This window comes from Leopardus geoffroyi, chromosome A3, assembly GCF_018350155.1.
Source record: "Leopardus geoffroyi isolate Oge1 chromosome A3, O.geoffroyi_Oge1_pat1.0, whole genome shotgun sequence".
NCBI classification, from domain to species: Eukaryota; Metazoa; Chordata; class Mammalia; order Carnivora; family Felidae; genus Leopardus; species Leopardus geoffroyi.
Genome location: NC_059336.1, coordinates 109,464,433 through 109,752,790, shown reverse-complemented (window position 1 = coordinate 109,752,790; position 288,358 = coordinate 109,464,433). Strand labels below are relative to the sequence as shown.

Below are 288,358 nucleotides of genomic sequence, written 5' to 3'. Positions count from 1 at the left end.
AATTGAATGCACATGTTCTCTAGAATTAGTATCGGTCTAAATTTTTAAACATTTCATTGCTATGTTTTATAATGTAGATTCAAATCTGTAACAGGAAACTTACCACATTTCATTTAATCTACGATACCGTGAGTTGTAAAACCATTATGTTATATACTACTATGAAAGCAAAAATTTGTCAATTAAACTACCATGTCAACAAATTTAAGACATAACCTAATATCAGAGATAATTGAAATGTGAGCAAGATCGTTCAGTGCTTCCCAAAAAGAGGCCTCTGGACAAAAGTCACCAGCATCGCCTGGGAAATGGTTAGGAATGCAAAGTATCCAGCGTCACCCCAGACCTGAGATGCCTACAATTTAGCGAGACCTCAAAGTTATTCTGATGCATGACAAAGTTTCAGCATCACTGAAATACGATATTTCAAAAAACTTTTGTAGATTCATTCATTCAGCGAACACGTACTGAAAACCTATTACATGCAAGGCGTCACACCAGATGCACGATGTAGGTACAGATTTGAACAGGACTATTGCCAACCAGAGTTTATAGTCTAGAAGCACGTTTGTAATTCCGGAACTAAAAGATCAGACCCAAAGTAATGAGTACTGTGACTTAGGGGCCCTGCAAAGGCTGGGGAGGGCCCAGGGGAGAAAGGTAACTTCTGACTTAAATACTGGAGAGAATTTTATGACGGAGGTGGCATTTGAAACTGGGACTGGAAGGATGTGCAGGAGTTTCTATTTCAGAATGGAAGCAAATGAGAAGTAATATTCCACAGACGGTTTTTTTCTTCCCAACACCCTACCTCTTATGCATATTCTTGAAAAGGTTACAAATTAATCAGAAAGGCATATGAGGAAGACATACATGTGATGATGATCATGCTAGTCTTCTCTTTGGACTCTCTGGAGACGTGTTCACCCTGGTGCCGACAGAAATTCCAGTGAGCGCCAGGGGAAAAGGCAAGGCTGAGCAGTTTGTTTTTTTGTTTTTGTTTTGTTTTTTGTTTTTTGTTTTTTTACCAGCTTGCAATACTCACGATGGAAATGCTGTCGGTAAGTGGACAAGGTCCCAGAGGAAACAGCTCTTATAGAAGCACAAAGGGAGAGAACCAAGAAACCGAGAAATCTTGGTGATGTGTATTTCAGGTTCAAGTGGCAGCAACATGGGTAACCCCCGATGTCACTGTCATGGAGGGTCTTGAGCTAATCTCATTCACATTGCTATCGACCAATTTTCTGAACATATAAACTTTAGAAGCACAAAACATTTGCGCTGAAAAGACAAGTTTAAAGTGCTAAGGATAAAGGGAAAAGCTTTTGTTTTTTAACCCCAGCAGCAGTGTGATGGCCAACTTGGACTACGTGCCTTCCGTAAATTAATTTAATGCCATCTGCCATTTTCAGCCGCAGAGCACTGTGTATCATGTCTGTGCTAGTCACACCTTTATGGAGGAGAGGGACAGGCTTCACATTCATTAGGGACAGTAAATAGCCCTAAACCACACAACTGCTCACCCGAGAAGTGTTTTGGCCATTTCTCTTCAACAGGAAGAGGCGTTCTTCGTGAGACAACTGCAGGAGGTGTGTGGAGTTAGAGCTGTTGACGGCGGTTCCAAGCACAGTCCCCCCGCTCAGACCTGTTCTCAGCTCCTGAGTTGTGGAGACAAAAGGAATGCTTCCTCTAGCCACAAGCACTTCTTATTTTCCACTTCAATTGGACATTAGCCCCCGATTCTCCACCGCTCATCTTTCTTAATGTTTTTGTTTATTTTTGAGAAGTCGGGGCCGAAAGATTGGGGGACAAAGGATCTGAAGCAGGCTCTGCACTGACAAGAGAGCCCGAGGTGGGGCTTGAACTCACGGACCCTGAGATCAGGACCTGAGTCGAAGTCAGCCGCTTAGCCGACTGAGCCACCCAGGTGTGACTCCACCTCTCATTTCTTTGGCCAGTGTGATCGACTTATGTTATGTATTCTTTCCCCGACAGGCAGAGGATACAAAATGCACAGGTAGGCTCCCAGCAATGCTGGATGCTTTTGGAAGACCAGTTGTCCTCATGTCTCTCTTGGAAAACCCCCCTGACACATCAGTGGGACAGGGCCAGCCTCTCCTCGTACTATTCCAACACGTTGGAAACTCTAAGGACTCCTTGTGTTAGATAACAGGGTCACCAGGGGCAAACTGAGCACAACCCTTCTTGTGTGAACCTTAGATCATGCTTTCAAAAGTCAGAGTCTATGTTTCTCGGCTTGTGGTATCATTCTCAACTCACTAAGAATAACTGTCCAAAGCCAGTTGATGTTTCTAAGCTATAGGTTCCAGACCACACAGAGATGACAATCAGATGCTATCACATGACTTGCTTCTGTCTGTTAAAATACAGTGGGTAAGACAGCATAAGATTTCAGTGTGGGCATACTATTTCTACCTTGGGGGAAATAGAGGCAAGCAGGGGTCTGCAATCCTAGTTTTGGATATTCATGGAGAACTATATGTCCATAAAGTATCCCAGCCAAATTGAGTGCATTGTGCTTTTTTTTTTTTTTTTAATCATTGATGCAATGATATTTCACGATGAAAAACTCAAATATCTTATATGCAAGGCATTATTAACAATGAACTGGACTGGGGCCTTACTTGCAAGGCTTCTCTAGGTTTCCATGGGGATAGTGGAAGAGGCTTGCAATGATTGGTTAAAAGCCTGAGATTTGCATTCAGGTAGGCTTGGGCTTGAATCCCAGCTCTTCTGTTTACTCGAAACTTGGAAAAGTTGCTTCCCGTCATCTGTAGAATGGAGAGGATAATGTCTAGCTTGTAGGGTTGTTAGATTTGTTCCCAAGAAGTGAGTGTGTTAATGTTTATAAACACATACTTGGCACGTAGTATGTTCTCACTGAAGGGTATTTTAAAAATTTCCCACACCTGCAACATGGGCTCCCTTATAAACAGAAGACCTCTTTTCCTACTTAGCAGATAACAGCCTGTAGAGTCATCCTCCATGTAAAGCTTATAGGAAGGGAGGAGTGGGAGAAGTAGGGTAGAGACTTGGAAACAGAGTAGATAACACAGGACATTCTCTGAGTGTCAAAGAAGGATGTTCTCGATAGCGTTGATGCAGGAAGTCACGGCAAAGTTGGCCATCAGTGCCATAGAGGGGCACGTGTGTGACCATCACAGACAAGCTCCCAGTCACTGTTTGTCACTAAGGCATCATTTGAGTGGACGCTCTAGAGCAAATGATGCTTTTAGGAAAGGCAAGAAGAAAGTTGCACAGCTGGCCACTGTGACTAGGAGGTAAGGGGCTAATACCATGTGCTTGCAAAGTAGACTTTCCAAACCACTCATCTGTTTTATATTTATAAAACTGGCATTTGAGCACATCATTTGGCACAAAACTGCAGGGCATTAATGTTTTCATATGGATCTTGAAAGTATATTTAAAAACTAATTGCAGCATGGGAAACCACTATTGGCTTTGACTAGCTGACCATTAATTCTTCATTACAAGAGTGACAGCTGACAATAGCAGCTACTTTTCCCTTATTTCCCACTGTCTAGGAGGGGATCATCACCACGTATTTCTCTGCCCAGAGAAGCACTATTCTGGTCAGATGTATATTTTGAAATCACAAAACTTGGCATGCCCTTGAACCATCTTCTTATTTTAGGCCCACAACTGGGTCACCAAGACCCCTGGGCCAATGCATTTTTTTTTTCCAGGTGAGAGCCTGAATACACAGAAATAAGCAAGTACACAGAAATAAACCAACCATGTGCCTCTTTGGGGCATCTGATTTGGCCTGGAAGAGTAGACTCAAAAATAACTAGATGCTTAATTACACATCTAAATTTAGTCCCTGTATTTGCATGTGTAAGTAATCAGGGAAATATTTGCTTAGAAATGTGTTCCATTTCCTCTGTTTTCTCTAAATCAAATTACTGAGCAGCAGATCTGATTTTGAAATACCTTTTAAAAATGTGTTCTAGAGCCCCACCACTTTAGGCTGTGATCCTGTGGGACCTCAGAACCCAACGGGGTTAGACATGATGAGAACTCTTTTCAAGGGGGCTGCCAATGGCATTCAAGGACGTGGCCCAAACTAGATCAAGTGACTTAGGATGCAAGTCCTTTTTTTCCTCACTGCCCTCCCCAACAGGGGCTAGATCTCATTTATACTGATTCTGCTCTCCTTTTGGCAACCATAGTAAGGACATTCAGTAGGCACACAGGAGGAGCCTTATGAAGGACAGGACAGAGCCTGGAATAGTACTGCCTATTTTTATTCATTCATTCATTCATTCATTTATTCATTTATCCATTCAAATATTTCAAGTGACTATTATATGCCATATTGTAAACACAAAGATGAAAAAATCTAGTACCTGCTTTTAAGAAGGTAAAAGTCTAGAGGGAGGTTTCACACACATGACAATATGCTGTGATGGGTGCTCTTAACATAGGTGGGGTGAGTTGTTGGTTCCAATTCCTCACTTCCCTGTAGCATTAGTATTATACATTCATTCTTCCTGGGGTTTCCCAGGGGGGAGTGTACTTCCCTGGGCCTTGGTTCTGGACTTGGCCATGTGTCTTGCTTTAGGACACAGGCAGTGGCTTGAAGAAGCTTGCTCAGTTGGCCTTGAGTTTTTGAGTTTATGCATCACCGTGAGAGACGTATGCTCTGGTGGACCACTGCCCCTCAGAATAAGACATGGAGCAAGGGCTGACCCAGCCAATCTGCAGATGGATGAGTGGGAAATAAATACTTTTGGTTGTATTTCCACTGAGATTTTGTGACTATGTACACAGCAAAAGGTGACTGATACACCAGGCCTAGTGCAGGCAAACCTACAAGGGGCTCCAAATCCAGCCTTAAAGATCCTGAAGAGGCTTCTGAGAGATTGTGGTGACCAAAACTGAGGCCTGGGGGAATACGTGGTCTGTACAGGAGGGGGAGGGCGAGGAGGGTTGCTTGGGGGATGGTGGAAGGAAGGGCAGATGGAAGGAATGGAGGTACAAGTGAGCGTGGCTTGTTCTCTGGGTTCCAGGTAGGGTATCTTGGCTGGAGTGGGTGAAAGAGCCCATAACCTTGCTAGGGCCACTGTCCTGATGGGAGTAAAGCCCCAATTCAGCAGCTGACTTGCAAGTGCTTTCACGGGATATTGACGGCTGGCTGTACCATCCCTGAGAATTTCTTTGCCAGGAGTTTCCTGGAGAGAAATCTACTCATGGGAAAACTTCTCGTCTATTTATTATCTATTTCCTGTTCTCTATTTCCTCTTCTCTGTATCCATTTCCTATTATCCATTTTGAAAGTAAGGGTCAAATTGACGAGGCGTCTGGTTGAAGAGTCAAGTTCAGCATGTGTGATACGTATCATCCTGGTGTATGGGGTATGTGAGGTCATTCTATGTCCTGTATAGTATTAACTGCAATTTTGGATAACATCTTCTATGAACTGGATGACTGTTTTTGAAGACCTATCATTTTTTGTTTTCAGGATGTATATTCCAGGATCGTAGAAATTTAGAATTGGTAGACACTTTAGGTTTTCTAATGTAACTTTCCTGGAGGCACCCGAGAGGGGAGGTGGGTAACTAGAGATCACACGGCAAATTCTTGGCATGGCTGGATCAGGCAAAGAGTTTTACTTTAATCTGTTGTTCACTCTCCCTTTCCTCCTTGTCTCCCTCCCTTCCTTCCTTTTCTACAGTAGTGGGCCTTATCTGGGATATTTTTCTTTTTTTTCTCCTCATGCTAGAAACCCCATTTTTTCCTATTTGATCAGGGCCATGACCAAGTCAGCCCAAGCCCTTACCTCTTATGGGAAGGCGTCATATGCTGAGGGCACAGCTTAACACACACACACACACACACACACACACACACACACACACACGCCTAACCCCAGCACTAACTCTCTTCTCTCTACATATTATACTGAACCTAGTATTCTAAACATATTGATTATTTTCTCATTTTCCATTGATAAAAAGAGTCTTCATTATAATAGCCCATGTTGATTTGAAGGAAAGGGGATTTTAATTGGGTTCAAATGACCTAATCTTTTTTTTTTTTTTTTAAAGAAGAATAATGCCCGGGATTTGGCATTTCTTTGAATAATGCAATGTTAGAGAAGCATTATAGACTCAGTAGGATTAAATCACCTTACATATGTGTTTCTATACTCTATCTGAAACCAAAGTCATATTAAACGGTGATAATAAGAGCCATTTCCACCCATAACTCATACTGAAAATGGACTTGGTCATGACTCACAAACACACCATTAACACATAGTTAAGCGTATATTCTTTTTCCCCTCCTTCTTGGGAGGCGGGGTAGGGGTCTAGAACAATTTTAACTTCATGTGGTATACACTTTTCTAAAACTTGACTGACTTCTTGAGTACAGTCTTTTAATGAGATCTATAAACTCAAAATTCAGAAGGTTCTTTTTATCCTAGTAAGTACAAAATTGCAAAGATGATCTTAAAAGCCCGATGACTTAACTATATACTCTTGAGTCAGTAATTAAACAGAGAAACCATTCAGCTATTTGGCAAGGAATTTTCCCGTGAAAGTGTCCCAGAGTTAGAAGCTATCCAGATCATATAACTGGAAGTTAAAATTAACAAGCAGAAAAATGACTGGCTTTGCTTTTAGCATTTCTTTTGGATGAAATCTGGCTTTGGGGCAGCTTGTAATCTGGGTTCTAGTTCCTGCTCTGCCACAATTAGACATGTGACCTTGGGCAAATCACATAAGCCTCTGTGGTCTCAGACTCCTCATTTGACAAATTAGAGGGTTGAACCAAGTTAGCTCGAAATTTCTGCCTATTTCCACGTCTAGCACTTAAAGTTATTATTCCAAGAGTGGTTGGTTGTCATTTATTCTCCAAATCCACTTAGATGAGAACCATAAGAACGAGGCCAGAACTGCAGCAAGTAACACAACAGGTTGAATTTGAAGAACTTTACAACAGAAAAACATACTGACAGTGAGGCCAGATTACGCAGTCAATGTGGCTGCTCTTAGAGGGCCCTGAGAGTGCATTGATAATAGAAAGCCTGATTTGGTTTACATCTAGTTCACCCTGCCTAAGCATCGGTTACAAAGGGGAGGGAGGTCATTCTAGCACAAAAGGCCTATTTTCTCATACGTGATTATATTATTTAGTACCTTTGTTAAAATTCATAGTTTAGTAGTAATCGCCAATAACTTAAGTGACTTTTGGTAACGCTTTTCATTTTATTTAATGTATTTATTTTTTTCTTTGCTTATTTTTGAGAGAGAGACAGAGCATGAGCAGGGGAGGGGCAGAGAGAGAGGGAGACACAGAATCTGAGGCAGGCTTCAGGCTCTGAGCTGTCAGCACAGAGCCCAATGCGGGGCTTGAATTCTTGAACTGCGAGATCACGACCTGAGCCGAAGGTGCACACTCAACCAACTGAGCCACCCAGGCACCCCAACACTTTTCATTTTAAAGACAGAGAGATCTCATGGAACCCAAGAACAGAAATGCAGCTGGGCCTCAGGAGAGGTCTGCAGCCAGGAACAGAAGTTGTCAGCTGTCTCTACAGGGCCTCTTATCTCTTGCAGCTACTTCTCTCCTGTTATCACCTACATTCTTCTCCTTTTCCAGAACATGTAGCCTCAGGTAGAAGACTACCCACTCCCCAACCAGCACCCAAGGCATATACACAACCTGTTCCGGAAAACAAAGGGTACTTTGTCTTTTTATATGGGAACAACCTAGATTAATTGGAAGTTTCTCAACACAATTCCAAATTCTTAAAAGAGGGAATCTGGTTGCTCCGATTGGCTCAGCCTGGTCACATATTCATGCCCAGGTCCAGTCAGCTGCAGCCAAGAGGGCAGGGTCATACATGGAGGAGGGATTCCTCAGTGCAGGACTCCAGGGGCACTTTTCACATTGTGTTGTCTGTGTGTGCCGTGCAGTGGAGTTGAGCAATGAAAGATCCTACCCTTGCCTGGAGATAGTTCTCTGAGAAGGAGACAAGTGTCTCCATTGCCAAAGGCATTTACTATAAGCAATTAAGTGCACTTGCTAGAAAGTCAGCCTCCTCCTCAGTTCGACTCCCTCCCACTTACCTGACCTCAGAATGTTTCCTCTGCTTGGGGCCAGAAACTCCACCAATTCTGTCGGACCTATGATACAGGTTTCATTCTTTGCAGTTCTGTATCCTTGTGTCTGAGACGCTCATCTAGGGATCAATGAAGCAGTGGGTCTCCTGTGAAAGCCACTGAAATCCACTCCAATGTCTCAATGGCTCTCAAGACATCGATGAGACCGGTTCTCTCCTCCTCCTCCTTGGAGGCAAGGATTCCAGGTGGGTGATCTCCCAAGGTGCTGTCTTCTAGAATCCCAGGATTTTCTTGATTCCGTTTCCATAATCAGCTCCAAATTCATCCTGCACTGAGAAAAGACAGTCCCCACAGCAACCCCAAGACACGTGTTTCTCCTCCGAAACATGCAAATCCACTGGGCGTGAGCCAGTATTACACATTTGTAATTTATTTTCTTTGATTCGAAACTTCTTCATGCAGATTTATGAACACTAGACGTGAAGATCAATTTAGCCCTACTTCTGCCTTATTTAACTTGGCTATTCTGGACTGAGCTTTTACTCAAGTGGCTATAGTTACGATATCAAATCTTTGAAAAGCTGAGCTGCTTTGTTTGGTGCTTGGCATCTGGTGCGTGTAAAATGGCTTGGATCCGATATTTCCTTTCCTCTAAGTAAGAACACATCTCTTGAAAAGGTTTGGTGCAGTCTTGCCAAAGAAGGAAGCGGGAAACCCAAGCCAGCCTGAAGTTTCGCGAGCCATGGAAAACTGGCTAAATTCACCATGAAAATAATTTGGAAACGTGAAGTAAGTACAGAGCAGCTCTTCTGAGCCCAGCTCTTCATTCCAGCCTTGGGAATACTACGTGTCAATGCATATTTGCTGGAAAATGACAATTACGTTGACATCCTTTTAATTCCTATGAACCTCGTTCAGAACTGTGGTCATCTGAACAAGTGTCATGAAGTTTCCCTTCGGTCTGTCTTCGAAAAGTAATGTGTGTAATGGAATCAATGATACAAACAAACAGCAGACCAAACTTTTCTCAAGTGATTAACAATTTGATTTGCATATGATGAATGTGTCCATGTCACAGGCTCCTGTGCTTGTATTAAACTAAGTCTAGAGTGTGAAAAAAAAAAATTACGTTAAAAGCATCCTGTGAAACAGGATTTCATTAATTCAAACTGTTGTCCTCCTTGTCTTCTGAATTAGTGAGACGGTACTGTACATAAAATAAAGTCAGATGTCATTCTCATCCTCCAAAACCAGCTCACTCGGGTGCTTACAAGCTCCTGGGAGTTTCCAAAGGTGACCAAATTATAGATCTCCGCAAAACTGCCAACTTGTATGGGTTTGGTTCATCCGCTGCGATTCTGTTTTGTTCGGTCACTCCCACATTTCCCCCCTCCTCCAAGGTTCTTTTCTGGGTATATGGTAAGTGGATTTTGTATGTTTATTTGGTGATCTGTTCTTAAGGGTTGAATTTAGAAGCTCTCATACACAGGCATTAATACAAGCGACAGGGGAAGGGTTTGGGTTTACACAACACGAGGGTGTCCGCGAACTTGAGAATGCCTACCACGTGCCAAGAAAGCTGTGCTCAGTGCCAGGGATTTGCGGATCAATGAGACGGGGTCCCAGGAAGAAAGGCAGATGAAGTGCCAATGTAAGGCCGAAGGTCCCATTGGGAGTTTGAGGATGGCGATAATTGACTTGGAAGTGAAGAAGGGTCAGTGACGAAGTAACAGGCTGTGCCTTCAAGGTTGCTGAGGTGTCCTTCAGCGGGGCAGGTAAAGTCAGAAAGGCGTTCCAACAAGGTATGCGAGAGCGCCGAAACAGCAGGGGATATGCCCATGAGGAGGGCTTGGCGCTGTAGGGCACCGGGGAAGGAGCAGGAGACGAGGCTCCTGGGTAAGATGGGCTGTTCTGTGGCCAGTGGTTTGTAAGGGTTTTTTGTTTGTTCGTTTGTTTTAAGAAACAAGCTTCCTTTTCAATGAATTCTTTCATCTGAACTCCAAAATTCAAAAGAGATAGATGAGAAGCAGCTCTTTTAAGGTGGAGGGAGGGCTTCGGGGCTCACCCTGCTTAGCCCCTGGGGCTCTCTACAAAAGGCCCGTCTAAAAGCCAAGCCACAGGACAAAGGGGGAGACCCCAATGTGCAGAAATGAGCCAGGCTGTTTGTGTCTCTGCAGGGTCCATCTGGCAACACTGCTGGGAATGAAAAGAGACAGGAGGCGGGGACACCCCCACGGGGGCTTATAGTCACACAAGTGATGATAGGGCCTGAAGAACGGCTCAAGTAAGAATGGCCAGAGACATTTGTAAGGTCCCATCACTGCTTGTCAGACGGGGCAGGAAGGGAGGGTACCTTGAAAGTGATCCTGAAGTTTCCTTCCAGCAGCTGTGAGGCCAGCAATACTATCAGAGCTTCTGGATCCAGCTGATAAGATTGCTTCTTTTAGATTTTTGAATGAATGGTTTTACCCTAAGAGGGGGCTCTGGGGTCAAGTGTGAAATGCGCCGAATGCTCATGGAGAAAGGAAATGCCATGATTAGAAGCTTCGTCTTCAAGATCTTGTCTTGGTTTTGGATATGGGAGGATCTTGAATAGGAACTAATAGTTGTTTAAACAACTCCCCTGGGCCCTTTGTTTCCTCTAGTCTCATGGGTCTGAAGTGGGCAACAAAACTCCGACACTTTCCAGCAAAGTTTGAACTGCCTCTTTCTGCTACAAATGTTTCTTGAGGAGTCCACAAGAGATACAGATTACCATTCTTTTAAAACAAAATCTGAGAAACTCACAATTTGGCTTGTTATGTGGAAGGCTTGTTGGCCGTTTGAATTTTACAGCCTCCAAAATAAAGTTCTTTGATGGAAAACATTTACTTAATTTTCGCCAGTGAACTCCTGGAACTCACATTTACGAGGACGTGAGACCATTTTATTTCCAGAAACGAACGCTGTGATGACCCTTGTCTCGCATTTCTTGTGGAAATGCACCCTTGTTGTTAGACTAAGGGAGAAGGTAGCAGAAAGCGTTGAAAGAAACAGCTTTGTTTCTTGCTCGGAGGAAACGATGTTGTAACTCTACAGAGGATGTGCTAGCACTAAGGAATCAACTACTTTCCGTTAGCCCTCTGCTAGTTGGCCAGGAAGCGTGCCAACATTGGAGTATCCTAGCGTGAACAAGAATGCTATTTTGGTCTGTTGTAAAGAACTGTGGAATGCAGATTTTGGACCGGTTCATCACATTCGTCAGCAACCACAAAACAAATGTTATTTCAGAATGAGGACTATGGATGCAGAAAGACTAAAAATTAAATAAAATGAAGATTATGGAGACATTTGTACAGTTTAATGAGTAGGCTCACTACTCGAGCTTTGCCTTCTCCCTCCCCCCCCCCCCCCCCCTTAAGCCAAAGGCTTCCACACAGTGTTGGGAGTTTGCGAAGTTTGATGAGGGCCAGGTGTAGAGGAGGAATTGAAGAATTCCCCCGCTTCTCCTTCCAAACCATGTGGGAGGGACAAAACAGCCCATTTTGAGTAATTCCAAACACTCTTTCTTAAAATGAAATAAAGGCTCTGTCTACCCCGAGAAGTTACCTATAGAATTCAATAACTTCACAATAATTAGATTCCTTCCTTGAGAGCTTCTCTGGAGAGTATGGCCATTTTCAAAGAAACAATTATAAGTGCTTTGAACAGTAGCAACACGGTCCCCAGGGAGGCAGGGGTTTCACAGAGTGACCAAAGTGGGCATCTGATGCTGGCCCTCTGACCCTGGCTATCCTGTGCATGCATATGTACACTTAATCTCTGTGTCTTTTTCTGGACTTTCACTAGGAAGCTTTTGTCCAGAGTATCTAGGGTTCTCTCCGTTCATGGAATCAAATGCTTCCAAGATTCTCTGATTTATAGTATAGGCATTAAATGTTACCTCCATTTCACAGAACTATTAGCTTTCATGAGTTAACAACTTTGCTTTCCTTAAATAAACAAATAGAAACATTTGACGGGAAAAAGTATTGGACTCAGTTCCTCTGGTGCTGGCATGCCCTCACTTAATGCGCTCCTGCCTGCAATTTCATGATTAGAGATTTATTCCTTAAGTTTTTTTTTTTTAATTTTTTTTCAACGTGTATTTATTTTTGAGACAGAGAGAGACAGAGCATGAACGGGGGAGGGGCAGAGAGAGAGGGAGACACAGAATCGGAAACAGGCTCCAGGCTCTGAGCCATCAGCCCAGAGCCTGACACGGGGCTCGAACTCACGGACCGCGAGATCGTGACCTGGCTGAAGTCGGACGCTTAACCGACTGCGCCACCCAGGCGCCCCTATTCCTTAAGTTTTTTTTAAAAAAAATGTTTCTTTATTTTGAGAGAGAGTTCAAGCAGGGGAGGGGCAGAAAGAGAGAAAGAGAGAGAGAGAGAGAGAGAGAGTGAGTGAGAGAGAGAATCCCAAGCAGGATCTGGAGCTGTTATCACAGAGCCCCACACGGGCTTGAACTCACTAACCCATGAAATCATGACCTGAGCCGAAATCAAGGGTCAGTAGCTTAACCGAATGAGCCACCTAGGCTCCCTGAGATTCATTCCTTGAATTAAATATTGTCCTCTCTCCTTTAAATTTTAGATCTTTTTGTGGGAATTGTGTTAAGTCCCTTATGTGAACTAGTTGAATCCTGAAAACAATGAGAAAGTCTGAAAATAGCAAGGGTTTGTGAGAAGGTAGAGGACAGCAGCACCTACACCCGAGTGGTTGTCCGTGTAGATTGCTATAACTACTTTCTGAAACACTTTGGGGATTTACTGCTGGCCAAGATGGTGCAATAGGGACTGAAATTGCTGGCCTTCCTGAAAAAAAAAAAAAAAGAAAAGAAAAGAAAGAAACGTATCTGATAAGTTCAATGAAAGAATGTTTTTCAAGATGCTGAACATCAGATAGTGGTTAGTGACCCCTACCAGAAGGGAAACAAACAAGGTGAGCCTTATACTTGTCCCTGTGATCACCTTGAGGGCGTTTCTGGGCCAAATCCCAGAGAGGGGACCCTGGGAGGAGCCCAATGGACTCCCTGAGTTGAGGAGACAGAGTTGAGAGGCTGGGAGACTGAAAGCCACAGGGCAGGGTACTGTTGAGTACTATAGAGAGAACCACAGATATCCATGGAGGGCCCCTCTCCACTCAGCAGGGTATTGATCAGCATGTGTGGTGGGGAGGCTACCCAAAGCTGGGGAAAGAACCACCTGAAAGGATTAGAAGGAACCGTAGGCACGCTTACAACAAGCTCATGCCTATTTCTACCAGCCAGGCTGAAAAACCTAATAATTCACAGGGCATTGGGTAGAGTGCTCAGAAGGGTCTTACCTCAAGAGTGGCTGAAAATTCTCTCTATACTAAATGTTGTTCTGGTCCTGCCTAAAAACTCTTCAAAGCAAAAAATGAAAGGATCTGTTTTCAGCCAACTCAACCGTGTCCCAGAACAAAGTTGAAGAATATTTATAGGAATACAAAAATATCCACCACCCACCGAGATAAGCTCACAATGTCTGGCATCCAAGCAAAGTTTACCAGTGATGCAGAGAAGCAGGAAAATAAAAGGGAGGGAACACAGATACCACTTTTTGAGGTATTTGAAGACAACTAAAACCAGGTCTCTGTTCTTAGGAGTTCATCATCCTGCTCTCCAACCATAGCAGGTTCCCAGTTGTTTTAAAATGTACCTGGGTTTTTAATTTTATTCAGGTATAGGGAGGCAACAGATCAGAAGATGATCACCATTAAAAAAATGTATTTTGTTTACCAACAACACTTTTCACAGAGCTAGAGCAAACAATTCTAAAATTCGTATGGAACCACAAATGTTTTGGCTGGAGAAGCCAAAGCAATCTTGAAAAAGAAAAGCAAAGCTGAGGCATCACAATTTCAGACTTCAAGTTATATTACAAAGCTGTAGTAACCAAAACAGTATGGCACTGGCACAAAAATAGACACATAGATCAATAGAGTAGAAGAGAAAACTCAGAAATGAGCCCACAATTAATCTTTGACAAAGAAAGAAAGAATAGCCCATGGGAAAAAGACAGTCTCTTCAACAAATGGTGTTAGGAAAACTGGACAGCAACGTGCAAAAGAATGAGACTGGACCACTTCTTTACACCATACACGAAAATACATTCAAAATGGATGAAAGACCTCAATGTGGGACCTGAACCCATAAAAATCCTAGAAGAGAACACAGGCAGTAACTTCTTTGACTTTGGCTACAGCAACTTCTTTCTAGATATGTCTCCCGAGGCCGAGAAGAAAAAATGCCTAAAGATAACAGAGTTGCAGTGTCCCAGTTTGGTTCAAGAACAGTACGGGTATGTAAGAAGGGAGCAGTGATTTGAAATAAAGTTTTACCCGACCTGGCTTCTAGCCTGAGCCCTGGACTGACCAGGAAGGTGGTCGCTGCATAAACTCCCATGGGATGCACCAAAGCCAAGGCATCAGCAGCTCCAATAGCAACAACTGCAGACACACCTTCGTGTCCCATTGGTGCCCTTGGCTTTGCCACCTGCACTCTGGCCCTGAGTTGGGCACTGACGTTGCAACGGTGGCGGACTAGGGCAGTGGGACCCTTGCTAAGCAGAAACAGCTGGGGTGGTGGCCTTAATGGGCATCAAGGGACAGAACGTATGTTTTTCTTTCTCAGCAGTGACCAGAGGTGTTGTCAAGCAAACGGTGGGGGGGGGGGGGGGGGGAGGGTGCAGGGGGGTGGGGAGGGGGGAGGGAATATGGCTGACACTACATGGTGGCTGTGAGAACTCATTTTCAGAGCTTGAGATACATCCAGGGACACCCAGAATTATTTTGAAGGAGTTTGAGGGGGTCTAGAATTCTCCCAGAGAAGGCTCTTATCCATGGCTGTTATGATTGTCCTGTTCTTACATCCAAGCTGGAGCTGCCTGGGAAGTCTAAGCACCCTGCTGATTCTCAGGCTAGAGTCTGTGGATATATTCCTGAGGTTGTCTGTATTCTGCCCAAGAATTTATCTGGGGGGAGGGAGAGTATCATTTTGGTGATAATCTTAAAAAAAAAAATCAAATCTCTACTTTATCATCTGGATGACCACCGTCTGACTGGGAAGTCCAAGATCAAGGTGTTAGCTAATTCAGTTACTGGCGAGAGCCCTCCCAGTGGCTTGCAGATGGCCACTTCTCTCTGTGTCTTCACTTGGAGACAGAACTCTGGCCTTTTCTCTTCTTGTAAGGACAGTAATCCCATCACGGAGGCCTCCCTTTCACGACCTCATCTAAGCCCAATTCACCTCTAAATACGGTCACCCTGGGGGTTAGAGGTTAAAGGTATGGATTTGGGGGGAAGACACAAACATTTAGTCCGTAACAACCACATAATAATGAGTACTACTATGTTCAGTGCTTGCCTTTGGGATTTTGTTTTCTGTTCGTATTTGCATCACACAGAGGACAATGACAAAGCACACGGTTTGAATGAAGGTTTTGCAATGGAAAAAAGAGGGTGGGGAGGGGGAATTGCACCAGCACACTCCCATGAGGGTGTAGGCATGCTGAACCAGAGCTGAGCCAGGAGCGGCGCATTCACGTAGGTAGTGAGCAGATATATTACCAGCGGCCTCTTTGTTCATACCAGCTTGCAGTTGGTGAGGAGGAAATGCACAATGGAAAATGTTCTGTTTCTGATTGACACCGTCGTTGTATTACATTCCCATGAAATGCAGGTTTCAAAAATGCTACAAATGTAGCCTCATCTTTGAGCATATAAGGCAGTTTTATGAAGCTATCAAGTGGTAGATCATCAAAATTGGCATTTGAGGATTGCACACTAGCAGAATTATTATCATTATTATTGTTAAATTTGGTTTTGCGTATCCCGAACTAGAAAAGAAAGCTTTGGAATTTTGCGATTTTTAAAAATACTTCACTTACCGGAATAGTACTCTCTCTGCGTTAGCTGGCCACAGACAAAATGTAGAACTGAACTAATCCAGCTCCTTTCTCCTCTTCAACCATGTTGGTCAGTCAGTTTCAACAAATGACAAATTACATTAACTTTCTATTGTTAATAAGAGTGCGCGTTTGTGATTTTGTTTGTATTAACTTTGAACTTTATTTTGGTTTTATGGTTGGCTAAGAACCACAAGGATAAGGGCTTTTAACCTAGTTTTATATTTTTCTATATTTAAGTAATATTATGATACAAATAACACTGAGGATCCTTAAGAATTTTGTTTCCTTATAAATGTGTCTCTAAGGTTTCACAAACACTTGATTATCAAAATGAAGCATCACATCTTCTACTATGTATCAAGCTGGTTTCGCTGCTATTGTTCAGAGTGAAAATTGTTTCAATATAACTTAGATTTATTCTCAGACTTCTTTAAACTGTGACTGAATGTCCTTTAATACCCAACTCTGGTCGACCAAACCTCTTTTTTCTCTCAAATGGGTTATCCTTTCTCCTACTGGGTGCCTCTCCTGCTGTAAGTTCTAGAACTCCAAGAGGCATGCTGACATGTCCATGCACGGCCCCCAGCCCTCCCCATGCAGCCACGTGTTTTTCCAGAGCACTGGTAGCCAAATCTGCCTCCTATTGTGAGCACTGGTCTGCTTTTCAAATGCCCAAAGCACAGTTAAGACCAGGCCCTGGAGTTTAACTGAAAGCCTAGGGATGGTCCAAGAATAACAGACAGTAGCATAGTGAGTACCACAAAGAGTTGCAGTGAGGGCTCACAGGTCAATCCCCAGCCTCTGACTTCCCGCTTTCCCACCCGCAACTCTCTGCCTTGTCCCCAGAAGCTCAGGCCCCACCAAGCATCTCCAGGCCTCTCCCCTCTCCTGCTCCCTTCCGAGCACAGAATGACAGACAGTAAAACATCCACCTCCTTCAGGGGGAAATTCCCACCACTACCCAGAGAGTGAGCTCTGCCTTCCAAATTCTGGGTTATCTAGTCTTTAACAACACTGTGTGGGCTGTTCCAACCATGCAGTTAGTTCCTGTCTGTATTAAGAAACCAAAAAACTTCTCTAATTCTGTAAGGATATGGCCGTCCTAAAAACACGTTGCATTTATATTACAAAACAGAACTTAATAGGATGGGCTGTAGCCTCTGTGTCCGGGTTTATGCTAACTTCACTTTTCTCCAAGCAAACATGAGCACATGTTTTATATCTATGTAACCAAAGAGCCCTTTCTGGTTATTTCCCTCCAAATAGAGAAAGTTTGCTCCAAAGAGGGATTGGTATCATATCTAAAATTGCTAAAACAATGATAATAATAATAACAATAATAAGAAAGTCTTAGCTCTACTGGGTATTACATACAATAAAAAAAAAGTTTTAAAACTTTATGCAAAAATAGAATCAGATATCCACAATCAGTTTGTATTTTGTGAAAGGCAGTAAAATGTAACATTGGAGCTGTGAACTCTTGAGTCAGACTACCTGGGATTTGGGGTCCTGCCTGCCCTACTGACCGGCTGGGCCAGTGACCTGAGCTCAGCGTGTCCCTCTCCTCATCTGTAAAACGGGGATGACAGTATCTCCCATACAGACGCGTTATGAGTTATGAGGATTTGTAACAAGATCTTAAAATATTGTACAGCATGTAATAAATACTCAGCAAACATGAACTATGATGATGATAGTGATGGTGATGGTGGTGATGGTGGTGACATTTGAGTACTCTGCAAGAGTTAAAAATTAGAAGGGGGGTCTCAATTTGTGTTCCTCACCATCATCACTGATAATGAACACTGAAAAGTGGACACTGTCTTCTCCTTCCCTTCACTCTCCTCCATGTTGAATGTGTCCATGCCATGTAGAGCACTACAAGGGACTCTGGAAGAGCTGTGATTGAGCCAGTTGACTTTTCCTGACCCTCATGCTCCTTTGCGGTTATTCTCATGGGTCGTTAGGAGCCCGGATGGGCACGATTCTTTATGAAGGATTAGCAGGGGGGAGTAGTATTAGGCTTGAGGTGAGAGAGGAGAGTTTGAGGAGGGCCATGGGTGGGGAGCTCCAGAGGGGCAGTACGTGAAAGGCTGTGGGGCAAGGGTGCCCAGGGGAAGGATCTTCAGCTCTAACGGTGGGTAACTAAAGAACTTCCCTCTCAACTCCCAGAAACAAAGCCCTCTTGCTACGACTGCCCACCTTCTCTGACATGTGGACCTGGCCTTGGCAGCTTCTCCAGAGGGCTGCAAAGCTGCTAATCTTCTTCTCCATCTCTCTGGAAACTCCAGCTGGGAGGCAGCGACGAGATTTCTGTATCTTGATCTCAGTCTTTTCTGCTTCTCCTTCCCACACTTCCCAGCACCACTGACGATCTTCCTGCTGTCAGGTCCTAGCAGCAGGAAGTGGACTCCCAAATCAGAGTTTCTCCTTGTGCACCTTCCCACTTTATGTCACAGCCCGGTGGACGTAAAAGATATTCGTGATGGGTTCATGGACATGGTCACTCATTCGGCCAACAACATTTCAAGAAGGGAGAAACAATGGGCATTATAGGGGCCCCCAGAAAAGCAAACTTAAATAATTCTGAAGTATGGCACTGTATTAACGTAAATTATGAAAACAAAATACTATGGTCAAAAATGCTTTGGAGTCTCAAAGTAAAAAACAAACAAACAAACAAAAACGCTATCCACGAAATACTTGCAAATGTACCTTCATGATAAAGAAAGATGAATTAAATATAAACAGTAGTTTTATGGCTGTAGAGCAAGTGGACATATTTTGAGTCTGATGGCCCAAGTTTATTATTATTATTGATTCAAATTTTGTATACTGGCTGCCTTGTTTTTTATTTTTTTTTTATTAAATTTTAAAACTTTTTTTTAACGTTTATTTATTTTTGAGACAGAGAGAGACAGAGCATGAATGGGGGAGGGTCAGAGAGAGGGAGACACAGAATCTGAAACAGGCTCCAGGCTCTGAGCTGTCAGCACAGAGCCCGACGCGGGCTCGAACTCACGGACCGCGAGATCATGACCTGAGCCGCTTAACTGACTGAGCCACACAGGCGTCCCTGCCTTGTTTTTCAAATAAATTAATGTAAACAAAATATTTAGTGTAAACCTACTAGGCAGATTATAGTTACCATATTTGCTGTTTTCTCTATCAACAGTTAGAGCATGTTGAATTTGTTTATTTACTGTCAAACCACTCTTAGGTCATTGTCAGATGAGAGTTGACATGATTAACTTCTCAGCCCCCATCTGTGTGAAACACCAAGAAACAAAAAAAGTCAGTTCCTTATAGCCCTCTGCAGAGCCCCAGAAGCTGCCACGGTGCTCACGGGTCACCTCTCTCCTCCCCAGAGGTGCTCATGGGGTAGAGGCATCGCCCTACCCTGGCCAATCTTTTGTGTTTTCCCCATGCAAGGCAAATCCCAGTTCATTAACCGAGACCCTCACTCATATACTTTATTACTCATTGGAAAGAAAGGAGAGTGTGGGATTGGCATCACCATTGGCTTTCTTTTTCCTCTCCCTGCCCCAACTTCTGGGTGGTGGCAGCCCTCACTGGATTAAGCTTTGTGTAATTCTGAAGCTATAATCTGGGCGCCTGCGTGGCTCAGTCAGGTAAGCATCCGACTCTTGATTTTAGCTCAGGTTATAATCTCATCTTTCGTGAGTTTGAGCCACAGAGCCTGCTTAGGATTCTCTCTCTCTCTCTCTCTCTCTCTCTCTCTCTCTCTCTCCCTCTGCCCCTCCCCTGGCTTGTGCTTTCTGTCTATTGAAAAATAAATAAATAAATTTTAAAAAATAAAATAAAATAAATGTGAAGCTGTATTCATAAAAGAAATATCAAGATCCTGCAGACATAATTCAAGAAGGGGTGCCTGGGTGGCTCAGTTGGTGAAGCATCCGACTTTGGCTCAGGTCACGATCTCTCAGTTCACGAGTTCGAGCCCTGCGTTGGGCTCTGTGCTGACAGCTCGGAGCCTGGAGACTGCTTTGGATTCCGTGTCTCCCTCTATCTGACCTCCCACCCCCCCCCCGACCCCCACTCACACTCTATCTCCCCCTCTCTCTCAAAAATGAATAAACATTAAAAAATGTTTAAAAAGAAACAAAGAATCCAAGAAAAACTGGAAGCTGCTATAGATTTTTTTTTTTTTTTTTTTTTGTTCTCTACTTTCTGGAACTAGGGGCCGATTGTTTTGAGATGCATAATGTAGCTGGAGCCAGTGGATGAAGGAGCCAGTTCTTATTTTAGGAAGCGGCCTTCAAGCTCAATTAGAAATCACGAGACCCAGTTTGAAATTCCCAGTTTTGCAAAATATAAAAAATTATCCGTTTTTTTAAAAATTAACTCAGGCAAGGTTATTAAATCTATTTGACTCGGGGTTTTCTTATTCCTCCCCCCCCCCCCACCATTTCAAACCGAAGGTGTTTTGGTTCCCATAGAGAAGAACTAAAATAATTATAACTACATTCATCTGACTAGCATTTTCCATGTGACAAAATGTCTTCATGCACTTTTCCTTTTTTGGTCCTGTGCCCGTTCTTTGAGGTCACGCCCACCCTCATCTGACACTCGAGGAAACTGACCTTCAAAGGTGAGGTTCACTGGCCAACATCATGTGGCTTTTAAGCAGTGGATCTGGGCTGGAGATCATCTTCTGACCGTGAAGAATTACTCTTATTCTGTGAAGTTGTATTTGCGGGAATGACAGACTGGCTGCACATACAAAGTTAGTCGAGTCTCAGAAACCCAAATAAAGAGGTGGGAAGCCGCTTTGTGAAGTGGTTAGAAATGGGCTAAGACCTCCAAAAACAAGTAATTGTTCACAAACTCAGATCCACAATGCTCCTTTTGCGGACAGTATTTCCTCTCCTGCTCCTGCTGGCATGCATTGGGATACAGCTGACTCAGCCTCACTCCACGACTTGACTTTTCTTATCTATGTGTGACAGCCTCAGGGAACAAAAGGTGCTTTCTTGCGTCCAGGGCAAACAGTAATGACAACTTACATCCTGACTCTGCTAATATTTGCGGTGTGATTTTGGGCAACCCATTTCGCTTTCCCAATCCTGTTTCCTCACCTGTGAAATGGGTATACAAATTCCCACTCTGTTGAATTTTAGTGACTACTAACCGAGATTTTAATGCTAGCTAATCCCGATAAACACAGATGCTTTATCAATGCAAGTGCCTCTGCCTGCACTCCACGCATCTGGCTCTTGAATGTCTCTGTTTTGCCTCGGACTCGACACTAAAGCCAGGATGATTTGAGCTACAAAAGCTGAATACGTAGTTATTACCTCCTGGAATGTCAAGGCTTGTTATGTTTCAACTACCTGACGGGAGGGGGATGCGCCACCTTACTTGCCCTGACAGGCTGCCTCCCCAGTGGTGCCCTCCACACCTGCCATCTCCTCCTTTTCCAGGGCACACAGGGCTGGCAATGAGCAGGACTTCACATGTGGTTGTCGAATAAATGAACAGGGGTGGCCTGAGTTTAACTCCTATCCCACAGCTCTCATAAAAGGGCTCTGTAACATGGCACGATTTTCCTTAATTATCTGGCTAATCACAGAGGGGCAAACATGAAGAATATGGGTGTCATATTCTAATAATCGAGCTAAGAGCATCCCATTTCCCACACATTCTCAGCTGCAGGTTCAGAGGCCACTTCATGTGGCAGCACAAGAACAATGTCACCCTGAGGCTTGGGGAACTGCCGAAGAAGAAAGTAGAGTCTGGAAGGTGGTCTTCTTTAAACTCTAGGTATTGCCTCTCAGAGGCAGCAAAGAATGGCTCTGCGAAGAGACCAGGATGGCCATGGTTGATACTTTCAGAGCTTCCTTACTACCTACCCCAGTTTCTCGAGGGTGTTGCAATGCTTGGAACTGTCCAAGCTGTGTCAGTTTTCATCCAATTACCCATTGGTTCTTTCGACAAGTAATTACTGAGAACCTTTTACATACCAGGCACTCTGCTGCGTGTTGCATAGACAGTGCCCAACCCTTAAAGAAAGGCACTTTAGGGGCGCCTAGGTGGCTCAGTCGGTTGAGTGCCCGACTTTGGCTCAGGTCATGATCTTGCGGTCTGTGAGTTCGAGCCCCGCATCAGGCTCTGTGCTGACAGCTCAGAGCCTGGAGCCTGCTTCAGATTCTGTGTCTCCCTCTCTCTCTGCTCTTCCCCTGCTCACACGCTGTATCTCTCTCTCAAAAATAAATAAAGATTAACATGCAGTCATTAAAACTGTGTTAAAAAAAAAAAGAAAGGCACTTTAAGGTCGTTCGATCCAACCATTATCTATCGTTGAATACCTTTATTGATACATTTTTCAGTCTCCAAAAATTAACGGAAGACCATTACGAACCTCGGATGGAGACCCACGTCTTCTGCCGAAGACAACACAGCTCTTTGTCCTTCTGACTGCTCTGAAATGAGAAGTTCCTTCTTGTAGTGAGCCCACAGATGTCTCTGGTCCTAGTTCCACCCCTCTGGGGCCAGAGAGAATAAGTTCAATCCCTCTCCGTATGCAGTCTTTTCAAAACTGTGCAGTCAGCTCTTCCACCTCCTGAGGCTTTGAGAAACGTTTTCGGGATCCTTGTGCATGGCTGCACGTGACGTGGGCCTGTTTCTGTCCTTGCTGCCATCTCCCAATCCCCGAGGATGGTGGACAAAGAGACGCAAATGGCAGGAAGACGATATCCTGAGATTTCGGTGAACCACATGAAGGGGAACGGACGCGTGTAGGGTCTGAAGATATCCAACGTGTAGCCAGTACAAAACATGGAACGAATGAGTTAGCCGGATACTAACTGCAAGGGGATGGAATAAAAATAGGGCCATTCAGACAGATCTTCAGGAAAACTTCCCAACCATGAGCCCGGACTGTGCCAAACCCCAAACATTTGGAAAATAGCTTGAGATGTTCAACGAATCCCAAACTTGAGCGTTTGGGGATGGTTTATCCTGTCTTAATTGCCCCTGTTTTCACTCGAGTAAGTTGACAAGACACTCACTTGCTGAATTTCTTCCAGAGAAAAAGTGGTTTCTGATTCAACACAATGAGAGCCTCTCCTTCCTTTTTTTTTTTTTTTTGGTCTCTTCCTTCTCTTTCTCTTCGTTGTTGGCCAAGGTTCTTCCCCAGAGACCATGATTCCCCTCACTGAAGACTCTTTTCAGTGTCAGGTATGATGGGCATATTGAGAAGGCTGATTTATAGTCAGCTTGAAGTTTCTCTTTTAGAGAAAAAAACTGCCCATCCCTCCTCCTAAGTAGCTGGCACGTGTGCTGCAAATGTATTAAACGCTTCCAGATTAGATTACAGCAGAGCACAGTCTATCTTTGTACAAGGCTAATGGGCCACAGCTTCTAGACGGGCCTCTGTTTTCTGCCAGGGAATTCTCTTCTCGGCTCAGGTAGAGGGGCCCTACAATGCACAGAGAATAAAGGCTTCAGCATCCCAGAGACACATACTGGGGATGGCTGGCTCACACACCTGGGTCACCTAGACTGTCCTGGGGACCCTGATGAGGAGACTCTCCCAGAGCTAAATCTGGTATCGCTTCCCTTCCAAGAATCACGAGGCAGTGTGTAAGATAAAAGAAGTTGCACTCAATTGGACTAAGCCAACCTCTCAGGATATTTGGTATGAGCTTGGTGGCAGAATACCAAGCCTGATGGCAATGCTTCTGTGTGACACGGTCACTTGAAAAAGAGAGAAGTGCTGGGACTGAGGGGTGCTCTTGGGAGGTGGCAAGGAGGTCGATGACAGAAGGCTGGTCTTTCCTTTTCACAAATGGAAGATTCTTTATCATCAGAAATAGGACAGCCCCGGGTTTGCCAGCACTCGTGATGCAGTTTGCTCACTCACGAAGAATGGAGACCTGAGTAAATTAAAAAATATATTGTCCTTCAGGCTACTCAGATTCACAGGTTAACTAAGGCAGAGGATGGTCTATCAGACACTGTTGGCTGTCTACCCAATATCCATTCTCCCTGTCACCCTAATCAGAGAACCCTGATTGTGGCAGAGACTTACCTCACTCCATTATAAAGCCGCGTTTCCCAGCGTCCCTTGCAACAAAGGCTAGCCTTGGGACAGAATTTTGGCCAAGGAGATATAAGCAGAAGTCTGTGGGGGGATTTCAAGGAAAGTTTTCTTTTTTCAGAGAAGGATCACTACTTTCTTCCATGTTGCTTCCTTTTTCATCTTCCTGTTGCAAACATGGATATGGGCTGGAAGGATTGCAGCCGTCTTGGGACCATGAGAATGCAAGCCACACACTAGATGGCAAAGCAGGAGGATGGAAGGAGCCTGAGATGTGATGACATCACGGATCTGAAGCACAAGACTGGACTGCATCTCTCTGTAACTCTCCCTCTCACCCAACACACACACGCACACCCACACTGTCTTATCTCAGGAAATGGAACCACAGTCCTCGCCAAAGCTTTAGGACTCATCCTTGACTCTTCATGTTCCCTTGTAGCTCCTTCCACTCTTCCGTATCCAATTTATTATCACGTTTGTTGATTCCACCAGCACAGCATATCTCAAATTCACCTACTTTTCATCTACGCTGCCCCCTCCAGAGTGAACTCATTACCACCTGGAATGTTCCAGGAGTCTCTTACTGGGTCTCTCCACAAGGTCTCTGCTTCTTGTAATCCATCCCCATGAAGCAGAAGTGCTTTCTAAAAAGAGATCAGGTCACACCATTCGTTACGCTCCCACTTAAAGCTCTTCTGGCTCTCCGCTGCCTTCAGCATGAAATCACAACTACTCACAATCACCCCTGAGGCCCCGCATGGCCGGATCCCCACCTCTCCAACTCACCTCTCGCTGTTCTTCTCCCTGCTTTCAGTGGCTCAGAACCACCCATTCCCCATCCCAGATGCTCTCGCCTTCAGCTCAGCTCCATCTCTTCCTTCAGGTCTTAGCTAACGTGTCAGGCAGACCTTCCTGTCCACCACATCTAGAGAAAATTCCCCTGCTGTTTCCCTCCATCCCAGGTTGGAGGAATTGAATTGGTTTATAACGTTTGAATTGGTTGGCGTCCTTGGATTTATTTGCTTTGAGACCGTCAGCTTCTCAAGGATAGAACCACATGTCTTTCTTGCTACCTTTTATCCCCCCTAGGCTGGTCAACTGCCTAGAACATAGTTAGCGCTCAGTAAGTATTTGTGGAAGAAATGAACAAAACAGTTCATTTTATATGCTTTTTAGAATCTGTGGTACGGAACACTGTGTTTTAAGAGAGGAAACCTAACACAGTGATACAGTTCATGGACCCCAGAGCCATTAAGTACTTAGCAATGACATGATCTTGGGCAAAGAACTTAATCTTGGTTGTTTCATCTGTAAAATGGGGATAAAAATTCGCCTATCTTGTAGGATTGCTGTGAGGATTAAGTGAGTTAATTCATAGGAAGTCATCGGACCTCCTCTTCTTCTTTTTCTTCTTCCAGTGAGACAGAGATTGTGTTTCATGTATATGTTTGCTTCTCCAGTGCCAGTAAGAAGTATGGTCCAGACTGGATTTACTACAGCATTTATTGAAAGAACAAAAGGAAGCACAAAAGAACAAATTAACAAACCAGAGATCAGTTCCAGACCTAGGATGATGTTCTTTAAAAAATATTTTATTTTGCGAGAGAGAGAGAGAGAGAGAGGCTCGAACCCACAAACCGCAAGATAATGACCTGAGCAGAAATCGAGAGTCGAATGCTTAACCGAGTGAGCCACCCAGGTGCCCCCAGACCTAAGTTGATATTTAATTGATTTACAATGACACAAGTCTAAAAATATTCAATAATACAGCCATTATCCAGGTAATTCCAGCAACATCCAGGTAATTTCTTCTCTATCAACAGAAGATGCACAGTAACTAAGTGAACTGCAAGGTCACCTGAAGGTCTTTAGGGACTCGTGGCTGGCCCTGCAGAGAGAATTGTGAACCCCTGGTCAGCAATCCACCATTTCTGCTCAGCGCCAGTAGGATCCTCTGAAGCTTCCACACCCCTCTTATGAAAGAAGCAGGTGGAGTTGTTTTATTCATGTTAAAAACAAAATGACTAAAAATGGCAGAAAGCAATACAAACGCTCCTAAAATGAAATCAGTGACATATATGCAGCCATCTGCAATCCATCTGAGAATCCAGAACCCAGGAAGAATTTAGTTTCAGGAAGGAAAAGAAACAAAAAGATACAGCAGGCAGCACTAGGAAATAGCCTTCAGAAATGTTACAGTGTACAGAGTAGCCTTCAGAAATGTTATAGTTTACAGAGGTCAGAAAACCCAACAGGGACAGAACACAGCTATAGGGATTGTTTTCCAGAGCTGGAAAATTACCACATCTCCTGGTAATTGCTTATTTGTGTAAAGGGCAACTCTGTGGATTCCTTGAGGGTAGGGACAGTGCCTTAGTCTTCCCTACCTGAGCTTCTAAACTACACACATGGATTCCTCTGAGGACCTTGACAATCACAGTAGGTGCTCAAGAAGTATCTGTTGAGAGAATGGATGAGCGATTAACTCATCGGTACAACACGGAGCCCAGGCCTTGCCCCTCCCGACATTTAAAGATAAGTTTGGGGAGTTGTCGGGGTTCCTGGGTAGCTCAGTCAGTTGAACATCTGACTCTTGACTTCCGCTCAGGTCACTATCTCACGGTTCGTGGGTTCGAGCCCCACCTTGGCCTCCACACTGTTCAGAGCCTGTTTGGGATTCTCTCTCTTCCTCTCTCTCTGCCCTTCCCTTGCTTGTGCTCTCTCTCTCCCTCAGGGTGGATGAATAAACTTAAAAAAAAAAAAAAAGAAATTTTGGGAATTGTAACTGGTAAATGGATATAAAAAAGGATAACTTGTAAATGTGAGAGGCATTGCTCTCAGCCCATTGTATTCTCTTCTTTGGAGAAATACCTATGCAACTCCTTTGCCTATTTTTATACTGGGTTATTTGTCATTGCGTTATTGAGCTATAAGGGTTCTTTATATATTCTAGATACGAGTCCTTTGTCAGTTACCTGGGACATTTACACTTGCAAGTATTTTCTCCCAGGCTGTGGGTTGCCTTTTTCATTTTTTTGATGGTGTCCTTTGAAGCACCAAGTTTTTATTTTAGTGAAGTCCAATTAATTTTTTCTTTGTCACTTGTGCCTTTGGTGTCATATCTAACCAACTGTTCTCTAATTCAAATTCACAAAGTACTCCTGGGCTTTCTTCTAAGAATTTTATAGTTTCAGCTCTTACATTTAGATCTCGGATCCATTTTGAATTAAACTTTGTATATGATATGAGGAAGAGGTCCAACTTGATACTTTCTCGTGTAGATGTCCAGTTGCCCCAGCACCATTTGTTGACGAGATTATCTTTTCCCTATTGAATTGTCTTGGCACCCTTCTTGTGATGGTTAAATTTATGTGTCAGTTTGGCTTAGCTGTGGTGTCCAATCATTCCTTCAAACACTAGTCTAGACATTGCCGTGAATGTATTTTGTAGATGTGATTAACATACATAGTCAGTTGATTTTAAGTTGACAAGATCTTACCTTTGATAATGTGGGTGGGACTCATCCAATCAGTAGAAGACCGTTACAGTGAAAATGGAGGTTTTCCAGAGAAGAAAGAATTCTACCTCAAGACAATAACACTGAAATCTTGCCTGTGTTTTCAGCCTTTGGGCCTGCCCTTCAGACTTAAGACAGTAATATCAACTCACCTGAGTTTCCAGCCTGCCAGCATGCCCTACAGATTTTAGACTTGCCAGTTCCCACATTACATGAGCCAATTCCTCAAAAATAAATCTCTCTCTCTCTCTTTTTAAAGCGTTTTGGTAACCAGTTGCTTCTTAGATGTGCATTTATTTTTGAGAGAGAGAAAGAGAGTGAGGGAGGGGCAGAGAGAGAGAGGGACAGAGGATCCCAAGTGGGCTCTGTGCTGACAGCAGAGAGACTGATGTGAGGCTCAAATTCACGTATTGTGAGATCATGACCTGAGCTGAAGTCAGATGCTTAGCTGACTGAGCCACCCAGGTGCCCCCCAAAAATAAATCTCTTAATTCACACATACATATATTCTATTGATTCCGTTTTTCTGAAAAAAACCTGACAGATACACTTGTTGAAATCCCAATCGACCATAAATGTAAGGATTTATTTCTGGGATCTCTTTTCTATTCCCTTGATCTCTATGTACACCCTGACTCCGGAACTGCACTGTCTTAGCTGCGGTAGCTGTATAGTAATTTTCAAAGTAAGAAGGGTGATTCCACCAATTTTGTTCTTCTTTAGTTGAGACCGTTTTGTTTATTCTGGGTTGTCTGCATGTCTGTATGCATATGAGGATCCATTGATCAATTTCTGCGAAAAAGGAAAAAAGGCAGTTGGGATTTTGATAGGATTGAATCTGTAGACCTCCTTTGGAATTATTTGTTTTAACGATATTGAGCCTCCCAATTCATGAACTTGGAATGTCTTTCCGTCCATTCTGGTCTTTGGTCATTTCTTTCAACAATGTTTTGTAGTTTTCAGTGTATGAGTGTTGCCCCACTTTTATTAAACGTATGCCTAAGTATTTCCTTCTTTTTATGCCAATTTAAATGGAATGTGTGTTTAATTTATGAATTATTCATTACTAGTGTAGAGAAATGCAGTTGACTTTTGTTATTGATTTTGCATCCTAAAGTTTTGCTAAACTCATTTATTACTTCTGCTAGATTATTTGTATGTATGGATTGTCCATATAGAAGATCGTGCCATCTGTGAATGGAGATAATTTCGCTTCATCTTTCACAATTTGGATGTTATTTATTTATTTATTTATTTATTTATTGCCTAATTGCCCTGGCTAGAACTTCCAACACAAGATAGAATAGAAGTGGTCAGAGTAGATATTCTTGTCTTCTTCTTGATCTTAGGGAGAAAGTTTTTTGGTCTTTAACCATTACTGTGATATTTGCTGTGGGTTTGTTTGCTTTGGAGATTCCCTTATCAGGCCGAGGAATTTCCATTCTATTCCTAATTTGTTTGTTTTGTTTTATCATGAAGGGATATTAGATTTTGCCAAATACTTTTTCTGAATCTGTTGAGATAATCACGTGGTTTTTGTCTTTTATTATATTGATATAGCATATGACATAAATTATTTTTTGTATGTTGAATCACCCTCACATTCATGGGATAAATTCCACTTGGTCATGGTATATAATCCTTTTTATATATTACTGCACACACACACACACACACACACACATGCACACGCTTAATCTAAAAACCACTATATTAAAAGCATTCAACAACAACAACAAAAATAAAATAAAATAAAATAAAATAAAATAAATAAAACAACCTACCAAGTCAAAAATAAAGCAAACATAAAATCCCTCCAGACAACTTTGTAAGTTGAAGATGCCTTTGTAACTTTAAGAAATTATTATCTCCGGAACATCGTCCAGTATAATACACTGGAGTTGACCAAAACCTAAAGTAGTTCATTCATATGAATCAAACCTCATCAGAAAAGCAGAATTCAATATGGTCCCTAGGACATTCCTGGATTCCTGCCACAATTCCCAGATATCACATACTTTTCTTCCTCCTTATCTGCATTTCCATTTGCTGCTTCCAGAGCCCTGTGGAGTGGGGGCAAGAGGTGAAGGTGCAGGCTTGGTAGGCAAAGCAGACACGTGGGATCCCCGTCACAGATGCAGCATGTTAGGGAAGGCACCAGGCCAGCAAGTAGAGATAGGAATGACCCAGGCATTATGTGTGTCTGGTGAACTCAGCCGTTGAGCATGGTCTTGAAGCCTGCGGGATCAGAGATCCCTTCAGTCACTCAGCTCCCTAGCCTTGAGCCATGCTATTGCAGCCAGGACAAGATGATCGTTTTCACTTTGAGATGTGCATTTGCATTCTTGGAGCTTCCGTGTAAGGAGTCCCATTTATTTACGGTGGAAGAGCTGAATGTACAGAGAAATCGGGGGCTATTATGAAATCTTGGTCAAGGGCAAAGGACATCAAGGCACATGTAAAATTCATGTGATCTGTGCCCTCCCAATGTGTGTCAGAGGCGACAGCTTCACAGCACTCTTGTGTCTCCGCATTATCCCCTTAATGTTGTTATAGGTCCCATCGCCAGGAAGAAAGTCTTCCTTACCTCTGACCAGCCTTTCCTCTTGTTCCATCATCACTGGAGATGGAGAACAGCTGCTCTCTTTTATGGACTCACAGTTAATTTAATTTATATCTGCTGTAAACATGATTTCTTAAACCTTAATAGAACATTTCAGTTCGGCATGTAGAAAGAGCCCTCTGCCTTGCCCCAGTCATTCCCAATAGATGTGTTTTATTGCATTAATTTATGTTTTTGTCTCTGTTGTTGTTGCTTGTTGTTTTTTCTTCCCCAACAGTGTGATTTTATTTTTATGACCACATTCTTCCTGAGAATTTTCTGGGCATGTGACATTGCAACATCTTACCAATGATTTATCCTGCTGACGGGTAGATGATTTCACCAAGACAATGAAATGAGAGGTTCAAGAATGCCGCATGGTCTCAAGGTGAGCAAAGAAAGACCCAGGTATTGCTACTGTAGCTCTTCAAAGATGGTGTGGCTGGAGCTCGTGGCCGAAGCGTTTGTAGCCCGCTTCATTTGCGTAGCTAGCATCACGTGAGAAATATGTGAGGGAAAACATGGAATGAAATGAAGCGTGCTTCCCCTTTGGACATCCTTCTCCCTCCGCCAAAGGATGGAGAAGTCTTTTGCAAGGACGGCCTGGTACCTTCCACCCACTCTTGGCTGACCTGTAGCCCAGACGGCAGGCATGAGGAGTTGAGAAATGGGCATATGATTGTTCCAGAGAAAGTTGCATAAAATTTAAGCCATGGGGCTCGAGTGTCTCCAGCCCTGTAGACTTATGGCTTCACATGTGGAGGAGAGAAGACAACAGCAGATTCATATCTGACTAATGTAGTAATGGCTCCCCACCAAAGCTCCTTGAAGTCCCCTTCAAAGTAAGTCAATAAATAGAGGCAGCTACTTGTGAGACTAGGCCTAATGCATCGTTTGGCTCAGTTCTGAAGAAAGTACAGTGTCTCTGTGACTGGCTTAGAAACGAGCGGACTGGGTTGCATTTGATCAGTTGGAAATGAGAAAGACAGGAGACCATCCCTACATGGAGGAGGCACTCTGTGAACGTTTATTGAGTGTACTGAGCACCCATCTTTATTGAGCACCATCTAAATGCTAAGCTCTCTATACTCGGCATTTTGGACACAGTGGTGACTGAAAGACAAAAATCTCTATCCTCCAGAAGTTTCTATCCTATTAGAGAAGCTAGCCTAAAAATTACATTTGTAACATTGCCTCTGGTGGGGCTATCTGCGATTCTTCAGAAAAATGAAGCACGATAAGGAGCGAGAGACGGAGCGTGGGCAGGGGGGTACCTCATAGGAAGTAGAGGAAAACATCTCTGGGGGAGTGATTTGGGAGTGATTGGGGAGTGATCTGGCAAGACACAGATTTGGGGGAAAACATTGCCCTGAAACATCCTGAGCAGGAAAGAACTGGGCAGGTTTGTTAAATAACAAGAGGCCCTCCATATTTCGAGTGTCCTGAGGCACGTTGTTTGCTTTCTCTGAGCCTCGTTTTTCATATGGACATAAAGCCCAGATGTCATAAAAACCCTGTGGCCTCTTTCTCTCTTAAGACAGAGGAAAAATTGGCTCAAGGCATCCGCCTATCTCTACCACCACAACCACCACAATCCTGTGGCTAAAAAAAAAAAAAAAAGTCCAAAACTTCCTGCTCAAAGATGTTCCCTTTGCGGAGGGGCTCTGTGCTCATGCCCCTTCTGTGTCCCAGCCCCTGGTCCGCTGTGCGCAGGTTTGACTTTTGAGTCATTGGCCAAGAAGACCTTTCTGTAAGAACTGTAGAAACCACCCCCTACCCCCGTCCGAGCAATTGGGTGCACAGCGGATGGATGGAAGATTGGGGGATGGGAGAGATCCAGGAGGGGGCACAGCCACCTTGTACAGGAATGACATTCTAACACCTCAGCGGGGGCAGTCCTGGGAGTTTACTGGCTCTTTTTCAGGTCTGGCCTCTAACTTCTTTCCCCTCGTTTCCTTTCTTTTCCCCCTTTTCCTTCCCGCAGCAAAGCAACAATTTCTCCTTTCCAACCTCTTCTGACACCCTGAGAGCCCAATCACCCCCAAGACCATCTTTCAAAGTATTTTCCTGAACACACACAGTGACATCTCTCAGTATAAATCTGGAGTCAGTTTTAGGGGGAAAAAAAATCCCGTTCACATCCTTATGTTTAAATTGCAGGTTATCATATTAACTTTGCAGGGTTTTTGGAAGGATTACCTGGGATAATACACACACCAGCTTTGGCAACGTTGCTTGGATAAAGTAAATGCAGATAAGCAGAGGCAGTGATGGGGGCGGGGGAGGGTGGTTGTTATCAACTCACTACTCGTTTGAGGCCAGGCAACCCTGGGGATTAAGTTGGAGAAGTTAGGGAGATGAGGGCCCGGGAAAGCTCTCGCCACAAAAACGACAAAGAAAATCGCTGTCAAAGGAGGAAGAGAGCAATTGAGCTGCACCAGGAGGCCAAAAATAACCAAAAACCTCTAGAGATTTGGAGGTACAGAAAAGCAGAGCAAAACGGATGGAGAAGAAAGGACATGGGCAGGGAGGGGCGCAAAATTGTGCCATAAAATTTTAGATAAACCTTGTGAGAATTCAGATCTCGGTCCCAAGCCTGGTAGGTGAACGGCCTCTCCCGCACTGCGTAACACACATTTACTGAATGCAATTCAGAGTACAAAGCGAGTTTTGCTTAAAGATCGTGGTGTACAGATGTTAATTCTCCCCGTCTCTTCCTCAAAAATCTCAAAAAGAACAGAAAATGGAGGCACATTTTAGTTGCCAGTAAAATACGGATGCGACTACATTCTTGAACCACAAACAATGTAGCAAATCTGCCAAATGCTGTGAAATCTGGACCAAAATGAGGAAGAACACTGGGAACTAACAACATATCCTCAGACCTTAGGCAAGATGGCCATTTCCCCCAAAGCAACAGAGGTTACCCTGAAATGCAGGCAAGGACTCTTTTTTTTTTTTTTTTTTTTTTTTTTAAAGAGAGAGAAGGGGGGTGGGAGGGAGGGGCAGAGGGAGAAAGAGAGAGAATCCTAAGCAGGCTCCACACTCAGTGCAGACCCTGGGATCACGACCTGAGCCGAAATCAAGAGTCAGAGGCTCAACCGACTAAGCCACCCAGGAGCCCCACAAGGATTCTTCAAGTGGCGTAAGATCTAGGGGCACAGAGGGCCACTCACTGCAGGAGAAGACTCTCCCTGTAGAGACCGACTTTGACACCACAGCACATGGCCGATGAAAATGAAGGAGAAACCGGGGTGACACAATTCTCATCCGCTACTTACACTCGCTGTGGAGACGACCGGAAGTGAGGTGAGATGTAGACATGGAGGAACACGGCATTTTGCAAATTGCCAATCTCTTAAATGATGAAAACTGAACGATGGTGCACATTCACGGGTTAAGGAAAGTAATAGGTTTGGTGAGAGGCTACAGGAAGCAGTATGTTCGAGCTTACCAACATTGCTTCCCTGCCTCTACGGACTACCTTTCAGCAAGTATACGAGATGAACGATGATCAGAAAGAATCACCCACACAGGCCTGCTTTGAAATGAGAGAGAAAATAAAGAAAAAAAGAATGTAAGGAAGGGGGCGCCTGGCTGGCTCAGTCGGTGGAGTGCACGACTCTTGAGTTTGAACCCCACCTTGGGTGTAGCGTTTACTTTAACAACAACAAAAAAGTAAGACAAAGGAAAATAAAGAAAACAGGAGAAATTTTCCAAGGAAACAGAGAAAGAGTTCAGACAAAGAGTTTTCTCTATGATCTCAAGGACATTATAGGAGATAAATGTAAATGAAAAATATTACAGAGAAGAAGGCTATACTGTATGCAACAAAATTAGAATAAATTTACCTTAAAGCAGGGCTGCCTGGGTGGCTCAGTTGGTTGAGCGTCCGACTTCGGCTCAGGTCATGATCTCACAGTTCATGAGTTGGAACCCTGCGTCAGGTTCTGTGCTGACAGCTCAGAGCCTGGAGCCTGCTTCAGATTCTGTGTCTCCCTCTCTCTCTGCCCCCCACCACTCACGCTCTGTCTCTCTTAAAAATAAATAAACATTAAAAAAATTTACCTTAAAACAGACAGGACTTTCATTCATTTATTCAACAACCAATTACTGAATACCCCCTATATGCCAGGAGCACCGCTGAATGCTGGAGTTTTAGCGGGGTTTAAGATTAGAAGCATCTCTGCCTTCATAGAGTTTATAATCTAGGATGGTGGGGGAGGGGGTAGAAAAAATAAAATACATAGAATAAATATATGTAGTCCTAGTAAAAACAGTCTCTTTCTTGCAACTCTGTTACCATTATGTGAGCAAGCCTGGGCTATCCTGATCCTGCCCCAGGATGAGAGATCACATGATCAGGCCACCCCCTTTGCCCCTGCTGAGAGATAACCAACTCTTACCACATATGTGATGTGGGGATCCCAGGGCAGCCAGGCTCCAGACCCAGACGCATGTCCTAACCATAGATGCTTAGGCAATTCACCCAAGATCAGCCAATCCAGAGCTACAGAACTACACTTCCCCCCCCAACCCCCACCACCCCAACCTGGACCCGTAGAGCTGTGTGCCAGGAGAAATGGTGTTTGTTTTCAGTCACAAAGCTTTAGAGTGGTTCATTAGGCACCAAAACCTAACTGATAAATATCTGAATGTATTTCATAATCTTTTTCTTGCCTTTGGAGAGATAATTTAGGACATACGTCTTATAAAGAAATGTTTACCTGAAATTCAGCACATCTAATTATATTTTAGTTTCTTTTTCTTCTATTAAATTCAAGTGGAATTATGTTTAATGGTTTTTATTCAAAATAGCTTTAGGATGCCTGGATGGCTCAGTTGGTTAAGCGTCTGACTTCGGCTGAGTTATGATCTCATGGAACATGTGTTCGAGCCCCGTGTCTGGCTCTGGCTGACAGCACTGAGCCTGCTTAGGGTTCTCTCTCTCTCTCTCTCTCTCTCTCTCAATAAATAAATAAATAAACATTAAAACAAAAAAAGAGCTTGACAGGTAATAAGGAAGTGCTCACAAAAGGACAGGGGCATATTGAAAGGCTGTAAGAACAATGTGGATCCTGGATTGGCTCCTGGACCAGAAAATGGACATTGGTGGGGCAACTATCCAAAAACACATAATTGGTGTTTGGATACTCTTTGACTGCCTCCCATGTCTAGTTATTAGTATTGCCTTGATGTTCATCCTTCCATTCATTGTGTTGTGGTTGTATAAGAGGCTACCATAGGGGAAGTTGAGTGAAGGGCAAAGGGAACTTTCCTAAGTCTAAAATTGTTTCAGAATGTAGCTAGAAAAGAGCACAAAGACGTATTAAACAATGTCAAGAGAAAGTTGGATTTTGATCTTACTTTTGAAATATAAAACTTTTCCTCAGTGAAATAAATGGAGACACAGGTAAAAATGGCTAATAACTAATGCAGATAGTAAGTAAACATTCCTATTAGGTGTATGATGGTTCCAATGAATAGTTTTAGATATCCAGGATATTCAGAGAAAGAAGTTTGTCGAGGTAAATGTTTAACGTCTGCAACCTATTATCTCTGGTGTTATTAATATACTGGTAAATGTTTGGTCTGTCCGGGACCAAATCGATTGTACATTCTGTACCAGCAGAAGTTTGTATATTCATGACACTTTTAAAGTAATTATTAATATATTTCCAGCTTAATTTCAAAGATTGCATGTTACTTTAATCGGAGGAATAAGGAAAGAAATCAAACACTACGTTACGTCTTGGAGGTAGCAGAACACGACAAATACAGAATAGATATCAGAAGGGATGTAGTCTGCTTTGGTGATGCACCAAGGAAAACACCATTTGGTACAGGTTGAAATAGCACTTTCCTTAGAAGAGGAGCACACACACACACACACACACACACACACAGATATATTATATACACATACACATATGTATGTGTATGTATATGGTCTCTATATAGTATATATATATTATATATATTCGTGTATTTATACTATTCTTTACACCCATTTTGATGCCATGACCAAATGACATCCATATCATACACCACATGCAAAACACACTTTTAAATGTATAAACAACTCCAACACATTCCGATTATTTCACGAGGCAGCTATTTTTTTTTTTTTTTTTTTTTAAAGCTGAGTAATTCCATACCAGGTTCATCGTAGAAGAATTCCCTGGTGGGTTCTGAAGCAACTAGAAAACAACAGCAACCTGAGAAACTTGTAACTGACAAATCCAACTACATCCGGAAACAGTATTGACTCAGCAGTAACTCCCACCAAGAAGATTATTTGTGTTTACAAAAGTTGTGTGTTAGGCCTCTCTAATACTATTGTCAAGTCAAATGTCAAGAATGTTAATTAGGGAAAGGAAGGGGAGGCGGTCCCTCAGCACCAGCTCTCTGTAAACAGACCGCTGCCCCTTGAGTCTCACAGCAACGACATGGAGGTGTTCTTTGCGCACAGGAAACAGTACATGATGAAGCATCTAGTAAAGCAGATGTGAAAAGTTGCCATCCGAAAACGGTTTATCAAAAGAGACCCTCTTATTGTAAATTACCAAAAACTCGTTTCAGTTTGTTTAGCTCACCAACGCGTGGGTATTCAGTACGTGAGTTTTATTTCAGCTCTTTCCATTGTGTTCACCCCTTATTTGAGCAGCGTGTGCCCTCTGTTAGAAGGTCTCTCCAGAGTAGATTACAGAATTCAGAGATATCTTTATAGTCCACTGATAATTTTCCAGTTCTAAATACTCTACTATTTAGCCATCAGCCTATTAGCTCAGGTATAAAACAGGGAAGAAAGATACTCCCACGTTAAAACCAACATGTTTTGGGGCGCCTGGGTGGCGCAGTCAGTTAAGCATCCGACTTCAGCCAGGTCACGATCTCGCGGTCCGTGAGTTCGAGCCCCGCGTCGGGCTCTGGGCTGATGGCTCAGAGCCTGGAGCCTGTTTCCGATTCTGTGTCTCCCTCTCTCTCTGCCCCTCCCCTGTTCATGCTCTGTCTCTCTCTGTCCCAAAAATAAATAAACGTTGAAAAAAAAATTTTTAAAAAACCAACATGTTTTATTTTCTCAATGCTCCTATCTCTTACCCTATTGAGATCTCATGGCACATGCAGATGGCTGTGGATTGGTTTGATAATTCTTTTTTTTTTTTTTTTAACTTCTTTTAGCCCTAGGATTTAATCAAAACCATTTCTTTTGTGCAACATCGCTCTGAATTCAACCACATGGGACCTGGCAGGCAAGTGTTGGTAACAGACCCTGCATCTGTCTCGTGTCCATCAATGTCATGGTTAGCTTGGAAGCTGACAAAGCATCATAAGTTTCTTCTCAATCCATTTAAAATGAACCCCAGTTAAAATAAAAAGTAACATAAATCAAACAGGTTTTTTTGAATATTAATTCTGTAGGCACACTGTCAGAATCATAAATGAGTTTTGCATAAGGAGTAAAATGAAAGATAACAAAACACTTATCTTTAGGAAGAATGTCCACAAATGGCTATATGTGTTACTGTGAATTGTTCTTGAAAGTAAACCTTCTGATGTATTCAAAATAATTAAGAGAGGACAAAAATCTCCCCACACCAATGCAATTATTTACATGTTCAGTAGGCAAATAGTCACGCCTTGAACTCAGAGTCTAGGATACAACCACCAGTCAATCCATGCTTTGTTCCTTTCCCCCTTGTCTCCAAACTTTCTCTCACTACCTAAATACCCACATAGGATTCCAAATGGGTCCAATAGCTCATCTGGGCAAGCAATAATGTCCGGGACATGTTCTTTATTGTATTTTAGGCATTTGTTGACAAAGATGTATTGGGTGGGTTTGTTTTTGTTTTTGTTTTTGTTTTTCTATCTGGGGATGTTCCACCTATCCTGGCATGGAAGGAAAACTGGGCTGAGGGGGTCCTGCCTCAGCCAGCAGGGTCACCGTCTACTCTGCAGATGTTGGTGGAGTCTTAAGGAGCATGAGGTCTTGAGACAGGGAAGAGACCCAGTGGTCTAGTTTGCCTTCTAATCTAAAGCCAAGTGTCTTATTTTCGATTATTCCCATTAACATCGTGCAGTCAGCAGCTGGGTGTAAAGCTCAGGACCTGCCCCGAGGGATGGACAGCACGGTGGCCTGTAAGACCACGGCAGCACCTGTGTGTTCAGATGTCATCCCTTCCCTCCTGAGAGCCAGGCCACCTGCCAGGCCAGCTGCAGAACCAGTTACTTCTACACTATATTTGACATGGACATAAGACATGGTACTTTTCGTGACAGGAGGGATGTCCACACAAGTTATCATCCAAACAGGACACTTTTGAAAGAGGCAACTATTCATAATCATAACAGGTCAACAGATATGAATGGAGGCTGTCCCAGGCACACAGAGACACATGGCTGTTAGCCAGAGGAACCTTTTCAGGACGCCTACCTCTTCTCTTCAGTAGATTTGCAATGAAGACATTCATAGCTTCCCTGAGGCCCCACCTCTGGAGTTATACTGCCTGGAAATATTTTGAGAATGTACCTTGGAGCAAAACAGATTTGTTGAAGAAAATGTCCTCACAAATGTGGAGCAAAAACTACAGAAGAAGCCGTCTTCCCCCTTTGCCCTCCCAGTGCGGTCGGAGGAGATTCTAGAATTAGAAACGAAACCAAAAAATGAAAGACCTGATCTGAGAGCTTAATTCTCCCCTTCAGGAAACAAACACCCAGCGTGGCCAGTGGGTTCTTTAAAAACATTCCCCATCCATTTTCCACCTTGTGTTCCTTTGGTCTGCAGTTGACTGGCTCTCATTTCATTTTCGGAAAAAAGTGACTGTATCTCCAGCCTAGAAACTTTGATACACTGTGCCATTATCAAGGAAGTCTCCTACGTGGGGGTTGCACATCCACCCTGCCAGAGCACGGTGGCATGTGGTCCCGTAGACATCATTTTATGCTTTCTTCTTGCTTTATTTGAAATACGTTTCATGTACCATCTCCAACAAAAATGCAGTCGTTCAACAAGGAGAGAGACAGAGGGCCCTGAGCTGCCCAGGGAGAAGGCCAGGTCTGGGGCCGCAGAGTGGGAAGGAGTGTAAGTAAAGGCCTGGGCAGAGCGCAAGAAATATTTGGCATTCCTGGCTTCCCACAAAGGGTAGGTCACGGAGAGGGAACAAGCAGTTGGGATGGAGTATGTACACCACAACTATTCCTTCTCAGGCCACATCCAGGCCACTCTATCACAGCAACGTCCCTGGTGGGAAGACCCCGAGTTTACTCCGCAGTGAGGGAAATGCTCCGGGTAATTACACGCGATGCCTGTCTATACGCGGGACGGGGTCAATGTCTGTGGCAAAGACAGCTGCTGGTTTTGAGGCTGTGTGTTAAATCCACTTTGGCTAACGACCGTTTAGTGCATTTAAGAGACGGAGCACTGAGCGTCCCCTTCCACAGGCCCTGGTCAAAACAAAGCCCACTTCTTCGTGACGTGCCCACAGGTGGTCTGTTTCAGAGGCCTGCCATCGGCTTCTTGGATGGGGATTTTGGAAGAAGAACCACGCTCGCTATTTCCTGGGTAGTGAATTAAAGACATGCCTCTCTTCTCTCTGAAACTTTGGGAAAGAATAAAAAAAAAAAAAAACCACCGTCATTCATAACAACATAACCACACATACATCAAGACAAAAATAATCATTTAGTTGAAAAGAGATTTGGTCATCAGCAGGCTTTCTTTCTGCCCACCTCGCTGGGCAGGGTAATTTGGCCCCTGCAGCCAGATCTATAAAATGCTGCAGTGAGACGGCTTCACGAGGTTTCTCAGCCACGGGAATTTCCAGCTACTGGAAATACCCAAGGCCAGCGTAAGCTCATTTATTTTTCTTAATTTGAGTGTCAGGTTATAGACTAAATAGCAGATGCCTGATGTTCTCAAGTGCTTGCGAGGCAAATGTCACAGGACAGGACACGAATGGAAGAATGCATGGAAAATGGGACATCATGCCCCAGGGTCAGCAGGTGGGCAGACGGCATGGAAACCTTCCCCTCGGAGTCACAGAGGTGAAGTTTGCGGGTGATAAATCTGAGAAGGTGCCTCCCGTTGCAGGGCCCAGAGCAGCAGGATGGCCTTCTTGTCCCCTTGTACGCTGTGGCCCCGTGGCCCAAGGAGAAGTGGTGGTTTGGAAATCATGTTAAGACTTCTCCATGTGGCAAGAGTCGTTAGGGAGTGTTTTTATTTTCTTCTTCTGAACAAGTAGTGTCCTAACACAGTGGCCACATGTTTTGCATTTCCTGTGACAGTCCTAATTTCTAATATTTTTGTGTGCACATCCTGATAAGTATACCAGGATCACTTTCGCTCAGCATTAGGTTCGGAAAACTTGGTGGCAGAAATCTTAGAGCATCTGTGTATTTTACAGGATGAGCAGAGGAGGAGAGAAGGGAAGGGGAGGCACGAACCCCTAGTTCAGGACAGGTAACATGCCAGTAATCTGTACCGTTGGCATGTTTGGTTCCCACAGGGGTGGGCAGTATTGCTCTGATTTTAAAAATGAGGAAACCAGCTCAAAGGAGCTCGGCAGCTCACCCAAGGTGGCTGGCTAAGTAGCAATGATACCAAACTTTGGATCCAGATCTGACTCTAACACCCATGGCTTCTCTACCATTGTGTAAGTCACTCATTCTGTTCTCAGGAAGATTCGTCATTCTTAGGGAGGTGAGATTTACAAACATGAAAATTCTAGATGATAAAGATGGGATATAACGTGTTACATTATGACAAATGATCAGTGCTGTTAATCAGATAAGTTACCCATCTGTTGCAAAATGTGGCCCACGTGTACGCCCAAGTTATATTCTCGGTGGAATAAATTTCCATTTTTTTCATTATTTCTTGAGGATTGCAAATTCAATGGAGAACGGAGTATCTTTCAACCCCATGTGGGGACTGGAACTCAAAGGGGTCCAGACCCTTCAATCAAGATGCTGACTCTGCTCAGGAGGCACCCCCACACCGTCAGTGTCATGTCACATGCTTGATGATGGCACCATGCTGCAGAGATGGAGACAGTGCCAACGGTTGCCCTCCAACAGGTAGCGAGGGCTGTGATGCTTTGCAAGGACTGTCGGCAAGGACAATACATTCCATTCCATAAATGGTCACCACGTACCTGCTACATAGAAAGCACAATGTTGAAACATGCCGCCTTCCAGCTTCCAGCTTCTGAGAGAAGGAGACAGAAAACAACTATCGTATAAAAAAAGAAAAAATGCCAGTTGATAGATGCAAATAATATACTCTGGCAATTCCGAAGGGGAGTGATATCCCTGCATCTAATGGAGAGATCAGTGGAAGAGGCATTTGACATAGGCCTTGAAGTATGTGTAGGAGTCCAACGGACGGGTGGGGAAGGAAAAACAGAAGCTAATTATGCTCAAGGAGGAGAACGGAATCTGTCTAAACAGTGGTGAGTCATCTAGCTCGTCTGGGCTGTGGAATATATGAGAGGGAGTAGTAATAAGGCTTATTTTCCAGGCTTGCACTTCACCTTGAACTTCAGTCTGTGAAAGATCCATCACTTCTGGCTTGTCCTCCTGGGGAGAGCAGACTCTGTCCGTCAGCAGGCGGCCTTGCCAGTGGGCAGGGGGCCGAGCAGCTCTCCTGTGTGTGTGTGGATGAAGGCCAGGGATACAGGGGCAGCAGCGGTTTTTTCCTGGTGAGAAACTAGGCCTAGTTGGTGAGAACTAACCTCGCGGGCCTGTGAAGCTGATCTGGCCCTGTTCCTGAACTCCTGCCTTCTCTGCCCCAAAGCTCTAAGCCCCTGGACAGAAGGCTGGGTCAGCTCTGCTTGCAGCCAGAGGACACTGAGAAGGCCACGTCTCACAGGCGCCCTTCTCTCAGGTCCCCAAAGCCTCTAGAGCGGACAGCCAGCGTCACTTTCCATCTGGCCCCAGGCAATGGCTACCTAGCAACTGAGCCATAGACGTTTGCCCTTAGGATATAGTCTGAGTGTCGGTCTGAGGTTTATTTATTTATTTATTTTTAAAATTTTTTTTTTAACGTTTATTTATTTTTGAGACAGAGAGAGACAGAGCATGAACGGGGGAGGAGCAGAGAGAGAGGGAGACACAGAATCGGAAGCAGGCTCCAGGCTCTGGGCCATCAGCCCAGAGCCCGACGCGGGGCTCGAACTCCCGGACCGTGAGATCGTGACCTGAGCTGAAGTCGGACGCTTAACCGACTGAGCCACCCAGGCGCCCCTCGGTCTGAGGTTTAAAACCAAACCAAATTCTACCCCACTGCATCTCCAACTGTTGATTTCTGGTGAAGTATCTTCTAAAGGCACAATCAGCCTTCCTGTGAACAGAAGTGAGCAATTGAAAACCTTGCTCTCTGGGGCACCTGGGTGGCCTAGTTGGTGGAGCGTCTGACTCTTGATTTCAGCTCAGGTCATGATCTCTCAGTTCATGAGTTCTAGCCCTGGTCTGACAGTGTGGAGCCTCCTTGGGATTCTTTCTCTTCCTCTCCTCCGCTTGGGCACTCTCTCTCTCTCTCTCTCTCTCTCTCTCTCTCTCACATGCGCAAAAAAAATAAATAAACTCTAAAAAAAAAAAAAAACCCACAAAATCTTGCTTTCACTCTTCCCTCATTTCCTTGCCCTGTGAAAGCATCTGGGTCTAAATTGGGCCCCAGCTTATCAGTATGATGCTTGCTATCCATCACAACTGACCGGGGAGTTGTTGGAAATGCAAATGCTGGGTTCACCCCAGGCTAAGAGATAGGTCTGTGGGTTTGATTTTATTTTTATGTATGTCCCCCCAAGTGCCTGGGCAAATGCCGTATGACTTTGGATATCCACATTTCCTGTTTGTTGCATCCTAGAATTTCCAGCTGGGACGAGTTCTGAACATCAGCTAACACAGCACTTTCTAAATTCATGGGAGCAGGATGCCAGTCTAGGAACTAGGGAGATAGCAAGTAGCGTTTCCTCAGTGGATCTGACTGGAAATCAGCTTCTCTTGGAGCATAGATTGGCATCTCATGCCTAAAGTACAGCATGAGAATGTTGGTCTAGTTCAATCTCCTCTTTATGCATTTGAAGAAGGAGAACTGCTGTGCCCCATGGCACATAGCTCTAGACCCGCAGGCTCACTTCACCTGCCGGTGCTGCTTTGGAATGATCCCTTCTATCGCCCTGGCTTGGGTAAGGATGGCATGTGTGAGCAGATGAGACACTTGTGGGAAAACCATGTTCTAGAAGTGTGTGAGGTGATGTATGCTGTTTTGACTTGGACTTTTTCTTTAAAAAAAAAAAAACTTGTTATTTGAGAGAGAGAGAGAACTCGAGGGAGGGGCAAAGGGAGGGAGGGAGAGAGAGAGAGAGAGAGAGAGAGAGAGAGAATCCCAAGCAGCCTCCAAGCTATGAGCACAGAGCCCAACGCGGGGCTCGAACTCATGAATCATGAGACCGTCACCTGAACCAAAATCAAGAGTTGGACACTCAACCATCTGAGCCACCCAGGTGCCCCTAACTTAGACTTTTCCTGAGCATTGCTTTGAGTCCATAGCAACCACTGCCATCATAGGACATCTTAGAACCCCTGAAGAAAAGAGGAATTCCAGATTTGGGGACTTGGTGAGCAAAAATTCTCTACTTCCTCCCCAGCTTGAGCATGGCTTTTTCATTGAAGTCCAGGCGCCTAGAGCACAGGAGTCAACCTCCAGCCACAGGGACTATCTAGGCTGCCCTGGGGTCACCAGGGGTAGCAGAAGAGACGAGCCAAGCCGCAGGAGCACAGGAAGCTGGGAGGCCGCCGTGGGAAGCAAGAGGAAGGTGGGAGGGGGGGCGGACACAATGTGGCTGCTCTGGTCCCTCACTGGCTCACGTACTCACCTGGCACGTGACACCGCATGCTGCCAGCAAAGTGGATCCTTCATCGAATGATGCAAGGACTATGAACTTATCTGCTTTACGCCCTCAGGACATCTAAGCGTGGTGCCTTGTTCCTACAAATTGCTCTGTGATTATATAATGATGGACCAAGAGTGACACAGCAGGGAACCTTTCCATCTTCAGAGGAAAACTGCTCTTACACACACTGTCCCAGGGAAACCACCTTCTCTTCCAGAAGGCAAGCGTCTCTGGCTATTTGGAACTGCCTGTTGACTCCCATTCCTCTTCAGCCCATTAGTCAGAGGTAGAGCTGCTCCTGGATAACACCCTTACACACCCTTACACGCCCTTACACACACACACACACACACACACACACACACACTTAATCTGTTAACTTTTGGATCTTTGCCCAGAAGCCTCCAGAAGCACAGACCCAATCCTGGGTTCCCAGGTCCAAAATTTTTGTAGCAAGAAAAAGCATTCTCATCTGAAACTTTTAATAGCATATAAATAAAGTGATCCAGGCTCCAAATGGCCCAGGCAAGGCCACCCCATATAGGGCCGTGAATATCACAATAGGTGATTGTTTTAAAGTGTTTTAATGAGTCTCAAAACATCCTACATAATATCAGCCTCCACTCCAGTCCTCCTGACAGGCTCCAGTAAATAACATGAGTTGACAGGAATAAAACAGCTTGCTCAGGAGTAATTGAGTGGAATTAGAATGAACAGACAAGAAAGAAAAATTGGTGCTTGGGTCACAAGGAACTTTTTGTTGGGAACGCCCTGGGGGATTTGGTGGGATGTGGCCCCGCTGACTAATCACCAGTATAGAAAGTTTACAGTCTCTCCACCATGCCAGCGTCTTTAATAACTTGAAAAGCACAAGAGGTGGCTGTTAATTTCAAAGACAGTTATATGAAGCTTTTATTGAGTGTGGCGCAGAGTATATAGTTAGCAGCCTGTGAGATAATGAACCCTTTAAATAGGGTTTTCAAAAACAAAACCATCTTATTTTTGCTTGAGCCAAAAGAACAGCAATGTTCTCCTGCTATTTGAAAGTCGAAAAAATATATATAAAGTAGGATCTCTCCATTGCACACGAGAAGAGCCGCTTTCTTCACCAAGGGCATGTGCCATGCCATAGAACCATGGACACTTAGACGGACTCAGCTGACCTTGCCAGGACATGCCTTTGCCGGGAAGCAAGCAGATAGAGGAGGAAGGGGTTAAATGTGATGGCTGCCACCCTCATGAACATTGGCTCCTGGGCCTTCTCTCCCTGACCTGGGCTGACAATACTGGGAAGAGGCGGGGCCCCCTCTGGCCCCCCAATGTCATGAAGTGAGTAAACCAGAGATCAAACCAGTGGCTTCTTGAATTTAAAGAGATAAAGAACCAACCTGTGAAAAAAGCAGGACTCCACATGCCTCCCCTGGGACGTTCTGGGGCTGGAGACGCGGGCCAGGAGCAGGGTGGGCAGACATTGCCTGTCCAGTCTAGAACCACTTAGGATAGCCTGCTCTGACCTCTGGACGCAGCACGTGAGGAATGGACGCGGTGAAGTGAGCCGTTGATGGGCCTGGAATCTCCAAGCCTCTGTGACCGGGGACCCTGCCTTCACCCCCCTGGCAACATCTATGATTTTGACCCATGGAGTACCTTGTGCTTTTATCATTGTCTCTCCCTCTTTCCCTTCCTTCCTCTCCTCCTCTTCTCCATCTCTCTTTCTCCTTCCCTCCCTCTTCCCTCCCCTCCCCCACCCCGACTGCGCTAGATGTGTAAGTGCGCGAAGAGACTGAGATGGAGAAATCGGTCCAGCCCACTTTAGAAGTCATCTGTTTTTCCCTCACCCTATCATTCTTGCATTCAATGTTCATTAACCCCTTGCCAAGAACAGAGCTTCCAAGTGTGAGCGAGGCAGACATGGCTCCCCTCCCCCTCCCTCTACCCCCAACACACAGGCGAGTCCTACCTGGCCCAGCTGGCAGTGGTCAGGGACAGTGCTGATGGACAGGACAGGTGCTAGCTACCCCGACTGCAGGACTGGGTGGGCCTGTTGCTGGTCTTTGCTGTGCCCCTCCTCCATTCCACGGTGGGTGTGTCGTGACAAGGGCTTTGCCCATAGGACTCCCTGGGCTGAAGAACAATGCCACCAAATCTGACTGACCAAGGACTGAAAAACAAAACAAAGAAACAGGGCTTCTCTGAGCCAGTCCTGGGGAGCAAATAATGTAAACAAAAAGATTAATTAAAGGAGAATGAATTATTTCCTGCCTCAGCACTGGCAACAAGCAGAATGTAAGAACTTAATTCAGTCTCGTTATTAGCAACATATACCCTGGCTTTGTTTTTTTTTTTTGTTTTTTTTTTTTTTTTTTTAAGACACACTTCTGTCCCTCGCGTGATATGGGGAATTTAGCCATTTCCAGGAGTTTTTTCTGCAAAACATGCATCAAGTTGGATCTCTTCCCGAGCTGTAAATTCTTGCTAGCACAGGAAAACTCCTTCTAGAAGCTTTTGGGATCTGGTGAGCCCTGAAGGAAAACTCCCAGCTACACTCCTTTCCAGCAGTTTGGGAACGTGCTGGAGCTGCGTCTGTGGGCGTCTGGAATGCTTGCTTAGGAAGGCCCTTTGTTGGCCACATCGCCTTGGAGCCACTTGCAGATTCCCGCTGGTCTCGGATGTATCAAGAAGCCAGAGAACAACCTTGTTTTAGGAAAAGAGGGAACTGCTTCTTCTAACGCTGTCAGGAAGCAAAACAGTCAAATTTGCTTTTCCGGGGGTCTGAACAGAGGCAGGGATATTTGAATGAATGCACTTTTAAAGTCTCGATGCTCTAATTGCCAGTGGTCCCCAGTCCTTGCGGTGTCGTAGAAGCACCTGAGAATGAGTCAGAATATGAGCTGCTCTTCTCCATATCCTGTCTCCCCCACAGGAAGCTTCTTGTGTGGCACCTAGGAATCTGGATTTTCAACAAACTCCGTAAGTGATCGCTGTGCAACCAGTACAGTGCCACCACCCATGAAGTGACGGCAAGTGCTGTCACCTAGGGGCTGCCCACATGGCAGGGACAGCAGAAGGAGCTAAGATTGAGATGTTCTGGAGAAGCTCTTTCTTAGGAAAGGTGATCTTGGGGGTTCGGTTAGGCAAGGGAGAGAGAACGTTCAGTCCGGGGTGCTCCTGAGTCAAAGCCAACCGTCACCTTCTTAAGGATGTCAGCTTGCTGACTCACCATCCTGGGTAGCTTAATGGGCCCCCAGCAGCCCCCAGAGAGGAGGTCAGCTGGAAGACGAGTGCTGGAAATACCAGCACGTGACAAATACCTCTGCTGGAGAGCACTGGTGAGATTCCCTGAGGACGCCCTGTGAATCACCCTGAGTGGCAAGGCCAAGGTCAAGAGGTGGGTGTTTCTGGTCAACCCGAGGCTTCACAAAATCATTTCCTTTTGCCTTCACTTCAGACCTCACCTGTCAATGTGGCTTCTGCCAGGTACGCATGTGCTTTCTGCCCAAAGGCTCCTCGAGCTGCCCAGTGCTCACACAGCCAGGGTGCAAACAAGCCTGTACTGAGCCATCCCTTTGGGTTAGAATGAACGCTCGAGAAAGGCGGGAGGCATTTCTGACCTTTTTGGAGTTTCAGTAATCTCCCTTACAAGCATTTGACTATGAATCTTCTGGGCAAGGAAGAAGCCTGCTTCCTGATGTAGAGCCCACTTTTCCACAGGGAAAGAAATAGCTTGTGAGCTCGTATCCAGGGTTTGCCCTTTTTAACAGCAAAACACAGTTACGTGACCGTTCAGAGCTTCTCTTCTGGCCAACATGGGGCGTGGATGTCTGAAGTGGACAGGCTACCTGTGCCTCGAGCCCCCGGGTGGGTCAGAACCATGATGGGATCTGCCGTGGCCTCTGGGAAGATGGCTCTATGCCACCGGGTACTCAGGAAGCTGGGGACAATGCGACACCAGTCCGTCAACAACTATCTACTGAGCCGCTGCCATTGCCAGACACTCTTCCGGACTGTCTGTCTTATGGATTGACTTTGAGAGCACACACAGGGGACACACAGCCTGCATCGCAGCTTTATAACTGACTGTGACACCACCCAACCACACCCTTTCCGTCTCTGGCACTTACCAGACTCTGCAGAGCCAGTCTGGTTATAACATTTTCCGGAGGATTCCGAAGACACCTGGTTTAACACATTCCCCCTTCACACTCAGCTTCCGTGAAGTTCTGCCTTCGAGGTGGACTGAGGAGGCTGGTTGTCAGGAGGCTCGGGCAGTAGCCACCTCGCCTTGTGATGCCGTGAGCGCAGTAGGCTAGTTCCAGCGGATGAGGTCTTGTGACGTGGAAACTCCTGTTCTTGGGAATCTGAGTGATGGCTGTAGGGATCGTTTCGTCCAGGGGATCATCCCGTCACAAACAACCTAATGAGGGAGCTCTGAGGGTCAGGGAAGCACTCATCGCTTGTGTGCTTTGTGTCCTGCACACACTCCAGGCTCCGAACAGAGAAATGCTGCGGTCGTTTGCGCTTAGCGGGGGCTTCAGAGGAGATGCTCCTTCCTCCCTCATCCTGACAAGAGAGCCTTGCCCTGCCCCTATGGCAGCAGCACTAGAGAAAGTGTCCCAAGCAAGGAGTCCCCTCTTGCTCCCATAACTCTGGTGTCTCTTCCCAGTCTTCAGACTGGAGCGGGTGGTGGGCAGCTCAAACCACTCCCCTCACCCTCGCAGTCTGAGCTGGGAGGAGGCAGAGCTGGAATTTTACAACTCACTCACTCATTCATTCATTCATTCATTCATCCACCAAATATTTATTGAGCCATCAGTAAGCGCCTTTGGAACCACCTGGCGGCCTGCTGGTCCAAGGGCTAAATACACACTGTGGGGGAGGTGCTATCAAGATGAGGCCGGACAGGTCAGGTTAGTCCCGGGAGATCACGTGGCAGCGCAAAGATGAGGGAGGCAGTACTCAGCACAAGAGCCTGAGTGGTACCCAGGGAGCCTTCGGGGGGGGGGGGGGGCTGTGGGAGATGGGGAGATAGCTGATCCCACGGAGCTCCGGGGCTCTGTGGTCATAGCAACCTGGAGAGCTGGTCTGCAACCCTCCTCCACTGAGCTGTTGCCCCACCTGCTCTGTACCCAGCTCACCTGAATGTGAACGCCTGGTACAGACTCAGAATAGACCTTTTGCTCCCACAGGGGCAGCACAGAAAGAATCCAAACGCTTAGATGGTTGTACTTCATTCTCTGAGGTGGTTAGCAGGAAGATGGCAGGGGATCTGAAACCTGGATTTGCCCTAGAGGCTTCTTCGTCTGTGGGAATCCCACGGGTATGCTTCCCATAGCTAGGAGGGTGAGCCCAGTGCCAGGAGCGCATGCCCTGGGGCCGCCTCCTCTGAGAGTTGTTCCGATTGGGCATGCTTCATTTCATCCAGACCTTGAGGCCCTTCCTCCTCCCAGCGTGCGTGTCTATCCCGGGACTGAATGGGGCCTTTTCGATTTCCCAAGTATCACCTCCTTCCGTTTCATAGACTCACATGGAAAAGGCTTTTTTTTCTTTTTCTTTTTCTTTTTCTCATTTCCCTTTCTCTTTGTCTTCCTTTTTTCTTTTTTTCTTCTTCTTTTCCTTTCCCTTTTTCCTTTTCTTTTCCTTTTTCTTTTTAAATCAGAGGGTTATTTACAAGGCAGATTAAGCATAAACGCAAACTGTTAAATCATCAAATACTCCACAGTCTGGTACCAAATAGCTGAAGTAAAGATACCCTGAGCTGATCATGGCACTCAGGTAATACATCACTCTGATCAGGAAAGGATGTGAGAAAAGCTGCTGAAAGCCTGTCTCCACAGCCACGTGGCTTTGATCTCTGGGAAAGTGGTGATTAGTGCAGACAGCAAGCCATAGGTCTTGATTAGTCCATTCTAACCAGTGACTGCTGTTTTGCCGTAGATACAAGCACAGTAAAGTCAGGAAGTGTTGGGCTGAGCTTTAAACAGCCGTCTCTCCAGAGAAAACCCAGCTGTAAGGCGAAGATGGCTGGACCTGGCTGGAGACGAATGTCTACAAACACTGTGCTCCCAAGTCCAGGGAGAAAGCTGGTCAAGGTATCAACCCGCAACAGATGATTCTGATCTTAAATAAGATCCCTTCGGATGCAGCAGCATCTCAGTACAAGCGAGGAGAAACTTGCCCTGGTCGGAGAGGCTTTCCTTGTTTTGCCCCCAAAATGACACCAACCGGGCTGCAAATAGCCATCTCCTAAGCTAGGGTCTCTGGCTTCCACGGTGGTTTGAGTCAATATGGTGGAAGTTCAAACCTCTACACCAATCCTGTCTTACTATATTTCTAGGCAGACAGTTGCGATTTGGGCATGGTTTTTATTTTGCGACTTTGGGCTGGTAAATGTAAATTCAGCACCGAGTCCGCAGAGTCTGGGGCAGTGCCAGCGGGGCACAACCCCAGGGTGATGGGGACGAGAGTGGCCACAGGCCTCCTGAGACAGTCCCGACTATGCCCTCTGTCCCATCCGGTTTACATTGAATTCTCTCCTACCTCTCTTGGCTTGGGGATGAATTACAGAGCCACTGGTAGGGAGGTCACTTCCCCAGTCTCGGGCTTTATTTGAAGGAATTGATGTGCATAAGCCCTTTTGCCTGGGGTGACGGAAGTGTCTGAGCTTAGGTGAGTCGGGCTGAGTTGAGACAAAGGCAGAGCAAGGGACCCAGTCTTGGGTCTTCTCTCCCCTCAGGTACCACAGACTGAGACCTAGACTGGGGGAATCAAGCTGAGGGGCCTCCACTGGTGAGGTATCTTGTGAAATCTGGGGCGAGAAGGAGAATCTTCCCACCTTTGTGCTGAACACAGAGACAGCATCTGAGAGGACCTGGGGGATGTGGCAGCCCAGTAGCTGGGAAGCAGATTCTGCCCTCCCTCAGGGGGGCTCCGCCAGGGGATGAGCACACTGGGGGCTCCTAATAGTCCCCAAGGAGGCTCTACAGCAGTGCAAAGGTCCTGTAATTATGTAGGCAAGGACCAAGAGGCCCTGAAATGTAGGTGTTCGTGTTAACAGGCCTCCCTGATCACATCAAACTGGGGAGGCCTGAGAACACAGGCTCGCAAGTGAAATAGGTAAGACCTGACTCAAACACTGTGGCCTTCTTCCAACCCAAAATCCATTTCACTGCTGGACAGCCAGTACTCTGTTATAGGCTCTCCCTTTCCAGAACCTTCCTTGGGGGTACTTCTCTCTTCTACCATACAAGCAACCTCCCCTAGGGCAGGAAATTCATCTCTGCCTCCCTCACAGAGCCTAACCACACTCTGTGTAAGGGGTGCCCGAGCAATATTGGTTGAATCATTGAGTGAAAGGCAATGAAATATAGTGAGCCTAATTCTCCAGCTTGGCAGCAACTAGTGAAGCTTAAAGACTGAACCTGTCAAGGAAATTCATAAGGCTAATTCATGAAACACCCCGGCCCTTTACGCTCCCTTTTAGTCCAGGAAATACTGGTGATCTCTATGTGCTCTTTATGTGCACTGATAATTGACTGGATTCTAAAAAAGAAAATCCCTTCCTAACCACTATTTTGTCTGAGCTAGGATCACTTTATTATGCCAATGAAGGTGTGAGACAGTAAGAGGCCTGAGAGAGTGTTTACCTTACTGGAAAAGCTTTAGACTCACGTCGAAGGGTTGGTTTAGAGGCCTAATTCAGCATCTCCTTCCGGGGACCCATTAGGTCCAGCAAGGAAGGCTGGTCTTCAGCTGCCATGTTGGGTCTGCATGGTTTCCAGGGGAGTTGGATACTTTTTAATGACACGCATTTCCCCCGTTTAACCACATGTTCCCTGCACAGATGGTATTTATGCTCAGGAGGTGACTCACACTCTTTGTCAGCATACCTTTCTATATTAAATACCCCATTAGGTTTATGCTCACTGGGCTTCAGAGTGGGTTGGGTGGTATTAAAATATCCTCTTCTTTCTTTCTAGGAGGCATGTGGCTTTTGGAATCTACTCCCAAGTTCCCCTTTCTATAGACTATGACTTTGTGGGACTTCTCTATTTCACATCTGGGTTTAAACCCAAAATCTACCACTTAACTAGCCATGTGGTCTTGAGATTCTTATTGTCTCTGTGCCTCAATTTAATTACTCATAAAATGAGAACAATATTACTGATCCCATAATGTTGCTGGGAAAATTAAAGGAGGTTGTGGCACTGGGAAAAGACTGAAGCAAATATTTTTTGAATGAATAAGTGACTAAAGCAATAATAGAAATATAAAAAATTATCAGCCAACCCATTGTATATGATGACCATTGTTCATGTATAAGAAACCGTTCTAAGTTCTTGAAAGCATACTATCTTACAAGTAAGTGAAGGATTTGGGATGCAAACCTACATCTCATGGGCATCCAAGATCATGCCTTTTTAAAAAATGTTTATTTTTTTGAGAGAGAGAGAGAGAGAGAGAGAGAGAGAGAGCTTGGGCTGGGGAGGGGCAGAGAGAGGGGGAGACACAAAATCTGAAGCAGGCTCCAAGCTCTGAGCCATCAGCACAGAGCCCAATGCAGGGCTTGAGCTCACCAACTGAGAGATCATGACCTGAGCCGAAGTTGGATGCTTAACCAACTGAGCCACCCAGGTGCCCGCAAGATCATGCTTTTAACTTCTACCTGAACTGCTTCTTCTATACTTGTGATAAACTCCTTTGTCACTAGAGACTCACCAGGTATGAATGATGAGGTTCGTTAACTGTGGCTCCCTTTACTCTAATGTAACTAAGATTTTTATGTTTTTATAACTTACTGAGTTTCCGAGGAAAATATTCCTATGACACGACATGAACAAAGATCTTGGTGTCTGCGTTAAGTAATCAATGCCAAGTTTTGGGATCAAGCACCTAGCACCTGTTCCCTGTTACTCTGAGCAAAGAATGCACTGGGCTTATGGCCCTGAAATAACTTCACTGAGAGTGGGGACAGGAACCAGTTGTTCTCCTTCCTGCTTTCTGGTTGATGAAAACTGAAGGACATAAAGACCATTCTGCACCTTAGGCAAATACTAGTCCTCTCTCTCTCCGGCTGCTGGAAAGAGTTTCACTTCTCTTGGGCACCGCGTTTTCCTGGTTCTGGTAGCTCCCAGTGACTTTGAATTCATCCAACGTCACTATAAAAGAGTGTACAAACATTTGCTCAGAACTGTGCTAGATTCTGTGTGGTTGCTTCAAAGGCTAGTGGTCCTGACTTTTGTCAGAAGAATCAAGATAGGAACAATCATTTATTATTAGATCACTATGTTCTAGGGGCTATGTGAGGTACTTCAAATATATTGTTAAAGTCAGGGTAGGCTAGTTTTTGCTGTAATGACAAACCCCGCCAAAGTCTTAGTAGCTAATAATAAGTTTACTTCTTGATCTCGGTAAATGTCTACTGCAGGTCAGCTAAGGGGCTCACTCCACATTTCTTTATACGTCCGCCTGGAATAAAAGCGCTCCACCTATTTCATCTATTGCACCCCTAGTTGCCATGGTGGGGGGTGGGGTGTGTGTGCAGGGCGGTGCACAGCAGCGTCTCCTACTGGCTATTCCATGCTTCTGCACAGAGCGACACAGAGACCTTCTGCTTTCATTTCATTGGCCAGAGCTAGTCACATGGGTAAGTCCACCTTCGAGGGGCTAGGGATTTGCAGCCTTACATGTGCCTAAAAGGAGGAAGGTAAGAAATTTTTAGTGAGCTGCACAAAGGACCACCATACTCACACCATCTGTCTTAAAGCTCATGACAGCTCAGTGAGGCAGGTGTCTTATCTTCTCCAGGCTGTGGGTGGGGAAACTAAGACAACTCTCCCAAGGTCAGACAGCCAATGAGTAGAGGGTCAGGATTTGAACAGAGAGATCCAGAGCACCAGAGAAACCTTCTGCAGGGTCCCAGAACATTCGGAACAGTATCCTCATGGACTCATTCTTCTCTACCACAATGAGCTTCCCTGCCTTTGAGTTCTCCTTTTATATTATGTTAGTCCTAAGACATAGCTAAAATGTACAACTCCCAGACATCTTTGTATCATCTGAACTTGTATGACCCGTGCAGGCTTCACAATACCTTGCGTTCAATTCAACTCTGGTGAGACAAGCCCGTGGATGGAGTCCAAGATAAATGGATCCTTGCACCAGAAGGAACCTTAGAAGGTCATCTCCAGATACCTCACTTTATAGCTAAGCAGGGCCTTGCCTTTTACCCAAAACCCAAGACCTGACTTGCAATCCAGAGGGCTTTGATTGGTGGGACTTTGCCCAGATATTTCTAGGCATGATATCATATTTAAAAAAAAAAAAAGAAAGAAAAGAAAAAGGCATGGACTGTAGCCCTTGTGGGCAAGCTCTGATGTGCTTGAACTTGAATGCAGCTGTAACTGGGGATTAGGCCCGAGTGGAGGGTTTAGTATCCTCAGAGTCTGAAATTTCACAGAATCCCACCTCTAGAATTCTTGCACACATTATCAGAAAATCTCCCTGAACTTTCCTAACGTTGCCATTCTGAGATCTTAAAGAAAACACTAATTGTATGTTTTGAAATCCAGAAAAGGAAAGGAGGTGAGGGGCATTGAGACCAGCCACTCTGGCCCTGGCTAAGCCTCCCCCTGGCGCTGGCCCCAGGGATGAGCTTGCCTCTCTGGACTCCCAGTCGGGAAGTACCACCCTGGTTTATTTTCAGAGGTGGAAACTCAAGCAACAATTATCTCCTGTCACAGCAAATTAAAAGCCCAGGCTCACCCATCCCAGGAGCAGGGCGAGCTCAGCCGGTGGCCAGCAAAGGGCCATAATGACAGGCCAAGGCTGGTGGTGCATTTCCTTTAAAGGCATGAGCCAGTCATGAAACACACAAAATAAACAGAGACATAAAAGTCCATAGCAAAGGCCCACAAGTGAGAGCAAGAGTCTGTGCCAAGATCAGAGAGCATATTTTGATTCTGTGGGGGATCAAGGATTATGGCAGCAAGAAGTGCTTAGTGGAAGATGAGTTTTGGTCTGTGTTTGAGATAACGGATGAAGCTATTGTGCATGACGCTGTAGAGGGTGGGGGGTGGGGGGTGAATGGCCCTGCCTGTCACACACACACACACACACACACACACACGCACGCGTGCGCTCACACGCTCACACACACATGCACACATACACTATGGCCTCAAGAACATCACCCACTTCCGCTCATTTCTATCAGAATCTCCATCGCTGCATGGATTCCTGCCTACCTTCCCCTGGACAAGGCAACGTGGCCCGTCTGGCCACGGTTTCTGCTTGGCATCCCTCTCTTCTCTCATGTTCTGTGCCTGCTTACTGCCAGGAACGTAAGCAGAGCTCGCCTCTTTTAAATCACCTCCAGAACTGGTGCTTCTGACCCCCGTCACCCTCCCCTTGCAACTTCTTTCCGTAGCTGTGTCTGCTGCTTTATGTCAGTGAGGACTTGTTATGTCAGTTTGTTGGAAGTTAGTTTGGGCTTTGTTATGGCATAAGGTCTACAGGAGTAGAGATTTTTTATTTTTCTTTATATTTATGCCCCACATGTTTAACTTTCAAAAAGTGTTTTCACATCCATCATCTAATTTTGTCTTCTGTATTGCCTGGTGAGGTAAGTGGGTGGGGAAAAAACATTCCAGTCACCAATGGGAACTTATATGGCAAGGTGGCTAAGAACTTTGGCTTTGGCTGGGCAGGTGGCTGATCTCTGTAAGCCCCAACTCTCTCATCTCCAAAACAGGGATAAAAATAGTTTCTGCCCATAGGTTATTTTAAGGATTAAATGAGCTAACACTGGTAACATGCTTACCTCACACAGAGAGGGTGCCCAGTAAAATTGCCATTATTTCAATGATGATGGAACTCCGGCTCAGAGAAGTTAACATCCAAAGGGTAGCAAAGCACGGTGGGAAAAGCAGAGGGGTGGGAGACAGTGGATTCTGGTTCTGTTTGCTATGGTGCCCTTGGGCAAATTGCTTTGCTTCTCTGATCCTCAGCTTCTTCACCTCTTAATTAGGAACAGTACATCATATATCACGTATGTCCCAGTGCTTTGGGGAGGATGAATCGAAAGTACTTTTGAAAGCCTGTTGTAAAGTGTGCCAAAAATGTTCATTTATTCATCCACCATAATTCACACAGCAGGTCAGGGCCGGAGCCAGAGTTCCTGATCCCCGGTGTCCATTCCAGCAATCTGTGCTTTCCTCTGGAGCCCCCCTCAGAGCCTTCATAAATGCTGTTGACTGACAGGTGGACTGCATATCACAGCTCTGGGCACCCGGCATCGAGCAGCAGGGGTCAGCCCGCCGCCCCTCCCTGACTCCTGTGTGCTCTCGGTGGGCAGTGGGAGTGAACAGGGAAAACACAGCTTAGAAACCAGTCATTTCAGCCGCCCCTGACTCCTGTGCCCTATCTCTGCTGTTGGCAACGAGAACAAGAGGGGAGTATGAGAGAGAGCGAATGAAACAGAACCTAGAACATTAAGGACAGTGCCACCGGGACTCAGCCTCGGAAGGGGAGGGAGGAACTTTAGAATCTATGCAGCCACCTGCACCCCGGATTGCAAAGTAGGCTTCCCAGGTGGCTTGTGACCCCCATTATCCTTCTCACTCTACTTAAAGACGAGCTGATGAGCCGGGGAATATTTTACCAGCATGATTCCCACTGGCATGCAGATCAGTTTCTCTGAAGCCAGCCTCCGTTTGGGCTCTCAGGGAGGATGTGGTCTGTTTTCCACTGCATGAAGTCACCTCAGTCTTGTCCCTTGTTCTTGGGCAAATTCAGGCCGGGTGACCTGAAAAGAACAACCCAGGCTGGGTCGGGGCTGGAGTCATCAGTTCAGCCTCTCCTGATACACCTTGTTTTAATCCTCCCTATGAATGCATCCCCTTTTCTAAGCATTGTTTGCTAAGAACAATTGAGAAGTCTCTGAGATGCTGATTAGAGGCAAGCACGTTCTCACCAACTGGCCCCAAAGGGACAGAAAGTTGGGGGCGGGGGTCAAGGATGCAGAGGCTTGGTCCCAAGCTTTACTGCGGACTCCCATTTGGCACTGAGAATATTCCCAAGACCCTCTATTAGGCGTATATGGTCCAGTCCTTAATTGGTCAGAGAGATGAGGTGGGAACCAAGGAGGCCCTGGGCCTGAGCCCTGCATTTAAGAGCACACCGTGTCTATTTATTCAAAGAATTACAGGTATCAGAAGAATAGGTCCTTGTAAATTCATCAGGTTCATGGTTTCATCTTTAGTCAAAAGGACCACAAGATGGTGGATAATCAAACATAATTTAAAGGAAAAAAAACAAACAAACCCAAAACCATGTCTAGGGTACGTTTGGTATCTGATTCTAGTATCTATGCAGTTTTACTGACACTTCCCTAGTATCTTATCTTAGGAATTAGTTATCTATTTCTGCACAACAATCTACCACCCAAATTTAATGGCCTAAGACCAAGATAATGTATTTGTTCAGGAGTCTGTAATTGGGCCAGGCTCAACTGGGCAGTCCCTCTGCTGGTCTCATGGGGGTCAAGTATGCCACTGTGAGTTGGCCAGTGAAGAGAAGAAATGACAACTAAGGGGGCTGGCTGCCTTGTCCAGCTGGCCCAGTCCCACGTCTGGTGCCTCAGTGGTGACGGCTTGAGCTACTGGGATGACTGGAATTCTCCCTCTGTGTGATTGTTCATCCTTAAGGGCTGGGCTTCCTTATACAGGAGTCACAGAGCACCTAGAAGGTGAGAGCAGGCACTCAAGACCTAATGTCACTTCTGCCACATGCTATTGATCAAAGAAAGTCCCAGGACTAGCCCAGGTTCAAGGGGGAGGGGAAAGAGGGTCAGTCTTTTATTGGGAAGGACAATCAATTCACACTGCAAAGAAGCCTACACCTAGGCATGGAAGAAAGTGCTGAGGCCATCCTTAGGATCTATCAGTCACTGAAGCTGTATTGATAAGTCATTCCTATCACCCTTTAGGAATGGCCTGCCCCTCAGTGGCAAGGACAGACGGGGACCCCAATTCTGCCTTTCTCTAGCAGAGCGAACTAGGGTAAGTCATTTTACCCCTGGGGTAAATAAGTGGGAATACAGAATGGGCATTTAGGAGACGCCAGCTCTGTGCAAGCATCGTACATACATAATCCTACTTAAGTCTCAACACAACTTTGCCATAAGTCTTAGTCCCACTTCCTTACTAAGAAAGCTGATGTTCAGAGAGAGGTAATGACTTCCTCTGTGTCATTGGGTTACACATGATGAAGCTGGAAGTTCCTTCATCTGTAAAATGGGAATCATAAACTTTACCCCCAGCACAGTTGACAGGATAAAATGAGATTCCCCCATGTGGAAGTGCCTGTTAAGTCCCAAAGCCCTGCACACATGTTAGTTGTAGTTTTCATCGAGCCAGGCAGACTTCTTTGGAGGAAAGGGGGGGGTGGGCTAGGAAGGCGCCAGAGCCATCTGAGCCAGACGCCAACTGTTGTGTGTGTCCTAGCTGCTATTTGCTTTGGCTTCGGACCAAATCCTCTATCCAGTGCCTTTAGCAGTAATGGACAAGCAAGAACCTTGCGGGCCAGGTGGCAAGCCACAGCATGCCACAGGTGAGGACGCAGGCTTTCCCCCTACTCATGCTTCCACTGGGAGAAGAGAGGGACAGAAGCAAGGCTCTGGCTGCCGCGGTGTTGTCCTCAACTGCCTCAGGTCAGGGGTGGAGGAATCGCCTATTTTGGCAACAGACTCAAGGTCATATGTACACCCTTGAATTGTTCTGAGCCTCCTTTTCCCCAACTCTGCCTTTCACCAGCTCTCTTCTCAGTTCTTTTCACTTCACCTCATTTCAACCTTACTCCCTTATGATGAGCTCGTCGCATCTTCAACCTGTATGCCCACTCTTTCCTCCCCCTCCTTGTCTTATCTGCTACATGAATTTTTTATGACTTAACTCTGTGGCCGGGAGGCAGGGACAGCTTCTCCACCGCACGTGTGCGGTCCACCCATAGTCAAGATCTCCTCCTTTGAGCTTCATGTTGCTCAGATGCACCGGTCTTCTCTGCCCTGCCTTGCTGCTGTGACCTGCCCACCTCCTGTCAGTTACCACCATCATTCTTGGAGGCCTCTGGGAACGCACTCGCACCTACCTGCCATGACCAAGGAAGGGCAACTTCCACACTCACCTTAACTTCAGGGTTCCCTAGCTTTTACAACCCCACTGCCCTTCATTGCTACTCCACAACAGCTGAAGACACATCGTGAAAGGCCTCACGTGGGGAAGAAAAATTACAACTACGCCATGTTGCCAAAGGTAGCAGAACCGGAATCGGAGAGAAGATGCTAAAGAGACAGGCTTTCACTATTCATCAGGAGGAGCTTCCTACCACAGCTTTCCACTGGTGAGGGAGGGTGCCTTGCATGTTGACTACAGGAAGTGTTTGCCAAAAACCCTGATGCAGGTGAAAAAAGAAAAGTCAGATTTGGAGTCAGGAAATCCGGTTTTGTGTCTTGCCTCAGCTCCTTACCAACTCAGTGGAACCTGGATAGGACTCATCCTCTCTCGTTCTCAGTTTAGGTTATGAGGTAAAAACCAAATAAGATCGAGAGTAAGACAATAACTGTCAACCAGAGGACACTCAACAAATCCCTGGGGAGACAAAGCTTATGAGCCTATCACTTAAATCCAATTTGTTGTTGTTATCAAGCCAAAACTGAAGAGACAAGACAAGTGAATAGTGGATTCTGAATAAGATGATCAGTTGAAGGGTGCCTGGGTGGCTCAGTCGGTTAAGTGTCTGACTCTTGATTTCGGCTCAGATCATGATCTCAGGATTTGTGGGGTCAAATGCTGCGTCAGGCTCTGCAATGATAGTGCAGAGCCTGCTTCAGATTCTGTCTCCCTCTCTCTCTGCCCCTCCCCCGCTCATCTACACACACAGTCTCTCTAAAAATAAATAAATAAACTTAAAAATATATGATCAACTGAATGCATGCATCTACTTTCATTCCCACTCAAAATCTTAAATTTTTTTATTTAAAAAAATTTTTAACGTTCATTTATTTTTGAGAGACAGAGTGAGACAGAGTGTGAACTGGGGAAGGGCAGAGAGAGAGGGAGACACAGAATCCGAAGCAGGCTCCAGGCTCTGAGCTGTCAGCACAGAGCCCGACATGGGGCTCGAACTCACCAACTGCAAGATCGTGACCTGAGCTGAAGTCAAAGCTTAACCAACTGAGCCACCCAGGCACCTCTATCTTAAAATGTTTTTTAAGGCATAAACTAACGAGAGTGCAAACATGGGAAAACAACACTGGTAGCAACATGATGGAAGTAATGACAGCAAACCTGAGAAGGCTGAATTCTCAGGCAGTTTTGAGGAGGCAGCCCAATTTAGTCTACCAAATTTCTGAAGCAGTCAGCTGCCAGAAAGCTGACAGCCAGATCTTCATTCCCCAGGCAGAGCAATAGACATGTCTTCTCTGGGAAACCTGACCAGCTCAAGAGGAAACACCTCAAGATACTGACGTTGGTATCCAGCCAGACCAGTCTATAAGGAAGCTAACATTCAACCAGAGCCACTCATGTTTTAAAGCTTCTGATCCACTTTTTAGTGCCTTCAACCTGTAAAGATAACCAAGGACCATCACGCATATGAGGAAAGTCTTATATGAAAGAGAAAAAAAAAAACAAGTTTGAAACAATAAAGCAATTTAGAGGAAGTGAGATTTTGTAAGGAAGAAGAGAATGTGTGTGCATGTGTGTGCACGTGGGTGTATGTGTGTGTGCGTATGTATCTCCTAGCTCTGTGTCACTGTCTTTAGGGAGATAAGATATTGCAATCATGAAACAGATTAAAAAGAAACATTATTAAAATGAGACATTTGTGGAGAAAAAAGAGCTCCTAGAAATCACAAATATGATAGCAAAAACAAAAAACTCAGCAGTGTTGTCAAAAGGTAAAGTTGAAGGACCTTCCAGCAAATAGAGGAAAAAGGTAGAGAAAAGATAGGGAACAGAAGAGAAAATTTAAGAAGTGTAGAAAATGACTCTAAGAAGTCCAATATACAAACGATAAGAGTTCCAGGAGAAGAGAAGAGACAATATGAGGGGAGGAAATGAAGAAAAAAATTTTTTTCCCAGAATGGAAAGACGGATACATACGTATATACATACATACATACATACATACATACATACAAACTTTCCAGAACTGAAAGATACAAGTGTCCATACTGAAAGGACACAACAAGTGCCCGGCCCAGTGAATAAAAATAGACCCGTATCAATACAAATCATTGTGAAATTTTGGAACGCTCGGGACAAATTTAAGATCCCACAGGCTTTCAGAGAGAAAACACACTTATAAAGAAACAGAAATCAGGATGACATCATCCTTTTCAGCGGAAGGGTTAGAAGTTAGCACTGTGGAACCATGCCCTCATAATTCTGAAAGAAAAGGATTTGCAACCTAAAAGTCTACGCTCAGACAAACAATCAGTAAAGGGTGGAAGACAGAAGGAGGACATTTTCAGACACCCAAGATTTCAAAAAATGTACTTCCTCCTCACCCTTTCTTAGGGAGTTTTTGTAGGATATACTCTACCCTAATGGGAGACTAAGCCAAAGAAGAGGAATGCATGGGGTAAAAGGAAAGAGAAGATCCAACACAAGAAAGAGGCCATGATACTCCCAGGATAATGTAGACGCATGACCCAGGACAACTGCTGTGATTCAGCTATGAAGGGCAGCCAGACCATATAAGCCAGAGGGCTCTGGGAGATTTTGCCAAGATAAAACTGACCATGTGCTCTGTTTGAACAGACTGGCAGGAGATTTGGACAACTGGTAGAGAGTTTGAGGTTGTGTTAGCATTAGTGCATAGAAAACTGAGCAAACAAAAGGCACTTATATACATATACATATATGCACACTATAAGCATTATATATGATAATTACTAGTTCCATGGAAAGTAAAAAGTTGCTCGTGAAAGGCAACTAAGAAGTTTCCCAATGGCCCAGCTGCGAATACCATTTACATAGTCAAAAAATGTAAACACTGAATACTGATCTCACCAAAACTATAATATAACTACAGTGGGAGAATGGGGGAACTAGAATGGTATGTGTTGGAGGGAAGGGGATGAAAGAGAACTAAATTCTCTATCTCTCATGGCAGGAAGTCAATAGATAAGGCCCAAAAAATGAAAAATCAGGAAGTAGCTATATGTGTGTGCTATTTAAATTTTTTTTTTTCAACGTTTATTTATTTTTGGGACAGAGAGAGACAGAGCATGAATGGGGGAGGGGCAGAGAGAGAGGGAGACACAGAATCGGAAACAGGCTCCAGGCTCCGAGCCATCAGCCCAGAGCCCGACGCGGGGCTCGAACTCCCGGACCGCGAGATCGTGACCTGGCTGAAGTCGGACGCTCAACCGACTGCGCCACCCAGGCGCCCCTGTGTGTGCTATTTAGAGCAATATATGGAGAGTCAGTCGTTCGAGTGGAAAAGTCATTGCCTCTAGGGAAGGGAAAGTGGAAGGTGGGGCACCAATAATTTTTGTGACAAATCTGGTAGAATTGTTTGACTCACTAAAACACTACATTTGACAAAAATATGAATTAAAAAGTATTAAGTAGCGTGGATGATTCTCCCCACCGTTCCATTTATAAGGTTGTGCCTTGGGACAAGAGTGAGACCAGAGACAGGGTCTACCTCCCCCTGTCCCCTAGTGCCCATTTCCCATGTGCCTTTCATATTAGAACTTTCAAAGGTGAGGTAAACAATACTTGATTTCACCCTACATGCTGACTTTGGAACCTAACGCCTGCTTAGGCGATGTCTACTCTTTATGAGAAGGGCTTCCTGGTTTCAGTTAGAGGTTTTTCTGTATGACTTCTCCAGCTCCTCTCAACTCCTAGACCGAGCAGAAAAATATGGGAGACCAACTAGAGCTACACAGGGCCTAGAGGTTGATGCACAATTAAAGCGGCTGGTGCCAAGGAGAGGTCAGAGAAGGCTCCCCGGAGGAGGCAGTCAACTGCGTTGACATTTTACATTCTGCTCCTTGAAATGGTATGTCCGCCATCTTATTGATGCATTAAATGAAAGCATGCCTGAAATGATGCTTTTTTAATGTTTTCCTTTTTTCCACATAACCGAGCACCCACAGTCACACACAGCTGAAGGAATTGATGTTTTCGGTGACCAGTATTGAGCTATTATATAATGGGAGAAGTACATGTCTACTGTCCAGCTGGAACACCTCATGATAGGGAGAGGGGTTCCAACAGAGTCAGCGAGAATGCCAAATTGGAAGTGGCAAGTGCATAAGCAATAGACCTCGGACTGTTTGATTCTCTTAGGCTGCGTCTTTCACTCAACTCCCACCGGTCTCTGTTGGCTACCAGTGGGGCTACCAGAAGCCAAATGAGAGCAATCTCCCTGGCAAGGCAGAAGCAAACAGGAGACGAGGGAACATAGGACTTGAAGCAGTAGTTGGTTCTTTGGCAAAACAAGTAGCTTGTGAGAACCTCATTGCGAGCTTTAACATATCTGGTGCCCAAAATGCACAATGCCAAGTGGAAGAAAAGCACTAGACTTCTCAAGGGCCCCATCGGAAAGCCCTCATAAACCTCATTCAAACACGATTGCTCTCATTATCACCTCCCAACATGTTCAGGACCCCTCCCCACCCTCCAAGGAGCACTCAGGTTTCCTTTGGGCTGTGATCCAAGCTTGAGGAGCCTTGCCAAATAGCTAGTGTGTGGGGTTCTGACTTAGAATGCCCCGTTCTCTAGTTGAGTCACCCCATGAGATGGCATTTTTGCACAAACACAAGGGCCCGAGACACAATTTGAAATAGGCTTTGTCGTCATAACTGGTTTTCTTTGGGAGACATTTCCGAAAGGCTGCTGTTGTGGTGGGGAGACTCTAAACATTCAGGTTAATAAAATCTCTCCATTATATTTAAGGAAGAAAACAAATCTGATGAGATATTGCGTAGGTGGGTCAGTTTGGATCCTCCGGGAAGCAGAGATAGACATATCAGAAATTTATTGGGAGATAAGTCTGTGAAAGATAAAGGGGCTGTTGGGCAGGGTGAGTCTTCAGCCGGTGATACAGATCTGATATCTGAAATGAAAGGGGGAGGGGAAGCAAGATTGAATAAGGAAAACCTCAGGTGATCCCGATGGAAGCTCCAGAACAAAGCTTGCCCATTAGAGGAGTCCCACAGTGGAGAGAGATGGCCCGGCCCTAGTGCCCCTCCTCCCAAAGGCTCAGTCATGGCCCAGGGGCCACAGCAGAGCAGGAAATCAGCTCCAGCGCCTTGGGTGGAATCCTGAGGCACTGAGACGGAGGCTGTCTGCGAACTGCACTTTGCACAGTGGAATGTCAAATTCTTTCTCGAAGAAAGTTGTGAGCAGCTTGGCTGTCACAGTAGGGATGAACGTAAAATAACAAAATGCCAAGACAGTCTGAATTTACGCATTAAGCCAAGATTTAATGGCTGTGGAAAGAAGATTGCAAAACACTGTCTATCTAGAAAAGACTACACTGAGCTGATTGAAATTAGAATGATTTAGCTTTGCTATCCAGGTTCGCATGATAATCTCATTAATTTTTTTTGATTCATCATCAGCAACTCTCTATGGATATTCTATTATGTACCAGGCACTACACTTTGTCTCTATCCACCAAGAGTTCACAGTAATAATTAAACCAAATAATCAAAACAGCGCATGAGAGGGCCCCTGGGTGGCTCAGTCGGTTAAGCATCCGACTCTTGATTTCGACTCACGTCATGATCAAACGGTTTGAGAGTTCAAGCCCCACGTCGGCCTCTGCGCTGACAGCATGGAGCCTGCTTGGGATTCTCTCTCTCCTCTCTCTGCCCCTCCCCTACTCACTCATACACGCTTGCTCTCTCTCTCAAAATAAATATATAAACTTAAAAAAAAACAACATATGGAAAGGACTAATGGAAATTCATGTGAATTATTAAAGAAATTCAGGAAAAAGAGGAGCAAATTACACAATAATTTAGGCTTTTTTTTTTTTGCCTTTGGGTGGGGTCTTGCCATTCTACTTTGTACCACGTGTGTTGCTGAGGCATTCTTCCAAAATGGATTGGAATAGATTAGGCAAGTGATTACTAACCCTCTCTAGAGCAGAAAGTTCTCTATTCCAAAAGAGGTCAGTGTTTCATTTGCTAAATTTAGACCATTAGTCCAGTTTTAGAAACTGGAACACCTATTCCATCCCAGCCAAACTTGACCTTAACCCAGGTGAATAAAGCCATGTTGATTTCAGACAGGGAAATAGAAAGCTCATGGGCTCGGGGACTATTTTGCCGCTCAAAAAGGCTATGGGACCACTTTTTCTCATTGGGATTTCTCTTCCTTTCGGTCATATAAACCTGAGGCTCAGGAGCAAAAATAGTGACCGTAGAGTTCACACGTTCAACCAACCCTTGATGTTTATCGTTCCAGAGTGAGGATCTTTGCTAGGTACTGGGGAGATGGCCTGGGGTATAGCTCATGGCTCCTGCTCTTAAGGGGCACGTAGTTCCAGGTCCTTAAAAATAACACCAATTCCTGGGGCGCCTGGGTGGTGCAGTCGGTTAAGCGTCCGACTTCAGCCAGGTCACGATCTCGCGGTCCGTGAGTTCGAGCCCCGCGTCAGGCTCTGGGCTGATGGCTCAGAGCCTGGAGCCTATTTCCGATTCTGTGTCTCCCTCTCTCTCTGCCCCTCCCCCGTTCATGCTCTGTCTCTCTCTGTCCCAAAAATAAATAAACGTTGAAAAAAAAAATAAAAAAAAAATAACACCAATTCCTGTGGAGCTTTCCTTGTTTCCTTCTTTCCTGTAGGACTCTCTCTGGGATTCTCTGATCACATGACCTCAAGACTATCTCAGTCTATTTCTTTCCTGGGCTGAGGCTACTACCCGGAGCTCCACAGTCTCCAAACTGCCTAACCATTCAGTCTATGGCTTTGCAATTGCTACTTCCCTCTGACTTCACACCCTACGGCCTTCCTACGGTCTGAAGCCATTGCACCTACCTGACAGGTGGACTGGACCTCCCATTATCGCGACAGGCACAGATTGTGATCAGAACGGTGCTTGTGCTATCCATATTCATGGGCAATTAACGGCAGTGGCTCAGTGATCGGTGGCATTCTCTGAAGACTTGTCATGCATTTCTTGAGATGTTTTTATAGCAACAGGGAAAAATAGATCCACCCGACCAGCACTGATACAAAACCAACTTCCAAGAGTGGAATGACTTGCATCTTAATGTGGAAAAAATATACGAAAATGTATCAGATTCTATTCCTAAAGCTTACCCTTTGTTTCCTTGTTCTGGAGGGAGGATAACAGGAATCCTGTCATGTTTTCTTTATTCTTTTTCTTTTTAGCCCATGGGCTTTATATTTTAGCCACAAGTCACCCTATTGGTAATAGAGGCTCTATTATGAGCCACATGCTTCGTCAAAAGTAAACCTCACATTCTTCTTCTAATTGTTGCCCCCTGACAGGTCGAGGAAAATAGTGTTGTTTTCATAGTGAAGTCACAGTCATAAATCTCCCAGGATTAAGACTCTCACAGCAATCCAGCAAGCTCGTATCATCCTGAGGACTCCTTCAGGGCCACTCTCTGGGAAAGAGACAGAGAAAGAGAGACCGCGAGAGAAATGCCTCTTAGAAAACACAAATTCTGAAGGAGAGCAGCATATTCACCAGCCTCCGCTCAATGCTAGCTAGTCTGCTGGGATCATGTAGGGCAGGCCCAAGTCTCATGTTGCATCTAAACAGCAAGACGAACCTCTTCTTTTTTTACTCCCCTTGTAATCCCCATCCCATTATTTCCTCCCCCTCCTCCCTGGCTCCTCTGCTCAATTCGTTCATTTTTAACCTACAGTCCACAGTAATGGGGCAGACAGAGCACTGGGCTTGGAGTGAGAACGAACCAGGTTCAAATCCCTCCCTTGCTTTCTAGCTGCGTGACCTACAGTGCAGTCAGCCGGTTGCCACAGCTGGAACCGAGGAGTAATAGCTTCTCAGGGCTATTGGGGGAACAGAATGGCATAACATATAGAAAAATGTCTGGCACAGAAGCCCTCAATACCATCCATCAGTCTCCACTCCCCTGACAAAATGCGTCAGAAAAGAAATAGGTTCACTCGAGGGGCTCACGTCCTCCAAGGTGGGATAGCTGATTTGTGAACCAAAGTCATGTGCAATGACCAGCTAATAAGGTCCACGCTTGGGATGGAAACCACTCAGCTTGACTGTGGTATTGGCTGCCATCTCCCTCCGCATGGAACCCACGCTAAAGGTTTCCACAGAAGTGAAAGAATTCATTTGCACTCCCCTTTTCACTTTCCCTGCCTTTAGAGGGCTTGATATTGTCCCAGGGCCATCAAAGCAGATAAACCAATTTACGTGAGTGAATAAATTTGTCAAAATATTTTGCGTTAGCCTTACAAATATTGTCTACTGAACCACCACACTTTCTCAACTACCTCTTTCCTATTCTTTCTCCCTCCACACCCACGCCTCCTTACTTCCTGCCAACATCACTGTTGCCAGAAACAATCACTTTAAAAATGGCCTAAATGATTGTTAAAGGAGATGAGCGAGTTTCTCACTTAAACTAAGACTAGAGCACCCAAGAACTTCTTCTCATGGTGAATCACAGGGAAGTCCTGAATTTCAAGGGCTTCCCCATTTGGCTTTCCATCCTCAGCTCTCGCTGTGTCCTAGTATGAGCCTGACAGTCTTCCCCAGTCTTCCTATGTCCTATGTCCTTCCTATGTTCTTCCTCCTCTGTCCCAACTGCAGTTGGGAAGAGAGAGAGGGGAGAGGCTCCCATCCCCTCAATGAGGAAAAGGTGAGGGGGCTTCCAGTCTGTACTGAGACTGCTTCCTCCAGATTTCTGAAGTTAGACACATCTCACTATGGAGATTTAGTTCTCTGCAGAGACTCTCAGCTGGGCTCCATTACAGTCCCTCTTTGTTCATGAGAATCTATAACTGTAACTTACCTGCCATGATAATGCCATTATAAAGTTTTCTTATATTAGGTAAATATAGAGGTACCATTTTAAAAATGCTTTCTCCCTAACCATCGGTTTGTTTTTTCCCACAACTACAGAGGCAGGGAAATGTGGCAAAAGAAAAAAAAAAAAGTGCCTCAGTTTACCCTGCTATGCTTATAACCTTCACAAACTTAACTACTACATTATACATCATCATCAATTGGAAGCTAAGCCTCAGAACTGCCAGAAAAGAACATGGAAATAAATTCATGCAAGCCATAATTTCTCATCAGGAGAGAGGAAAGGATATGGCCCATGTAATATTCTCTGATTTTATTTATTTAACAAAGAAGACTTTATTACATTGGACTGTTGAATGTAATGCTGTCTTGTAACTAATCGTTCTCTATATATTTTCCTTTTACTCCTAGGTGACAAAGTCCTTATGGGAAGGGACCATGTTTTACAGTTCTTCTTTTGTCTTTCCATTGGTTACTTCCCCTCAAAAGCATTTGTTAACCAGTGGATTCTGAGCTCTATGTAATTACCAAGCCCGTGGCCACCTTGTGCACAGCAACATACCTAGAGGTCGTCAATTTTAGTTACACACATCTGCTACTTTGACCACAACTGCTCGAACCAGGAGTCAGCACCTGGCCCAATGACAGCCATCTATAGGTTGGCCAATGTCATAGAAGTTGGTTTAAGGAGAGAGATTTGTCCTCAGAGAGAATTCCATACTGGGTGGTAATGGAACAAAAGATCTGCTTCTTTTTTTAAGACAAGAGGTACAGAATCTAGCAGGTGGTTGTAGCAACAGGGGAAAGAGAAGTTGTGTCACTAAAATGAACTCACATTTCTGAAGGCATGACCACTAATGTTGGTGTTGAATTATTGACCTTGCTGTCCAATGACCAAAGCTAACACTGTCTGCTAACAGATGTTCCAACGGTGAGAGGCCTCAGGCAGCTGCTGGAATAATTTTGTCAATTTTATTCTTTCTCAAGTATTGTTGTGATGACATTGGAATATGCCTCTGTTTCTTGTATCCTAAAAGATCTTAACAGTGTGCCCAGTGTGCCTTGCCTTTTGTAGCTTCTGGAGACTGCTTGCGTTCCTTGCTCGTGACTTCAACCCAATATCCATCATCATATCTCTTACTTGTGTGTCTTTCTTATAAGGACCCCAGTGATACCAGACCCACCAGGGTAATCTCCCCATCTCAAGACCCTTCGCTTGATCATGTCTACAAAGTCCCTTTTGCCATATAAGGCAAAGTCCCTTTTGCCATATAAGGGTAGCATTGACAGGTTCTGGGAATTAGGACATGGATATCTCGGGGGGGGGGGGGCGGGCATTACTCAGCCAACTGTGGAACAAGTACTGTAATTGATATAAACACAAGGGGCTATGGGCACCTGTACAAGGGGCAATTGGATCAGGGTAGAGGAGCCTCTCAATTTTTTTTAAATAATAAGAAAGTGTTCCTTTCCCGTCCTCTCAAATTTGTCCACTACTTTGGGATTTTGGGGGAGATGTGAGTGTAAGATTCTGTCAAATGCGTTACACAGGATGCTGCTACACTTCCCCTTAATCCATCCCAGTAAACGTCATCAAGTTTGCCTGTTTCCCAAAATAGGACCTGGAAATGGCCTCACTATCCTACTTCTCCTAAACAAGAGAGTACAACAATATGTGCTGGGATTCATAAATGGATGTCAGATCACTTTGCTCCCAGATGAAAGGGGTTGGAATGGGCAGAGGCTCAAAGCAGTGTTGCTTTAGCAAACACCCAGATGTGGGGTTCCTGACCTTGAGGGAAGGGCTGTGATCTGAGTTAGAACTGGGGTGTATCAGAGGAGGACTGAATGGCATTTATCACTTAGATTTAGGGGAAGGATTTTGGAAAGAATAGCTAGATAGTGACTACAAATTACTCCAGAAACAAGCAAACAAAAACTTGCTGTGGGTGGCTCTGGTAGGAAAGGAGGCTTTATTTACTGGAGGATGGGGAGGTTAATTAAGAAGTAAGGATGTTTATAAGTAGGATGCTTGGCAGAGGTGGTGATGTCCTTATCATTAAATGTTTTTCTGGTATAAAAATACTTTATTGGCACTTACAAAGAAGCTTGATTTTCATTGTAGGCATTTACTTATTCATTGCAAACTAAGACGTGTGTGTGTGTGTGTTCCCAACCAAAAGCCAGAAGCAGAGTCTGTATTACTTAGTACATAGGGATTCAAAGCCTGGATGGATGGATGGATAAATAGATGGAAGTGTGGATAACTTGTCATGACTGGAACTCTAAATCCAGAAAGCAGTGTCATTAAAAACTTTTACAAGGGGGCACCCAAGTGGCTCAGTCAGTTGAGCATCTGACTCTTGATTTCAGCTCAGGTCATGAGGGTTGTGGGATTGAGCCCCGCCAGTGGCTCCGCGCTGAGTGTGGAGACTGCTTGAGATTTTTCTCTCTCCCCGGATCCTACTGTCACTCTTTGTCTCTTAAAAACAACCAACCAACCAACCAAACAAACAAACAAACAAACAAACTTTTGCAAGAAGCATTTGCAGCCACTTTCACTTTATCTCTGCTGGTTGTATTTGCTTCCTCCTGAACCCCCTGGGGGCCAGGCCATCTGTGACTTACACTTGGGGTGCTGGAAGGTGGCTTTCCCTTCCCTTTGACATAGTAACTGGGTATCATACTGCCCGTCTGCTTCCTTTTCTGCCTTTCTGCATCAATTTTAAGCTTATCTGGATATTCATTGAGGATGCTCAGGTGGACCAATTCCATCACATTGCTACTCAAAAGGATTTCTGGATTCCATTTTCTAGAATAATTTGGCTGGCTTCAAAGTGAACCAAAAGGAGCCAATCTCTGAATGGTGTTTGGCAACCTTTTAGTTCGATAGCAATTTATGTATGTTGTAGCAGAACTGTCCTGTGCGGTCTGGCTCTGCTCGATTTCCTCTGCCCCAGGCCATCTGCTCGGCTTTATTTCTTGCCCCACCCGCTCTACAGCTGACACTGAAGCCAAATCAAACCACTCACAGCTGCCCTTGTGTTCCAGGCTGTTGAAAGCATCTTGTGACTCTGCTCATATGGCTCACTCTGCCTGAAGGGCCCTTCCCTCTCTTCCACTTCTCCTGACTTCTCTTCCCCTGCCCCGTAAGTCCTTGAAGACTCATCTCCAGAACATTCTAAGAGACTTTCATCAATTCTTCCACTTTCCACCTATCACCAAGTAGTCTCTCCTTTTAAAAAAAAAAATTTTTTTTTAATGTTTATTTATTTTTGACAGAGAGAGAGTCAGAGCATAAGCAGGAGAAGGGCAGAGAAAGACGAGACACAGAATCCAAAGCAGGCTCCAGGCTCCGAGCTGTCAGCACAGGGCCCGATGTGGGGCCAGAACTCATGAGCTGTGAGATCATGACCTGAGCCGAATTCTGACGCCTAACCGACTGAGCCACCCATGCACCCCCCAAGTACTCTCTCCTTTTCAGACTTCGTTACAGCAACAATAACATTTCAGTGTCCTATTTATTAGCATGTCTGCTCTCCCTTCCAGACTATAAACAAAGCCTCTTGGAGACAGGATTTTGTCTTTTCTCCCCCTCAATGCATAGCACAGTGCCCAGAAATTCAGTTCCTGTTTGTTTGTTTGTTTGTTTCTTGTTTGTTTGGGGTTTTTTGTTTGTTTTTTGAGAGAGAAAGAATGCAAGAGTAAGAAGGGTAGAGAGAGAGGGAGGGGAGAGAGAATCCCAAGCAGGCTCCCTGCTGTCAGTGCAGAGCTCAACATAGGGCTCAAACTCACAAACCTTGAGGTTATGACCTGAGCTGAAATCAGGAGCCAGACACCCAACCAACTGAGCCATCCAGGCGCCCCGTTCCTGTTTGTTGAGTGAAGAATTACTTGCTAATTCTTTGCTGCTCCTCCTTCCTTCCCCAGCCGTCCTTAGCTATCAATCCCTGCCTCCCTAGTTTCTTTATTTACATTTATTCATCATTCACATATTTCTCATAGACCTATGGTTCTTCATTCACAGAGAGCACCTCCCTCCATAGGGCATGGGTAGGGAAGTGTTTAGATTAGAAAATGGACTGAGAAATTCCGATGCAATTTTCAGCTGAATTGAGAGTATTCGGCCACCCAGTCACTCCTTCCTGCTCCTTCTCCTCCATTCAGCTGAGCAAATCAAGTTGGAATGGTCGATAATGGCAAGCTGACAAGAAGGCACATCAACTCATCTTTCATAGTTTGGATTAAGAGGCGTTCAATGAACAGAACATAGTCTGTTTTTAAGCAGCTTTATTTTTCTTTTTAAAGACTGAGGGGTTCTTTCTCAGGCTTAAGTGCACTGCAGATACAGAACAATTAAACCCTAAGTCCATAATCAGTCACTAAAACTTCAAATAAATTCACAGAGAGAAAAAGTAAATGCCACAAGCCACAATTAGCAAGTGACTAGAGTCTGAGTAAGGTCACAGTGATGAAGAGTAGAAAGTTCTGTGATGCAAAAGGGTCAACTAGGGATTAAGGGGTAACATGATAAAAAGTCAAAATATGTAACCAGAGCAGGTTCTGTTGAATCTTACAGAGACAATTTTCTAAGCTAAACCCTTCTTATTATTTTTTTTCATCACGACAAGTGTACTCTTTAATCCCCTACCCCTATTTCCCCCACCACCCCCACCCCCTCGCCTCCTCTGGTAACCATCAGTTTGCTCTCTGTAGTTAAGAGTCTTTCTTGGCTTATCTCTCTTTCTCTCTCTTTCTATTTTACTCATTTGTTCTGTTTCTTAAATCCTACATATGACTGAGACCATATGGTATTTGTTTTGCTCTGACTAACTTATTTCACTCAGCATTGTATGCTCTCTAGCTCTATCCATGCTGTTGCAACTGGAAGGATTTCATTCTTTTTAGGCCTGAATAGTATTCCACTATCTATGTATATATATACCTCACATCTTCTTTATTCACTCATCTATCAGCGGACACTTAGGCTGCTTCCACAGTGTGGTTATTGTAAATAATGCTGCTATAAACATAAGGGTGCAGGTATCCCCCTATATTAGTGTTATTTTATTTTGTGATAAATACCCGATATTGTGATTCCTGGATCACAGGGCATTTCTATTCTTAACTTTTCAAAGAACTTCCATATTGTTTTCCAGAGTGGCTGTACCAGTTTACATTCCTACGACAGCGCAAGAGGGTTCCCCTTTCTCCACGTCCTTGCCACTACCTGTTGTCGCCTGTGTGTTGATTCTAGCCATTCTGACAAGTATGAGGCAATATCCCATTGTGGTTTTGATTTGCAAGATGTTGAGCATCTTATACATCTGTTAGCCATTTGTATGTCTTCTTTGGAAAAATGTCTGTTCATGTCTTCTGCCCATTTTTAAATCAGATTATTTCTTTTTTTGGGTATTGCGTTGTATCAGTTCTTTGTATATTTTGGATACTAACCCTTTATTGGATATGTCATTTGAAAATATCTTCTCCCATTAAATAGGTTGTCTTTTAGTTTCGTTGAGTGTTTCCTTTGCTGCGCAGAAACTTTTTATTTTGATGTAGTCTCAATAGTTTATTTTTGCTTTTATTTCCCATACCTGTGGAGACGTATTTAGAAAATGTTGCTACAGGTGATGTCAGTGAAATTACTACCTGTGCTGTCTTCAAGGATTTTTAGGGTTTCAGGTCTCACATTAGGTCTTTAATCCATTTAAGTTTATTTTTGTGTATGGTGAAAGAAGGTGGTCCAGTTTCATTCTTTTGTATATAGCTGTCCAGTTTTCCCAACACCATTTGTTGAAGAGACTGTCTTTTCCCCATTGTGTATTCACTCCTCCTTCATCAAAGATTAATTGACCATATAATTGTGGGGCTAAATTAAACACTTTTGAGAAACACTCAGCTGGGAAATAAAAATATTCCAGGATTGAAAAAAAACTGTATCCCTGAGAAGATTATCCTCTCCAAAATATAGATTCTCAGGGAAGTGCTCAGAGCTTTGGCCAAAGAAAGGGGCGCTCACCAGGAAAGCCACATTCACCAAAAACACTGGGGGGCGGGGAGGGGATGACAGCAGTCACAGCCAGGTCACTCTTGTTCCCAAAGACTCCAGAAGGACATCAGCATCATGGAAAAAGAGCAGGAATGCCAGCGCTCCTGTTGGGCATGTCAAGTCCATTGAGTCTGAGGCTGAGGAGAGAGAGAACACTTCAGCCTAATCTGTGGAGACTATGACTTGTTATTTCTTGGCGTGTTCTTAATTTCTCAGCTGAGAGTAGCATTGACATCCCATAATAGGCATTCTTCATTTGTGGCCACCTAATATCTCTGAACCCTCTCCTTATCTTTTTTTTTCCTTTTTTTCATAATAGGCTTATTGAGATCTAATTCACAAATCATAAAACTCACTCAAAGTGTACAATTCTGTGGCTTTTAGTATACTCACAGAATTTTGCAAACATTACCACAATCAATTCAAAAACATCTTTGTCGTCCCCAAAAGAAACTTTGCTGCCCCCCAAATCTCCCACCACCCTCCAGCCAAAGCCATTAATCTATTCATTTTCTGTCTCCATAATAGATTTGCCTATTATGGATTGTCAGGCCTCCCAGAAATCTGTATGTTGAAGTCCTAACTCCCAGTGTCTCCGAATGTGAATGTATTTGGAGATAGTCCTTTAATTCAGTTCAAGGTAATTCAGTTAAAATGAGGTCGCTAGGGTGGGCTCTGTTACAATATGACCAGTATCCTCAAAACAGAATAAGGACACAGGTACAAATGGAAGATCACGTGAACTTAGGGAGAAGACAGCCATCTGCAAACCAAAGAGGGAGGCCTCAGGATGAAACCAACCTTGCTGGTACCTTGATCTTGGACTTCTAGCTTCCAGAACTGTGAGCAAAAGTAAATTTCTGCTGCTTAAGCCACTGATCTGTGGTACTTTGTTATGGCAGCCCTAGAAACCTAGCTCAGGGACGTTTCGCATCAATAGAATCACACAATATATGATCCCGTGCTACGGGCTGCCTTCACCTAGCACCATGTTTTCAGGGTTCATCTATGTATCTGTACTTCATTCCTTTTTATGGCCAAAAAATAGCCCATTGAAATACCACACTTTTTAATCCACCCATTGGCTGATGGGCATTTGGATTGTTTCTATTTGGGGGTTATTTTGAAAGATGCTGCTGTGAACATTCACGTAAAAGGTTTTATGTGCACTTATGTATTCAGTTCTCTTGACTACATACCTACAAGTAAAATTCCTGAGCCATATGGTAACTCTGTGCTTAGCTTTTTGCAGAACTGCCAGATTGTTTTCCAAGGTGGGTGCAACGTGTTACATTTCCAAAAGCAATGTGTGAGGGTTCCATTTTCTCCACGTCCTCACCAACACTTGTTATCATCCGAATTTTTTTATTATGGTTATCCTAGTGGGTGCATAGTAATATCTCTTGGCGGTTTTGATTTTCATTTCCTTGATGGCTAATGATGATGAGAATATTATCACTGCATATTGGCCATTTGTATACCCTCTTTGGAGAAATGTCTATTCTGATCCTTTCCCACTTTTATCTGATATGTGACTTGTAAAACTTTTCCACACTGCAGGTTGTTTTTTCACTTTCTCGATGGTTGTTTGAAGGACAAAAGGTTTTCATTTCAATGACGTCCTCTTTACTTTGGGTAATATCTCACATTATAAGTTGCATTTTCCCAAAATAGAAGTTAGAAATCTCATGTACCTGTAGCTAGGGTCACCTAGATCTCACCTGTCAGATGCACCCATGAGAGTCTTGCATTTGGAGGGATGGGCTGCATAGAGAGAAACTGGAGTGATGATAGAGGCATCTGGATTCCAGATCAGCAATGACAGTGTTGCTGGTATCCATCCCAATCTTGTCACTTGTGCAAAGCAGTGACGGCAAAGGCAATTTTGTTCAACAAGTCCCGTGGTGTGACCAGGCATTGTTTTCAAACGTCACAGAGCCTACTCTCTGACTCTCCTGGAGTTTCTGTGATATTCTCTCTCTTTTTTTTTTTTTTATGTTTTATTTTTGAGAGAGAGAGAGTGCAAGGGGGAGAGGGGCAGAGAGAGACACAGACAGAATCTGAAACAGGCTTCAGGTTCTGAGCTGTCAGCACAGAGCCCCACGTGGGGCTTGAGCTTGTGAACTGCGAGATCATGACCTGAGCTGAAGTGGACGCTTAACAGACAGAGCCACCCAGGTGCCCCTGTGATATCCTTGAATAAACCCCTTTCCTGCTGAAACTGGCCGCAGTGGATTCTGTTGTTGGCAGCTCAGAACCCTGACCGATAAACACCAGTTGGACCAGAATACGGGAATTCTAGGATTTCAGGAACTGAAGGCCTTGCAACTTCAGCAAAAGTAAATGACCTTTTGTCTTTTAAAAAATGCCCTAACTCAGGGGTGCCTGGGTGGTCCAGTCGTTTAGGTGTCTGACTCTTGGTTTCAGTTTGGATCATGATCTCACAGTTTCTGAGTTCTAGCCCTGCACTGGGCTCTGTGCTGAGAGCACGGAGCCTGCTTGGATTCTCTCTCTCTGCCCCTCCCCCTTCCCCCCCCCGAAATAAATAAATAATTTTTTTAAATATTACATAAAAAATATTTAACTCTTCAAAATTGTCAAATAGGTCCTGTTTTTGTTTTTGTTTTTGTTTTTTACGATTCTTATTACACACCCAGCATAGCCCTGGTAAAGACTTTCAAACAGCCTGATTTTCCCTGATGGTAGGTTCACAGAAGTGGAAAGAATTTGCTCCATTTATCCACACATTTAGCTCCCTTCTCATGATCAGTGGTCTAATTTGCAGGGTGGTTGCCAGGACGAGCCCAGGTGGGAGGACAGAACACAGGTGTTGGCCACACGGAGATCAGCCACAGGCACTGGTCTTACTGGTTTTGTGCTTAAAATGCTGCATAATAATCAGGCAATTAGACCTCCTTTTTCTCTAAAGGAGGATAAACAACTGATTGGGAAAAAAGAAAGATTACAGTGGTTCCTTAAGAAGTTGCTAGACTAACACCGACTAGAATTAAGGACGAGAGTCTGTCCTTGCTTCAGGGCTCTATTTACATTCCGAGCCACGTCTCCATGAATAATGCTAAGCAGAGGTCTGAGAGTCATATATGGCGAATTCATGATTTCTGAAAAGCTTATTTCAGCCTAGATATACTTTTTTAAATTCACCCGATGATTGCTTAACACTGTTTTGAATTGATTAGTTGGATCTTACACAAGGGAAGCCACATTACTGAGCAATGACAAGTTTAAAAGAGGAAGACATTAAGAAAATTAAGTTTTTTTTTCTTTTCTTCAAACTCAAGGCCACCAATGCTTATTCCAAACTTTAAATCTTTAAAGATCAAAAGTCCTGCTAGAGGATAAAGCATACCAAAGCCATAGAGAAACGTTAGTTTTGGCAAGATGAGCAAAGAGGAATGGGAAGAAAGGAAGCAAACAAAATACAGAGAGGAAATTCTACCTTGACTCTCCTCACAGAAGTTTCACTAAAAAACAACAAACAATCAGCCAGCCGTCTTTTTATATCATTGAAAAAATAATTAGAAGAAAAATATTTAAAATGAGCGACCTCTGTAGGCTCTGCTCTTTTCAACGTGTGAAATTCTGAGGTTAACAAGTTTTATGGAATTTAATCTCTTCGGAAATTAATCAGAAGGTCCAAGGGCTCACAGCCTGATGGGTTGGCATGGCTGTTCCTCTCTTTCTAGGTGAGAAATACACTCACTCTGCATACGTATAGATACGCTATCAGGTGAAATCCCAACCCTGAAACATAATGATTCGCCCCAGTGAACATTAATAAGGGTACCAAGTCCAGTACTCCGACAGGAGAGGTAGGAATCGTTCAGTTGTGTTTGCCTAACAGAAACAGCAGAAACACAGCTCCAGTCTTTCCCCAAAGTTGCCGATTTCCATTGACTTTTAAACATATAACCATATCGAGCACACAAGAGTAACGGCACCTGCAAAGGTGAATAAAGTGTAAGGACATTTCTTTTTCCCCTTTCACGGATGTGCCCAGTGATGTTAGAGTAGAAAACCCCTTCTTTTCCATATCGTCTCCCGTCTCAAAGTTACCTGGCCTCAAGGAAATATCCCAGGTAAGCTGAGTTGCTACTAACAACTACCACTGCACCATTGTGTAGGGGTAGTTGTTAGTAAAACTCACGTGAGTAGGATGAATAACGGAAATTATGTGTCACAGGACAAGCTCCAAAAATCTGCCCTGTACAACCAATTTAAGCCCAACTGCAGTGCTTGGCCTGGACTCAAAGAAAGAACAAAATCTAGCTGTAGCCTCTGCTTGGGTACACCTGAATTTATGGCTCATTTCTTTGCTTGCTCCACGCTCCATGGGACAAATCTGAGTATGTTTCATTTCACCAAGAGCAACCCAACTCCAGGCCACAAAGATCAAGAGGAGCCCTGTACTCAGTTTGGCTGCAAATCTAGAGAACAAGGTGAGAAATGGTCCCTAGGTTAATAAAAGGAAATAGGGTTACACGTCCACACACTCACCCACATACCGGAGACTGAATTCACTTCCAGATGGGCTACCAGAGGAAGTTTACTGTAAACCAAGCTGGCACAGAGCACAGAAAGTGACTAGCTGTCATGAACATAATAAAGATGAGCCCCCCTACCACCGAAAACTCGTGCTAAAGAAAGACCAACAAGATTGACATGAATGAGATCTGAGGGTATCACTGAGGGCAGCGATTTCCATTTGTGGCTGAGATTTGAGTGACATGGTAAGTCATTCGATTCCATTTGTGGCTGAGATTTGAGTGACTTGGTAAGTCATTAAAAAAATACAGTCATAGATAGATCATATAGCACTTTGGGGAGAAGGTAAGGAGAATGCATAAAACGTTTAAGCTGCATCAAGTGAAGGGAGCAGTCCTGTCCTAAAGTCTCAGATCCGTGCCCTTTCTCTGGAGATTATCTCAATTATTGTACAGCAGGTTCAGGTGTGCACATGTGTGTGTGTGCGGGTGTATGTGCATGTGGAACGGGGTGTATGGATGTCTTGTAGTAATATCTCAGGAAGTTATTGCTGCAGTGGAGGCATGTTTTACTCTCAGAAGCGAAGTGCAAAGTACAAAAAATACAAATACAAACTTCATATACGATTGGTCTTGTGGATTCTCAGTGTTAATAAAGTAATCTCCATTCACAAGGGCAGGGAAAGACATTGCTCTGGGTACAGTATGAATATCCTTATAAAGAAGTTTCTTGAAACCAGACTAATGCCTTGTATCTGCCCCACAGATTCAGACAAACAGTCTTTATCCACATGCAAATATCCCACTGGAGCAGCCCTGACTTCCGGATGCTCTCGTCCTCTGGGATAACTCTGGGGACCCACAGAGGAGACTCATTTCAACCTTCTGTGTGCCCCTGAAACTTGCTGGAGTGTCTGTTCTGTCTCAAGTGTTAAGTCAGGAGAAATGTCCATGACAGTAAGTCAGACCCATTACCACACGACAGGTGCAGTGTTGAACCCTAGCCTATGTACATCATCACATTCAATCCTCACAATAACCCTCAGAGAAGAACGAGTTATTTTCCATATTTTATAGATGAGAAAATGAAGACACAAAGATGACAGTGAGTTGCCCAAGGCTGAGCTCCTGTTCTTAAGAATAAAGTTTTCTGAATTGGGGAAGGTTTCCATGGCCAACCTAGTTCTTGGCAACCTTAACTGGGTAACCAGAGTGTCTAGGAAAGACCAATTCCACGTAGCAAACACCCCAACCAGAAGCATGACGTAACTTGCTTCGAACTGGTGAGGCCCTCCTTCGATGACATATATGCTTCCTTCCATATGCTCTTCTGACATATATGTTCCCAACAAACATGTTCCTCACAATATATTCCTGACACATACCTTGTAGACACATGTATTCTTTTCAGTAATCCCCCTTGCTTAATCGGGATTTCGATTTCCAGCTTCCGTTACCCATGGTCAAGTGCAGCCTGAAGCAGGTGATCCCCCTTCTGACTTATTGTCAAAAGGTCAATAGCAGCCTAAGGCTACATCGCAGTGGCTATAGCATTCACCTCACTTCTTATCATGTGGGTATGTCATCATCTTATACCATCGCAAGAAGAGGGTGAGTATAGTATAGAAAGATATTTTGAGAGAGAGAGAGATCACATTCGCATAACCTTTATTATAGTATATTATTACAATTCTTCAATTTTATTATTTGTTATTATTGTTAACCTCTTACTGTGCCTAAGCTATACATTCAACTTTCTTATAGGTATGTACGTATAGGAAAAAACATAGCATATGTAGGGTTCGGTTCCATCCCCAATTTCGGTCATTCCCTGAGAATTTTAGAACATTTTCCCGGCTCATAAGGGGGTACCAGTATACTTCTCACCCTAGCAGAACTGCTTCTCTGGCTTAGCTGACTACTTGATTCCCAAGGGTCATTTATAGAGAAATTTGTTTCTACTGCTGCTATGTGGTGATAAGAACACAGATTTCTAAGTCAGTTATGGGCTGCTGGCATAATTACCTTGAGTTCAAAAGCTAACAGGACCCAGGGGCTAGCCCAGCACTGAGACACAAGGGGAGGAAGGTATGGTCCTGGGTCTGTGGGGTTGCAGACAAGGCAATAAGTTCTTATGCATAACTAGTTCACCCTGAGGTGTAACTGTGTGATAAACTGAAAGCCACAAGCTGATCATTGTGGCTCAGGTGATTGAGGATACAAAGTCACCTAAGCCCAGTATGCGGAAGGTCACCCTCCCTTGAAAACGACCGTGAATCTCTGTGCCACCAGCATCCCCGGGAGCTGCCAGAGGAACCAGAGAAGAAACCAGCAGGGGTTCTCAAATAGAGCTTTGCCTTTTGCAGCTCTACATTTTCCATAGGCATTATTCCTCCATTGCTCATGCCTGTGAGGGGACTGACTCCAGAACATTTTCTATTCCCACCTCCATGGGGCAACCTAATACCATGTGCTGGGGGGCTGAGTGAGGGAATCAGAAGGGCTTTCATGAGAAGGAGCCTAGCCAGCCAGACTGGTAGCCACCTTCACTGGATGCATGGAAGTGAATCAGGCTGGTCATGAAGAATTCCAAATGCTGAGTCAAGATGGTGCCCTCATGCCTATGTTGCTGGGGAAGCAGGGAACTGGAGTTCTGCCCCACTTCAGTGCACTGAACCAGCCTGCTGTGGGTACTGTCTACTCAGCTGTCAGTAACCCTTTGTTGTGAGGAGTACTCTGAGACGGGACTGAACTGGACATTTGTAAGTATTTGGATCCCTGGACTCTTAATGGAAAGAGATCGATCTCTTCAAGGTGAGACTAGACTTTTGGACTTCTGGCTACTACCCAAAATGATTCTCTGACATTCCACTCTAGGACCTGATGGAAACAAGCTACCTCAGTTATAAAACCTGACTCACACCATGCTCTTAAACTAGAAATGATCCAAATGTTTGTGAGCAGATGACTGGATAAACAAATTAAGCTGAATCCATACAAACAGAATACTACTCAGCAATAAAAAATGGACTATATTATTATATGTGATAGAATGGATGAATCTCAAAATAATTATGCTGAGTAAAGGAGTCAGACAAATAAAAGGCCATACTGAATGATCCCAATTATATAAAGCTATAGAAAACACCGACTAATCTATAGCGACAGAAAGTGAATGAGTGGTTGGTTATCCGAGACTGGGGCTGTGGGGCAGACAGAGGTAGGAGGAAGGGATTAAAAAGGGGCATCAGGAAACTTTTGGGGTGATTAATATGTTCATTATTGATTGTGGTGATAGTTTCATGGCTGTTTACATAGGTCAAGGCTTATCAGATTTTATACATTGAATATGCATAGCCTATTGTACATTAATACATGTTAATAAGGTTATTTTTAAAATTTTTTTAATCTTTATTTTTGAGAGAGAGAGAGAGAGAGAGAGAGAGTGGGGGAAAAACAGAGAGAGAGGGAGACACAGAATCTGAAGCAGGCTCCAGGCTCGGAGCTGTCAGCACAGAGCCCGATGTGGGGCTCGAACTCACGGACTGTGAGATCATGACCTAGACCGAAGTTGGACACTTAACCAACTGAGCCACCCAGGCACCCCTAATAGAGTTATTTTTAAAAATAAAATAATATATATAGGGTGCTTAACTCTATGCCTGGCATATCCTTGATATCCTCCTGGTGTATCCTTGATACATAGGAGCTATTTTTTTTTTTTTTTTTACTCATTTTCACACTGAGCCTTGTGCTCACCGACATTAGTGATAACAGGAGCAAAGGACTGGAAGATCTTATTTCTGTGGTGTATTCCAAGTGGACTCTACCCAAAGGCTGAGGGAGCCTCGGGTGTGTAACAGAACTGGAGACAGTATGGAAAGAGATTCAGAAACTGGTTTGGGAACCCTTTCCGATGAAGTGACACTTTCTGGAAAACACAGTCTCAGTTGGGGGGGGGGGATAAAAAATTCTTGAAATATATTTCTGATAATGCTTGTAATTCGCACAGCCCATTTTCATCTGTTTTCTTGGCTTGTCTAGACTGAAGAATTGTTCCAGATCAGTCATTTCTGCCCCTCTCAACAAAACCAGCCCCTTGACATTTCAGTGCCGCGACACAGCTCTAGATGGCCTACCCCACAGCATGCAAAGTCCTCGGGCTGGATTCCTGCAGCCCTTCTTGTGATGTCCCCGCACCACCCAGCGCCTCTGGTGCCACATTAAGAGCAGATACCCCACTGCATTTCTGTTCTGTGAAGGCAGTATCCATGCTCCCTCAAATTCCTGTACCTTCCACACCCTCATTCCTGCAGTACCTTAAAGACCCATTGGCTGGGGAAACAAAATCTCTTGACTCATCACTCACAGATTCTGTGTTGCCTTTAAAAAAAGGGAGGGGGGGGAGTTGCTTCTCAAAGACGGCACCAGGAGAACAGCGCCTTATCAGAGTCATACCTTTGCTGCAGAATTTCTGCCACAGGGACGGAATGGTAAAAAAGACATTCTTAACAGTGACATTATTTTAATATTCCCTTCTACGCGTGTGACCTCACTGAATTTCATAGCGATCAGATGAAACAGTTAATGATACAAAGGTAAGAACGTGAAATTCAGAAAGTTCCAGTGTTTGACACAAGGTCACACAGCCAGGAAACATGGAAGCAGTTTCTCTGATTCCAAAGCAGGGGTCTTTCCATCGGACCGCGAGTGCTTCGCTTGGCAGTTCCTTTGTGCAAGTCTTCAGGCCATCAGCTGGCTTGGATTAGGGTTGGAGACGGACTCCAGGGGGGCAGCAATATTTATGTGACTTTCCATAACTCACGCAGGTACCCTGGGAACTACTTTTCGTTTTCCTAGGTGATCTGCCAAAAGTATTTCCCCTTCTATTTTGCTCTGAAGCTAATTTAAACTCCCTGCTAAAATTTTGAGGTGTTGGGGAGGAAGGAAATAGTGGCTTATGGAATAGAGCCAATGTCCCCCAAATCCTTGGGCACCGCTTATGAATGGGCCTGTCCTTCTTCCGCTTCCCATGAACAGAGAGGGATCGGTCTTAGCTGTTAAAAACTTCTCCTCGTGGTCCAGCAGCATGGGAAAAATATGGCCCGTCTGGTGGCCTTGGCCCAGCCCTGGCCATAAAAAGGGATTTCATATCATTAGCGACTTCCCTTTCACAGCTCATTAGCATGAAATGTCTTGGCAGCTGAAATGACAATGGGGACTCCTTCCTCACCAGTGATTTCACAGGGAGAGATGGAAAACACCCCATCCGAAGAACGGCCATGGCGCAGCTGTACTTGCTGCTTTAATTTGTGGCTCTGACTCAATAGCAAGTTGAGATGCTGGAAAATGCTGTAGCAGTGGTCAGCCGGCAAGCAGATGGCAAGTTGAAATTAACGATATATGGCAGGTCTGGGGGCTAAACTAGTCACGTCTGGATGCCTAGCTTTGTCCACATTACCAAAAGGGTCTGCTACCAAGGCCGACCTAAAGACAGTGGGGTAAACTGAGGTGCCCCAGATGGTCCCAATGAAGTGTGTGTGTGTGTGTGTGTGTGTGTGTGCACGCGCGCGCATATGTGGAGGTGTATGTATGCAATGTGCATATATATACATACATGTATAAATTATAAATAAACATATTTGCTTTTTACTCAACATTGTGGTCTATCTTCCAAAGAGGAAGGAAAATATAGTTACATTAGCCCCTGAGAAAGTTGCATTTGAGGTCAGAACATGAAGTTCCAGTTCTATGTTTTCTAGGGATATTGAGTATTGTTTCCCAGGTTATAGCCAAAAACGATAGGAGTTGAGAACAAACGTTCATGAGGTCATTTGAAACGTACGCTCCTTTCAAAGACAAAAACAGAGGGAGTGACCCTGTTCACTAATGGAGTCTCTCTATTGATGCCTAAGGTGACATCCATAGCTCATGCTGTATGTGTGAAAATTCAGGCATCGACCTATGCTAAACTCGAAGGTTTGTTCTTCTTCTGCTTTGGGCCTATTGCTTGAATTGCCATCAATAGACAGAGTTCACTTCAGCCCCATCTCTGGCTACCTACCAAGTAGACATTGAAGGATAAAGGTGAAGGTGGCTTGGTATAGAAGTTTAACTCTGCCATTTGCCAAGGGCCGTGTATCCTCCAAGATGGCCCCCGGCGATCCCTACGTCCTGGTATTCACAGAATTACTCGCGTAATTCCCTTCCCTTGATTGTGTGCTGAGCTTGCTGACTTGAAGCTAACAAATACAGAAAAGCGATGGGATGTTACTTCTGAGAGTAGATCATAAAAAGACTGTGGCTTCCGGCTTGAGGGCACACACCCTCTCTCTCTTTCTCTCTTTTTACTTTCTTGCTCTTACTCTCTCTGGCCATTTCTGTGGTGAGTTAGGCTGGCAGAGAAGGACAGAGGCCGGCCAGTAACTGCGTAAGCGAGCATGGAAGTAGATCCGCCCCTCCTTTTGTCCCCTCTCTGGCATTCAGATGAGACCACGGGCTTGACCAACAGTTTGCCTGCAACCTCAGAGAAACCTTGACCCAGAGTCACTCAACTAAGTCATGCCCAGATTCCTGGTCAATGGAAACTATGAGATAATAAACATTTATTGTTTGAAGACACTAAGTTTTGGGTGTCATTTGTTAAGCAGCAACAGGTAACCAATTGCAGCAAGAGGTAGCAATGGGAGACAAGGTGACCATTATGTAGATGAGCCAGGTGGTTACAGGTCTCAGTGGCCAGTATACTCAAGTTCTAAGTAAATCCTCATTTTGAGGAAGATTTGTTCCTAAACTTAAATACTGGAATCACCACCTGTGACTCACTGTTCATACAGGCACCTCTTCAGACACATTTCTACCACTGGCTACAATGGTTTAAAGATGGTCCTGTCCAGAGTGCTTTTAAAAATACCGAGGCCAAGGCTCCACCCCAGACTGACTAAAATAGAATCTCTAGGGTGGCACCTGCATCTGTATTTTTGGAAAATTGTCTGGGTAATTTGGCTGTTTAGTTCAATTTGGAAGTGGCTAGAAAAAATAAGCTTTCCAGATCATCTTCTATGATGGATTTCCATGACTCTCTGTGTTAAGAGAGTTTCACATCTAGTGTGGGTGATACATTTTGGAAACCAGGTCCTCGCAGCGAGTTTGGCATACTTGAGCATTTTAAATGTGGATGTCAGCAACTTGCAGGGCTTGGAAAGTTGAGCAAGGCCACAAAGCTTGCCTGTATTCCTGAGTCTAATCTAAGTAGTAATGGACTCTAGCAGAATTCCATGAATGGTTTGTGTTCTAATGACTCAAACATCAATGATGCATTGCTCAAGCTAACTATTTTCAGAGACACCATGGTATGGGTAAGGAGACGCTGGGATTAGAGTCAGAAGTGCTGGATTCAGGTGCTGGCTCCTCTGCTTGGCAGCTGTGTGACCTTGGGCAAGTCAACTAATCTCTCTGAGCATATTTCTTTGACATTTTAATTTCTTTTTGAGAACTTTTGCTGCGCTTTTCTTCTGACTATAAAAATAATACATCTTCCTTCTAAAAAGGTGGCACATACAGAGAACTATTCTTAAGATCCAAAGTTATACATAACCCAGAAACCTGAGATAACTACGGTTCTATTTCTTCCAGTCCGATTGGAATACATTTACATGCATGTTTTTATAAACTGTGATGGTGCTATGTTATGTCTTTCATCTTGCTTTTTCAGTTAAGACTCTAAACATTTGTCTCATGTTATCAAAGTTCTTCAAATCATGACTTGTAGGGCCTTCCCTCATATTCCATTATGTACTATTCCAAATAGTACCAGAACTATTTTTCTATGGCTAAATACTGAGGTTATTTTCAAGTTTTTGCCTTTATGAAGCATATTGTGAGAAATATTTTTATAGACAAAATTTGTCCACATTCCCTACTGCTTCCTTAGAAGAAATATCAGAAATGAATTTACTGCATCCAAAGGAATGAATCCTTTTAAAGGTCCAGATGCATGTTGCAAATTGCTCTTCAGAAAGACTTACCCAATGTGTCCTTCCACCAGGAGAATTTCCATCTCGGTGCAACTTTGCCAGCGTAAGATATTATCTATTTTTTATAAATATTTCTAGTTTGATGGTCTACATAATCTTTGTTAGTTTGATAGTTAAAATACGCTATCTTGTTTTAATGTGTGACTTCTTATATTGCTGGCAAGATCAAGCACTTTTCCTGTATTTAGCACTCACACTCTCTCTTCATTGATAAAGTGAGGATGATAATTCTTATGTACATCACGGTGCTATTGAGAAAATTTATGAAATGAGGACTGTGAATCTTTTCACAAATGCGGTGATGTGGTACCTTTATATAACTCCTATGGTCTCAGTTTAGTTGATAGCTATTTTGTATGTAGACAAGTCAATCTATCATGAGGCTGTAGGATGGAGGGTAAATCCCCCCCAATCTTCCTTCATCCCACACATTTCCATGTCACATCATCAGAATTTAGTAGCACTAAGAGTTGGAATGAAGGAATACTCAGAAATGGCAAATGGACCCACGCAGCCCGCATGTCTATCTCCACATTATCATTCTTGCTGATGGTAGGTACTAGGAGAGAGACGACTTAGTTGGATGCATGTTTGTTTGTGGCCCCAACTATTTAGCAACAGCTCTTGATAGCCACTGCCTCCTCTTTCGCCAGCCATGTCCCTGAGTCACTGCTCAAACATGGGTCTCAGCAGTAACGAGCTCTCCTACGGCAAGGACTAAGACATTGCCCCTTTAGACATGGCCTAGGACTGGTTCACCTGGACACAGAAACTGCTTGATTTCAACACACAAAGTGATGGCAAGCACCAAAAGAAAGCTACAATTCCCAGAATTTCTGTATTAAATGGATGACATATATCATTGCTTATTCAACTTGATTCTCTCAGTTAACTGAAAAGGAAAATTAAGAGATAAAAACTGTTATGATAAAGGCTTAAAAATTCTGGGGGAACTTTTCTACAACTTCAACATAAAGCATTCAAGATGTTGGATAATATGTGGATTTCGAAGAAAAATGCAGTGGATTTAAAATGTAATTAATGTTCAGTTAGACTATAACTTTGCTATCAGAGATCTGGAATTCAGCCTTCCTCTTTTCCAAGAACTCTGTCCTTCGTGCCTGGAGACTGTAAGTTCTAGGGTGGAAGCTGTGAGGGTAGAATCTGTTCTTTCTTATTTATAATAAAAAAAAATTTAAAAGGGTGTTTGGGGACCACTTGTACTAGTGCCTATAAATCCACAGTGAGGAATTTTGCTTTGGTAGCTCTAAACAGACTTTTGCTTTTCCCTAAATTTAGGGAAGAACTTTAAAGGCATTCTGTGTACATAGTTATGTAGTCTGTGCTTTAATTCAATGGAACTCTTGGCTGAGTATGAACAGCAAACAGACATTTGCAGTTGCAAATTAGACATTTGGGGTTCAATTTTCTTTGGTATATCTTTCCCAGATATGACTTCATTTTATTTATACAATCTCATGGTGTCTCTGTAAACTTGCCTTTTATCATCATCTTCTGAAATCTCATGCAATAAATAGTGGTTGCAAAGGAAAAAAAAAAAAGAAAGATCAGTCTCCTAACGTCTTTCAATGAGAGAGCTGCCATTTTGTCCAGAAGAGTAGCTCCATTAGCACAGACTTCATTCTGATGGCCAGAAAGGTATCTGCAGCCCCCTGGAAGTGGGCATCTCTACAATGCCCAGCAAGCATTTTTCCAGGGAAGTCTGCATCAGTTGTACCACCTATCACTAAGGTTTGTAGAATTAAAGAAGCTTGGATCAGGGTGACACTTGGTTTACCCAGTGTTTAGCCCAGTTGGTTTAGCCCAGTTTGTGGCTGCTTCGGAACCATCATGGTGACTGAAACCTGAGAGCACAGCCATATGTACGGCAATGGAGAAAAACTCCCTATGGAATTCATCAGTTTGGAAAAGTCCATTCCGGAGCTTCATATCTCATATTTGACAACACTGAATTCTTTGGAGTGTGATAAACTCAAGAAAAGACCTGTTTGACTACCGACCATCCTTCTTGCTGCAAGTTCTCTGGCCAGTGCAAACCTTGTTCCCACTTTTTTGTTAGAAATACTATTATTATACTAAATAACGATGATAACTAATATTCATGGGAGTTCACTAAAGAGCAGACACTGAGTGAAGTGCTTGACATGTATTATCTCGTTTAACCTTCGCAGTGCCTCAGTGAAGCATGTGCTATCATTCTCTCACTTAATAAGCTAGGAGCTGGGAGGTTAGATACCTTGTCCAGGCAATTGCTTAGAAATGAGCTCAGCTGGAATCCAGGTAGTGACTCCCCTCACCCCTATGATGACTGCTAGTAGTACAAACAGCGTTCTGGGCACAGACATTAAATGGTCACAAAGCTGCGCTCAGAGTCCCTGACTTCCTATCATAGAGTGAAGGACAAAGGCATCCATCCTGTGGGAAACACCCTGCAGATAGCAAGGTCAGCACGTTGTGTCTAATCTTTCAGAGCTTCATCAGGCAAATAAATTCTCCCTCTCTAATTCTGTGACTGAGATAGAAGGCAAAACAGAAAGAAATAAAAATACAGTATTCTTCCCCTACTTGTCACAAAGGAAAGGTTCCATGGAAAGCCGAGAAACAGATGGTCCAGGGCAAAAATCAACAAGCTTGATGTCCAGGATTAAAGACCAGATGCCACTAACAATCTTTAGAAGCCTCTAGAGGGACTTCAAAGAAATCGCCCAAAGCCCCATGTCTCTCTCCATGAGGGAAGTAGACTTAGTCATCTGTGCCCCTTTGCCGCCAGGTTCTCCCTTGTTCCCTGGGATCAAGCTAAACAGATGAAAGGAACTTTAAGGTTGCCAGAATGGAGAGTTCCAACATCCTATAGCGTCAGTCAATTTAGTTGTATCACTGAGTCGACTGATCAGACAAGGTTCCTATAGGCACCAACTCCCCCCTGACTTTTATAGCTTATAATTCAGCTCACTTCTCTTTCTGGAGATTTCTCTAACTCATATGCAGCACGAGCGTCCTCTTAGCTCTTCATGAAGTCAGCTCTCAATTTCAGCGTCTCTTTCCCTTCATCATGTCTTCTTACTCCATTTGTAAGAGGGATACTAACTCCTCATAACTCCAAACCATAGGAGTGGTGCTGGAGGCCACCTGGGTCAATGAGGCAGAAAGACGTAAATGAGAAAGTACAATTTGAATAGTATGAAATTGAGACTGTCGATCTCTGGAGTTCTGGAACCTTCCACTGAGCCCCTTCAAGATCTCCCTTTACAAATAACCTAGGTTCATGTGACAGAGTTTCCAGTTGGGGAAAGATCATAGAATCATCTGACCCATCAGTCAGCTGCTATTTGCATGCCCTTATTTACATATTTATTTTTTAAAAAGTTAAACTGTTATTGGTCTCCAGGGCTGGGTCAGGTGATGAAAATTTGGGACAAATAAGACCCAGACACTGTTCTGAAAAAGCTGCTAAAAAGTTCTAAAAGGCTGGGTCTCAAACTCAGTGCATTAAGCCCGTTTCCAATAAATAGGAAACCCTGGAGAACCACACAACAATTCCACTTAGGGTCCTACATAGAGATGTCCTTCCAGAGCACTGGTGTTACTTAAATGATTCACCAGAGGCAGGGTGGAAGAGGCCTGAGAAAATTCCTGAAAACCTGGCTTCCATTCCAGTATTGTTCTAAGTAGATAGGCTTTGCACACTGCTTTCTCCAAATGCATCAGTATTGCATTTCAGGAAGCATTAGCTGTTAAACAAATACAAGGGCAGACCATGGCAGGGAAGAGGTTCAATCATTTGATGATGATGATGATAGTGACAATTAATAGCTGAATATACTGTAGTCTAAATATGTATCCCATTTGATTCTCACCACTGTCCTGTGGGATAAGTAAAAGTCATACAATAAACACTTGATTGAGCACATACTATGTGCCAAGCACTCTTTTAAGGGCTTCGCATGTATTCATTCAGTTAATCCTCACAACTCCGTAAGGCACATACTGTTGTTATCCTGCTTTTTTTCCTTTATGGATGAAGAAACTGAGGCACAGGAAAGTCAAATAATGGATCTACAGTTATACAGCTTGTAAGGACAGAACTGGGACTTGAACCCAGGCAGTCTGGTTTCAGTTCAGTTCATTGCTCATAACTTCTATTCTGGTAGACCATTTTTATGACCTTCACTTTAAATTTTTTTTTAATCTTTATTTATTTTGAGAGAGAGAGAGACAGAGTGTGAGCAGGGGAGGGAGACACAGAATCGGAAGCAGGCTCCAGGCCCTGAGCTGTCAGCACAAAGCCCGACATGGGGCTCGAACTAACGAACTGTGAGATCATGACCTGAGCCGAAGTCGGACACTCAACCGACTGAGCCACCCAGGCTTCCCATGACCTTCACTTTATAGTGTGGAGTTTGATCAAAGCAAAGCCATAGTGAGTAGAGGTACCAGTAGAAATAAAAATAACAATTGCTAATGTGCATCTCCCACCCACTGTACATCAGGTGCTGTGATAGGCATGGATACTCTAATCTCCCCCAATTATCCTGAGCAGGAATGATTGTTGTTGCTTTTAGAAAACATGGTCAGATGGGGCGCCTGGGTGGCGCAGTCAGTTAAGCGTCCGACTTCAGCCAGGTCACGATCTTGCGGTTCGTGAGTTCGAGCCCCGCGTCAGGCTCTGGGCTGATGGCTCAGAGCCTGGAGCCTGTTTCCGATTCTATGTCTCCCTCTCTCTCTGCCCCTCCCCCGTTCATGCTCTGTCTCTCTCTGTCCCAAAAATAAATAAACGTTGAAAAAAAAAATTTAATTAGAAAACATGGTCAGAGACACAAAGCCCAGGGCTGAATTTCACACGCTTACTTACGCAGACCCAGGCTGTGTTCTAGAGACCCTAGAAAGTCAGAAGATGCTGGAAGAGCTGAGAGTTGGCCCACTCCATAACAGAACCAAATCTGGGTTTGGGCAAGGATCAGACTAAGCCATAGGGCTAGTGGTCATAAGTATCCAAGTCCTAATGTTTGCTCTGGTCCCTCTAGACTCTCCCACCCAGGTCCGCTTACTAGAACAAACATCCCTAGAGCTGGGGGTCTGATATCGAGCAGGGTCTGCCGCCGGAGCCTGTGTTCACTGTTGTGCCTGGCTGAGAGTCACTTTCCTCGTCTGTAAAATGGGAATGTTGTTCAAATGTTCATTTGTTCTTCCCAGGCTTCCCTGACGTGGGGTTTTATATCTATGATTTCTTCTTCGAAGACACGCTCATTTTAGAATCATGCCTTCCTGGGTGCTCTGGTCTGAATGTTTGCGTCTCCCCCAGATTCATATGTCGAATACTATCCTCCCAGGTGATAGTATTGGGAGGTGGGGCCTGTGGGAGGCGATTAGACCTGCAGGTGAAGCCCTCATGACTGCGATTAGTGCCCTTTTGAAAAGAGGCTCGGAAAGCTAGCTCGGTCCTTCTGCTAGGTGAGGTCAACCGTAAAAAGGCAGCCGTCTGGGAAAGGGACTGTCAGCAGGCACAAATCTGCCAGCACCCCTGCTCTTGGACCTCCCACCCTCCAGAACTGTGAGAAGCAAATTTCTGTGGTCTGTAGGCTACCCCGCTGGTGATCTTTTGTTACAGCAGCCTGGACGGACTGAGACACCAGATTCATAGCAAAATAAAACTGTGATCCTGAGAATAGGAAGTGAGACAGGAAATGCAGATTCTTAGGCACCAATCCACCCCCCCCCCCCACCCAAACACTTGAACAGATCCCCTCCGTGCAGACCCACCGAGGTTCCCGGCTCCGGGCAGAGGGGTGACAATTCCTCGCCCCTGGGCTGGAGTCCTTACAGCTACCGAGGCAGGACGGTCAAACCCGTGGAGTGCGGAGGAATCGCATACACGGGCTGCAATATGCGTCCTCGTAAAGTCTCAGCATATAACCCTCCAGAAGCCACACTTCTCCCAAACCGCTCAGATTTAGAGGCATTTAAAGAATGGCTCTTGCAGGGAACCCCGCTCCTCCTTCCTATTCTCTGGGAGATGTCGCCCAGGCACTGAGATCAGCTGACCCGGCTTCTTCTGAAGTTTTCTATTTCTGAGATTGTGATTCTTTCAGCCAGCACTTGCTGGATTGAAGCCTCAGCTCTGTGGTGGCTGCCTGCTGCCAGGCTAGAACGAGCCCTCGTCCAGAGCATGCCAGGTATGGCCCTGTGCTAAGTCAGTCACCTAAGTGAAAGCGTTTTATCCTCACGACAGAGCCGGCACTAGAGTTTTCCTTCAAAGGAACTGATTTGTGGAGGTTAAATAACTTCTCCAAGGTCACTCAGCTGGTAAGTGATGTATGCATTTCCGAGGGCTGCCGTAACAAATTAGCACAAACCGAGTGGCTTAAGACACCAGAAATCCTTTATTCTCTCATGGTTCTGGGGTCAGACGTCCACAGTGAAGGTATTAGCGGGACCGCACTTGCCCGAAGGCTCTAACACAGACTCTTTTCCTTGCCTCTTCCAGCTTCGAATGTTTCAGGCGTTCCTTGGCTTGTGGCTGCATTGTTCCAAAGTCCGCCTGGGTCTTTATGTGGCCTTCTCCTCTCCTGTGTCTGTGCTTTCCGTTCTGTCTCTTACAAGGACACCTGTCACTGGATGTAGGACTCAGCCTGGTAAATCCAGGGTTCTGTCCCTCAGAGACCTGCACAGACCCTTTTTCTTTCAAATAAGTTCCCATTCACAGTGTCCAGGAAGGAAGGAGGTCCACAAATCTTTCAGGGCCCCCATTCAATCCATTACACCTAGGCAGGCAGCCTTGCTCTGGAGGGTGGCCTCGTCACCCTTAGGCTGCACCCTCGCACGCACTGACTTTCCACAGGTGTCAAGAAAATGCCTGCTAAATTAATCTGAGCTTTTCACACATCATCACAAGGCTGAAGGGATGATTTTTCTGTGCTGATATTCTGTCCACGTTTCAGAAGGGCAGTATGTAAGCTCTACGAAGCTCTCCCACACGTGCCCCGACAGAGGGAGAGGAATTACGGCAAATTAGGTTTCTTTTTCGAGAGAACTGAACTAAACTTTGCAAATGTTAAAGGCGTGTATATTTTTAAAATTTCAAGTGCAAGTATAAAAAAAAAAAAAACCGTCCCCTCAAAACAACCACTGACAAAGAATTACTCTACATGCAGTGAAAACCTGACATAACGCAGCGATAGTCCAAAATAACGTGTTAGGTCATTACCCAGACGCCGGCAGAGTGAGAAGTTCCACCAAAGCTCCTTTTTGATGAGGGAAAACAGATTTTTAAACGAAGCCTGCAGCTTAAGTGTAGAACACTTAAAGCTGTAGGCAATCAGAATTGTCATTTAAAAGGGTGAACTTTATTTCTTCTGAGGTACAGCGATGCGTCCAGGCAAAGCACGCACTCTATCAGATATGATTTGAAACAGCTGAAAAATAAACTCCTGACGGTAAGATTTTAGGACAGAAACACGGCCAGAGCTCTAAGTGCTGTTCGGAATAATAAAAAGAAAGTAAACAATGCCAGAAGAACAAAAGGAAAATTCTTAACTTCAGTTTGCTCTCGTCAGATACCATAGAAAAATAATCCGTGCTTAGCCCTTCTTCTGGAGTCCAAATTCCTGCCTGGTGCTCATCTTTCTCGTTTAAGTTCAGTGCTTTTCAGGCCATCAGTAAATCGCTGATGCTGGTGGATGGGGCCAAGATGGCTTCCAATCTAAAGCCAGTGAGGGCCTCAAGGCGGATTCTGAAGGCCCTTTACCCCCTGAGGCTGGCCAGCTGGGCTCTCTCTTTCACTGTTGTGACATTGCCTTGCGTGTCTGACCTCTGTGGGAGAGCTGAGTCCATCGGCAGAATCCTCACGCCTGTGAGCAACTTCAGGTAGCCAAGAGCATGGCATGAAACAGGGGTGCAGGTACCAGAAAGCAACAGATCATGAGCAAATCCTCTGGATCAGGCACTTCAAGCAAGAGGCTCATCTTGTCAGGTACTCCGAGGTGCCCCGTGAACAAGCTAGAAGGTAACTGGGCAGCAAAGGAATGAGACCTGGGCCAGCCACAAGCTGGGCTGTTGCTTCTTTAACTGAGGCTTGACTGTATGAACAAGTGATGAACCAACTAGCACCAGAATTTTACCAGCTGCCCCAGAGTGGGCCAGTGAACACTGTCCCTGGGGCCCATGGTATAATGAGGTCCTTCTGATAACTTACTCCTTTGGAAGGAGTCCAAGAGGGACACGTGCCCTGCAGAATTCCACATTGTAACCGGGCATGCTTCAGAGAGATTCCAGAGCCGTGATGATATTACTTATTTAGGCTGAAGGTTATCTGCTCGTCCTCCTCCAGATCCCTTTAAGCCAAGGCAAGGGCACCTCATTAGTGTCAGATGACAGGGGTCTGGTTCCCTTTACTAGAATGAGCTTTTCATGTCATACATACTTTGGAAGATCTGAAAAGCCTTTTCTCTTGGCCCCTAGTTAGGAAAGAAGGCATCATAACCTGACATGGCATTTGGGAAGCACGGAAGCTTGTCATTAGTCCTCATCTTGGTGCTATTCATGGAGGCTCTCGGGGGGAAATGTCCACAAACTTCTTTATAGCTCTTGCAATTAATCCCAAGTTCTGGTTGCCAGTCCTGGGTAGAAACATGTGGGTTACAAATGGTTTGGTAATTAGTATTTCAGTGAAAAGCTGATGCATTATAATGAGGGTTGTAGTATAACATTGGGGTAGTATGGGTAGGGAGAGAATGTGTAGCCTTTTCTTGTTTCTTTTGCTTTGTGCAGATCCAGCGAGGGGGAAATGCCATTTGAAAGAGAACTGATGGGGTATATTTAAGGAATCGATATATACCTCTTTCCCCCATCCAAGTTCTGAATTATTTGAGAGATGGGCACGAGATAAGGCAAAAGGTGGTCAAAATATCACCTTGGTTGTCGAGAGCAGCTAAGATGTGCGGCACAGCACTAGCTGTGGAATTGGAAAGCATTGCCCCACACGTGGGCATTCTCAGAAAACGTAAACCTCCCCATTGAGGGATCCCCATTGCTTATTAAATGCTTTTATTATTATTATTTTATTATTTTTTAAAAAAATTTTTTGTTTATTTAGTATTGAGAGAGAGGGAGAGACAGAGCATGAGCAGGAGAGGGGCAGAGACAGAGGGAGACACGGAATCCGAAGCAGGCTCCAGGCTCTGAACTGTCAGCACAGAGCCCGACGCGGGGCTCGAACTCATGAACTGCAAGATCACGACTTGAGCCGAAGTCGGACCCTCAGTCGACTGAGCCACTCAGGCGCCCGCTTATTAAATTCTTAATACAGTAGTTCCCCCTTATCTGTGTGGAGATGTCCCCGGACCCTCCCATGGATGCCTGAAACCATGGATAGTACCCTTCCCCTTCTTGTGATGATGTGAGATGACAAAATATCTATGTAATGAGATGAAATGAGGTGAATGGTGTAGACATCATGATGTTGCCTTAGGCTACTACTGGCTTTCGGACCGTACATCAGAAGGAGGACCACGTGCTTCCAGACCACACGGCTGACCATGGGTGACTGGAACCACGGAAAGCAAACCGGTGGATTGGCAAGGGGAGGGGGGGGCTACGGTATGGAGTAGGGATGCCATTAATTCGTATCATGAACTAGTTGAATGTTTAGACTCTCACATGCTTAGTTCTTGGTCCATGCCACAGTAATGCAGCCTGTAAGGACCATGTCTTGCTCTTATCTTTAGAAAGTCACACATCGATTACCTAATAAATAGTTCCTGATCATGGGAATGATCATGGCCTTAGAAGAACTCTCTTTATGTAACGAGGAACCCTTAGGTCTTATTCTTACAACTGAAAGAGGCCGTAGAGACCCAGGTGTGAGAGCTGAAAGGCAATTTGCTTAGGGCCACACGGGCTCACAGGTGAGGGCCAAATCTGAACCTTCTTGCTCCAAGGCTCTTCTTTTTACTTTCTCACGTTGCCTCTCTATACGACTCTAAGCGACTTGTCTCTCTTTTCTAAATCCATCTCATTCCATTTGTTTCTCTCTGTGGCAAATGCCCTACACTCATGAGGAAGGAAAAGGGAGGAAAAGTCTGCACATCGATTTCTGGCTTCTGTGTTTGGATTACTTGCAAGGAAGCATTCGCTCTCTCGCTCCACAGCTTTTTTCTCCGTGAGTTGAAGGAGCAAAAGAAGCCCTAAACATCTGAATCAGCAACAGGTTGGTCCTCCGCCATCCTTCTCCCAGCCAGGCAGCGCCCGGTGCGGCCCACAGGGGTGGTATCCTGGAAGGGAGCCAGAAGAGGCAAGCAGGCCAGCAGGGGGTGACCTGTCAGCCCCGGGGAAGCCAAGGCATTACCTGTCACTGCTGTAATTGGCTTAAAGCCCACTGTCCCCTGGCCTGCCTTGATGGCTTTGACTGTGAACGCGCTCCTTACAAAGGAACCTCTCACAGCCCCTAGCCACTGGATCCCCACAGCCAGGGTTTCAGGAAACTGGGGTGAAATGGGCAGAACAAGAGTTTGTCCAAAGAGCGAACAGGACAGGAGGTTCCCACTGCTTGGAAATCTATCTGTGTGTTCCAGAGACTTGCAGAACAAAGACCTACACATGGTTATTTTGGCAAGAACAGGAAGGTTTCGATTATCCTTTTCCACCCCGTGAAAGTGGCCACCTAAGATGTGCGTGCTGAAGGAACATCTGTTTTAGCACTAACAGAGCCTCGGTGAGGCCTCCCCGTGGTCTCCGCGGCAGACACAGCACTAGCAATGGGAGAGCTAAAGCTGTTGGTGCACACACGTCGTGAAGGGCTTTGTCTCTGCCTTTCATCTCAGTGATTCCAAAATGACAGTGGCCCATTGAGTGTGCTCTGATGGGCTCGGCTCCCTTCAGCTCTCGCCAGAGGCTCTGAAATTTCCTATAAGGCCACATCTTGCCTCCTTGAGGTGTCACTTTCGGAGAGGCCGTTTGGGAAAGGACAAAATAGAAATATCCAGCACGGGCCTTTGCGCGTCTTGCACGCATTGGGTGCCTGAGTGATGGGATTGGATCTGGCAGCACGTGCTGTGTGTAAGACAGCTTTCCCCATGTGGAGCCCAGGTGTGTGTGAGTCCAAGCTGCAGATATTGGTGAGTAGTGAGAGCAAGGCAGACCCACCCCACCCACCTTTGTTCCACAGAAAGGATTTGACTCTTTGATGTATAAGGTCCAGATCCGATTTTATTCGTAGATCAAGTTTAGCTACAATCAAGCAGACGAACCCATTAAGAAAGAGGAGATTTTGTTAATTCATTGTTGAGAGTCAGTGTGGATGATAGCTAAGAGTTTATACTCTGGAACCAGAGACCTGAGCTCAAATGTCAGTTCTTTTATTGGCTCTGTCTATAACCTTCGAAAAGTAAAGCTATTTGTCCAAACCTCATGTCTTTCCCTATAAAATAAAGATAATTATAGTTCCTACCTGGGAGTATTGCAGTGGTGATTAAGGAGAACCCTTGAGGGGGAAAAAAAAGCCACAAGGCCAGACCCATCATTAAAACACAGTGAACTGATACCTATCATTACTATCGGTCTTAGACGCATGGATTCCCCTTTACAAGACACTTTTCCAAATACTTCCATTCTAGAGCTGCCCATTCTGTCTGTTCCCACTGTAAGGATGTCTTCATCCTAAACTAAAATTTCACTCCCCTTGTCTTCTGGGCAAAGAAGTAAGGCAAAGAATCACACCGATGCCCTACCTGCTCCAGGCAAAGCAGCTACAATTCTATAGACGCGTCTTCACAGAACAGGAATTCACACCACAGCCCCTTCATTACCCTTGAATCACGTGCCTGAACGTGAGATCCTCGGAAGGAAGTCAACGTTACGGATGAGACGTGACCAAGCCAAACAGGGCGGAAGTCGGCTTTTTTGTTTTTCTAGATACTGTGTTTAGGATGCCACTGTGCTCCAAGACAGTTTTAGCACTGAGCACTTACAGTGATTATTGTCTGGACAATGGCTTTGGCTTTTAATCACGTTGTCCTACGATACGTCTTCATTTGTCTTGAATTGTTATCAAGACAAAAAATTGTTTATTTCTCATTGTTATTACACTTTATGTGTATTTGTGTTTTTTTCAAATTGTCTAGGTGGGGAGTTGCCTGAGACACATCTGTGTTTTGAACATTTTAACAACCCCTGTTAAGTCTAGCACGGTCTCTGGGTCAATGAAAATGCGTCCATTTTGCATTTTTAAGTAGAACCAAAGCGAAGGGACAGTATTTACTAAAATTTAAAATGGCCACTGTGGGGGCACCTGGGCGGCTCAGTCAGTTAAGCGTCTGACTTCAGCTCAGGTCATGATCTCGCAGTCTGTGGTTTCGAGCCCCACATCGGGCTCTGTGCTGACAGCTCAGAGCCTGGAGCCTGCTTTGGATTCTGTGTCTCCCTCTCTCTCTGCCCCTCCCTCATTCGTGCTCTGTCTCTCTCTCTCTGTGTCTCTCAAAAATAAATAAATGTTAAAAAAAAAAAAAACATCTAAAACGACCACTGTGGCAATGCAATACAACTATTCTGTGTGCACAGCATTCCCAGAATGAAGTACCCTTGAAAAAATGGCAGTAAGTTCTTATTTGGTTAATGAATCACAATTGCCCAAAGGAATAGCATGACACTTATGGGAACCCTTAGTAATAATTCTTCACGTGTGGTTTCCTCACTCACATTTTTTATATATGCAGCGATTTCCAAACTATGCTCTGCAGAACCCATGGGGTTCAGAAGGGATGTCCCAGGGATGCGTAGGAGGGGCAGAAAGAGCGAGAACAGAGGGTGGGGCTCCTGTCAGTCCCTTACTTCACCCAGACCTGTTGGCCTTTAGCTGTTGTATATATTGCATATCCCTGTAATATTTTTCTTTGGGGGAAAAAAAAAAGTTTAAAAACCCATTAAGCCACTTCCTGGGCACTTCAGAGTAGTAGGGAGTACAATCACCTTCCATGTTTTCTCTTATCAAATGGATTTCTGGGTGAAGTAGATAGAAGGTGAGTTGACATTAGACTTTTAAATGCTCAATTTGGCACGAATACTTTTTTTAAGTTTATTCATTTAGAGAGAGACAGAGAGAGTGAGCAGGGGAGGAGCAGAGAGGGACGGAGAGAGAGAATCCCAAGCAGACTCCACACAGCCAGCCCAGAGCCCGACTCAGGACTCAAACTCACAAACCGTGAGATCATGACCTGAGCCGAAACCAAGAGTCAGACGAGTATCTGACTGAGCCACCCAGGCGCCCCCGGCACAAATAAGTTTAAAACTCTCAACAACCTTGGTCTGAAGGGATAGTAGCCGCACCATCACAACCACTATCCCTGTCAAGACTTCCCCCACCCCACCTGAGACACGGCTGGAGATGGAACTCAGATCTGGAGGAAGACTAAGGGGTTGACGGACACCTTCTAAGCAGTGTTGCAGGTTTGTGATTTGCTTCAGGCTTTGGGGGAGTTCTTCCTTAAGAACTTCAATCCTCACCTTCTGTTGGGATGGCAGGCAGGGGTTAGCTATTACACTTTCTGAAAAAAGACCTCTTCTGTTTTTCTTACTCAGAGATGAAAGTCTGATATCTAAAAATGAATCATTGACTGGCCTTGCTTGGTGATCTTCTTTGGGGAAATTCCTGAAGGGGAAAGTGCAGGTTGGGTAAAAATATTTCCTTTCTCCACCGCCCCTCAGCCGGATTCCTAGAGGTCCATGACAGGAGAAGCCAGGGTAGGGGACACCAACATCTACCTTTCCCTCCAAGATTATAGTTTGTGGCTGTCAGGCCTCCTTTGAGAATCACATTTTCACAAGATTTTGGAGCTCGTACCAACTTCTCATCTTACATACTATAAATATTTAGGAATATCTTTGCTGGTTCATTGTTTTCTTATCTGCAAGATGGAGGCAACACTATCTTCCACAGAGGGCATTTGGACTAATTAAGTGAAGACAGATGACAAAATAATAGGAAGAAATCTGGAATGAAGGTGGAAAGAGACAGTAGCAAAATTTGGCTGAGGTGGATGACCCCAAATCTGGAACACTAGGAAGGAAAAACGTGGCGAACACCATGTGTTAAAAATCTCATTACGTGAGAAAAGGGGACGTTACTATGACGTCTTCACCTCCTTCACAATTGTGGGGTAGCAGGAAAGAAATCGGAACTGTGTTCTATATGAAAAAGAAACTAACCGAAACATAAGGACATATTTCCATGTCTCTTTTCTTTCAGTGTTACGATAAATGAAATCATCTATTGACCAATAAAAATGTGCAGGCTTTCTTCTTAATGTGAAGTAGGTGCACTTAGCACACCAAGAACAATGAGCTTTTTTTTTTTTTTTTTCTTAATTTTTTTTTTTTTCAACGTTTATTTATTTTTGGGACAGAGAGAGACAGAGCATGAACGGGGGAGGGGCAGAGAGAGAGGGAGACACAGAATCGGAAACAGGCTCCAGGCTCTGAGCCATCAGCCCAGAGCCCGACGCGGGGCTCGAACTCACGGACCGCGAGATCGTGACCTGGCTGAAGTCGGACGCTTAACCGACTGCGCCACCCAGGCGCCCCAACAATGAGCTTTTTTGACTAACAACTGCAGTTAAGAAATGTATCTTCTCAGGGGCCACCTGGGTGACTGAGTTGGTTAGGCGTCGTGGGACTTCAGCTCAGGTCATGATCTCATAGTTCGTGAGTTCGAGCCCCGCATAGGGCTATATGCTGACAGCTCAGAGCCTGGAGCCTGTTTCGGATTGTGTCTCCCCCTCTCTCTGCCCCTCTCCCATCCACGCTCTGTCTCTCTCCATCTCTCACAAGTGAATGAACATTAAAAAATTTAATAAAGAAAAGAAATGTATCTTTTCAGTTTGAGGGATTCCACCCAATTTGATTATTCTCAATCATATTTAAGGAAACCCACATGCAGTGAGTGTCTCCTATCTGTGATGCTATTGAGTTCAGAGAAGGGTTTAAATATATAGTGTTCAAGTCTATTGGGCCTGTTTATTTCTCTGTAACTGATCTCTGCAACAAATCCTCATAAGTCCCCATCTTACTGGACTGGGTTGGGGGGGGGGTGTGGCGCGAGTGGGAGGGACCGACAGGGGACAGAAAATTTCCCATTTACAGGAGTCTTCAGATTCAAATCGGTGTCTTCAAGTTTAAAGAGATTCATTAAAATAACATGCCCATCTTTGGAAAAATGTGTTACCACTTAGGTTTCCCACCTCCCTCAACCAAAATGGCCTCCGGCTGACAAGGGACGCCCAGTGTCCCCAAGATGATGAGGAAGATGGTTCACCAGGTAGGTCTCTGACCCAATGCAGTTGGCTAAGTCTATACCCTGAGCACTTGTGTGATGTCTGTGGCTGATGAAACACATGGTCTGTTCACTGCTGGTTCCAGCTCTGGTCCCCCTCAAATGGTCTGGTTTGGGGTGCTGGTGGCATCTACCTGCTAACTCTATTGTGCAGTGTGTTCATTCGTTTCTGAACAACTAGCAAGGTGTCCACTACATAGCTTCCTGGCACTACAGAGGCATGACCTCCTCTCTCCCCCATACCTAGATTGAGTCTACTCCAAGGCCATTGTGTGTGTGGGGGGGGGGGGGTGGAGGGGGATGGTTTCTGCATGGGAGAGCTTCACTTAGGGCATGTACAGTCTTCTCTAGAAGGCCCTAGAAATCTGGGAGTTTACACCTGTTAGCCTCATTTTTGGACAAAGCATTTGCCTTATCCTAGACCATTATCCTAGCACTTCACCTTTTCCAGTCCACCACTTGAGAGAGGTCATGTTTAATGCAGGAATTCTTTTTTTTTTTTTTTTTAATTAATTTATTCTTAGAGAGGTCATGAGCAGGGAAGGAGCAGAGAAAGGGGGAGGGAGAGAATCTCAAGCAGGCTCCACGCTGTCAGCAAAGAGCCTGATGCGGGGCTCGAACTTGTGAACCATGGGATCATGACCTGAGCCAAAATCAAGTATCAGATGCTTAACTAAGCCACCCAGGCACCCCTAATGCCCCTAATTCTTTAAAAACACTTAATATTTCTTTAGTCTTTCCAGGGAAACCTCTCTCCTCCAGGATTCCCTTAAAGTTATTTTATTTCTTAGACTCCTTTTGGGAGTTTCAATTTCCCATACTCTCTGACAGGGATTCTCCCACATAACACCTTTCTCCTTCCTGAGGCAACATCTACCCTCTCTCTTCCCAAGTGCCCTAATAAGGTGAGAAATCTGTCAAAGGAAAACACAACAGGAAGTATTTTCATTATTATTATTGTCTTTACAGGTACTTTATCTAATTTTTGCAGTAATCCCAAAGGGTACTTATTATTACCCTCATTTGGAGATGAGGAAACTGAGGCTCAGAGTGTCTACAAGCAATTGAACTGGGATTAACGACAAATCCCATGCCTTTCTGTCATGCCCAACTGCGTCCCAAGGACCTACAGGAGGGAGACCCTGCTGAGTTGTTTTCCAGGGACAAGGAGCTGTGCTTGCACTGGGTACCCCCAGCACTTCAATGTGATTAGTCTTTCAGACTTGCCCTCCGACCCCCATCCCACCACCAGTGCCACGCAGGAGAGGAGAGCTGCCTGGCCAAGAAGGCACTTAATACGGAATTAATACATCATCACTGCGATTGCAATTTGTCTCTCCATGAAAACCAGTGGGATGCTCACCGCTCCCTTCAGAGAGAGCCAGCAACTATGGTGAAGTAGCGAGTTTACAATAAACAATAAAAGGTGAGCGCAGAGGCTTTTTTAAAACAAGTCCAAACGTTTGGCTGGAGTCCAGAAGACATTACTCTTTATCCATTAGGATTCTCTCCTACACAGTTTTCCAGAGGAAGATGAAATTCCTCGGGTCATGTTATAAACATTCATCTTCTAAATCACGCCCCTAATAGAAAGAACAGAAGACGAAGCATGTGCTGTAAGTCATTCGCCCGCAGAATGTTCTCCGCACACGGTAATATAACATGCGGGGTCAGCCCCTGCGTCAAAGACCAAATACACAAGTGTAAAGAGATGGGAGAGAAAAAGACAGATTCCACATGGCCAGCCTGGGGGAGGGTGGGGCGGCACTCTGGGGAGGGGAGGTATGGAAAAGGCTTACAGGGGAGGAGCAGCGGGGAACATGGAATCACCGGGCTTTGTGGCCATCTGGGACAGAGATGGGAATAAATTCAGGGCGTGGGGGCAGTGTTCAGCGGAGCAGGGAGAAGGGCAGGGTTTGGAGAAGTTTGGCGATTTCTTAGGCAGTGTACAATTAGGAATAGTCTAGAAGCAGTCGAGAGCTAAGGAAGGCACCTTTTCCTCTCCTCAGACCTCCAGTCCCTTCCGGATTTCCCAACTCTTCCTCTCTCACCGTCTCCTCCTTTTGCTCTGCACCCAAAGGGACAAAGGTTGGCACCCTGGCTGAGCAGATAGCACAAGGGATAGTTTCTGTCCCACGGTCATCAATCCTTTCCTCTCCAGCCAAATAAAGCCTTTAGCTTTTTCAGTCCTGTCAAGGAGCCAAGCAACATATGCATTCCACTTGAGTCATGCATTCCCCAGCACCCATGCAGGAACCCTCCCTAGATACACCATTCCCAGTAACTGATAAGCTGTAATTTTAGCCGCTAGCCTCATGGACTCCTCTTCCTCCAAGTTCACAACCTCTCTCTTACCCGAGCCTAGTTCAAGTATCATAACCCAGGGAAGCCAGTCTCATAGGGCACTGTACAAGGGGTCTGAAGACTGACTCTGCTCTTAATTGCTAAATAGCCAAGAGTAATTAGAACAAGGAGGAGGATATCTCCCATTGAGCATCTAGAAGGTCAGGTCCTGTGCTAAGCCTTTGGGGTAATTATCCTAGAAAAATGATTACCATTATTTCAAAAATTTCCAGTAACTGGAAGCTTTGGTACCTCATTAACTTATCTTATTTTTCCCCATGACTATTAAAATAGAAAACCAAGCAAAACTCCCCAAACTGAAAAAGGTTTTCTGATTTTTAGAGTCAGAGGGAGGAAGGGACTGTGTGCATGTCAAGGTTTTGTGGCATTTTCTTCATCGGACTTCAAGTGGGAGAACAGATGGTAGAAGTAGAAATGGGCCAGTCGGCAAATCTCTGAGACATTGAAGGGACAGGAAGGAAGGAAATGGGATGCTTCCCTGGGGGACAGGTGTCCATCTGATGAGCAATGACTGCTCGCCTCAGCACTGCTAAATAACCAGAGGTCTGCTCTCAAGTCTTAACCCTGGTACTCATCCCCTGGGTAATCGTGGGAAGTCACCTTACCTTGATGACCTTCAGGTTCTACTCTGTAAAGATTAGCCACGGCCAGTTACCAAACTCAGAGGACACAACTGTTGTTCAGGCACCTTCTCCCCGACAGACTAGCTGTGTGTGACCTTGGGTGAGTCTTGAACACTGTCTGAGTTCATTTCCTCATCTAAAATGGAAATCCTGACGCCTACACTACCCCCACGGATCAGTGTGATAATGCTGGGCCATTGCTTTCAAAGCTTACGAACTTATTTAGGAAGTGAAGGGGTGGACAGGTGGAGATGCAGGTCCCTTTTAGCTAAGACATATTCAGATACGGTGACCTCATTTACTGGAGAAGGGCCTTGCAAAGCCTCCAGCAGCCCTGCCCCTCCACATGGCTACTCCCTGTCTCCTACAGCACTAGATGAGGGAAGGCTCCTCAGGGGTGCTCACTCAACCAGGCATTAGTATCTTGTTTCTCTGCTGATCGGAGAGGCTGGCCAAAAACTAAAAGGATTTCTCTTTCAATCTGGCAACCGTTTTCTTCTTCCCTCTAAAGTCACTAAGCAAGGTCCAGTTCAGGGAACTGAAGTCCTTAGAAAAGGATTCCCCGATTGTCTGGGGAAAATTAGTTCATAGTTACGATGGGTGTGTCGAGACCCCTGTGGTTTCTTTCTCAGGGTTTTTGTAAATTAACCAAAGGTGGATTGTGTTGACCCAGGCATTAACTGTGACTGTTTTTATGGGCTGTTTCAGGTGCCTTTTGTGCATTTCATGATTCTCTCTTATGAGATGGGTGGAGTGGTGAGGGACTTGTTTTTTAGTTGTTGATTTAAATTCATCATAGCTCATCCTGTCCAAATGCTTACTGTGTACACAGGTGACAAGCTATTCATCTTCAGGCAGTGAAATCCTGCCTGCTCTTATATATCAGTATAGATAGACCATCAGGCTGCAAAAAATATAAGGATCTCCTCCTGAAGAGACCTCTCATACTGCTTCTAAAAGGTTATCGAAATAGAAAAGAAGCATTCGGCTTTGGAACCCATATTCTGATTTTTTTTTAAGTGGCTAATATTGAGAAATGAACTGGATTCTATCTTTGGAATGATAAAACTTGTTGACCTCTCTGGAAAGCCCCAACTCTACTGTGTAGAATACTGGGTATTCTTGAGTAAATTACTTCTCTGAACATCAGTTCAGTTTCCTCATCTAAAGATGAAGGTAGGGCACAAAACCATGCCACATCATTTTTAAAAGCATATTTATCTCAATTCTAATATGCAAGGTCTTTGGTTCCTTGTGGGTTATGATATGAGGGTAAGGGGTACCTTTTCTTTTTCACTGTCATGAACATCAGTGCCTTGGACATGGTAGATGTTTGACATATATTTACTGGGTGGATTGGAACGGAGTTAATTGTAAGTAGTGCTAACTCAGAACATCAGGTTGATTTCCCAGTGGCCGCACTACTACACATCCTCATTTTACAGAGGGAGGAACTGGGAGGAGAGAGGTCAGTTGGCTAGAGAGGTCACCAACAGGCCCACGAGCACATGGTCTTGGGTGGTAGACCAGAGACTAGAATCCGGATCGCCTAAATTTCAGTCCAATTTCTCTTCCACCACATACAACAGCCTTTCACATCTTGTTTGCACTTATTTACGGAAACAAATATAAAAAGAACTTACGCAAATATATGTACACACACACACACACACACACACACACACACACACACATATAAAATGTTAACTTCACCCTGAATTATCAGAGTCCCAAATCAATGAAGCCTAAACGGTTTTTAAATTTTCAGTTAACTGAGAGGAAGTGGTATGTCAAAATTCAAAGAAAATTCTGTACCCTCGAGACATTCCAGTATAGCAAGGTAAGTGATAGAGAGTGACAGGGAGTGGATGCCATTTACATAGGATGATCTACCAAGGCCTCTTAGATGGGGTGACATTTAAGCAGAGGTCTGAAGGAAGAGGGGGGAAGCTAGGCAGGTGTCCAGGAAAGAGTATTCAGGCAGAGAGAACACTGAAGGTGAAGGCAAAACTGGGGGCATGCTCAGGTCCTCCTAGTTGCCGTGGAGCTAGACAAGGGAAGAGAGGGAGGAGGTGAGGTCAGAGTCATAACATCCCCTTCCATGCCAGGAGAAGCAGGATCTTGGTACGGACTTAATATTTTACCTAGATGAGCTAAAAGTCATGTAAGATTTCAGGTAAAAGAGGAAAGTGGTCTGATTTATATTCGGGAAAAATCACCAATGACACTACGGAGTATAATATGTAGGGGAGCAAGTATATAGAGGGGACCAGTGAGAAGTCCAGGGATGATGGTAATTCTGACTAGGGTAGTAGTAAGAAGTGGTGGTAAGAAGTTATCAGATTTAGGGTTTATTTAGAAGGTAAAACCAATAGAATTTTCCGCAAATTGGAAGTGGGTTGAGAGGTGGGAAGGAGTGGGAAGATGATTTCAAGACTTTTGTCCAAACAACAAGTAGAAAGTAGCCGTTGCTAAATGAAGTGAGGAGAACTGAAGGGGGTGCAGATTGGGGGTGGGGGCAGGAATGAAGAATTCGTATTTGAAAGTGTAAAGTTTGACCTTCCTATTGGTTATTTAAGTGGGGGTGTTAAGTAGGAAACTGGATGAAGTCTGGAGTTCAAGTGGAAGGTCAGGTTGGATTTATAAATTTGGAAATTGTCAATGGAGAGATGGTATTTCTAGCCATGGAACTATACAAGATAACCTTAGGAGGGGTCGTACTTACAGAAGCGTGCCCAGTACTGAGTCCTGGACATTCCAGCAGCTAGAGGTCAGAAGCATGAAGACGCTTATAAAGCACAGGACGCGGAGAAAGTGCATTCACTGGAGTGGCTGGGTGGCTCAGTTGGTTAAGCATCTGGCTCTTGATTTTGACTCAGGTCATGATCTCCCCGTTCGTGAGGTCAAGCCCCACATCGGGCTCTGTGCTGATAGCCTTGGAGGCTGGAGCCTGCATCAGATTCTGTGTCTCCCTCTCTCTCTGCCCCTCCCCTGTCCATGCTCTGTCTCTCTCTCTCTCTCTCTCTCTCTCAAAAATAAATAAACATTTAAAAAAAATTTTTCTTTAAGTACATTCACTGAGACAGGAAGGAGAACCAAGAAAAGTGGTGAACAGGAGCTAAATGAAGAAACCGTTTCAAAAAGAATAGAGTGTTCAACTGTGTCGAATGATGTGGACCGATATTTGACTATCAGACTCCGCAGTAGGAACGTTGTCGGTGATTGTTATTATTATGTCAGTTATGACTATAATTATGATCGTTATGATTAAGGAAGAGCAGAGAAATTGGAACTGGAAGTACACACGGAATCAAGGGAGATGCTTAGCTGATGTTCGGAATGATCCCCTGTACAGAGAAGGCAGGAGAGAGAGGACAATGGCTGGAGCCATGTCCCTGAGTCGAAGAGATGAGAAGGAATCCAGTGATCCGATGGAGGGTTTGCCGCCAGATAAGAGCCCAGACAGTTAATTCTTTGTAACCAGGAAGCAGGCTGAGCCTGGTTGTGTAGTTAGCAGAAACCGTGAAAGCTCTCTTCCGATAACTCCTGCTTTCTCAGTGAGATGAAGAGGAAGCTCATTAGCTGCGAGAGAACAGGACAGAGAAAGTACTGGAAGACTGAGGAGCAAGCGGAGTTGTGAAATCACAGCTAAGGAGAATAATGGCCCGGAGGAATGAAGTAGAGCCGCTGGACACCTTGCGCCCTGCCTGGCACAGAATCAGGCTCAATAAATCTTCCCTGGATGAAAGATGACCCGGGAACCTAAAGAACGAGCCAGACTGAGGATCCAAGTCCCAATAGAGTGTGCGACTCAGCCCATCAGATTTGAATCCATATTCAATCATGTATATTTGGCCATTTTCCTGAAGTTCCATTGAAGGAAACTATAAAAATCGTGATTTAAGCATCTTTCCTGGCAACTCAAAGGAGGGCTCCAACCTTTGCCAAATGATAGAATTACAGACTCTCTCCTTGGAAAGCTCCTTTCCCGCGTAGAGATTTTTATGGCTGCATTTCATCTCCCAGTATGGTACTGCTCTCTTTATTGGTACCTTTATACCCCTTACAGGTTTTTAAACAGCAGTTCCCCAGCATCTATCATTTTTACAGCCCCTCTTCCCATTTTCCACACACAGAAATGTTCTCTTACACTTGCCTTAGGAATGTCCCACGAATTTCATATGTTTACAAACTTTTGCTATCCCATAAAGGCACTTCCCTCTACCCCCAGAGAAGTATCTAGTCAGAAAAATAAAATATGTGAACCAAAGGCTTAGCATTCTTTTCAACTCATTCATCTACATTAGCGAGGTCTCCCGAGCCTTCGGCTGCCTACTAAATGAATGATTCACCTGCTTGTGGACAATTTCAGTAACTTTTTGGTAATAGCCTTTGGTTTTCAGCCAGAGGTTGCCTCTGGAAACATATCTTTCCAAAGGTTTGGGGCCCACAAACTTTGACCAGAGAAGCTCTCAAGGGATTGACTCATAGGTTCGGCTTTTCCTCTCTCTTTCCTTTTTTTTTTTTTTTTTTTTAAAGAACATGTCTCAGTGAAGAAAGAAAACTATCTTGAGAATTAACCAAAGTCTAGGACTTAACTTTTTGAAGAATATCTATGAAGGCAGTAGCCAGAAGCTATAGACAGAGATACACAAGTAGATACAGAATTTTTATCTTATTTTTGAAACATAACAGGAATACCCAAAAACCAATAAAACAGACACTATCGCTTCTTTTACACCCTACCTTCTTTCTGGAGCGTATCCTTTAGTAGTTCTTTCAACAATACTTACAAGCCATAGACTCAGGTTTTGTCTGGAAATTTCAAACTTTTACTCTCACTCTTGCGTGATAATTTAGCTAGCTGTAGAATTCTAGTAAGATCTTTACTTCTGCACAGAACATTGATCTCCATCATCATCTGTTCTCTATTTGGCTGGTAATAAATCTATTATAAGTCAAAATATAACATATGATATATATATATATATATATATATATATATATATATATATGTAGTCTCTTATGCTGACTTTCTTCAAGATCTTCTCTTTCTTATCAATGTTCCACTTTTCCACCCTGAGGTATCTAGATGTGAATCTGACTTTATTTATCCTCTTTGAGACTCCCTGTAATTCTTATATCATGGCATCAATTATGGTAATTCCCACTCAGGGTTTATTTTTTTTAGTATAACTCAAATTTCCTTTTCCTCTTCTTAAACTCCTATTAGGTATAGGCTTGGCATCTTAGGATTCCCCCCAGGCTTCTCATGTCTATTTCATAGTGTCAGTTGCTTTATTTTTCTATGTGAATGCTCCTCAAGTAGATCTTTTCATTTGCTGATTCTCTCTTCATCCACATCTAATCTGTTGTTTCATTTGTTCACTGAGTTTTTAATATTAATGATTTTTTTTTTACTTTCAGAAATTCTAGTTTCCCTGTTGAAATGAAACAATTATTTCATTTTTGTTCCTGCTTATGCCCTTAATCATTTAAACTCAATTGTAGGCAAGTGGTCTATTATCTGAAGTATTTAAGATTGCAATCCTATTAGCTAGACCTTCTTATTCTCACTCATGTTGGATTTTTTTTAACCTCCTGTGTTTTCTAACTTTCTACTGGGACTTCTTCCTCAGTAGGAATTGTTTTCTGTGAGAATCCCTGCAGGCTTGATTGTGGGAACAGCCCTCCAGAGGGATGTGAAATGGAATAAAGGTAATTTGCATTTCTTTTGCTTCTGTGGGTGCCTGTTAGGCATCACTGGCTCGGGCTTTAGAGTATTGGTGCCACAGTGGTTGCATATTTTGAACTACTAATTTGCCAAGAGCTCAGTCCTGGGATTTTCATTTCCCACAGTGCTTGTACTCACTCAGAACTTCAGCAGAGCTAGATGAACTTCCCTGTCATCTCCCTGGACCACTGGGCAGAATCTCTCCTAGTCCAACCTTTCACTGATGCCCTTTAAGAGTTCTGGTGTTACAGGGGCGCCTGTGTGGCTCAGTTGGTTAAGCGTCCGACTTCGGCTCAGGTCATGATCTCATAGTTCATGAGTTCAAGCCCTGCATCGGGCTCTGTGCCGTCAGCTTGGAGCCTGGAGCCTGCTTCAGATTCTGTGTCTCCCTCTCTGCCTTCCCCCACTCGCATTCTGTCTCTCTCTCTCTCTCAAAACTAAATAAACCATAAAAAAAAAAAAAAAAGAGTTCAGGTGTTATGCAGACATGTCCATTTCTGTGCCAGCCCATAATGTTGACTCTGTCCCTGCGTGGCTATTAAAATCTAACCCAAGGCAGAACCTGACCAACTCCCATTACCTCCCCACACATTAACACACAAGCTTGTTTTCCTAGGTTTAAATTTTCTTTTATTTTTGGCACCCAGGTAATTCTCATTCCTTCTTGAAAACTAAATCAGACATAAGAGAACTTCCACAACTTTCATTTCACATCTACTTACCTATCAGCAACTACCCTCTACCTTTCCTCCTGTTACTACAGATAAACAAACCATCTGTGTCTATAAGGCCAATCCCTCCACTTGGTCACTGGCTCCCATTTCCTTTCACTTATTCAATGACATCACTCCTGTAATTCTCCTCTCTCTCTCCTACATTAACCGTCTTCTTTTTCCTAGACTAGTCCTATCAGTCTATAGTTATTTCTCCTATCTTAAAAAAAACCTCATTTCCTTTCCCTATCCATCTACTGCCTCACTTCTCCGCTCTCTTTACAGAAAACTCTGAATGTTTCTGTCTCTTAGCTCCCCTTTCCATTTCTTTCTTATGCACCTTCTAATCTTTGTACTCCCATTCTTCCAAAACCACTCTTTTCAAGGGCACCAATGATCTCTACATTGCTAATTCGACTCCCAGTCAGCCTCTTACTTGACATTCTAGTAGAATGTGGTGTAGCAGAGCATTCCCTTCTCCAGGAAGTCCTTTTATCCCTTGTCATTCAGGATTCCACATTGGCTTTGTTTTTCTTCTTTCTCGTCAGCCATTTCTGTCTCCTTTGCTGATTCTTCCTTTTTTCCCCAAACTCTAGAGTACCCCAGAGTTCAGTCCTTGGGTGTCTTCCCTCTCCTAGCCACACACAGTCCACTGATGATCTCATTTAGTTTCAAGACTTTAAATTCCATTTGTGACCTGACAACTCCCAAATGTATATCTCTAGCTTGTAATGCTCTGCTAGATTCTAAATTCCTGTGTCAAAGTGCTCACTCAACATCTCCAATAGGTTGTCTAATAGACATTTCAAACATGGTCCAAAATTGGCCTCTTGATCTTTCCTACCAATCGTACTCTCATCTCAGTTAATGGCAGCTCTGTCCTTGTGATTGTTCAAGCAAAACCCTTGGAGTCACTCTTGATTTCTTCCTCTCCTCTTTGGATCTGAAGATAAAGCTCTGGAATTTGGGCATTTCTTCCACTCAAATGAATAAAGTTGTATGAACACAGAGAACAGGGAGTATATGTTCTTTTAAGGAGAGGTATGAGAAGCAGTAAGTATTATACAAAACTGAGCATGCCAAATGAGAGGTGCAGAATGCTATAAGAGTTGAAAGGAAGGAATGATCATACCTAGAGACAGAGAAGCTTATGGGTCTGTAGAAGGACAGAGGGTTTTGAGATGCTCCTGAAGGATGGCAATGATTTGAGTACTTAAGTGGAAGTGGGGTGAATTTTAGGTGAAGGAAGCAACTGAGCAAGACACATATCTTCGTGGTTAGTGTCCCCTTCCCCTTAAGTATGATTCTTTCTGCCTACCTTGGTAATATATTATCTGTGAGCCTTTGGTAATCCCTTGACTTATCCTTACTCTATCTCAGCCCCAATATAGTTCAAATCGAAGTTGCTATATCTTACCAACATTAGTTTCCAAAATGCCTCTCACAGGTTATAGGCTTCCCTCTCTCAACTCATGTTACTGCTCTCCCAGTCCACCCTTCTTTTTCCATGTTCTGCCATGTTGGTCTCTTTGCCTTTGGACCACTTGCTCCTCTGTTCATTCTATTCACTGTAGCCAGACTTGTGTTAACAGCGTGTTGACTCCCTCAACCAACATATAAGAGCCTATTCTGCACCAGGTGCTGCTCTCAAGGAAGCTTTTAACAGAGCAAAGGGGCCTAGGACACATACACAAGTTACAGGTGCTTCTAGGCATGAGGGAAGGAAATGCAAATTCTACCAGCTGGCAGGGCAGCAATCATAGAAATCACTCAGAATCCATGGTTACCCATCACCTACAGAAAGAAGATCTTGAACAGTGTGCCCCAGCTACCTTTTCTGCCTTGTTGTCCCTACTCCCCTTCACATATGTTACATTCTAGCAACACTGCTCTGTTTGTGCGTGTGTTCTGAGCCTTCTCCTCTCCATGTCTTTGTTCATGCTGGTTCTTCTGCCTGGAATGCTGTTGCCCCACCTTACATGTTTGAATCCTACTCAGCATGTAAAACACTGAGCACAGTGCCCTGCACATAATGAACACTATATAGCATCAGCAGTCTTTGTCATTATCATCATCATCATTATCCTGGAAAGATTAGTTAAATGCTCACATCCCTTAATTTTTACTTAAGTTACTGTCATGTACATATATACAATCTTCTCTGCCTCATTGTCCTTCCCCTTGACAATAGAAAATTACCTAGCTACACGCTACCATCACTGAATAGTGAATAGTCATAAGGAATAAGCAGAAAATGAATTGGGGAAAAAAAAACCTTTCAAATAAAATATTTGGAAGTTTTTAACTAATTGAATGTAGTGGCCATAGATTTAAAGACCTAATCTGATTAAAATAGAATGGAGCGGGCCTCTGCACTTCCTGGTAATGTACAGCCAGATTGCCTTAAACTATGACCTGAGTGAGTCCAGCCTAGATCACACCCTGACTCAAAATACCTTTATTCAGATAACATAACTTACTCTCGTCAGATGGCTGGCTTAGTCTGAGGAAACCACTCAACCTCTTAGAAGAATTTATGAAGAATCTGAGCCCATCATTCAGATGTGGATAACAGGGAACTGGGTGTCCCAGTTGGGTAATATTTAATGACAAGAATGAGAAGAACAATGTAAAGGGTCCCCTAATGGAAAGGGGATGGTGCTCTCACTTCGGTTGGTCGCAGCTCCTCTGCCTTTTCACTGTCTCCATCCCCCCAACTAACACCACTCTGCCCCTTCCCTGCTTTTGGAATCAAAACCTCAGCACCAGCGTGGTGATTTGAGATTTGTGCCTTGAACACTCTCAGCTCAACATAGCTTCAGGTTCTAGGAGCATCCTTCCTTCTGTAGTCTTACACAGATGCCTGCTCTCTCCCAGCAAGCCCACACATTATAGGCATGCTTGTTCAAGAAGAAAACACACACTGGAGCCATCTCTCATAAGTGGAGGTAGGACGGGGCTAGAGCCTTTATTCCACTTACCTGTGGTCAGCACAAGGTGCCCAGGCAAAGCACCTAGTGTTAGGATCAGCAGTTCAAATATTTTAACGTCAGCTCCCTCAAATTCACCCCCATTTGGTTTCTTCTACCTAGACTTTGTGCAAGGACTTAAAAAATATGAACCCACCTCCACTCCTTATCCCACAGCACATGTACTTGTATTCTTTTTCTTGATTTGGGATTTTTTGGGAAGCATATTCCAACTCTAAAATATGGTACACCTCATGTATAGAAAAGAGCATAGGTTTTGGAGCCACAAAACCCTGGATTTGAATTCTGGATCTACCAGAATTATACACACACACACACACACACACACACACACATGGTTAATTATATATAAGGTTAATTTTATATATATGGTTAATTATATATATGCTAATAATATATATAATGTATTATATAGATTGGGCACACTGCCCTCAACCCAACCCAGTGCAAGCCTGGACAGGTAGCTCACAGCTAAGAACAGAAGGGTCTACACCCTGCCATAGGCTTTCTAAGAGGAAGAAAACCAACCAAGCCTTTATAATATCTTTCCATTCATCTTCATTAAGAAGGCAAGATAGAAGAATATACAGCTCACTTTGGGCAGCTTCCTCTTCCCTTTCCATGCAATCAAGGGCTGCTACCATGTTCCCCCTCATCTTCCCTCATCTTTCTAGCTCAGTCTCACACTAGTCAGACTTAGCCCTGAGCCACTGGGCTGGCAGACGTGCCTGGTGATGCCAGGCTGTGGAAGAAGGTGGAATGAGAGAGATCAACATTGAAAGAGGGTGGGTTGGGGAGGCAGAAAAGGGATGGAGAGAGATAGCCTGATTTTTTTACTGCCCAATTCAGAAACAAAGACAGTAACTTCCGTAGTATGGGTCAGTCAGATGGTATACAAAGTAGCTGGGACTTAGGCCATCCTGATATGGCCTCTCCCAAGTCCACACATCAAGGATAAGACACCATAGTGGCAAAAGGCTCAGGAGTGGGCCCCACACTGTGCAGTGAAGGTGGAAAAGGTGGTTCAACATCATCCTCCCTCTACCACCACCAGCCAAAGAACCAATCAAATAACCCAGAGGAGCGCCCAATTCTGGAACCAGTAAGCAGCACATCTTTCATGGGTCAATCAACAGAAGACTGAGCCAAGTCCAACAGGCCACTGCTGACAAACCCACAGGTAACTCCTCCCCCACTGGCTCTGCCGCCGGGCATCAATATCCATGCTGGTAAGGAAAGGGCTAGGAATAGAAAGGTGGAGAGAGCCAAAACAGCAACTTAAATACCCAGGTCAGACTACAAATGAGTTAAGCTAAATGCATTTCGATGCACTGAGATACCTTTAAAAGTGTTTTACATTCCCCTCCCCTCTCCACCAGCCAGCCTGTGCAAGGTGGGCACTGGTCAAAAGAAAAAGTTGCTATCAGTTATTTGGAAAACTCAGAGTGATCAATGTTTATATTTTCCTGACACAGGACTCTTCAGCCAAGGCTGTTACATCCTGTAAAGCCCCAGCTGAGTTTCTTAACCTCTGAAATGGTTTGCTGCTTCTGAAGGTGGGGACCCACACCAACTCATAGGGATTGGGGTTTGGAAAGTTCCTGCAAAGAGCCTTTCAGTGGAGTTCCTGAGCCTTGAGAAGTAGGGCCTTCTTGGCATGGCCTGGGAAGTGGTGAGTTATTTTTCCATTCTTTTCATTAACATTAACTTAATTGCCTGAGAAAGAGAACACGCCCTTGCTACTTCTCCTTACACAGGTCTCAGCTTAAATGTGCATTCTCAGGAAGGTCTCTCTTAGCCCCCCCAACCCATCCAAAGTAGGGGGAGGCTTCAGCACATTTCCTGTTATTCCTTTACAGTCCTAATCAGGATGTGAAGTTGTTTAATTAACTTATTTGTCGAATTGTTCCTTATCTATGTCCTGTCCCCCACAACACTCCCTAAGGAGTCCCCTCTGCTTTTTCTCTCTTATGTGTCTAGTGTCCTTAAATGTGTGCTCCTTAAATTTGTTGACTCTTGTTTCTGGAGGTTCTGGGCCATGAATCTGAAAGTTCTTTTCTCTTATTTAAAATTTCTGAAATAAATTATCTTCTTAGTTTGGTCATCCCACTGCTGTTTGCTTGCTTTGGCAGAGGAAAAGTGAAATGCCCTTTAATTTTGGGGGGGAAGGGGGTGGTTTACAGAAGCCAGTAATATAAAGCACAGAAATGGTGAATTTCAGTACCTAAAACTCTGTGAATGATTACTGGGTGGAGCTATCTTTACAATGCAATTTTCTACCTTCCCCATGAAATAAAACCCCAAAAATGTGTTACTATGGCAGCGTATTTCCTTACCGAGACAAAAGCGGAAGCAACCTATGCACTAACATCAACCACACCCCTGCATTGTGAGTCCTTTCTGAAATCAGGTTCAGTGTGTTTGGAGATGCACCAACTGTTAGACTAGTAACATGCTTGACACCTACACATGCGGGGGAAATGTGCACACACACAAACTGTAATTTAGCAGCATCAGCAGCAACTGTGTATTGAAAAAAACAAAAAAAAGAAACTGCATTTAAACATAGTGGAGAGTAGTCACATCAACAGCATTGGGAAGGAGCTGTGCACTGATTTGGGAACGTTTCCTCATTTTCTTATAGATGTTGCCCCAGCAAAATGAATGGATACCATTGTGATGTTCTCTGGTCCCAATCCTGCCATCTCGAGGCACATTCAGTGGCTAGCTCATGGTCCAGTCCCTGCCATTGGTCAGGATCCACACAGACATGTATGGTTTTCCAGAACTAAATCCTTTCCACAAACAGAAAGCCATTGCCACCTCTCCTGACAATCAGAATGGAGGCAGTGGCACCTCCCATCCTTCTAGGAACTATAGAGAGGGCTCAGGAAGCCCCCAACTTGCTCCATGGTGGACACCCAAGGAGCCCTATCTGATGCCAGAAAGTTATTCAGAAGTACTGACAACAGAAGGTCATCCATTAAACAGTGTTATTTCTTATGGCATCGGTCCCTCTCTCAGAAGCATCCACCAGACACCAGACCAGGGAACTGGGCATCTCTTTTTGCCCTCTGCAAGAGCCAGGAGCAAGATTATCAAAGACACTTTTTCTACTATAATGCCCTGTGCCCGGTGACTCCTCCAATGAATGCAAATCATTCTTTAGCTGTGGATAAACCCACTGGCTTAGGATCCACATGTTGTAGGCAGCCAAAAAAGATTGGTATTTTGTCATTTGTAGGAATTTACAGGGTGCTTACTATGTGTCAGGAACTGTGGTAAACCCTGTACATGCATTTACACATTTCATTTCTGCAACAATCCATAAGGCAAATACCAAACCCATAAGGTAGATAACTAATGTTATCACTCCCATCTCAGATGAAAAACCTAAAGCTTAGCAAGCTTACAGGAATTTCCCAGATTCTATGTATGAGGCAATGCCAGGATTCAAGGCTACATCAGCCTGACACCCAAACCAATACCCTCAGCCGTGATGCTATGCTGTCGGTGGATGGAACCTTTCCGATGTGCCGCAACCCAACTAACGTTTCAGCCAAGAAGAGATTGTGTGGTGAGGTTGACTTAGGGAGACCAAAGCAGAAACTGATTCTAAAGAGTAGACTTTGGCTCCTCAGAGGGGTCCGGGACCAACAGCATCACATTCTGGTACAGAACTCGGGCCCATCCCAGACCGCTGAATCAGAGTCAGTGTGTTGACAAGATCGTGGGAGGGTCACAAGCGTATTAAAGGAGAAAGAGGCACTTATTGATATTGAAGAAACGCTAAATAAACTTTGCAGGAAAGTAAGTCTGTAACTGAAACAGAGAGGTGAAAATGTGAGATCGTGGAGGCTAGAATAGTGCCTCTTTTATTTTTTAACCCCCAGTGCCTATAGAAAAGTAAGCATATGGCATATTTATTGAATAAATGAATGGATAAAACAAGGGATTGAGGCACTTTGCAGTAGGGACATTACATGAGACCAGATATTAAGTCTAGGTTTGAGTCCTGGCCCTACTTCTTCCACCCTTAGGCAGGTCACCATTGCTCTAGGCCTCAGTTTCTCCATCTAGAGGCAAAATATAACAAAATAGGACAATAAAACAACAATCAGTGTAGGCCTAGGAAGACCTGGCCAAGTTGGCATAACAGGGGATAATCTGAAGGCCATTCTCACTCCAGAGCCCCATGCAGCCTGCTGAGGCCTTCACAGGCCCACGTTGCAGCATGACTCCCCCGCTCTGGCCACTCCTGCTTCCTTCCCCTCCCTTCAACAGGTGTTTGTTCCAAAAACAAACTCCCAAATAAACATCCGGCATCTGAAACTTCATCTCAGAGTCTGCCTCACTGGGAAACCAAGCCACAAGAGCCATTAAAGGAAAGCCAATCATCCTCCAAGCATCTAAGGTGGTTTTGCATGAATTTATGGAGCCCCTGCTGGGTTGTGGAAGATCAGAATCTAACATTCTCCAGCATCGATTGTATAGCTCGGAACTGTGTACCACAACTTGATTAGGCTGTAGCACTGGAATAGGCTTTTATGGAATCTCCCATATGAGGATACTATTAGTACTTAATAGCTTGCTGTTGTGGTATGTATTTTCTATTTTTGCTATTTGAGGTTTTTCTGGTTGTTGTTATGTTTTGTCTCCCGTTGGTGAAACCGAGGTACAAAACGGTGGCAACTCGCCCGAGATTGGAAGAGGTAGTGCCAGAACTCAAGTGCAGGCCTCCTAATCATCCAGTGTTGAGTGACATAGTATAGTGGGTAGGAGGTGGTAACTGGGATGGATGGGGCTTCCTTCGCTTTCCACGAGGAAAAGATGTCAAAAAGCTTGCGGTCAGCAGTTCATGAAAGGACTCACCCTTGTGTCATCCAGTTATATCATCACTTCTTGTTTTCCTTGCAAATTTTGTTGGAACAATTTGGTGCGGTTAACCTTGGTCATGAGATTGGTTGCCTGGGGACAATGCACCGAGTGCAAAGGGGAGCACACGTCAGTAAGCCTGAGCCTCAAGCCTCAAGCCTCAAGGTGAGCTCCTTGAGGGAAGGCCCCATGTCCTTCAGCCTTGTGTTTCCCCACCATCTAGCCAGGGCAGAGCATGGAGTTAGTGTTGAATAAATAAATGTCTGCTTGGATGGGCAGTGGATAGCAGCGACTACTACCTGCCTTCGAACCTACTGAATGTTGACTCAAAAGAGGCAAAACAATTGCATTTTACTATCGACTTAAAACTTTCCAAGCACAGACCCTGAGAGGCTCAGCCCTCCTGACCCCGAGAGACCCATGACACTCCTGCCTATGTCGCCCAGCCCTTCCCGCTGCTCTTCTGACCGTGACAACCTGTGCCACTCAGTTCAGCACTGCATTACAGAGCGCCTTATCCTGCTTAAGTCAGCACGCAAGTCTCATGCCCGGGGTAGGGCGGCCCCCAGGAACTCAGTTGGCTTGCTGTGGGTTACAGAGCTCTTGCCCATCCCGTGCTTCCTGCCCAGGAGGTGGGAGCAGCCGGGTGCTGCCCTCCAGGATCTCAGCCAGCTTTCCTTGGCAGGAGCCATGCCTATTGTTGGAGCCGCTGAGCTGCTCATGGGCAGGAGCCAGGGACGGAGCTCCCAAGGCTCACGTTGGACGCCACACGCACAAGGTCACAGGGTCAACCCTAGAGTCAACCCACGGCTCAGATCCCCAGGTTGCCTTTTCACTTTTATCATTTTCACCTGAACCCTCATTATGCAAATGCAGTAGCATCTAGTCAATTCATGGGCTAACAGACTGTAAAAGGAAGGGAAAGAAATACTGGCTAGTGTAGTGGAACAGAAGGCCAGGAACGATGTTTCGGCTCCTGGGTTGTCCAACACACGCAGCTCCCGTGACACCTCCAGGACACGTGGCAGGGTAGGATGGCGGGCAGCTTATCTGAGGGCGGAGGCCCAGAGAAAAACAGTCGCCTTGGGTTTAGGGAGGGCAGATGACAGAGGCAGGAGAGCAGAAGCATTTCCTCCTTCAGCGTCCGCGACGGAAAAGCAAATCTGCTGGACAAAAGAACCTCCACGTTTTATGTGTTCTGTTGCCAGGCGCTTCACGGTGACAGAGCGATGTCGAAGGTGAGTCAGGTGCTGTAGCTGGAAGGTCAGGACGGCCAGTCAGCAAAGCCTTCCTTCCACTGCCCGCGTGGCCCCGCTGACCCCTCTTCCTCTTCCTCCTCCCCTCCATGTCGGCCAATATTCTCATCCCTGGTCCTCAGCCCGCTGCTGGGCATGGACGCTGTGGGGATACTTTATGGACAAGTTTTTACTCTCCCTGGAGCAGGGAGAGGTCCGGGTAAGTTCAGTGACTTGGCCAAGGGGCTGTGGTCAGGGAGTAAGAAGTCTGCCCCCGACAGCCACCTGAGCCATCAGGAGGCTTTTAGACACAGCGAGCGCTGCCGTGCCCTCTTGGGCCCGATGGTCTAGGAAAGTTCAAACTCATTTCCTGAAATAAGAATGACATTTAGTAAGGCAGTCTGGAAGCTGAAAACAAGTGGTCAGAGCCTCCCCTCCTCCCGACCGGTCCACAGGGCGTCTGCCAAAGCCTGGTGCCCTACAGAGAATAGGACAAGAACGCAGCCCACAGGAAAACTGCTCTGCTCGTCTCCCCACTTTGCCCTGTTCTCTTCCCTTCCTCTGTCCCAAGCCCCCGGACCTGCCAGGCCCAGAGGAGGTCACAGAATATTTTTGATCATGGTCCTGGCGGTGGGAGTGATGGGCTGTCCGAGGAGCACCCGGGAGACCAGCTGGATGCAAGCATGAGCACCATGGAGCTGGCTGGAGGCCAGCTTCTCACACCCATGCTGTCTTCTGGATTGTGGCACGTCCCTCCTATCGGGTCTGCTGGCCACCGCTCCCACCTCCTCCGACCCAGTCTCCACTCCAGCCAGAAAGGAGCATTGCCAGGCACACACCCAGGAAGCTTGCTACTCACTTGAAATCTGTGGTGGGTTTCCCAAAGCCCTCTGACTTAGCCTGAACCCCAACCTGACTTTGAGATCCTCACGCTCAATCCCCTGGCTCTCTCGGATGTTCCTTCCCGCTGCTCCACCTCACGCTCCGTGCTCCAGGCTCCCCCACTTCAGAGAATCCAACATTCTTCCTCCTGCCTTCCAGAAATTGCTTTGAACTCAATGTCACTCTGCTCAGAACACCCTCACCAGCAACTCCCCCTTGCCCCCACCGGCCTGCAGGTCCGTGCCTGTCCTCTCCCGTCCCACCCCCTAAGCCAAGTGAGGCTAAGTGTCCTTCCCACGGCAGGCTGGGCCCCCCACCCCCACCCCGGAGCCCTCCCCACAACGTAGGCCAAGCTCCTAATGTTCGTCTCTGTTCCCAGCTAGACAGAACCTCCACAAAGCACAGTGGTGGTTTTTGTATCACTAGCCTGGTGCTGACGCCCCAGACCGGGCCTGCCCATCTTTTGCTCACTCCAAGTCTCCCTCCAGCCATTAGCGGGGGCAGGGGAGATGCTCTGGGACTTGGTGCCAGGATCCTAGCACTGCTCGGTACTCCCCTCACTCCGTACCTTCAGGCAGGTCACTGTCCCCTCTGGCCCTCAGTTTCCCTACCTGCTCTTCTCTTCCCACAAGCTCAGAAGTAAAGCGACCAAAGCAGCTGGAGTGACTGACTCCCATTTTTTTTCTTTAAGTTGACTTATTTATTTTCAGAGAGAGAGAGAGAGAGGAGAGCAGAGAGAGAATCTCAAGCAGGCCCCCCGCTGCCAGCACAGAGCCCAATACGGGGCTCGAACTCACAACCTGTGAGACCGTGATCAGGACAGAAGTCAAGTGACTGACTGACTCCCTTCGAGAATGTTATTTTAGTGTAGTAACATGGCATCTGCCACCTTAACAGATGTCCAAGTGCACAATACAGTATTGTTGACTCTAGGTGCAGTATTCTGTGGTTGACTCCGTTTTGGCGTGGGCTGGGGAGAGCTGGACTGCTGACAGTCCCCTGCCCACTGCCTGCCTTCCAGTGTCCCGGCCTGGGCAGCTGCGTCACAGGAGGCAGGGGTCTGGTGGGTGGGTTTGCAGTGGTTCAATCAAGGGAGAAAGTGTGTGCCGAAACACAGAGAGGGTCACCCAGAGAGGTGGGCTGGGGCCAGGGAAGCTTCCCCAGATTCTTCAGAGACGATGTGCTCCTTACCTCAGAGAAACAATTCGCCATTTCTCAGGGACCCAAGGAGGCAGAGTCAGAAACTGTGCCCCCCCCCCCCCCACGCACACACACAAACAGCCTCACAGAGCCTGGGGGCCAAGGCAGGGAGCTTAGCCGGGACACAAAGCAAGACACTAAGGTGGCAGAAGAGATGAGACATTTTGCCTGGGGGCCTGTGATCCAACAAATTGCATCTTTCCCGTCTGGCTTCAGGACAGATAGAGCGTTGGCCTGCTTCCTGCTCGCTACCCCTCCAAAGGCCAGCACCTGTTTGGCTTTGAGCCGCTACATAAAAAACACGTAGTTGCCTGATTTAACAGCCAATAATAGATTCATGAATCAAAACTCCACTTTATTTTTCCTTAAGTTTATTCATTTATTTTGAGACACACTGAGACAGAGTGAGCGGGGGAGGGGTAAAGAGAGTGGGGGAGAGAGCGTGAGAGAGAATCCCAAGCAGGCCCCGCACCATCAGCACAGAGCCCAGTGTGGGGCTCAAACCCACAAAACCGTGAGATCATGACCTGAGCCAAAACCGAGAGTCGGACGCTGGACCGACTGAGCCACATTGGTGCCCCTCCAAGCTTCACTTTAAATTCTACCACAAATGATAATCGTTGGCCGGTATTGCCTGAGCCTGAATCTCCGACACCAGACGAAAGTCAAACCCGTTTTAATTTGCTCATTGGCACTGATAAGTTAAAAGAAACTCATCTTCTAGCACAGACTATGAGATGGAATTAGAATTCATGAAGCCACACGTGTTCTTGCCTGATGCTTTTGATAAAGACAAATATACTCCTTGTCAGAAGTTAAACAAAACGAGTTTTAGGGACTACAAGTTCCCTCTGCCTTTGAGGAGGGGGTGATCAGAGTGCTGCCAGAGAGAGAGAGCCTGTGGCCCTTCCTTTGCAGGCTATGGGGCAAGATTAGCTCAGCCCCTCTTTGGGACATGCCTCTTTCTCCTCCTGCATTCCCGGATTTCCAGGCTAGTTGGGCTTCCTAATTTGGAAGTCACCACAGAGCAAACGCTGACAGCACTTGAGTGTCCTGCTGTGAACTCCCTGAGAGGCAGTGGCCCTGGTTACATAACACGCACCTCGGTTAACCCCTCCAAATGCCTCTCAAGGTTCCCAAGCGGAGTGGAGATGAGGCTCCAGACCCCCATGCACTGAGGCTGTGACATCCGCACGCAGCCTTTCTGTTGCATAGACATTCCTCCCAGTCCTGCTCTCTTCCTGCTCTTTCCACTTTCCCCACCTCCTCACCCAGAGGTGGGCCTAGAATCTCACTCCGGGCCGGCCCTCGAAGGCAAGGACCTCATGGCCTTTGCATCCACGCTAATACTCAACACACTGTTGGGCTCATCAAGGTGGACACGCAGGCACTGAGTGAAGACAGAGGGTGAGCAAAAGAAAGACAGGGAGGTGGAGGAGAGCTGAAGAAAGGAACTGTGTGATTCATCCCGTGTTCATTTTGAACCTTTCTGGGGGTTCTTGCAGGTGAGCCCAGGTGGATAAGTGTCCACGGAGGGGTGACGAGTAATGTCCCCAGCGCCTGCGTTGGGGGTCTGACCCCATCAATCAAACGCCTCTCCCAGACACGGCAGGTGAGTGGTGGGGTTGCTGGTCACAGCAGACATTATCCAAAATTTACTTTTGTATTTACTTATAAATACAGTCTTAACATTAATGTGAATTTTAAATAAGAGTATAAATCATTCCTGGTCCCCCAAACACAACAGATTTTACTCTAGCCTATTCCTTCTGGTTGGCTTTAAGTGTTTTATTTTGGGATTGGACCAAGGGCAGCAAATTCCTATGTGGCCAGTATATGCTTCTGCGTTATAATTTTCTACCCCTTCCAGCTGGAGAGCTCCTTGGGGGCGGGGACGGGACTTTCACTTTGGTGTCTTAGCATTTAGTCCAGTGCTCCATACTTAGTAGGTCCTCACTAAACACTTGTTAGATGAATGAACGCACTGCCTCGACACCAGGACTTTGCCAGAAGTGTACGGTTAAACCGGGAGGGGAGCAACTTATCATTATTTTAATCGTGAATAAATTCAATATTCTCTGAAAACAGGAAGCACGGCTAGCGTAGAGAGTCAGAATGTCACCCAGAGGCACCAAGGTCAAAGTTACAAGGGAACACGGTGTCTCGAATCTTCTGGGAGGAAGGACGGGAATGGGAAAATGAAGCTGATGACCTGAACACTCAAAAGCAGGACAGAGACAGGTGGAAAGAATGGGCTGGGGCAGGGGGTTGAGAACTGGGTCTGTGAGCTGACCGGGTCTGCCAGGGACTTTGTAGCATTGGTACCCCTCATCCATTGTGGGGGCTAAGTGTGGAGGTTTCTAGGAAGCACACCAGGCTGAAGAGTACCTGATGCTCACACATCTTAAGCCGCTTAGGTAGAAATTCTGCTTTTGAGGGTCTAGTCAGAGTGACTGGTAGGGAAATTATTCTCGAGGTAAGAGTGGCAGTGACCGTGTGTGATCATCGCATTATTACTTCCGTATTACGCAGAAGAAAATCTTTCAACCAAGGTGATGGAATTTCTGTCCCTTTCCATAGATTGGATCAACTATGGTTCTCTCCTATTATCACTTATATTGTCTGTTTTCAAGTACATCCTTACGTTTATACACACCGTATGGTGTGTTTAATTCACACTTGAAATCTAAATGTCTTGGCTGAACTTTCGGAAAATGCTAAGAAGGGCTCTATTTAACACCCAGTATTATGCATAGAATAACCGTTTCTTTAGTGATAGGATGGTCTTCTTTCCTGGTAGATGTGACCCTCCTCCACAAGGCCAGGGCCACTTGCGTGGTACGGGAGTGGTTCCTGGATAAGGCACCTGGGCTTTGAGCTGTCACGTGGCCCGAGCTGGCTTGCAGAGCGGTGCTATCTGTCCCTCAGTTGGGCAAACAGAGTTAATGGTTAGCTTCCACTTCTGAGTTTCTCTAGTAATCCTTGACCAAGTCTGGATTTGGGAGTTCTGGGATTCTGTAAAGTCTTGTTTTTTGTTTTGTTTTGTTTTTTTAAATAACTATCTGTTATCATGCTATAAAAACTTCTTTACAGGGTCAGGTAATCTATCTGCGAAGACATACAGAGTAGGAGTCAGTCCCACATGATGGATAAAGTGGATGTGAATTTCCAGATTGTAAATGAGTTAGGTAATGACACTCAAGAAGCCATAAATATCTGTGGGTTCATAACAAAGTGCACATTTTGGAAGTGCTTCCAACAAACCAACCTCGCTCGAATCTCATCCATCTCCTAGAACCCTCCTATCCCATCAGCCTAATCCTATGGAATACTTGTTCCTAATATCTCTCATGTCCTTCACTTGCTTGGCCTCCTGCTGTTATTCCAGCTCAAGTCCTTACCACAACACCCCTGGATTATTGCAATGGCCTCCTCATCGCTCTACCTGTCCCCAGTTTCTGATCCATTCTCCACACGGCCACTGGGCTCAGGGCTTGACTTTCCTCCACGTAACCACTTTCGACACGCTCCAGCTCGACTCAGAAATTTCCGATTATTTCCTATTGCCTTCTGAGTGAAGGCAAGATCCATAGTCTGGTAGTCAAGGTCCTATAAGTTCCAGCCGACCTATCTAAACTTCTCTCTTTCTTGAGGTGCCCGGGTGGCTCAGTCGGTTAGGCGACTGACTTTGGCCCAGGTCATGATCTCCTAGATCAGGAGTTCGAGCCCGCGTCGGGCTCTGTGCTGACAGCTCGGAGCCTGGAGCCTGCTTCGGATTCTGTGCCTCCCCCTCTCTCTACCCCTCCCCTGCTCATGCTCTGTGTCTGTCTCTCAATAATAAATAAATGTTTTAAAAAATTTTTTTAACTTTTCTCTTTCTCTATGGCTGAAAGCACCAGCCAGGAGGAGGTGCTCACTGTCTCCCCTAGCAAACCTGTGCCTTTCTGCACTTTGTTCCCCGGGCCACCCTCCACCCAGATTGTCCCTAGAAGGTCTTCTCCCTTCCCCTCTGCCTGTACAAACCCAAACTTCCTACAAGGGCTCCATCTCCTAAAGTTTTCTGCCATCTCTCTAGTCCATCTTGGTCTAACTGAGTGGCTTTCTTGTATTATCCTATTTAAATATAAGCTTCCTGGAGACGCAGAGTAACTTGAGTCAAAGGGGGAAAAAAAGAGGAATTTCAGCTACCAAGACCTATGGTGGCAGAACTACTTTGGGTCAGAGGGCCTCATAGATGACCACACACACTCACCCCTGGCTCTGTGTCTCCACGGCCCCATCTCAGAAAGGTGGCAAGGAAGCTCGTGTTGGCTCTTGCAATCAACCCAGGGCTGGGATGGCCACCCAGGCCCTACACGGTGAACACTGTGTGCACACTTGCACTCTCCTTGGCCACACTCCACTCAACAATTTAAAAACTACATGTTGTGCCTCGCTTGTTTTGAGGCAAAAGAGGAAGAAGGGGATGGGAGCAGATCAAAAAGGAGGTGTCGGTTTTGACTCCCTTCTATTCCAGCGTATCTGTGAAAGTCACTTAGGAAGACAGAACCCACTCTAGATATTTCAACCAGGGAATTGGTTCACGGGTCACAGAGATATTCACGGTTGCAATAACCCATGACCGGCGCTGGGACTGGAGAATCAGCAGGAGAGGGGGCATAACCAGGCCAGAAACCAGGGCCCCCTCCGCCCGGGCAGGGGCTGCTTGCTGGGAGCTAGGACCATGGAGGGAGGGGCTTCCCTGTAGGGCCCGGAGCCCAAGAGGAAACACAACTGACGCCAGTGATGCCACAGGGAGGGGAAGAAGGTGAGAAATAGCCTCGAGTCGCCCTTCCTTCCACCCCCAGTACTCTGCCAGTGCCTCCACCGGCTGGTGGGCTGGGAAGCCTGGGAAGAGTCGGGATGGATCTGACAGGACGCTGGCCCCTCCCAGATCTCACCCCTCCTTGCACCTGTCAGACCCGCCTCCCTTCCCGGAGTTGGGGCCAGATGATCACCAGACATCTCTTTGATGTCCTCATGCCCTGTCCTCTGCCGCCCCAGCCCTGACCATGCCACCCTGGTCCCGTCTGCACTCCCTCCGGAGCTGCTGAGCCCTGATGGAAGACACCACAGAGCAGAGCTCCCCGAAGCCACCAGACACTGATCAGATCGTTGAAACTCTATGTGAACCTCAAGGCTGTGGGAGGATCCTTTGCACCGCTTTGGCTGATTTCTGGCTTCTCTGGTCTTGGCTCTAAAGCCCCTGAGCAAACCTGACTCCTGCAGGCTTTCTTCACACTTTCCTGAGACACCCGATGCCTTTAGGCAGGACCTTTCTCAATGTCTGTCCCGTGGACTTAACCTTCATCCCGCTTTCCCTTGTACCCATGCCGGTCTCTGAGAAAGGAGCACTGGTCTTTCTTGGCCCGTGCTCTTGACCCTGTTTCCTCCTGTCTCCTCTGTCACTTGACCGAAGTCCTTGTCCCTTCTATTTTTCTGCTTTACAGCTTCCCTCTCCCTTGGATTCCTTCTCTCTGCCTGTAAGTGAGCATAGGTAACAGCCATGAAAAGTCCTTTTACCCCTTTTATCCCTTTAGGCCAGTTTTCCAACTTTCTCTTTACCTTCAAATTTATTGAAAGAGCAAGGTTAACCCATGATCTGTTTTTCATGACTTGCTGACTGTCCGTTCCCGTGGCTTGTAACCGTCTTTCTCCTCTGACTGTCCCAGCAGCACTGGACTCCACTGACAATCCCCCGTAGTCCCACCCCTTTCCAGAATCCCTTCCCCCTGATTTCTCTGAAGCTGCTCCCCCTTTGCGGTCCTCTCACAAGTTTCTCTCACTCCTCCTGTACAAATGTGTGGGTGCTTCCCTGGTCTCTGCCCTCAGTTCCCATCACACTCCTCCAGCGGCCACGGTTAGGGTTAGGGTTAGTCTGTAGGTGGTCTCCAAATCGGTCTCTTGGGTCCAGATCTCTGGAATGTAACCTTGTACCAATTATTCAACTGTCTCTGGCAATCTGAATATCTTCTGCTGCCATAAACTCACTACATCCCAAACTACATTTGTTTCTTCCTATAATCCCTCAATCAGCTCCTACCACTGACTTTATGCTTTTCTCAACATCCTGCCTCAACCCTCTAATGAGGCCTTGACTTTCCCCTGCCCACATCCAATCCATCACCAAGCCAAGGGAATCCCATGCTCCTTTCATGTCTCCATCCACCTCAGCTTTGAATAAGCCCTTATATATTAAATATTAATATTATATATCAATCTATATAATTCATCTATATCTAAATTTTTTTTTTCAACGTTTATTTATTTTTTTGGGGACAGAGAGAGACAGAGCATGAACGGGGGAGGGGCAGAGAGAGAGGGAGACACAGAATCGGAAACAGGCTCCAGGCTCTGAGCCATCAGCCCAGAGCCCGACGCGGGGCTCGAACTCACGGACCGCGAGATCGTGACCTGGCTGAAGTCGGACGCTTAACCGACTGCGCCACCCAGGCGCCCCAATCTATATCTATATCTAGAGACATTTCATACCCATGAGCATATCTGAAGATAGATTGTGTGCTGAGCCATCCAGAAGACCACAGTGAAATCATAGGAGCACCACTGGGTATTTTAAATGTCCAAGAGACACCACATAATCTACTACTTTGAAGTTATGTGGACCCAACCGCTGAAAAACAAAACTATTAGGTATTTGGTTTTGTCTCAGGACACTGAAAACTTCACTGAGACACTGAGAGCGCTCTGAGCTGGGAGAACTTCTAAAACTCTAGCACACAGGGTTTCAAAGGAGAACGTATTGACCACCCATGTGCCTGCAAAACAGCACAAGGCAGGGAGAATGTAACCATTGTTGGAATGAGGCAAGGAGAGGAATCAAGATGGCGGCACAGGAGACTTTACAACCTCTATCTGAGGTTCCGGTTTCTAATCTGTGGGCATCTAGGGGCTAGCTACGATCCTCAGTGGAACCCAGGGATGCCAGTGGGCATTTCCACCACCTTCTCCCTCTGTTCATCCCAGCTATAACAACCAGATCATCACCATCTCTCTGGGAAGAGCTTGTACACACGCCTGGTGCCCCAGCTTCTGTGGCTGCTATTCGGGGATACTATACTGTAGAAGTATAATTTGCTGAGAGAGTTGAACTTAAGGGTTCTCACCAAAAAAGAAAAAAAAAAAAAAAAAGGAGGGGCGCCTGGGTGGCTCAGTCGGTTAAGCGTCCGACTTCGGCTCAGGTCACGATCTTGCGGTTTGTGAGTTCAAGCCCCACATCGGGCTCTGTGCTGACAGCTCAGAGCCTGGAGCCTGCTTCGGATTCTGTGTCTCGCTCTCTCTCTGCCGCTTCCCTGCTCGTGCTCTGTCTCTGTCTCAAAAATAAACAAAACATTTTAAAAAATTAAAAACAAAGAAAAAGGAAATACATAAGGTGACTGCTCTGTTAATTAACCTGGTGGTGGGAAACCTTTTGTGATGTGTATGTATATCAAATATCAGATTGTGTATTTTTTTAAGTTTATTTATTTTTGAGAGAGAGAGAGTGAATGCAGGTGCATGTGTGATGGGGGGGGGGGGGGCGGGTAGAGAGAGAGGGAGACAGAGAAGCCCAAGCAGGCTCCATGCTGTCAATGCAGAGTTCTACCCGAGGCTCAAACTCACACACAGCAAGATCATGACCAGAGCAGAAATCAAGAGTCGGATGCTTAACCGACTGAGCCACCCAGGTGCCCTGCAGATTGTATGTTTTAAAAGATTACAGCTTTACTTATTAATTATACCTCAATAAAGTTGAAAAATAAAATAAAATAAATAAAACAAAAATAAATGCAGTTTAAGCCCACTGAAACTTCGACCCTCGTTATATCCTCCCTCCTTTTTCTGTTCCCCCTTCCCAGAAGTAACTATTAGCCTGAATTTTTGCATTTGCAATTTCCTGGCTTTTCTTTGTAGTTTTTATTGCAGATGATCGTGTTTTTAAAGCATATGTGTGTGTTGTTTAGATTTGTATGTCAATCTTTAGCACATTTTCCACCAAATGCTAACTGACCCCTGGCTAATTTCCCACCTCTTGATTTATCCTATTGCCATTCTACACACTTCTTTTCTTTAGTCTCTGATCAGGTCATGTCCCTGCCCAACCACCTTCAAGGACTCCCCCATTCGCCACTGAATCAATTCCCTTCCCAACCTTGATATTTTGAGCTTTGCCAAGTCATGTAATTTCTCTGAGCCTCAGTTTCTTAATCTGTGAAACGGGGATGAAGATCCTCAGCTTGCAAGGCTGTTCCAAAGATTGCACGAGACAATTAAGGGCAAACACGGGGACTGACACACAGTAGGTGTGTGATACCCTGGAGCTAATCTTTTTACTATTTATTTATTTATTTTTATTTTTTAACGTTTATTTATTTATTTATTTTGAGAAAGACGGAGCCAGCATGGGTGGGGGAGGGGCAGAGAGAGAGAGGGAAAGAGAGAATCCCAAGCAGGCTCCGCACCACCAGCGCAGAGTCCGATATGAGATTCAAACGCAGGAAGCCGCAAGATCATGACCCGAGTCAAAACCAAGAGCCAGAAGCTTCACCAACTGAGCCATCCAGGCGACCCTCTGATCTTTTTATTTCTATTACACCGCCCTGAGCAGTTCTTTTTTTTAATGAATATTATTACTCCTCTCTGAACTTTCCCCCAAGCCATGGCGCAGAGCCCTACACGTAGTGAGAGCTCAGGAAACACTTGCTGAACGTGAAATAAACCAGTCTCCGGCAACTCACACACAAGCTGATAATGCCCAGGGTGGGGACTCCTATTACTTGGTCGAACTCCAAAGGGAGGTTGATACTGCCCTACTCTGCAAGGAGGGAGGAGAACACGGACAGCTGCTCTTGCTAAGTGGAGTACGTAAGACGTTATGAATCTTTAAAACATTTTCAGTAGCAGCGTGCGGGTATGGGCTTGGGCCGGGCTACTCCCCGAGCTGGCTCTTGTCAAGCATCCGATGGCCACCCTTAGAGCACAGCTGCCGTCCTGGGGAGACTGCAGGATTAGCGCCTGCCCCAGCCGAAGGGAGGGAACCCATTCCTCTGATGTGCACAGTTGCCCCTCTGCCTGGAACCCATCCTTTGCTCAATTGCCAAAGGACTATTTTAGATCCTGTCGAGTTGGCAGGAGTCCCTCATGCGCCCGTGTCTCTGTGTGAGAGCTGCTGTCACTTGCCTCTTCCCCTCGGGATTTTCAAAGAGGATAGAAGAGATTAATGGCTGTAAAGGACCGAGGCCCTCTAGTTACGATTTTACTTCTGCGTAATTTTGACAGGTTGTCTACTTATTGAGAAATGGCATATTTCCTATCTTTTAGAAAAAGTGTTCTCATGGATCTGAGAAGGGGTACATTCTATGTTGCTGGAGTAGAGCAACATGTGATCAGTCTTAGCAAAAATAAGCCCCAAGAGGTCCGTGATTGGGCCTCTTCGTCTTTGATTGGGTTTGTTTCCCCAGTAGGTCCTCAGCCGGGCCTCTCCGTTACTTCTGCCCGATCTCCAGGCTTGCAGAGGAAATTCACTGCTTGTTCTCAAAGGAGTGCCGTGTCTTCAGAATTAGGCACACACTGGAAAACAGAAAAATTTGCACCCAGGTGCAACTATTCGAACTTAACTGTATAGAAATGTATTTCTACACAGCATAGCGACAAAACAGAATAGGGTTCTGTGATAGGAAATGTATATTAACTACTCAAAAAAAAAAAAAAGATAAAAGTTTATCTGTCTCCTATCCTGAGTAGCACAGAATAACTTACCAAATGTCAATGGTTATGCTAACATTTACTTTAGCAAAGAGATAATTACAAAGGTTGAAAAAAGCCTATTGAACCCATCAGATTGTCCACACATCAGCTGGTTTTCATCCAAACCAGTTTATAATCTAAAACAGAGAAGTCTTTACTTTAGAGGCAACCAAGGTCATGACCTTTTGTTTTTTTTGTTGTTGTTGTTCTTACAAAGGTTCCATGGCCTGAGTGACCCCAACCATGTTTCTCTTGTCTCTGAATTTCTGAATGCAACTCTGTTCCTAATGTCAGCAGGCCGAGGGTAAGAGTGGACCAGTGGTTCTAAGTGTAATTCCCACTTGACAAGAAAGGTTTCTGTGGAGGCAGACGGGGCCCCTCGTGGGTCACAGCCCAATTGAGTTGTAAACTACATTTGTTTCACCAATTCATAGGGCCCTGAAGGAGTGATCTCCATTTTTTTGTGTGTGATCTCCATTTTTGTGTATTTTGTTTGAAAGTCCGAGTAACTTACAAAATAACCGTTTGCCCAGTGATCTTAGTTGCAGTTTGTGATTTGACATTGAAAATAAAGATACATTGGAGGGTTTGAAACTTCTTGCTGACTTCTGGGAAAAAAAAACAGTCAAATATCACTCAGATGCACTTGACTTTGCACAAACGTGTAAATAGTTGCACGCCCAGCAATGTCTTTTTCTCACTGGCACTCAGCTCTGAGGTGCTTTGTCTTAATTTCAGATAGAACCTCACTTGGCAGTGGCCTCTACCACTGGGGCTTTTTGCCCTGCCTGCATTTGGAATTGTTAAGCAGATAATTGCTTATAGCAATGGGACGACTTCCTCTCTAGAGAAAACAATTCTTTTGTGCACCTAAAAATCCTCTGTAAAACAATTGCTCATACGCACCCATTATGTAATTTACACTTTCTTTTGTTAAAAAATGTTTATTTATTTTGAGAGAGAATGCAAGCATAAGCAGGGGAGGGGCAGGGAGAGAGAGGGAGAGAGAGAATCCTAAGCAGGCTCCATGCTGTCAGCACAGAGACCGATGTGGGGCTCAAACTCACGACCGTGAGATCATGACCTGAGCTGAAATCAAGCTGGACACTTAACCAACCGAGCCACCTGTAATCCTCAACTTTCTCAAAGTTGTTTTCCTTTAAACCTACCTAGAACACCTCCATAGGTTTGCTATGCAATCATGTGAAGTTTCAGGTTTGAACTTTTCACACTCCCAGCCAAACCTTACTTTCCGGAAAGGGCAGGTGGCAGTTCCAACCTTCCCCTCTCCATCATTGCGTCATTCTGGGAATGTTCACCTGACATTTTTCGAGAGGCTCCTGTTTGCTGGAGAGGTCACGCTGGGCTTTATCTACCTCAAAATGAAAAAGACTCTCAATGGCAGAAGTGCCTTTGTAAGCAAGCCATGGCAACAGAATCAGATGAGGCATTCAGGGTGGGGACTTGCTTGAAGGAGTCAAAGAGAAGGTTCCACAAGGAGATAATATTTGAGCTCGATCTTGGAATAGTTTGGCGAGGCAAAAGAAAAGGCCAGAAGGACTCTGAAGTTACAAGAAATGTCAGCATGAAAATGCAGGGGTGATAGGGGAGTATTGGCGGAACAGGTGGGGAGTGACACATGTATAATCACATGCCTATTACGCCAAGCACTGAGCCAAGTGCATCTTTATACATTGTCTCATTTCATTACATGGCAATGCTATGAGCTAGGAGTTCTTAAATCACCATTTTACCCAGGAAGAAGGAGTTGCGGTTGTTACTTTACAGAGGAGGCCCCACACAGTGAAGGACTTACCCAAGTCAGGTGTCACTAACACCAGAGCTTTTGCTCTTAGTGACCATGCACCATGGGTTCAGGCAAGGGGATAAGTCCCCTTCGCTCCCTCAGCTTTCCTCATTACATCACCTTCTCGGATTCTGACCCTCCTGCCTCCCTCTTATGAGGACTCTACAGAGTACATCAGGTCCACCCAGATAATCCAGGATAGCTCCCCATCTCGAGATCCTGAGCTTGGTCACATCAGCCACGTGAGTCCCAGATGCACGTTCAGGTTCTAAAGATTCGGCCAAGGGCATCCTTGGAAGGCCATTATTCTGCCTGGCACAGTAGCTCATCTTCTAAATTCGGGGCTAAAGCTTCTACTGAAGGATCTCACAAGCCCTGTCTGTGAAATTTTGGATGTCACCATGTCTACCCTTACCAGAATGGCTTCAGTGCAATCCTTCTTCATATCCATAGCTCCCAAATCACCATCTCTGTGGTCATATGTGATCAGAGGTGTCTGGATCACATAGCCAAACCTTAGCTGCAGGGAAGGCTTGGAAAGCAAGTTCTGGGGCACCCGAGTGGCCCAGTTGGTTAAGTGACTTCGGCTCAGGTTATGATCTTAAGGTTTGTGAGTTCGAGCCCTGCATTGGGCTGTGTGTTGACAGCTCAGAGCCTGGAGCCTACATTGGATTCTGTGTTTCCCTCTCTCTCTGCCCCTCCCCTGCTGGTGCTTGCGCTCTCTCTCTCTCTCTCTCTCTCTCAAAATAATAAATAAACATTAAAAAAAAATTAAAACTCAGAAAAAAAAAAGCAAGTTCTGACTTCTTTCTTAGGGATAACCAGGCTCCTAAGAGGGGGTATTTAAAAGTTGCTGGGTGGTCAAAAATATAGCAGGTATCTACCGAACCTGGTCAGACCTCAGGCTGTGGGATGGATTTGGTGGTCAGCGTCACACTGAAGAGGAGCGTTTGCAAACTGGAACCAAGAGAGTCAGCATTGGAGCCTGGCACCATGGCTCAGGAGTATTTGTAGACTTGGGGCCATAACGATCATCTTGAGCGGTGCCTGGGTGGTTCGGTCAGTTAAGTGTCTGACTTCAGCTCAGGTCATGATCTCACAGTTCAGTTTGTGGTTTCGAGCCCTGCATCAGGCTCTGTGCTGACAGCTCAGAGCCTGGAGCCCGCTTCAGATTCTGTGTCCCTCTCTCTCTCTCTCTCTGCCCCTCCCCCACTCACACTCGGTTTCTCTCTGCCTCTCAAAAATAAATAAATGTTATATATTTATTATATAAACAAATATAAATAATATATATTATATAAATAAATAAATAAAATATTTTATTATAATATAATATTAAATAATAATATAATACATAATAAATATTTATTATAAATTATAAATAAAATATTATAGATAGATAGATAGATAGTCTTGAAAGGCATATAACTGAAGTTTCCTAATGGCAAAGAAAGGGCTTGCGCAAGGAAGAGAGATTGGACTTGCGCGTCTCCAAAAGGCATCTCCAGCACTATGGGGAGATAGGGTAGCAGAGAGCTCTGCCTCTCAACCAGCAAGTTCCAGAGACAGATAGTTGCCCCAGGAGGCAACAGGCTTGCTGCCACTCAAAGTTTTGAGCCAGAAGCAAGATGGCAAGATGTTGGGGGCACAAAGAGGGATCCAAATATCAGGTGAGAATTGCTCTCGGTGACTTTTAACTTTTCGTCATTTGGTTCGTCCCCAATAACCCATTTATTGGGGGGGTAACTAAGGGTCAAGTAGCAATTTTACATAGAAGTAGTATTTGTAAGAAGGAAATGCTTAAGTTTTTAAATCTTGCCCTTATATTTAATTTTCTGACTCCTGATTACTTTTTTTTTTTTTTTTTTTTTTTTTTTTTAGCAGTAAGTAACATTTTAAAACAGTATAGCTTGTTCCCACTCTGACTCCAAAGTCTGGTTTTTATCTCAGGCCCACTGCCGTGTTGGAGGACTTGACGTGCCTTTTGCGTTCTGTAATGTCTTCATCTGAACAACAGGCCTGGAAAGGTCTATCCCCAGGCGCTGATGCCAAATGTTGACTGGATAGAAGTTGATGAATGTACAGAGGAACTAAGTGATTCCAATCTGTTTTCTTTTTCTATGTATGCAATTCCCCGTCTGCATTCCAACCTTGGTAGAGAAGTCCTGGTCGGCTGCCCCAGTTTATCTGATGGGTGCAGAGATCAGGTGGCAGGCATTGAGCTGAGAGTGGGGGCCGTGTTGACTTGCTTCTTTCCAAACTGCTTTAAGGGCTACACAGGTACACACGCCCACAAAATGTGTTTTGGAAAGTTACTTTGCAAAACTGAATCTAACGGAAGGAACTGCACACGTTTCTAAGCTAAAAGTCAAGATGCTTTTGCTTGGATTCAACTTAACCTTCTTTTGTCCGAATCCAAACCCTACATTGCTCGATATGTCACAGGTTTCCTGAGTGACCCAGGCACCATTAGTGCTGGCACTCTTTTTTTTTAATGGGAAAAGCAACTTCTGTCCATCTGCAAAACACCATAATGGATAGGTCTGCAGATTACATGCTTCAGTTTCTGAATCTGTCATCGACTTAGTGTGCAAAGAGTGGTGTGTGTGTGTGTGTGTGTGTGCGTGTGCGTGATATGGTGAGAATAGAGAATGGGGGACATAAGAAGCTGCAAAAAAAAAAAAAATCTTAGTGCTTTGTTGACCTTCGTCTAGCAACCGCCACCCCCAATAACAAAAATTATGTGGCATATTTATAGGCATTTTTTTCTTCCTTTATTCTTGGAAAGCATTCCTTCTGGGTTGCTTTGTTTCAGCCCTGAACAGCTATGCTGCCCCAGAACAGAGGGAATCTTCATGAGCAGGTGTTGCAATCAAATAAAATTTACAACAAAAGACACTCTGGCAGATATTCACCATATAGATAATGCTTGCCTGCACAGTGATTAGCTAGAAATGCTAAGCAGCGATTCTCATAAATGACTGTAATTAGTAATCTTTTAACACAGCTAAACCGACTCACGCTGTCTCTTCTTACAAGGTCTCTAGAATCTATAAATAGAATATACGAAGCGTTCTTTCGATATTATGGGCAGCCTGATTCTCCCTCATAGAGCCCCCTTCCTTTTTTCTTTTTCTCCCTCTCCCCACTCCCTTTCTCTCTCCTTCCTCCGCCCATCCTTGTCCTGCAGGCAATCCATCCCCGACACTACTTTCACTATCATTTTCTCTCTTTCTCATTAAAAGAGGAAAATTCTGCATCTCACTCTCCCTGCCCCCCCCCCCCACCATCACGGACATTCTGTATGTCTGTGTCCTTGTAAGGGAAAAAAAAAAAACCCGTTTTCTCCTTCCGTGTAGGGACAAACCCAGTTCTTCCCTTCTAGTGTTTCCTCCCTTTGTGTCTCCTTGACTTAAACACATGAGAGCACTTCATTTCTGGTCACCAAGCGTGTGAAGGTTTCTCCCCACACCAAGCAATTTGTGACATCAGCTGGATGTCCTACAATGCAACTCGATTCTGATAGTCTCTACCTAGAAATGTATTTCTAACCACGTCAGGCTAGACTGGCATGCTTTTGCTTTAGGAGTGAGGGGAGGGGGAGCGGGCCAGAAGAGGGGCCAGGAGCATCCATCACCAAAAGAAAGAGTGATAACAACTGGGCTATTTAATCTTTACGATTGCCAACACTTTCAATAAAGTACGTGATACTCAACCAACACATATTAATGGAAGGCCACCTCTGCGGAGTCACTGTGCTGGACTCCTGGGCTCCGGGGGGAACGGGCAAAGTCCCTGACCTGGTGAACCTTCTATTCTAGTAGAGGAGATAGGCAATAGACAAATAAACATATGGTAGCAAGCCAGCTAATGCAGTAGACATTTGTCATCTTTTGTTGGTGCCTAGAATCTGAAACTCCATCTCATACCTGGAGAGTCTATACCTATGGGGATGCAGAACCCATGGCCCACTACATAGAAATAGAAATCACCAGACAGTTTGATCAACCTCCCTTGCAGAAGGGGCCAAGACCTATGGTCAAGTCTTGGCCGATCAGACATAACGAGCACATACTTTGGGACAGGAACCGGTGATTCAAGGACACAGGACCTGCAGAAGATCCTCCCTGGTGGTGGTGGCATGTGCAGGGGGGATGAAGATTGTAGTGGGTACAGCAGAGCCAGCATCCGGGACAGTAGCACCGGGGACGCACCCTCTGGCAGAAGGACAGCAGAATTCTTACCCACTGGCATGATTTATGCATTGCTCTTGGCTAGGAACCGCTGAGCCTCCCCAACCATTCCTCCAGCTTCTGTCTCTTCTCAAATCCCTCTTCTACTTAAACTAGCCAGGGTTTCTCACGCTTTCGCCTAAGGATAGGTTACTCCTGGCACAGGTAGTCAGAAATACAATGACAAAAAGACAGATGAGGGAATGGAGAGTGATGGGAAGCTATTTTACTTAAGTGGCCCAATGAGGCCGTCTCTGCACTTCTGAGAACACAGCCATGCAAAGAACCGGGGACAGAGAACTCCAGAGAGAGAACACCGGTGCAAATGTGAGGGAGGAACAAGCTTGTGAGTCTGGGGAATGCCAAGAAGTTCCGCGTGGCTGGAGCAGAGATACAGGCTGAAGTCAGAAGATACGCGGGGACCAGAGCCAGCGAAGCAGGCTAGACGTTTGCATGGAGTTTGAATTTTATTCTGTGTGTGAGAGAAGCCCTGATAGTTTCGAGCAGGCACTTAAAAAAAAAAAAAAAATCAATCTGCCTGCTGTATAGAGAATTGCCTATAGCAGGGCAAGAGTGGGGAGCAGAGAGACAGAGACTGCAGAGGTGGTCCAGGGGGGAGGTCCTGTGACTTGTTCTCCATCAAGCCTAGCGTGTCTCAGGGTGGTGGGAAGAGGTCAAACAAGGGATGCATTTTGAAGGTAGAGCCTCCAGGCCCATGGATTAGATGCAGACTGGGAAGGAAAGAGAGAAGTCAAGGATGACTGCAAGGTTTTGGGACTGAGCCACTTACTGAGGTGGGGAAGGTTAAGACCAAGGGCAGCGGGAGCACCGGAAGGGTGGGAACAAGAGTTCAGCTTTATGGTCTCTTTAATTTTGAGGGACCCAGTTTATTTCACCAGTCCCCTATTGTTCATCATTTGGATTGTTGCCAGAATTTTTCCCTTATCAAAATTCTGTTGTAGCAAAGGTTTTTTTTTTTTTTTTTTTTTTTTAATTTTTTTTCAACGTTTATTTATTTTTGGGACAGAGAGAGACAGAGCATGAACGGGGGAGGGGCAGAGAGAGAGGGAGACACAGAATCGGAAACAGGCTCCAAGCCATCAGCCCAGAGCCCGACGCGGGGCTCGAACTCACGGACCGCGAGATCGTGACCTGGCTGAAGTCGGACGCTTAACCGACTGCGCCACCCAGGCGCCCCTGTAGCAAAGGTTTTTATGATGAGTATGATTATATTCCTAGAAGTGAAATTTCTGGTCAAAGCATGCCTTAATGCTTTTGATACATATTATCGTGTTGCCCTCAGGAAAATCACAGCCAGTTATATGCCAGCAGCAACATAGAAGTATGCCAGTTTCTTCACATCTTATCAAAGCTAACAATATTGTAGAAAAAGGTTATAATCTGACAAGGCTTGAATACCATTTTACGGTTTTAATTTGTACTTCTTTGGCTGCTAATGAGGCCAAACACTTTTAAAAGACTTAGTGACTATTTCCTCTTTTTGTGAATCACTTTCCCTTTGCAATTTTTAATTGGGATTCTATCTTTTTGTTCTTTATTTATAAGAACTATTTATATATTAGAGATAGGAAAATTTTGATTTGTCATTTACTGGGAAGTTGTTTTCCTGATTTGTCACTTGCTTTTAAATGTAGTTTATGTTTGGGGCACCTGGGTGGCTCAGTCAATTAAGCGTCTGACTTTGGCTCGGGTCATGATCTTGCCGTTTGCAGGTTCAAGCCCCACTTCGGGCTCTGTGCTGACGGTTCAGAGCCTGGAGCCTGCTTCGGATTCTGTGTCTTCTCTCTCTTCCCTCCCCCCCTCAAGCTTTCTCTCTCTCTCTCTTTCTCAAAACTAAATAAACATTAGGGGCGCCTGGGTGGCTCAGTCGGTTAAGCATCCAACTTCGGCTCACGTCACGATCTCGTGGTTCATGAGTTCGAGCCCCACTTTGGGCTCTGTGCTGACAGCTCAGAGCCTGGAGCCTGCTTTGGATTCTGTGTCTCCCTCTTTCTCTGACCTTCCCAGTTCACACTCTGTCTCTGTCTCTGTCAAAAATAAATAAGCATTAAAAAATTTAAAAAAAAAACATGAAAAATATTACATGTAGTTTATATTTAATTTTCCAAAATGGACATGTTATGCCTCTTTGAGAAGTTGGTTCTGAGATATTTTATATATTTTTTAAATATAAATTAAATATAATATATATTAAATATAAATTAATTAAATATAAATTAAAAATAAAATTTATTTTTAAAATAAATAATAGAAGTTTTAAAAACTTCTGCCATATACAGCACCTTTTTCATTATATTTTGAATTTGTTAGAGCTAGTATAAAAGGTATTAATATATGCACATTTATTTTCTAACTGACTGTTACCTGATTGATCTCTCTTTTATATTATTTTCTTTTAGATTCTTTTTGGTTTGCAGTGTTGACAATCATGTCATCTGCAAATAATAATTTTCATTCTCCTTTCTTCTATCCTTTCCCCTCATTTTATTTAATTGACTAGAAGCTCCTGATCATTGTTTACTTTTTTTTTAATTTTTTTTTTTTTAACGTTTATTTATTTTTGAGACAGAGAGAGACAGAGCATGACCGAGGGAGGGTCAGAGAGAGGGAGACACAGAATCTGAAACAGGCTCCGGGCTCCGAGCTGTCCGCACAGAGCCCGATGTGGGGCTCGAACCCACAGACCGCTTGATCGTGACCTGAGCCGAAGTCGGCCGCCTAACCGACTGAGCCACCCAGGCGCCCCTCCTGCTCATTGTTTAAATAGCATCAAGATGGCTACCTCTTTCCATTCTTCCTGACCTTTAACATGAAGGCCCCTATTTTTTCATTATTGCACACGAAGTCAACTATTGGCTCTACATGGATGTCCTGTCGCTCGTTAAAAAGAGTCTTCTAAAAAAAAGAGAGAGAGCGTTCAGCTTTAGATCTGGTTAGTGCGAAACACCCATTAGACCCCCCAGTGGGGGGGGGGGGCGTGTAGAGTCCGCAGCTAGCTATAAAAATCTGGAGTCAGGGACAAAGCAAGAGCTAGAACTAAGCATGACAGATTCCTCAGGGCACAGAGGGAATTTATGGCCATGAAACTCGGTGTGTTCATCCCAAAGTGAACGTGGCTAGGGGAGAGAGGCCTCAGGACAGAGGTCTGGGGCACCCACAGTGCAGAGATTACAAAGCGGAAGCAGATCCGGCAAGGGGACTTCGAGAAAACAGGAGGAAAACCCAGATTGCTGTTATCCTGGAAGTCAAGAAAAGAAAAAGATTCACAAGGACCCTAGGGGATTCCGGGGGATGCTTGTAACCAACAGGTAAAGGGAGCTCAGAGAGCCCGGGCCACTGAGTGTTGGGGTTCGTTTCACAGGCCCTGATTCCAGAATGTGCTTCAATCTGCACAGGGCAGACAGCAGTGTGGCCCACACACCATGCCCGCCCCCTTTCTCTCTGAAAAGAGCCCTTTGTAACTTCTTTAAGAAGGAAACACCTCCATCAGGGGAGGAACATTATTTGCTTCCTGTTAGAACAGACTCTTACTTAGGATCAGGTTCCATGCCAGCCCCATGCCCGCAGGGAGCAATGATGGAAAGAGGAGGAAGGGGCCCTCTGGGGGGTGAGTGGTTTAGCAGGAAAGGTTCTGGAGAGCTTAGAGCATGGGGGCTGGATGTCTACAAATCCGGCCTTTTTCAACCAAAAACTCTCCCCTGTCTTCCACCAGTCTGTCCTCTTGAAATGCCTGAGAAGTGGCATCAAGGTGGTCAGTCTGGGCGCTTAGTGGTTGGGTCAGTTTGACCCTTAGATGCCTGCCAGCCTTTCCCAGGGTAGGTTAAAGTCAATCACTCTTTCACTCATTCAGCGGTCCTTCACCAAGCACCTACTTTCTGCTGGGCCCTGTGCCAGGCACGAGGACACAGCAGGACAAGAGACAGACTTGTGTCACATCCCCCGGAACGTAGAGTCTAGGGGGAGGAGATAAACAACCATGGAAACAGCTCTCTAATCACAAATGTGGGAAGGCTATAAGGGAATATTTCCTCCGGGGTGGGGAATACGATGGAGGCCAGGCAAGGAGTCCTGCCTGAGGAAGTGACCGAATCTGTTAAAGCAAGAAAAAGGGCAGGGTACAGGAATCTGACCCCCCCCTCCTCACCCCCCGGATTTTAGAATCCAGCCAGACACTGTTTGGCCTTGGCCTGGATGCTTTATGTCCCCAAAGCCCAGATTAAATAGCGGCGCATGGAGACGGGTCACTTATTTCTGGCAGGAATTGAGAAGCTGGAACTAGCAGCCTAAGGTCCCTGGTGTAGAAGGGACTCCCCTCTAGGGGACAGCAGCTTGAGGCCCAGGAGCCAGTGCCATGAGACTCCCAGGATTCCTAAAGCAGAAATGACAATATGTCTACCCTCACCCACAAATATTTGTGAATCTTTTGTTAAAAGAAGAACAGAGGGTACTATGGTAATTTTATTTTTCATGTTTTGAGGAACCTCCATGCTGTTTTCCATAACGGCTGCGCTAATTTACGTTCCTGCCAGCTGTGCACAAGGGTTCCCTTTTCTCCACATCCTTGACAACCCTTGTTATCTTTTCTCTTTTTGATAATAGCTACCTTGACAGGTGTGAGAGGATATCTCCTTGTGGTTTTTATTTGCATGTCTCTGATGATTAAAGATGCTGAGAAGCTGTTAGCTATTTGAATTTCTTCTTTTGAGACATGTCTATTTTTTTTTACATGTCAAAAATATTTCAATAAGCTATTAAAAAAGAAAAAAAAAAAGGACGTCTATGCCTCTTGTAAAAATCAAGGGAGAAATTCCACGTAGGCTCCTGCAGACCTATGACTGTCGCTGCAGTGGAAATACGCTTAGGTAGCCCGCTTCACCTGCACCCCACAAACGCGTGCCCCACAGACACACACACAGCACCTCCACACGCGGGTACACACGCTCCTACAGAGGAAAAGACAGTTGAAAGTGAGAAGGAGAGCGCAGGCTACCTCAATAAACTGATATCCTTTGGAGTCAAGGGTTCTTTTATTTAATTCTCTGGATAGCTGAATATTAACCTAAACGTTCCTTTTATGGTCGAAAACACCTTGGTCCCGGGTCTTCCATGAATCTAGTACACCAAAGGCCGTTACATTGTTCATGGGCAGATGAGCAAATTGAACACTAGAGTCTTTTATTCTGAATTTCAGTGTACCTTAGAGGAGGTTGGGTTGAATGTGTGGAAAGGATAAAAGAAGGCTCATCTGGATGTAGGACATGATCGCTCTCAAGGCATTTATACTACATTACTGCCTTTGATCTATGCAACCATCCTGTGAATTAGGCAAGAAACATTTCAGCTTTAAAGAGGAGGAAACTTATGTTCCAAGATGTTAACTTACCCAAAAGTCATATAATTAAGTTGTTTTGTTTTGTTTTTCATCTTGACCACTGTATTCTTCTGTACTGTCTTCAACACTCTGGAAGATATATATATGTAACTTAGAATATATATTTATAAATAAAACATATAATATATATTATATGCTGTATATTTTATATATTAGTATATATGTATATTATATATATTTTTAATTGCATTCTTAGTTGTCTTAATATTCATCTCTTCCTAAAATTATGGTGCAGAAAATAAAATCTGACAAGTAACTCCAAATTTATTGTTTGTCGGCATAATTACATTTTACTATATTTTGTTTTAATCCTGTTAATGAAATTTTGCAAGGAGCCCAGAAGATCTTCCCTAGAGTCCTAAATTAAACACACATGGATCACATATGCATCCAGCTCAATTACACGGCAGTTCCAAGTTCTTAATTTCAACCTTTCATTTGAATGAAAATCTTTACTTTCTTTTCACTGTTTTTTTTTGTTTGTTTGTTTTTTATTTTGTTGTAATGGCCAAGGAAAGGAGTAGGGGGTGGGGTGTTTGGCCGCATCTTGCTTGTCTCTTTCGACAATCGTCAGCGCCATCTACTGTCAAGAAATAAAATCGCGAAGTATTGCAATAACTTGTCAATGCAATTAGGGGTTATGTAGTGCAGGAAAGAAATTTTGCATCCCCAGGGACTTAACTAATAAATTCGTGTACACATATTTTTTATTTTAGATCATGAATTCCTTAGGCAACTTGCAGAAAGAACCAGATGAAATAAAAATAGAATTATCTTTGTTGAGGACTAACTTTGGAAGAGGAAAATACGGGCTCCCAGCTAAACCACTTAGTAGATACCTTTACCCTCAGATTTTCGCCTGTAAAATATGAATAATTATAAGATCCTTCTGCTGATTAAATGATAGATGTAAAATTTACCCCAAAGCTAGCAGAACAAGGTAGCTTTGTTCTATGACATTTACTGAGCACCTGTTAAGTATCAGATTGTGCTAGGAATTTTCTTCATAGCAATTCTGTGAGATGGCAAGCTTCTGAGATAGGAGAGACCACACCCAAGATTATACACAGCTAAGTGAGAACCAGGTTTAAACCCAATTTTTCAACTGATTCCAAAGTTGTTCTCATTCCTGACAACTCACAAAACATGGCTTTGCATTCCCTTCTGATATCTTTCTGTGGATGTTCATTTTGGGGGCAGTCAGGTATTGATACGGACCCCATCCTTTGTGGTCTGATGCATAGATCTCTTTGCATAGAAGAGCCAAGTTTGCCTAACCATGCTATGCATATGTATATTTAAGAAAGTAATTTCAGGAAGAAGTTTAGAGAGTTTGGCATGTAACCTTGACCGTAACCAAGAATGAAAAGGATGATAAGCGTTTAGGCCCACGTGTCCTCATAGCATTTTACACAGACCTCTCTTTTACTATTATCTCACTGTGTTATCAAATTTTTTTACAAATGGATGAGTGAAAAATGGTTACATACTATTTTTCCCAGGACAAAGAGATGGTATCTCTCTAAGGTCTTTGAGGACAAAGACCTTAAATTCTACCCTGCCAGCAATGGTGGTCATCATTCATTTAAGATTTATTGGCTTGATTGCCAAGTAGTATTCCATTGTATATATAAACCACATATTCTTTGTCCATTCATCACTTGATGGACATTTGGGCTCCAAATTGTCCTTAGACACAAACCACTGTAAAATGCCATCCTTCCCCCTTTTTGATAACTAAATTTAGAGAGAATTTCTTTTAATTCGAATGTCTTCTATAGGGAATATGAAAGGATTTTACTAAGATCCAAAAAACCCCCCAACAATTGGAAACTGATAAAATGCTTATATGAATCACAAAATTGTATTGCTAAAGTTGCTATAACCTAAGGGTGTTCGGCCACCCAGCTGTCAAAGAAGAAACCTGTCATCTGGAAGGGCTCTGAGTACTGAGTGAAATAACGTATACAGAGCATCTGGTCCAGTGCTTACCAGCTTCATTCTTTCACCTACAAGCACATTTCCCAACACTTGAGCAAAGAGCTGATGAAGTGAGAGACTGCGCCATGACGATATCTGGGGTAAAGCATTTCAGACGGAGAGGACAGGAAAGATAAAAGGACGGGAGAGATAAGGGCTCCCTAAGATGCAAATATGCCTGGCTCAGCAAATGCCAGAAGGTGTTCCTTCACGCCTTTGCTCCCACAGCTCAGCAGAGGTTTTCCTGATGCGGCTCTCACGACCACATTGATTTAAGGTGTGTAAGTATTGGCTGTGACTGTGTAGAGACACCATTGACAAAGTCCTGGCCCTTGCAGTGTGCCTCAAAGGTTATAAAGAAAAGGAGCCAAGGTGAAGTTCTCTGTGGCAAGACCATTCCCGCTTTATGACTATTTCATTTACCATGTTGTAACGGATGACTGGGTTTCCAGGCTAGACCACAGGACCCTACTTAACATCTAAAGTAGGTGGAATGTGGGGCATTTGTAATAGAACACACTGTAAAACAACTCTGTCGGCAATGTATAACACAATGGTCTAAGTTCCATTTCAGCCCTGACATTCTGTATTTCTATGATCTATATAAAAGGAACAAAGGGAAAACTCATTACCTGTACTAGGGGCAGAATGAGTCTTTGTGGGTTGACCTGGAGACCCAACAAACACTTAAAACATCCTCTCTACAGAAAAATGAGTTCTGGGTTTCAAATGCTAGGCTTATAGACATGCCAAACAGACCATTCGTGAACCGAAGACTTCCCAGGGTGGGTGAGAGCGTCCCCAGTGGCAATGGGCAAGAAAAGATGAAAGAACAAAGCCCAGAGCTACTGAAGCTGGAATCTTACGGGGGAAACACTTATGACAGAGAACCCAAATATAGAGCCCTCGGAGAGCCTCAAGCTTCAGCATTACACGGCTGGTAGTGTCACAACACAAGGCCAGCAAACCACGATCTGTAGAGAAGACTGCGAAATGTCTGTGGCCAACTGATGGGGCTCTGTAAAGAACTCCAGAAATGTCAACATGCTTTTCTCTCTACGTTTTTTGGAGTACATGTCTTTTTCCCTTGGCAGCCTGAAATATCACCTGTCTCTAGGATTAAGATTGTTACAGCAGGAGCACAAACTGGATAAAAAAAAAAAAAAAAAAAAAAAAAAAAAAGTTTGATATTTTGGATCATAGCTTCAGTTATTCAAAACAGGATTTTGTAGTAAAACACCACGAGTAAAACTCAAGCTTAATTCAGAGAGAGAGAAAGTTCTTCCAACATTCTGTTATTTCCTTCTTTGACATATGAAAATCCCTATTGACCATAAAAGTCCATATAGGAAATAAAAAAGAGGGGAGAGGATGGGGCGCCTGGGTGACTCAGTCGGTTGAGTGTCCGACTTCAGCTCGGGTCATGATCTCACAGCTCGTGAGTTCGAGCCCCGCAGCTGGCTCTGTGCTGACAGCTCAGAGCCTGGAGCTTGCTTCCCATTCTGTGTCTCCCTCTCTCTCTCTCTGTCCCTAACCCACTCGCATTCTGTCTCTCTCAAAAATAAATAAACGTTCAAAAAAAAATTTTTTTTTTTAAAAGAGGGGAGAGGAAAGTGTTGGTCTCTAGACCCAGGCACTGGTTAGGAAGGAGAAAGAAGCTGACTGCTTAGGTTAGACAAGCTTCCACATACTGATTTGGTACCAAGAAGCTCACACCAGTGAATGTGAATCAACTCACTGCTTTATTCAGCAAGAAAATCGTATTAACCATCCTTTAAAAGTTGGCTGAACTATGCAATGTACTTACTGATACAGGAAAAAAAGTGGAATGACATCCTGGCTGATAAGTCCAACTTAAATCATTCTCTTTGTTATGTGTTAATATGGATGCTGATCCATAAAAAAACAATAGTTTCTTGATGAGGCACGATGGCTATGGAGGGGCAAAGCTCTAGGGACTCAGGGATATTTGAACTGTGAGATGAGCTCAAAGTGTTTCTGCAAGGTAAGAAACCACTTTAGTCCCAGCTTCTGTAGATGTGAAGGAGACAGCCAGACTTGCGTATGCGTTTGACGTCTTTGGTGTTTTTAACAATCATGACGCTGCCATGCAAGGAAGGAAGGCACCGTGGTCTTCAATGTGAGATAAGATCAATAGGCAAACACACAAGTTAGGAGCTTGGAGTCAACGGTTTCTACATACGGTGGCAACAATAATTACATGTGAGGCAGATGATGATCTTATTATGGAACACTGGAGAAAAGTTAACACACTTTATGTGTTTGGTAGAACGTCTTGAGTCTTTCCACCAAAGAAGATCCACACAGGGGCGCCTGGGTGGCGCAGTCGGTTAAGCGTCCGACTTCAGCCAGGTCACGATCTCGCGCTCCGTGAGTTCGAGCCCCGCGTCGGGCTCTGGGCTGATGGCTCAGAGCCTGGAGCCTGTTTCCGATTCTGTGTCTCCCTTTCTCTCTGCCCCTCCCCCGTTCATGCTCTGTCTCTCTCTGTCCCAAAAATAAATAAACGTTGAAAAAAAAAACATTTAAAAGAAGATCCACACATAGGAAAACCATGGATATAGAATCCATTTCCGTCATCAAAGATCATGTAAACATTCCACTGTTATGAAGAAAGAATGTTTGTAATTAAATTTTGCTAATGTTTAATATTTAAAACATATTTGCTAATGTTTAATATTTGATGTTTAATATTTGCCTAATGTTTAATATTTAAAATGTTGGTACAAGGTATATGTAGTTCATAAATAAATACACATACACCAGAGGCTCTTTGGTCCTCTGAAGGTCCTGTAAAATCTAGTCCCTTCTACACAGTAGCTGCTTAATAAAGTTATGGTGATGTAAATTACTGATGAAGGAACCAGAAGAAATGTTAGGAAATCAAATCAAAGGTGCCAGTAACAAGAGTTTAATAGATTAAATAAAGGGTTGTGCCAGCATTGCGGCTGGTTTCTGGTTGCCATGGAAACCAGGCACCCTTCAGTCCTCCTATTTTGAAGCCCAGATTACTGAGGACAATTGGCCGGAGAGAATGGGGCAAAGAGGCCATTGCTGGAAAAGTGACCTGGCCCAATTACTCAACTTCCTCATCGGTGAAGCCAGAGGGACAGACCGGATGACGTCTCAATCCTTGGGCTGGTATTTGGCCTGTGTGTTCCTACAAGAACATTCCAGGTCTTAATGTGTTGAAACACTTTCCTACTGGTGGCTACGAGGCTACTGGCACACTTCCCTTAAGGGGTCCCCTACAACCTCCCTACCCTCACTATGCAAACCCTTCTGTCCTTTCTCATTCCCCCTGGATCTCCCCCCGATCTGGCAACAAAGGGCTAAAGCCTTGGCTCAACAGCGGACTTCCAGACCCAACCCAGCGCTGTCACCTTGGTAAGTCACTGTCATGCCCTCCCTGGTCAGGCCCCTGCCATATCTCACAATCCAGCCTCCTCGAGTGTGCAATGGAATATGGGGGTGGCCCTCCTCGGAGGGTTTGGCTGGACGGGGAGGTGAAGATGTGCCCAGGATTGAGTTACCCAGCTTGGCTGCCCAGACTGTGTCTCAGTCTCTGCACTGGTGTCCTGCTCAGACAAGGCCCGGGAAAGCAGGAAACTCACAATCCACAGGGATGGACTTGGCGTCTCCAGCCATGGAGAGGTGAGCAAATCGGTGCCGGACCGTCCATGGCTCAGTGGGACGCTTCTTCGTGAGGGCTAAGTTTAAGCTGCTTGTTTAGACGTTTTCAGTCGCCAAGCTGTGGCCGATGCATCACGCACTCAAGGCTACTACTGAAGGTAAAGAAAAAGTTTGTACAAACACTTGAGCTGCGGGAGGGGATTTGAAGCTCAGGTCCTCAGAAACGTACCTGAAGACTCTGAGAATTAACTGATTCCTTCCTCCGACATCCTATTTGGTGCTTATGTTGGTGGCTAAACTCCGGCTTGATTTCTCAATATTGTAAAACGTTTTGTGGGCTGCACAGGACTCTAACATGCACGATTGTATCTGCTTCTCACAGCAACCCCATGCTGGGCAGTAACTATTATTACTCATTTTACAAACAAGCAAACAAAGAATCTCAGAGAGGTTCGATAACCTGCCTGCGCTGTTTCTGAAGTCAGGCCCTCAGGCTTTAAATCCAATGTTTCCCATTACGTCATGTTGTTTCTTAAAGTCCTGTGAATAAAAACAGGGCCCTCTTTTGTTTGACTTAGCAGGAAGCAGCCCAGTGAAGCTTAGTGATGTACGTTCATTTCTGAAGCAAGTAGGTGGCAGCTAGATTAGGCGGAGTTTGAAAAGAAGTACAAGACAGGGCCCCAGGAACTTGCTGCCCTGTCAGTAAAACAATACACGTACCCCTGGGACTCATCATGAAAAATATAAGAACCCACTCTTTTTCGGTCGTAAGAACTTAACTGATTTCTCTACCGATAAGTACAGTTCATTGCCACGTTGCCTTTTCAGCAAGTGAAATAAACAGAAAACTTAGCAGTAGAAAGTTGACTTCTTGGATGCGTACCCATAACCAAGGAGGTAGAATAGGATGACAGATTCAATGAATGGGGAAGATTTCCCCAGGATTTGGAAAGAATGCAGAAGAAAGAAGAACAGCCTGCTCTGATTGTAGCATTGGGAGAGGGGGAAAACATGTTCAGGCAATGCATGTTTTCCGAACCTGCTAATGGAAGGAGTTCTAGAGAGAAGCCTGTAGACATTCTGTCACTTGTCCTCGCCTGAGTTTTTTTTGTGTGGATTTTCTTCTGTGGAGGAAGAGACTGAATAACTCTTCATGTCGTTTCATGGTTTTATGATTGTTTTGCCTGCCATATATGTAAGGAGATGAAGACATTTTTGTTCTTCCAGCAGCTGGTGGGTGAATTCCTCTTCACAGGAGTCCCATTCTTATTGGGGAAATACTCGATAGGCCCACTCAGAGGAGATTCATCTGGGGAGTGGGAAGGAGGGTGGGGACTGGTGACAAGGCCATGTGGGAAGGGCCGACAGTGCAAGGAGATGGAATTGTCTGCTTTCTATGGAGGGAGGGAGGTGGTGTTAGGAAGAGGAAGAGGAAGAAGAGAAGAAGGGAAGACATGGGAGATGTCAGAATGTGGGGTGTGGCATCAGACGACCCCTCTGACTCCTCTCTTACACCATCAACTTCTAGAGATGATTGAGTAGAATGACCAGGTACATAAGTTTCCAAGGCTCTGAGTTTCCAGGTTGAGGGAGAGACAAAACAGAGAAACATTTGTGAATGTAGGAGCTCAGCCCAAGTTCCATTAGAAAGTTTCCTAAATCCCCAATGGGCAAGGTGGTCTTAGATGAATTCTAGGTTCCATACTTAATCCCTTTAAGACATTTTGTACAATATGGAAACCAGGGCAAGTTGCGGGCTTTGCCAGTTTTCAAATTTGGGGTGAGCTTGTACCAGGTACCTTTTTGGTCCTCCTCAACTCAAGGCACCATGATTCTTTTTTTGTTCTAAATTGTAGTTTCTGGAAATCTGGTCTTTGAAGGCCCTCCAGGTGGTCTGCGGTTGCCCAAGTGCAATGAGTAGGTTTTGTTCGAAGAGTGTTTTTTGCTAGAGATTTGAATTCTCCAAAAAGGGTACAAAAATAGATATTTGACAATTGTAACCACAAAGATGGTCACACGCTAGGCAGACACGTCAAATGGTGTGGTTGTGGTGGGGTGTGTGTGTGTGTCTCTGCGTGTTCCATGGTTGCAAGCAGAAGCTTTGAGGTAGGTGGTCCAAGGGATTCTTTCAATGTGGTTCATAGTCTAAAATCTCACTTGGGATGAAGTGAAGCCAAGCACTTACAGGACACTAGGAAATCAAACCGCTTTGTTTGAGAATCTTGAAAATAGGTATTTGAAACTGATACTTCAACTGAGAAAATATCCTGACCCCAAACCTTCGCAATTCCATTTCTGACCATAATGGGAGGATATCTTAGCCACATAACTCTCTATCTAATTTTATTTCTAGTAGTGTAAGTAGCTACCCAGCTTTGAAGTTTAGTGCTGAGTCATATTTTAGGGGATGGTTTGGGAAGAGATTGGCTAGGAAATCCATTCTCAGAAAAGGTCTTTTGAAAACCTTCATTAATCTTTATCATGATACCTATTTTCTAACTTCACTTAAAAAAAATAATACCTGTCCATGACTTCAAAACCATGGCAAGAGTGCAAACCATTCAGATAGCAAGAACTTGTGGCAATAGAGTTTTATTTAAACTCCCCAAATCCTAAAAAACAGACATAGCTACAAGGGTGATTAAAAGGAAAACACTAAGGACACCTTCTACATAACTAGGTGAAAAAGAATTCTCATAGCTTCAGAGTGTGGGAGGGTGTGCCAAAACGTGAGACAGAAGCAAAGCCTGAGAGAGAGAAGAAAGTCTAAAAAGTTGTCAACAAGCCAGAGGATCCATAGATTATCAGCCAAACTCACCCCTGAAAAAAATGAGCCATACTCTGTGTGAGAACCTCGGTGAGCAAGTTGAAAATCATCTAATAAAAAAGGCTCCAGTTGGTGGGAAGATGGCTGGGCTGTGTCACTGTGGTGGTCCGAATCACAAACCCCCAAACATAGTCACGTTGTAATCCCTGGAACCTGTGAATGTGTCTCCTTACATGGCAAGAGGGATTGGGGCACCTGGGTGGCTCGGTCGGTTAAGCGTCCGATGTCAGCTCAGGTCATGATCTCAGGGCTCATGAGTTCAAGCCCCATGTTGGACTGTGCTGAGCTCAGAGCCTGGAGCCGGCTTCAGATTCTGTGTCTCCCTCTCTCTCTGCCCCTCCCCCACTTATGCTCTGTCTCTCTCTCAAAAATAAATAAACATTGACAAAAAAAATTTTGATAAAAAAAAGGGATTTAGCAGATGTAATTAAGTTAAGGATATTGAGATGGGGAGCTTATCCTAGACTATCCAGGTGGGCACAATATAATCACAAGGGTCCTTATAGGAGGAAGTCAGGGGGATCACAATCAGAAAGGAGATGTGGCAACAGAAGCAGAGGCTGGAGTGACACGTTTTGAAGATGGAGGAAGGGGCCACAAGCCAAGAGTGCAGGTAACTTCTGGAGGCTGGAGAAGGCAAGGAAGTGGACTCCCCCACAGAGTCTCCAGAGGGAGTGGGGCACCACCAATGCCTTGATTTCAAGTAAGTGGAACATGTTTTGGACTTCTGACCTCAAGAATTGTAAGCTCAGTTTGCATAGTGTTAGCCGCTGAGGTTCTGGTGATTTGTTACAGCGGTAATAGGAAACAAATACCCTGGAAACCATGTCTCCCAGAATCCCCTTTCCTGTATGTCCTGGTTAGAGTTGGCCAAAAGACAAACTTGGACAAGATTTGGGAAGTGAGAATGAGTGAAGCAGGAGCTGTTTCTCTCAGACAGTCTTCGTGATTAGGTGCCCTGCAGAGGCCATCCAGGTTGGCCTCATTCTCCTTGGCTACATGTCTAGCTCTTCCAGACTATAGGCCCTGCTGAGCCATGGCAGCCCTGGGCCTCCCATCAGATGCTTGGCCATGAACCCACAGAGGCCACAGCTACACCAAGGCGAGAGCTTCCTATAGACCCTCTTATGAGTTCCCCTTCATAGCCCCACATCAGAGCTAGACACGTGGATTTTCAGATTCCATCACATTCTCCAACTTATCCTACAAGACCAGAGCTTTGAGAGGACTAGTTAGATAATGTTGGTGTTTCTCAAAGTGATTATACCATTTACTCTGCAGAGAGTGGATTTTTCTATTGTCCCGTAACCTCGACAACACTTAATATTGGCTGATTCATCTTGACTAATCCACAAGCTATGTGCTGATATCTCTTTGTGGCTTCACTTCACAGTTCTCTGATAACTAATGACATTGGACATAATATTTTTTTTTAATTTTTTTAATGTTTATTTATTTTTGAGAGAGACAGAGACAGAATGCCAGTGGGTTAGGGGCAGAGAGAGGGGGAGACATAGAATCCAAAGCAGGCTCCAGGCTCCGAGCTGTCAGCACAGAGCCCGACGCGGGGCTTAAACTCACGAGCTGCGAGATCATGACCTGAGCCAAAGTCAGATGTTCAACTGACTGAGCCGCCTAGGGGCCCCTGGACATAATATTTTTAATGGCCTTCTACATCTCCTTGTTTCTGAAGCATGTGTGACTTTTGCCCATTTTTCTTCTAGGTTGTCTCCCTTTTCCTTGTGGATTCATGATTGTTCGTATACTCTGAATATTAGTCCTTTACCAATATTCTATTGCAAACATCTTATCCCAGGACATGGCTTGCCTTTTCACTACCTTTAAATATTGATGTGATCTGGGGCGCCTGGGTGGCGCAGTCGGTTAAGCGTCCGACTTCAGCCAGGTCACGATCTCGCGGTCCATGAGTTCGAGCCCCGCGTCGGGCTCTGGGCTGATGGCTCAGAGCCTGGAGCCTGTTTCTGATTCTGTGTCTCCCTCTCTCTCTGCCCCTCCCTCGTTCATGCTCTGTCTCTCTCTGTCCCAAAAATAAATAAACGGAAAAAAAATTTTTTTTTTTTAAATAAATATTGATGTGATCAACTGTATCAGTCTCTTTTATGGATAGTGCTTATCATGCCTACACTAAAACTCAGCAATTCTTCTTCTAGATGTATGCCCCAGAAAAACTCTTGAGAAATTCTCCAGGCACAGGAATATTCACAGAAGTGTGGAGGGAGAAACCCAGAAGCTCTGTAAATGTCCATTGAGAAAGGAGATGACGGGTGCCTGGCTGACTCAGTCAGTAGAGTATATGACCCTTGATCTTGGGGTGATAAGTTCAAGCCCCACATTATCGGTAAAATTTACTTTAAAAGAGAGAGAGAGAGAGGGAGAGAGAGAGGAGATAAATCCATGGAGGCATATACATGGTAGTGAACTACAAACACATGTGTCCATATGGATTTTTCTCAAAAGCCTACTGTTCATTGAAAAAAATAATTCCTTTTGTTAAAAATTCAAAATCAGCCCAAGTTAAATAATCTATTATTTAGGGATAAACAAACAAACAAAACAAAACAAAACAAAACAAAACAGAACGAAAACCAGAGGTGGTAAGCTCTAAAGACAAGGAAGGAGGTGATTTGTACAAACCTCAGGATTATGGTCACCTCCTGAGTGAGGGAAAAGTTGTGAGGTGAGAGACACACGGGGGCTTCGAAGGTGCAGACGACATTCTACTTTTCCACCTACCAGGTGTCGGCACAGTTCTTCCCTTTATTACTATACTTTGAAATGAGCATATGTTTTAGATATTCATTGTTGCATGATTTCTTTTCTCAATAAAACATTTTAACACATTTCTCTCCTAACAATCGTTTTCGTCGTCCTGGGTTAAGGGAGCTCAAGATAATAGAAGATTCAGAGTACTTTAGGATACTGTGGATCTGTTGCCCAGTTAAGACTACAGACTGCCGGCCCCCATCCAGGCTACTGAGTCAGAATGTCCAGGGTGAGGCCACGGAATCAAATCAGTTTGCCCAGGTTTGGGGGCACCTAGTCTCCCACAGTACAGCACCTAAGGGTGTCAGTGGCTCCCTACCGCCCTCTCGTGGCCAGATTTTCCCATCCAAACTGAGCAGAGTAGCCAGCCAAGATGAGCGAGTGCAGACGGACTGTCTTGGGATCCGTGGTCTTGTCCAGGTTTGGTGGCAGCTCTGAGAACTTCTACCATTGAACTTCTACCAGGACGCAGTAGAGAGGACCCACTAGGCTTGTCTAGCATTTCTGTTTGAAGTCTTAGGCACTTTAGCCTGGCTTACTCGCCTGAAACTTTATCTGTGCTCCTCCTGACAGAGATGATCTCATGGAGCCGAAGACCTCTCTCACCTGCTCCAGACCCTCCTGCTGCTTGGTCCTCCCTCCCACAGAGATGCCCTGACTCTGTATCGTGCCCCCACCACCCCCCGGACTGGCCATCTGCACACAAGTGCCCTACATTACCTGGTCTCCTTTTCTGCCTGAACAAACAGCTGTCTGACTAGACCCCTGGTCCTGGCCTCTCTACAAGAGCCTATCCTGTCCTTTGGCTTCCAGAAGATGAGAGCTATTAAGAGGCCAAGAATCGGGGCATCTGGGTGGCTCAGTTGGTCGGGCATCTGACTTTGGCTCAGGTCATGATCTCGCGGTTTGTGAGTTTGAGCCCGTGGGTCGGGCTCTGTGCTGACAGCTCAGAGCCTGGAGCCTGCTTCAGATTCTGTTTCCCTCTCTCTGCTCCTCTCTCTCTCTCTCTCTTTCTCTCTCTCTCAAAAATAAGTAAAGCTTACAAAAAAAATTTTTTTTAAGAGGCTAAGAATCAAAAGCCACAGAGAAATGCAGGCCGGATGCACGCTCTGAGGCTCCATGAACACACTGCTTCTCCACCCCAATCCACCACCCTCCTCCTTTCTCTCTCTCTCTTTCTTAAATGTTTATTTATTTTTGAGAGAGACAGACTGTGAGTGGGGGACGGGCAGAGACAGAAGGAGACACAGAATCCGAAGCAGGCTCCAGGCTCCAAGCTCCGAGCTGTCAGCACAGAGCCCGACGTGGGGCTCGAACCCAGGAGCTATGAAATCAGGACCTGAGCCGAGGCTGGACGTTTAACCAACTGAGCCACCCAGGCGCCCCTCCTTTTTCTCTTTCTCTTCCTTAATCAGTCAGAGTTTCTGATTCCTGACATGGAGCTTGGAATGGGCAGGTTAGGTCAGAAAAAACCAGAACTGGTATATCTCAAAGGAAGAGTCTGGACAAGACCCCAGGGGCAGAACCCAAGTGTGGAGAGTCCTCACTCACGTTGCCCCATCTCTGTCCCCCTATTGGACCCTGCTAGAGTCCTGAAGTTACTGTACATGCTCATTGATCCCTCTCGAGTGAATAAGCTCTTACTTCGTCCCCAGGAGCCAACAACCTGCCCAGTGGAAGGTGGTGTGACGTAACGATTAAAAATGAGGAGCGCCTGGGTGGCGCAGTCTGTTAAGCGTCCGACTTCAGCCAGGTCACGATCTTGCGGTCCGTGAGTTCGAGCCCCGCATCAGGCTCTGGGCTGATGGCTCAGAGCCTGGAGCCTGTTTCCGATTCTGTGTCTCCCTCTCTCTCTGCCCCTCCCCCGTTCATGCTCTCTCTCTGTCCCAAAAATAAATAAACGTTGAAAAAAATGAATTTGGAGGGGCGCCTGGGTGGCTCAGCTGGACTTTGGCTCGGACTTTGGCTCAGGTCATGAACTCGCAGTTGATGAGTTTGAGCCCCGCGTCGGGCTCTGTGCTGACAGCTTGGAGCCTGGAGCCTGCTTCCGATTCTGTGTCTCCCTCTCTCTCTGTCCCTCCAGTGCTCATGCTCTCTCTGTCTCAAAAATAAAGACAAACATAAAAAAAAATTTTTTTTTTAAATAAAAAAAAAATGAATTTGAAGTAAGAGCTGGATTGGAATCTCTGCCCGCTTATATGCCAACTAGTCTTGGGACATTACTTTACATCTCTAAACCTCAATTTCCTCCCCTGCAAAGTGAGGATAACAATGTTTAACTCGAAGTTTGTTGTGATTATTGAATGAGACAGAGCATGGAGAAATGCTTATCACATTTCATACACGTGAAAGTAGGTAACGATGGGGTTTTGGGAGATGAGAGTGGGGTTCGCAGAGTCCAGAGCCAACAAGCAAGAAAGAATTCTTGGAGAAGCCTTTGGTGTAAAAAGGTGATTTTAATGAAGCACGGGGACAGAGGACCCGTGGGCAGGAAGAGCTGCCCGGGGACTGCGAGGAGAGACTAGTTGCGTACTATGGGGTTGGGGGAGGTGAAGTCCAGGGGAAGTCTCCAGTGAGATTTTCATATGCTAAAGTCTTCTTTAGAGAGTGGAGGGCCAGCTATTGTCAAGCTAAGGAGGTGTTTCCCTCTAGCAAAGCATTAGCATTCAGATAGTAAAGAGTTCCTGGACAAACGTTTTACTCTGCCAGCCTCAAGTATTCGTCAATGGGCTGCAGGTTGTAAGGAAAGTTAGTTCTCTCTGCCATTTCCTTCTGCCTTTGTTTCCCATATCACTATGGAGGGGTGATGGAGACTATGATCTCTATCACACCATTTAAGTTGGGAAGAAGTTTTGCATGGATGTAAATCTACCAAGAATCTTTTCTGGTTACTCTGTCAGTTAACCATTTGTTTTTCCCCTTTCCTTTTTTCTTGGGCAGCCAGGAGTGTCCGAGGAATATCACACATATCCCACCTGGTTTGGGGGGGGGGGTGGCGGGGGAGGGAGTGTTTGTGGCCTGTCAGCTTGCCTTATGCTCCCTCATGATTTAATACATATTGCTTATTATTTATTATCAAGTCCAGACCTTTTAGGGTTCCAAGGGCTGTATCTTAGAGGCGGAGTCGTTTGGAGCCCGATGGAAGCATCCATTGCCCAAAGGCTCCATTTGGAACAGCCAGCCACTCAGAGACTCTCTAGAAAATGCTCCAGTGTGACTCCATCCTGCCTGTTTCCTCCAAACCCTATCAGGGCGCTGGCCCAGAAGCTGGCCTTGCACCCTCTAGCCCAGGGATCACCTACCCTTCCCGTCTGTCAGGTAGGCGACAGCCCTGCTCCATCAGAAGAGGGAGGACCCTTTCTGTCTGCTCTCTCCTCGGCTTGCTTCTCCCCTTCTTTCCCTCCCTTCCCTTCCCCTCCCCTCCCCTTCCCCCTGGCCAACATTTTCACCTGATACTGTTTTCCCTATATCTCTCAGCTGTCCCTCGGAGTCTGGGCACCGAAGCTCCCAGTTCCAGAGAACGTGGCTTCCTAATCAGGTATCACATTGTTACTCCCGCTTCAGATCTAACGGTTGAATCCCTCAAAGCAACTCTTCAGAGCACCCCCAGGAAAACAAAACAAACACAAACACAAACAAAAAAGCAACACACACGCGATGCCTGGATAACCTCAGCTGTGAGGTGTTCTGTGCCCAGGGGCAGCCTACCTCTGCTCCTACCCTGCAGCCTGCCTTGCTTACTCAGTGCTTTCCTCCTCCTGCCTTCCCTAGTCAAATCTCTGGTGTGAGGAACACAAAGAACTCCTTGGGCTGCTTCTCCTTGAAGGTGAAGCCTGAGAGATGGCCCATTGCTAGGGAGGCCAGCATGGACCAGAACGCATGCCCGAAGCACTGCCTGGCTCACTGGGGGTGTTTCCTCAAGGCATGTTCTCTAGGACACAGAGCCTGGCGTGTCCTTGAGAGCACCGTGAGCACACTCGCCCTGCTTCGAACCGTAAAATAAACTCTTTATTCCTGACTAGACATGGAAGACGCTGGAACCCCGACGGCAACCATGAAACCCGAGTTATGGATCGAGTCCCGCGCTCGTTGGCTACGTGACCCTGCTAAGTTATTTTCCCCTCTCTGGCTTCCTCATCTGTCAGATGAGGGGGCTGGGCTGGGTGGCCTCAGAAGCCTCTTCCAGCTCTGATGGGTCCCCATCAGGTTCACCAGGGCACGAGAAAGTCACACCTCTTCATTTGGCGGCACTGCCCCTCCGAGAAGCTCCAGTCATTCAGACGGACAGGTCTGTCTGCTTTGGTCCTCAGTACAACTTCCAGGCTAGGTCCTTGACTCATCCGTGACAAAGATCCTTTCAGGTGGCTTGCCTGAAGTCACAAGGCAAATGGACTTCAGAGGTCAACACAGCATCCCAGCTCTCCCTCCCAGCTTTATTCTGCCAAAACAGCCCAAGACGAAACAACCCTGGTGACCACTGCCCCCAGAACGATTCTTGATAGATTTACATCCATGCAAAACTTCTTCCTAACTTAAATGTTAACCTTTAACATGTATGTACTTAAACACACAGACCGTCATCATTCAAAACTCCTCCTGTAACTCGTATGAAAGAATATTTAGAAATTATGAAACTATATCCGTCAGCTTTTTCTTTCCATGTTTTGTTTTTAATTTTTTTTCCTTAAGTCTATCCATTTATTTTGAGAGAGAGAGAGAGAGTGCACAAGCGGGGTAGGAGCAGAGAGAGAGGGAGAGAGAGAATCGCATCCCATGAACTGTGAGATCATGACCTGAGCTGAAATCAAGAGTCAGAAGCCCAACCGACAGAGTCACACAGGAGCCCCCTCTGTGTTTTATTGTTTAAAACACAAGAACTTTAGTTCCAGTACACAGGTCCCAGGGTACCCAGAGCCTGGTGGTGCTGATTGAATGTGGGGGTACTTAGTATTCGGCAGCTCTTCATTTCAGAATGCTGAGTGCCTTTTTTAAATTTATTTTGGGGGCGCCTGGGTGGCTCAGTCGGTTAAGCGGCCGGCTTCGGCTCAGGTCATGATCTCGCGGTCCGTGAGTTCGAGCCCCGCGTCGGGCTCTGTGCTGACAGTTCAGAGCCTGGAGCCTGTTTCAGATTCTGTGTCCCCCTGTCTCTGACCCTCCCTAGTTCATGCTCTGTCTCTCCCTGTCTCAAAAATAAATAAACGTTAAAAAAAATTTTTTTTTAATTTATTTTGAGAGAGAGAGAGAGAGAGAGAGAGCAAGGGGGGGAGGGGCAGAGAGTAAGGGAAAGAGACAGAATCCCAAGCAGACTCCACATGGTCATTGCAAAGCCCAACGTGGGGCTTGAACCCACGAACAGTGAGACCATGACCTGAGCCAAACCAAGGCTCTGACGGTTAACCAACTGAGCCATCCAGGCGCCCCGAAACTGAATGCTTTAGGTGCACAGCTCACTGGCACAGAAACCCACACTGACTCAGCTCTGAGTATTGAATCCCCACAGACTAATCGGGCTCCCAGGAGGAAAACCACTGAAAGGAAACATTTTTTCCCAAGGCAACATTATCTTATCTCTGACTTTGTTCCCTTATCTAAGAAGAGAGGATCAAATTCTTCCTGCTTTTCCCAGACCCGTGCTGGTGGTGTCGGAAGCAAGGCTGATTTCTAATTTTCCTCTGTGATAAATCTCCACATGCACACAACTGTATAAAAGGAAAGTGAGGATTTGGAAAATCTCGAGGTCGGGAGTCTTTCATTAGATAGCTGTGCTTAATTGTGTCACCATTTTTTTTTTTTAAATGAATGGGCCAGTTTGCCTCAGAAAGTTCTGTTACCCCACCCAGGTAAGAGAGCCGGGCAAGAGTTTCTAAGACCCCTAAGGATGGAGGGGGCAGGGGGTGTGCAGAGTGCTGGGAGGGTCAGAGAGCAGAAAAAGCTTGCAGTTGTGATGCAAAAGAAAACAAAACGCTAGACCTTGAAACCAAAGGCTGCCATGGACCCCAGCTCCTGAAGCCAGAGTATGAGCCCAAGGACAGAGTGGAGGGAGGGCTTGGGGGGTGGGGGCAGAAACAAGTTCCCTGGCATGAGAAGTGAATGGGAACAGAGCATGGCCACACTAGTGAGGTGCCAGGATGATACATGAGCCTCCCTAAGAGCTTAGCTCACCCTCAGGGAGAAGGAGAGAAGGTGAATTGGAGTGGAAAATTCCCAGGTTTAAAATCTAGAAGCAACCGAGTTCCCCTGAATCGGTGATATTAATCTCTGCTGTTGCGTTGCTAGCCAGGATTAAAAGATCCAGCGTGGAGTTCAGGTACAGATTAATAAAGAAAGTGACATTTCTGCATATTTGAATCTTCTGACTGAAAGGCTTATCTACTCTACTAGCGATATTTTGTTTTACTGAAGATACTGTGGTAGATCTCTGTAAGGATCCACTAACTCCCTGACTCCCACACTGTGAAGGTAAAAGCCAGAATCCTTTTTTTTTTTTTTTAAAGTGTCATTAGACACGGGGCGCCTCCACAAATCTTTCATGGCCAAGTGGAAATTTGTTTGTATGTGTACAAAGGAAAAGCAGTGAAAGCTGTTTTTGCGTGAATACAAATGTGATCTCTACAAAACAAAACTCTTTCTTGACCTCCCATATTTTTGGACCTCTGTTCACTGTGTTTCTGGCAACCATAACATGTCGGAACACATTCTCCTTTTTCACACAGACATTGCTCCTTCAAGTGCAAAAAAATGTGTTAGTGGGAGAGCGAGCTCATAACCAACACCCTGTTCTCTAAAGTGATTTAATGGGCTAGAATTACTCTCAGGAGATAGGAAATATCTGGGCCTGAGCTATTCTAATATGAAGCCAGGTTTAGAAATCTGACTCACTTGTATTGAAACACCTAAGCAGAAACACTATATCTGCTCATGAAACAATTTTGTTTGCTCACCCACAAGTTGCTCTGCCCAATAGCTAGTCTCCTTCCTATTCTTGCTGTTTGACAAAGTCTGCCTCCTACAACAGAGGTACAAAGGACAGTTGTTTGTTGTTCTGAAACAGCTCCCTTATGGTGATGGCGTGGGTATGATCAGTTACAACCACTGAGACATAAGGAACACCCGGGGAAATTGTCCTTAGTCATAAAAAAAAAAAAAAAAAAAAAAAAAAAAAAAAAAAAAGAGAGATGGCCTCCTTCTTCCCTCCTGCCCTTTGAAGCAATGGTGAAAGGGCCTGATTCCGGGAGCTGGGGCAGCCATTTTCCAACCATAAAGACGCAGGCCTAAGGCAAAAGTCAACTGGCAGTGGGTTGCAGCTTGGAAATATGGTAAGTGTCTGGCTCCTAATGATACTGTTGAGATGCTGGATCAATCTGATCTCCAGACTTTCTGAGATATGAGATGATAAAAACCTTAAGTGTTTAAGACATGTCAAGTTGGTTTTCTGTTACTTGCAGTCAAGCAATACATTAAAAGTCATAGGAAAGAGAACTAATTTCCATACGCTGTGAAAATGGAATAAAAATATTTTAGGTTGTGTTCTAACTGTCCTGGATTTAAAGGGAGGGAGTCCCCTTCCCTTTCACCTCCATTTTATTCTCCAGAGCTAAATGCTTCATTCTCTCTGGAGGTCCACCCTACTCCCAGCCCCTCTGTCCTCTCAGGACCACCCCTCTCAGAGCTTTTCCTCCTAGTCTGGATCTGTTCCCCATCGGGGTTTCTCTGGCACTCCATGGTGCTTTTCAATGGCTCTTGCATAGTACCATGACAGACCAAATAGATGATTTCCTTATCATCCTGGGTATTCAGATATTGCAAACATACATGAGCACAGAGTGGAGAGCTTCTGTACTATTTTTCGTGACTGTGTGCATCTAGATTTTCATTCTTTACAGTTTTCTTCTTCCCACCACAACTCTTAAAGAAACCCCCTGTGTATTCCCTTCAACGATCTAATTGATGATCTCAGGAAGTGAGTCTAATAAGTGCCTAAGCCATAGTGTACAAGATAAATGAAAAGTACCAAGAGTTGGAATCTTGAGAATGGATCCTCGTGGGCCTTTCTTACCCTTCCTTATCTTTGCACTCGTTCACCTGTTCGTCCCTGTGCACAGGAAAAATTGCAAGAAGGACCCCTGAAGAGGTACGCAGATTCCCAAACCTGAATTTCATTTGGTTTCTTTTTTCAACACGGTCTTTGAACCTCTGTTTTTGCACAAAACACCAAAAATGAATAAAGAACAGATTTAACAGTGGTTCCTCCAGTATAACGCTGCCTTATCTCATTTTTACTTTAGAAATACTGTTACAGTGCAAAGTTTCTTCAAAGGGTGGCCCATGTGACATCAAGTCAGAATAATATTTTGCTTAATTGTTTTTTAATGTCTTATTTATTCTTTTTAAATTTTTTTTTTCAACGTTTATTTATTTTTGGGACAGAGAGAGACAGAGCATGAACGGGGGAGGGGCAGAGAGAGAGGGAGACACAGAATTGGAAACAGGTTCCAGGCTCTGAGCCATCAGCCCAGAGCCCGACGCGGGGCTCGAACCCACGGACAGCGAGATCGTGACCTGGCTGAAGTCGGACGCTTAACCGACTGCGCCACCCAGGCGCCCCATTGTCTTATTTATTCTTAAGAGAGACAGAGAGCAGGAGCAGATGAGCGGCAGAGCAAGAGAGGGACACAGAATCCGAAGCAGGCTCCAGGCTCTGAGCCGTCAGCACAGAGCCCGACACGGGGCTTGAACTCATAGAGTGCGAGACCATGACCTGAGCCGAAGTTGGACGCTCAACCGACTGAGCCACTCAGGGGCCCCCAGAATATTTTGAAATGCAAGTTCCTGGGCCCCATCTCAAAGTTAAGAATCTGAGGGGCGCCTGGGTGGCTCAGTCGGTAAAGCGTCCGACTTCAGCTCAGGCCACGATCTCGCGGTCTGTGAGTTCGAGCCCCGCGTCAGGCTCTGGGCTGATGGCTCAGAGCCTGGAGCCTGCTTCCGATTCTGTGTCTGCCCCTCCTCCGTTCATGCTCTGTCTCTCTCTGTCTCAAAAATAAATAAAAAAAAAAACGTTAAAAAAATTTAAAAAAAGTATTTTAAAACAAAACAAACAAAAAAAGCTAAGAATCTGAAGTCTTGGTGGTCAGAGTCTACAAAATAAGCAAGCAGTCTAGTTGATGAATATGCACATAAATGTCCTAATCATTCACTTTGCTATTTTAGTTACAAATGCTACCTACAAGATTTAATGGGCCTTGCAAAGCAGAAACCAGTGACACTAAACCTTTCTGAAGTATACATATTTAGAAAGAATTCCAAACACAGGATAGTATAATCCTGATGAGAAAAAGTGGTTTGATAACCAGAGCTAGCTTCAGGCAAAATTTAAGTCTTTGAGGTGAAGTCAAAAATTCCATTTAATTTTGGATATTTGAGTTGTCCTTTCTCCGTTTCCCCACAAATTCCATATTCCATGACCAATGGTCCTTTCTCCTCCACAACGTACCTTACCTGGCATTAACTGTTTACGAAAAAAACATTTTTTAAAGCAATCACGTAGGCTGGCTACGTATGTGCAAACTTGCCAAACTTCAGGTTGAGACTTCAGGTTAAAGAATATAGATGCTGAGGTATTTGAATTTATCCATCAGTCTTTTTATTCATTCAAGATGTATATTAGTGAATGCCAAGTATTGAGGGTAGAAAAATGAATCAGACCTGGGCCCATGCTTTAAGAAAAATGATCTAACCTTAGAAATTCAGAACTCACATCACATTCTTTCAATGTTGCAGCATTGCTTAACAAGCTTGCCCAGGGGGTATTTAATTCTTTAGAAGAATGCACGAGTGTTTGGGCTATTCACTGTTAAGTAAGGGCTGACATTCCATGAAGTTACATGTCAATTTATAGGTCTACCGGTTAACTAGAGGGTGGAGGCCACGGATGCTGTTAAACATCCCACAACAGGGAATTCTCCCTACAACGAACAATTCTCTGGTCGCCAAAGTCGGTAGGACTGCAGTTGAAAAACCCTGTTCCAAAGAGATCAAAAGCCACTAATTTGGGAAATCAGGAGACTCTGTCGCCTTAGTGAGAGTAGTGTTAGTGGTTTCCTGCACTGGGCTGATGAATGGTTGGGGGATCAAGAAGGGAAGTCTGTGAATGGAAAGTTTTCTCTCACAGCTTTTGGTAGTTCCCCATGTGAGATAAGGTATAAACACCAAAGGCAAAGCAGGGTTAAGAAGCTTTTTGCGGAAGGATAATTGGTGGTAGCAAAGTATTTAAAAATATTTGGATCAACTGAAATTTTCATTTTTCCTTTAGATATTTGATGCTGTTGAAGCTCTAACCTGAGCCAGAGTGGCAATTACATCATCTTTTTTTTTTTTTTTTTAATGTTTACTTATTTTTGAGAGAGACAGACACAGAATGCGAGTGGCTTGGGGCAGAGAGAGAGGGAGACACAGAATCCGAAGCAGGCTCCAGGCTCCGAGCTGTCAGCACAGAGCCTGACGCGGGGCTTAAACTCACGAGCTGCGAGATCATGACCTGAGCCGAAGTCGGACGCTCAACCCACTGAGCCACCCAGGCACCCTGGCAATTATATCATCTTGTTGAAGGATCTTTACAGCTTTTACCCCTTAAAAGGAGGAGAAAATACTAGTACTTACTTTTGGTCGTGCCTTCACAATAACAAGTATTTAGCAAACCATAATGATAGAAGTGCCTTTATGTCGAAAGTTGGGTTCTCACAATTGAATGTACTTTTTTAAACTACTGTCACTCTGGAAAGTTGCATTGCACTTTTCTATGTGAATATCTCAATGATTAAAATTAGTTTAAGAGTCTTTCATTTATTAAATACAGACAGCCCCCTTGAGTTATACTTCCTGTACCATGAGTGACTACCCTGTGGCTGAATGGATAGTTCTTTTCTTGCTAGAAAACTCAGCAGATCCTGTGGTTGGAGGTAGGAAGAATTTTTGTTTTGTTTTGTTTTGTTTTTAATTAGCAGGTAAGCAGATGCAATAGTTACAATATGGGGTCTCTCTTTTCATCGGACAGTTATTAGCTGCTGCAGCTGGCCGGGACAAGTCCCTTTTTTCTTTTTTTTTTTTTCCTAAGTGGAAACAGTGAAGGCCATAGCTACAGATTGGTGATAGCCTGACATCAGCAGTTCTGAGTGAGAATTTAACTGAAACCATATAGTATGTTATTGTGTAGATTACAAAGGATTTTATGGGGTTACTTAGAAAACAAAGCACAATTATGGCATGATTTTTGTAAGATATGTTCTAAGTTCCAAACAAACCACAATTATTTTGGATCATAATGCCTATGGGTTAGACACCTGCTTTATGAAGCAAGTTTTCTTCTAAAATCATTACGGGAATGAATTCCAATCTTCATCTGTTTTTACATTCACTTTTCTGAATGAGAGTCTACACGTCTTAATTATAATGATGGGACTACAATCTTTATAAAATGGAAAAATTTTTAACAATGGTTGGTTAATTAATGTGTCTCTCTTGTGGCATAGGATGAATTCTTCCTACAGATTTATTTGCATACCAAGAGGCTGTGTCTACTGAATAATTTTTTGAAAGAGATCTGCGTCTAAGGAGAAAATGACTTCTGTTTGTATAGTCTGAGGAGAGTAGGTCTGGGAAACTGCTAACCTAAATTTTCCCCAGCAGAACCTCCTACAAAATTTGCCTATCACCCAGGTTCAAAATGAAATCTTTTGTTCTCCTTATGTATAATTAAAACCATCCAGTTATTTTAAGTACTTTGTACATACATGTATTGCAACAGTGTTTTGCCTAACTGATGAACATTTGACTTTGTTTTGAATCTGCCACAAAGAAACTGACCTTGCCCTGTGAAGTTGACATATAAATCAGCAAGAATGTCCCTGAACATTTTCTCTCAAGATGAAGAAAAAAGGCAGAGGGGAGGGGCAAAATTACTCTATACTCTGAATATGTTGAGTTCCATTTTCAAGTAGATCCAAGGCTGTGCTTTGAACTTTGAACAGGCCGACCAAAAAAAAAAAAAAAAAAAAAAAAAAAAAAATTAGTGTAAGAATGTGACTTAAAAAGCCTTCTGCAATTTCTGAAGAAATTTCATTCCTCTCTTCAAGTGTGCCGGAAAAACTGATCATCGTCGAACAAGGTTAGTATCAATCAGGCAAAGTATATGCCTTTCTGCAGATGTCTTTCTTCACTGAACAAAAACTTAATTTTTCTAGCCAGACAGAAAGTTTTTAAAATGAACTCCATATTTCAATGAGGTAACCATATTTAATAAATTGTTTCAACACTGAATTGCTAACTAGTATTACATAAATATTGTTGCTAATTTTTCTTTCATACATACTTTTCTAAAATACCTGTTAAGATTTATTCAGCACAGGAATATTGGGTCAACTATTTTATTGTATTTAAGTGATGAATACGTAGTTTATTACACTAATTACTTAGGCTTGTGGAAACAGTTAATAAAATTATTCTTATGCCTTTTTCAAAAAAAAGCATTTTTCCCTTGGAAGGTCCAATTTAGTCATAGGAATCTCATCACTTGGGGGGAATAACTTTCTTGTGTTTCTTGTTTCAGGGGTCCCCCAAAAGGAAAAATGCCCCCGAAACACCCTGCTTGCATTAGACACAGCGTTATTTTTCCTCTTTTCCCCAAGTCTATTCCTAGCCTAACCTGAACACGATAGACCCACCTTAATTCTGTATGCATCCTGTGGCTTAGAGATAATGGTAAACCCCTAGAGAGAAGCTCCCCATAGGATAAAGTCCTCTGATCTGGAGATTCAGTCCCTCTTGTAAGAGACAGTGAGGGTTGAATCCCAAATAACTGGGGTGGGAGATTCTGACAGGACAGTATCACGTAAGAACTGCTGTAATGTGCTTAGGAAAGCTGTTTTGTTGAGCCTTCTTGGTCAAGTGGTCCATCAGGCATGGAGGCCTGCAGTCCAGGCTGGGCTCACAGGGTGTGGTCAAGAGGAAAGGCTCTCAGACAAAGCTAGGTTTGATTATTGCTGCTAAAGTTTATTTATTTATTTGGAGACAGAGAGAGAGAGAGAGAGAGAGAGAGAGAGAGAGAGAGAGAGAGAGAAGGCAAGGGGCAGAGAGAGGGAAAGAGACAGAATCCAAGCAGGCTCCATGCTGACAGCACAGAGCCTGATGCAGGGCTCCGACTCAGGAACCATGAGACCACGACCCGAGCTGAAGTCGGGCACTTAAGGGACTGAGCCACCCAAGGGCCCCTGATTATTGCCTCTAAAAGTGACTGTGTGGCCGGGGCCAAGTGTCTTCACCTCTCCAAGCCTTGGTTACCTCACCTGCAACGTTCTTTATCTCACTGCATTGCTGGGAAGATGGAATAAGATAATTCGTGTGATGAAGGAAGCAGGAAGTAAGTGTAACACGTATTTTTGCTGTGGCTGTTGGCTCTCCCTCGTTTGCAGGTCTGACTTGGGAAACTTGGAGCTTCAGTTATCCTCCACCGCGGCTCTTTGAACGTGTAGTTTTTATTTGGCAGTTTGTTTTCATTATACAAACCACAGAACGTGAAACTGGGTAAAATCTCGAAACTGGGTAAAATCTGAGAAGACAGTGGTTTTCACATAAAGGCAACTCAGGATGGTGGGGGTACGAAGAGGATGGGGATTTTCTTCATTAAAATGGAACGTGAGCTAAAGTCAGGAAAACGTGGTTGCGGACACGATTACTAAGTAGTGTAAGACGTCTGAGCTACCCTGTATTGCAGATCAAAGTTCAAGGTTGTGCCCCGAAGGGGGAACTAAAAAGGGTATGGGGAAGGGGGCGGCGCCGGAAGGGGGCCAGCGGGAGCCAGCGGGTTCGGGGAGCTGCAGAGATGGGATGGAACGCGCTGAGCCAGGCGCGGGTGGCCCGGAGCCAGGGCAGGTGGCCCCGGGGGAGACGGGCCTGGAGGGGAGGCGACATCCCGGCAACAATGTGCGGTGCGGGCCGAGGCGCCCGGGGAGCGCACTCTCCTTCTGGGAAAGGTGCGCTGGGCGCCCGCCCGGCTAAGTCAAACCCCCCGCGGGAAGAGGCGGGAGCCGTAGGGCTAGCGGCCGCGGGCTCCTCCCCCGGCGCCTCCGCTATCTGGGTCAGGACGCGGCGGCCGCGGGGCCGGACTAGGGGACCCGCGGGCTCTGGACTGCTGTTCGCCCGCCGCTCCTCTCCGCTCCCGTCCGCTCGGCCGCAGGTCCCCGGCCCCGGTTCTCCGACGGCGGAGAGGCCCGTCCGGCGAAATCAGGTGCGTGCCGAGGTGGGCAGCGGGCGACTCGGCGGGCGGGGGCCGGACGCGGCCGGGGTGCGGAGGGCTGAGGCGGCACTTCCGGCGTCGGCTGAGGCGGCACTTCCGGGTACTGCGCGAGTGCTCCGCGCCACCGGTTCCCTGCGAGGCGTCCTCCCGCTGGCCGGCGCCGCGGTGCGTCAGATTAGGCTTGGGGCGGCTTCCTCCCCGGCGCGGCCCCGCCGAGCCGGCGTTTGGAAGCTTCAGCCCTGGCCCTCGCCGGTGTTTCCACGCAGGCCGCCCGTCGTGGGTGCGCGGAAAGCTGGCGGTGTGCTGCCGCGGCCCCGGCGGGTCCCTGCAGACCCGGGGAGTTTCAGCCGGAGACTCTGGGTCGCCTTTAGCCTTCGTCCCTGGGTCTGACCTTTCAGCCTCTGGCAAACATTTGTGTTGTGTTGTGTTTTGCTGAGACTCCGATTCTTTGTTTTACACGAAAAGAAGGCCAGATTTTCAGTGCCACAAACATTTGCAAATAAGCCAAACGTCAGCGACCCCTAAATTTAAAAGAAATTACAGGAAAAACAGTGAAAACCTAGATAAAATAGGAGTATTAGAATTCATTTATAAAGTATCAGGTTATCCAGGTCGCTGTGGGGAATCTGATTGCCAAGTCAAGGTCTCAGAGACAATCCCTTGGGAAATAAACCTCAGGCCTGCGTGTAACCCATGATGTTCCTGTATCCTTGCAAAATTTTTCATACATCTCATGTACCAGAATTACATATTTTATGTACTTACCCCTGAGATTCCGCTGATGAGTTAAACGAAGATATGTGCTGGATATTGCTGAAAACATTCTAAGTAACTGGGTAAAGCATAATTTACATATCTAAAAATTTTACATATCTAAAATTTCTTTAGTGTTAACATTTTCATGATTTATTACTTCAGTAAGATTCCTGGTTCTCATCTGCAGATAATTATGTATTGCCCATTAATTTTAGATGCCAATAATTTTTATTAAAATAATGCCTATCATTTTCCACCATTATTGCTAGCACCTTACAAATCGAAATTCGTAACAGGAATAATGATAAGCATTTGATTATCTAGTCAATAGATTTTTTTTAATTAATGTGTTTTTATACTAAAGTGTGAGTGTGTGCTAATTTGATAATTAAACATAAAAGTTGCGTAAATAACATAACCTTTGAAATTATACTGCAGGCAAGCAAGTATTCTGATCTATTACTTTGCTAGTTACTGTTTTTAACGTGTGGCATTTTTCAAAGTGGTGGCTTAGAAGCACATTTATTTTATGCTGATAAAAAACTCCAACATACCGTGCACTGTTAGGCTCTAATTGTGGTTGTTTAAAAGCAATACCTGCTCCATTGATTCTAGTTTCCCCTCCCCCCAGTTGATTTTAATAGTTCTGAAGTCATATTTCTGCTCTGGACATCTCTGCCCAGCCAGCATTCTCCTTCATGTCCTTACTGATGCTTTCGGAATCTTCCTCATGCCCCAGTACATCCAGGAATTACCCGGGTGACAGTTTTCCTGTCCTAGTTGGATGGGCCCTGGGTAAATGACTTGACAGCTGTATGCCTCAGTTTGCTTATCTGCAAAATAGAGGTGATAGTAGGACCTGCCTCAAAGAGGTAATTTGGAATTGGTGTAATCCCTAAAGAAAAGCTCAAACAAAATTGATACTCGTTGCCATCTCCTTAAACTGGTACAATCTCAGGGAAAAGATCGCCTTCCTGGGTAGATTTTGACTTCCGTTTATTTACTTATTAAATGAAAAAACTTTTCAAAGCAGGCTACGTTTTTTCACGTAAAAGTCAAGGAAGGCCGGGCAGGAATGAGCCAAGAAACAATCAGAATAGGAAGATTTCTTTTAATAGACTTCAAGATCAGCATATGAACATTCTGCATTAATCTTTTTATTGACAAAAAGCCAAGATGTCCAAGCTCTACGCCTGGTCATTAGATAACGATGCAAATGGAAGCCATGAGCATGTAGGGCCTTTTCTTGTATCTGTTGCCTTTTTGCAATAGTCTTTCAAAATAATTTAGTTTGGTGATACATTATTTTGTGGAAATAAAAGAGTACGGCTAATAATAATTACCTACAACTTCAGCTGAAGTTACAATTGATCCCAATCTATTGCTGGCATGTCTCCTGGATGGGGTAGGTGTGGGCAAATGGTTAACTTACAGTTCAGTTTCTACCAACTAGGTAAAAATGCTTTTTGCTTAAAAAAATCAATTCTAGGGGCGCCTGGGTGGCGCAGTCGGTTAAGCGTCTGACTTCAGCCAGGTCACGATCTCGCTGTCCGTGAGTTCGAGCCCCGCGTCGGGCTCTGGGCTGATGGCTCAGAGCCTGGAGCCTGTTTCCGATTCTGTGTCTCCCTCTCTCTCTGCCCCTCCCCCGTTCATGCTCTGTCTCTCTCTGTACCAAAAATAAATAAACGTTGAAAAAAAAAAAAATCAATTCTAGGCAAACTACGCTGAGGTCAGGCAGGCCAGATTAAGCATACGGGCTTTCTACTGGAATCCTTGGCTTTAAGAGAAGGGATTCTTAATTCCCTTGGGTATAATATTCACCAACATCTGAGGTAATTTCTGGAAAATTATTATTTAAAATTTTTGTAACGTTTTATTTTTTTAAGAGACACAGAGGGACAGAGTGTGAGCAGGGGAGGGGCAGAGAGAGAGGGAGACACAGAATCCAAAGCAGGCTCCAGGCTCTGAGCCGTGAGCACAGAACCCGATGCGGGGCTTGAACCTACAAAAGCAAGATCATGACCTGAGCCGAAGTCGGATGCTCAACCAACTGAGCCTTCCAGGTGCCCCGTAGAAAATTATTTTAAAATCATTACTCCTTCTCTTTTACACTTAGACCTGTAATGAAATAGAACATCCAGATAGGATACTCCGTGTGTTCCATGTGTATCATCTAATGTATTATTTAGGAATCTAAAGAGACATTCTTTTAGGCAGACTTCTTGGAAATATTCTTTTTTTTTTTTTTTTTTAATTTTTTAACGTTTATTTATTTTTGGGACAGAGAGAGACAGAGCATGAACGGGGGAGGGGCAGAGAGAGAGGGAGACACAGAATCGGAAACAGGCTCCAGGCTCTGAGCCATCAGCCCAGAGCCCGACGCGGGACTCGAACTCACGAACGTGAGATCGTGACCTGAGCCGAAGTCGGACACTCAACCGACTGAGCCACCCAGGTGCCCCATCTTGGAAATATTCTTATTCGCTCTCCCATAGGGCATCATTTGAAACACCACATTTAGTTGGTCATTTAGAGTGTAAGAAACAGTGCCTTGGGCCGCCCCAGTGGCTCAGTCCGTTGAGCATCCGACTTCGGCTCAGGTCACCATCTCACAGCTTGTGAGTTTGAGCCTCAGGTCGGGCTCTGTGCTGACATCTCGGAGCCTGGAGCCTGCTTCAGATTGTGTCTCCCTCTCTCTCTGCCCCTACCCCTTTCATGCTCTGTCTCTCTCTCTCTCTCAAAGATAAATAAAGGTTAAAAAAATAAAAAAAGAAATTAAAAAAACCCCAAAACAATACATTGCTTAAGTATGTGAGATCATGGGATATAGACCATAGGAATTCATATGTTTCCAGTGTGCCTTCCCCTATTTTCACTCTCGGCTGTTTATTTTGTTTCCTATTTCACTTAGAACAATGAAGCAACCACAAAGGACTTTCATAAGCTCCCACTGTCACATCCACCCACCTTCAATCTGTTCACATAATCTGCCTTTTCTTTCATTACTATGAATGAATGGTTTGTGTTTCCATCTAAGGTCAATGTTTGTACTTGGGCACTGCAGTCCCTCCAACCCTCTGCTTTCTCAAGTTCACTGCTGCTGTGATTCTCTGATCTTTCTTCTACTTCATCATTTTATCTTCCTTTTAGAAAAAAATTGGATTTCGTCCATTCCCAAACAGAAATACTGTTATTTCTCCATCTTTTTTTGGCACCATTTTTCCTGTAGAGTCATGACATGATTTCTTCTCTCTTTCCTGGCTTTCTGTTTGCCCATTTGTTTTTTTCCCCCTTCCCTGACTTCTTTTGGACTAATTGAATATCTTTAGTATTGCATTTTTTTTTTAATTTTTTTTTAACGTTTATTTATTTTTGAGACAGAGAGAGACAGAGCATGAACAGGGGAGGAGCAGAGAGAGAAGGAGACACAGAATCTGAAACAGGCTCCAGGCTCTGAGCTGTCAGCACAGAGCCCGATGCGGGGCTCGAACTCACAGACCGTGAGATCATGACCTGAGCCGAAGTCAGACGTCCAACCGACCGAGCCACCCAGGCGCCCCTAGTATTGCATTTTTATCTCCACTCTTGACTTACTATTTATACCTTTGTAGAGGTTTTTTTTTTTTTTTTTTTTTTTTTACTGTTATTATTGTTTGTTTGTTTAGTGTTTGCCCTTGGATTTACAAATGTACATCTTTTAACTTATTATTATGACACTGCATTATAATCCAAGACCCTTGCAACAGTATATCCTGCTTGTCCCTTCCCATACTTTGGGCTACAGTTGTCCTAATTTTTTACTTCTATGTAATAGTTTGCTATTATTTTTGCTGTAATAAGCCAATATTTTATAAAGAATTTTTTTTTTTTTTTTACTTTCTAGTGTTTTTCTTTATTTTTGAGAGAGAGAGAGAGAGAGAAAGAGAGAGCATGGGCACACACGGGGGAGGGGCAGAGAGAGGGGGAAGCAGAGGATTCAGGCGGGCTGTGCACTGACAACAGAGAACCTGATGTGGCGCTTGAACCCACGAATGCTTAACGGACTGAGCCACCCAGGCGCCCTTATAAAGAAATCTTAAAGTGAGAAAAATGACTTTTGTATTTACCCACGTATTTGCCACTGCTGGTGTAATTCACTGCTGGTGAATTACATCTCTTGTGTAGATCAAGTTTCTGTCTGTTATCATTTTCCTCCTGCCTGAAGAACCTTTGTTAGGATTTCTTTCAGTGCTTGTCTCATGGCATGGATTCTCTCAACTTTTGCCCAAAACAGTCTTTGTTTTACCCTCATTTTTGGAAAATATTTCACTGGATATGAAAATGTAAGTTGACCATTTCTTTCAGTACTTTCATTGGTTTTTTTTGCTTGAATAGTTTCTAAGGCTATGTCTCTGAGACAAGGTCTGCTGTAATCTTATCCCTTTTTCCCTGTACACAATATGTCATTTTTTTCCCGAGTACTTTTGTAAAAAATTTTTTAAATGTTTATTTATTTTTGAGAGAGAGAGAAACAGAGTGCAAGTGAGGGAGGGACAGAGAGAGAGGGAGGCCCAAAATCTGAAGCAGACTCCAGGCTCTGAGCTGTCAGCACAGAGCCCCATGCGGGGCTTGAACTCTTGAGTTGTGAGATCATGACCTAAGCAGAAGTCAGACGCGTAACCCACTGAGCCACCCAGGCACCCCTCCCACTGACTACTTCTAAGATTTCTTCTTTATCACTGGTCTCAGTGTTTTAATAACATTGTGCCTGGGTTTACTTTTGCTTACTTAATTCTGCTTGGATTATGTTGACCTTTGTGGATCTCTGGGTTTATAGATTTTGTTTAATTTAGAAAATTTTTGGCTATTTTTCCTTCGAATATTTTTTATGCCCCTTTTTCCTCCCTGTAACTTTATATATGTGTTAGACTACTTGATATTGCCCATAGGCTGTGCTTGTTTTTGTTTTTGTTTTTGTTTGTTTCTTATCTTAGGCATATATATAATATATGCTTTCTTTTGACTAGTCTGATGGGGTTTCACTCCGTGCATCTGCAGACTGGTATTCATTTAAAGACTTAAGAGACCCCTATGCTGGGGCGCCTGGGTGGCGCAGTCGGTTAAGCGTCCGACTTCAGCCAGGTCACGATCTCGCGGTCCGTGAGTTCGAGCCCCGCGTCGGGCTCTGGGCTGATGGCTCAGAGCCTGGAGCCTGTTTCCGATTCTGTGTCTCCCTCTCTCTCTGCCCCTCCCCCGTTCATGCTCTGTCTGTCTCTGTCCCAAAAATAAATAAACGTTGAAAAAAAAAAATTAAAAAAAAAAAAAAAAAAAAAAAAAGAGACCCCTATGCATATTTCTAGAGCTCTTTGTCTACGTACTCCCCTTCATCTTCAGGACTGTGTGACACAAATTCTACGTGCTTCGGTTTCTCTGAACTCTGATATCTGTTCAACTCAGTAAACTACCAGGCTTTGTTTGGATTTCCCCTTCTGTGCCATAGTCCAGAAGTTGCCTCCAATTAATAATAGCCTGGGAGATCAGAGGACTTAATTAACTTCGTTTGTTTCCTCTTTCTTGGGAATCAAAGTGACAGTGCTGTATTAATCTCCTGGAGAAAGTGTCAAGAAACACAAACCAAAAATTTTGTGAATTTAAATACCTGTAATGGACAGTTTACCATTATTTGTAACATTTTCCCCAAGTTGCTAACAACATTTAATATAGATGTTTACCTGTTTACACAATAGTGGAAATTGATGGGAAAATAATTTTGAGAACTTCAAAGTCTATAAAAAGCCTCAGTGTATTTTGCTCTAATCACAGAAGTTTATCACAATACTAATATATTTACTGCCATTTTAAAGTCTGGGAAGAAAAGGGAGCTTTATATTTTTTTGCCTTTAATGGTCTTCCGATTTTAAAACCAGAGATGAGCAATAAAACTAGTGACGATGGGGTACACCAAAGAAAGATTATGATGCATTTAGTCAAAGTAGCTGAGTTTACGTGGAATTAGGCAGGCTAAGGCTTGAGCCTTACATGCAAACAGTGAAAGTTCAGATGGAGAAAAGACTCTAAGAAACGACATTCTTGTTACTTTAAAAAATAGGAAAATTTAAAGAAAATAACAACATTAAGACTTCAGACAGAAATAGACATGTAAGGAGCAGAGGACTTCTGGGTAAAAAGAAGACCAGAGATAACGCCTGTACATGTTAGCAGTTTTGCTCTCCATGTTGAATAAAACAGAGATGAGGTGCGTTACAAACTTGCCAGAGCTTTCTATGTTTTATATTCTAAATCCTTGGGCTTTTAAAATGTTGTTTATTATTCTAAGTATACATGTGAACTGGGTGCTAAGAAAAAGCTCCTTGGACTTGCTTAAAGATAAGACCCAGAAATCAGCACACTCATTTTATAAGGGGTTCAAACACAGTTAAGCACAGTTTGAATTCTTAAGTCGTTTTTTTTTTTTTTTCAGAAATGTATGATGATGCTTTTCTTTTACCATTATCATACTCTTTAAAAATACGTGATACAGTACGTTTCAAATCAGTCATGTAGAATACAGATTCCGAATTAGAGTTGCTACTTTTCACCGCACTTCAGTGATATCCTTAACGCAAATATTTCTATCGGGCCACTACATTTTTAGAGGTAAACATATTCCCATTTATGATTTATTGTGTGTTTGTATGCGTGTGTGTTGTTTTTCCTGTAGACTTGGCTTTTGTTGATTGAGAAAGCCTTCATATTTTTGTCTTGGGCAAAGACAGAAACGACATTCATTTACATTTATGCTTTCAATTTTAGAAACAAAACCCAAGAAATGCCTCATTCCACAAATAAAGACCTGATATTTGGCATCATGGTGGGAACTACTGGAATCAGCTTGCTTCTCTTATGGTACCACAAGACTCGTAAACCAAGGACAGCACTGAATTTACCCAAATTTCTTTCTCTGGGTAGTAAGTTTGATGCGATGGCTTTTCAAGATGAAATGTATAATGGCCGTGGAACAGTAGCAATCTTTCAAGGAAGGCAGCTTCAGATACTGGAGAAGTTAAATGAATTACTGACAAATATGGAAGAACTCAAAGAGGAAATCAGAGTCCTTAAAGAAATCGTTCCAAAGCTGGAGGAATATATACAAGGTGAACTTGGAGGGAAAATAACTGTTCATAGGATAAGTCCTCAACACAGAGCTAGAAAAAGAAGGCTTGCCACCGTTCAAAGTCCCACAACAGGTAATAGTTCAGAGGAAGCAGAAAGTGAAGGAGGGTAAGTTTCTTGACGATGTTTCCCATGTTGAATTGATGATTTCATTATTGCTATTATTTAGGTACTTTCATTATGCACGTCCAGTTATATATCCTGCTATTAATAAGATATAAAAAGGAATGATTATTTTGGCTTACATCATACTTAAAACTACACTCAATCGTGGTCTGTATTTAAGATAGTTCAGACTCCTTTGACGAGAGGAATGTAAGTAACTTACTAGTACGAGGTGACATCATGTGAGTAATGAAAAAGCCAGTAATTATTTGTAAAATGTGTAACCTGTTTTTGTATGTGGCCATGGTATGACCCCTTATATAAGAACTTTCTGTGATGATGGAAATTGTCTAAATCGGTGTTGCCGTTATGGTAGCCACTAGCCACATATATCTATTAAGCACCTGATATGTAGCTCGTGCAACTGAGAAACTGAATTTTTAATCCTGTTTCATTGTAATTAATTTAAATGTAAATAGCCACAGGACTAGTGGCTTACCGAATTGGGCAGTGCAGACCTGGAAAGATTTGAAAGTGTTAGCGTGATTCATGGTCATCTTCACTGTCTTCAGTGCTCATCCTCTGAGTTCTAAAGCCAAGAACATAAATAATATTCCTTTAGAAGAAAAACAAATGATTTATGAGTAAAGAAATCGTGCCTAACTAGCGTTTGTGAGGGAGTAAAATAGGCAGATAAATACATAATCGCTAGAAATTCTTTAGGGCAGGGACACTCTGTTTCCTTTGCCATGTTCTTAACACCTTATTCTTGTACATAGCAGAGTAGATGCCAATAAATATTTCTTGAACGAGTGAGTATTCTGCTAAATCACCATGGAATTGAGAGAAGGGATCTGGTGAGAAGGGACAACCAGGAGGGATAAAAGTGTGATTTCATAGATAAAGAAATGTAAATGGTTGATCAGGTCTTTGACATCATGCTAGGACTGGAATTACTTAGCATTTTTATACATAAACCGGACACATAACTGCATGAAAATATCTTTCAGATACTGGAAGATACATGATAGTTCCAGATAACAAGAAGGCCTTAGACATTTGTGTTCCTGAGCAACAACAAATCGTGGACTGATTTTGAAAATTGGCAATGGAGTGTTTAAAAGGAACCGAAAATAGTTCTAAATCATCCAGAACTGTAACTTCCAAAAGACATCAGTTAATCGTTAAGGGTATAGAGAATAGCAGCTCAGTAGTCTCATGAAGACAGAAATCCCAATACAGCATTAGACATCGATGAGAGTTTTTGAAGAGCAGCAGCCGTTATCCAACCTTTATCTACATACTCTGTAGCATTTCCTCCTGAGGAGTCCCTTTGGCAATCACATCTCAGGAAGGATATAATGGAACTAAGGACCAGCCAGAGAAGATCCGCTAGACTGGGAGGGGGGATGGCAGTCCTGATGAAGGAGTGGAGATCAAGAGGCCGAGTGGCCCTTAATCTAAAAAGACCGTGGTTGAGTGCAGTCTTGTTCAAGAAATTCTAAAATTCTAGAAAGAGAGGCAACCTTTGATAAAGTTTGAGATAAGTTTGGAACAAATGAAAAGAAGGTCATTGTGGGACTTAAGTAACTTCAAGTAGCAGCGTAGGCATAAATTGTTTATGTGAGTTCAAAAGAATTTGTGAAATTTCTGAATAACAGTCACAGACAGCTGATAAGAAAAACTTTAAGACTGATGTCAAGATTGAGCTTGGGTGCCTTTGTTAGCAACAGAACACTAGAATAGAGATAAGGACCAGGACTAGATTACAGTGAATGGCTCTTGATAGAGTAGAGGAAAACTTATTCCTATTTAGCAGTGCTTCAATAAAATAAAGAAAACCACCAAACAAATACTTAATTTGGATATTTTTTTGAGAGAGAGGAATAAGATAAAGATTTTTAACACACCTTTCTAAATGAAAACCTAGAGTCAAACGTTTTAAGTGAATAAAGTACTTTTTAAAAACGCCTGGGTGACTCAGTCGGTTGAGCATCCGACTTCGGCTCAGGTCATGATCTCACAGTTTGTGAGTTCGAGCCCCGCATCGGGCTCTGTGCTGACAGCTCAGAGCCTGGAGCTTGCTTCATGTTCTGTGTCTACCTCTCTCTGTGCCCCTTCCCCACTCATGTTGTCTGTCTCTCTCTCAAAAATAAATAAACGTTAAACATTTTTTAAAATAAGATAAAATAAAAACAAAGTCCTTATAAAGTATACTTGTGTAAAGTTTAGATTGCCTGTCCTTATAAACCTCGCATGGGACAGAAATGACTGGTCATGGTCAGATTCTGCCCTAGTCCCATCACCACATTTAAGTTGGGGTGTGTCCTTGACAGCAAAATTAAAACATCAAATGACAATTGCATGTTCCATATGTAAAGTTTATCTTTTGCTAAAGGTTCCCAGAGATTTTGACTTCTTTTAGTGAAAGAGATGCCAGTCACAATTTGCTGACACTGTTTTACACAAGGAAAGGAAAAAAACCTAATTGTATCCTTCGGGGGCATCAACAACTTGAGTGGGTAGGTCAGTAGAACGTGTTTTCTGCAAATATTATTAGCGTTTTCTGCATGATGTCTTAGTTCACAGCATCATCATGGACTTAGGGATTTATGCCTTTTTTGGATTTAGCTGATTTCATCTACTTTGTTGTAGATCCGATCATGCCTGAGGCTCAAATTCTCATAACGGGGCCGTCGGAGGGCCCGTCAGCGTTCTTCTTTTTCCTTCTTAGCACCAGCCCGAACTCTTGGAAAGCATCTGTGCTTCTCGGTGATATTATGTCTCGCTGATTTTGTTTCTGTCCCTGCTCCAAGGCTTGGAGTCAGTCACTGCCTTGGCAGCATCGGTTCCTTTCAGTGACAAGTAGCACTAGAAAGCAGCATCTGGGTGTAAAGACACACACTGTTTGTAGGCAGGATGATACCGGAGCTTGTTTGGGCCCATTTAGGGTCAGGGTGAAGAAAAGTCATTGTCAGTATTTTTCAGGTCACGAGTTCATGTTGGTGTTTTTCAGCGTAAACTGAAGTCCTGCCTTATTTCTGAAAACTTTTTAGCTCATCTTCTTTTTCAGGCTGCTCACTGTTCTTTTCTCGGTCAACCATTATCTACACTGCTCTGTTGAACCATGAGTGTAAAAAGCTTTTGATTTATTTGTAATGGTTATTTATTTTTGAGAGGCAGAGCACGAGCAGGGGAGGGGCCGAGAAAGAGGCAGACACAGAATCCGAAGCAGGCTCCAGGCTCCGAGCTGTCAGCACAGAGCCTGACGTGGAGCTTGAACTCACGGACCACGAGATCATGACCTGAGCCAAAACAGGACACCCCGGCGCTCCTAAAAGGTTATTTAAATCACAGTGTTATGTAAAGCTTTAGAAACCTCTCTTACAACAGTTCCATCTTTCAACAGTTTGGATTAAAGTAATATCCCATAATAAACTCATAATGCTTCATTTCAACTGGGCTTTACAAAGAATACATGTGTTTCAAAATGAGACAATTCTGTTAGGTAAATCAGGGTTGTATAGTGACCCTATGGACCTTCTTTCTTTTTTTCTTGTCTTAGGCATTTTCCATCATGTGATAGCTTCAACAGACACAATTCTGATTATTTGAAAAGAAAAACCCCACAAATCTACCCCCAAAAGAACAGCGGGCCATAATACAAGCCGTAATACCTAGTACTTCTGCAAATACAGGGAATGGTGATGCGCCCCAGAAACAGACTTTTGAGATTTTATTGAAAACTCTTTACATTTTTGGGGCGCCTGAGTGGCGCAGTCGGTTAGGCGTCCGACTTCAGCCACGTCACGATCTCGCGGTCCGTGAGTTCGAGCCCCGCATCAGGCTCTGGGCTGATGGCTCAGAGCCTGGAGCCTGTTTCCGATTCTGTGTCTCCCTCTCTCTCTGCCCCTCCCCCGTTCATGCTCTGTCTCTCTCTGTCCCAAAAATGAATAAACGTTGAAAAAAAAAAAAATTAAAAAAAAAAAAATTAAAAAAAAAAAAAGAAAACTCTTTACATTTTCATTTCATGAGTCAAAATACAATGTTTGCTTTTAGTTCATTTACATTTTTTATTCTTACTACTTTTTACTTTTGCTAAGTCCGTTTTAAGGTTGGACTTCCATTTCTCAAGGCCTTGAGAGAAAGACAAATTCAGATATTCATGATGGGGTGCTTCTGTATTCTTTTTTTTTTTTTTTTTTTTAATTTTTTGTTAACATTTATTCATTTTTGAAAGACAGAGAGAGACAGAGCATGAGCAGGGGAGGGGCAGAGAGAGAGGGAGACACAGAATCCGAAGCAGGCTCCAGGCTCTGAGCTGTCAGCACAGAGCCCAACGCGGGGCTCAAACTCATGGACTGTGAGATTATGACCTGAGCCGAAGTCAGAAGCTCAGCCGACTGAGCCACCCAGGCGCCCCAGGTGCTTCTGTATTCTTTCATGTTGTAGAAGTACACATTTGCACACAAAAATTGGTTTTTGTATCGGATTTTTGAAAATAAGAAACTACACGTAATCGAAATCCTTTTTGCAGTCCTTTCTCTCAGAGGTAACTATTGTCTTATAGTTAGTGCAGATTCTTCCTTTGAAAGTCCGAATGTTTCCCCTAGGTGTGCATGTTTGCATTAACAATGAATAAATGGTGTTTGGGTCTTAAGATTTACATAAATGGCATTATATGGTATAGAGCATTTTGTTACTCACTTTTGCATCAAATGTTTTTATTTGAGATTTTTTCCATGCTGATGTATGTAAATATACCTCATTCTTTTCAGTTGCTATGTTGCATTTCATCGTAGGTATATGCCTTAATTTCTCTCCTCCTGGATAGATGTTTATTTAGGTCACCATTTTTTTGTTCTTTTAACCAATGCTTTATTGAACACCTTCATATTCCCTTAGGTACATGTGGAATGATTTGAAAGTATATACTTAGAATTGGATGCTGAATTGTAAACCAAATATATTGTTATTCTGTATAACTAAACTATTCTTTAGAGTGTGCCAGTTTGTGAGAACTCTTATTTTCCCATACAAATTCTTATAGTTAAGACTTTTTAATTTTTGGCAACCTGATGGTTGCAGTAACTAATCATTATTTCAATTTGCATTTCTCTGAACACTAATAAGATTGAGCATCTTTTCATAGTTTATTTGTATTTTGGTCTTCTCATCTGTGAATTTCTTTCATTCTTTTTTTTATTAAAAAAAATTTTTTTTATGTTTATTTATTTTTGAGAGAGAGAGAGACAGAGCATGAGTGGGGGAGGGGCAGAGAGAGAGGGAGACACAGAATCTGAAGCAGGCTCCAGGCTCTGAGCTGTTAGCACAGAGCCCAAAGTGGGGCTCGAACCCACAAGCCCTGAGATCATGACCTGAGCTGAAGTCGGACGCTTAACCGACTCAGCCACCCAGGCGCCCTTGTGAATTTCTTTTAAAAATGAGGGGTGCCTGGGCGGCTCAGTCCATTAAGTGTCCGACTCTTGATTTCGGCTCAGGTAGTGATCTCACAGTTTGTGAGTTCGAGCCTTGCCTTCAGCTCTGTGCTGACAGTGCAGAGCCTGCTTGGGATTCTCTCTCTCCCTCTCTCTCTCTCTCTCTCTCTGCCCCTCCCCCACTTGTATTTTCTCTCCCTCTCTCTCTCTTCCCCCTCTCAAAATAAATAAACTTTATAAAAAATAAAAATGAAACAACAAAGGAAGGTAAAACTTGGCGTTCCTTTTATTCATTCAATGAGAGCGTCTACTCTGTGCTAGGCACTGGGTTCACACTCAAGATCCATTAGGAAATAAAACAAAGCCCCACAAGTCAAACAGAATTAACAAAAAAAATTGTAAGAGAATGTTAAAGAGACACACTGTATTCCAGTTTTAGCCGGAGCCCCAAAGGCCAACAACAGCAACAAGGGCCAAGTCTTCCCTTGCATTGTAGAGCCAGTTGTTAGACCCTCTGGGCAGGACTTGGCAATAGATGGAAGTCACTGCCAGCTTGGGCATTCACCCGCCTGAGGCCTGTGAAAGGAAGCAGCCAAGGGGCTGTGAGAAGCATGTCTTCGGGGAAAGTTGCTCCTGTTCCAGGCATCCCTCCAGAATGTGTACGATGCTGATGCTCTAGGAACGGCTGACATCGCTCGGGCAGAATGTGTCACATGGGAAGAGCGAAGAGGTGGAGTACAGAGCCTTTTGGAACCAGTACCGACCGGAACGGGCAGAAGTGGGTGAGCCTGCCAAAGAAGGACTGAAGACTGATCCAGGAAGTGGGAGCAGACCTTTGGTGTTCCATCTAAAAAGTCATTGCCACACCCAAATTTATCTAGGTTTTTTTTTCTCCCGTGGTATCTTCTGGGAGTTTCACAGTTTTGCATTTTATACTGAGGTCGGTGTTCCGTCTTAGCTAATTTTTGTGAAGGGTGTAAGGTCTGCCTGACCACTGTTTATCGAGGCCAAATCTCAGGATTGTGGTGAGAAACCCTGAGGAATGAGGTCATGTTTCCCTCCAGGGCCAACTGCGTGTTTCTTAGCAGATTTGCTTACTGTCTGTGGTGAAAAACTGAGCGATCCTTTCTTTGTGACGCAAATCAGTGACGCAAATGCCCTTGTGGGACCTGGGGTCTGGGAGAACCAGCACGTGGATGCCGGTGATCATACCGCTTGATTTGCTGTGCGCCGAAGAAAGTCCTGTCTCTCTGACCCAAGAACCGCATGTGAAACATTAACGGTAATGAACGTATTAGCTTGTATGGAGGGTAACATCAGATTACCAAACTGGCAATTGTATGATGAAAATTAGAGAGGCCTCGGCCTTTTGAAAAGTAATTTGTCCAAAGGTTTCCCAAAGAAGACTGTGAGGAAGGGAACAGAAACAAGAGGTAGTAACAGGGTATTTAGGATATTGAGGAGTAGAAATGTTTTTGAGGCCGTTTTTTTATGTCATCTGTGACTTCACACACACACCTGTTATACAGCTAATGCTCCAGGTTGGTTTGGAAAAGGAGAGGACAGTATTTGTTTTCTGAAAACTCTGTTAACCTTGTCTTGAAATGAGTATAAGCTGTTTCCCGGGGTCAGAAACAGTCGCACACAGATCTCCGTAATCTGCACATGTGGCCCACACTTTCAGATGGCAGCCTTTGCTGCCAATGTAGATAAGGTTTGTTGCATTTTGGGGGGAATGATGTTTGCTATTTATGTTTCTGTTTTCCTTCTCAATATATCTTTTGACCAAAGTCTGTAATGGTCACTTTTCCATATCACCGGAGGGTGTAAAAGCCTTTAGGAGTGTTCGTGTGAAAGTAGAATGAATTAGTAGGCCAAGGGGTGCGTAGGGCAGCTAGTGAGAGAGACAGTCCTGGGCAAAGGATTGTGCAGATATTATATACATTACTGCCTTTATCCTACTGTTTTCTCGTCCTTGATTTGTTGGCTGACTCCTCGAACATGATGGAATTAGAGAATACATTCCCCAGTCACGTGAATTGCAGCTTTTCAGAAAGGCGAGCCACAGAACAATTTTATCCTGACCTGATGTCATTAGATTCTAGAGTCTGCTGTCATCACATTCTGTGTTATTGCCATGTTAATTCCACGTGGAGCTTAAACATTCAGTCTTCTGACCTGTTCCACCTACACAGGGCATTTTATGGCTTAAGGATGATGGCTTAGAAAGGAAGGGAGAGATTTACTTTGGATTAAATTCAACATGGGAAAATGCTTAAGGTAAGCCTTTATAAAGAAAAAGAAAACCCACTGTTACATATGTTTCATGTGCTAAAGAACACTGAAGCATTCATAAACCAAGCTTTATCGCTTCCTTTGGTTTCCCATAGTAACTGAATCTCTGGAATATGTGGGTATTTATCTACAGTATTCTCTCTAGAGAGGTCCCACTTCATCCATCGTGGTTAATATTTTAAAATGGAGTAGTCAACAGGGCATAAATTTATTCTACTTAACTCCTTTAAATATAGTAGTTCAAGAGTCTCAAACAGATACTATGATTTGAAACAGGAAGACCTACCCTTTTCTTCAGGGGAGACTTTTGTTCTCCGGCCCTCTCGTATATTTCCCCTGATCTTTCTTTCTGCCTGTTTCCCTGAGTCTTTCAACTTATCTTCCCCCAATTTAGTAGATTGGGCAGGTATTGTGTTGGTAGAGATAATCTTTTAGACTAGGGCATTCTGTGAGGGTACATCTGGGTGACCATGAATTCAGACGCCATTATTTTCTCATTCCCCATTGTTTCCGTATTGATAAAGTGGATATTATTCTTCAGGAGCCTTGGCAGGTTTCCACCTCTGCTCCCTATTTTTTTGCCTCATTTGACACTTTTCTCACTCTAGCCACTGCAAAGACGACCAGAGCTTGCTACCAAATTATCCTGCAGATCAAGTTACTTCAGACCACCGGCACCTTGGATTCTCTTCCATTACTCATCGAACTATATCTCTTGATCCTAAAAGAACCCGTCTATCTGCAGTATGTAAAGTCAGTTCATGCAGAGGAAGTAAAAATTTATCTTCTTCATCAAGTGCATCTACTCACTCATCTTTCTCTGGAAGAAAACATTCTTTATTTGTGAAATTTCAGAAAAGCGGTATTTTCCCCGACTGTCAACAAAGTAGAGCCAATTTTGATTCTCAAGAAAAAAGCAGCTTCAGTGATGTAAAATTCTCCTCAAACCATTTTGGCCTTAGATCCCAAAGACTTTTCTCTGCCCCTAGACTTAGTATAATTTCCTGTTATGAGAGTACTAGTTTTTTTGATCTTCAATCAAGAGGTCATAAAATCTTTAATCCAGATGAAGTTGAAACAGTTTCTAAAAGCTCAAGTATGACTAGTGCTGAAAAATATATAAGCCCTTGTTGTCCCAAATATAACATTAGATGTTCTATGAATTTTGAAGCAAAAGCTAACTCTTCAACCCATCAGAACACTGTTGATGGAAGCATCTACCAACACAGCACGGCCACCTTACTTTCTCTTCCCACTATAATTTCCTATTCCTGTCAACAAAGCAAGATTGCTACTGATACCGAAGGAAGAGGCCAATCAAGGAAAGTTTCCTTTCATCCTGGTTCTCAAAGTCACTGTATCTTTCATTTTCCACCTAGGATTCAATAGCATCCCTCTCAAAGAGTAACTTCCCCTGTTTCTCTGTAATGTTGGATTTTCTTCACTTTGTAAAAATGCTACCAGCTTTATCCCACCTCAGAATAACATTGCCTCAGATTCCTTGGAAGATGAAAACATTGCTATTTCATCTCAAGATGAAGACACATCTTTATCTATTACAGTTCCTAAAATAAGGTCGCCTCAGAGTTTGCCTTTTCTTCGAAGGGTAGCTCAAAGCAGAAATTTTTCCACCAGGCACGCTCCATAGTCCATGGTATTTGTTGCTCAAGTTCTCACAGAAATCTTCTGTCTTCCTAAGTTTCACTGCATTTTTGGGAAAAAAAAGACCTTCATGTTGCATTCTAAATTTAACTGTAACTGCTGTAATTTTTTTTAAAGATAGTTTATTGACATTATTGGAGTTTGGAAGTCAAAGGTTATTAATCTGTTTCTGGCTTTTAACAAATTGCTTACAAATTGACTAGTCTCAAATTGCTGGGTGATGATTGTAATATTTCTGTGATCTGAAAATAACATCAAACATTGATATGTAGGTCTTCTAAATATATGACATTCTTTGAGAGTTTTAACATTTTCTTTTATCCTACTCTAATCATGAGGGACAGTATTCCTACCTATGTCATCTCTAGAGCTATATTCAGTAATTTGCAAATTTTCATTTATATTAGCCTTGTTAGCTGCATTTCTCATGCCAGACATCCCCCTGACAGATGATATTTTTACTAATATAAGGATAAAATTATAAATACAAACATATTATAATGGAAATATGTAGAATATTTCAATATTGAAACCAGTTATTTTGACTAAATAATTTTCATATACATTTGTGTGTGCATGTCTGGGACTTCAGAGAACTCGATATCAGACGTAATAGATTCATAGATTAGTCGTTATTTTTAAAAGTGAGTATTTTTCAGACTTTTTCCAAAATTTTTATTAAAACAATTTTTTAAATAAAATTTTTATTTTAAAAAATGTCTCCCGAAATTTTATTTTTGAGTAAATATTTTTCAATTTTTTCACACTATATTAAAGTTTATAAATGTTTATCAGAATAAGTAATGAATGGAAAACGCATATAGGCCATTAAAAATACTTAAGTTAGAATATAGCTAGTCTTTGTAGAGGAAAGGAATTGGCATTATTTTCAATTGTATGTCATGATAAAATGCCCCCTAAACCTGTATCATTGGGCTAAGATGTTACTTTTACTTTTGCGTTTTTCTCCTCCTTTTAGCGTGTATCTTTTTTTTTTTTAATTTTTTTTTTTAATGTTTATCTACTTTTGAGACAGAGAGAGACAGAGCATGAACGGGGGAGGGGCAGAGAGAGAGGGAGACACAGAATCGGAAGCAGGCTCCAGGCTCTGAGCCATCAGCCCAGAGCCCCACGCGGGGCTCGAACTCACGGACCGCAAGATCGTGACCCGGGCCGAAGTCGGACGCTTAACCGACTGAGCCACCCAGACGCCCCTTAGCGTGTATCTTAAAAAAGTTTTTTTCTACTTCAGTTTTTCATTTGTGGTGAAATACACATCACATAAAATTTACTGTCTTAACCATTTTTAAGTTTAGTGGCATTAAATACATTCATATGGTTATGCAACCATTATCACCATTTATCTCCAGAATTTTTTTCATCTTCCTAACTGAAATTCTGGACCCAATAAACAGTCATTTCCCACTCTCCCATCCGGCAACCACCCTTCTACTTTCTGTCTATGTGAATTTGTTTCCTCTAGAAGTGGCATTATATGGTATTTGTCTCTTTGTAACTGGCTATTTCACTTAGCATAATGTCCTCAGCGTTCCTCCATGTTGCAACACGTGACAGTTCCCTTATTTTTTAAGGTTGAGTAGTATTACTTTGAGTGTATATACCACATTTTACTTATCTCTTGATCTGTTAATGGACACTTTTGTTGTTGCTTCTACCTTTTGGCTGTGATGAATAATGCCGCTATGAGCATGGGTGTACAAAGATCTCTTCAAGGCTCTGCTTTTAGTTCTTTTGATTATATATCCAGAAATGGAATTACTGGGATTGTATGGTAATTCTGTTTTTAATTTTTTGATGTACTACCGTATTTTTTCCATAGCACAGAGGCACCATTTTATGGTCCTCCAAGAGCTCACAAGGATTTCAGTTTCTCACATCCACACCAACACTTGTTCTTTTCTATTTTTTGACAGTAACCATCCTAACAAGGTGGCATCCTATTGTGGTTTGCATTTCCCTAATGCATAGTGACATTGAGCATTCTTTCATGTGCCTTTCATGGCCTTTTGTGTATCTTCTTTGGAAAAATATTCCTTCAAACCCTTTGCCCATTTTTTAATTGGGTTGTTTGCTTTTTGTTGTTGAGTTGTAGGTGTTCTTGATATATCCTGGATATTAATCCTTTATCAGATATATGATTTACAAATACTTTCTCCCATTACATGGGTTGCCTTTCACTCTGTTGATTATGTCCTTTGATGGACAGAATTTAATTTTAATTTTGATGTCTAATTTATTTTAATTTTGATGTCCAGTTTATCTATTTTGCTTCTGTTGCCTGTGCTTTTGTTGCCATATGCAAGAAATCATTACCAAATACAATGTCATGAAGTTTTTCCCCTATGTTTTCTTCTAAGAGTTTCATAGTTTGGATTTTACATTTACTAAATGATCCATTTTGAGTTAATTTTTAATTTTTGCATATAGAGGGTCTAATGTCATTCTTTTGCATGTGAATATCCAGCTTTCCCAGCACCATTTGCTGAAGAGACTTCCCTTTCTCCATTGAATAGTCTTGGCACCCCTGTCAAAAATCATTTGACCATATATGTAAGAGTTTATTTCTGGGCTTTCTGTTCTATTGATGTATATATCTAACTTTATGTCAGCCCACATTATTTTGATTACTGTAGCTCTGTAATAAGTTTTAAAATCAGGAAGTATGATATCTCCACCTTTATTCTTTCTCAAGGTTGTTTTGGCTATTCGCAGTCCCTTGAGATTCCATATGACTTGTAAGATGGATTTTTCAACCTTTACAAAAAACATTGTTGGAATTTTGGGAGGGATTGCACTGAATCTATAAATTGTTTGGGTAGTATTGACATCTTAACAATATTAAGTCTCCAAATCCATGGCATGAGATTTCCAATTGAGTCTTCTTTAACTTTTTTCAGCAATGTTTTATAGTCTTAAGTGTACAAATCTCTCATCTCCTTTGTTAAGTTCACTCCTAGGTATTTTATTCTTTTTGATGTTATTACAGAGTCATTTTCTTTATTTCCTTTTCAGATTGCTTCTTGTTAATGTGTAGAAACAACTGGTGTTTGCAAATTGATTTACATTCTGAAACTTGGCTGAGTTTGTTTATTAATTCTTTGTGTGTGTGTGTGTGTGTGTGTGTGTGTGTGTGCATGTGTGAAATCTTCAGGATTTTCTACACATAAGATCATGTCATCTGCTAAGAGATAATTTTGTTTCTTCCTTTCTGATGTAGGTATCTTATTTCTTTTTCTTGCCTAATTGATCTGGCTAGGACTCCTAGTACTGTACTGAATAGAAATGGCAAAAGCAGTCACTCTTGTCTTGTTTCTGTGGTTAGAGGAAAAGCTTTCAGTCTTTCACCATTGAGTATGATGTTAGCTATGGGCATTTCATAAATGGCCTATAATATGTTGAGGTAGTTTCCTTCTGTTGCTGGTTTGCTACACATTTTTATCATGACTGGGTGTTGAATATTGTCTGGTGTTTTTTTCTGCACCAATTGAAATGCTCACATCCCCCCCCCGCCCCGCCCCTTAATTCTGTTAATGTGGTATATCACATTGGTTTTCATATGGTGAACTGTCCTTGCATTCCTACTTGGTCATGGTGTATAACCATTTTAATGTGCTTTCAAATTCTGTTTGCTGTTATTTCTTTGAGGATTTTTGCATCAGTATTCATCAAAGCTGTTGGTCTGATTTTCTTATAGCATATTTGTATGGCTTTGGGATCGTGATAATAATGACCTCCTCATAGAATGAGCTAGGAAATATTCCTTTCTCTTCAACTTTTTGGGGAGTTTGAGGAACTAGTTAATTCTTTAGGAACTAGTTAATGTTTTGGGGAGTTTTAGGAACTAGTTAATGTTTGGTGGAATTCACCAGTGAAGCCATGTGATCCTGGGCTTTCATTTGTTAGGAAGTTTTTGATTACCAATTCAGTCTCCTTATTAGTTATAGATCTGTTTGGATTTTCTGTTTCTTCCTGATTCAGCCTTAGTAGGTGGTATGTTTCTAGGGATTTGTCAGTTTCATCTAGGTTATCCAGTTTGTTGGCATGCTATCCTTGATGGTACTCTCTTATAACCCTTTTTATTTCTGTAAAATTGATAGTGATATTCCGCTTTCATTTCTGATTTCAGTGATGTGATTTTCTATCCTTTTTTTCTTAGTTCAGCTAAAGGTTTGTCAATTTTGTTGATCTTTCTGAGGAACCAATTCTTGCTTCCGTTGATTTTTCTCTTTAAAAGAAATTCTCTATTACGTTAATTTCTGCTCTAATCTTTTTATTTCCTTTCTTTTGCTAACTTGGGGTTTAGTTTACTCTTCTTTTTCTAGTTTCTTGAGCTGTAAATTTAGATTGTTGATTTTATATCTTTCTTTTTAATGAAAGCATTTATAACTATAGATTCCCCCCTTACCACTGCTTTCACTGCATCCTGCACATTTTGGTATGTTGTGTTTTTGCTTTCTTTTGACTCCAGATATTCTCTAATTTCCCTTGTGATTTCTTCTTTGACTCATTTGTTGTTTAAGAGTGTGTTGTTTAATTTCCACTTATTTGTGGATTTTCTAGTTTTCCTTCTGCTGTTGACTTACACTTTCATTTTATTGCAATCAGTAAATATGCTTTGTATGATTTTAAATCTTTTAAAATTCATTAAGACTTGTTTTGTGTAATATATGATGCACGCTGGGGAATGTTCCATGTTCACTTGAGAACAATGTATTCTTCTGTTGTTGAGTGGACTATTCTGTATTTGTCTGTTAGGTCAAATTGTTCTATAATGATATTCAAATCCTCTGTTTCCTTATTGATCTTCTATCTGGTTGTTCTATCCGTTATTGAAAGTGACATATCAAAGTCTTCTACTGTTATTATGTTGCTGTATATTTCTCCTTTCAATTCTGTCAATGTTTGCTTCATATATTTAGGACCTCTAATGTAAATATATGAAGAATATTACATATTCCTCGAGAGTTGAGTCTTTTATTGAGATATAATGTCCTTCTTTGTCTCTTGTAAAGTTTTGACATAAAGTCATTTTTGTTTGATATAGCCAACCCTGTTCTCTTTTGGTTATTATTTACATGAAGCATCTATTTCATCTTTTTACTTACAACCCATATGTGTCTTTAGTCCTAAAGTGAGTCTTTTATAGACAGCGTATACTTGATCCTGGACTTTTGTTTTTTGGTTTTTTTGTGTTTTTTTTTCAATGTTTATTTATTTTTGGGACACAGAGAGACAGAGCATGAACGGGGGAGGGGCAGAGAGAGAGGGAGACACAGAATCGGAAACAGGCTCCAGGCTCTGAGCCATCAGCCCAGAGCCCGACGCGGGGCTCGAACTCACGGACCGCGAGATCGTGACCTGGCTGAAGTCGGACGCTTAACCGACTGCGCCACCCAGGCGCCCCTTGATCCTGGTTTTTAAAATCTTTTCTACCAGGGCACCTGGGTGGCTCAGTCGATTGAGCATCTGACTTCAGCTCAGGTCGTGATTTCACAGTTCATGAGTTCAAGCCCCACGTCAGGCTCTGTCCTGACAGCTCAGAGCCTGGAGTCTGCTTTGGATTCTGTGTCTCCCTCTCTCTCTCTCTCTGCCCCTCCCCAGCTGGTGCTCTTTCTCTCCAAAAAAAAAAAAAACCTTAAAAAAAAGAAAAAATCTTTTCTACCAACCTGTGTTTTTTGATTGGAGAATTTAATCCATTTACATTTAAGTTAATTACTAATTAATTGGTAATTTAATGACCAAATAATTACTAATTTAAATTGATTAATAGAGATTAACTTACTATTGCCATTTTATTATTTGTTTTCTATATGTCTTATAGCTTTTTTAATCCTTCATTTCCTCTGTTACTACTGCCTTACTTTGCATTTACTTGAGTTTTTGCAATGACACATTTTGATTCCCTTCCCATTTCCTTTCATGTGTATTCTGTGGATATTTTCTTTGTGTTTACCATGGGCACTGCATATAATATCCTAAAGTTATAACAATCTGTTTTAAACTGATACCAACGGAACTTCAATTGCATTCAAAAGCTCTTCTCCTTGGGGTGCCTGGATGGCTCAGTCAGTTAAGCCTCTAACTTCGGCTCAGGTCACCTCATGGCTCCTGAGTTTGAGCCCTGCATTGGGCTCTGTGCTGACAGTCCGAACCTTGGAGCCTGTTTCAGATTCTGTGTCTCCCTCTCTCTCTCTCTCTCCCGCCACTCCCACTCGCGCTCTGTCTCTCTCTCAAAAATAAATAAAAACATTAAAAAAAAAACCTCTTCTCCTTTGATAGCTCCACCCCTCATTTAGTTATTGATATCACAGATTATATCTTTATATATAATGTAGCCATACAGATTTATCATTATTTTATGCTTTTTTCTTTTAAATAATGTAAAAGAATAAAGAAGGAGTTATGAACCAAAATTATAATAAAACCAAAATTATAATAAAAAACCAAAATTATAATAAATTTATCCATGTATTTACCTTCATCAGAAACTTCATGTTTTCATATGGCTTCAAGTTGCTGCTAATGTCCTTTCATTTCAACTCAAAGGACTCACTTTAGCATTTCTTGTAGTACAGTTCTAGAGGTAAAGAACTCACTCAGCTTTTGTTTATCTGGGAATGTCTCAATTTCTCTCTTATTTTTTGAAGGTCAGTTCTGCTGGATATAGAAGTTTTGGGTGACAGTTTGTGTTTCCTTTCAGCACTTTAAATATATTATCCCACTGCCTTCAGGCCAGAAGGTTTCTGCTGAGAAATCCATTCATAATCTTATTGGAGATCCTTTATCTGTGATAATATTTTCTTTTGCTGCTTTCAAGGTTTTTAAAATTTGTCTTTAATTTTCCACAGTTTGAGGGTTTGTCTTGGTGTGGATTTCTTTGGATTTATCCTACTTGGAATTCACTGAGCTTCTTATATTTGTGTATCTATGTCTTTCTTTAAATTTGGGGAGTTTTTGGCCATTATTCCACAAAATAAGCTCTGTGTCCCTTTCTCTCTTCTTCTGGTATTCTAATAATATGTATATTGGTCTGGTTTATGTTATTCTGCAGAGTTTCTTAGGCTCTGTTCACTTTTCTTTTTTGACTTTTCAGATTCATCAATTTAAAATAATCTGTCTTCAAGTTTGCTGATACTTTATTCTGCTTGTTTGAGTATGTTGTTGATCCTCTCTAGTGAATTTTTTAAGTTACTTATTTTATTTTTTCAGCTCCAAAATTTGTTTGATTTAAAAAAAATAATTTCTAGCTCTTTGTTGATATTCTCATTTTGTTCATATATTGTTTTCCTGATTTTCTTGTGTCCTCTCTCCATGTTTTCCTTTGGCACTTAGAGCATACTTATCACCATTGTTTTTAAAATTGTTGTCTTGTAAGTCTAAAGCCTGTATTTCTTTAGAGTCAGGTTCTGGAAATTTATTTTGTTCATTGTTTTGTTCATTTATTTTGTCCATCTTTCCCTATTTCTTTCTATGGTTCATGATCTTTTGTTGAAAATTACAAATTTGGAAAACAGCCACATAGCCTGGCCTTTGTAGATTGACTCCATGCAGGGGAAGACCCTCGCTAATTAGCCCAGTGCAAGGGCTTAAGGACTGTCAGGTCTTTTCTAGTCATTAGTTTTCCCTGGGCCTGTTTGTGTGTATTTTCCTCCTAATTATCCTATATACATGACTTTTTACGTATCTATTTAATTTAATTAATTTTAATTTTATTCAATTTTGTTTAATTTTATTTTTTTGAGTGGAGGCAGAAAAAGAGAGAGAGAGAGAATCCCAAGCAGGCTCCATACCCAGTGTGGAGCCCAACATGTGGCTTAATCTCACAACCATCAGATCATGACCTGAGCTGAAATCAAGAGTTGGACACTTAACCGACTGAGTCACCCAGGCATCCCTAAATATCTTAATTTCAGTGAGCCTTACCCCTGTTTTTAGATCTCATTGTGTTCCTCTCCTCATAATCTCTCACAAATGCACCCATGAGTTTGCAGACTCCTATAGTTCTCACATGCCACGGTGCCTGCCACTGCTTTTAGCAATCTCCAGTCTGATATCCAATGATGCCTTTGTTTCTGTCTAAGCTCTAAGGCAAGCAAAACAGAAACCAGTCTCTCAGGAAGCCATCAGACATGCCAGGACATTGCAAACAAGATCCACTCTTTTCCTCCTGTCCCAAGGGAGGAGCTGGGAATTGGACAACTTCTTCCCGTCTATGCTGTATGATGCCAGGGAGGGGTGAGGCAAGGGTGAACAAAAATGCCAGGAAGTTTCCTACCACTGCGAGTATGGCTTTTTCTTGATTTGACATTCACTCTGTTGTTCCAAATCTTTGACTAGCTTCTAAATCTCCCACAAAGCCGTTTCATTCTGCCTGTTGTTCATCTAGTGTTTCCATGTCAGAATGAGAGCCTAGAGCTTCGTATCCACCATCTTGCTGACATCAGTCTCTCTTGGTGTGTATCTTTTGGAAAAAAAATGTTGGAGGGAATGAGGTGTTAGGTGAGGCTGAACAAAAGGAACTGATCGGGGTGCCTGATGTGGGGGATGACACAGTGCTATAGTCAGGCATGTTTTTGCCTATTCTGGTGCCGCTCACTACTGATATACTTTTGTAAACACACTACTTTCTTTTCTTAGAAAATAATGTCATTTTCTCATTAAATAGTGCAGTGATACCTTTAGAGATGCTATTGTTGCTATCGAAGCAAGTGATTGATTGTGCAGAAGAAATGAAGGCGTAGGGGAAAAGGCACATGAAATGACAAATGTTTGTAAGTAAATTTGACATTTTAAGGTGGGACTCTCCAGACCTGCTAAAAGAAAATTCCGACATCCGATAATCTATGAACTGCCTTTCCCCGGCCTAGGCCAGATCTGAGCTCTAACCCAAAATTAACACATGTTCGAATTTTCCCAGACCTGTTTAGATATGCCCTGTTTTTAAAATTTGCTTTTAAAACTTTTTGATAATTTTTGATAAATGCCCAGTTAGAAGTAGAAGATTACTGTCCAAAGTAGGAAAACAGTTTCCCCACACTTGAGTGTTTCTAAATGTGGGGAAGAGACTAGCCTAGATGTTCTCTTTTGTTTTATTGGCCAGTTTGTCTATTGCTATGCCATTACCACGTTGACTTCTTATAGTTTTATCCTTTATACTACAGCACTGATGGCTGTTATTTAAAAGTGTCTTTGCTCTTCTTGTACTTGCCCTTCCATATTGATTTTAGAGTCAGGTAAGTTCCATAGGAAAAAAAAAAAACACATTGTGGTTTTGACTGGAATTGCATTAAAGTGTAGTTAAATTTGGGGCTATATGAAATTGGTTCAATGTTAAGTTTCCCTATCCATGGTGTCTTTTTCTAATTATTTAGATATTCTTAAGGTCACCAAATAGTATTTTTATAATTTTCTATCGAAAAGTAAAAACAAAAACCAATGTGGAATTTTACCCTAGGTACCATGTATTTTTCCTGCTATTGTAAATATTATAATTTATGAAGTTACATTGTCTAACTTGTTTAATAGATATAAGAACATGATTGATTTTCAAAAATTGATCATAAATGTTGATTAGCTTTGTGTAATTTTTCTTCTAGAGTTTTTTCTTTTTTTTTTTTTTTTTAAAGATTTTTTTTTTTAATTTTTTTTTCAACGTTTATTTATTTTTGGGACAGAGAGAGACAGAGCATGAACGGGGGAGGGGCAGAGAGAGAGGGAGACACAGAATCGGAAACAGGCTCCAGGCTCTGAGCCATCAGCCCAGAGCCCGATGCGGGGCTCGAACTCACGGACCGCGAGATCGTGACCTGGCTGAAGTCAGATGCTTAACCGACTGCGCCACCCAGGCGCCCCTCTTCTAGAGTTTTTTCTATTGAATAAACTCCAAACTTCTGTTTCTTCTTTCCCAATTCTTATAATTTTTATTTGTTTTCTTTTAATGTGCTAACGGGACCTGCAGTACATTGATGATTAGAAGAAACAATATTGAACGTCCTTTTCTATTTCTTATTTTAAGGAGAATGCTTCTAATGTTTCATCATTAAGTGTGAAATGTATTATAGTTATCGGCATATAACCTTTACTGTGTTCAGAAGACCCCTTCTATTCCTTATTTATGGGTTTGGTATTCCTTTGTCCTAACATGGTGTTATTGCATTTATTGAAAAAAAAGTTTCGGTAGCCACTGAAATGATCATGCAGTTTTTCTAATTCTACTTGTGCTAGAGAAATGTTCTAATATTAAGCTACGCTTGTAATTCCTGGGAGAAATCCAGTTTGGTTATGATGCATTCTTTCACGTTTGTTGCAGTTTTTGGTTGATATTTGTGATATCTCTGATACCTTTGGTTGATATTTTTACATCTGTATTTATGTGTGGAATTGGTCTATAATTTTCATTTCTTACACTATCTTTGTTTGATTTTGGTGTCAGTTTTATCAGCTTCAAAAAAGGAGCTAAGAGGTTTTCCCTCTTTTTGAATTCCTTGCAAGAATTTGAATAAATCTAATTCTTTGGATATTTGATAGAATTCCCCTTAAGGGAAATTGATTCTCTCTCTCCCTATCTCTCTTTCTCTCTCAGTCTGTGGTGTGTGTGTGTTGAAACAGATTTTGGTTTAATTTATTTAATGGCTATAGGACTATTCACGTTTTTGTTTTTTCTTATAAAAATAAAGTCCTTATTGAGTATATTACTCATATACTGTAAAATTCACTCTTTTGAAGTGTGTAATTTGGTGGGAGTTAGTTTATTCACAGAGTTATATAGCCATCACCACTCTCTAATTTCCAAACAGTTTCATTATTCAAAAGAAAACCCTGTACTGGGTATCCATTCATTCTCTCCTCATCCTCAGGCCTTGTCAACCATTATTCTACCTTCTATTTCCATGGTTTTGCTTATCTTGTACATTTCATAAAATGGAATCATAATAATACGTGGCCTTTCACTAAGTAATGTGTTCAAGGGCTGATATGTCATATCATACAATAGTACTTTATTCCTTTCTATTACCAAATAATATTTCATCGTTTATTCATTTTGTTTACCCTTTCATCTGATGATGGGTATTTGGGTTGTTTTCATTTTTTGGCCATTACGAATTAAGTTTCTATGTACATTCCTATACAGGTTTTTGTGTGGACATATGTTTTCAGCTCTCTTGGATGTGTACTTAGGAGTGTAATTGCTGAGTCATACGATAACTTCATGTTAAACATTTTGAGGAACTACTGAATTGTTTTTCCATACTTGATGCGTGTGCATTTTACAGCCCCATTGGCAGTGTAGGAGAGTTCCAGTTTTTCCATATTCTTATCAACAGTTGTGATTGTCTTTTTTATTTTAGCCATCCTAGAAGCTATGAAGTGATATTTCACTGTGGTTTCGATTTTCGTTTCCCTAGTGACTAAAGATATTGAGCATCTCTGTGTGTTCATTGGCCACTTGTTACATCTTTTGATGAAATATCTATTAAATCCTTTTTCCATTTTTAAGTTCAGTTATTTTTTTTATACAACTCTTTTTATTATTGAGTTGTAAGGTTTCTTTATATATTCTCTATATAGGTCCCTTATCAGATATATGATTTGTAAGTATTTTCTTCCATTTTGTGAATTATCTTTTCATTTTCTTGATGAAAAAAAATTGCTTTGAAGCACAAATTTTAAGTGTTGATAAAATCTATTTTGTTTATTTTTTCTTTTGTCACCTGTGCTTATAATGTCATATCTATGAAATCATTGCCTAGTCTATGGTCACAACTATTTGCTCCTGTGTTCTCTTCTAAGTGTTTTATAGTTTTAGCTCTTACATTTAGACTTTTGATCCATTTTCAGTTAATGTTTATATATGGTGCGAGGTTTAGGTTCAACTTCATTCTTCTGCATATGGATATCTATTTGTCCCAGTACCATTTGTTGAAAATAAAATTGTTTCCTCCACTGAGTTGTCTTGGTACTCTTGTCAAAACAAATTGCTCATAATAAACATAAGGGTTTATTTCTGGACCCTTAATTCTTAATAGGCCCTTAATCTCTATTCCATGTCTATCAGCCTTCTGACAGTACTATCTTGATTACTATGACTTGATAGTAAATTTTGAAAATTGCAAGTGTGAATTCTCTGACTTTGCTCTTATTTTACAAAATTCTTTTGGCCATATTAGGCCCCTTGCATTTCCATATGAAATTTAGGATCAGCTTACTCATTTCTGGGGGAAAATGTTACCAGCTGAGATTTAGTAGAAACTGCTTTGAATCTGTAGGTAAATTTGGGGAGTGCTGCCACCATAATAATACTAAATCTTCTGATTCATGAGCATGAGATTTCTTTTCATGCATTTAGATCGTATTCTTTAATTTCAACAATGTTTTATAGTTTACAGTGTACAAGTCTTGCACATTTTTTGTTAAATGCAATCCTAAGAATTTTATTCTTTTTAATACTATTGTAAGTGAAATCGTTTTCATTTTTGGATTGTTCATTGCTAGATTTACAGAAATACAATTGACTTTTATAAATTGATCTTCTATCTTGTAACCTTACTGAACTCGTTTATTAGTTCTAATAACTTTTTGTGGATTCATTAGGATTTTATATGAATGAGATGATGATTGGAGCTGTGAACTGTTTTAATTAAAAAAAATTTTTTTTAATGTTTAGTTTTGAGAGAGAGAGAGAGAGAGAGAGAGAGACAGAGCATGAGTGGGGGAGGGGCAGAGAGGGGGAGACACAGAATCTGAAGCAGGCTCCAAGCTCCGAGTTGTCAGCACAGAGCCTGACGCGGGGCTCGAACCCACAAGCTCATGTGAGCCAAAGTCTGACGCTTAACTGACTGAGCCACATCAATTATTTTTAAATACTGGGGTTTTCTCTCCTACCTTTTAGTGATGATTTCTAACTTAGTTGCATTGTGAACAGGGAATGTGGTCTACACAATAGATTATTATCATTTGTCGCTTGCTTCATGGCCCTCTGTACGTGGCTGTTTTCATAAATATTCCATATATACTGGAAGAGACATTGTTTTCCAGGGGTTCTGTGTCTAGTTCTAGTATCTTGATTGTATTTAAGCTAGTTCATACGGTGTTTAAATTGTATCCTTACTTTCTCTCATCCTTTATTACTTAGAATCTTATGTTACAAATCTCCCATTCTGATAGTGGATTCAGTTTCTCCTTGTATGTGTTAATTTGTGTTTTCTATATATCTGAGACTCGTGTTTGTAGATGCATAGAAGTCTAAAACTGCTCGCTCTTTATCATAAATTGAACCATTTTTAGTGTTTTGTGTCCCTGTTTAGATTTAAAGCTTTTTGCTCTAAAGAGTATTATGCCCGATATTCAACTAATTACACCTTTTGGTTATTATTTTCTTCTTATACCTCAGGTGCATAGAATTGGACTAAAACTATTTTTAGCTCTTACAAACTCTCATGACTGGTCCATGCATATGCCACTTTTATTCATTTAGTTAGTTATTATAAATAATGTGAAAGCATCCATGAAACCACGTCCTAAAACAAAAGATAGGATGTAGACAGTAGTCCTCATTTGGCTCCCCTGCCTCCCCTCACCTGAAGATAACTATTATCGTGAATCTATAATGTATATTGTTCATTCCTTCTTTTTAATACATCATTTTATTGCATCCATGTGTATATTCCTTACTGATGGTTCAGATAGTTAAGTGTCTGACTCTTGATTTTGGCTCAGGTCATGATCTCATGGTTTGCGAGATCAAGCCCAGCGTTGGGCTCTGGGTTGATAGCGCAGAGCCTGCTTGGGATTCTCTGTCTCCTTCTCTCTCTGCTCCTCACTGCGTGTGCATGCACACACTCTTTCTCTCTCTCTTTCCAAATAAATAAATAAACATTAAAAAAAAAGATTCCTTCATAATTTTGCACATCACTGTGTTTCTTTCATTTTGACTGTTGCGTAATATTCATCCACGCTTGGATGGGCATTTAGTTTGTTTCCTGGTGTTTGCTATTTGAAAGTACTGCTCTTTTTATTATACATCTCTTTCTGCACATAGGCAAGAGACCGGGGTTACTGGGTCCTAGCGTATGTGAAAGTTCAGTATTAAAAGATAATTCCAAAGTGTTTTCCTGAGGGTTTCACCAATTTACACTTCATCAGATCCTGTGGATTGACTTCCTCCCCAGCATTTGGTATTGTCAGATTTTTTACCTTTTATCAACAAAATGAGTTTAAAACAATATCTCTTTGTGGTCTTTGCTAGTATTTCTCTAATTGGCTGAACATTGAGCATCTTTTCTTATGTTTATTGACTATATGTATTTTCTCATTTGGGAAAGCCTTTTTATATCTCTCAAGCATATTTCTGTTGAGTTCACTGAGTTATTATTATTGAATTTTAGGAAAGTATTTATGTGTTCTTGATATCCGTGTTCTCCAGTTGTGTTGCAAAACTATCCATTCCTGGTTTTTATTTTGCATTTTTATATTTTTTAAAGTGTCTTTTGATTAGCAACAGTTTTTCATTTTAATATAGTCAAACTGATTAATCATGTGTAATTAATAATCATTTATAATTAATGCTTTCATATTCTGGTGAAGAAAAATTTTTGCTCCAAAGACTAAAGGGTATTCACCTATACTCTCTACTAAGAGTTTAAAAAATTATTTTTAAAATTTAATTCCTTATATCATCCAGACTTGTTTTTATATTATATGATAGAAATTCAATTTCATTGGTTTTTTATAGGAGTAGCCATTTTTCCCCCCGGTCAATCCCTTAATTTCCCACTGATCTCACCTGCCAACTCTATCATGTACCACATTTCCATATATGTATGGATCCACTTCTGGCTTTGTTTTATTGCATCAGTCACTCATCTGTTCCTGTACTAATAGCATATTGTCTTGCATTTTAAAAGGATCACTCTGGCTATTATAACTTTCAAGAGAGTTGATCATTATTTATTATTTCTGCAATTTTAGGTATATTACAGCTAATACTGACACAGAAGAACAGAGTTTTCCTGTCCCTAAGGCATTTAACACACACATAGAGGAATTAAATTTAGATGTCCTTCTTCAGAAGGTTGATAATTTACGTATGAATGAATGTAGCAAGATGGAGAGTTTTGAACTACTTTGTGACCACAAAGAAAAGGTAAGAGATGTGAGATCATAGCATCTGTATGATTTTAATTTTTATTTAATCTGCTATCCCATTTATGTTATGACCGTAACAATTGGGTTAGTTTACCCAAGCCAAATTGGTTGATGCAAAATTTTTCTATAATCTAAACTAAACGTTAAAAAAGTAAATCTAAGAGTTTATTATGCTCTAAGATCATGAATATGAGAACCAGAGATATGATTATACAGTTTTATTTTTATTTGATACTTATTAATTTGTTGTATTTAATACATACTCTGTAAGATAAAGAATAAGACATACTCCTCTTGGGGCAGGAAAAACTACATTTTAAGTTTTCTGTCTTGTAGTCATTAATGTAACAGCTATCAGTACAGTATTTCAGTCCATTTCTACTAATGGTCGTTTTTCAATGTTTAACATTGGGCTGAATTGGGAAAGCCCATCCTTCCCACTACAACCACCAAAAAAAAGAAAAAGAAAAAGAGAAAAAGAAAGAAGGAGAAAGACAGAGAAAGAGAGGGAGGAAGGAAGGAAGGAAGGAAGGAAGGAAGGAAGGAAGGAAGGAAAAAAGAAAGGACAGATGTAAGAAGAGGTTCTCAATAGCCCAGTGAGCAATGAATCTTTCTTTCCCATGAGCAATTTAAATCCTTTGTCTGAGGCTTCAGCAACTCTAAACAGATTGTTTAAAAGTTTTTAAATCTCCAGCATTATGATTATATTTTTAGGTAATATAGGTTAAAAATGTGACTGCTCTTTCAAGTATATGTGATCTCTAATGCTCACCGAGACAACATACTGAAGGTAGGTAACTTAGAAATAAGAAGAAGAGACTACCAACAGGGAAAACTTACAAATTCTGGTACCTGTCAATTCCCTCTTCCATGTTGGTGTAGAGGTAGAGTCTGGATAACATTCATTATTTTTGAGATCCAAATGTAACCCTATTAAATCACTTTTTGTAGCCTGAATATTTGAATTAAAAATTCAAATTTTACGCACAAATTCATTGTATGCACGTGACTAGATTCAGTCATCTATAAATACCAGTTCATCTGCCTAATTTTTTAAAAGTTACAGTGGAAAACATTTATAGTTTCATCAAGTGACTGAGTTAATCTAATGTATAGTGCTATTTTTTCTTTTCAGTTTAGAGATGAAATAGAGTTTATTTGGAGGTTTGCTCGCGCTTATGGAGACATGTATGAGCTATCTACTAATGCACAAGAAAAGAAACATTATGCTAATATTGGTAAGTATTTTATAAAGACTGATTATTCTCAAGTGACAATTGTTATCTATAATAACCCATCAATGAATTTTAATTAAAGCCAAATTATCTTAGCTAAAACCAATATATTTAATCTATTTTATATATCCTAGTACTGGAAAATACATGTAGTCTAAGGCCAGAAAATTTTTTCAGGACTAAGGTATATATTCTTTAAAAATATTTGAGTATACTAGAATAGACAGCTGAAAAACTCAAATTTCAGATACTAAGTTTATGGCAGAAAGACAATTAGGTAATATTTGAGGAACAGTAAGAGGCAGAGGATAGGTATCTCCAGCACAATTAAAAAAACCTTCCTTGACTCCTGTAAGGGAGAACTTCAGGTGCCACAAAGAAATAACTACTTAAACTTCAATGCCTTTTTTTTCTTTTTTTTTTTTTTAATGTTTTATTTATTTTTGAGACAGAGAGAGACAGAGCATGAGCAGGGGAGGGGCAGAGAGAGAGGGAGACACAGAATCTAAAGCAGGCTCCAGGCTCCGAGCTGTCAGCACAGAGCCCTGCACAGGGCTCAAACTCACAACCGTGAGATCATGACCTGAGCTGAGGTTGGTCGCTCAACCGACTGAGCCACCCAGGAGCCCCTGTTTGTTTGTTTTTTTTCAAAATTTATCTCAATAAAATAAGATTAGTCTTGAGTTGATCATTGTTTAAGCTGACTGATCCGGTACATGATGGTTCATGATACTGTCCTCTACCATTTTATGCATATTTTTTGAAATTTTCCCTAGTAACAACAGCGTATAACAACATAGTAACAGCCAGAATGTCAAAGCTTTTATACATATCTATTTCTGTCACTTAATGTCAAAACTCTTTCTTGCAAAAAGCCCGCTAGCTGCCAATTCTCTGAGCTTCGGGGCAATAATCTGACATCAGACTTCTTTAATTTCTTCTTTTATTCTAAACTTTCTCTTCTCCAAGCTTTCTTTCTTTAAGTTAGCATGAGGAAGAAACAGCACGAAAATAATGATACTACACATCTCATTCCACGGTAGTTCCCTGTCTTTTTTATTTCCAAGAAGGAAATATTTCCAAACTCCTTGTACTTATATTCCTTCCACTTGTAGATTTCCTTGCCACATTATTCATCATCAGCTTTGTGGGGCAGTTTTTCTGTAGTGATCCATCTTGCAGGCCATACACAAAATCGAATTCTAGAGAAGAGGTTTGTTAACTCTAGGGTAAATAAAAATTTAACCAAAGAGAAAAAACTGATTTATTTTCATATCTCCTGAGAAAATCACAGTCTAGCTATGTAAACTGCTAAAGTAGGAAAGACTTTTTATTGCCTGTAAGCTCCTGCCCTACCCTGGGCATCAGGGGTCGTCCTGTGTGTGATAGGAGGTAGAAATGAGAGCAAAATCACATCTTCTCAGACTGTAGACAAGCTTATAGCTTTGGGGTGGGGGAGCAGTATCACTGAAACAACCATATATTATAAAGAAACAAACAGAAATACATTGTGAGTAGTGGAGAATGCAAGGTGTTAAAAGAGTAATCACAGAAAGGATATGATGGCAGCGGCTGGGGGTTGATGCAGGGAAGTCTTTACTGTGAAAGTAAGAGTTTCACTTAGGTGAAATCACTTGGAATCTCTATTTTTAAACGGAGTAGAAGTTTAATTGAGTTCATGGAAGAGGTGGTAAAAATGGAAAAAGAAATAGGCGGGAAGAAATCTGGGGACAAAAATGGAGATTGGAATAGGATGTATCTTAAAAAATGAGAAACCTTTATAGTGTCAAGACAAATGAGTAAAAGCCTACAATGTATTCTACTCATTCACATATTGAAATATATTAAAAATAATTCTTTTTTTTTCTATCCATTTAGGAAATATTTATTTGAAATTACTGTGTCCGGGAGTGATGTTAAAATGAGGGGTAGAGGGAGGGAGAGAAGGAAGAGAGGAGGGAGGTAAATGTGATTAAGTTGGTGCCATGCTAAGGAACTTGCTAGATAGATCAACATGGAGAGCCCAATATACTTCAGTGTTCGGGTAGTGAGTGCTTAGGAAAGGTGATGACAGTGTGCTAGAGCTGAGACCAGCGTTGGGGGACACTGGAACTCAGTGTGCGGGAGGAGGAAGTGCTGACTGGTTTTCCCCATAATAGCATATTTAAAATTGTTACCCCAAGGCATGATTTGATCACTGGAGAGCACAGAATTCCTTCATAAAACTCAGGATGGGGTATAGCCTTACACAGTGTGTCTTATAAGTACTCTGATCATAATTTGTATTCCAAGTAAACTATGAATCTTATATCTAAAGGAACATTATTATTATAATTTCCAGAATTAAGTGATCGATACATGTGCCTCAAATAGATCACAAAGTACCATTTTGTAAGTGAAACAGCTTTCCTTTCAGACTTCAGCTACAGAAATGAGGCTGCAAAACCAGCCTGCATATGACCGACCCAGCTTCCTTTTGTATTCTCAGGGTTATGGACTCTCCTCTATTTTAGGCTGGTGGTTGTACATTAAAAGCTATTTTTGTTCATTTGGCAAAGTAGCTAAATGCTGATTTCATTTTTAACGTTTGTACCTTTAAAGCTATGTTTTTCAATTGTTTATTTAAAAATCACTCTTTGAATATAGGTCTACAATGTAATGTCAGTATTAAAACACTTCACTTTTTAATTTTTTCCACTTTAGGTAGATTTATACATGAGATATTTCCCTTAATGGATAGAGCTATAAAATATAGAAGTGTCCCACCTTAACAAATTAACAGAATGGTTTTAGAATTAAGGATCCTTATTTTTAAAGATTACATCATCCACTTACTTAGAAGAGCATTTTGCAGATCCCTGGATATTCTCTTCAAGGCAACAGCAACAACAAAATGGAGCAGGGTAAAGGGAGATGGTATAAAACAAAGCAGCCCCTTTTGGAGAAGGATTTTCAGAATGTTGTCCAGTTTCATTGCAAGCATTTTGGTTTTTCAGGCCGCTAGACAAACCTCTATCCAAAGTAATTATGACATTACGAAAAGTTACTTCTAAAACTAAGTGGAATGATTTGGCAGGGTGATTTATGTGTTGAGCCTGTTCGTTTTTGTGCACGATTAGGTAAGCACTTCTCTGGGAAGCCTTCCCTTTGGATGGAGTTCTCTCTACATCTCAACACTCTGTTCTCTAACATGCTCTCTCTGTTTTTCATCTCATTTTTGGTTTTTACACGCAATTTGTTTGCTTATATACCTGCTTTCTACTGAAATGTGAGCCCTTGGAAGTCAAAAATTGTGTCTTAATTTGACTTTTTATTCCCAGAGATTATGATACGACACTCAGAAGGCATACAGTAAATGTCGGTCAATTATAGAACGATTTTTATTAATGCTTTTAAATAATGATTGGATGACTTTTCTTGCACTTGGTTACATCGCTTAGTCCAGTGAGCTTAAAACCTGAGCATTCATCAGAATCTCTACAGGCTAGTTAAAACAGATTGCTGAGCCCCAGACTTTGTTATAGGGTAAGTCTCTCTTTTAGCCAAAAATCTGCTTTTCTGTAAGTGATGCTTCTGGTCTTAGGAGCATATTTTAGGAACCACTGACTTAATTCAGTAATCTACCCCCCACCCCCCCACCGACTCATGTGAAGGTACTAAATGCAAGTACATTTTTCTTTCAGGGAAGACATTGGGGGAAAAAGCTATTACTAGAGCGCCCATGAATGGGCATTGTCATCTGTGGTAAGTACATAGAACTTGCGCAGTCTTTTAGAATTCTCACATGCCTCTATATAAGTTACGATCGATTTTTAAGATACTATTGACCCTTTAACCTGTCAGTCACATTCACTGAAAAATATATTTAATAGATAGCAGAGTAACTATTCTTAGTCTCATGTATTTTACAATATGTATATTTTAAATATATTCAAGGTAAACTCCCATCGAAGATTTCATAAGTGAATCTACCAAGCGCCGCCCCTTCGAACATGATAAATTCTAATTAAGTGTGATTTAACATTTTATTTGAAAACAAATATTAAAGTGATGTCATGCTTCTAAATGAAATGTGGAAAGAATGCCTCACAGGATAAAAGCATAGCGCTCATTTTTTATACCTTAATGCCTTGTGTATACTAATACTACAGGTCAAAGAGAAGTCGTGTATAATATAAGAAAGCTCAAACAAAGGGAATTTAATTCGTTGGATGGGTGTAACTGACTACCCTTGGGGAAACAAATATATTCTTGAATATGTTTTATTTTGGATCCTTTGTTTAGAATTATAAAACACAAATAAGAAGACATATATTGTTTTTAATTAACACTTTCTAGTTGCATTTTTACAACATTTTTTAGTTCCTTGCGGCAATACAGGTAGTTCAGGTGCTAGAAAGATAACAGTAATAAATTTATGTATGACCCTTCTCTCAGACCTCGGTTTCCAGAAATCCACCCGTCTTCGGAATTATTTTATTCTCCTGGAGCACTTTGAGGCAGAAATGGCTCCCTTTCTGCGGGTCTGCATTTGCCCCACAGGGAATTGGTTTCACTCCACCAACTCTCAAGTGCAAACCTGTTTATTTACTCTGCCACCAGCAGGGGGAGCTCCACTCACACTGTCCTCTTCAAGCCTCTCTGGTTAGGAGTCAAGGACATTTTCTATGTCCCTGGAGGGACACAGGCCAAAATAAAAATAGATCTTTTGACCTGCTCTCACTTTGCCTAAGACGAGGTGCAAGCTTGCCCCGGCCCCCTCCACGAGGGGAAAGCCACAGGACTGTGGAAGCCACAGTCCCCAGAACAGTTCTATCCACAGGAGCCCTCACTCCTCCACCTCCCGCCAGGAGAAAGGTACTTTTGCAGTTAGCGTCTTGGTACATATCTTTCGGGTCATTTTCCCAATGTATGAGGGTATTATTTCTATAACCAAATTTACCTTCTCATCTAATTTGCACATTAATATTAATAAATTAACATATGTATGCCTTAAAGTACTTCCTTTTTCCACTTTTAGTGGTAACTATAATGAATTTGTACTGATCAAGCCACACTCTCTTCATGTCCCCTGATATTGGGAGTGTTTGGAAGCTAATCGGCCAGATTTAGAGGCAGAAAAAGGACCCAAGCCCTCCTCTTAACTCTGATCTGCTCCTCCCCCCATAAGTTTGTCATAAATGACAAACTTTGGCCAGGCCAACCGCCTATTTTTATAAATAGTTTTACTGGCTCACAGCCCCGTCCGTGCATTTGTGCACAGCTGTGAAGTTCAGTAGTTGCAACCTTGACTCTCTGACCCGAAGCCTAAAATGTTTGCTACCTGGCCCTGCAGCACAACTTTGCACATCCATGACTGAAAGGACTATGTGATGGCTTATAAGCTTCAGTTTGAAATGCAAGATGCAATCTTCAGGAATAATGATCAGAAAGGATTCACATTGAGGGGATTGAAAAACAAATAGCATCTTAAGACTTGTTTTCCATCTTCATTTCTTCCCAAAAGCTTCAAAACTTTAAGTCTTCATAAAGCTGTCCACAAAAATGTTGTTTTTGTTGAACCAGCCCAAAATACTTCTAGGATCAAGAGAGTAAAGTCGCTGTGGCTTTGTAGTTTGTCAGCCCCATAGGCTTGACCGTAATTACAAATAATATCTTACATATTTGTTGTGCTCTACTGTTCACAAATTGTATCCACATGACTTACAGCACGTGATTTACAGAACAACCTGTTTCCGTTTTAGGGGTTAGGGTGAGCAAGGTAGTGTATGGGGGGGGTGTGGGGGGGGATAGGTTGTTAGTGAGCAAGGGTCACACAGTAAGTAGAAAAGCAAACACCAGATCTTTTATTCGTATATACTCGGTATTCTATTACGTTATTCTTCCTCTGCCTTCTCACGGCATAGATAGCATTTGTGCTGAATCAGAAGTACCGCAGGGAGAGTAATGGAGTTATTTTAGTAGTTGTTGACACAGGAATGTTTGTCACTTATTAAAGATATATTCCATATCAATGCCAAGAAACTACAGAATTTTTGTCAAAGCATGTATGGTGAGAATGACCTCTAGATGGAGGCAAAAGACCATATTGTGAATTAACAGTCTTCAGCGTTCCCATCAACATGAGATGGTTTGTGAAATAAGATTTTAAATTGCATTTTTAAAGATGAACAATATACAAGAACAACAACAACAACACACACGCGCGCACACACACACACACACACACACACACACACAGACAGACATAGGTGGAACTGATTGCCAGAAAAGAAAAGAAATGATGATCCTTTGGGAAAAAAGTAGTCAGGTGAACTTTGAATTTATGATATCTAGAAAGATAAATAATATTTTAGACTGTAAAGAAAAAAACTTCAAAACAGATTGTGAAATGCGTAAGACTGTAGGACAGATTATTATAAGGGAAATGTGCGTGTTTCATGCAATGGTATTCATAAGTCATAGTTTTTGTTTTTCCTTTTTCTCCTCGCTCAGAGTCAGTTGGAGAGAATGTGCTGAGACAGCACTATTAATGCCTCGAGGTGTGCATTACATCAACCTGATGCTGATGTTCAGAAAATAGATGATTGATCCTAGATCAGTGAACACAGATTCTTTTCTTTTGCTTCCAGTACAAATGTTTCGTTCTATAAATCTCTGGTTGAGAAAGTTCATATAGATCCAACAGATTTTTCTAAAAATGTGACCTGATTTGTTTTTTTAATTTTTCTGCCAGTGTAGAGAGTAGGGAAATTGAACTAGTATATGTGAATTTAAGCAAGGCAGTGAGGTCAGTTTACTTACCACATTCTTGTGGACAAGATATAGAAATGTGGGCAGGCTTCTGGGTTACCCATATCGAGAGAAGGGTTTAAGCCAGTTGTTCAACAGAATAACTGTTGGCAACATCACTATCAACATGGAGACGATTCCAGGATTCCACGTCTGTATCTTAGACACTAGTGTGTTCCATAATTTTGTCAGTGGATGAAGATAGAATAAGTATGTAATAAAAGTTGCAAGTAACACAAAATTATGAGGAACAGAGTGTATGATGGGTGACAAGAGTAATTCAAAAGACTTTCACATTAGAAACAAAAGATTTTCATATATGTGAATGAATAGAGATAAATGTGGAAAGAGGGATGGAAAGAAAAGTGTCAAAATTTAATTTAGGGGAAAACATGAAAATTTGGATAACGTGGGGAGTTTAGTTAATAATAATATATTAATTTTGGTACATTGCAAAAATTACATATCAATCTTGTCTGACAGTGTTAGTACAGTTGTGATAAATGTACTGTAGTAACGTAAGATGTATACAGTAGAGAAAACTGAGTATGGGTATATGGGAACTCTCTCTACCATCTTTGCAACTTTTCTATAAATTTCAAGCTATTTTAAAATAAAAGCTTATTGAGGCACCTGGGTGGTTCAGTCGATTAAGTGTCAGACTTTTGGTTTAGGTTGTGATCTCACAGTTCGTGAGTTCGAGTCCCACATCAGGCTCTGTGCTGACAGCTCAGAACCTGGAGCCTGCTTTGGATTCCGTGTCTCCCTCTCTCTCTACCCCTTGCTCTCTCTCTCTCTCTCTCTCTCAAAATTAAAGAAACATTAAAAAAAATTTTTTAATAAATAAAAGCTTATTTTAAAAAAAAATTTTTTTTTCAACGTTTATTTATTTTTGGGACAGAGAGAGACAGAGCATGAACGGGGCAGGGGCAGAGAGAGAGGGAGACACAGAATCGGAAACAGGCTCCAGGCTCTGAGCCATCAGTCCAGAGCCTGACGCGGGGCTCAAACTCACGGACCGCGAGATCGTGACCTGGCTGAAGTCGGACGCTTAACCGACTGCGCCACCCAGGCGCCCCATAAAGCTTATTTTTTTAAATAAAGTGACCTAAGGTTTTAAATACAAATAATGCCCACAACAGAAATGGGGGAATTTGGGGATGTAGCTGTGTGGAATTTTGCTCCACTTTCTGGAACTCCTTGGGAGGAATGATAAAGCAGAACGACAGAGAGAATTTCAGAAGAACATGGTCAGACCGGAGGTGACAGTAACGGTTTTCCAGGGGAGCTCACGAGTCCAGTAATCTATTCCTACAAACTCAATCTCTGGGGGGTGGTAAGAGGTATGTGTCAGGCAATGTGATGGTAGAACTTGTGAATAGTAACATCTCCTAATCTGGTTAAGTTCTCAGGTCACTTTTGATAGGTTGATTTAGTCATCATTCTTGTTTCTACTGTTGCAGATTTGGTTGATTGTATAGAAACTGAAAATTAAGAGGTCAAAAAAGTCATAACTGAAAAGTGACCATTTTATTGTTTGTCATAAGTTGCGCGAATTGTGGGATCTTTTGTGCTCAGGAATGGTCTCACTATTCCAAATTAAGAAAATTGTTCACTTCATTTTTGTACTTGAAAGTTATGCTTATCCACAGAAATGATCAAGATAAATACCCAAAGTTACATCTTTCATTTCAGTTATGATAATGCAAGTAACAATTAATACGTACTCTTGAAAGATTTAGGTAAATGAATATTTTGCACAGACAGAAACCCTCTGAATATGAAAAGTAATATATCCCCAGGTTTTGGAGTGAGCAAATTGCTAAACAAATATTGCACCCAACTTATTTCAAATCATTATTGATGTAACTTTTGTATTCCCAGTGGGGAAAAAAAAAGTAAACATAAACAATTCATGGGATGCCATATTCTAGTATGCAGTGTTTCCAAGGAAGGATTGAAGGTCATGGGGAATTTTTTGGAAAAGCGTATTCATGGGGCGTCTAGGTGGCTCAGATGGTTGAGTGTCCACCTCTTGATTTTGGCTCAGGTCATGATCTCACGGTTTTTGTCATTGAGCCCCACGTCAGCCTCTGTGCTGATAGTCCAGAGCCTGCTTAGGATTCTGTCTCTCCTCTCTCTCTGCCCCTCCCCCTACTTTCACTCTCTTTCTCTCTCTCTTTCTCAAAATAAATAAACAAATTTTTTTAAAAATTTCAAGAAAAAGAAAAGTGGAGATGCCTGGGTGGCTCAGTGGGTTGAGCATCTGACCCTTGATGTCAGCTCAGGTCATGATCTCATGGTCTGTGAGTTCGAGCCCTGTGTTGGGGTCTATGCTGACAGTGCAGAGCCTGCTTGGGATTCTCTTTCTCCCTGTCTCTCTGCCCCTACACGCCCCCCCCCCAAAATACATAAATAAACTTAAAAAAAAAGTGCCCCTACACGCCCCCCCCAAAATACATAAATAAACTTAAAAAAAAGTCAAATTACCTTTGACTTTGTTTGTTTTAGTCATGATACTTATTTTTGTTTTCAAATGATATCAAGGGAGGCCGTGACATTTTTATTTTTTTTTTTTAATTTTTTTTTTTTCAACGTTTATTTATTTTTGGGACAGAGAGAGACAGAGTATGAACGGGGGAGGGGCAGAGAGAGAGGGAGACACAGAATCGGAAACAGGCTCCAGGCTCTGAGCCATCAGCCCAGAGCCCGACGCGGGGCTCGAACTCACGGACCGCGAGATCGTGACCTGGCTGAAGTCGGACGCTTAACCGACTGCGCCACCCAGGCGCCCCGACATTTTTATTTTTAATTCTATTAAGGAAGAACAGGGATATGATGACACAATATATTTTTTCAATTTATCACTGTTATGACTAGACTTTTTCTGAGAGCCTCTTTGTGACTTTGATGCTGATGATGGTGACAGAAGCAGCTAATATTTCTTGAAACTCACTGTGTGCCACGTAGTATTCTAAGCAATTACACGTTTTGGGTATCTTGCCCTTGTGGCACACATATGAGGTAGATGGTGTGAGTATCCTCAGTAATAGCTGAGGAAACCAGCCTCATGTTAATGTCAAGTATTTATTATTTTTAGGGCCCTTGTATCTATCTGAATACTTTCATCAAATATTAATGAACACTTTAGAGATATTCTTAAAATGTTTATTTGGTATATTTGATTAAAAAGTTCACACACTATCCACTGTTTTTATCCTTTTCAGGTATGCAGTCTTGTGTGGCTATGTGTCCGAGTTTGAGGGCTTACAAAATAAAATCAACTATGGACATCGCTTCAAGGTATTTCTTGATATTAAAGATATTTTAATGTAGCTCTGTGTTCCATTAAAAGGCATAAATCAAATTATTTAATAAATGGATCTCTCACGGTGTGTGGGTGGCTCAGTCACTTAAGCGTCTAACTCTTGATTTTGGCTCAGGTCATGATCTATTGGTCATGGAATTGAGCCCATGACAGGCTCCATGCTGGGTGTGGGGCCTGCTTCAGATTCTTTCTCTCCCTCTCCCTCTGCCCCTCCCCTGCTCATGCTCTCTCTCTCTCTTTCTCACACTATCTTTCAAAAAAAAGTTATAAAACCCAAATTAATCTCAATCTCAAGAAGTTTATCTTTTTAATTTTTATTTTATTTTTTCAGTGTTTATATATTTATTTTGAGAGAGAGAGAGAGCATGTGCGAGAAGGGGAGAGGGGCAGAGCGAGAGGGAGAGAGAGAATCCCAAGCAGGCTCCACACTGTCAGCAAAGAGTCCAAGGTGGGGCTCCAGCACACGAACTGTGAGATCATGACCTGAGTCAAAATCAAGAGTCAGATGCTTAACTGCGTGAGCCACTCAGGTGTCCCTATCTTTTTTATCTAAATGAAGTGACAGTCTTTAAATAGTACTGTGCCAAAAAAATGAAACCTATTTGAGTGATTGAAGATTATTATTCTAGATCTTGAAAGAACTTACATAGTAGATGAGTATTACTTTTTCAAAGACAGGATTAGTCTTTTGGTGATGAGTTCACCAACATCAGAAACGTGATTGGGACTAATTAGTTAACATTACTTGCATATTGACTTGGTGGAAGGAATAGAATCCAATCTGGGACTTAAACTTACAATGATAAATGAATAAAATACTTGCATATTGATTTGGTGGGGGGAGTAGGATCCAATCTAGGACTTCAACATACCGTGATAAATGAATAAAATAAGTAATATACGTGTAAATCGTTTGTAATGTGCCTGTAGCTTTGATAGCTCGATAAATGAGCTAAGAAGTTTCTTTGTTTTCCAGCTCCCTATACCCATTTTAATAATGTCAGGGGAATAGCTTCCTCCACAACCCAGTTCTGCTATTCTGTCTTCCATTATATCCTAATCATTTGAAACTTGCAAGCATGCTGCTGAATCAGTATTAGCTAGGCAAGTCATGGGCAGACAAAAGTGTCACTTGGAGGTTTTCTACTTTTTATAGTGACGTTGGCTTTAAATTATCCATAGCTTAATGAAATCATCATCACAGTCAGGTTCTAGTTGTGAGCAATCATTTCTTATAATTGAATTATTGGTATGACTTCTTATGTTAATGGTAGGGATTAAGGAGGGGGACTAAACAACACCGTAAAGCCCCTTTGAATTTCAGCACAGCTGCATTCAACACCACCTGAACCCTGAGAGATGGTATTTGTTTTGGACTTTTCTTTTAGGAGCATCTGGATAAAGCAATCCAGTTTTTACCCGAAGAACCTTTTTTGTATTACCTCAAAGGAAGATACTGTTATACTGTAAGCCGAATGTTTTTATCCATAATTCTTATCTCAATATACTTTGATTACGTGATATATTTTTAGTGACTTATTCTTTCTTTAGTTGTCTCACCAGGTGCCTGCTGTAGGGAAAATGATAAAATCAGTACGTGTTTTATGAGTTTATGATTGATTGGTTTATATACCATGTTACATATGGCATGTGGTTTTATATGTATACATAGATGTCTGTACTTTTCCACTTAGCACCTCTCCATTTCCCCTAACAACAATCACACCGTCTCCTTTGTGCTCTCTCAATTGGCGATCAGCCACCTACCTGCGTGTGCCCTGTGTTGGTGTCCTACTCTTTGTTTCGTGAGAGGACTTTGTCACTTAACAGAGTGTCTTGAGCATTTATGTGCCTACTGTTCTTGCCTTGAAAGACCTGAATTTAGAAAAGGACATGAAATATATAGGAATAAATAAAGGCAGCTGGCGAGTCTAAGCCCTGGTGTGTTAAGTGACATTAGTTTATAGAAAATTAACATAATGTGAAAATACGTTTTCAGGGATGCATGAAAAAATTATGCTTAAGAGAAATGCTATTTCTGAATGAGAAGATTAGCATAAGCAAAAGAGGAAGCTTGTTAGTTGAGGTTTGAAGATTAGGAATGGAAAAGGAGGCTTTTTTGTTGAACACCTGCTATGTATCAAATGTGCAGTTTATACTTTATATTTCTTATCTCCTTTAATCCTTAAAACAGCCCTGTAAGCAGTTTTTATTACGCCAGTTTTTGGTATTAAGAATCTGAGTCTTCATGAAGGTACAAGACTCCAAAGGCTTAAAACCCACCAACCCGACCTCACACGAGTCTGGGGCTTGAATGTACATTATTTGTTTAGGCTTAAAAAACCCAAGAAGGAGGGGCGCCCGGGTGGCTCAGGTTATGATCTCATGGTCTGTGGGTTCGAGCCCCGTGTCGAACGGCTGACGGCTCAGAGCCTGGAGCCTGCTTTGGATTCTGTGTCTCTTTCTTTCTCTGCCCCTCCTCTGCTCACGCTCTGTCTCTCCCTGTCTCTCAAAAATAAATGACTGTTAAAAACAAATACCAGCCTGCAGTCTACCAGTGCGGAGCCCCCGCCACCCTCAGGGCACTGGAGGTGCTGGTTGCGTGGTGGCCCTCCGGAAGACCCGACCCGCGCTGTGCCCCGGGATGGCTCTGCGGCCGCCAGGTGAGGCCGGATCCAAGGGCAAGATGTGCGACCCACCTAGGGCGGCCCAGGACGCCCCCAAGACCTGGACGCCTCCTGCACACCTTTCCCGGCCTGTGGCTGCTATGGGAACACGCTAACCGCTGCGGGGGAAGATGTCCAACTTTTCCCGCAGCTGGAGGCTGCCGTGCCTGCAATCCCACGCTATGCCCCCCTTTGCCTTCCAGTGCGGTCCGCGCCTCCCTTGCTGAGCTCCAACCTGGCCCTGTGGAGGGAGCAGCTCTACGATCCGCCCTGGTACAGCCAGCCGCCAGCGCGGTACCCAGTTCCCCAGCTCCCCAGAGAGGTGCCCCACTTCCTCAACAGCAGCCACGAGTATACAGGCGCCACCAGTGAAGGCTTGGGCCGTACTGGTGGCCGACGCGACAGTGGCCAATGCCGTGGACCTGAAATTTTCATGCCGCCTCCGGCTGCGAACGCTTCCCGGTGACCTGAGGAGGTGGAGGCCTCCCAGTTATTATCTTGCTCCCCCAGCAAGCGGTCTGAGGAGGGCTCCAAACTCCTGAACCAGCAAGGGAAGTCGTCTCTCCGGGTTCCTGGTCCCCACAGACAGCTCTGGATCTGCTTCTCTTTGTCGAACTCTGGGTAAAGACTCCTTCAACTACCAGAAGGTCTCTGCCTCAAGCAGACGATGTTTGGTGAAGTGTGGCATTTTTGGTGCATTCTGCAGTAGCCTTGTTGCCAAAGGAGTCAGGTTTGGACCTTTTCAAGGTAAAGTGGTCAATGCCAGTGAAGTCAAGACCTATGGAGACAATTTCTCTGATGTGCGAGACTGTCAAAGATGGTCATTTGAGCCACTTTATAGATGGAAAAGGAGGTGCAGGGAACTGGATGTCCTCTGTCAACTGTGCCTGTTTCCCCAAGGAGCAGAGCCTGGTTGCGATGTCGAAGGCAATATCTTACGAGAGCTGCAAGGATATCTGCCAGAACCGAGAGCTCCTTGTGTGGTATGGAGACTGCTATGGAAAGTTTTTGGACATTCCCGTGAGCCTTTAGCTCACAGAACAGAGGAAGCAGGTGCCTGGGCTCTCTGAAGAGTCTGCAGAAGGCTACAGGTGTGAAAGATGTGGAAAAGTATTTACCTACAAATATTACAGAGATAAGCACCTCAAGCACACCCCTTGTGTGGACAAGGGTGATAGGAAATTCCCCTGCTCTGTCTGCAAACGATCCTTTGAGAAGTGGGACCAGCTCCGGATCCCTGTCCTGCACGTTCACGAGAAGCACCAGCCTCACAAGTGTTCTACGTGTGGGAAATGCTTCTCTCAGTCTTCCAGCCTAAACAAACACACGAGAATCCACTCTGGAGACAGACCATCCCAGTGTGTGTATTGCACAAAGAGGTTCACTGCCTCTAGCATCCTCTGCACATATATCAGGCAACACTCGGGAAAAGCCCTTCAAATGCAAGTACGCTGGTAAATCTTTCGCATCCCACGCTGCCCATGACAGCCACATCCGTCACTCACGCAAGGAGGATGATGGCTGCTTGGGCAGCATCTGTGGAAAATCCTTCCCGGATCAAGAAGCCTTCTACTCCCACACGAAGCTTCATGAAGGCTACTAGCCCTCAGAGAGTATGGGGACAATGTAAAAACTAAAAGCTAGGATTCTGTCTTTGTTTTCCTTGCTTATGGGTGTGTCGTACGGACAGATGATAGTTATACTAAGATGAGAAACAGAAAAATGGAACCGGCCAAAAAGCTGAGTTTGACTGATCTCACCAGCTTTCACAGAAATATTATTCACAATTAAAAAAAATTTAATGTTTGTTTATTTTTGACAGAGAGAGAGAGGCAGAGCATGAGCAGGAGAGGGGCAGAGAGAGAGGGAGACACAGAATCCAAAGCAGGCTCTAGGCTCCGAGCTGTCAGCACAGAGCCCGATGCGGGGCTCACACTCACAGACCACGAGATCATGACCTGAGCCAAAGTCGGATGCTCAACCGACTGAGCCACCCAAGCGCCCCATTATTATTCACAATTTTTAACAAGAACGGAATTTTGGTGAATTTACCTAAAAGTAGTGAAAGCTGGCTCTTTTTTTTTTTTTTTCCAACGTTTATTTATTTTTTTGGGGACAGAGAGAGACAGAGCATGAACGGGGGAGGGGCAGAGAGAGAGGGAGACACAGAATCGGAAACAGGCTCCAGGCTCTGAGCCATCAGCCCAGAGCCCGACGCGGGGCTGGAACTCATGGACCGCGAGATCGTGACCTGGCTGAAGTCGGACGCTTAACCGACTGCGCCACCCAGGCGCCCCGAAAGCTGGCTCTTAATAGAGCTTAAGGGTCTGAAAACTCAACACAAACCCTGAGAGAAGGACACTAGGAGTAGAGTTTGATTTTGGTGATGAAAAAGACCTTTTCTCTGTTTTGGACCCCAATTGTTATCCCTGTGGCCATCACCTGGTCTCTTTTTCATAGAATAAATTCTTTAAAAGTTCCAAAAAATAAAAATAAAAATAAAAACAAACAAGCAAACAAAAACCCAAGAAGGAAATTCTGATTTAAAGTGGATCCTGATCTTCATGGCATAAACAAATGGCAGAAGCTAATGTTGATCTTCCCTGGAAGAATATACATGCACACAGGCCTTATAAAACTGCAGAGTAACCCAAGGATGATGAGGTCACAGTCAAAAATAATAGAATATACAAAGAAATAAGCCATCAAGTATGACAGTCAACAGAAACCAAAATCAGGAATAGATCTAAAAGGACTTCAGATCTTGGAACTGTGGAATATACAATGTTAAATAGCTACTTATACAGTGTGTTTTTTTCTTTTTTTCAAATAAAATGAATTAGGGAGAGGGGAATGGATGAGGAGCATGAGACTACAAAACTGACCAGGTAGATTAGAAAAAAGATAAGATAAATTTTGGTATAAAAGTCTATTATTTCACATTAAAAGAAAACTCAGTAGAAAGATTTAGCAGTTGATAGGCACCACTAAAGAGAAAATTAGTGAACTTTAAGGTAAATCTGAAAAAGTTGCCTGGAGTGCAGCACAGGGGAACAAAGAGATAGAAAATATGAAGGAAAGATAAAAAGACATAGAAGGGAAGAAAGGATATTGCACTGTGCTAAATTTTCATGTGCTCTTGGTAATTAATAAAACAAGAAGGCAAAAAAACATATTAAGCATGTAAAACATTGGAGCTTCCCGTTTAATAACCTTGATCTAATACACATATAAAAATAATGTACCATTGGAGGGTACACATTTTTCCAGCATATGTAGAGTGTTGACAACATTGATCAATATGAGGTCATGAAGCAAGTCTTAATAAGTTTCAAAGGATTGATATCAAACAGGTTTCCTGATCATAATGCAATTAAATTCAAATTTTGAAATAAAACAACTTAAGAAACGTACGTCTTGAAATAAGAAATTATAATTAAAAAACAACAAGGAGATGCCATTTATTCTTACTCATTTGATAAAATTTATAAATATCAGTGTAAGATGTTGCAAAGATATGGAGCAACAGGAACTTTTGCATTGTTGTAGGAGCATGCTGCTTTGGAAATAATTGGATACTATCTTTTAAGTCTGATTACTTGCCTACCATATGACCCACAGTGGTGCCTACCCTAGAGAAAGTCTTGCAAATGTACTCTGGAAGGCATGTACAAGAATGCCTGCAGCAGCCTTGTTCCTAAGAGCAAGAAAATGAAAAAGATCCAAATGTCCATTTACAAAAGAGTGGATGAAAAATCACTGACATATGTTTAAATGATGGAATGTTTCACAGCTATTTAAGTGACAGAACTTCAGTCACACTCAGCAACCTGGATAAGATCTTAAAACTATAATAAGTGAAAAAAATAAGTCATAGAAAGAAATAAACAACATGGTATCACTTTTTAAAAGTAAAAAAAAAAAAGCAAAAATAAACAGAGCAATAAGTAACACTATGTAGGAAAGCAAGGGAATAATTTTGTTTAATAGAGGTTAATGGCTACTAGAAACCTAGAAGATGATACTGGGAAGGAAGGCGCTTGATGGGGTCGAGAGAGTATCAGTACCCTCTTAAGTATTCATTTCTGAATCCTTTTAATCTTTTATGATAAACCTCTAATATTCATATTTGGGAAAAAAGAAAAGTTTTTAAAAGGAAGCAAAAAATACTGTGCATCCCCTGTAGAAGAGGACTGATGCACACAACTTGCAAGCACCGTGCCCCTGCCCACATGTGCTTTGCAGAGTGGCCCAGCTGGCCCCTGTCTTGGCAGGAGCTGCCCATCTCCTGTGGAAAGGGACCAGCACCACCTTGTTAAGGGTACACACCCTGCCCACTGTTCAAGGGCAGGAGATATATCTGACTTTCCTAACACAGAGAAACAGGCACAGAGAGTTAGGCAAAATGAGGAGACAGAGGAATATATCCCAGATGAAACAATAAGACAAAATGACAGCAAGAGACCTAAGGGAAACATAGATAAGTAATATGCCTGATAGAGAATTTAGAGTAATGATCACAAAGCTACTCACTGGACTTGAGAAGAGAGTGGAGGACATCAGCAAGACCCTTAACACAGAAATAGCAAAGAACCAATCAGAGTTGAAGAACTCAATAATTGAAATTAAAAGTGCACTGGATGGAATAAATAGCAGGCTAGAAGAAACAGAAGGACGAATCAGTGATCTGGAGGACAGAGAGAGTAATAGAAAGGAATCAAGCTGAGCAAGTGAGAGAAAAGAAATTATGCAAGATGAGAATAGACTTAGGGAACTCAGTGACTCCATCAAATGTAATTAACAATTGCATTATAGGGATCCCAGAAGAAGAATAAGAGGAAAAAGAGGGCAGAATATTTGAAGAAACGATGACCGAAAACTTCTTGATTTGGGAGAAGGAAACAGAAATTTAGATCCAGGAGGTACAGAGATCCCCCAACAAAATCAACCCAAGGAGGTCCACACCAAGACATATAGTAATTAAAATGGCAAAAAGCAGTGGTAAAGAATTTTAAAAGCAGCAAGAGAAAATAAAACAGTTACATATGAGGGAAACCCCATAAGGCTAGAGACAGGTTCTTCAACAGAAACTTTGCAGGCCAGAAGGGAGTGACATGATATATTCAAAGTGCTGAAAAGAAAAAATCTATAGCCAAGAATACCCTATCCAGCAAGGCTATCATTCGGAATAGAAGGAAAGATAAAGAGTTTCCCAGACAAACAAAAATTAAAGGAATTCAGGACTACTAAACCAGCCCTATAAGAAATGTTAAAGGGGACTCTGTGAGCGGAAAGGAAAAACCATCAATAAGAGTAAGAAGGGTAGAAAGCACAAAAGCAATAAAAATAAGTATATCTTTTCAAATGCCCATGGAACATTCTCCAGAATAGATCACATGTTAGGCCATGAAACAAGTCTCAACAAATTCAAAAAGTCATACCATGCATCTTTTCTGACCACAACGCTGTAAAACTAGAAATCAACTGCAAGAAAAAAATCTGGAAAGAACACAAATACATGGAGGTTAAATAATATGCTACTAATCAATGGATGAGTCAACCAAAAAATTAAAGAGGAAATTAAAAAATACATGGAGGCAAATGAAAATGAAAACACAATAATACAAAATCTTTGGGGTCCAGCAAAAGTGGTTCTAAGAGAGAAGTTTATAGCAATACAGGTCTACCTCAAGAAGCAAGAAAAATCTCAAATAACCTAACATGACACCTAAAAGAGCTAGAAAAAGAAGAACAAACAAAACCCAAATCCAGCAGAAGGAAGGAAATAATACAGATTAGAGCAGAAATAAATGATACAGAAAAAGAAGGGAAGGAAGGAAGGGAAGGCAGGAAGGCAGGAAAGAAGGAAGGAAGGAAGGAAGGAAGGACAGATCAGTGAAACTAGGAGCGGGTTCCTTAAAAAGAGCAACAAAATTGATAAACCTCTAGCCAGACTCATCAAAAACAAACAAACAAAAAAAAAAAAAAACAAAGAGGACTCAAATAGAAACAAAAGAGGCGAAATAACTGACCCCACAGAAATACAAAGGATTATAAGAGAATATTATGCAAATTTATCCCAGAAAACTGGACAACCTAGAAGAGATAGATAAATTCCTAGAAACCATATAACCTACCAAAACTGAAACAGGAAGAAATGCAAGATTTGAGCAGTTTGATTACCAGCAGTGAAATTAAATAGTAATTAAAAAACTCCCAACAAATAAAAGTCCAGATGGTTTCACAGGTGAATTCTACCATATATTTAAAGAAGAGTTAATACTTATTCTTGTCAAACTTTTCTTTTTTTTTTAAAAAAAATTTTTTTTTTCAACGTTTATTTATTTTTGGGACAGAGAGAGACAGAGCATGAACGGGGGAGGGGCAGAGAGAGAGGGAGACACAGAATCGGAAACAGGCTCCAGGCTCTGAGCCATCAGTCCAGAGCCCGACGCGGGGCTCGAACTCACGGACCGCGAGATCGTGACCTGGCTGAAGTCGGACGCTTAACCGACTGCGCCACCCAGGCGCCCCCAAACTTTTCTTAAAAATAGAAGAGGAAGGAAAACTTCCAAATGCATTCTAATAGGCCAGCATTACCCTGATTCCAAAACCAGATAAAGACACACTACAAAAAATAACTACAAGCCAATATCTCTGATGAACATACGTGCAAAAATCCTCAACAAAATAATAGCAAACCAAATCTAACAATAGATTCAAAAAATCATTTACCATGATCAAATGGGATTTATTTCTGGCATGCAAGAGTGGTTCGTTGTTTGCAAATCAGTCAGTGTGATACATCACGTTATTAAGAGAAAGGATAAAAACCATATGAACATTTCAATAGATGCAGAAAAAGCATTTGACAGAGTAAATATCCATTCATGATAAACAGGTTCAACAAAGTTGGTTTAGAGGAAACATACCTCAACATCATAAAGGCCTTATGTGGAAAAACAGCTAACTGAGAGCTTTTCCCCTAAGGTCAGGAACAATGCAATGATGTCCACTCTCACCACTTTTATTTAACATAGTACTGGAAGTCCTAGCCACAGCAATCAGACAAAAAGAAGGAGAAGGGGAAGGGGAAGAAGAAGGGGAAGAAGAAGAAATAAAAGGCATTCAAATTGGTAGGGAAGAAGTAAAACTTTCACTATTTGCAGTTGGGAGAATCTATATTCCTCGAAAAACTACTAGAACTAATAAATGAATTCATTCAGGTCACAGGATAAGAAATCCCCATGTACAGAAATCTGTTGAATTTCTAAAAGCAGCAGAAAGAAAAATTAAGAAAATGATCCCGGGGCACCTGGGTGACTCAATTGGCTGAACGTCTGACTTTGGTTTAGGGCATGATCTCGCAGTCCGTGAGTTTGTGCCCCATGTCGGGCTCTGTGCCATCAGCTCAGAGCCTGGAGCCTGCTTCAGATTCTGTGTCTCTCTCTCTCTCTGCCCCTCCCCCACTCACACTCTGTCTCTCAAAAATGAATAAAATGTTTAAAAATTAAAAAAAGAATCCCATTTACTATTGTAGCAAAAATAATAAAATACCTAGGAATAAACTTAAAGAGGTGAAAGACCAGTACTCAGAAAACTATAAAACATTAATGAAAAGAACTGAAGATAACACAAAGAAATGGGAAGACATCCATACTCATGTATTGGAACAACAAATATTGTCAAAATGTCTCTACTCTCCAAAGCAATCTATAGATTTGATGCAATCCCTATCAAAATACCAACAGCATTTTTCACAGAACTAGAACAAACAATCCTAAAATTTTTATGGAACCACAGAAGACCCTGAATAGCCAAAGCATTCTTGAAAAGCAAAAGTGGCAGTATCAGAATTCCAGACTTCAAGTTATATTACAAAGCTGTAGCAATCAAAACAGTTTGTACTAGCACAAAAATAGACATGTAATCAATAGAACAGAATAGGAAGCCCAGAAGTAAACCCACAATTACATGGTCAATTGATCTTTGACAAAGGAGGCAAGAATATGCTATGGGAAAAAGACAGTCTCTTCAACAAATGGTGTTGGGAAAACTGGACAGCAACATGAAACCGGATCACTTTCTTTCACCATACACAAAGTCAAAATGGAATAAAGATCTAAATGTGAGCCCTGAAACCATAAAAATCCTAGAAGAGAGCACAGGCAGTAATTTCTCTGATATTGGCCATAACAACATCTTTCTAGATGATTCTCCTGAGGCAAGGGAAACAGAAACAAAAATAAACTATTGGGACTGCCTCAAAATAAAAATTTTCTACACAGCAAAGGAAACAACCAAAAAAACTAAAAGGCAACCTACTGAATGGGAGAATATATTTGCCAATAACATATCTGATAAAGGGTTAGTATCCAAAATATATAAAGAACGTATACAACTCAATACCCAAAAAACAAATAATCCAACTAAAACATGAGAAGACATGAACAGACATTTCTCCAAACAAGATATACAGATGGACAACAGACACATGAATAAGTGTTCAACATCACTCATCATCAGGGAAATAGAAATCTAAACCACAGTGAGATATCACCTCACATCTATTGGAATGACTAAAATCAAAAACACAAGAAATAAGTGTTGGTGAGGATGTAGAGAAATAGGAACCCTTATGCACTGTTGGTGGGAATGCAAACTGGTGCAGACACTGTGGAAGGTAGTATGGAGGTTCCTTGAAAAATTATAAATAGAACTACTCTATGATCCAGTAATCACACTACTGGATATTTACCAAAGGATACAAAAACATTAATTCCAAGGAATACATGCACCCCTATGTTTATTGCAACATTATTTATAATAGCCAAATTATAGAAGCAACCTAAGTATCCATTGATACATGAAGAGATAAAGAAGAAGTGGTATTTATACACAGTAGAATATTACTCAGCCATAAAAAGAATGGAATCTTGCCATTTGCAACAACATGACAGATCTAGTGGGTTTAACACTAAGTGAAATAAGTTAGAGAAAGACAAATATTTTATGATTTCACTCATATGTGGAATTCAAGAAACAAACAAGGGAAATAAGAAAAGAGACAAACCAAAAAACAAACACTTGACTAAGAGAACGAACAGATGGTTACCAGAGGGGCAGTGGCAGGTGGATGGGGGAAATAGGTAAAGGGGATTAAGAGTACACTTATCTCGTAGAGTACTGAGTGATATATGAAAGTGTTGAATCACTATATTGTACACCTGAAGCTAGCATAACACTGTATGTTAACTCAGCTGGAATTAAAATAAAATGATGGGGGAAGGAAGCAAAAAATAAATGATAACAGGAAATTGAATTTTGGTGGTTATTGGTTAAAAATTTTTTCTCCTGGATTGTAAATATGTATACTGAGAGCTCGCTCTACACTCCCCCTGGTTGAGGATCCTTGTTCTATTTACATTTCTGTGATGCTGTATTCTGGATCAGGTTGGCAGCGGGAAGTAGGCAGTAAGAAAGAAAAGGTGGGGTCTGGTAGCTCCTATACTCCATGCAAAGAAATACTGTATGGCCATCTCAGACTCTTGAATCACATGAACAAACAGGATCAGCATTATTCCCCATCCCCACCCCTGACTCTGATTGAACACACATCTCATCATGAGTATTTTATTTTATTTTTTATTTTATTTTTTATTTTTTTAATTTTTTAACGTTTATTTATTTTTGAGACAGAGAGAGACAGAGCATGAATGGGGGAGGGGCAGAGAGAGAGGGAGACACAGAATCTGAAGCAGGCTCCAGGCTCTGAGCCATCAGCCCAGAGCCCAATGCGGGGCTCGAACTCCCAGACCGTGAGATCGTGACCTGAGCTGAAGTCAGATGCTTAACCGACTGAGCCACCCAGGTGCCCCTCATCATGAGTATTTTAAATTGGTTTGGTAACCAGTGCTTTTTAGAGCTCATAGTTTGTTAGAATTATAAAAAAGGGAAGGTACAATATTAATATCATTAAGTTGATCTCTGTCGTATATGTTATTTAGGAATATGTTCATATTTATGTATTATACGCATACACACACATATACACCTACACACACACACACGCACACACACACATCTCACTGAGGAGAGATTCTTCATTCAAAAAGTGAAAACTCTCTAAGAATGATGTTGCTTCATATTTGCAGGTCTCGAAACTGAGCTGGATTGAGAAAAAAATGGCTGCTACTCTGTTTGGAAAAATACCATCCTCAACTGTAGAAGAAGCTTTGCAAAATTTCCTTAAGGTATATTTTGTGTATCCATTATTTTAGTATCGAACTGGCTATGATCTGCGTTAGTCCCCCCTACCGTTCTTCATGTAGATCTCCAATGGAAGCCTGGGGTGGAGTCCTAGTTTTAGCATGTCCAAACTGCTTCCCAGAGCAGCTAGTTATTCCCTAGGTCCTAGGTACAGCCCTTACTACCAAATCCAAGAGCAGCTCTCCAGGTTGTGTGAGTATGTGCAAAAGCATTCATGCCCTGATTATTAGACTTGGTTCCAAATTCTCGTAATGAGCCTAATATATAACCAGTTTGATCTTAAAGAACTAAAAGATGCCAAAAGGGAGAGTTATTTCAAAAGCCATTCTACAGGTTGCAGACAGTTCTCTAGAACATTCTTAGGGTATCAGACCAAACCAGTATTTTCATTCCTGTCTTAAAATGTATAATAAAACTCTAAACAGTAATATATGTGTGTGCATATAATCAACTTTCTGGTAGGCTAATCCCTTTATCTTTCTCTCGAACCAGTTATAGAATCTTATAGAGACTAAGATGTTTCATCTTTTTCCTCTACCTATTTCAGATTTGTAACAATATAGACAAAATCAGACTCTAAATTGTATTGTCCAACATTTTGTACCTTCTCATATTTTTTTGTTGTATCTTAGGGATCAATTTTGTAGAACTGAAAGGGATTTAGAGAACACATATTCTAAGATCACAAGTACATTTCATTGTACTTTCTTTCCATTTATGAATGAATGCTTAGTGCCTACCTACTGTGCTCTGTGGAAAAAAAATAAATGTTCTGAGCTTAAGCATGAGTCCAGTGGGAAAAAGTACAGGGAATAAAAGTACAAGGGCCAGATGTTTCTTATTTTTTATTTAATGTGATCTTTTTTGTTTTATAAAAAGGAAATCAAGGGGCACCTGGGTGGCTCAGTCAGTTGAGCATCCAGCTCTTGATTTTGGCTCAGGTCATGATCCCGGGGTCATGGGATCGAGCCCCACATCGAGCTCTGCACTGAGCATGGAACCTGCTTAAGATTCTGTCTCTCTCTGCCCCTCTCCCTTACCTGTGCGCTCTCTCTCTAAATTAAATTAAAATTAAATTAAATTAAAACTTAAAAAAAGGAAATCAAGACCTCAGGAACTTAATTTTTTCTAGTGTCACACAATGGCAGACCAAAGACATGAATGTAGTTTAAAACTGTATCATCCTTATTTCTTCACCTTTTATCCACCACTGGTAATCTGTTATTTCATTTTAAATTTATAAGAATACAGATCATAGTAGGGGCACCTGGGTGGCTTAGTTGGTCACGTGACCAACTCTTGATTTCTGCTCAGGTCATGATCTCACAATCGTAGGATCAAGCCCCAAGTTGGACTTCATGCTGTGTGTGGAGTCTGTTGGGGATTCTCTCTTCTCTTTCTTGCTCTCTAGCCCTCCCCCATTCACACACACACACACACACACTCTCTCTCTCTCTCTCTCTCTGTCTCTCAAAATAAATAAATAAACATTTTAAAAAAATATATAGATCATGGGTATATTTAAGCTAAATGGTTCATAGAAGGTGCTAAGCTAATTAGGAAAAATGTCGTTGGAGCTTGAAACTCATTTCTCCATGGTAGCAGTTATAAATGGGGGATCAGATCTTTAGGACACTGCCCCCAAATTCTTAAGGTGCTAATGTACCTGAAATATTACACAGATAAAATCAAAAGTGATCAGAGGCCCAGCGATGTAGAGGTAAGGATTGCAACCTCTAGAACTAGACCACCTGGTTAAATCTCAGTTCTGCCACTTACCGGCTGATTAACATTAGACGAGTTTCTTAACCTTTCTCTCAAGTTCATCAATAACATGGAGAGAATAGTACCTGACTCAGAGTGTTGTTGTGAACATTAAATAAGTTAATACAAGTAAATTACTTAGCGATTTCCTAGCTCCTAGGAAGTGCTCCATATCAGCTCAGAAAATGTTAATGTTATTAAAATGTAAACACCTTGGCAAACCATCTTGGGGACCTCCCCATTCAGTCTTGACTTAGATTCTGTCTGAAAATGCATTTGGTGGTGTTTGTTCAGAGAGTCAGAAGGCATCAGGAAAGCTCCCCTCTACATTGACTGCAACATCTGGGGGTACCGAGGAGCCCAGAGTGCTAAGGGCAAAGGCTGGGGAGGAAGTGAGAAATCTGGGAGGTGTGGGGAGGAGAAGGAACTTGGTCCCATGCCCTAGGAGAGTCTGCAACCCCTAGTCCCAGTAGGAAGTCGTGTTTTTGGACCCTAGACTGTAGGACTCCTGTCCCCAGCTCTGTCTCTCCAAAGAGGATTCATAGGGGCCAGGAATGTGTCCCTAGACCATCCGTCTCAGTTCTGGAGAGATGTAGAGCATTAGCTTTAGAATCAGTTTGAGATCTGGGCCTCTCCCTGTCCCTGTGACCTGGCCGTGTTTCTTTATTTCTCCTAATCTTAAATTCTTCATCTGTGAAGCAGATGAATACCTACTTTATATGATTTGTGGTACAATTCATCAAATAATGCTTGTAATTTTCTTGGCCCAGAACCTCGCACATTAACTACTCTAACTACAAATAAACATTCACTGCTATTATTTTGCTCTTATAACTGGTGAAATCTTATCCCCCACAGCATCACAGCAATCCAGGGAGGTGATTTTAGATCAGGAGTCATCTGTGAATCCTCTGTGGGAATTCTTTCAAACTATAGCATGCTTCCCACCTCATCCAAAATTCTGGCATAATTCTCTCAGGCAGTGGTTCTCACCCTTGGCTGTACATTAGAATCATCTGGAGAGCTGAGACTGAGCCTTGCATGGAATCCACACTGTCAGCACAGAGCCTGTTTGGGATTCTCTCTCTCCCTCTCTCTCTGCCCCTCCCCAACTTGCTTACTCTCTCTCTTTCTCTCTCTCAAATAAGTGGGTGAACTTTGAAAAAAAAATGCCAACCCAGACCATGATCCAGACTAATTATTTCAGAATCTTTGAATATATTAAGATATAGTTTATATTCAATAAAATGCACCCATTTTAAGTGTGCAGTTCATTGAAGCTTGGCAAATTAATACACTCAGGTAACCACCACCATTTTAAGATTTAGAACATTTCCATCACTTTCAGGAGTTCTCTTTGCCCCTCTGCTGTCAATTTCCCTCAGCCCCTGCCCCAGGCAACCACTGATCTGCTTTTCTGTTTTTTTTTGACCTATTCTAAAAGTTTATATAAATGGAATCATTGAGCTTTTACTTTGTGTATCTGGCTTCCTTTGCTCAGCATAATGTTTTGAGATTCATTCATTTCATCAGTGTATCCATAGTTCCTTTTTACTGCCTTGTAATATTCCATTTTGTGGATATACCACAGTCTGCTTATGCATTTGCCCATTGGTGGACATTTGCGTTGTGTCCAGTTTGGGGCTATTATTAATAAAGCTTCAATGAACATTCATACGCAAGCTTTTGTGTAGACATGTTTTTAATTTTCTTTGGTAAGTACCTAGGAATGGAATTATTGGATCACAACAAAATGTTTTTAAAACCTGATCAGTGTTTTTAAAGCTCTCAGAGCTATTCCTGTGCAGCCCATGGCGTGGTTGAGAGCCTGAAATCAGTGCCTGGGTGTGTGTAGTAGATAACAGGTGTGGCAGTGTTGGGGGATAGACGGGCAGCCCTGATCTCACTCACTCTTTGCAACATAAGACCTCTAGATCTTCCTGAGTGGTTTTACCACCTGCAGAGCCTTCTTCTATGCCCTGATATGGTGGAGGGCTATGGCTTGAGTTTATGAGATGTTTTTATTTTTTATTTATTTTTTTTTTTTTAATTTTTTTTTTCCAAAGTTTATTTATTTTTGGGACAGAGTGAGACAGAGCATGAACGGGGGAGGGGCAGAGAGAGAGGGAGACACAGAATCGGAAACAGGCTCCAGGCTCTGAGCCATCAGCCCAGAGCCTGACGCGGGGCTCGAACTCACGGACCGCGAGATCGTGACCTGGCTGAAGTCGGACGCTTAACCGACTGCGCCACCCAGGCGCCCCTATGAGATGTTTTTAAAACAATGCTAGCTTATTCAGTAATGTTTATTAAGCACATACCTAGTACCAGCATGGCCAATGTAGGGAATGCAGAAATGACCAATGCAGCTCCTGTCTCCAGGGAACTAGTACAGCCAAGACCAAGTAAACAGCTACAATATTCTCTGCCAGGTATTATTATAGGGTGTTCTAAGAGCCTAGCTAGGAACTGCTTCTTAACTAGAACATTCTACTGAGCATTAGGTACTTACCTAAATAACTACCTTCCTTGTTATTTAGGCAAGCCCTTTGGTAAAAAGTTAGAATCTGCTCCATTTTAGGAAGTTGGTGTTGTTAGTAGCCTATGTACCTTTGGCGGCTTCTTTTTTTTTAACCATGAGCACAAAAAGAAAGAGATGTTCTGATTTATAATCAGGATGGCTAATTACACATAAGTGCTAAGGTATATATGCAGGATTAAAATGCCAATATTAAAGAAATAAGCAGTCCCTATCAAAATAACACCAGCATTCTTCACAGAGCTAGAACAAACAATCCTAAAATTTGTATGGAACCATAAAAGACCCCAAATAGCCAAAGCAATCTTGAAAAAGAAAACCGAAGCTGGAGGCATCACACCCCCGGACTTCAAGCTTTATTACGAAGCTGTAATCATCAAGACAGTATGGTACTGGCACAAAAACAGACACTGAGATCAATGGAACAGAATAGAAAACCCAGAAATGGACCCACAAACATATGGCCAACTACTCTTTGACAAAGTAGGACAGACTATCCAATGGAATAAGGACAGTCTCTTCAACAAATCATGTTGGGAAAACTGGACAGCGACATGCAGAAGATTGAACCTGGACCACTTTCTTACACCATATACAAAAATAAGCTCAAAATAGATGAAAGACCTAAATGTAAGAGAGGAAGCCATCAAAATCCTAGAGGAGAGAGCAGGCAAAAACCTCTTTGACCTCGGCAGCAGCAATTTCTTACTCAGCACATCTCCAGAGGCAAGGGAAACAAAAGCAAAATTGAACTATTGGGACCTCATCAAAATAAAAAGCTTCTGCACGGCGAAGGAAACAATCAGCAAAACTAAAAGGCAACCAATGGAATGGAAGAAGGTATTTGCAAATGACATAGTACATAAAGGGTTAGTATACAAAATCTATAAAGAACTTATCAAACTCAACACTGCCCCCCCCCAAAAAAAAATCCAGTGAAGAAATGGGCAAAAGACATGAATAGACACTTCTCCAAAGAAGACATCCAGATGGCAGACGGACACATAAAAAAAATGTTCAACATCACTCATCATCCTGGAAATACAAATCAAAACCATAATGAGATACCACCTCACACCTGTCAGAATGGCTAACATTAACAACTCGGGCAACAACAGATGCAGAGAAAGAGGATCTCTTTTGCACTGCTGGTAGGAATGCAAACTGGTACACCCACTCGGGAAAACAGTATGGAGGTTCCCCAAAAAATTAAAAATAGAATTACTCTATGATCCACCAATTGTACTACTAGGTATCTATCCAAGGGATACAAGTGTGCTGTTTCAAAGGGGCACATGCACCCCTATATATGTAGCAGCACTATCAACAATAGCCAAAGTATGGAAAGAGCCCAAATATCCATTGACGGATGAATGGATAAAGAAGATATGGTATATATATACAATGGAGTATTACTCGGCAATCAAAAAGAATGATCTTTCCATTTGCAACTATGTGGATGGAACTAGAGAGTATTATGCTAAGCAAAATTAGTCAGAGAAAGACAAATATCATATGACTTCACTCATGTGAGGACTTTAAGACACAGAACAGATGAACATAAGGGAAGGGAAGCAAAAATAATATAAAAACAGGGAAGGGACAAAACATAAGAGACTCTTAAATGTAGATAACAAGCAGAGGGTTGTGGGAGGGGGAAATGGGCTAAATGGGTAAGGGGCATTAAGGAATCTACTCCTGAAATCATTGTTGTGCTATATCCTAACTTTTATGTAAATTTAAAAAATAATTAACTAACTAAAAAAAGAAATAAGCTGCTTATTCTCATACGTTGAAGCAAGTTTTATGAACAGGTTTTGGACAGAGCTGGGCAACTACTGGACGTAGAAGAAGGTGCAACCAAACAAAGTTTAATCAAAGTCTTCCTTTTAGAGAGACTTAAAAAATGCACTTAGTAGACTTGAAGAGTAGAGATGGAAATGATTGGACAAGAGAGAACCAGCAGAACCAGAACTCATCAATACCATGGGTGGCTCTCTAGGCTTTTCCAGGCTCTGGCTAGGATTGAACTTGACAGTGTCCTCCCATCTGTCGGCAGCCTTGCTGTTTCACTAGCAAGTTCTTGGCCAGATCCACACACTGTTCATCTACTCGGTCCTAAAGAATAAACACCCAGTTTGACTCTCCAGCCCAAGACACTTTATCCTAGGATCCTTCCCTTTTGGGTTTTGTAGAGTATATGCCCTTTACCAAAGATGTGAACTCCTCAGCCCCCTAAGTCTTAGATCCACCCAATAGTATCCATCTTTAAAATGCATGTATCCTTTGACTCAGCAATTCAACTTCCAGGAATCTCTTCTACAGACATAATCACACTTGTACACAAGTATACAGGAGAAAGTATTTCACTGATCATTATTGGTAACAGTAAAAAAAATGTCTAAATGTGTAATAAAGAATGCTTAATTTAATTACGGCATATGCGTAATATGAAATACACCTCTTAGGAACGAGGTGGATCTGTGTATGCAAACACAGAAATATGTCTGTGATATGTTGTGGGAAAAAAAGTTTTGGACCAATATACAGAAATGGTCCCATATTCATTTTTTTCCAAAGTGAATTTTTTTTTTTAACTTGTGTATGCTTGATAAAGGATCTGGTAAGATTCATGTCAAACTGTTGATAGTGGTTACCCCTGGGAGATGAGATTGAAATTGAAAATAAAGTCAGAACAAAGAAGCACTCACTTTTTAGTTTTGGAAATGTTCGTATCACTTGTATCTTGTAAAACATGCATATCTTTGTAAATTTTTTAAAGTAACCTTCTTGGGGCTCCTGGAGGAAGTTAAGCATCCAACTCTTGGTTTCGGCTCAGGTTGTGGGCTCACAGTTCATGGGTTCAAGCCTTACATTGGGCTTTGCAGTGACAGCATGGAGTCTGCTTGGGATTCTCTCTCTCCCTCTCTCTCTCTCTCTGCCCCTCCCCCTGCTGTCTCTTTCTCTCAAAATAAATAATAAACATTAAAAAAAAAAGTAACCTTCTTTGCTTGGGTTCTACGTCTCTCTGGGTTGGGTTCCAAGGTCAGATTGGGAGCTTATTTGCATTGGCCCTTAATACAGCAGCAGCTGACCGAAGATTAACTTAGGTTCTAAGAAGTGCTCTCTAGTAACAATGCTAGATGCCTGCAAGAATTCTTATTCACCAGAGATAAAGAAAGGGAGCTGATGCATAAAAGTTTAGTAAATGTGTGGGGTGCCTGGGTGGCTCAGTCGGTGAAGCATCCGACTTCAGCTCAGGTCATGATCTTGCGGTTTGTGAGTTCGAACCCCCGCACTGGACTCTGTGCTGACAGCTCAGAGCCTGGAGCCTGCTTTGGATTCTGTGTCTCCCTCTCTCTCTTGCTCCTCCCCTGCTCACACTCTCTCTCTCTGTCTCTCTCTCTCTCTCCCTCTCAAAAACAAATAAACATTAAAAAAAAGTTTAGTAGATGTGCATAAGAGTTTAGTAAAGTGCCTTCATAATACCCACTTACTAAAATTTGTAAGTAGGTCTGCTACTTGGACTAGTTGTTTCCCGGTTCTGTCTTTTCTTCAAAAATACTTGACGTGATGGACTTTAGATATTATTCAGCCCATGGGATGTGTTGAAATCATAAGAAATCAAATACTAATGTAGTGGAGGATGATGTTTGTCATGGGATACCTATCATCCTCTAATCGTCTCCTAAATAGACTAAATTGTATAGGACTTGTCTTGGGAGAATGTATCGCCAATTGTTTCTGTCCTCGAAAAGAAAAAAAGAGAAAGGATAGGTTATACAAAGGAATCCTGAAATCTTAAAGGATCTCATTGTTTCATAAGCTCTATGAGCATAATAATAATAATCTCATTTTTTAAAATGTTTGTTTATTTCTGAGACAGAGAGAGACAGAACATGAGTGTGGGAGGGGCAGAGAAAGAGGGAGACACAGAATCCGAAGCAGGCTCCAGGCTCCGAGCTGTCAGCACAGAGCCCGATGTGGGGCTCGAACCCACAAATTGTGAGATCATGACCTGAGCCGAAGTTGGATGCTTCACCGACTGAGTCACCCAGGCGCCCCAATAATAATCTCATTTTAATGGATAATATCAAAAGCTGTATTTCCACCATACTTGAATTGATCAAATGAGTCAGATGTAATACAACCAATCTAAATTTTTCAGACAACTTGGTTAATATTTGATTCTTTACTGGTTGTTATAATATTGCCCCATTTATTCTTTTTTCTGTTCTCTCTTAAAATCAGGTTGAAGAACTACACCCTGGTTTTTCTAAGTCCAATTACTTGTTCTTGGCCAAGGTAAGGAAGACCACTTGTTTTAAGATCACTTTGAATGCATTACATAAAAATGGGATTCCCTTTCACATTGTCGACTTTTCATTTCTAGTGTTACATCGATCTTGAACAAACAGATGATGCTGTGAAGTTTTGTAATTTGGCAGTATTGCTCCCTTGTGTTACCAAAGAGGTAAGTCCCAACAGGGACAGCGAAGGCTGTTATTTTCACCAGTACTTTTCTAGCGCCAGGTAGGAACAGCTGGCTTAGATGCCTCTGGGTTTTTCTCCCATACTAAAACATTTGGGATTTCACTGGGATTGAACATGTGCTGTGAAGTTTTTAGAATTGCTGTGGGTAACCCTTCACCAGCAGACTCCCTGCCTCTTTAAGGGACACACAAATCATGGGCTAGCAGTTAAAATATACTGATGCTTGTTAAGCATTAGACCGCAAGAAGACCGTCCAGGGGTCTGCCGTCTTCAGTCTCCTGCTCACAGTAGGGTGTGGTTATCCTCTACCGCGAAGAAGCTTAAAAATGATGCATTGACATTTTCTTGGTCTTTGAATGCCTACCGCTAACGAAGAAGAAACTATCCCGTTGCTTCTTGCCCTTTTATTCACTAATTCAGGATTCTGGATGTGCTCTGTTTTAGGAATTTCAGAGTTAATGGCCCAGTCTGTGTTGCTGTGAGCCGTATATTGGTATTGTAGGAATACAAGGAAATAGATCAGTGTTTTCCTGCTCCCTTCTCATACCGCCGCACATTACCGTCCTCTGAATCACAGCGGAAAGGAATGCCTCAGAAAGGAGCATCCTTTGTCTTCTCTGCGGAAGCAAAACCGGCTCCGATGGTGGTTGTGAACCTCAAATATAGACACACCCACAGCTCTCTAGCAGCTCACAGCCTGGGGGAGAATATAAGCCATATACCCAAGTAACTGTAGCCCAGGGTGGAAAGCCTGAAGCGCTCAGAGAGGTGCAAGTAACTGGTGATGGAAATAGTGGAAAGGGAGAAATTATTTTCACCTGGAAGAGATCCGGTAGCATCAGAGGTGGACTTTGAGAGTGTACGTAAGGTGGAGGTGAGAGTGAAGTGCCTTGCAGGCGGTGAACAAAGGCACAGAGGTGGAAAAGCGGAGATTTGTTTGCCTGGAGGGGGAGGGGCAGGGGTGTTCAGCGCAGTCCTGGGAAACAAGGAAGAAAGGGGGGAGCGTAAGAAGACCTGCCGGGAACTTCAGGGTTCAGGGATGCCTCCGTCTTTAAACAGGGCTGCTCAGGCCTCACTGGGCCTTGCTGGCAACCACCCGCGCAAGGTCTCGGACGGCTTACGTTTGGGGTTTCCTGTGGGGTTGATTGGCCTTCTCACTCCGATCCCTCACTTGGTCGAAGCGCACAACAGCCTAGGCTCAGGAGCGGCACTTCTCCGGAAGACACTTTGTGCAATTGTTTGGGCAGAAAACAGATTCTGTCCCTCTGGTTGCTTGCTCCATAGAGGTGGTGGGGACCCTACCATCTTTTCCACCTCTCCTGAATGATGTTTCAGGTTATATGCAGTCATTTAAAACTGAGGGTCTGTGCATTCTTTTTAGAATTTGAGATTAGCATACAGTATGATAGTGAGGCATAATACCTGGTTTCACGTGCAAATAGTTGTGTACGATATCCAGAGCTGTCACACAAGGGCTAAATATCAATGACCCCCCCCCCCAGGGTTTGGTCCTTGGTCCCTAAGTCTCCCCTCTCCTCCCCTCCGCTCTCCTCCCCTCCTCTCCTTTCCTCTCCTCTCTCCTCCATCCTGTCCCACAAACCTATGGTCCATGGCTTCGGATGCTATCTACCTGCCAGGAGTCCTCAAATTCGTATCTCTAGACCTCCATTCTGAGCCCTAAGACCTGAGTATCCAACTTCCTACTTGACATCTGTACCGAGATGTTTCGCAGACATCTCAAACTTAACTCGTCATTGGGCCTTTGGATCTGGTCTTTTCCAACTTCCTCTCTAGTAAATGGCACATCCGTCCATCAGTTGGGAATCATCTCCCTCAGCCCCCGACACAGACATCCACCCACTCACCAAGTCTCAGTCTTCCTCTTCTAAAGCATGCCTTGAGCTAGCCAACTGCCCTCTCACTCGACTGCTACCACTCCAAGCAGGAAACCACCCGAGTTCACCAGAACTACGACGTGCGAGCCTCCCACTGGTCTTTGGCTTTCTTCCTTCCACCAGGCCATTCTTGGCTCTCAGTAGCAGCAAAGGAACAGATTGAATAAACCTCAATATGTCACTTCTTACTTGAAACCTTTTGCTTTGGGGATAAAGTCCTAAATGTTTAGCATGTCCTTCAAGGCTCTGATCTCTGTTGCCCACTCCCCCCACCTCTGCACTATGCCTTTCCCTGCTTCACACCCTCGGGACCTGTTCTTGCCTCTTCCTGAAACACTCCCACCCAAGCCCTCCACTCCCTTCCCCTGCTTTATTCCTGCTCACCCTTCAGGCCTCACCATAAATGTCATTTCTTTAGGAAAGACTTCCTTGCCACTCCCAGGCAAGAAAGTACCTCGTACTTTTCCTTCACATCATCTAGCACGGTTTGTGGTTGTATAATTGTTTGTGTGATTCTTCCAGGAAAGTCACAGCTAAGTGTGGTTCATTCACCCCTGTATTCCCAGTGCCAACTACCATGCCTGGCATGTAATAAGCACCCATAAGTACTGATAGGAAAAATCAGAAGACTCATAGCATAAAAATAAAAAGCTGGGCACTGTGGAAATATTTAGGTAATAAGCAAAATAGCATTAATAAGTATTTCCTACATTACTTATTTTTCCAATGATGTTTCCATTTATATTTTCTAGGAGGTTTTGTTTTGTTTTGTTGTTTTGTTTCGAGTAGTAAATGTAATGTCAGGAATATCAATTTTTTTTTCAATTAGAAAATAGACTGAGGAGAGTTATCTGTAGTCCCCCTATCTCTGTAAGTTTTTCCAGATTGAAATATACCCACCCCATTAGTGATTTTGCTGACAAGTCTGTTCATTTCCAAAATGTCCAGCAGAGCCACTAATAACAGTGAAGGCAACCCAGCCATCAGTTTTCCCTCTGTCATGTGAACCTGCCTGACATACCTGCTTCTTTCTCGTGGCACTTGTAACCTCTTCCTGACATTGGAGGCGTTTGTGATGTCTTCTGCCCCTTCCAGGGAGCTCTGAGCTCACCACACTGCACTTGATATTGGGAGTGTCAGCCCTTGGGCTCTAGGGCCCAGATTCCTGCATGTGAGCAACTTTACATCCCCAGAACTTGAAACTACAGTATTTTATTATTCACGTGGCCTTTTCTTGACTCTAGGAAGGTCATCTCGGGTCCTGAGAAACGTTCCACTTTAAAAATTTTTTTTAAGTTTATTTACTTATTTTGAGAGAGACAGAGACAGCACAAATGGGGGAGGGGCAGACAGAGAGAGGGAGAGAGAGAAACCCAAGCAGGCTCTATGCTGTCAGCTTAGAGCCCGACGTGGGGCTCGAACCCACAAAACATGAGATCGTGATCTGAGCTGAAAATGGGAGTCAGACGCTCAACCGACTGAGCCACCCAGGAGCCCCAGAAACGTTGCACTTTTAAACTGAAAAAGGATTCCTGTGTCAAAGGCAGTGTGAGAATGCTTGATGAAGGAAATCATGACCACTCTGGCAGCCTGGGAGTTGTTTGCCTGGACAAAGTATCCAAGTTACTGACCTGGGGCAGGCTGCCAAAGTTCGGTGCAGGAAGCATTATGTAATCTTTTGCTTTACGGCGAGGGATGTGCTAATTTGGTAAAGAAAAAAACTGTTCTGAAATTGTTGTCACATTTTCACGTAACATTAATTGCTCTTCTAAGACAAACTCTTGTAGGATAGGAAATAAACTATACCGGGAACAGTGTCAGGAAGAGAAGGACTCCGGGAGTGTTCAATGTAAAGAACACGTCTTCCTGGCTAACAAGTTGTGTAGCTGGCTTTAAAGTTAACCTGTTGTTTAAAATCCTGGGCTGTTATTTCCATCCTGTTATATAAATGGAGAATCATCCCTCTCATTAGTAACCACTCTTAGTAATAAAATCCTAATCGTGCTTTTAATCTTCTGTCTTAATTAAGACCTCATATTTGATTTTTTTTAACATTTATTGTTGAGAGACAAAGACAGAGCATGAGCGGGGGAGGGGCAGAGAGAGGGAGACACAGAATCCGAAGCAGGCTCCAGGCTCCGAGCTGTCAGCACAGAGCCCGACACTGGGATCGAACCCATGATGATGACCTGAGCCGAAGTCAGAGGCTCAACCGACTGAGCCACCCAGGCGTCCCTCATATTTGATTTTTTTTTTTTAATTAAGAGATTGGTTTCTCAGATAAGTTTATAAGCTATAATTAGTCCACAGATGTTCAGCCTGCCTTCCAGCTAAGGGAATGCTACAGCTCAGAGTATGAGTAGGGTCAGTTACTGAAACCCAGCAATATTGCCCATGGTCTCATTTGTTAGAAATTCTTATTTGCCTGTTTATTTCTGGTTTGAACTTATTTTCTGGGCCTGGAGAATTCATTCTTCCTGGTGCATTTTAAAAGAAATTAGGGGTGCCTGGATGGCTCAGTTGGTTACGGGTCCAACTTTGGCTTAGGTCATGATCTCACAGTTCATGGGTTCAAGCCCCACATCGGGCTCTCTGCTATCAGCGTGGAGCCCGCTTTGGATCCTGTCTCCCTCTCTCTCTGTCCCTCCCCTGCTTGAGCTCTCTCTCTCTCTCAAAAATAAATATTTTGGGGAGCTCTTGGGTGATTCAGTCGGTTAAGCGTCCAACTTCGGCTCAGGTCATGATCTCACGGTTCATGAGTTTGAGCCCTGCGTCAGGCTCTGTGCTGACAGCTCAGAGCCTGGAGCCTGCTTTAGATTCTGCCTCTGTCTCTCTGCCCCTCCCCTACTTGCTCTCTGTCTCTCTGTCTCTCTCTCAAATATAAAAAATAAAACATAAAAAAATAAATATTTTTTAAAAAGGAAATGAATAAGGCCACTAAAGAAGGGACACACTTTTCCTACTCTCTGAAGAGACATTTTCATGAGTTGCAGGCAGGGACTATTAATCTGTTTACAACTCCCTATTTCCACTCTTTGGGTTCTAACCTTTTATTGGCAGTCCAAAATATATTACTTGTTAAGCTTTCTTGATCTATAATGGCCTTGCTTATATTTCTTAGGTTGATCTTAAAAACACCTTAAAGAAGTTTCTTAGACCTCTTTTTTTTTGATGTTTATTTTATTTATTTTGAGAGAGAGAGAAAGAGAGAATCCCAAGCAAGCTCCATGTTCTAGCAGAGCCCTACATGGGGCTCAATCTCACAACTGTGAGGTCATGACCTGAGCCCAAATCAGGAGTTGGATGCTTAACCAACTGAGCTACCCAGGCGTCGCTCTTAGACCTCCTTTAATAATATTCTTAAAGTAACTGGCGACACGGCATCAGTCTGGGATCAGTCATTCTTACCCAGCACTCAGTCTAGTCAGGTTGATGTTTGATAATCATCACGCACATGCCAGGAGTGTAACCATTTAATATAAGTAAGTCTCTCTCTTACTTATCCAAAGCCTTTGGCGGAGAGTATTGATATATTTTCCCTCATGTGCCTCTTTCTTGTGGCACTTGTAACCTCTTCCTGGCATGATAGTTACTTGTGACACGTCTTATGCCCCAGGGAGCCCTAAGCTCGTCACACTGCACTTGGTATTGACAGTGTCAGCCCTTGGGCTCCAGGGCCTAGATTCATGCATGTGAGCAGCCTTGTATCCCTGGAATTTGAAACTTCAGTGTTTTCAATGGAGAGAAAGCGTGCTGCTTCAGCAGAAAGGTTTGGATGGTGTGAATCTGGAGAAGGAAGGAGTACCCTGAATTCAAAACCACAACCTGAGTCCTTAGAAGATGACATTTGAGCAAATGTGGACAATATATCGAGTGCTTGAAACATAGTGAAGCCCTCAGAATTGATCAGATGCCTGGCAGTTGACATGCTATGAAGAAGAACGCTTACACGGAGGAGAGTATCACACCATGTGAGTGTAACCAATGCGGCAGAGACTTTATCTGGAGACCATCGTTGAAGGATCAGCATAGAATTCGTATGTAGAAAAATGAATAGACGAGTGGATGCAGGCAGGCCTTTCACATCCTCTCCTGTCCCCGTTAGTAGCTGAGATTTCACACTGGAGAGGAGCTCTTTGAGAATGGGGAAATACCCACAGCTCAAGTGATCCAGAATGTGTTAACTGGAAAGAAACCCTACCAATGTAACGAACGTGGCACGCGCTTCAGCCCGAGAGCTAACTTCTGTTCACAGCAGAGAATTCACACAGGAGGAAAACGCTTTGCCTATAATCAGAGCAGAAATGCCTCCAGTAACGACTCATCCTTGAAACAGCCTGAGTGAATTCACACGGCAGAGAAACTACACGAATGTCATCTATGTGGTAAAGCCCTTAGCTGATGTTCTAACCTTAGCCATCATGAGAATACACGCCGGAGCGAAACCCTATAAATGTAATGAATGGAGAAGAACCTTCAGCCTCAGCTTTAACCTTTATAGACACAAGAGTTCCCACAGGGGAGAAACTCTGTCACCTTCAGCCAAAGCTCAAGGCTTCAAATGCACAGAACACTGAGCAAACCAAGCAGGAAGGGAGCAAGTCTTTACCAGGAGGAGGAAGCCATTTGGGAAATACTAGATGATTCATGTTAGAGAAGCAATTCAATGAAATGAACATGAGAACCCCTTTCCTCGTAGAGCAACGTTGCAGGACATGTGAGGATTGTCACTGCATAGGACACTCTCAGTATCATGATGGAAGGAAAGACTTCCATGATCACATACACCTTAGTCAGCCTTAAAATGCTCACACTGGGAAGTCTCCCAGGCTTCAAGTCAAAGTAGAAATGCCTTTATCTACAATTTATATAAGAAAACTCAGACTGGAAAACGAAACTATCAAGAACCCTTTAGAACACAATTCAGTCTATAATTTAGACTTTTGGCAAATGACGTATCACTGAAAATAAACGTAGTAGAAAGATGTACCGTGATGCATTCTGGGAAATGTTGAATGCAGAATTTGTAAGCTGTAATAGGCAATAAGATAACCTCTCCTCAGTAGATTAATAAAAGTTGTTGGTAAAAAATCTAACGCATTGGTATTTGTCTTTAAAAAAATAATGAAACGTTATGCTGAGTATTGGGGCCATTTTTCCTTTATTACATCACTGTCGAAAGCTATCAGCCTCTATTCTTTTTGCAGCTCTCAACCTATTTCCAAAAACTTTGTTCAATCAGAAAACAACTTTTAGGGGCGCCTGGGTGGCGCAGTCGGTTAAGCGTCCGACTTCAGCCAGGTCACGATCTCGCGGTCCGTGAGTTCGAGCCCCGCGTCGGGCTCTGGGCTGATGGCTCAGAGCCTGGAGCCTGTTTCCGATTCTGTGTCTCCCTCTCTCTCTGCCCCTCCCCCATTCATGCTCTGTCTCTCTCTGTCCCAAAAATAAAAACGTTGAAAGAAAAATTAAAAAAAAAAAAAGAAATTGAATATCTAGAAGTTGGAGGACTCAAGAATGAGATCGGGGTTCCTGGCTTTAGAAACGGACCAGGGCAGATGGAGGTACCCTTTAAGGACCCGGGGAGCACTGGAGAGCCAGATTTGGTAGAGAAGGTGAGCTCAGTTATAGACATTTTGAGTTTGTGAGATTTTCAAATCCATAAACTGATTTTATATTTGCCACATAAATGATGTCTGAAGCCACAAGGTAGCAGAGGTCACCCAGTGAAGTTATATAGTGTTTGAAAGGCAGCAGGCAGAGGATCAGCTTTGAGAAAACAGCAGCATAATGGAAGGGGAGGAGGAAAAGGAAGCTCCAAGGGAGACCAGCAGAAGTGACCCCACGAGGCAGGGCCTCAGAAGCCAAAGGATGGTGGAAGTGGTCACCTCTGTCAGAAACCCTGGAGAAGTCAGGACTGGAATGAGCTGAGTTCAATGATGTCTGTGTCACTGGTGATCTTAACCCAGACTGTGGTCAGTGGAACGACAGCCGCAGAGACCGTGCAGAGCACTGAGACAACGTGGTCGGTGCTGGTAGACGCACTTCCAACAATTTGATGGGGAAGAGAGGAGAAGTGGTGCCAGAGGCGAGAAATCGTTGTGTTTTTTTTAGATGGGAAATAGGGGAGCATATTTAAATGACGAGAAGGTCCGCAAAGAAGGAAGGATTCAAGAACGACCAAGGAGCGAGGAGATAATTGGGAGAATAAGGGAGGCCCTGAGGAGCTCAGAAAGGCATCCAGAGCGCATCAGGGTTCTCTTTTTTTGTTGCCAACTCAATAGAAAAGCTGATGGGTTTGTGGACTTGGGGGTTTGTAGAGACCCAGGGCAGGTGCCACAGAGGGGGAAGGGGCTTTTGTCTTTTAGTTCAAAGGTCGCTGGATATAGAGTCTAAAGTGGGTAGAAAACAAGTCAAGGCAAAACAAACAAACAAAATAAGTCAAAGCAGGAGAAAGCTGGCAGAGAACAAGAAGGAAAGAAAATCTCCTAATAAATCTGTGGAAGTTGAAAAATTATTGTTAGAGTAATTGGATAAATGACACGAAAAGACGGGCAGTTGTGTTCAGAGGGCAGGACGCCTATTTCAGAGGTAGGGCAGTTGTAGGTCATGACACAGCCCAGGGTCTGCTCACCAGGGTGATGGGTGAGGGCATCGGAGGTGAGGAGGCTAACTCCAGGAAGGTGGGATCCACGGTCCATGGGGACTAGGATGTCTCCAACAGTGATGGCAGACCTTGGCATGGAGAGTGACCCAGGTGCCAAAGTCAAAAAACAAATGTAAAAGGAGAGTGACCAGGAGATTAACAGCTATAAGAAATGGCAGAGGACAATTATCCTCTACCCCCAAAATATATTCTCAGCAAATGCATTGCTGGTTATACAAAAATGACTTCAAAACAAGTCCCCTAACCGGAGTGCCAGGGAGCTCTGTAGACATGTGTGAGAAAAAGAGGAAAAGTGGGAGGTTGACTCAAGGAGGGTGGTATTGGGGGGAGCACCCAATGAGGGTTGATGGTGGGAAGGGCAGACATTTGGGGCAATAACAGAGGAAAGCGTGTTTGGGGGTAGCGGCGTTAGCTGGCGTTTTGGGCTAAAAAGCCTGCACATAACAAATAAATAAATGAAATGCTTGGATGGAAGCCCCGGGAACAAGGTACAACGGGAGGGGTGTTGTGTGCACGGGTGTGGCTGTGGGTGTGCGGTCAGCGCGTTCACTGCCAGTTGAATTGGGGTGGGGGGGTGGGGGTGCGCAAGGACACATATTGCCAAACTGTGATCTTAATTTTAAATCTTTCCTTCTGGTTTGTGCACGTTCATTCCTTTAGGCATCTAGTTGAAATGATTCTCTCGCTTATGTCATTATTCTGCAAGAAATTGATCCCTAAACATCGATTAATGGGAAATGTTACTGCTAATAGGTACCCTATTGAGGGACTTATCGGTGCCAGGCACTGAACTATCCCCAGGGTTACCAAGATAAACATATTTTTATATGTTATTTTAAATAATGCATTAATCCCCTAAATTCATTAATCATAGTTTCTCACAACCTTGAAAAAATACTGATTTGCTAGTAGGTAGACATCTGATTGACCAGACACTACATTATGATTAAAACTATTGAAGAACTTCCAGGTTTGTTTGTTTGTTTGTTTGTTTAATCTAACAGCCACTTCCAAATATTATGTTGTTCATTTGTTCTCATCTATTTGTTTTAATTTGTTACATCCCTTAAATTCTTTCTAATTAGGTACTCAATAAATGTTAAATGCAAAAGTGCACAGGAGTACCCTGCCATCTAAATTTATTGCCACTGTTTCTAACCTCCACTCTCGTTTTAAAGAAATAACAAGTGGAATATATTAGACCATGTAGAAAACATATTATATGGTTTTTCACCTTTAATATAAACTACTTGATGACGTCAGTGATGAAATGTATAGCTAGCCTGGATCTTGCAGTGGAATCTCTAATTTCTTCCAATCCTGCTGCTGAGGCTAGGACTTCTTCCACATCATACAGCTGAAGAAAAAAAAAAAAAAAAAACAATGTTACCATTAACACAGTGGTGAGGGCCAATACGTCAGCTTACACCGAAGGATCTCTTCTTCCGGTATCCCACCCCTCCAGACCTGGCGGGGGGAACAGCCTGGGAGTAGCTCTCTGCATTACACATGGTCTCGGAGATCTGAATCCTGCCTGGATCTCAGAAATCTGTAGTTTCCTTGTAATGGTCCCTCACAAAGTATCCCCTCGCTCAACCAAAGATTGTTTCAAAGTAGCTAGAGTAGCAGGATAAATGTGTGAAATTTCATTGTGTATTTGTATTTTCTTTATAGGATAAAGATGCACAGAAAGAAGTGAAAAAAATAAGCACTTCCTTGAAGAGGTAAATAAAAGAACTCACTCTTCAACAAATCAGATGTGGTCTACTAAACTTTGAACTAATCCAAGTGGCGTTTTTTATTATCCCTTTTTCTTTTCTGATGTAAGGGTAACGTGCTCAGATTTGAAGGTAAAACCATGCTTCTGCAGCATGCATTCCACTAGTATCACTGCGAAACTAATAATGTTACTTGGAGAAGTCGATTTCGCATAATGTCAGTACAAAATGATCTTTAAACACGTATGATTTCTATTTTTCCTACCAATAAACTATAGTCTTCAGAATATTTCTTTAAATAAAATGTTTAAATCAATTCAATAAAATGACCTCTAGTGAGTGTCTGATTAATGTTTCAGTGGAGACCTGGCAAAACAAAATTTCATTAATGCGAATGAAAAACGGAAAAAAATAGGCAGAGGTCATGAACACATTGTTGACAGAAGAGGAAAAACAAAAGAGTAAATGTATTGTAACCAGTAATCAGAAATGTGAATGAAATTACAGTAAGGTAATGTTTTAATATTAAATTAGCAAGGATTTTTTTTCTTTCAAGAAATATCCGGGGTGCCTGGGTGGCTCAGTCGGTTAAGCATCTGACTCTTGATTTCGCCTCAGGTCATGATCTCAACGGTTTGTGGGTTCAAGCCCTGCATCGGGCTCTGTACTGACAGTGCAGAGCCTGCTTGGGATTCTCTCTCTCCCTCTGTCTGCCCCTTCCCAGCTTGTGCTCTGGCTCGCTCTCTCTCTCTCTCTCTCTCTCTCAAAATAAATAAATAAAACATGAAAAATACTTTAAAAATATTCAATGCTGATAATGATGGCACGAGTTGGAACATTCCCATACACAGCTGGTAGAAGGGTATTTTGACACAAACACTTTACCAAATGTTTGTGTCAAAATACCCTTAAAAATGTCCTGAGCCTTCAAAATGTATTGATTCTTTAATCTTGTAATGTCATTTCCAGGAAATAGTCCTAAGGAGAAAAGGTATAATGATTTATGCACAAATGTTTATGACAGCATTATTTATTACAGTAGAACACTATGGCCAACAATAAGGAAGTGGTTAACCATATTGGAATATAACTACAGTAGGATATTATTTTGACGTTGAAAAAATTACAAAAATAGTGAATGCATAAGGCATCTTAAGTGCCAAGTAAGAGGCAAAATAGTGTATACATCTGATCTCAACTATATGAAAATGTGCCTTTGCACCAGAACTTCGCATGGGTCCCATTTCAGAAGACGATAAACTGCGTGTTAAAATTTCTCATGAAACATTGAAGAAGTCACTTGGTGTTCTGCTAGAGTTTTATCAGTTGTTCTGTCCATATAATTGGCAAGGTTACTTGTCTTTCTTACTAAATAATGAATGACCTACGTTGTAACATGAAAATCTCCATTGTGCCTAACAGTTGTCAAAAAGCTTTTCATTTGATAATATTTATGTAACTTTGAATGATAAAAAGCAGTGCTAACACCTGGACGGGACCATGGAGACCGTCCTCATTTCCCCAGTAAACAGTTTAAGCTCTGATGCATCAGTAGCACAGATGGGGGCAGGGAGCTGGGGACTGGCCAAGCCAGGACTGGGTTCCAGCTCCTGGAATCTCATGCCCTCTGCCGTCTTCTCCGAGCCCAGGGCTTTTTACATTTAACTGATTGGAGTCCAACATGTCTGTCGTAAATTAGGGGCCACGAGAACGGTAACACTTGCATGCTGTTAACCGTGGTTCTGCCTGTTTTAAGTGCTTTACCTATATCAAATCATTTAATCCTCAGCAGTCCAGAGAGAAGGAACTTTTGGTATTACCCTATTTACAGACCGGGGGGCTAAAGCATGAGATATTAAATACCATACTGAGTACAGGAGTACAGCATGAGGTTTGAACTTGGACAGTCTGTTCCAGTTCGTGCTATAGCCTGAACTTCTGGGCAACCCTGCCAGCAAAGGTGGGGTGGGATGTGGGGGTAAGAGGCAGGAGGTGGAAGGAAAGAAAGGGAAAAAGGAAAGGAAAGGAAGAAAGGGTATACAAAAAAAAAATGCTAAAGGTGAAGAAAAATCTTTCCTTGTATTTATTTTTTGGATACTGATACCCATTTTCTGGTTTCAAATAACTTTCCAACAACCTGTTGTATATCTTGCCTTATATTAAATCTGTTTTCATATCCCCACCTTCTCCTTTCCCAAGATAAGGAAAGAGGAAAAAAGGAGGTGGTGAAACCCATTTGAAATGACTTGTTACCGATCAAGTGATCGGTGTGTGTCCTGAGAGCCTCAGTATAGACTTTATGACCTATTTTGGGGTGTTTAACAAGAATGTGTTATTTCACAGTTAAAGACAATGTCACATTTTAGAACCAAGCATAGTTAATATCTTGATTGTTCCGTGACTTTTGCAGCTCTCAAACCAGTTATCTTGCTCTAGGTGCCTGAAGCCAAATCATAAGTTTTAAAAATAGCTGTCAGTTGAGGTACAAAAAATAGTATGTCAGTTGAGGTACAACTGACATACCAGAATATGCATATTTAAAGTGTATAGTTTGATGTCTTTTGACATATGTATCCCTGAAACCATCGCAAGATAGCAGATATTTCCATCACCCCAAAAGTTTCTTCCCACCTTTCTGCAGCCCCTCTCTCCTGACTGTCCCTGCACCTCCTGTCCCCAAACAACCACTGTCCTGCTTTCTGTCACGATAGATTGTGTTTTCTGGACTTTTATAAAAGTGGACTTGTACATTATGTTCTCTCTTTTGCTGCCTGATTTCTTTCACTCAACTAAATTATTTTGAGATCCGTCCATGTTGCAGTGTGTTCTGATAGTTCATTCCTTTTTTGCTGAGTGGCATTTTACTGCATGGATAGACCACAGTTCTTTCTCTCCACTCAACTGTTGATGAGCCTTTGGGGAGCGCCCAGTATTTGATTATCACAAACAAGGCTCTGAATATTCATATGAATTCTTTAAATGGACCTCTGCTTTCATTTCTCTTGGATAAATAGTAGAATGGCTGAATTATGTGGTGGATCTGTGTTTAGCATTTTAAAAAAAGCTGTCAAGCTGTTTTCCAAACTGGTTAGCCCATTTTACATTCCCACCAGCAATGAATGAGCTTTCTACCTCCTCCACCTTCTCAGCAGCACTTGGGATGGTCACTCTTCATAATCTGAGCTACTGCTCTAGATGTGTTGTGCTATCTAATTGGGGTTTTTATTACCCTAGTGACAAATTACACTGAGCATGTTTTCACGTGCGTATTTGCCATTCGTGTATCTTTTTTGGTGAAATGGCCCTTCCAATTGTTGGCCCATTGTTTTACTTGAGATCCTTGTTTTCTTCTTTATTGACTTTTAAGAGTTCTTCATATATTCTGAAAGATACAAATCCTTTATTAGATACGTAATTTGCCAATGTTTTCTCTCTCCCTGTGGCAGAGAGAATTCCCTTCATGTTAATTCCCTTAACGTGTCTTTGACAGGATAAAAGTTTTTCCTCTTGGTGAATCGATTTCTACCTTCACGTATGTTGTTTTTGGTCTAGTATCTAAACATCTGTGCTAGTCCAAGGTTATAAAATTTTCCCCCTATATTTTCTTCTAAAAATTGTATATTTGGGGTTTTGCACTGAAATCTGTGATCCATTCTGGGTTAATTGTTGTATATGGCGTGAGGTATGGATTGAGGTTCACTTGTTGTGTATATGGACAGACAATTGTTCTAGCACCATCTGCTGAAAAGACTATTGTTTCCCTACTGAATTGCCTTTGCACCTTTGTCAAAAATCAGTCTTCCATATATGTGTAGATCTACGTATGTACTTTCTAGTTTGTTCCATTGAACTATTTATCAGTATTAATGATTAGAATCAGCTTTTTAATTTCTAAAAAAAAAAAATCTAGCTAGGATTTGGGGATTTTGTTGATCAATTTGTCTCAACTCAAGGAGACCGTGGGACTCCTTCAGGGCTCCCTCTCTGTGTGTTGTCTGGAAACTCTCGCAAGGCAGTAATCTGGGGCAATCGTAGGGCTTTCCTCGTTTGTTACAATCTCTCAGAGATTATTGTCCTTTCTTTCCTGCTGTCCAATAGCTTGAAAGACACTGATTTCTATATTTTGTCCACGTTTTGGATTTTGAAAAACAGACATTATAACTTCAGGGACTTATCATTCTAGAGCACTTTCCAGGCCTCTAAACCATTATTTCTTACATGGCAAACTCAAACATATTAAATTGCTTTTTAAAACAAGTTTCTATCATGTTCAAATGTATGCATTCTATAATGTAAAACAAATTGAGCAATTGTACTATGAAAATCATTATTTCCTGAGACTTGGGTTAGAAGCCAGATAATTTTTTTGTTTGTTTTTAAATAGCATTCTTAAGCTTTGGCAAATTAAGTTAACAGATGAAGAATTAAATTATACCTTTCCTCCTTCTTGAATACTTCATATTTACACAACCTAATTTTAAATTGGGAAACCTGACTGGAAAAAGAAGCTGATGAAAGTTACGAGTAGAAAGAACATTCGAAATTATTGTGACATAACTATGTTGCTGGCAGAGTCCTAAGTGGTCAGCCACTTCGAGTCAGGTAGGCATGGTGTGTGTGGAGTTCATCTGGAGCCCAACATTGGTTGTCCCAATAGTTTCCCTTTTTGAGAGAGAGAGCACATGCAAGCAAGCAGGGGAGGGGCAGAGGGAGAAGAAGAAAGAGAATCTTAATCAGGCTCCACGATTAGCGTGAAGTCCGACACAGGGCTCTATCCCACAACCATAGATCAGGCCCTGAGCTGAAATTAAGAGACAGACGCCACCCAGGCTCCCTGGCTGTCTTAAGTTTTAAAAGGTTTCAGTCATGAAGACAGTGACTTTCCAGCCAAGCTACCATTTCAGTTATTTATTTAGTCTTTTCATTTGAAATGTACTTTACTTCCCTAGGGTTCTTCAGTCCTAGGAGCTCCATGTACATAGCAGTAGTAATTATTCAAATATTTATTGAGCTAATATTATGGAATCATCCAAGGGCTGACCCAAGCTTGTGAGGCGTCAAGGTTATTCAATTTGGAGAATCGTTAAGAAAAAGAATAGAAAATTTCCAATACAAAATTAGGTATGAAAGCAACTTTATTTAGAATAAAAAAAAGGGTGCCTGGGTGGCTCAGTCAGTTAAGCTTCCGACTTCAGCTCAGGTCAGGTCATGATCTCACAGTTCTTGAGTTCGAGCCCCGCATCAGGCTCTGAGCTGTCAGCTGGAGCCTACTTCAGATTCTGTGTCTCCCTCTCTCTCTGCCCCTCCCCTGCTCACTCTCTCTCTCTCTCTCTCAAAAATAAACATAAAAAAAAAACTAAAAAAGACATTACAATAAGTTACAAAATTTTAAAAGCTGACAAATGTCACAAGTACTACAAAATCCAGAAAAATAATGTATCATTATTTACTAAGGGTGCGGCACACCTCTAAGCCACTTTTTTCCCCTTCATTTTGCCATGTACTGTTTGTTCATCACATAATATTAATTTAACATCATTTTCTATAGAGAGGATAGAGTATAGAAAAATTGGTCTTTCCTCTAGCATGATTGATGTTTATTCTTTATTGCTGATGGTTTAGAAAAGCTCCTCTCAGCCTCACTTCTTGTTGGTAGTGCCCGTGGTGACTTCCTCCGCAGCACTGCTTGCCCAGGGTGAGCGGGCCCCGGAGGACTCCAGCCCTTCCAGCACACTGGGCTGGGCCCCGATGGTCTGTTCAATGGGTCCAGTTCTGCTCCGCCTTGGCACCTCTGATGCCCAGCCCCGTCTCACCCCCAGCCATGAGGAGGTCCCGGTGAGCCTCGAAGCCTGGGTCACAGGGGGCCCTGAGTAGGGAGGCAAGCAGCACCTTGTTCGTATCCTTCTCCTTGGAGTCAAAGTCAAGGTCAGAAGCTTGATACAGGCCCCAGAAACGAGCTGTCACTAGGGCCGGCTGATGTGGAGGTTGGAAGCCACCCACTGACCATCCCTGCTACCAAATCCTCCATAGGGTATGTAGTGGACCCTCTCACCAACGCTCCCCAACCCTTCTTCTTGGGGCTGGGGATGCTCCTTTGTGGGGAGGGGACAAGGATCAGGAGGGGGTGGGCACAACCCATGCAGGTGAGGTCCCCCGATTAGGAGCAGACTTGAACCAATATTTCTCCATCTTCTTCCGACTGCCGTCAGCATAAAGGCCAACGTCTTCAGCAGGGCTTTGAAGACAGCCCCCATTCCCGTCCTCCTACCCAGTCTGTTTTCCAAGGGGGCGCCCTATACGCCCCGGCACTGCGCATGCGCCTGCGCCCACACACGCCCTGTCTGCATTTCCAGACCGAACTGGTTGTCATGATTCTCTTCTGCCCCCTGGCTTGGGTGTTGCCATCCTACGGGGCCACCTTCCCTCCCCCGTGCCCACTGTCTCCCCACTCCAGGCCTGGCTTGAGTGACAGAAGCGCTACCACAAAGCCCTCCTGATGCGCATGAGCAGAGGTGCTCTCTCCTTGGAATAGCAAGACACGGTGTATGTCCTTTTTCAGCCTGACTGGCCCTCAGCTCTCCAGCAGGGTGAGGGCAGGGACCATGTATTATTCACCTTCGTATTATTCACCTGTGTAGCACGACGTACTCAATGAACATGTGTTCAGCTAGATAACTCAAGAAACACGAAAGCACTTCAAAAGTTTCCTAGGGTTCCTAAAAGAAAATTAAGGGTCATTCCACCCTCGGGTGCAATGCGACAGGGAGAGAGCAGACGGAAGGAGGGGAGAACAGGGCTGGAAATGGAGAAGCCCTACAGCTCAGGGCCTAGGCCGGAGGCAGTAAGCTTGAGTCAATGCCAAGACCAGCCCTTGACTTCAGATCCATAGTGCTCTTTTACCCCCCTAAGAACAACCCAGACATGTGTACGTTCTACTTTATTTTTTAGTGCTACAGCCCGCAGTGAAAGGACTATGGACCATTACACTAGGCTTAATCATTGTGGCATTTCTAGGATCCAATTCTTGTTTCTTTTTGAAATTTTAATTCATATTCTATTTCCAGGCCTCGGTTTGCAGTCTGTTGGCTTAGTAATAAAGTAACGGCAATGTGGAACGTAAAACGATTTAGAGCGATCCGTTCCTGGCAACCTCGTGAGACTGAGCGTTGGTTTTGGAGGACACTTAGCCCTTCTGCTTGTTGCTAACAGATTGGGAAATTTTTTAATGAGATGATTTTTATTGCTTTAGGGACGGATCCCACAGCACGTACATACAGTGATAGCACATGTATTATGTTTAGAACATTTTAAAAGTTTTCTTTTAAATGCAAAAGAAACGCTGCTTTATAGTCATGTCCAACCTTTTAACTTTTCGAAGTGTTAGCACTAGATGTAAAACTTCAGTGAAAGCTCTTTGCTGGCTGACGTGGCTGACATCGGTAAGGACACGGCGCCCATCCTAATTTGACCGTGAGGAAACCGAAACAAGATCAGGCTGGCTGGAGGTCACGGGCAGACTTGCTGGAGACTGGACCCAGATGCCCTGACCCCCAGCCCCGGCCTGTGCCGTGAGGGCAGAAAGCAAATTCAGGGCCATATAATCAGCTTTAAACCATTTCAGATTTAGCGCACTTAGGAACTCTTAGTTTCTTTTTCCTTTGTTTTTATTTACCTAAAGAGCGCTTATGGCAGCTACAAAAGAGTCTTCTAAAAACAAAGATAGACTTCTGGAAATTCGTGTAACTGTTAACTTAGCCAACAGCACACAAGTATCTCCCACGGTGGGGGAAATGGTTCATTGGAAGGGAAAACAGTAATTAAGATGGGCTTTAGATAGGGATGTCAGTGTCCATATAATATAAATTCATGGGAATGTCCTGGAAGGTTGCCTTATTCTACTTAGGGAACAATTTGCATACATCTGGTTGTGGTAATTTCTCTACAAGATGTTGTTCACACTCATACTTTCCCTTTTAATTTTGATATAATTATGTGATTCTTCACAGTTCCATAGCTATAATTTACATTTCTGGCCATACTTGGTTGAGATTATGATCTCTCTCAGGGTCGCAAATCTTCCCTGCCCAAATCTAGACTGTTTCAATTTGGCCCACTGAGTTGGCCGAGAAATCTGGGGGGAAGGGGAAGTTTCTTCGGATTTTCCCCAACTCAGCCATGCATTATTAACACCCAGTTTCTCTACAAAGAGGGTAGCTTGCTGGGGGTGCAGGGGCTATAGCTGCATTCTGATTCCCCACCTTATCCCGCACTGGAAATGCTCTCAGGGCAGGGACCCTCTTCAGCATGCACAGAGCCCATGAGAAATGCTCTTTCGAACCACAGTTAGCTAGACCCCAACTCAAGTCTCTCGCTCAACAGAGGAGCTAGGAACTGAGTTGGGTCTCAAAAGAAGCATCCACACAAGCAGACTGTGCAGATTGCAGATGCCAGCCTATGGCTCAGCCTCCACCCTTGTGCAGCGCGGTAGCCGATTTGGAGCTCACTGCTCATCACCCCCCCAGGCATTTCTCAGAAGTGATGCTGTCTCTCCCTGGCTCAGCGTCCTGAGACCCATTCATGAGAAGAGGGGCCTCCTCCTCTTCCTACATCAGCTTTAGTGAAGCATACATTATATACAACCAAATGCGTTCATGTTAAGTGACAGTTTGATGAGTTTGGACGAATTTATACACCAGTTTAACCTCCACCGCAATATCAAGGTATAAAATTTGTGCATCACCCCAGAAAGTTCCCTTGTGTTCCTTCCCACTCAATCTCCAACCTGCACTTCAGCCTCAGGCAACCAGAAATCTGCTTTTTGGCACTATAGGTTGATTGTCTTTTAGAATATCACACAAATGGGATCATTCTTTCTCTGAGCACATTTTTTGAGATGTGCCCATGTTATTGGGTATATCGATAGTTCATTCCATTTTGTTGCTGTGTAATATTGTATCACGTTGGTATGTCATAAATAGTTCATCAACTCACCTATTTGGGGTTGTTTACAGTTTGGGGTTACTATGAATGAAGCTGATAGGAACATTCATACGCTAGTCTTTCAAAGACATGTTTTTATTTGGAAGGTGGAGGCAAAAACCTAGGCGTGGAGTTGTCACATGGTAAGTATTTGTTAGCTTTACAAGAAACTTTTTACAAGAAACAAGAGGCTTTACAAGAAAACATACTGCTTTTCAGATGACTGTACCATTCTGCATTCCCATCAGAATGGATCGAATGAGAGTTCCAGTTGTTATACATCCTCACCAACACTTGGCATGGTCAGCCTGTCTTTAATTGCAGCCACTCTAACCTAGGTGTGGCGGCATTGCATTGTGGTTTTAATTTGCTCTTCCCTCATGACTTGAGCATCTTTTCATGTGCCCATTGGGTATCTTCTTCCTTGACTCAACCGCTCTGACTAACCTGATGGCACTAAATTCGATAATCCTACAGCCAAAAACATCCTTGCCGGTTTCTAGTAGGTTGTTACCCTTTCTTCCTTGCCTTAACCCTGGCAGGACATAAGAAAACTGACAGAAGCTCTGATTTGCCTCCTGTCCCAGGGTGAGGTCATCAAAACAGACCTTCAGAAACTCCATATATAGAAAGCTGAGCAGGTAGATTGAACCTGTGGCATCGGAACACTGCTGGGAGAAAGGAGATATAAATCACATGTGTCTCTCCCTTGCTCTGCTATACTTACAGGGACCCCCCCCCACACACACACAGAAGGAGAGGGAGAGAGAGAGAGAAGAAAGGGAGAGAGAGGAGGGGAGGGAGGGGAAGGACGCAGAGGGAAGTAAAGAGGCTGAGATTGAACTTACTCTAGATTGTAGAGTAGTCATTCCATGTGGACCCAAACTTTTCATTTCCAGGATTTTACAAGATTCCTCCTCTGACTCCCTACTCTTGTTGACAATGTAAAACAAACCCACAGTTAGCCTGGTAATTATCTTTATGGAATAAATCAGCATATTGTTTTGAGTTTTTGCACTGCATGTATTAATTTAAAAAGAACACATGTCTTGGTTCAGTAAAAATTTGCAAAAAGCCAGACATCCCATAAAAAGAATTTGTTGGTTGAGATGTTTATCCCTCTAGCCATCTTTTCCCTTTTATGACTACAAAGAATACTTGTGTTTCTTTACTTGTCAGAATCATCTACTCGGGAAGACTTCTGGCAGTGGGCCCAACAGGAAGTCCCACTGCGCTGAAGCGGGTCTTTATGAGGTCTGCTTCCTTCCCATCCTTTGGTCTGCATATAGGTGTGTTACCACCTTGCCTTTGCCAGAGAGAGCATCTTTCAGCCAGGACGCTCTCCTTGTCCAAGGCACGACTCAGAGAGGCCAGGCCCAGGCTAGGCAGGCTCACAGTCTATGCCTCCTCTGTCTTGTTGTGGTGCCTCCGCAGTTGTGGGTGTGGCTGGGGAAACCTGGCATGTTACTGCTTCACCAGAACACTGTCTGATGTGGAGGAAGACACTTAGAGGGCCACAGAAATCAGAAGTTTCCAGAGGTAAACTAAGACTTTCCAGTGATCAATGCTTAGTTAACCAATCTCCCATCAACTGTGAAGATAATCAATATCCATAATGATGAGCCTAAAGCATTCAAGATCCCCAAGTGCTTTCTGCATAAAATAAAAAAAAAAAAAGCTAAATTGCATGTGGTTAACGTTAAAACTTTAAGTAATTTTGCTATAATCTTGTAAACCCATTGGTCTCCAAGCTTTTTTGATTTCATTGATTTTATCAGCTTTTAAAACATCTTCTGAACATCCTGCTCACTGGTACACCAGGGCTTGGAAAAACTGTGCTAGGCAAAGAACTTGCATCAAACTCGGGACTGAAATACGTTAATGTGGGTGATTGAGCTCAAGAAATCTGATCAACGGACATCATGGAGTCTGGCGAGAGGGCTTGTCCCAAGAGCATGCCTGAAGATCCACAGATGATGGCACAAATCCTGAAGGATAAGAGCATTACGGAATATGAGCCAAGAGTTATAAGTCAGATGTTGGAGTTTGCCTTCTGATACGTGACCACAATTCTAGATGATGCAAACATTTACTCAAGCCATGCTAAGAAAGCTACTGTTGATGCAGATGGTGTGCGATTGGCGATCCAGTGCCATGCTGATCAGTCTTTTGCCTCTCCTCCCCCAAGAGATTTTTTATTAGACATGGCAAGGCAAAGAAATCAAAGTCCTTTGCCATTAATCAAGCCATATTCAGGCCCCAGGTTGCCACCTGATATTGCTTGACTGTTCCAAACTATAGACTTAAGTCTTTACAAAGAAAGGCATCTACTTCTGCGGGAAGAATAACAGTTCTGTGGCTATTACTAGCGGACCAAGTACTCCCACGCTTGGCACACCAACCCCACACACCATGTCTGTGTCAACGAAAGTAGGGACTCCAATGTCCCTCACAGGGCAAAGGTTTACAGTACAGAGACCCATTTCACAGCCCCCAACTGCAAAAGCATCAATTCCTGCAACATCCGCGCTTCAGAATGTTCTGATTAATCCATCATTAATCGGGTCCAAGAACATTCTTATTAGCACTAACATGGTGTCGTTGCAAAATACCGCCAATGAATCAGCACATGCACTGAAAAGAAAACAAGATGATGACGATGATGATTGTGATAAACTGTGAGAATTTGTAATCTGGCCTTGATGCTTGTAACATGTATACTTGGTCTTGAATCCATTGCACTGAGATTAAACATGCATGCTGGGTGTTTCCAAGTTGTGTTGTAGGAAATGTAAATGGCATTTAATGAGTAAATACAGTTATCCTTTCTGATTGAGATGTGGGATTTTCTTTAGCAGGATTAGTAATGGTTTTTCATCAGCCTTTCAGTATAAAAAATAAAGTCGTCCACCAAATAAATAAATAAATAAATAAATAAAAGTTGGTATCCCCTCCACATATTTATGTCCATGTATTTATAAGCAACAAATGCTAATTACTAAAATATTCATGATAAAACATACACACAGATAGAACATTTCACAATATAGAATTGCCTCCTTTCTTGATTAAATAAGAAACTCTTGGGGCGCCTGGGTGGCTCAGTGGGTTAAGCGTCCGACTTCAGCTCAGGTCATGATCTCACACTCCATGAGTTCGAGCCCCGCGTCGGGCTCTGGCCTGATGGCTCAGAGCCTGGAGCCTGTTTCGGATTCTGTGTCTCCCTCTCTCTCTTCCCCTCCCCTGCTCATGCTCTGTCTTTCTCTGTCTCAAAAATAAATAAAAACATTTAAAAAATACAATACAATACAATAAATAAAAAAGAAACTCTTAACAAAATAGAAATAAAAAGATACTTTCTTAAAATGATAAAAGATATTTATCTGAGTCCATCATGCTATTAACACAGAATTTAGAAATATTTGTACTGAAGTCAGGAGCAAGACAAGGATGACATTAATCACTACTATTATTTAATATTGTTCTGGAAGTAGCAGCTCTAATTTAAAAAGACAAATAAATGACAGTATCTATTTAGAAGCAATATATTAACAGAGTATAATAAATACCGTTATTTATGTAGGTAAATTAATCTGTACACACGGAAAGAACTGAGAGAAGTAACTGAAGAACTATTTTCAAAAATAAGAGAGTTTGCTAAGACAGTGTAATAATACATCAGTGTGTAGCAAGCAATAGCTGAATAGATGTAATGGAAGGTAATGCCTTGTTTACCACAACCACAATATAGAATCAAATTTCTAGGAATAAATCTAAGAACTGCTTGATAGACAAGCAGAAATCTCAGGGCCCCAACAAGTAGAAAGACATACTCAGACATACTCAGAAGACAGCATCCTAAAGTTATCGAAGTTTCCTCAGTTAATCTACAAATGTAGTGTAATTCTCATTAAAACACCAACAAGATTCTTTTTGTGTCCTAAAATTCAGATGGAAACACAACAGCAAGAATAGTTATGGAGATTCTGAAGAAGTCAAGTAATGAAGGGCAACCATACCTACCAGACAGGAAAAAAAAAAAAAGAAAAAGAAAAAAAAAAAAAGTATTATTAAGCTCTAAGAAGTCAACCAGTACTGTGAATGAACAGATGAACTGACCAGGGAAACAGAATGGAATGGCCCTAAGTACACCCAAATACACATGTAAATTTGGTATACGATAAAGAGGGCACGTAAAATGGATTATATAGTACGTGGGCCCTTAGAAGAAAAGGAGAGTGGGAAAAAAATGGACTAGCCTGTAACATTATTAGCCAGCAGGAGGCAGCAGCCTCCTGAGATAGATCCTCCCGAGGCACCATTGTCCACAACCCCACGTCCAGGCATCACCTGCGATCCCCGGATCATTCCATTCCAAGTGTGCCCCACTGTGTCTGCAGCCATACACAGTAACTGCTCACTGGGAGCCCTTGCGCTTTAGCCCGGAATAGCACAGCAGGGAAAGGCATGCCAACCAGGAAAGAATTCAAGGCTTAAAGGAAAAGAAGACAAGGAGAAAGAGGAAGAAGGAGAAAGTGAAGAGCCTAACGGAAAAGCCTTGTTGACGGGCCCAACTTGGGGATAAAGAAAGAGGTGCCTATGATAGAGAATCCTGGAGATCTCATCACAGAGAGATCTGAGGTGTCATCCAGGAACACCCATCACCTGCAGGACAGTCTCGCCAGGAGCCCAGAGGCACGGCTCGGCGTGATCTCAGCAAGCCGAGTACGTGTTGTTGAGAATACTTCTGCCAGCTGTGCCCGCTCACAGGCTCCCGGTGGGAAGGGCGCGAGATGACAAACGTGGGTACACTTTGCAGACTCCGATCTGAGGCGATTGTTTGCTTTGAGTTGAGCACGCACTCACCTCGCCGTTGTTAACCTTTTGTTTCCAGAGGAGCCACGGACTATGCAGACCCAGCAAGAATCCAGATACCCTCCCCCGGAAGGAAGTTAAGGTTGGGAGCCACAGAGTAATCGACACCCTGTCCAAAGGCAGGTCCCGGGGAGGAGCGTTGACCCTGTGAGTGTCCTGCTTTGTTTGCCTTCATCCTGGCAGGCGGCGAGGCGTCTTGCGGGACTTGATGAAAGACACAGAGCTCCAGCCAGAGCAGGGCAGCAGCGAGGCTTTCCTAGATGCGGGGCCAACATCAAAGCTCTCCTGTTCCGCGCTGACATGTGCAACTCTTGAGCAGGTCTGATAACACATGCAGAGACAGACTTTTGGGTTCCTGAGGGGAGAGATCAGACACAGAGATGTTCCATACCGAGCTGGCAGAGACGTAAAAGCCTGATTGGGAAAGCCATGAGGCCCCCAAATCCACTGTGTGGATGGATGGCCACGGCTGCCTTGGGGGGTCCTGGTGGCTTCATTATCTATTTCCAGAGAAAGATTAGGAAGGCTTGCAAAGCACAGGGGAAAGTGTGCTGCTTTCTCCCTGGGGTTCATTTGTCTTCCATAAATTGAGGCTTCCAGGGAAAGGTGGCAAGATATAAAATAAGTACTGTGCCCAGAATCGGATTCAGATCCAGACCCGGCACTTGCTCCGTGGACAAAGTTGCACGAGGGACTTAAACTCTGTGGGCCTTAGTTCCCTCATTCATAAAATGGCGCTAAAAGTTCCCGCCATACAAGATTCTGTTAGATGAAATAAATGTACGTAGGGGCGCCCGGGGGGCTCAGTGGGGTTAAGCACCCGACTCTTGACTTCGGCTCAGGTCATGATCTCACAGTACGTTGAGTTCAAGCCCCGCATCGGGCTCTGCACTGACAGTGCAGTCTGCTTGGGATTCTCTGTCTCTCTCTCTCTCTCTCTCTGTCCCTCCCCTGCTTGCTCTCACTCTGAAACTAAACTAAACTAACTGAAATAACCACAAAATAATTGGCCTGTAGAAATGGGACTTTTTAGCCGCTTCCCTTCTGAGGGGATAGAGATTCTTCTGGCTATTTACATCTTCCCTAGATGTTTCCACATTGCTTTTTATCCCCATAACCCTGTAGTGACACAGAAGTTGCCCACACAAGTGCCTGTTGACTATTCCTCTCGATTCTGGTGGTTGAATAAATATCCACAGAGACAGGCACAGCAATGAGCCCACCGGCCGGAAGCCCAGGGGAAGGGCGCGGTGGCATCCAAGGACTCTGCACAAGTCCTTGCACAGAGGACATCGTCTTGCCCTGTATCCCGTGCGGCACACACACTAGTTGGGGAATCCGTGTCTGTTTTTTGGACCCAATTGGGTCTCGAAAATAGTTCAGAATCCTGGTGAGTCTTTCCTGAATTCACATAGTTTGTTCGACAACGTTTTCCGTTTCCCGTTGGCTCCTGAGAGCCCGAAAGCAAGTCAAGGCAGGAAACCGACAAACTGCTCGTGCAAGATACCGTGTGAAACACTTTCACACTTTGGCTCTTTGAATTCTCCCCACAAGGTCATTATGGCCATTTTACAGGTGATAAAACGCTCCCTGAGGCGAAATCGATCGGGCAGTAATAGCCTGAGCTGGGGGTCGCATCTGGCGCTTCCAGAAAGATAAGAGGAGGGAATGAGAATTTTACGGAAAGATTAAATGCCATACTTTGGAGTGTTTTGTAAGCCTGTAGAAGCCTCTGGAGCCTGGCAGTTTTGGCTTCGCTTGCAAGTCTGGCGTCCAGGGCGCTGGCTACTTTCCTTCGTTTGCCTCTTCTCTGTTCTCCCTCATCCTCTTCTTTGTTTTCCATTTCTTCCCCCAGTTAGACCTTAGAAGGCATTTACTGGCTCCATTTAGCCAGCAGAAATCTCCCACGCCCAGAGGGAGGCCTTCGGGTACTTTCTGCTGGAGGGTCTCAGCCTGGACTCAAGGGGAGCCCTTCACAGCGGCGTGCCTTGCATCCAGGGGTGCAGGGAACATCTGGGCTGGGCTGCCGCGATCTGCCAGTCTCTTTCCAAGGCACTTTGGCCTTCCTTCCCTCCGGGTGTTTTTGGTTTTTCCCAACAATCAAATAAACGGAGTGTTCTGTGTTACTGGTTCGGTTATCTTGGTACATGGGAGAAGGAGCCAAGGAGAAAACTGATACTCCGTGTTATGCAAGCTGTTTTCTGGGAAATTCAGAACCGTCTCCTGCGTGGCTCAAGGCTACGGCCCGCTGTCTGCATCCTGCACTGGGGAGCCACCCACGCGGGCAGGGCAAGGACCACCGCGTTGGGGGGCATGGTCTGTGGCTTCCTTTCATCTTCCTGAGCTGTGATGCAGCCCACAGAAACCAACATCTTCAGCCTTTGTACACACAGCCACCTAGCAGGCGCTCGGTAAAAGAATCAAAAGGGAAAGTGGCTCGATTGCACCGGGGGCTTCCAAGAAACCCACGGGGTTGAGACTGACAGGTAGACCTTGGACAGGTGGAAGCAGACACTTCGATCTCGCCAGAGACCCCTCTGGAGTCCCTACCGGAAGACCACATGTCATTTCTTGGCATCTCCTGTGCCAGCCATGCCCTGAGAGGTTCTGCCCCTCTCAGCGCTAAGGGGTGCTCAGGCCCGTGTCCCCTGGAAGCCAAGGATTTTTGCCCCCAACCTTGATTTGAAATTTTTAAGTGATAATGAAAATACAGTAATGATTTTTTCAAGCAACAATGAAAAGCCAGATGCTATTCAACACCATATATATTTAATTGTAATGCATGTGATTGTCCTGGAAAGGTCAATCTTCGTTTTAGGATTGTCCTTTGGGGTTTTAGTCATTTGGAATTGTTCTCATTTTACAAGCGCAAAGACTATTGTCCAGAGAGGCTAACTAACTTGTCCGAGGTCATACAACGAGTGAGCCACAAAAACGTGATTCTAACTCAGAGCTGTCCGGTTCCTAAGTCCACAGATAGGCCATGGCTGGAAGTGTGTGCAGCTTTTCCTGAGCATCCCTGGGCATTCCTGTTTTTTCACTGCTTCTCAGAAGCCCTGACTTCCTTTACTTAAGGGGCACCATCCTTCCTTCCTACACTCCCTGCTCCTCTGATACATCATTTCTGTGTTGATGGAAACATTCACCTTCCCTTTCACCCCTATTGTTAACCAGAAGGCCCTGCCTCCATTCACAGAGGAATTAGGTTTGCAGACGGATGAGAAAGACCCCTCTTCCTCCCTCGCCACAAAATCATCCTTTTTCTGAGGCTGAACCGTGTGTTTCCTGAGGCGTCAGGCGGGACAGATAGCAGGGAAGGCTGCTGGGCTAGCCCTGCCCTCTCAAGGCCCTAATGTCTCCTGTTCCACCATCACCCCCTGGATGCCAAGGACCAGGCCTTGCTGTGAGAATTAGAGGAGGCAAGGAATATAAACATGACCAGCACCGTGTCCGACAAGCACACAGCGATCCCTACTCGCCCCTTCCCCCACTTCCTAGTATCCCCTCCTCTCCTCCGGCTGTCCTGCCATCCTGCCCTCCCAGCCGGCTCCCCGCTGTCCCCGCACAATCTTGTCCCAGGCAGGTAAAGACCCAGCAGACCAGCATCAAGGAGCAATTGCAAATTGGGGGAAGGCCAATGAGGGTTGGGAGGACAGAGAATGACAGAAGGCAAGTTGTGGAAAGATTGAGGACCTAATCTTTCATCACATATGGGTGACTCATGTGCAAGCATGCGTGCATGTATGTGCGTGCACGTGTGTGTGTGTGTGTGTGTGTGTGTGTGTGTGACTCAGGGTAGGGATTTGAATTTGAGACCCTATTCCCTCCATTTTGCATATAAGGGGATGATGGCTTCGAGACGTTAACTTGCACAAATTCACACATTTCTACAAACTGGCAGAGATAAGATTTGAACCCCCAAGTTTTTTAAATGTTTATGTGTTTATTTTGAGAGAGAGAGAGAGAGAGTAAGCACGAGTGGGAGGGACACACAGAAAGGGAGAGAGAGAATCCCAAGCAGGCTCTGGGCTGTCATCGAACCCTAGATTTGATGAAGGCCCTTAGCCCCACATGACACGAACTCCGTGATCCTGGCACAGCATACCCACGTGCCACACACCCCATGACCTGCTGTCTTCTCAGACTTCACTCCTACAACTGACTCCTTCTGTCCTGCCTGCCCCTCTCCTCCCTCCGTTTTGGACCACTGTGGCCAGCATAGACAATGCCTAAGGATTACCTACTTTGAAAAAAGATTTCCCTTGACCACATAGCTCCTTGCACACATCCCCGCAGAGAGCCCCAATTTCTCTGATTCCCCTCTCACATCCCTGAAAAAGCAAGCCGTGTAACCAGTCCACTACATTGTTTTCAGACCTCAGATGTTCTCATGGAGTCTTCAAAAGTCCATAGGGCCTCTGCCCTGCCTGACGGGGATGCAATCTCGTTTTTAATTGGGTGGATATCCCACCATGGTTCAATGTCTAATAGGGCTTCTGGTCACCTCATGATGAACTTGAAACCGAGAAAAAACATGACTCTACATGAACTCCACATACATTTCTTTTTTTTTTTTTTTATGTTTATTTATTTCTGAGAGAGAGAGAGAGAGACAAAGCATGAGTAGGGGAGGGGCAGAGAGGGAGACTCAGAATCTGAAACAGGCTCCGGGCTCTGAGCTGTCAGCACAGAGCCCCATGCGAGGCTCGAACTCACAAACCGTGAGATGATGACTTGAACCGAAGTTGGTCGCTCAACCGACTGAGCCACCTAGGCTCCCCCACATACATTTCTTAAAGTAAGATCAAAGGACCATTTCTCTACATGGCTCTGAGTGATTACTGTAACCTCCTCACCTACTGTATTGGTATAATATCATGTTGTTCTATTGAATTATTGTGATTTATGTTGTTATCCATAGGATCTACATAAATTTAAAAAAATCAGGCAATTAATATAAAAAGACCTTAAAAGTCAGGAGCCTTCTGAAAGCAAGCTGCTATTTAAAAGACATGAGGTCAAGAAACTGAAATGTAGGGGCACCTGGGTGGCCTAGTTTGTTGAGCATCTGACTTCTGCTCAGGTCATGATCTCACAGTTTGTGAGTTCGAGCCCCGTGTCGGGCTGTGCCCTGAGAGCATGGAGCCTGCTCGGATCCCCTGTCTCCCTCTCTCTCTGACCCTCTCCTCCTCCCCCCCCACCCCCTCCCTCCCCCTCCCTCCCTCGCAGGCCTGAGCCTGCATAGGTGCTCTCTGTCAAAAATAAATAAACGTTAAAAAAAAGAAAGTGAAATGTATTCTTAATTAATCCTTGGAGATTATGCCTAAAATCATTATTTAGGGTCTCCTCCCCATGTGCCCCAACAGAAGCATCACAATTTGAAATTGAATCGTAATTCTTAACCTGAGTCTAGCTTCCTGGCCATGAGAGAGATTCACCAAACTTCACAACTCAAGGTGGACAACCCCCAGTGGCCGATGCCTAAGTATCAGAAGGGGACGAGAGAGCGGAGCAGCATCCAAAGAAGGCTCATGGGTAATCCTGTGCTTTTGCGAATCTTCCACCTGGAAGAATAACCTGGAAAGTGTCGCGAAGGGCACGTTATTTTTAAGTGCCAAGATCGGAGATGCAGAGAGGAGGAGCGTGTTGCAACGCAGCCTCGTGGGGCTGGCTGAGCCCCGGGGAGTGAGCCTCTTCAGGAAAGACATCCCCAGCCCCGGTGACGGTGACAAGGATTAAGACTTCCTTTAGGGCATGAAACCTCATTAGCTCAGGCTTCATCAATCTGGAATTTATGCAATTAGACCAAGTCTGGTTTGATGTTTATCTTTGATTTGCCAACTCTGTCTTCAGGGTCACGCAGATTCACAGCAAAAACAAATTGCCAAGGGAGTGTTGGGGGATATGGCTGACCCTTCACAGTCAGGTGGGATGTGTCTGGAGGTGTTTGTGAATGGCAGCAGAGTTTCACATGCCCTCTGTACCATGCAGTCGAGTGGAAATGAAAATTTTGAGTGACCTTTGTATTCTTAATGATTCTCCATAGGCATTTATGAACCTGCCCCAGGATCCTTCTTTGTCTGACGGCTTCTCTGTCTTAATGTCATCAGCAGCAGCTGCTGTTTTTCCTGGGGCCATTTTCTACAAACTTTTGCTCTCAATCAGTTCCCAAGGATCACAGGGACTCTGAAGTCAAGTAGAAAATGTTAATGCTACGTGGGCATGAGCAGGTGGGCAGTGGGCCGGGTTCACTAGCTGATGGAGGCACTCCCATCCTGTGGCTTCACTGGCCATGGGATTCAAATTTGTGCTTCAGAAAAATCACCATACGGAATGGATCCTCAGTCACTAAGTCCATGACTGCCAAGTCTATAAATGTCAAGGCTTTTTGTAATACAAAGTAGTGGCTCATAAACCCAGTTGTTAGATATTTTTGAATGTTTATTTTTGAGAGAGAGACAGAGAGAGGGCTCGCATGCTCACAAGTGGGGGAGAGGCAGAGAGACAGGGAGGCGCAGAATCTGAAGCAGGTTCCAGACTCTGAGCCCTTGGCTCAGAGCCCGACAGGGGGCTCGAACCCACGAACACTAAGATAATGACCTGACCCAAAGTCAGATGCTCAACCAACTGGGTCAGCCAGGCCCCTGCAGTTGTTATATCTCAATTCACTGGGAGATTGAAAGTAATTTGCTCATAAAAAGTGCCAACAAGCACAAATAAGGTCCCTTAAAAATAAATCAGTGAGAGCAGTTGATTTAAGATTAGTGCCATAATAATATAACTTGCTCGCTCGAATTTCGATACGCTTTTTTGAGCGAGAGAAACAATAGTGCCTTCCAAATACAACAGCCCTAAGACCACACAGCCCACAGGTGGCTGTTACTGACATGTCATTAACAGCTGGGCATCTCAGTACTATTTGCCGAATGCCCTGGGCCATTTTGGAGGTGTCACGGGAACGTCAAACACGCGCACGACGTCTACCACGTGTTTCAGAGCAGGAGAAAGCTTCAGACATGCCAGCACAAGCTGTTTCCAGGGGTTCCACGACGAGCTATTTATTTATCCACAGACGCGTGAAATAGCATGTTAAACGTCAGCCCCATGTCGTCCCTACGATGGTTCCCCAATAGCATCCACACACCCACCCCCGCTCCATCTGGATTAGCACCACCCCTAAGCACATCACCCTCATTCATCCCACAGGTATTTGTTGCACACACATGAGATGCCAGCCCCGTCCCCAGCCCTGGAGACCCAGCAGGGAACGAGACAGGCCCTTCCATACCTTAGGGCCTCATCCAGAATCTTCTCATCCCCCTTCCCCAGTACCGTGTCTTTCTGGTCAACCCAAAGCATCTTTCTGGGCCCAGTGCAGGTGGCACCTCCTCTGCGGAGCCGTTTCTAACCCTCATCTCCCCCACATTCCCTGGGAGAACTAGGTAGTTTCTAACCTTTATTCCAGGAGTGCATCGTGCGAAATTGCCGTCGCATACAGCCCACTGTGTTTGGGGTGCTTGAGTGTGTTTCCTCGAGCAGAGAGAATGAACACCACTGAATCAGGAAATGTGTTTGTTTTTACAATAGTTTTCTTTTATTACAAAATGTAACAGCGCTTAACAATGCTTTAGAAGCATCAGTCGGATGTGAATAAATAATGGCCTGGCTGATCTAAATGTGTATACAATTACGCAGGATTTACTGTGCTCGGCCTATAAGAACGTAAGAGAATTGCCCCAAAACGCACTTCAGAGAGTACCCTGTGACTATAAGAGGAAGAATTTCATTTATTTCATTGGTTGCATTGTCTTAGGCTCTGTGTCATAATTGTGAAGGGCCCCCTCTCAAATGATATAAACTTACAGAAACCAAATGGTTTGGGAAGAGGGAAATCATTGCTTTTCGATTCTGTTTTAGTGATGCTGGTGCGCTGCATGGGTCTGAATTTTGCCTGAACGTAGCTGTTGTGAAATATGCCTTTGACCTGTTTCTGTTCCCTAATGACCTCATTTGGGGAGTTGGCTCTGTGGGTTCATGTCTGTCTGTGAAAGCAGCATCAGCCTGCCGGGGCTCTGGCAGAGCCCAGGACAATTCAAGACACAGGTGAAAATGGTGCCCGGGGAGGTGTTTTGTCAACCACAAAGAGCTTGAGAAGCAAGAGAAGGTTATTATCAATATTCGGCGGTGCCTCGAGATGTTGATGGTCCGGACCAGGATCGGCAACCTTTTCCTGTAAAGGGCCACAGAGCAAATATTTCAGGCTTTGCAGGCCACCTGGTCATACTGTGTCACTTCTGCCACTGTAGCAGGAAAACATAGACAGAAAGTAAATACATGAATGTGGTTGTATTCCAGCATAACTTTGCGGATATGGAAATGAGTTTCATAAAAATGTTCATGTGTCGCTAAATATTATTCTTCTTTTGATAGTTGCCAACGTTTAAAAGTGTAGAAACCAGCCGTAGTTCACAAGCTGGAGGAAAGAAGCCATGGGCCAGATTTGGTCCGTGGGCCATGGTCTGCCGACCTCTGGTGTAAAACACAGAAGACTCATCTATCTAGATGGCTGGTGGCCGGGGGCGGGGGGGGGAGGCCCCTTGTGGCTAGCTGAACAATAGCCGATGAAGCACTCCAGAAATATTCAAACTGCATTAGTGGCACGACAGAACTACACCAGCTCTTAGAAATGTAATTTTCAGTGGAAATAACTGTTCTCCCCATATGCCTTGTTCCTTTGACCTGGGTTTATTTTCCACTGGGAGTATTGGGTTCTCCACCTGTGAGCGAAGGCCACGTTGGTCATGAGTCAGCACCTATGGGCTCAGGGGAGAGGGTAAATGAGCCCAGGTGGAGAATCTCAGATACCCGAAAAATCACATTCAATCACTCATCATCCTACAATATAGCTCTCTAGGTCAAGACGTCTTTGTTCCACAGAAGGAAGCAGCATCAGAAGATTCTCCAGGGATTGCAATTCCCACACAGAGGTGGAGAATTCGAGAAACAGCTATTCAAGTGCTGTGAGTTTCCACCTGCTTTTCTCAGCTCTGTGTAAGCAGAGGACATCAGGACCAGAAGCCTTTGTTTCTGCAGGTGGAAGACTCATCCCGAGGCCAAGGTGAGGGAGAAGTAAAGGCAGAACTCCAAAGCCATGGGAACTATCGTTGTTAATGTCCTTGTTGGGAATTAACTTTCCCACCAGGTTATTTCCTTATACAGGTCCTCTCCTCTAGTTACCTCAAGGTGTTGAGTGTTCTGAGCTGCCGAAGCACAGTAATGGGCAGTTTTCTGTTTCAGACCCACCTCCTCCAAGAAGTCTTCCTTGATTTCCTACCCTGAACTGAAAAATATAAATCTCTCCTTCCTTTGAATTCCCGCAGTACTTTATCTGTATCTATCTCAAGGCTTTTGACCCATATCTTTTCATGCTGTATTTATCTTCAGACCCACTTGCTGAAAGAGGCACGTTTCTCTGAATCCTCCTTGCGCAACACTTATTTCTTATCATGGTACCTTACTCCGAGTAGACACTAAGTAGACAGCTATCGCTTGAATTAAAAAAAATCCAATATACTGACAAACTGATTCATCTATAGCAGCACTGTCCAATAGAACTTTCTGCTAGGATGGAAGTGTTTTATACCTGTACTGTCCATAAGAGTAGCCACTAGCCACTCATGGCTATGGAACACCCAAAATACGGCCAGTATGACTGAGGAGATGACCTTTAATTTTTTCAATCTTAATCACTTTAAATTTATTTATTTATTTATTTATTTATTTATTTGAGGTTGGGGGGCGGGCAGAGGGAGAGAGAGAGGATCTTAAGAAGTCTCCACACCCAGCATGGCGCCCGTTGTGGGGCTCGATCTCACAACCATAAGATCATGACCTGAGCCCAGATCAAGAGTCAGACACTTAACCCACTGAGCCACCCAGGTGCCCCTTAATTACTTCAACTCTAAATAGCCATGTGTGACTAATGGCTATCTTATTAGACAGCATAGGCCTATAGGACAATAATGAACTCATTTTGTGTGTGTGTGTGAATGGATTGTTTATTTAGGCAATAATCAGATCACACAAATGTTGTGCAGAAAACCTTAGCGGGATGATTGGATATTCCGCTTTCCGAGCAACATAAAGATGCCCGTTCTTATATTCTGTGGAGCGAGGTCCATTAGAGACAGACAAGAAACCACAAACAAGATGGAAAGGTTAAATTTACATTATATTAGCAGGAGGTATGTGCTATGAAAAAGAAAAAAAGAAACAGAAAAAGCAGAGTAGGAGAAAGTGAGCTGAGAGTGTCTGGGAGGAGGTCAAGGTAGGCTTCATTTAGAAGGTGAGGTCTGAGCTCAGGCTAGAGGGAGGGACAGAGGGCAGGCTGGGCAAAGAAAATGGCAAAGGAGCTGAACTCTGCAGGGCCAAGTAACAGCTCGAGATCATGGGCTGGACCCCTTACGACACGGTCACAAAGAAAATGAGGCTGTGGGGGGCACTGAGGAGGGAGAACGGTTTTTATCGTGTTTTGTTAACAAAGCCTTGATAGATGTTTCCAGAACGGTCTCCTGAAGTTAAAAATTAAAACTAAGTGGCAAACTGGCTCACTCCACTTTTAAGCACAATGAGTTTCTGGAAACCACACTGGAAAACACAACAGTGAAAAAATCAACTTTATTCTTCCCCCTCTTTGTCCAGCCTGTGTTTCCCCACTTTTTTCCTCAATGTCCATGCCAAGCGCTAAGAAAGCAGAGGGCCAACTGGGTTTGCTCAGAGGCTGTGGAAATGGCAGAAGCAGAGTCTTAAAATGATGATTGCTGGGAAGGGCAGTGGGAAGAACCGCAGTGCACTCCTGGCCCACTGACGAGGCAGTGAAAAGTGGGGGGGGGGGGGTGGTGAGTACGAGAGGAGGCATCAGAAGGGCCAGCACAGAACCTGCCAGACCCAAGGCAACACTAGCAGCTTTCTCTAAGTGTGGGGACGGAACTGTGTGACGCTCTCAAAGCTGGGTGTGACCTGAACTCAGAGCTGAGTGATACAGCAGTAGAGCGGGTCACAAAAGAAAGCAATGCCCAGACACGCAATACAATTCCGGGGATGCGAGGTCCTGGACACCGTAACCCCAGGCTGCTCCGTCTTCCAAGCAAACACACTGACGTTAGAGTGGCAATCCTTTTCAGCCACAGATAGTAAACGTTTCACTCGAGGGCCAGCGGGAGAGTCTGCGAAATATTCCAGAAGAAGATCCATTAAGCGCTCCAAAGAATTCATCTGAAATCTTTTGCTGCCTGTGAAGTTAAAAAATCCACAGGCTATTTTAAGTTGTATTTTTCAAAGCATCGTTGTCAAGAACGTTAGCGCCAGCATAACTTACGTACACAGAGAGCCTGCTCGCTGGTAATTCTCCAGGAATTGGAATTGTTTCAGCGCTCCCAGGGGAATATGATCACGCATGAACTGGGAGTCAAAGGCAGGAAACCGTCTGGACCATAGTGATACCATGCGACAAAACCAAAAGCCAAAGCTAATTAAGGGCTTGCCAGCAACATCTGTCATTGGGTGTATTAAAATTATTTTATTTCAGACTGTGGGCTATGACTCATTAGTGAACATAGAATCAATTTAATAAGTTGTAACCCGCTTTTTTTTTTTTAATTAATTTATTGTCTGAAAACTCAGTGTTATTTCCTTCACATAAGGTGGGAGGAAGAGGATGCTTGTCCTTAATTCTCCTCCCTCATGCCACCTCCTTCAGAAAAGCTTCCCTGACTGCTCATTCTAGATTCCCCTGCTACACACATGCACACACACACACACCACCTGTTTATTTTCTTTACAGCACGACAGCACTTACTATTAACTGGAATCTTCTTTCTTTTCTTAACTTATACGGAAATTTATAAATATTTTATTTATTTAAAATACAATGTTATTTTATTTCTTTCTCCACACCCACCCCACTAGAACATCAGCTCCAAGAGCTCAGAGCCAGGTATCTTTCTCACTGTTATATCCCCAGTGCCCAGAACAGTGCCTGCCACCTAGTAGGTGCTCAATTAACACTTAAGGCGTTGAATTTAAATTGCGCCGAGTGGCAGGTTCCAACCCATGGCTGTTAACTGCTCTTGTTCGTTCCGGATGCTGGTGTACTACCACCCTGTTCTGCTCTGAGAACCTGGTACCACCCTTTTCCTTCAGCCTACAGGGACTCAACACAGGCCATGACCCTGGTTCACACACCTGGACTTGACCTTCTTCATTCAGTGCTTCTATGTCTGCCAGCAGCCGCTGTGCTATCTGCCAACCTCGATTCAGCTTCATTTAAGCTCATTTGGACCAACTCTCCTTTACAAATATTCTTCAGTCTATTGTAATGTACAGTTTTATAAATTTTAACACACCGATGGATCTGTATAACTATTGCCCACAATCAGAAACCACCCCGCAAAATTCCATCGAAGCTCTGTAGTCACAGCCTCCCTTCACGATCTGCAACCATGATCTGCTCGCCAACACTTTAATTTTGCCTTTTTGAGACTGTCACATCCCTGGATTCATGCAGTATACAATCATTTGAGGATGGCTTCTTTTACTCAGTGGTACGCCCTTGAAATTCATCCAAGAGTCTGCACAGAGCAGTTGAGTTCACAGGTTTTTTTTTGTTGTTTTTTTTGTTGTTTTTTTTGTTTTTGTTTTTTGTTTTTTGTTTTTTGTTTTTTGTTTTTTTTTGAGCTCATAGCTTTTTATTGCCGAGGGTCAAGTCCTTTGTACGGAGGAACCAAGGTTTGTTTAGCCAACACCTGACGCAACACACTCAGGTCGTCTCCAGTCTTTGGTGATTATGAATAAAGCTGCTGTAAATATTAATGTAAAGCTTTTATGTGCACAAATTTTCACTTCTCTAGCATAAATACCTAGCTGTGAGATTGCTGAATCACACTGTACCGTTTTGGACTCCCCACCAGCAGTGTTTGAAAGTTCTAGTAGCTTTACATTATCTCTAGCACTTGCTATCATTAGGTGTTTGGATTTTAATCTAGCCTCTATCATAGGTGTGTGGAGGTATCTCATTATGGTGCTCTTTATTTTTTTAATTTTTTTTAACGTTTGTTTATTTTTGAGACAGAGAGAGACAGAGCATGAACAGGGGAGGGGCAGAGAGAGAGGGAGACACAGAATCCGAAACAGGCTCCAGGCTCTGAGCTGTCAGCCCAGAGCCCGACGCGGGGCTTGAACTCATGGACCGCGAGATCTTGACCTGAGCCGAAGTCGGACGCTCAACCAACTGAGCCACCCAGGCGCGTCACAGTGCATTTTTAATGAAAACTAATGAAACAGATTTGGAAATAGATGGCGTCTATTTCCAAAACAATGGCGAAAATACTATTTTTCTATAAGTATGTAAGCTCATAATTACATACATAGGTACGTACTAAGTCATAATGCAAAATAGACCTACTGTGGATTATGGTAAAAAATGTTTGAAAGCCATTGTTCACTCCACAGGATGAAGACCCGGCGTTGGCATTTCTGTTTATTTCAGAGTGAGTCAGACAGAACCTAAAAACCTTAAATAAGCTTAACACTGAAGCAAGGAGAAGACACTGAGATCAGATTTCAAGGGCACCGCCTGAAAATGCAGTCTGAGGAAAGATGAAGGTATAGTACTGAGAAGCAGATTTAATAGAATTCACTCCTTTGTTCATTCATAATTTGTATGAAAACTATTCAAAAACAAAGTTGTTGACGCCTGGTACCTGCTTTTAATGAATGTAACACCTGAGAGAGGAGATGTGGCTATAAATGCAAATATATCTACAGGACATATTGAAAAATGAGTGCAGACATCTCTTTAAAAAATCGATTTAATGCATTATACCTCCCTAAGTGGTATATTTCGTGTAAAAAAGAACGAGGTCATTCCATGTGTTGGTGGGGACGTAGGTTTAAGAGGACCGTCACGCACAGCTGACGGGAGTGTGGCTCGTTGGCATTCTGGAGAGTGTGCTTACAATCCTTAAATTACGTAGACACAGACTTGCTGACCTAACAATTCCAATCATGGGCGTAATGTGTATTGCACATTTTCCACGGGTCCGCAAGGGGACATATACGAAAATGTTCCTTGCAGCATTATTTGGGGACACATGAAGTTGGAGGCCATTTGGGTGCCCATCCCCAAGACTTGGATAGAAAAAAATGTGATAGATGAATCCCCAGGGGCAGTAGGCAGTGGTTAGAAGCCATGGGATTAGACAATATTGAAAATATTGTACTTAGAAGACTAAGCAACAGGATGAGATCTAGAGAGCACCCACACAAATTAAAACCACATGTATATAAAACAATAATCCAAATTTTGCTGGAACACATGCAAACAAAAAGTACCCATCCAGCGCCAAGAGAGGGAGACAAACAAAAGTAAGCAGATGGGAATAAAAAACAGAATTAAGAATTTTTTAAAGAGCCTGGAAGATTTTTCAGGCTGGTGGAGTCCAGGTTGGACTCCAACCTGAAGGGATCTCAGTGGCTGTAGGGTTTGTGCTGTTATATTGTGCAATTTGTGTAATACTGTGTTGTTTATTTAGTATAATATTTATTTAGTTAGTGACTTTATTTAACCTCTCTATCACCTAAAGGAATCTTAAGTGGTCCAATGCCAGTCCCAGGAGCTCCAGGAAGTGATTTTCAAAGGCGGGCTTTCCGTCAACATGCCCGTCTCATTCATGCCTTGGTTTTGCACTCCCTCTGGCTAATGTTCTGTGTTTACCCTACCCAAGTTAGCCGAGAGCAGGAGAGGTTCCGATTGGTCACATGAACCAATATCCAGGGTGGTGCACCCCAATCAAAGAGAGTTCTTGAATCAGGCCACTTCATGGGCAACTGGTCCAACCTACAGATGGCCTTTGGTTCAGGCAAGGATCCCTGGCCCGAACAGATTATAGGACTGAGGTTTTAGGCTTATAAAACAAAGCATGAGCTTCCTTCCTTCCTCCCTCCCTCCCTCCCTCCCTTCCTCCCTCTCTCCCTTCTTTCTTTCTTGTTTGTAAGGAACAGTTTGAGGATGCTATTCTCAGAAGAGTATTGGGAATCTTCCTGACCGTTCACAATGCCAGTCCCACCCTGACTATAGTGTGGAATGTGCCCTAGACGAAGGATGTGGGCCGCTGTGAAACCCAAGCATCACAGGACTGAAAAACAGACTAGACTGTCCACCCAAGCACAGCCACACAGGGAGGTGACACCTTACAGCATGAAGACAACAGGCTTTGGAGTCCATTCATCTCTGGGGGGCATCCAGACCCTGCCATTCCTGAAGATATACTTTTGACAAGTTACATGACTGCCTCTTGCAGAGAACTATTGCGCGATAATGCTTAGCATGGTGATTCGAAGATCGTATGTGCTTGGCATGTCCTAGTTCCATTTCTTCCCCTCATACCTGACACATGTTGAGGAGCGTTCCTGAAGACCACACAGCCTGTGTAAGTGTATTGGGAGCCGCAGACATAAGCTGGTGTTTGCCGATAGCTTGCCCGTATCTATTTAAACTACATTTTCTCCAATCTTCCCCATTAAAAATAATTGCTTCAGAATGTGTTCTTTTTTTTTTTTTTCTTCCCTTCTCTGTGGATCATAATTAGCAGGTCAAAGCTGGAAAGCAGAGAGCATGTGAGTCACTGAGGTGAGGTAAGAGATTGTTAACAGCCAAATTTCTGTAGTGCTTGTGCAAAAAAAAAAAAAAAAAAAAAATGGTCTGGTTTCAAGGCTATAGAAATAACCTCTATGAGTTTGCAACCATCAGGCCTGTCTTATGTCTAAAGCCAAATGCATTTCCCACCCCGCACTCCAGTCTTTTAGTTTAGTGGATTGACTGGAGAGAATTCAAGTCTGCTGGACACTTTTGCAAACACCTGACCCCAATTACAATTTTGTTAAGACTTCACTTGGGGGGGAATTCAGTTCATTTGTCCTAAACCTTTATGACCATTTTGAAGATACTGCATTAGCACATCTGGAAAGCGAGTTTTCTCCTAAACCAATGTATACCCTTCAGTTGCTGAAGCGATACTGTTAAGCCAAAGTATCAATGACATTGTGTGTGGTTTCGCTTCACGATTTCTTTTCCTGTGTTCACAGTAATGGGAGCTTAGGTCTGGGAGAAGTAAGAGGCCTTGGTACTGCACCCCCTGCCGTCTTGTGAGGGTTCACAGCAGAGGCCCTGTGACGTCACATCTTATACCCGGTAAAAAGGGCAGCAGAAAATATTTCCACATAGTATGTGACACAATGCTCTCATCCACCCTATTTTTACTGGACCTGAGATGTATTTGTTAGTGAAGGCACATGTGCCTTCAAAATGAATGAATGAATGTGTATCAACCGAATTAAAAAGAAGACCCTTTGGGGCACCTGGGTGTCCCGGTCGGTTGAGCGTCGACTTTGGCTCAGGTCATGATCTCGCATTTGTGGGTTCAAGCCCTGCGACAGGCTCTGTGCTGACAGCTTGGGAGCCTGGAGCCTGCTTTGGACTCTGTGTCTCCCTCCCTCTCCGCCCCTCCCCTGCTCGTGCTTTCTCTGTCTCTCAAAAAATAAAATAAAACGTTAAAAAAATTTTTTTAATTAAAAATTAACTCCCACTTTGCTAAGTGTTTGCTGTTGAATTGAATTTTAACTTCCGTGTTGGGTCTCATAAATTCAGAAACATAGAGATCAGGAATTTGGTAGGAAACTGAACGCTGAAAGCCTATTTAAAAAAAAAAAAAAAAAAGCAAGCAGCCTATTACGTAATATGGGCAGATAAAATGTTCACAATGCAACACTTTAATTCAAACACAAGTAGTAGTTGGAATGGATACATTAGGCTGTATTTGCTACAACATAAAGTAAAACTTCATAACAAGATTATGAAAGTGATTTTCATTATTGGACAATGGTGTCCTGTTATAGACAGTTACAGGTACAGAATGCTTTTAATTGGGCATATCAAACAGCAAAAGATACATATGAATGCTGTGTCCCCAAAATGGATTTCACTTACAACTATGTGTTATAGTTGCTCTGTACATATTAAAAGCATAAGTGATGAAATAGAAAAATAAGAAATGGTTAAATAAAAAGCTATCATAGAGTTATAAACATCTACTAAATTATCACACTGTGTATCATAGCTAAGAACATAATATAAATGCTATGCAACTATTTGATCTAATATAGATCCAATAAGGAAATGTTAAGGCCATAATAACACTTCACAGGTGAAGGCTAAGTTCTGAAACATGAGAGCTTTCAGGAAAAAAAAAAAAAAAAAAGCTTTCCGATAACCCACAAGACAAACCTGAGACATCTTTCTGTTTGGAGGAAAAGCAATTTTCTTACAAAGTCAAAGCTTCATATATAAAGGAAGCATTTAATAAACAATATACTTTATTACAATAACCTGGAGCAGATATTCTGACTATAATAGTGACCAGCAAATAGATTCCTTCTCCAGGAGAAATAAAATAAGGTTTTCTGATTAAGCCAGTAGCCTCATTATCGTAGTCTCCAAGTGTGGTTATTTTTGCTTATTTTTGGTTTTGCTTTCCTTCCTTTAACGAGGTTATAAAATATACAATCAACTAGGCTGTATTAAATAAGCCAGGTAACCTCCAAGAGCCCACCTTACTTCTTCGTATATAAGCTGGGCTTTTCCCTTGCCAAAATTGTTGGATGAACTGAGCCTACACACACAAAACAAGATAACAGCACATCTGTATTTGGTTGACTTAATGAGGCGTCCACATCGGCACACGATTGCTTTTGCTACCATACGTCTCAGAGTCAGTGGGCTAGGGCAACCTAAAATCATGGTCTCAGCCCTGCTTAGGGCAAGGGGGGTGATGACGTTTTGGAATAGCTGGTGACAAAAAAAAAAAAAAAAAAACTTAAACACGTTGGGTAAGCCTGACCTCTACAGTTGAATTTAGTTGCTTTTAAAAATAACTGGCACTGTTCTCCATATTCAAGAGGCAGCACTATGAGATTTGATTCCATGAAATTTTTGTTAACAAAATAATCACAAATCACAAAACAGATCTTCTGTGTTGTAGATTTTCTTAAAAGTCTACTTGGGATTTAACGTTGGCCCACAAAGTATCTTATTTCTAAATGTTCGTATTTCAACTTTTGTGCCTCAGATTAATTAATGTGGAACGCGTGGGGAAATGCGTAACCATTTTTCTTCCTTTTCATTTCTCGCTCGTTTTTCTCACCACCCCTCCACACGACCGCCAAACACTCCTTCCTTCCTCCTTTACAATTTTGATGAAAAGACTCCAAAGATCTTCATACAATGTAAGAAAAGCAAGCTTTCAGGACACTGCATGTCTCCTCTGAAGTCCACACGCAATGAAAGTTAAAGCTCTAACCTTCACTTTGTACTCCTCCGATCTTCCGGCACTTTTTTTTTTTTCTTCTTCCGTTTTTAGGATCCTTACATAAACAGAACCTATACATTTCGTTCAGGCTTTATGTTTTCAGTTTCCAAAGTGACCACTCACTGGGTTGACCATCCTGAACAGCCCGCCTGATCTGATTAGCTCCACGGGAACATAATGGAATCTTCAAAACAGCCTCCCAAGACTACCTTCTGATTCTGACTTTCCAAACACAGACATGAATGCTATTACAAAAAAAAAAAAAAAAAAAAATCATTTAAAAGAAAAACTAGGTCTGTTATGATGGGAAGTTTCTCCCTTGGTCTCTAATAAAGAGAACATCCAGATAAGTCACTGCATTTTTCATTATTCATCAGGCAGACACTGGTTAAATTTCTCTGCCTTGCACAGGCTAATAATGGCCGTATTTCCAGTAACTTCGACTGGAACTCAACAATCAGAATGGCTTTACGATTAAATTCAAATTGAAGCATGCCAGGAGTTTAGAATTATGGCATATTCACTACGTCAATTTCACAAGGCGATTCTGGATTGCGGATATAATTTTAGAAAATATGTTGTAAAATAATAAGGAACACATCGTACAGACCCAATCTTGAAATTATTCAGTTCTCATTCAAGTTGTGGATCAGAGAGCAGACTTTGCTTCAACTTGGTTTTCATGATGTCGAAACAGGCTTGTTTCCCGTATCTGAGCCAAAATTGGTTGAATCGAACTTTTTGATTGGTCTTTCTTTTGGAAAGACAAACATTATTCAAACTTTACTTAACAAAAATAATACTATTTAATAATACAATAACATACATGTTGCTTATGAATAATTATATATGTATTGAATAGTATTTGGTGACTTTATTTTTAAAGTATGAGACTGAATGACATCAGTGCATTATAATCACATCATTTAAAGCTTAGCTGGGCTGGTAAATCTTTTGTTGTTGATTTGTTTTTTGTTTTTGTTTGTTTGTTAGTTGGTTGGTTTTTTGTTTGTTTTGCTCATAACTGAAATTCTGTACTTTGGCCACCAACAGAGGTATGACTTCGGCTTAGAATTTTTTACAGTTGAACAACTTACACTTTAAAATTCATCGTAAATCACTGAAACTTACTATAATCACTAAATCAGCCACTATTAAATTTCTCTGTAAGCAAATGAGTTTATGACTTTTGCAAAAAAGAAAGCATATCGGTAGGCAAAAAGATAAATCCATCCATAGACGCTAGAGCTTAACTAAACTATTTTTTATTGAAAAGGTGAAGAAAGGAATTTCTGGTCTTTACTTTTCCCTTATCACCCTCAATCACATGGCTTATACTGAAATTATCTGCCTTGGTGTATTCAACAACATATTTTGAAACTTTGCTTAATGTGATTTTCTAAGGACCAGATCTCAGCACACAGAACATCAATCTTGGATCTCACCCACAAAGGCATTTTTACTGAAACACTTCTTCATCAGGTCATTTGTGTCTATGCTTATGTGTGTTTAAATCCAAAGGATGTTCCCTCAAGAAATTATTGTTACCAGCCCTTGATTTATGCATAAAAATTCTTTGGACCCTTTAATTCTTTGATTCAAAAAATCTTCTAGAAGCTCCTGCGTAGCCCAGTGCTCGTCTGAGCACACACGTGTGAAGCACATCATCTGGGGGTCAGCTGGTCTATGCTCACTTTAGAGGCTAACCGAGAAAGTGACACAGAGGAGCTAGAAAACTCTACTCCCTGTCCCCCCAAACCTGAGTACTTCTAACATTCCAGCTTGCTTCTGGCCTCACACTGGCAGTCCTCCTCAGCTTGTAACTTTTGGACAGCACTATCGAGGAGCTCCATGGACTCTCTGAGAGTGACGTTGATTTTAAATGACTTGGGTTTAATGGTCAGACCGTAATCAAAATCCATTTCCGGGGGCTCGTCTGGATTGGCCTTGAAATTGCACTCGTGAGCCAGGATGGAAATGAAAAGAAAGAGCTGCATCTTGGAAAGCTCTTCCCCAATGCACCGCCGTTTGCCTACTGAAAAAATCATCACGCTGCTGGCCAGGTCCTTGTCGATGAAGCCGTCCTTGTCCAAGAACCGGGCTGGATCAAAGTCCTCTGGGTTAGGCCACTTCTCCGGGTCATGATTCACGGACCACTGGTTAACAAAAACCACTGTGTCCTTGGGAATGTGGTAGCCCAGGACGGAGGCACTGGTGGCGGTGGCGTGAGGAATGGTGACGGGCACAAAGCTGGAGAAGCGCATGGCTTCGTAAAGAAAGGCCATGACGTAGGGCAGGTTGGGCTGGTCTTGCAGGCAGGGTAGGCGGTCTCTACCCACGACTTGATCCAGTTCTGCCTGGACCCGAGCCTGCACTTCAGGATACCTGTTTGGTTAACGCAGAAGGAGAAAATGAGTGCGGAAAAGTAATTCTTCTTTCATCTACAAAGCACATGACCATTTAATTCCACTTTCTTTGTCTGAATCAGGGGCTGAATTAACATTTCCAGACAAACAAACACACAAAAACTAAAATGGTTTCCTAATTTCTCACTAAATTATGGGATGGATGAATTAATAGCTCTGTTTCCCATAATAAGCCTCACATGGCTAATGCTCTCTTTCCTACTGTAAGTCGAAAAAAGTCTAAGTTTTCTCAGCCTGAAAAAGCTCCAGACAAGGCCAACTTCTCCATGAGGCACAGCAGACCATGCCAAGGACCCACAACACTTTTCAGGAGCCCATGGAAATGTTTTCCTTTCTTTAAAAAAAAAAAAAAAAAAAAAGAACGTTTAGGTCAAAGAGAATATTTTAATATATAATTTTAATATATTTATCTTTAAGCAAACAGTAACAAAATATCATTAAAAAGTTTTCATGGGGTAATAAATCTATAGTGGCAGAACCACCCAGGACCCATAAAAATAAAAAAGCAGCCCCCCAAACGGGTCCTTCCCCTGCCCAACACACACATCTTCCTTTTAATTCCAGCAGACACACTGCCCTCACTTCATACAAACTGGTATCCCAAGATAAAGGTACAGATCGTCTAAATTTAAAAGAAAATTCCCAGCGTTCAAGAGATTATGGTACAAGCTGTAATGCTTATTCACTGTCGGCGATACAAATAGTACTGTCCTTTTGGAAAACAAAATCTTAGCACTAAGCAAGATGCATAGGAGTTAACTCCTCCCCACTCCTTTTTTTTTTTTTTAATTTTTTTTTTTCAACGTTTATTTTTATTTTTGGGACAGAGAGAGACAGAGCATGAACGGGGGAGGGGCAGAGAGAGAGGGAGACACAGAATCAGAAACAGGCTCCAGACTCTGAGCCATCAGCCCAGAGCCCGACGCGGGGCTCGAACTCCCGGACCGCGAGATCGTGACCTGGCTGAAGTCGGACGCTCAACCGACTGCGCCACCCAGGCGCCCCCCCACTCCTTTTTTAAACCCAGTAATCCATGTCCAGAAATGTACGTGCAGGAAACGACAGGTGCAAACATATCTGACTACAACAACAGCCAAAATTTTTAAAAGGCAGTCAACAATGTTAAAAGAAGCGATTATATATAATGGTGTTATTACGGCAAAAATATTAGATAACCGTCAAAAGTCACTACAGTAAAGTTTAAAAGATGGGGAAATGTCCATTTCAATAAGTGAAAATGCCAGAAGTTAAAAAATAAAGTAAATAATTATTGCATCTCTGAAAAATAATTCAAACATGTATGGGATGAAATTATGGGTGATTTAAAAAACTGCTTCATGAATAGCATACTTCAGGAGTCTGGAAACTTTTTCATAAAGGGCCAGATAGTAAATACTTTAGGCTTTGCAGACCAAACCCTCTGTCACAACCAGCCAGCTCTGCCTTGTGCTATGAAGGCGGCCATAGACAATACATAAATGAGTGGGCATGGTTGTATTTTGATAAAAAACTTACATCCAAAAATGAGCAGTGTAATTTGCCAACCCCTGTCCTACTGTCTTCGCTAAATTGAAGAAAAACGTATTCACCAGCTACATTGAACTGAAAGTGACTCCAAAATTGTTTTATTTACTTTTGCTGCCCAATTCAGTCTCTAATGAAAAAAAAAAAAAAGGCAGTTTCAAAAGATGTTTATGGCGGGTGCAAACGACCCATCGCTCTCATTTTGGGATGTCTTCTTCCTGATCTGTTACGGACTTCTTTTTGATTTTTGCTCATTGCTCATAGTGTTTCTGGGGCCTTAATGCTGAAAAGCAATTTTAAATATACAAAAACTTCAATTTATAAAAGCAGTTGCACAGTCTAAGGACACACAGGTTGCAGGATTCTAATAAGAAAAGAAGTGCTCCTTGCCTTCCAATTTCTGGGTTACCAACAAATTCAGCACACACACACCCCCCCCCCCACTTCCTTGCACACCAAGAAATGGCACAACCAGGATTTCTGCTCTCTCAAGGCAACCAAACTTTGCCTTTAGTGAGACATCTGCCCCTGGAGCAGAGATGCCCACAAAACCTGGCTGCTCTGTTAAATCTAAATTTCAGATAAACAATGGCTAATCTTTTAGTAGAAGTATGTCCAATGTGGAATTTATTTTTAGTTTCTACGTCTGGCGACACCCATGCCAGCAACCTGTTTGCTTCCTGCGTGCAGGGCTTCCTTCCCAGAGGTGGGCGACCTTAATCAACGTGGGCACTGCCGACCGGCTCGAAAACCAAGCCTGGCCCAGGGACCAGAAAAGTCCGTCCGCGGGCGCCTCCTGGATACCGTGTTTGCCTTTCGAGACGCTGCTCTGCGCTCGGTAAAAGTGACTGCTTCTCCGGTTTTTTACCCAGACACTTCTCACACTGCTAGCGCGGCGTTTTCGTTAACCCAGCGCAACCCGCTAGTTTCTGGCCGCCTTCCTAAAGCTTCCGTGCGGGTTCACGGTTGGCGGGGCCGGCCTCCGAGCACTTCTTCTGCCCGGCAACAAAGCCCGGACGCGCGGCTGGCTTGCAGCGCCGGGGCTGGGCGGCCTCGGATCTGCGCCGGTGACAGGCCGAGCCCATCAGGCTCGTGTGTTTATTGAACATATTTGCCCGTTACCCTTTCTTTCGGAAGCGTGCCAATTTTGCCTCTGCTGTGTCAGGGAGGCAGAGATCGGGGCTGATCTGCAGACACTTAAGAGATCTTGCCTTTCGGGGCTCTCACAAATGTGTCCCCCACTTGGAGAGGCAGCGGGCGACAAGATCAAAGATGCGGGCCGCGCGCGCGGTCTCAGCCCGCACCTTGCCTTCCCGAGCTGCGCTTTCCGGCCGCGATCTCTGCTTCGAGAGACGGGGACCTGTCGCGAAACCCCAAACCCTGCCCAAACCCTGGGCGTCCGTCGCGACCTCAGCACATTCTAGCCTTTTCCAGGGGAGGAAAGGAAGGCCCGGCCCACGCCTCCTGGAGGTGTTACCTGGTGAAAAGGATGAGCAGCCACTGCAGCGCGGTGGAGAGCGTGTCCTGGCTGGCGCCGAAGATGTCGGTGACAGTGGCCGGCACGTACTCCATGTCCAGCCGCGCGCCGCCGTCGTCCGAGCCCTCTGCCGCCTCCGCCGTCCCCGCGGAGAGGATGAAGGCGTCCATCATGTCGCGGGGGGCGGCCCCGTGCTGCAGGCTTTCTCGGTGCTTCAGGAACTTGTTGAGGACGAAGTTGCTGAAGTTGTGGTTGAGCTGCTCGAACTCGCGGAAGGCGGTGCGCACGGGGTTGGGGAAGCGCTGCAGCCAGGGCAGCACGTCCACCAAGCTGCCCGCGCCCACCGTGCGCCCGAATTTGTCGTTGTGGCTGAGCAGCTCGCGGAACTCCGCGTCGTCGTGGCTGTAGCGGCAGCCGAAGCACACGGCGCTCATGACGTTGGCCACTGCCACCACGGTCAGCGGCCGCGGGTCGACGTAGGCGCCGCCCGCGCTGCCGCGCACCAGCAGCTCCACCAGCTCGCGCGCCTCGCCCAGCACGTGGCCCTCGAGGACGCGCCGGCTGCGCGGCTGGCGCGTGCAGAAGGCTCGCATGGTGCTCTGCGCCGCGCGCCGCTGCGTCTTCCAGCTCTGGGAGTACTGGCCGAAAGCCAGGCTGCGGCCGCCCGACACCACTCGAAAGGAGGCGAAGCGCGGCCGGTCGGCGAAGGCGGCGCCCTGCTGCACCAGCGCCTGGCGGATGGCGCGCTCGCGGTTCAGCACCACCACCTGGTAGTTGCCCAGGCGGATCTGGAAGACGTCGCCGTAGCGCCGCGCGAGGCGCGCGAACGAGAGGTGCGGCGCCTGGCCCATCGCCGCCGCGTTTCCGATCAGCGGCCAGGCGAAGGGGCCGGGAGGCGCGGACCCCGGCTGCCGCCGCCGCTGCCTCAGCAGCCACTGGCCCACGTGCACCGCGGCCAGCACCGACAGGAGCAGCAGGAGCGTGGTCTGCTGGGTGGACAGCGCGCTCGGCTGCAGGGGAGCGTCGGGACCGAGGCCGGTGGCCATGCTGGAGAGAGAAGGGCCAAGGCGTGACAGTCAGGTGTGCAGAGAAAGGAGCGGGCGCTCCACGCCCCTACCCTCTAGGCGTCGGGTTCCCTCGCGCTGTTGGGAAGAGAGGAGGTCCGGCGTGGGGCAGGTCAGGGAGGGCTCACTGGGGAAGCAGCAGAGGACGCGCCTTTCCCGAATTCCAAACCCATTCCGCAAAGGAGAAGGGAAGGAGCGCGTCCTCTCAGTGACCCGGACTGTCCGTCCCCACCCCAACCCCTTCCTCGTAGCGGTTGCGGCAATTCGGGGGACAACCCGAAGGGCATCAAGGCGGAGGCGCTCAGTTCCCTTCTCAGTTCCCCCTGAGGCCGGGGGAAGGCGGCTCCGTGGATAGACTGACCTGCGAGGTGGCGCGGTTTCCAGCGGCGCGGGATGGCCGGGTCCGAAATAGGGCTGGAGCCTTCGTGGAGAGCAAGACGTCTCCAGGAAGTCGGGAGGCCTCGCCTGGACACCTGCTGCTCTGGGAGCTTGAACACCCACTCTGGAGCCTCTAGGTGTCGTCCGAGCCAGGGGCGCTGGGATTGGGATGAGGACCGAGAAGGGTGCCTCCTTTGCCCAGCCCTGCTACACCTGGGGCCTCGGCAGAGCTGGGGTTTTCTCACAGCATGCGCACTTGAGACTGGGGTCGACGAGTGGAGTCAACTCCTAGCCTTCACGCCCCCCGCTCGTCTCTGACAGCTGGGGTCGCAGAGGTGTAGCCCGTTTGCACACAGTCAAACCAGAGGATCCGAACGCGCCACCCCTCCTATCTGGCTGCTAAGGTCTGTGTGTAGCGGAGTAGAACCTGGTGGGGGGCGGGGCTTACGGGGGGCGGGGCGCCGGGATGGGCCAAGTCCTGGGTCGCCGCGCTCGGGAGGTCACGCGAGGCGCTCGCAGCGCTCCCCGACGGTCTTGGCTTTACGAACTTACCGTCCGCCAGAAAACCAGTCTTAATCAGTCCCTCCCGATCGAAGGTGCAGTTTCCCGGAAGCGCGCTGGGGACAGAACCTGCCGGTCGCGCGGCATTTTCCATGGGAGCAGGCCTCCCTCCCGGAGCGCACGACCTTCACCCCCACCCTCACCCCACTCTGGGTGACTGAGCTTGGTTCTCGAGACAAACCCGCTCGGAATCCTCGGGCTCCCGGACCGGGAGAGGGAACCTGTCAGCTTGGGAACATGGAAAGCCGGGTTGTGGTGGCGGCTTGCCTTACAGCCTCCCTAGTTATTTTATTTTAACGTTCTTGCAAACAAATCGGCCCCTCGGATGAGGCCCTTTGGCACGCAAAGTTCTCCTTCCACCTCGGGCGGCGAGATCAAGAATCCCTGAAAGACGCGGGGCTGCGGCCCCGGGGCCCCGACCGTCCTTAGCACACAAAGGCCAGCAGCGCTGGCGGGACGCAGCTGGCCGCGAGGTTTCCCGCGCAGCAAGCCACCACCCCCACCCCAGGTGGCGCCGCCCACTGCCAGGCTCGGGGCCCCGCTGGCGGAGTCCGCACGCCGCCGCTGAGCCAAGCCGGGGCGAACAGGGGGGCGAGGAGCAGAGAGAAGGGGGAGGGAGAAGGGGGAGGAGGAGCGGGAGGCAGATCGCGCGCCTGCGAACTTTATGGGGTTGAAAAGTTTCCTCTGCAGTCGCCTCCCCCTTGCGTGCGGAGCTTTGCCTCGCGTGCGCGGCTCCTGGAAAGTCGTCTCCGGTCATATCCCTCGGCGCTTCTCACGGCACCTGCCCTGCCGAGGCGGCGGCGGGGGCGGCGGGGGCGGCGGCCCAGGGATGGGTGGAGGCCGCCACCACCCAGCGCGGCGCACGCACCCCGGCGGGTCAGGCAGGCGGACCAGTGCCCCGAGCGCGTGTGAGCGCGAGATGGGGACATTGCTTCAAAGGGGAAGCCGCAGGCGTTGGGGCCGCGGTAGCTTCCCAGGCCCGAGGCGTCCTTGCTTACTGGCTGGTACCGAGCATTTTCAAGACCCTGGAGAGAAAAGGTCTTCTCTGCCAGGCTGGGGAAGGGTGGGACGGCTGGTGGTTAACCAGGTAGGAATTGTATCTCCGGGATCTTCAAGTGGCCGTGTCAAAGTTGAGTGCTTACCACGTGACACCTCCAGAACTTTGAGTTTTACGGGTGACGTGACGGGAATCTCTATCGTTCTATTGTGTCTCCGTTTACACATGTGGGGTTCAGAGAGGTTATGTGACTTAACCAAGATCTCACACACGCTGTAAAAATACGATTACAGCCATACAGTATAATCTTAAATGATTCCTGTTTTCAAGAAAGTGATTGAAATGCTTGCATGACCCGTGGGATGATTTTCTCCCCTCCCCACCTCTTACCGGCTATCAAGAGGTGAAGCCAGAATGTGAAGCCACCGAGTCCTTTTCCAGATCCATCAATACAAGTTTATGTGAAAGGAAATCCTTAGATTAAAAAAAAAAAAAAAAGGCACAAATGTCTTCTTTCCTGCCTGCCTTTAAAACAAAAAATCAGCCTGGATGGCTCAGTCGGTTGGGCCTCGGACTTTGGCTCAGGTCATGATCTCACCCTTGTGGGTTCCAGCCGGGCATGGGGCTCTGTGCTGGCAGCTCAGAGCCTGGAGCCTGCTTCAGACTGTGTCTCCCTCTCTCTCTTCCCCCTGCTTGCACTCTGTCTCTGTCTCTCTCTCTCTCTCTCAAAAAATAAACACTAAAAAAAAAAAATCAGCTGGAAGAGTTGTTTTAAATATTTTTTTTTTTCAACGTTTATTTATTTTTTTGGGGACAGAGAGAGACAGAGCATGAACGGGGGAGGGGCAGAGAGAGAGGGAGACACAGAATTGGAAACAGGCTCCAGGCTCTGAGCCATCAGCCCAGAGCCTGACGCGGGGCTCGAACTCACGGGCTGAGTGATCGTGACCTGGCTGAAGTCGGATGCTTAACCGACTGCGCCACCCAGGCGCCCCTGGAAGAGTTGTTTTAAATGGTTGTTTTTGTTTACAAAGCGAGGATTCTGAGGACCGCAAAGAAGAAATAGTGTGGTCACCTTTTGCAATTAAATGGATTTTGAATGAGGGAGGCCTATGGACTATGCCTCATAGCTGCCCTTGAAATAAGTGGTTAAATTTTAAAGAAGCATAAAGAGGTGTCTGAAAATCAGGCTTTGTGAGAGACTGAAACCCAACAATAAACTATCTGACCTGATAAGAAAACACTTTTTTGTAAAAGCCTCCATTCAGTAGTTTTTGAGAGGTCCTCTGAAAAGGACTTCATGCCTATACTGGAGTACTCAGATCCCTGATGAGGTTGTTTTTGAGCAACTGGGTAAGTAAGCATTGGTTTCTCAGAGCTGTGTTGGCCTACACATCCTTGGAAATGAGTTTCATAACCTTATGATGTTCAGCTTTAGCAAGACCCTTGCCTAATAATTCAGTTCTAGACTGCTGAACACATCAATCTCTCAGTAGGCTTTAATTTCGTAGACGGGAATTGTCTATGGGCTAATGCCAATTCTGAGCTATCAACATTCCCGAAAGCCTCTAGCACAGTATCTCTACTGGAAGCAGAGCAAATGCAGGTTGCCTTTAAACCAAGTAAATTACTGTTTTCAAAAGTAGAACGCAAGGCTATTCTGAAGACCGGTTAATAATTCCTGAATAATGCTGTGTAGTTTTTAGATAAACTGGATGTGTGCCTTCTTTTTTAATTTTTTAAATGTTTATTTATTTTTAAGAGAGAGACAGAGTGCAAGCAGGGAGGGGGCAGAGAGAGAGGGAGACACAGAATCTGAAGCAGGCTCCAGGCTCTGAGCTGTCAGCACAGAGCCCAATGCGGGGGCTTGAACCCACAGACCGTGAGATCATGCCCTGGGCAGAAGTTGGACACTTAACCAACTGAGCCACCCAGGTGCCCCTAGATGCACGCCTTCTTGCCATAGCAAATAGTTTAAGCATAGCCTCCAAGCTGTGGTGCCTTGGGCTCAGCTCTTGTTCTAGGACATGCTTTAAAAAAGCAGAAGAACCAGGGTGCCTGGGTGGCTCAGTGAGTTAAGCGTCCCACTCTTGATCTCAGCTCAGATCTTGATCTCAGTGTTGTGAGTTCAAGCACCACATTGGGCTCTGCATTGGGTGGGAAGTACTTACTTACTAAATAAATAAATAAATAAATAAA

General features: G+C 43.6%; 2 protein-coding genes, 2 long non-coding RNA genes and 2 pseudogenes across 10 annotated transcripts; 4 read left to right on the top strand and 2 right to left on the bottom strand.

Annotated features, from left to right (window-relative positions):
• Positions 1–22,364: 22,364 nt before the first annotated feature.
• Positions 22,365–27,988, bottom strand: LOC123579734. Its single transcript, XR_006702926.1, has 2 exons — positions 27,804–27,988; positions 22,365–23,967 (listed from the first exon to the last, which is right to left on the bottom strand). It is a non-coding gene; the product is annotated as an uncharacterized LOC123579734 (long non-coding RNA).
• Positions 27,989–118,890: 90,902 nt separating this feature from the next.
• Positions 118,891–156,095, top strand: LOC123581229. 2 transcript variants are annotated; one of them, XR_006703682.1, is made up of 3 exons: positions 118,891–120,676; positions 124,261–124,367; positions 155,806–156,095. It is a non-coding gene; the product is annotated as an uncharacterized LOC123581229 (long non-coding RNA). The 2 variants fall into 2 exon arrangements; XR_006703681.1 differs by lacking the exons at positions 124,261–124,367; positions 155,806–156,095 and adding an exon at positions 121,245–122,487.
• An 11,180-nt stretch (positions 156,096–167,275) lies between these two features.
• On the top strand, positions 167,276–245,785 carry RMDN2 (regulator of microtubule dynamics 2). 6 transcript variants are annotated; one of them, XM_045447112.1, is made up of 11 exons: positions 167,276–167,392; positions 177,068–177,535; positions 201,916–202,090; positions 203,228–203,330; positions 207,011–207,071; positions 213,347–213,422; positions 214,836–214,913; positions 226,268–226,366; positions 234,937–234,990; positions 235,079–235,159; positions 245,413–245,785. In XM_045447112.1, exons 2-11 carry the CDS (start codon positions 177,084–177,086, stop codon positions 245,464–245,466), a joined length of 1,233 nt encoding a protein of 410 aa, XP_045303068.1. In that variant the 5' UTR covers positions 167,276–167,392; positions 177,068–177,083; the 3' UTR covers positions 245,467–245,785. The 6 variants fall into 6 exon arrangements, with proteins under 6 accessions (XP_045303068.1, XP_045303067.1, XP_045303065.1 ...); XM_045447111.1 differs by lacking the exon at positions 167,276–167,392 and adding an exon at positions 169,335–169,510; XM_045447109.1 differs by lacking the exons at positions 167,276–167,392; positions 177,068–177,535 and adding exons at positions 185,110–185,250; positions 185,874–186,587.
• LOC123579759 lies at positions 215,967–217,955 on the top strand (annotated as a pseudogene).
• Positions 245,786–255,255: 9,470 nt separating the features above from the next.
• LOC123581227 lies at positions 255,256–257,271 on the top strand (annotated as a pseudogene).
• Positions 257,272–276,218: 18,947 nt separating this feature from the next.
• Positions 276,219–284,808, bottom strand: LOC123581226 (cytochrome P450 1B1). The gene is made up of 3 exons (XM_045447108.1): positions 284,585–284,808; positions 283,160–284,206; positions 276,219–280,117 (listed from the first exon to the last, which is right to left on the bottom strand). Exons 2-3 carry the CDS (start codon positions 284,203–284,205, stop codon positions 279,502–279,504), a joined length of 1,662 nt encoding a protein of 553 aa, XP_045303064.1. The 5' UTR covers position 284,206; positions 284,585–284,808; the 3' UTR covers positions 276,219–279,501.
• Between the last annotated feature and the right edge of the window lie 3,550 nt (positions 284,809–288,358).

Excerpts from the sequence above, each read along its gene's own strand:
- RMDN2 (XM_045447109.1), top strand. Across the intron at positions 213,423-214,835 it reads ACTATGGACATCGCTTCAAG|GAGCATCTGGATAAAGCAAT; the intron begins GTATTTCTTGAT and ends CTTTTCTTTTAG. Across the intron at positions 214,914-226,267 it reads AAGGAAGATACTGTTATACT|GTCTCGAAACTGAGCTGGAT; the intron begins GTAAGCCGAATG and ends TCATATTTGCAG.
- LOC123581226 (XM_045447108.1), bottom strand. The coding sequence starts at position 284,205 with ATGGCCACCGGCCTCGGTCCCGACGCTCCCCTGCAGCCGAGCGCGCTG. Across the intron at positions 280,118-283,159 it reads CTGCTCATCCTTTTCACCAG|GTATCCTGAAGTGCAGGCTC; the intron begins GTAACACCTCCA and ends TTAACCAAACAG.